At 41.1% G+C, this 270,021-nt stretch overlaps 4 protein-coding genes and 1 pseudogene across 8 annotated transcripts; 4 read left to right on the top strand and 1 right to left on the bottom strand.

Annotated features, from left to right (window-relative positions):
• Positions 42,456 to 71,820, top strand: PTGR1 (prostaglandin reductase 1). The gene is made up of 10 exons (XM_005684303.3): positions 42,456 to 42,643; positions 43,843 to 43,958; positions 52,069 to 52,114; positions 53,044 to 53,100; positions 55,367 to 55,534; positions 59,559 to 59,676; positions 62,271 to 62,426; positions 65,551 to 65,659; positions 67,997 to 68,115; positions 71,471 to 71,820. Exons 2-10 carry the CDS (start codon positions 43,853 to 43,855, stop codon positions 71,579 to 71,581), a joined length of 990 nt encoding a protein of 329 aa, XP_005684360.1. The 5' UTR covers positions 42,456 to 42,643; positions 43,843 to 43,852; the 3' UTR covers positions 71,582 to 71,820.
• Positions 44,841 to 47,897, top strand: LOC108636586 (annotated as a pseudogene).
• On the bottom strand, positions 84,410 to 104,451 carry ZNF483 (zinc finger protein 483). Its single transcript, XM_013966218.2, has 7 exons — positions 104,416 to 104,451; positions 103,962 to 104,063; positions 101,774 to 102,299; positions 101,238 to 101,326; positions 98,063 to 98,189; positions 97,605 to 97,700; positions 84,410 to 89,655 (listed from the first exon to the last, which is right to left on the bottom strand). The coding sequence occupies exons 1-7, from the start codon at positions 104,449 to 104,451 to the stop codon at positions 88,091 to 88,093; spliced, it is 2,541 nt and encodes an 846-aa protein (XP_013821672.2). The 3' UTR covers positions 84,410 to 88,090.
• On the top strand, positions 125,068 to 236,878 carry KIAA0368 (KIAA0368 ortholog). 5 transcript variants are annotated; one of them, XM_018052592.1, is made up of 50 exons: positions 125,414 to 125,502; positions 134,105 to 134,208; positions 150,228 to 150,358; positions 159,489 to 159,605; positions 161,087 to 161,205; positions 162,503 to 162,652; positions 165,453 to 165,621; positions 168,237 to 168,376; positions 172,569 to 172,650; positions 175,000 to 175,119; positions 180,855 to 180,940; positions 181,170 to 181,248; positions 183,071 to 183,120; positions 184,150 to 184,216; positions 184,311 to 184,433; positions 186,886 to 186,989; positions 187,374 to 187,497; positions 188,704 to 188,784; positions 189,796 to 190,021; positions 190,458 to 190,549; positions 193,260 to 193,394; positions 194,187 to 194,349; positions 194,790 to 194,962; positions 196,219 to 196,320; positions 199,060 to 199,183; positions 200,939 to 201,084; positions 201,510 to 201,564; positions 202,504 to 202,618; positions 203,181 to 203,249; positions 203,963 to 204,080; positions 204,367 to 204,534; positions 208,340 to 208,419; positions 209,060 to 209,165; positions 209,946 to 209,993; positions 211,082 to 211,203; positions 212,780 to 212,930; positions 214,633 to 214,698; positions 215,986 to 216,075; positions 216,841 to 216,907; positions 217,602 to 217,693; positions 217,773 to 217,839; positions 218,073 to 218,264; positions 219,143 to 219,351; positions 220,198 to 220,241; positions 220,340 to 220,532; positions 222,054 to 222,192; positions 225,011 to 225,116; positions 225,323 to 225,411; positions 227,737 to 227,808; positions 233,672 to 233,957. In XM_018052592.1, the coding sequence occupies exons 2-50, from the start codon at positions 134,187 to 134,189 to the stop codon at positions 233,809 to 233,811; spliced, it is 5,523 nt and encodes a 1,840-aa protein (XP_017908081.1). In that variant the 5' UTR covers positions 125,414 to 125,502; positions 134,105 to 134,186; the 3' UTR covers positions 233,812 to 233,957. The 5 variants fall into 5 exon arrangements, with proteins under 5 accessions (XP_017908079.1, XP_017908081.1, XP_017908078.1 ...); XM_018052591.1 differs by lacking the exon at positions 125,414 to 125,502 and adding an exon at positions 126,114 to 126,170; XM_018052590.1 differs by lacking the exon at positions 134,105 to 134,208 and having other exon boundaries at positions 125,068 to 125,502.
• Positions 247,227 to 248,183, top strand: LOC102189676 (olfactory receptor 2K2). Its single transcript, XM_005684300.2, has one exon. The coding sequence runs from the start codon at positions 247,233 to 247,235 to the stop codon at positions 248,181 to 248,183; it is 951 nt and encodes a 316-aa protein (XP_005684357.2). The 5' UTR covers positions 247,227 to 247,232.

The following is a 270,021-nucleotide window of genomic DNA, read 5'->3' as shown; positions in this document are numbered from 1 at the left end:
ATGTAATCAATGAAAATGAAGTCATTGAATAAGAAGTGACCTTACAAGAGGAGAAAACACACGGAAGACAGCCACGTGAAGCATGTGAAGTCATGCAGAAGCAGAAATTGGAGTTATGGGGTCACAAGGCAGGGAACCCTGAGGATCAGGGTTCAACCAGCAAGAGCTGGGAGAAAGCCATGGAAGAGACCCTCCCGCGGAAGCCCCAGAAGGAGCCAAGTCGGTCACTCAGTCGCTCAGTCGTGTCCAACTCTTTGTGACCTATGGGCTGTCTTCCCTGCCCATGGAATTTTCCAGGCAAGAATATTGGGGTTAGTTGCCAGGGGATCTTCTCCACCCAGGGGCTGAAGGCGCGTCTCTTGCCTTCTACTGCATTGGCAGGCAGATACTTTACCACTGAGCCACCTGGGAAGCCTAGAAGGAACCAACCCTGCCGACAACTTAGTTTCAGCTCATAACCTCTAGAAGTGTGTGTACTCTTCAAAATGGATAAAGTGGTAGATTTTATATTACATTTATAAACAAGAAAAAAATTTAAAGAAATAGTAAATGCAAAAGGTAGCTACTACGCTTGCACCTGAAGGGCAAGTAAATAAATAAGGACCTCAGAAACTCAGAGGAGGCTCTTGCCCCAAGTCTGAGATTTTTTTTTTTTATTGTGGTGAAGAATCTGCCTGCAATGTGGGAGACCTGGGTTCAATCCCTGGATTGGAAAGATCCCCTGGAGAAGGGACTAGCTCCCTACTCCAGTATTCTTGCCTGGAGAATACCATACACAGAGAGCCTGGCAGGTTACAGTCCATAGGGTCACAAAGAGTCAGACATGACTGAGCGACTCACACACTACTTATATACATACACTGATTCAAACAGTAAATTTTATTATGTATATTTTGAAGTGAAGTGTTAGTTGCTCAGTTGTGTCTGACTCTTTGTGACCCCATGGACTGCAGCCCGCTAGGCTCCTCTGTCCATGGAATTCTCCAGGCGAGAATAATGGAGTGGGTAGCCAGTTCCTTCTCCAGAGGATCTGCCCAAACCAAGGGATTGAACTCTGGTCTCCTACATTTCAGGTGGATTCTTTACCACCTGAACTATCAGGGAAGCCCAATGTATGTATGTATGTACTTAATATTGATGAATAATTGACATGCAATATTATATTAGTTTCAGGAATGCCATTTTAAAGTGCACACTTCAGTGGCATGAAGTAGCTTCATAGTGTTGTACAATCATCACCATAATCTAGTTCTTAGACCTCTCATCACCCCAGAAGGAAATCCTGTCCTATTAGGCATGCATCTACTAGTTATTTTGCTGTGTACCCCTTTGAGTTCTTTTTTATTCCTTTTGGTTATTAACCATGGCCAGCGCCCTCAAGGAGGGTGCCTAAGCTGGGGTTAGAACTCTGAGGAAAGGTAAGACGAACTAGATGGCAGCCTGGGAGGACTACAAGAAAGGCCAGGTCAGGGTCAGATGATAAGATCAGTCATAAGGATGCTACATCCTGGACAGAATCACCCTACCCAGAGAGGTAGATGATGCTCTTGTCTCTCATTGTAGAAAGCTCCATAAAAAAGAATCTGGAATAATATATTGAAGGCCACCAAATAGATAGTACATTGAAAAGTTAGATGGGATGAAAAAGTTCCTAGAAATATATAAAATGCCAAAAGTGGTGCTTGTATAAATATTAAGGAAACTAAAAGTCATCACATTGTCTCTCCTGAAAAGAATAAATGATTATTAAAAAAAAAAAAAGACTTTCAAAATTTGCCTACTCATTCTATGAGGTTAGGGTAATATAGATTCCAAAACCAGATAAGGGCTGTACAAGCAAACAATAACAGCTAATTGAATCCACCAGTGATTGTGAAAAGCCCTGCACCTTGATCCAATAGGAATGGGCGTACCACTAACTGCAGCCACAGGGGCTATCCCATCGGTAACTTTTTCCCCACAACCCCTGTCCACAGAGCAGAACTTCTTCCTTCCTGACTTTCTTCCCCAAGACTGTAATAAAAGAAGCAGGGAAACTTATCACTCATTGGTTCACTTCATACTATAATAGAGCCCAGACAAGGAATGAGGTTTAAGACCTATTACCTCCTCTGGCTAAACTGCTTAGGTGAAAACACGTTCAATAAATCAGAACAATCTTCTGGGTGGATTGTGTCAACAAATATTAAATAACTTAAGCAATTACCTCTGAAGCCAAAACATCCTTTTTATCTAATCTCTGGCCTTGACTCTATTTATTTTAGTCCAAAGTTCAAAATTAGATAACTGAACATGGAGATTTGAGATGTAGCCTATCAATTCAGTTCAGTTCACTCACTCAGGCCTGTCTGACTTTGCAACCGCATGAACAGCAGCACACCAGGCCTCCCTGTCCATCACCAACTCCTGGAGCCTGCTCAAACCCATGTCCATCGAGTTGGTGATGCCATCCAACCATGTCCTCCTCTGTTGTCCCCTTTTCCTCCCACCTTCAGTCTTTCCCAGGATCAGGGTCTCTTCAAAAGAGTCAATTCTTTGCCAAAGTATTAGAGTTTCAGCTTCAGCATCAGTCCTTCCGATGAATATTCAGGATTGACTTCCTTTAGGATGGACTGGTTGGATCTCCTTGCGGTCCAATGGACTCTCAAGAGTCTTCTCCAACACCACAGTTCAAAAGCATCAATTCTTTGGTGCTCAGCTTTCTTTATAGTCCAAATCTCACATCCATACATGACTACTGGAAAAACCATAGCCTTGACTAGATGCACCTTTGTGGGAAAAGTAATGTCTCTGTTTTTCAATATGCTGTCTAGGTTGGTCGTAGCTTTTATTCCAAGGAGCAAACATCTCCAATGATTTTGGAGTAAAAAAAATATAAAGTCTGTCACTGTTTGCATTCTTTCCCTATCTATTTGCCATGAAATGATGGGACCAGATGCCGTGATTTTAGTTTTCAGAATATTGAGTTTTAAGCCAACAATTTCACTCTCCTCTTTCAATTTCATCAGGAGACTCTTTAGTTCTTCTTCACTTTCTGCCATAAGGGTGGTGTCATCTGCATATCTGAGGTTATTGATATTTCTCCCAGCAATCTTGATTCCAGCTTCTGCTTCATTCAGCCCAGCATTTTGCTTGATGTACTCTGCATATAAAATAAGCAGGGTGACAATATACAGCCTTGATGTACTCCTTTCCTGACTGGAACCAGTCTGTTGTTCTACATCCAGTTTTAACTGTTGCTTCTTGACCTGCATACAGATTTCTCAGGAGGCAGGTAAGGTGGTCTAGTATTCCCATCTCTTTCAGAATTGTCCACAGGTTGTAGTGATCCACACAGTCAAATGCTTTGGCATAGTCAATAAAGCAGAAATGGATGTTTTTCTGGAACTCTCTTGCTTTTTCTGTGATCCAGCAGATGTTGGCAATATCTCTGGTTCCTCTGCCTTTTCTAAAACCAGCTTGAACATCTGAAAGTTCACAGTTCACGAATTGCTGAAGCCTGGCTTGGAGGATTTGAGCATTACTTTACTAGCATGTGAGATGAGTGCAATTGTGCAGTAGTTTCAACTACCTTTGGCATTGCCTTTCTTTGGAGTTGAAATGAAGACTGACCTTTTCCGGTCCTGTGGCCACTGCTGAGTTTTCCAAATTTGCTGACATATTGAGTGCAGCATCATCTTTTAGGTTTTGAAATAGCTCTACTGGAATTCCATCACCTCCACTAGCTTTGTTCATAGTGATACTTCCTAAGGTCCGTTTGACTTTGTATTCCAGGATGTTTGGCTCTACGTGAGTGATCACACTATCATGGTTATCTGGGTCATGAAGATCTTCTTTATACAGTTCTGTGTATTCTTGTCACCTTTTCTTAATATCTTCTGCTTCTGTTAGGTCCAGACCATTTCTGTCCTTTATTGTGCCCATCTTTGCATGAAATGTTCCCTTGGTGTCTCTAATTTTCTTGAAGAGATCTCTAGTCTTTCCGATTCTATTGTTTTCCTCTTTCTTTGCATTCATCACTAAGGCAGGCTTTCTTATCTCTCCTTGCTATTCTTTGGAACCCTGCATTCAAATGGATATATCTTTCCTTTTCTCCTTTGCCTTTCACTTCTCTTCTTTTCTCAGCTATTTATAATGCCTCCTCAGACAACCATTTTGTCTTTTGCATTTCTTTTTCTTGGGGATGGTCTTGATCCCTGCCCCCTGTACAATGTGATGAACCTCCATCCGTAGTTCTTCAGGCACTCTATAAAATCTAATCCCTTGAATCTATTTGTCACTTCCACTGTATAATCATAAGGGATTTGTTTTAGGTCATACCTGAATGGTGTAGTGGTTTTCCCTACTTCCTTCAATTTAAGTCTGAATTTGGCAATAAGGAGTTCATGATCTCAGCCACAGTCAGCTCCTGGTCTTGTTTTTGCTGACTGTATAGAGCTTCTCCATCTTTGGTTGCAAAGAATATAATCAATCTGATTTTGGTATTGACCATCTGGTGATGTCCACGTGTAGAGTCATCTCTTGTGTTGTTGGAAGGGGTTGTTTGCTATGACCAGTGCGTTCTCTCGGCAAAACTCTATTAGCCTTTGCCCTGCTTCGTTTTGTACTCCAAGGTCAAATTTACCTGTTACTCCATGTCTCTCTTGACTTCCTGCTTTTGCATTCTAGTTCCCCATAATGTAAAGGACATTTTTTGGGGGTGTTAGTTCTAGAAGGTCTTGTAAGTCTTCATAGAACCATTCAACTTCAGCTTCTTCAGCGTTACTGCTCTGGGCATAGACTTGGATTATGGTGATAATGAGTGGTTTGCCTTGGAAACAAACAGCGATCAGTCTTTTTTGAGATTGCATCCAAGTACTGCATTTCCGACTCTTTCATTGACTATGATGGCTACTCCATTTCTTCTAAGGAGTTATTGCCCACAGTAGTAGACATAATAGTCATCTGAATTAAATTCACCCATTCCAGTCCATTACATTTTATTATTTATGTGTGCCCAGGGTTTTAAATCTTGTATCTCTTTATGAGTTCTATAAAAGAAGAAATAATAAACATAGTAAACAGTGATTTCTTCACAGAAAACCTTCAGTTAAATAACCTCCATGGGTTAATAGACATATAGCCTAAAATAGAGTTCCTGAGTAGCAACTCAATCACAGATGAACTTTGGATTCTAGCAACTTAGATTGATTCCTACAGCATTTCTAAGTTTCAACAAACAGTATTGGAAAGTCATATGGAATATAATTAGTTTTCTAGTATCAATATGGACTTGAAACTTCCATAAATTTAACTTTATTCCATTTGATGTTAACTTGCCACAGACCAAACACACATACTTATTCCAAAAGAGAAAGTGAATGTTGTTCAGTCATGCCTGACTCTTTGTGACCCCATGGACTATATAGTCCATGGAATTCTCCAGGTCAGAATACTGGAGTGAGTAGCTGTTCCCTTCTCCAGGGGACCTTCCCAACCCAGGGATCAAACTCAGGTCTCCTGCATTGCAGGAGGATTCTTTACCAGCTGAGCCACCAGGGAAGCCCTCCAAAAGAAAAGTCTTTATTAATAGTAACATTTGCAAATTTGTAAGTACATGCACAATTAATTCATACACATGCAAGAAGTCTCAAAATCTTTCTTTTCCAAATGAAGAAAAAAATGCTGCAATGCATGTATGTTTTAAAACAAAAATCACAGATCAAAAAAGCTAACTCAATTGAGTATGTGGGTGAATTTAACAACACAACACCAAAAGCACAATGCATGAAAGAAATAATTGAGAAGCTGGACTTCATTAAAATTTAAAAACTTCTGCTTTGTGAAAGACAGTGTCCAGAGGATAAGAATATAAGCCACAGAAGGGGAGAAAATACTTGCAAAAGATGCACTTGATAAAGAACTGTTGGAATATACCGAGAACTCTTAAAACTCAGCAATGAGGAAAGGAAAGTCCTCATTAAAAGATGGCCAAAAATCTTAACACAGTCATTCATTTCAGTTCAGTTCAGTCGCTCAGTCGTGTCCAACTCTTTGCGACCCCATGAACCACAGCACACCAGGCCTCCCTGGTATTACCAGCATTACCAAAGAACATATGCAGATGGCAAATAAGTATATGAAAAAATGTTCCACATCATATGTAATCAGGGAAATGCAAATTGAAATGACAATGAGGAGACCTCCCTGGTGGTCCAGTGACTAAGATTCCATGCTCCCAAAGCATGGGGCCCAGGTTCATCCTTGGTCAGGGAACTAGATCCCACATGCCGCAACTAAAACAACCAACCAAACAAAAAACAACAAAAATGAGATATCACTACGCATCCATTTAGTTCAGTTCAGTTCAGTCGCTCAGTTGTGTCCGACTCTTTGCAATCCCATGAATCGCATTGGGAAGGCTAAAATCTGGAATACTGACAACACTGAATGCTGAGGAGGATGTGGAAAAATGGTAGTTCTTTTTTTTTTTAGTGAGAATTTATTTATTTATTTTTTAAACTTGGGATATAGCCAATTAACAATGTTGTGATAGTTTCAGGTGAACGGTAAAGGGACTCAGCCATACATATGTATATGTATCCCTTCTTGCTCAAATTCAGCAATGGGAGTGCTCATTCATTGCTAGTGGAAATGCAAAAAAGGTACAGTCACTTAGGAAAATAGTTTGGCATTTCTTAAAAAACTAAATGTACTCTTACCATACAGTCCAGCAGTTGCACTCCCTGGTATTTACCCGAAGGATTCAAATGTGTCTACACAAAAAGCTGCATATAGTCATTTATAGCAGCTTTATTCATAATTACCCAAACTTCGAAGCGCCAAGTTTGTCCTGCAGTGAGGTACATCCAGGCAATGGAATATTATTCAGGGTTTAAAAGAAATGAGCTACCAAGACATTGAGGAAGCTTAAATGCATATTACTAAGTGAAAGAAACCAATTTGAAAAGGCTATATACTATATGATTCCAATTATATGACATTCTGGAAAAGGCAAAACTATGGAGACAGTAAAAATAATCAGCGATTGAGAGGGACTGGGAGAGAGACAGATGATTAGGCGAAGCACAGAGTTTTAGGGCAATGAAAATACTGTGTATGATATAATAATGATGGATACATGTCATTATATATTCGTCCAAACAAATAGAATGCTTTAGAGGAATGAATGAGCCCTAATGTAAACTGAGCACTTTGGGTATTGTGATGGGTCAATGTAGGTTCATCAGTTGTAACAAATGTCCCACTCTGGTAGGGGGATGTTGATAATGACGGAGACTATGCATATGTGGGGAAAAAGGCATATGGAAAATCTCCGTACCTTCCCCTCAATTTTGTTGTGAACTAAGCTGCTCTAAAAATGTCTGTAAATAAGTATTAAGGCCATGACTTGTAATTTTTTATATTTCTGTAATGCCTTGTACGTAATTAGCATTCAGTGGGTACTTCCTGAATGATGACTAAATTGATTAACCTACAAGGCAAATAATCTGGGTAGAATAATTTGGAGTGAAATGACTTTGGCTGCATATCCAATGGCAAAACAATAAAGATAAAAACTGCTCTAATCATAAATTTTAGCCTAATGGATCTTCACTGTCATAATTCATACACCTAGAGAACCCAACACTTGTACACCTGTGCTGGGTGACTACTGATTGGCTGACCAAAATTCATAGACCTGTGCGCATGTAGCTATAATCTCCGCTTACCTGAAATGAGAGAAGACCTCTTATTCTAATTTATAGGTATAAGACTTTTGAAAGGTCTTCCCATTCAAACTGAGTATACTTTTTTCATACTTCCATTGACCTGCTTGGCCTAAAAGTTGACTGTATTGAGTGAGCAAGAGTCACAACCTACACACTCACAAATCAATAGGTAAAAAACAACCATTCTACATATGACTTCGGGATATTGCAGTGTTTTAAAGTTCACTGTATTTATAAGGCACGGAATTAATACTAGAAGATTATTTTTTTAAATTTTAAACTAGGGTGAGGGTGGCTAACTAAAAGCAAGCATTGCCCGTCAACTTTCTTTTGGTTTTGTCTCCAGCACAGAGATCTGCTAGTGGGAGTGAGTCAGTTCATGTAGTTGGAACATCATGAGTTTCATTGCCAATCCAGTTTATAAATTTTGTCAGACTGGTATGACTATAACCTCTCTTCTGCTCCCTTGATACATGCTTCCTTTTAAAAAAGAGTTAATATCTATTTCTTTCTCTTCTATCAGTCATCCACTTGAAGAATGGAGTGGGGAGGAGATTCTGAAAATATTCGTTTCCTTTTTTTTTGCACTCACTTGCCCTTTGCTGTCCAGCCCACTCAGTCACTTCCACGGAGAAACTCATTTACAATTCTCCCACTCCTCCAGCATTGTTATTTTGAGTAAATGAAAAAAATCACACAACTCACACAGTCCACTCCTAGTGGGTTTATATCCTTGACCCACTAGGTCATCAAGGAGACAGAAGCCAGCTGCTTATTTGCTGACCACTAGAGAACCACTAGAGGCTTGTCTAGCCTGTCAAGACTAGAGGTCTTGACAGAGATCAAGACCATCTCCATGGAATTTAAATAATCTGTGAGTTAGGCAGACAGCCTTTTCATAAGGATTCTCTATAATAAGGTTTTACATGGGAAGCTTAAGGACATGTGATTAGTATAAACTCCACTCAGGTGTCTGGCTCCAGACCTCAAGCAGAGGAGCTTTTAGTCTACAAGTAGTTTCTGTCTCTCTATTTGCAGTGAAAAGCTTCAAGTTGATACAGAAGTGGTTGGCTATGCAGGAGAAAAGAAATAATCCAAATAAGCCTAAGAACATTAGAAGATTTAAGATCCAATTATTACATTAGCCTTTTCTAGGAGAAGAGACACTTCATCATTGTAGGAAGAAACGGAGAAGGCAATGGCACCCCACTCAAGTCCTCTTGCCTGGAAAATCCCATGGACGGAGAGGCCTGGTGGGCTACAGTCCATGAGGTCGCTAAGAGTCGGACACGCTGAGCGACTTCACTTTCACTTTTCACTTTCATGCATTGAAGAAGGAAATGGAAACCCACTCCAATGTTCTTGCTTGGGGAATCCCAGGGACGGGGGAGCCTGGTGGGCTGCCGTCTATGGGGTCGCACAGAGTCGGACACGACTGAATTGATTTAGCAGCAGCAGCAGCAGCAGCAGGAGGAAAAGAAAAAGTGGGTGTAGATGCAGAGAAGTTGGTAGCTTTGACCTTGAAAAGACAAGGTCTCCAGTCTAATGGCTTCTATTTTCCCAGTGAAGCATAAGGTAAGAGTATCTCTTGAGGGCTGAGAATAGAAATGAAAATATAAAGCTGTAGCCCCAGTGTGTGAGAAAGCAAGCTTAATAGAGAATCCTGGAGTTTCTGGGCAGGGTTGAGTGTGCGCACACATTGTCTGTGATAATGAAAGTAAAACCAGCTAGTCTGGTTTTGTAGTTTGTCACAATGTTCAGCTGTCCATGGGAAGAAATGCAAAAGTCAGTAGTTGCTTTTATGCAGGAATTTATGCCAAGGTAATTGATGAACAAAGAAGCAAAGAGGCTGAAGGAATTTTCCAGGGAATAATTATTATAGGGCATGTTGGAATCTTGATTATAGTAATAAAAGGCCCAAATGTCAAAACAAGGGAAAGATGAGCACATATAGGGATTCCTTCTCAGTCCAGTGGTTAGGAGCCTGCACTTTCATTGCTGGGGATCCGTTCAGCCCCTGGCTAGGGAACTAAGATCCGTCAAGCCATGCAGCATGACCAAAAAAAAAAAAAAAAAAAAAAAAAGAAAAGCACATAAATTAAAAACCCATGAAGAATCCTTAATAAGGATATTAAAATTGAGCTTTGTGCTCTGCCAACTGCTTATTGCTTGTTCCTTTCTTGGTAAGAGACTTTTCAACAATCCTGACAAGTGTGGTTGAGAGCATTAGTGAAAAATACCAGCATTGCATTTCAGCCTCGCCCAAAATAGGCACTCCCAAATGTGTCCAGGTAGAACATTCAACCTCTGCTATGAGGATCCAATGAAGAGATGTTTCTTCTCCCAAGTCTTTCAGAAACATCAAAGAATATAGACCACTTTCTTACTGAATCATTTTTTCCTGGCCAAAAGCTTCTAGCTGAGCAGAGAAACGGGTTGGTTCAGTTAAGTTCAGTTCAGTCGCTCAGTCATGTCCAACTTTTTGCAACCCCATGGACTGCAGCACGGCAGACTTCCCTGTCCATCACCAACTCCTGGAGCTTGCTCAAAGTTATGTCTGTCGAGTTGGTGATGCCATTCAACCACCTCATCCTCTGTCAGATGGCATCTGACAAGAGAAACAGGAACTTTCTATTAAACCCCACACCCATGTATGCAGAATTAGGGAGGGCCAGCCTGGAGCTTGTGGGACACAGGCAGAATGAGGTTGTCCCATGGCCATGTGGAGGTAAGGAGATACAAAGGTGGAATTGTGTGTAGTAATAAGCATCAGGTGCAAGATAAGGAGATGGCAAGCAGAGACCCCAGATTTCATGACTGCAGAATGCTGGGCAAGGGGCTTTCCTGGTGGTCCAGTAGTTAAGAATCTGCCTGCTAATGCAGGGGATACAGGTTTGATCCCTGATCCAGGAAGATTCCACATGCTTCAGAGCAACTAAGCCCTCAATTTCTGAGCCCACATGCCCTGGAGCCATGCTCCTCACAAGAGAAGCCATGCAGTGAGAAGCCTGCACACTGCAACTAGAGAGAAGCCCTCACTCACTGCAACTAAAGAAAATTCCACGTGCAGCAGTGAAGACCCAGTGCACCCAAAAATAAATAAATAAATGTTAAAAAAAAAAAAAAGCCAGGCAGGAGCTGGGAGACATTTCCTGGGGTGCTGGAGTCCAGTCCACAGTGATGTGGAATGAGGAGAGTATCAGAGGCCATTTAGATGACCTTGTGTCCACTCACATACAGCCTCCCACCCGGATCACCATTAACAAAGCAGAACTAGATTTCCCTGGTTTCCCCACGTTGAAAGCTTTAACACTGTACTTCTCAAACTGTACAATGTTCATTAGAATCACTGATGGATCTTGTTTAAAATCTTGTTTCTGAATCAATAGGTCTCAAGTGAGACTTGAGATTCTGAATCTTTAACAGGCTTGCAGCTGATACAGATGCTGCTGATCTGGGGACCACACTTGGAGCAGCAAGGCTCCAGGACTCTTCACAGTGTCCCACCCCAATGACCATTCCTCTGTGTCCTGGGATTTATGGTGAGTTCAGCTTCTCCTGAAAAACATTCTCTTCTTATATAAGATGACTTCATTGAATTTGGCATGCCAAAGAACAGTCAGAGACAGAGTAGATACCATGGGTTCAAAGGGCATCAGCCTGAGGATCTGCATCCTTTGAAGTAACCCAGGTGACTGTCCTCCAGCTTTGGATGTGGCCACTTTTGTAAACCGTGGTGGAGAACTAGCAGTGTACACCACTTGGATTTCCCTGTGGAGCTAGAGCGTGCATGCTAAGTCGCTTCAGTCATGTCCGACTCTTTGCAACCCTATGGACTGTAGCCGGCCACGTTCCTCTGCCCAAGGGATTCTCCAGGCAACAATACTGGAATAGGTTGCCATGCCCTTCTTCAGGGACTCTTCCCAACCCAGGGATCGAACCCACATCTTTATGTCTCCTGCATTGGCAAGCAGGTTCTTTACCACTAGTGCCACCAGGGAAGCCCTCTGTAGCTGGTACCAGTCATAATTCTTCAAATAGTGTTTGACTCTCTGGAGAATTTTCTAGATGTTCTCCTGGGTGGCCTATATTCTCTTAGGAATGAGTCAGCCATCAAGATGCCAGTGGTATTGAGTGGGTTGAGGAAATAACAGAACAAAACTTTACTTGCTGTGAAATGAGATGCTTTGGAGGAAGGTGTTGCAAACTCTGCATCGCATGCTAGAATAGTGAGCAAGGGGTCAACTGATATCCCAGAGGAAGTTCAGAAATGCAAATTCTCTTCAAACCTTCTGTGGCTGTACCATTTGGCCACTGATAAGTGGTTTTGAATAATGGCCAGGTGGATTTAGATTCCAAGAGTCATTAACAGTACCCTTCAAGCCAGAAGATAAGATGGGGACTGTGGTTGCATGTGGGAGAGGCTGGATGGTGCTGTGGTTGTTTAATAAGAAAATTATGAATTGAATCCTTTCAAATATTCATCTAGAAATGGGAGTGAAAAATAAAATAACTTCTTTTCAGCAGTGAAAGCATGGAGTCCTAGCCATTGGACCACCAGGGAATTCCATGAAATTATTTTTAAATTACTTTAATTAAATTACTTTTGCTTGCCATATTGCACTTCTTTAAACACAATTGCATGTTCTGTACTCTAGAATTATCCAGAACTGTGAGGGACCTGAGATTTCTACCTCCCTTTGCAAGCTGGTTAGCCTGCCACACAGATGGTGGTAGAAAACACCAAATTCTTGGGTCAGAGATGAAGAGCTTTATTACTCACGGCACAGCAAGCAGCATGCAGTTCATGTTCGTGCTGATTCCCTCTTGCAACCCCAAGTTCACAGACAAGACAGAGGGGCCCATGTGAATGCCATGCTTGCAGAGGATTTGCATTTCAGCCGAGAAGCTCTGGACTTAGGGAGCCCAAATCTTTTATAAAAGACATTTGCACCAAAAGGAGACATCATTCCACTAGACAGAAAACCAACCTGCCCCCTGCTCTGGAGGGAGACCCTACATCTTCCAAGGCCATTTGCTACAAAAACATCCTGGAGAAAATGGGCCAGAACAAAAGTGGTCAGTGACCCTGCTCACAAGACCGGCAGAAACATAGAGAATTGTCTCAGGACAAAAGTAAGAATAGCTATACTCCTATAGTACTTACTGTGCATTAAGAACAGCTCTAAGTGCTTTATATAGCTTATCCCAATTAATCCTCACAACAATTTTATGAGGTTATCCCCATTTCACAGATGAGAACATTAGATCCTATAATGACACAGAATGGTGGAGAGTCTGTAACGATTTAGATCACTGCAGACTCTGACCCTCCAGGTTTGGAAGGGGCTTGACGTTTATTTTTAACAAGCCTCACAGGTGATTCTGATAGACATCAAACCTTAAGAATGACTAATTTAAAAGATAAGTATCATCTCTTTAATTTCCTTAATTATTTAGCCAAACTTTAATTTTTCTCTATATTTATTCTTTTTTTTAATTTTTATTTTTACTTTATTTTTACTTTACAGTACTGTATTGGTTTTGCCATACATTGACATGAATCCACCACGGGTGTACATGAGTTCCCAAACATGAACCCCCTCCCACCTCCCACCCCGTATCATCTCTCTGGATCATCCCCATGCACCAGCCCCAAGCATCCTGAATCCTGCATCAAACATAGACTGGCGATTCTTTCTTTACATGATAGTATACATGTTTCAATGCCATCCTCCCAAATCATCCCACCCTCCCCCTCTCCCTCAGAGTCCAAAAGTCCGCTCTACATATCTGTGTCTCTTTTGCTGTCTTGCATACAGGGTCATCATTACCATCTTTCTAAATTCCATATATATGTATTAGTATACTGTATTGGTGTTTTTCTTTCTGGCTTACTTCACTCTGTATAATCGGCTCCGGCTTCATCCATCTCATTAGAACTGATTCAAATGTGTTCTTCTTAATGGCTGAGTAATACTCCATTGTGTATATGTACCACAGCTTTCTTATCCATTCATCTGCTGATGGACATTTATTCTTTCTTAATAAAGTCAAGAATTTTATCTCTTTTTATTTAAAACATGGTATTTTGAGTTCTTACTGTGTAAGGATGATTTGGAAACAAAAAGGAAAAAAGCATAGATTGTTTGCAATAAAACTGTTTTTAAAAAGTACAAACTTTGAAGGGACTGGCTCATTAAAAAACACACTGGGCATTTAAATGAAAAGAAAATTACAAGGTTGCCAACATTCCCAAGTTTACAACTCAGGATGTTCTTAATGGAAAAATATATTTTGTCACATGATTGTGATACTCATGAAGGTTGCAAATTTGCAAAAAATTCAGCGTTGAAAAATGCTAAGGATGGAGTTATGCCAAAGAGTAGGGAACTCACAGGAAAAATTCAGCATTCATTCATTTTAGCACTAAGAGTATTCAGGGTAAATGAAAGAAGTGTGTGGGGTGAGGACCTTGGGTTTCTGTTTGTTTCCTGTTCACAGTTCAGAGTGCAAAGTGGGTTGAGAAATGCAGTGTACATATTTCTCCACAATGGTGACATGGCAAGATGTTATTTGCATCCATATATCTTTGGAATTGTTCATTTTTCTGATTTTGTTCATTTAAACCGTTTGTCTAAAATACCTTAAAAAAGTGTTTTGTTTTGTTTTGTTTTTTTCTATCCATGTTGGGCTTCCCAGGTAGCTCAGTGGTAAAGAATCTGCCTGAAAATGTAGGAGATACAGAAGACACGAGTTCAATTCCTAGATCGGGAAGAGCTCCTGGAGAAGGAAATGGCAACCCATTCCAGTATTCTTGCCTGGGAAATCCCATGAACAGAGGAGCCTGACAGTTTACAGACCATGAGCTCACAAAGAGTCAGATACAACAGAGGGACTGAGCGCAGCTGAGTGACGATGCATGCTCACAGCCTCCTAAGCAGGAGTCAGACAACTTACCCACCCAAAGGGCAACATGCAGGGAAAAGGGGAATCAACTGGGGCCTGGCAAGACCTCTTGGGCCCAAAGGGGTCAGAGCAGCGGGGCAGGGTGGGAAGAGGGTGTTGCCCAGCGGCTGTCTGAAAGAGCTGTGGCTTTTTGTTAGGACACGGCCAGCCCTAAGTAATACAGGGAGAATCAGCACCAGGCCCACCCAAACCAAGCAGAAGCTTGAGAAAGGAGCTGAACTTGTGAGGAACTGGCTGGAGAGTGGATCTGCAGGGGAAATGGAGGAAACGTGAATAGGATCAGCCGTTCCTGCCTCTCCCAGAAAGCGGGCATGTTTTGACTGTTTTTATCACAGATCACTTTGGGCCTATGTTATGAACAATTACTTGTACACCCCTTTGAGGTTGGAGGGCTTCCCTGTGGCTCAGACAATAAAGAATCTGCCTGCAGCGCAGGAGACTAGGGTTCGGAAGATTCCCCTGGAGAAGGAAATGGCTATCCATTCCAGTATTCTTGCCTGGAGAATCCCATGGACAGAGGAGCCTGGTGAGCCACAGTTCATGGGGTTGCGAAGAGTCAGACATGACTGAGCAACTAACCCTTTCACACACACTTTCGCTTTGAGGTTGGAGGTTGTTTCTGTGTACATTGTGTCACAACTCTGTCAGGTACAGGAACAGATTTGTATGATCTGGAGAAAAGATGTGATTTACTCAAAGGTGCAAAGCAGGTAAAACCAGCCTTCAGATCCATAATCTTCAATGAGAAAAATAAACTTTTTTTTCATATATTTACAATTTAAAACAAACAAACGAAGAAGACAAGGGTGATTTAAAAAAAAAAGTCTTTGGTTAAGGTTAACCAAATAACAATGAATTCTTGATTGATTATTTAATTTCTTGCCATGTCAGAGGCTGATTCAGAGAGCTTCTGCCTGAACTTGACTAGAACTTTAGGAAGGCTCCCAATTTAAATTATGTTTTCTTTCATTCAGCAAATGCCTAAACACAAAAATACCATAGCAATTTATGTTAACAAAGCGTTACTGTATAATTTATGAACTCTGTATCACTGGTCACGTCAATCCCAACAGCATGAGCATTCTAAAAATAATTTGCCTTCAGGGTTCCCCTGGTGGTCCAGTGGTTAAGAGTCTGCCTTCCAGTTCAGGGGATGTGGGTCTGATCCATGGACCAAAGATCCCACATACCATGCTCTGTGGTCAAGAAATAAATAAATAAATATAATACTTTGCCTTCACCCAAAGTTTTTGCTTTAAAACAAACTAAAAGAGCTTTGGGACAGATTTCCTTCTATGACACAAGAAGTTAGGGCAGTTTTGAAATGCCTCTGAATCCTGCCTCCTTGCCTTCCAAAATTTGGGGTAATTTCTCTTTTCTTTCCTCTTTTTGACTCCTTTCCTCTGTTTCTCGTTCTTTCCATCCCTCCCTTCCCCCTTTCTCCCTTCATTCCTTTCTTCCTTCCTTATCCTTACTCTGGGACACAAGTGTTCCTATGAGTCAGGTGTATACATCAAAGGTTCTCACTGAAAGGTGATCTGTAGTAATCTATATAAGAGTAGCCGGCTGTCATCTGCATTTCCCAGTTATCTGCATGAAAATGAAACAAGTTTGCTCTTGTCCTGTTGCTGTCACATCTCCCTCTTGAATCTGTTTACTCATTTCTCTGTGTTTTCTTTTGGGGAGGCTTCTAAGCCTTGACAGTGAAAAATGCCCTGAAAGAACCCTCCTACAGTGTTGGTGGGAATGTAATTTGGTGCAACCACTATAGAGAAAAGTATGGAGGTTCCTTAACGAACTGAAAATAGTGCTACCGTATGATCCAGCAATCCCACTCCTGGGCATATATTCAGAGAATACCATAATTCGAAAAGATACAGGCATCCCAGTGTTCTTTGCAGCACTACGTGCAATAACCAAGAGGTTTAAAAAGCAACCTAAATGTCCATTGACAGATGACTGGATAAAGCTCCGGTACACATATACAATAGAATACTACTCAACCACAAGAAAGAATGAAATAATGCCATTTGCAGCAGCATGGATGGACCTAGAGATTACCATACAATGTGAATGTCAGACAGAGAAACACGAATATCATGGCATCACTTACACGTGGTATCTAATAAAATGATACAAATGAACTCATTTACAAAACAGAGACTTAGAAAACAAATTTATGTTACCGAAGGGGAAAACTGTTGTGGGGGATAAATTAGGAGGTTGGGATTAACATATACACACTTTGGGTGTGCTCAGTCACTCAGTCATGTCCAACTTTTTGCGACCCCATGGACTCACAGTCCAGCTACTCTGTCCATGGGACTTTTCAGGCAAGAACATTGGAATGGGTTGCCACTTCCTCCTCTAGTGGATCTTCCTGACTCAGGGGTCAAACCCAAGTTTCCAGCACCTCTTGCAGTGGCAGGTGGATTCTTCACCACTGAGCCACCTGGGAAGCTCCCATATATACATTACTATATATAAAATAGATAATCAACAAGGTCCTATGTATAGCACAGGGAACTCTACTCAGAACTCTCTAATAACCTATATGGGAAAAGAATCTGAAAAAGAATAGATATATAAGTATGTATAACTTGATCACTTCGCTGTACACCTGAAGCTAATGCAACACTGTAAATCAACTATACTCCAATGTAAATTTCTTAAAAAATAAAAAATAAAATTAATTATAATCCCAAGAAAAAGTGATAAATACATACAATGAACTATTATACAACCTAAAACAAGAAATCTTATTACATGGTACAACATGGATAAACCTTGAGAACATTAAGTGAAATAAGCTACTCAGAAAATGACAAATATTGTATGATGTCACTTATATAAGCCATCTAAAACTGTCAAACTCATAGAAATAAAAAACAGAATTGTGGTTGCCGGTGTCTGGGGGGAGAGGGGAATAGGGAGTTGTTCAGTGGGCACAGAGGTTTAGTTTTCCAAGATGAGAAAGTTCTAGAGATCTATTACATAATAATATGGGCCATATCTTATAATGGCTTCCCAGGTGGCACAGTAGTAAAGAATGCAGGAGGTGCAAGAGACACAGGTTTGATCACTGGAAATGGAGACTCACTCCAGTATTCTTGCCTGGAAAATTCCATGGACAGAGGAGCCTGAAGGGCTACAGTCCATGGGGTCTTAAACCGAGCAATTAAGAAAAAAAAAAAAAACTTAAACATGTTCAGAATGGTAAATTTTATGTTACATTCTCCACCACAAATTTTTCTTTTTATTGTGAAAACCATTCTTAGCTTGCAAGCCATACAGAACTAGTGGGCTGGATTTGACCAGAGGAGCATGTGTAGTTTGCCGATGCCTGATCTAATCTATGGGCGTTCTGATTTCACAGTTGTTTCAATCATGCCCTTTATAACTATCCTTTTGCCCCAAGTCCAGTCCAGGTTCCTGCACTGCTTTTAGTTTCCTGTCTCTTTAGTCTCCTCTAATCTAAAAATCAGTTCTTCAACTTGCCCCTGACTTCTATGAACTTAAACACTTTTGAAGATTACCAGTTAGTTATTTTGTAGAGGGTTCTACAATCGGTATTTATCTGGTATTTCCTCATAATGAAATCCATGTTATGCATTTCAATCAGGAGGCCACAGAATTGGAAGGACTGATACAGAAGCTGAAGTTCCAATACTTTGGCCAGCTGATGTGAAGAGCCTTCTCATTGGAAAAGACCTGAGGCTGGGAAAGATTGAAAGCAAAAGGAGAAGAGGGCGTCAGAGGATGAGATGGTTAGATAGCATCACCAGCTGAATGGAGATGCTGCTGCTGCTGCTAAGTCGCTTCAGTCGTGTCTGACTCTGTGTGACCCCATGGATGGCAGCCCACCAGGCTCCCCCATCCCTGGGATTCTCAAGGCAAGAACACTGGAGTGGGTTTCCATTTCCTTCTCCAACGCATGAAAGCGAAGAGTGAAAGAGAAGTCGCTCAGTCGTGTCCGACTCTTAGTGACCCTATGGACTGCAGCCTACCAGGCTCCTCCATTCGTGGGATTTTCCAGGCAAGAGTACTGGAGTGGGTTGCCATTGCCTTCTCCGTGAATGGACATAATTCTGAGCAAATTCCGTGAGACAGTGAAGGACAGACCAGCCTGGCGTGTTGCAGTCCAGGAGATCACAAAGAGTCAGACTCGAATTAGCAACTGAACAGCAACAATCACAGAACTGATGTTCTGTTCTCAAGGTACAGTATCAGAAAGCATAAGATAATATCTGTTTGTCTCAAAACCCATGTTGACATTAACCAGTTGTCTGAGTGGTTATTCCACTGTAAACCTACCTTTTCTCCTTTAACAAATAATTTGTGAAGTTATTTTCAGTTCAGTTCAGTTCTGTTCAGTCGCTCAGTCGTGTCCGACTCTTTGCGACCCCATGAATCGCAGCACGCCAGGCCTCCCTGTCCATCACCAACTCCCGGAGTTCACTCAAACTCATGTCCATTGAGTCGGTGATGCCATCCAGCCATCTCATCCTCTGTCGTCCCCTTCTCCTCCTGCCCCCAATCCCTCCCAGCATCAGAGTCTTTTCCAATGAGTCAACTCTTCGCATGAGGTGGCCAAAGTACTGGAGTTTCAGCTTTAGCATCATTCCTTCCAAAGAAATTCCAGGGCTGATCTCGTTCAGAATAGACTGGTTGGATCTTATTCCACCTCAAGTTTCACCTGCTTTTCTAGCGTTCATGACTTTTGCCTGAAAGAATTATTAATACAGTGATTACAAGGTGGTGACATTCTAATTTCATCATTTCACTCACATTTATTAGTTAGTACTCTACTCTAAGGAAGATCTTCTCTTTTAATATATATGTATTTATTATTTGGCTGTGTTGGGTCTTTATCGTGGCACATGGGATTCTCAATGTTTGTTGAAGCATGCTGAATCTTAGCCATACCTTGCAAACTCTTAGTTGCGGCATGTGGGATCTAGTTCCCTGAGCAGGGAGGGATTTGAACCTTGTGCCCTCTGCACTGGGAGGACAGAGTCTTAGCCAGTGGACCACTAGCGAAGTCTCTGTAGGGAAGATCTTTTCCTTAGCTCTTCATTTATGAACTCTTGGTAACTTATTCAATGGGTGATAGTATATTTGGAACCCAGCAGAAACCTGTGGGGACCCATCCCCCAGGTAAAAAGGATCTCCATGTTCCCTGCCTCTTGTTTGTAGAAAAACTGAAATCTCTCAGCCTTCCCTGAGTCCCAAATAAGCAGGCTCCAACAGCTAATGATTGGGACAATAGAATCACACAATTCTTCAGGGTTAGATGCACCCTGAGTCATTTCATAGACACTGTAACTGCCTGCCAGAGGGAAAAAGCTAACTGCATGATGACCAGACTACAGCCATGATATGAGCTGCTCCAACGTGAGCAGTTCTGAATCTATGGCTACTGCAGTTCCAAGAACTGACCTCGAGGGAACGGAACTAACACTATTGCTCACAATAGCCTATATCTCTGTGTCATCAAAATAACTGGACCTTGGAACTCCCTTGGTGGTTCAGTTGCTAAGACTCTGCACTCTCATTGCAGGGGCCTGGGTTCAGTTCCTGGTTGTAAAAGTAGATCCCGCATGTCACAACTGATAGTTTGCATGGCACAGCTAAATATTCCTTAAGCGCCATGAAGAGCAAAGATCCAGTGTGTTGCAGCTAAGACCTGGCATGACCTAATAAGTGAATAAATAAAAATAAATATTGAAAAAATAATTGTAGGGTTTCCCTGGTGGCTCAGTGGTAAAGAATCCGCCTGCTAACACAGGAGACACGGTGTCCGATCCCTGATCCAGGAAGCTCTCACACGCAGCAGAGCAACTAAGCCTATGTGCCGCAGCTGTTGAGCCTGTGCTCTAGGGCCCAGGACCTGCAGCTGCTGAAGCCCGTAAGCGTGGAGCCGTTGCTTCTCCACAAAAGAAGCCACCACAGTGAAAAGCCCATGCGTTGCATCTACACAGTAGCCCCCACTCGCCACAACTAGAGAAAAGTCTGCTCAGCAATGAATACCTAGCACAGCCAAAAAGCAATCAATAAATAGAATCTTTTAGAAACTGTTGCTGATTCTGTCCATAAATGTAAGAGGGCAACAAAAATTGTCAGCAGAGGTGCTATACACCCATACCAACATTTTCCACTCTAAGAATATGGTGCTGTTACGTCATTCTGAAAAAGTTACAGAAGACAGAACTTTGCCCATAAGTCCAAAGAAATGGAATGATGTTCTGACAAGTGGGGATTTGTAAGCAGCTTTTAGCAGGAAAGAACTCTCTGCAGGAAACCCCTCTTGTCTTGTCGCTTTGGCAAAGCTGTATTGTAGCTAACCATTAACCTGTCACTCCATGCTCCACTCCTCTCCAGCCCAAAGACACCTTTCAAATCTTTGGAGCCCATAATACCTTGTGTAACTTGTTAGTTCCTTCCATAGATGAAAGAAGTAGAAATGAATAATAAGTGATTAACAGATGGTCAGATCTCTTCCCTAGTTTTACCGTCAGTAATTTCGTGTTTAAACTGTGTGAACAATATCCATCTAAAGAAAGATCACAAGGAATCAACAAGCCTGGATGCAGAGGGAGATGGCTAAGTGCCTAATTCCCTATCTCAGTGATAACTGGGATTACTTCCCCTTTCCCTTTAAAAACTTTCACGAGTAGGCAGAACCTTCAGAGTTGCTTTTGAGACATGAGCCCACCTTTCCCCCAGATTGCCCACTCTTCTGATGAAAGCAACTTTCCTTTCTGCTAACACTTGCCTCTTGAGTATTGCTTACTAAAGTTAAAATTAGTCACACAGTCATGTCCAACTCTTTTTGATCCAGTGGACTGTGGCTTGCCCAGCTCCTCTGTCCATGGAATTCTCCAGGCAAGAGTACTGGAGTGGGTTGCCATTTCCTTCTCCAGAGGATCTTCCCGACCAGGGGACTGAGCCCAGGTCTCCTGGATTGCAGGCAGATTCTTTACCAACTGAGACACTAGGGAAGCCCATTGGTTTCTAAGTGGCACGCCAGCGAACCTGAGTTCAGTAACATCTTTTCCTGTCTAAAGTAACATCACTACTAGTAGTTTTCAGATATCTCATAAGTATAAACTTTCCTAAATTTGCTTTTACCTATAAAAGGAATCCGTCTCACCTGTTTTGGAAGGTAAAATAGAATACTGTATAGTATAGGGCCTGGGAGCTTGTTAACTCAGATTCAAATCTCAACCCTGAGACTGATTACTTACATGAGGAGTCTAAGTTATTTTACTGCTTGGAATTGCAGTTTCCTTAGGTTGTGAGGGAAGATAATAAGAACATGGGCTGCCATGGACTTTTTTGAGGACTAGAAATACTAGGTTTCAAGAGCTGGTCTAGGGTGAGGCTGGCTCATAGTCGGTCCTCCACCAGCATATCTTCTAGACTGTGGAGAGAGGCATAGATGTTCTCCTTCCAAATACTGTTTCCTTTGTGTTTTCAGGGGTTCTTTCAACTATGAGAATAATAATCCTACCCAGTTTTATAATTGTTTCCCAAGCATCATCTTACCAGGCCGATGCAACGGAAGTGGTAGAGAAGGACAAAGAAATGAGTGTCTGCTTTGAAAGTGCATGGCCAAAGAAAAACAATGGAAGGAATCTCCCCAAACAGATAACAAGGGCTTTTTCTTCTCACAATGTGCACATTCATATTGTCTGAATTTTTTGACACGAGGCAGTCTCTTAGTAGTTGTGTGATTTATTGTTTTAAATGAATTGTACCCTCAGCTAGCTAGATCAGAGCTCCCTGAAATCTAAGGCTGGGTTAAAGTTTTATCTTTGTAAAGAAAGGGAAAATCTTTTCCCTTGACCTTTTACCTCACTTTCTAACTCTCTGTGTGTGATAACAACATTGACCTAATCACCATGACTTGACAAATCTCATTGATTAAGTCTGACAGAATCATGATGCCTAGGGTCTTGTTTGACTCGGTGTGGCCAGAATTTATCCATACCTTCTATTTGATATCAAGTAAGTAAATGCTTACTCTTTTGTTGACTATGAGGGCTACTCCATTTCTTCTAAGGGATTCTTGCCCGCAGCAGTAGATATAATGGTCATCTGAGTTAAATTCACCCATTCCAATCCATTTTAGTTCACTGATTCCAAAATGCTGATGCTCACTCTTGCCATCTCCTATTTGACCACTTCCATTTTACTTTGATTCATGAACCTAACATTCCAGGTACATATGCAATATTGTTACACCATTGGACTTTACCTCCATCACCAGTCACATTCACAACTGGGTGTTGTTTTTACTTTGGCTCCATCTCTTCAGTCTTTCTGGAGTTATTTTTCCACTCTTCTCCAGTAGCATATTGGGCACCTACCAACCTGGGAAGTTCATCTTTCAGTGTTCTATCTTTTTGCCTTTTCATACTATTCAGAAAAATAAGATCATGGCATCCGGTCCCATGACTTCATGGCAAATAGATGTGGAAACAACGGAAATAATGAGATACTTTATTTTTGAGGCTCCAAAATCACTGCAGATGGTGACTGCAGCCATGAAATTAAAAGACGCTTATTCCTTGGAAGAAACACTACGACCATCCTAGATAGCATATTAAAAAGCAGAGACATTACTTTGCCAACAAAGATCCATCTAGTCAAAGCTATGGTTTTTCCAGTAGTCATGTATGGATGTGAGAGTTGGACTATATAGAAAGCTGAGCACCGAATTGATGCTTTTGAACTGTGGTGTTGGAGAAGACCCTTGGGAGTCCCTTGGACTGCAAGGAGATTCAATTTGTGCATCCTAAAGAGGATCAGTCCTGAATATTCATTGGAAGGACTGATGCCAAAGCTGAAACTCCAATATTTTGGCCACCTGATGCAAAGAACTGACTCATTAGAAAAGACCCTGATGCTGGGAAAGTTTGAAGGCTGGAAGAGAAGGGGACGACGGAGGATGAGATGGTTGGATGGCATCACTGACTCGATGGACATGAGTTTGAGCAAGCTCCAGGAGTTGGTGATGGACAGGGAGGCCTGGCATGCTGCAGTCCATGGGGTCACAAATTGTTGGACACAACCGAGTGATTGAACAGAACTGAACTGTTCATGGGATTTTCAAGACAAGAATGTTGTAGTGGTTTGCCATTCCCTTCTCTAGTGGACCACATTTTGTCAGAACTCTCTGCCATGACCCATCCATCTTGGGTGGCCCTACACAGCAAGGCACATAGTTTCATTGAGTTAGACAAGTCTGTAGTCCATGTGATCAGTTTGATTAGTTTTCTATGATGTTTTCATTCTGTCTGCCCTCTGGTGGATAAGGATAAGAAGCTTATGGAAGCTTCCTGATGGTAGAGACTGACTGGGGGAAACTGGGTCTTGTTCTGTTGGGCAGGGCCATGCTCAGTAAATCTTTAATCCAATTTTCTGTTGATGGGCAGGGCTGTGTTCCCTCCCTATTGTTTGACCTGAGACCAAACTATGGTGGAGGTAATGAAGATAATGGCAACCTCTAAGATATGTGGTATCAAAAAAAAAAAAATGATACCAATGAACTTATTTGCAAAAGAGAAACAGACTCATGGACTTAGAAAACAAACTTATGGTTACCAAAGGGGTAAGGTGAGGAGGAGGGATAAATCAGGGTGTTGGGGTTAGCATATTGGATATAGGACAGGCAACCAACATGGTCTGCTGTGGAATATACCCGGCATCAAATGTTTTTCAGAGTCTTTATTTCTGGCTCTTTACCATTAAGTATACATACCTGTTACACTTCACAAAGTTTCTGCTACTTTGCAATATTTCTGTTAGAGAACAGAGGAAACCAAAAATTCTCTGTGCCCCAGATGGAAAAAGGAATGTTACAATATTCTGCAATTGGATGTCACCATTTGGGCCAAACATCTCAGATGGTAAGAGAAAAGCAGGTTGTCTTATGTCCATGGATCTGGACTGAAACAAAATCTCTCTCTACACCATGCTAATAAGATGGAGGAGGGGTGTCCTGGTTTCCTCACTGTTGGTATTTCATTTTGGACCTGAGAGCCAGAGGGTAGTTTACAGTATAATGTCACCTCTAGTCTGCCAAATTCTCTCTTCTTCTCTCTCTCTCATTAATTTCTGTGCCTTAAAAAAAATCCCCATCCCCTACTCTTGTCCTCCTGATACCATAGGCAACTACTGTGCTGTATTTAATGATTAGTTTGTTTTTTTTTGTTTGTTTTTTGGTAAATGTTCTTGCATAATGTGCACTAAGGGTACCTGCTTTTAATTTATAGGAGTGATATTAGGTCACACTTGTCTTTCTGTTCCTCACGTTTCTCATACAGTGTTGTGCATTTGGGCTTTCCAGTTGGTGCTAGTGGTAAAGAACTCGCCTGCCAATGCAGAAGACGTAAGAGACATGGCTTAGATCCCTGGGTCGGGAAGATCCCCTGGAGGAGGGCATGGCCACCCACTCCAGTTTTCTTGCCTAGAGACTCCCATGGATAGATATGTGGTCTGGCAGGCTGCACTCCATGGGGTAGAAAAGAATTGGACATGACTAGAGCTGAAAGGGATTGGGGGCAGGAGGAGAAGGGGACGGCAGAGGATGAGATGGCTGGATGGCATCACCGACTCGATGGACGTGAGTTTGAGTCAACTCCGGGAGACGGTGATGGACAGGGAGGCCTGGCGTGCTGTGATTCATGGGGTCGCAAAGAGTCGGACACGACTGAGCAACTGAACTGGACTGAAAGCAACTTAGCATGCATGCATTGTTGCATTATGGTTGCATTGTTCCATTCAGGTTGCATTATTTCCATCTAACCCAGTGTTTCTGATGGCTGCTTAATACCTCCTTGTGTGTGTCCACCACACTTCATCCTTACACTTTGTTTTGAGCTGAATTGTGTTCTCCCAAAATTCATATGTTGAAGCCCCAACCCCAGGACCTGATGTGTAATCACTTCTGGAGACAGAGCTTTAACAAGGTAATTAAGAGTAAGCAAGATTCTATGGGTGGGCTCTAGTTCACATATTTGAAGACAGGGCCTTCAAGGAGATGATGAAATCCAACTGAGACTGTTAGGTGGGGTCCTAATCCATCATGATTGCTGTCCTTAAAGAAGAGAGATACTTGGGATGTAGGTGCACTGAGAAAAGGTCACGAGAAGACACAAAAAGGCCACCATCTGCAAGCCAAGAAGCAAGGGCTCAGGAGAAACCAAACCTGCCAGCACTTTGATCTTAGCCTTCCAGCCTCCATAACCACAAGAAAATAAATGTTTAAGCCACACAGTCTATGGTATTTCGTTATGGCAGTCCTAGCAAGCCAATATACACACTCTCAGAGACATTCAGATTTCTTTCAACTCTTTCATGGAAAAATTTTTAAATTTTATCTTATTTTACTTTAATATTGGGGCTGCAAAGAGAGGGATATGGGATTTTAGTTCCCCAACCAGGAATCAAACCTGTGCTCCCTGCTTTGAGTCTTAACCAGTTGACCTCCAGGGAAGTCCCTGTGGAAAACTTTTGAAGTCAACAGTCTTTACTGCAAAAATGGCAATACTCTGTAGCTAACATCTGATTATTACTTAATGCTATCTTATACAGAAAACTGAGAGTCTGTCTCTTGGAGTTCTGAATTGTTCACTCAGTGCCTTGTTAACTGAAAGTCAAGCAAGGAGAAAAACAAACTGTATCCCAGATGTATGGGATAACCTAGACAACCTAGGGTTAGATAAACCAGGCCTAAGATATTTCATCTGGAAATTACAAAAAACAAAAAACAAAAAAAAAAACATGCATGGTACCATCTTTACAATGATCCCATATTTGTAAAAATGGAGGGGAAATTTTCTAAATGTATACACTGCAAGACTGTGGAGAAGGGAGGGAAAGGGTAAACAGTGGACAAGTAACATTTGTTACCTTTCAGAGAAGGCAATGCGGGAAACCGGCAGAGTTCTTTAAACATCTCTGCATTATTTCACTGTTTGTGTGACTGATCAGGATTGGGTTCAGAGCTGGAGGAGTGCAATTGAATGAGACAGTGTGGGATGCCTAGGACTGAGTCCAGGCCAGCGGGAGGTGAAAAGATTTTTCAAGATCCAGCATTTATTGAGCTTACCATGCACCTGTACTTGCCTAAGTATTTGGTGTTAACTCATTTTATTCTTCAAAAAGACAATTTTCTTCTTTTAATTGAAGTATAGTTGATTTATAGTTTTGAGCTAATCTCTGCTGTACAGCAGACAGACTCAGTTATACACATATATACATTCTTTTTTGTATTCTTTTCCATTATAGTTTATCATAGGATATTGAATATAGTTATCTGTGATATACATTAGGACCTTGTTGTTAATCCATTCTAAATGTAATAATTTGCATATAACAACTCCAAACTCCCAGTCCCTCCTTCTCCCTCCTCTACTCCCCCTTGGCAATTATAAGATTGTTCTCTATGTCTAGGAGTCTGTTTCTTTTTTTAGGTTCATTTGCGCCATATTTTAGATTACACATATAAGTGATATCATACGGTATTTGTCCTTCTTTTTCTGACTTACTTCCCTTAGTGTGATAATCTCTAATTGCACCCATACTGCTGCAAATGGCATTATTTTCTTCTTTTCTGTGGCCGAGTAGTATTCCATTGCATATAAGTACCACATCTTCCTTATTCATTCATTCGTTGATGGACATTTAGGTTGCTTCCATGTTCTAGCTATTGTGAACAGTGCTGCTATGAACATAGGCATACATGCATCTTTTTGAACTATAGTCTTGTCTGGATATCTTCCCAGGAGTGTACTTGCTGGATCATATGGTAATTCTATTTTTAACTTTCTGAGAAACTTCCACACTGTTTTCCATAATAGCTGTACCAACTTACATTCTCACCAACGGTGCAGGAGTGTTCTTTTTTCTCCACACCCTCTCCCACATTTGTTATTTGTAGAATTTTTAATGATGACCATTCTGAGTGGTGTGAGATGGTACCTCATGTTAGTTTTGATTTGCATTTCTCTAATAATTAGTGATGCTGAGCATCCTTTCATGTATCCACTGGCCATGTGTATGTCTTCTTTGGAGAAATATCTGTTGAGGTCTTCTTTGGGTTATTTTTTATTATTGTTGCTGAGTTGTATGAAATGCTTCACTATTTTGGAAATCAAGCCCTTGTCAGTCACATCATTTGCAAAATATTTTCTCCCATTCCATAGGTTTTCTTTTCATTTTTTTGTTTGTTTTTATGTTTTCCTTTGCTGTGCAAAAGCTTGCAAGTCTGATTTGTTTTTATTTATATTGCTTTGGGAGAAAGGCAGTCTCAGGCCTGTGTCCCTCATCCTAAGAAAACATTGTTACTTATGTCAGAGAAGGTTTTGCCTATGCCATCTTTTAGGAGTTATATGGTGTTATATCTTATGTTTAGAGCTTCCCCAGTGGCTCAGCAGCAAAGAATTCACCTGCAATGCAGGACAAGGGGGCCAGGGGAAATCCACTAGAGGAGAAAATGGCAACCCATTCCAGTATTCTTGCCAGAAAAATCCCTTTGGGTTGCAAAGAGTCAGACATGACTGATCACGAGTATGTCTTATATTTCAGTCTTAAAAAGATTTAATTTTCATGAAGTACTATCCACATCTTGCAGATGAGTGAATTATCCAGGAAGAGGTTAAGTAGCTCATAAGAAGTGGTGGGTGTGGTGGGCATAGGCCTGAAACCAGAGCCCTGGAACACTTGCTGGAACAACCTTGCTGCACAATCTCTCCCTTGGACAACTCTGCTTCCTGAGGCCGGGGGAGAAAAGACCCTACCAAGGGCTGGATATTGTAGGGCTGCAGTGGGGTGGGGCACCTCAGTGACAGGGATTGCTCACTGGTGCCTGGGAGACTTTAAGACACGAGGAGGTGACCTTTTGGCTCTTGTAAGGAAAATAGGTGTTCATCAGGGACACTTGGGGCAGGAGGGCAAGGGGCCAGCACTGGAGTGCCAGGGTGGCGGTATAGAAGCTGGCCAAGCGTAATAGTCAATAAGAGTCTAAAATGCAGTACTTGGGTGCCATCTCAAAAATGACAGAATGATCTCTGTTTGTTTCCAAGGCAAACCATTCAATAGCACCATAATCCAAATCTATGCCCAACCAGTAATGTTGAAGAAGCTGAGGTTGAATGGTCCTATGAAGACCTACAAGACCTTCTAGAACTAACACCCCCAAAAAATGTCTTTTTCATTATAGGGGACTAGAATGCAAAAGTAGGAAGTCAAGAGATACCTGGAGTAACAGGCAATTTTGGCCTTGGATTACAAAATGAAGCAGGGCAAAGACTAACAGAGTTTTGCCAAGAGAACACACTACTCATAGCAAACACCCTCTTCCAGCAACACAAGAGAAGACTCTACACATGGACATCACCAGATGATCAATACCAAAATCAGACTGATTATACTCTTTGAAGCCAAAGATGAAGAAGCTCTATATAGTCAGCAAAAAAAAACCAGGAGCTGACTGTGGATCAGATCAAGAACTCCTCGTCAAATTCAGACTTACATTGAAGAAAGAAGCGAAAACCATAAGACCATTCAGGTATGATCTAAATCAAATCCTTTATGATTATACAATGGAAGTGACAAATACAAGGGATTAGATCTGATAGACAGAATGCCTGAAGAACTATGGATGGAGGTTTGTGACATTGTACAAGAGGCAGGAATAAAGACAATCTCCAACAAAAAGAAATGCAAAAAGGGAAATGGCTGTCTGAGGAGGCCTTACAAATAGCTGAGAAATGAAGAGAAGTGAAAGGCAAAGGAGAAAAAGAAAGATATACCCATTTGAATGCAGAGTTCCAAAGAATAGCAAGGAGAGATAAGAAAGACTTCCTCAGAGATCAATGCAAAGAAATAGAGGAAAATTAGAATGAGAAGGACTAGAGATCTCTTCAAGAAAATTAGATATACCAAGGGAACATTTCATGCAAAGATGGGCTCAATAAAGGACAGAAATGGTATGGACCTAACAGAAGCAGAAGATATTAAGAAGAGGTGGCAAGAATACATAGAAGAACTGTACAAAAAAGATATTATCACAACCCAGATAATCACGATGGTGTGATCACTCATCTAGAGCCAGACATCTTGGAATGTGAGGTCAAGAGGGCCTTAGAAAGCATCACTACGAACAAAGCTAGTGGAGGTGATGGAATTCCAGTTGAGCTATTTCAAATCCTGAAAGATGATGCTGTGAAAGTGCTACACTCAACATGACAGCAAATTTGGAAAACTCAGCAGTGGCCACAGGACTGGAAAAGGTCAGTTTTCATTCCAATCACAAAGAAAGGCAATGCCAAAGAATACTCAAACTACCGCACAGTTGCACTCATCACACATACTAGCAAAGTAATGCTCAAAATTCTCCAAGCCAGGCTTCAACAGTACATGACCCGAGAACTTCCAGATGTTCAAGCTGGTTTTAGAAAAGGCAGAGGAACCAGCGATCAAATTGCCAACATCCGTTGGATCATCAAAAATGCAAGAGAGTTCCAGAAAAACATCTATTTCTGCTTTATTGACTATGCCGAAGCCTTTGACTGTGTGGATCACAATAAACTGTGGAAAATTCTGAAAAAGATAGGAATACCAGACCACCTGACCTGCCTCCTGAGAAATTTGTATGAGGGTCAAGAAGAAACAGTTGGAACTGGACATGGAACAACAGACTGGTTCCAAATTAGGAAAGGAGTATGTCAAGGCTGTATATTCTCACCCTGCTTATTTAACTTCTCTGAAGAGTACATCATGTGAAATGTTGGGCTGGATGAAACACAAGCTGGAATCAAGATTGCCGGGAGAAATATCAATAACCTCAGATATGCAGATGACACCACCCTTATGGCAGACAATGAAGATGAACTAAAGAGCCTCTAGATGAAAGTGAAAGAGGAGAGTGAAAAAGTTGGCTTAAAACTCAACTTTCAGAAAACTAAGATCATGGCATCTGGTCCCATCACTTCATGGCAAATAGATGGGGAAGCAATGGAAACAGTGAAAGATTTTATTTTGGGGAGCTCCACAATCACTGCAGATGGTGATTGCAGCCATGAAATTAAAAGACGCTTGCTCCTTGGAAGAAAAGTTATGACCAACCTAGACAGCATATTAAAAAGCAGAGATATTACTTTGCCAGCAAAGGTCCGTCTAGTCAAAGCTGGGGTCTTTCCAGTAGTCATGTACGGATATGAGAGTTGGATTGTGAAGAAAGTTGAGCACTGAAGAATTGACGTTTTTGAACTGTGGTGTTGGAGAAGACTCTTGAGAGGCCTTGGACTGCAAGGAGATTCAACCAGTGCGTCCTAAAGGAAATCAGTCCTGAGTGTTCATTGGAAGAACTGATACTGAAGCTGAAACTCCAATACTTTGGCCACCTGATGCAAAGAAATGGCTTATTAGAAAAGACCCTGATGCTGGGAAAGTTTGAAGGCGGGAGGAGAAGGGAACGACAGAGGGTGAGATGGTTGGATGACATCACTGACTTAGTGGACATGAGTTTGAGCAAGCTCAGGGAGTTGGTGATAGAGAAGCCTGGCGTGCTACAGTCCATGGGGTTGCAAACAGTCGGGCATGACTGAGCAATTGAACTGAAGTGATAAATGATATCATATGATACTTGTCTTTCTCTGTCTGACTTCACTTAATATGATAATCTGTAGGTCCATCCATGTTGCTGCAAATGGCCTTATTTCACTCTTTTAAAAAGATGTCTGAGTGGTATTCCATTGTATATATGTACCACATCTTCTTTATGCACTCATTTGTCAGTGGACATTTAGGTTGCATTTATGTCTTGCTGACATGAACACTGGGGAGCTTATATCTTTGGAATTATGGTATTCTCTGGATAAATACCCAGGAGTGGGATTGCTAGGTCATATAGTAGCTCTATTTTTAGTTATTTTAAGGGATCTCCATACTGTTCTCTATAGTGGTTGCACCAATTTACATTCCCACCAACAGTATAGGAAGGTTCCTTTAAGGCAATTTTGACTGCCAAGGATTAGAAGACTCTTCAAAAGAAGACACAGGCAAATGGATAAAGCAATTCAAGAGGAAAGTGTGAGAGCAACAGGAAAACACTAAGCCCATTTCAAATTTTCACTCCGGTAACTAGAAAATGCAGACTATAGCCTGTCATTATTATATAGATTACTATAGATCGCCTTTCAGTGAGAACTTTTGACATATGAACTGACTCATATAGGAAAATGTGTGTCCTGGAGTAAGTATAAGGAAGAATGAAAAGAAGGAAGGGAGAAAGGGGGAAGGGAGGGAAGGAAAGAGGGAGAAAAGGAAGAAAGACGTCAAAAAAAAGAAGGAAAGAAGAAATTACCCCGATTTTGGACGGTGCAGAGGCAAGATTCAGAGGCATTTCAAGTCTGCCCTAGCCTCTCATTTCATGAGTCATTCTCCTTGACAGATCACCAAGTGCATATCACATTTCTCAGTTTAGTAAAGAATGCTTTGCACTCTGTACTGAAGGCAAACAAAACAAAAACCCAAGGCCATCACCCTGCAAACTTTTTTTTTTTAAACCCAAATACTCTTAGTGCCAAAATGAATGAACACTGAATTTTTCCTGTAATTACTTACTCCTTCACGTGATTCCATCCTTGCCTTCTGCAAATTTGCAACATTGATGGCTATCACAATCGTGTGACAAAATACATTTTTCCACTAAGAACATCCTGAGGCTAAACTCAGGACTCTTCCTTATCTTGTGACTTTCTTTTCATTTAAATACATGCTGCATTTTTAATTTAATGAGCCAGTCCTTTCAAAGCTTCTACTTTCTTTAAACATTTTTATTACAAACAATCTGTAGATATATATATATATATAACTTTCTGATTCTGAGTTTTCTTTACACAGTAAGAACTCAAAGTCCTATGTTTTAAATAAGAGGAAATAGAGTTCTTTACTAAGTAAGCATAAATATAGAGAAGAGTAAAAACTTTGGCTAAATAGTTAAGAGCATTTAAAAGATGCTTATCTGCCTGGAAAGTCCCATGGATGGAGGAGTCTGGTAGGCTACAGTCCATGGGGTCGCAAAGAGTCGGACACGACTGAACGACTTCACTTTCACTTTATCTTTTAAATTAGTGACATTCTTAAGGTTTGGTGTCTGTCAAAATCACCTGTGAGGCTGGTTAAAAAGAACCACCATGCCCCTTCTAAACCTGGGGAGTCAGAATCCCCAGTATCTGAATCATTATAGACTCTCTACTATTCTGTATCATTACAAAATGAATGTTCTGATATGTGAAATGGGGATAACCTCCAAGAAACGTTGTGAGGACTGAGTGATATGATGTGTATAAAGCACTAAAGCTCTTAGAGCTCTTCTTAGGGTGCAGAAAGTAATACAGGAGGGTAGCTAATATTCTTTTTGTCTGAAGACAGTTCTCCATGTTTCTGCATATCTTGCGAGCAGAGGCACTGACCACTTTTGTTTTGGCCCATTTTCTCCAGGATGCTTGTATGGCAAATGGCCTTGGAAGATATAGGGTCTCCCTCCAGAGCAGGGGGCCAGGTTGGTTTTCTATCTAGTGGAATGATGTCTCCTTTTGGTGCAAATGTCTTTTATAAAAGATTTGGGGGTCCCTAAGTCCAGAGCTTCTCGGCTGAAATGCAAATCCTTTGCAAGTATGGTATTCACATGGGCCCCTCTGTCTTGTCTCTGTGGAACTGGGGTTGCAAGAGGAAATCAACATGAACTTGAACTTCACGCTGCTTGCTGTGCCATGAGTAATAAAGTTCTTCATCTCTGACCCGAGAATTTTGTGTCTTCTACCACCATCCATGTGGCTGGGTAACCAGCTAGCAAAGGGAGGTAAAAATCTCAGCCCCTCCACAGTTCTTGACAATTCTGAGTACAGAACATGCAGTCATGTTTAAAGAAGCTCAATATGGCAACCAAAAGTGACTTAATTCAAGTAATTAAGAGCTACTTTCATCTTTCACTCCCATCTCTAAAAGAATAGTTGAAAGCATTCAATGCATAATTCTCTTATTGCACAACCACAGCACCATCCAGCGTCTCCCTCATGCAGCCATGGTCTCCATCCTATCTTCTGGTTTGAAGGGTACTCTTAATGACTTTGGGAATCTATAAACCACCTGGCTATTATACAAAACCGCTTGTTTTTGTTGTTATTGTTTAGTCGCTAAGCCGTGTCTGATTCTTTGTGACCCCACAGACTGTAGCTTGCTAGGCTGCTCTGTCCATGGATTTCCCAGGCAAGAATACTGGAGCGGGTTGCCATTTCCTTCTCCAGGGCATCTTCCCAACCCAGGGATCAAACCCCTGCATCTCCTGCATTGCTAGTGGATTCTTTACCCCTGAGCCACCAGAGAAGTGCTCAAAATCACATTCCAGTGGCCAAATGGCAGAGCCACAGAAGGTTTGAAGCATATTTGCATTTCTGAACTTCCTGCAGGATCTAGTTGACCCCCCTCTTCACCATTACAACATGCGATGCCTATCTTCCTCCAGAGTATCTCTATTGTCCCGTTACTTCCTCAACCCACTCACTACCACTAACTTCCTGATGACTGACTCATTCTTTTTTTTTTTCATAGACTGCATCATCTACATATAGATACATAAAAAAAAAAAAATAAAAAAAAAAAAAAAAAAAAAAAAACAGATATAACATACCAGAAAAAAATAAATCACTAACATTAACTATCATGTAAATGAACCATCATGACTCATTCTTAAGAGAATATAGATCACTAAGTAGGACATCTAGGAAATCCTCCAGAGGAATAAAGGTTGTTGGAAGAATGATGACCAGTACCAGCTCCAGAGAGAAAATCCAAGGGGTGAACATGGTTTTCCCACCATGACTTACACATGGTGGCCAAGTTTGAAGCTGGAGGACAGTCACTTGGGTTCTTTCAAAGGATGCAAATTGTCAGGCCAAGGCTAAAACTCTGGACCTGTTGTATCTAATCCATCTCTGGCTATTCTTTGGCATGCCAAATTCAATGAAGGCATGTTAAATAAGAAGAATGTTTCTCAGGAGAAGTTGAACTCACCATAAAACCTGGGACATAGAGGAATGGTTGTGAAGATGGGTCACTGTCGAGAGTACAGGAGTCTTGCTCCTCCAAGTGTGGTCCCTGGACCAGTAGCATTGGAATCCGCTACGAGCTTGTTAGATTCAGAATCTCAAGTCTCACGTGAGACCTACTCTTACAGAAACTAGATTTTAAACAAGATCTGTGGATGATTCAGATGAACATTGTACAGTTTGAGAAGTACAGAGTTAAATCTTTCAGTGTGGGGAACCCAGGGAAATCTAGTTCTGCTTTGTTAATGCTGATCTGGGTAGGAGGCTGTATGTGAGTGGGCACAAGGTCATCTACATGGCCTATGATACTCTCTTTCCATATCACTGTGGACTAGACTCCAGCATCCCAGGAAATGTCTCCCAGCTCCTGCCTGGCATTCTTTTGTTTCATATTTATTTATTTATGTATTTTTGGCTGCCATGGGTCTTCATTACTGCATTCAGACTCTCCTTGCCGTGAGTAGGGGCTACACTTGAGTTGTGGTTCACAGACTTCTCATTACAATGGCCTCTCCTGTTGTGGAGCATGGGTTCTAGGGTGTGGCGGCTCAGTAGTTATGAAGCACAGGCTTAGTTGCCCCACAGCATGTGGAATCTTCCTGGATCAGGGGTCGAACCCATGTCCCCTGCATTAGCAGACAGATTCATAACCACTGGACCACCAGGGAATCCCCCTACATGGCATTCTGAAGCCATGAAATCTGTTCTGCGGTCTCTGCTTGTGAGCTTAGTCATTCAGTTGTGTCCGACTCTTTGCAGTCTCATGGACTGTAGCCCACCAGGCTCCTCTGTTCTTGAGATTCTCCAGGCAAGAATACTGGAGTGAGTAGTCCTTCCCTTCTCCAGGGGATCTTCCCAGTCCAGGGACGGAACCTGGGTCTCCTGCACTGCAGGCAGATTCTTTAACATCTGAGCCACCAGGGAAGCCTGAGGTCTCTGTTTGCCATCTCCTTATCTTGTACCTGATGCTTAATTGTCTACTGCACACATTTCCACCTTTGCATCATCTCCTTACTCCACATGTCCATGAGACAACCTCATTCTGCCTGTGTCCCAGAAGCTCTGGGCTGGCCCTCCCAAATTCTGCATGGGTGGAGATGGAGTTCACAACAAGCCCCCATCTGTCTGCCTGATTACTGAATGAAGTGAAAGTTGCTCAGTCGTGTCCATCTCTTTGTGACCCCATGGAATAGTCCGTGGAATTCTCCAGGACAGAATCCTGGAATGGGTAGCTGTTCTCTTCTTCAGGGGATCTTATCAACCCAGGGATCGAACCCAGGTCTCCAATTATTGCATGCTCAGCTATTTATAGAAGCTTTTGGCCAGGAAAAACAAGTCAGTAAGAAGGAGGTTTGGGCTTCCCTGGTGGCTCAATGGTAAGGAATCCACATGCCAATGCAGGAGATGCAGTTTCAATTTCTGGATTGGGAAGATCCCCCGGAGAAGGAAAAGACAACGCATTCCAATATTCATGCCCAGGAATCCCCTGGACAGAGGAGCCTGGCAGGCTACGGTTTATGGGGTTGCAAAAGATCGGACACGATTTAGCAACTAAACAATAGCAACAAGAAAGTGGTTTATGTTTTTTGATCTCTCTGAAAGACTTGGGAGAGGAAACATCTCTTGGTTGGTCCTCATAGCAGAGGCTGAGGGTTCTCCCTGGACACTTTCAGGCATGCCTGTCCTGGGTGAGGCTGAAATGGAATGTGCGTGTTCTTTTACTAACACCCTCACTGCACTTGTCAGGCTTGTTGGAATGCCTTTTACCCAAAAAGGAACAAGTAATCAGGAGCTGTCAGAGTACAAAATTTTAATATCCTTATTCAGTATTGTATGTGGTTCTTTTATTTATATGCTCTTCCTTGTCAGTGGGGTGGGGGGGGGGTGTTCCACCTCCCAAAATGGCTTGAGGGATTTTAGTTTCCTGGCCAGGGGTTCAATCCAGCCCTCAGCAGTGAGAGCCTGGAGTCCTAACCCCTGAACCACCAAGGAATTCCTTAATGTGCTCTTCTTTCCCCGGTTGTGGCTTTGGGGACTTAATGCCCATAGTGATAGTAGACATTAATTTTTCGTCCAACATGCTCCAGGAAAACTATTCCCTGGCACATGCTTTCAGCTTCTTTGCTTTTTTCTTCAACCATCGGTCATCTTGGCATAAACCCCCAAATAAAACCAATTATTGACTTTTCAACTCCTCCCCATAAACAGCTAGACATTGTGAAAAACCACATAACCAGACTAGCCACACCTATACAGTTGCAAGTAACAACAGACATTATGTTAAGGCCTGGATACGGAACCTGAGGCAATATCTTGCTGCCAGCTCCGACCAGGATTTCACAGGGACAGACGGTGGAATGGACTTGGCCATGGAAGAAAAAGGCACCCCACGTGCGGCGGGTGGCTCTTCTGGCCCCACGGGTTCTGCAACATGAGTTCTGCGTGTGTCATGGCCGATATGATTGTAGACTGAGCACACACCTATGCGATGGTAGAGAATGTGTCGGCATGTTGGGTCTGCACCGAACTCCTTGTGGGGGCCGCCCTGGGGCTTCCCTGGCACATTCAGCCTCCAACTGGGACTAACTGCACCCGGAAACAAAGCACCTTCCAGTTACATCAGAAGATGGCTGACTGCAATGGGACTAAGCGCCTGATTGCACAAGATGTGAAGAAATGGCAGCACATGCCTTGCCTCCAGGGGGAGCATGGACTGTGGGAAAGGCTTTCCTGCTTGCATGGGCTGAATTACGGGAAATTGCATTCTTTTGTGTAGAGACAAGGGACGGTACTGAGCCAGCAGTGTGGAACCCCCCGTCCCTCTGTGCTAGTTAGTCTTGAGTACGGTTATCAAGAGGCCTATAGTATAATTCTTGTCCTCATAGCACCGTGGGTATGTGGGCTGTACAGGTGCCCACATCTGCCCGGGTATTGGATAGACAGTGCACTTGGGGCTGGCCGCATCTGCCTGCCTCAGTATATGTAACCCTCCCACACCAACCTGCCAACTGGGCTATGGTCCATGCTCGGTACCGAGTGAAATGGGTCTCTGGCGGTACTAACACTTGGTCTTGTTTTTGCCCCAAGAGGCAGCTATAGTGTACCATGATGAAGGGTAGCTCCTACTCACTGCAACCGGAGAATCCTGTGGGCAGTAATGTAGACCCAGCACAACCGTTAATAAAAATATCTTAAAAAAATAAATTAGATACAATAAAATGATAAAACAGAGTTATTATAATATACTGTAGTAAAAATCTTGTGAATGTGGTTTTTCTCACAAGATATCTTTTTATAACGTACTCATTCTTCTTAGCATGATGATGATGTGAAGTGATAAATACCTTGTAATGAAATGAGGGAAAAGATGTAGGCAGTGTGAACAAGCATTTAGGCTACTATTAACCCTCGCTTCGGCAGCACATATACTAAAATTGGAATGATACAGAGAAGATTAGCATGGCCCCTGTGCAAGGATGACACGCAAATTCGTGAAGCGTTCCATATATTTTTTTTGGAGTGGGGGGGCTTCCCTGGTGGCTCAGACAGTAAAGTGTCTGCCTGCAGTGCGGGAGACCCGGGTTCGATTCCTGGGTCAAGAAGATCCCCTGGAGAAGGAAATGGCAATCCACTCCAGCACTCTTGCCTGGAAAATCCCATGGACGGAGGAGCCTGATAGGCTACAGTCTATGGGGTTGCAAAGAGTCAGACACGACTGAGCGACTTCACTTCACTTCAACCTTTGGATACTGTGTCATAGGAAGGATCATCTGCTTTCAGTGATCCTGGATCACTGAACAATGATGATGCTGATGGGTGAATGCTGGCAGTAGAAGGTATGAATTAATGGTTGGGGATCCCCCGCAGGATACAACAGAAATCTCACACTAATCAGAATGGTGTGCAATTGGAAAACTTATGAAGGGCTTATTTCTGAAATTTTCCATTTAATATCTTTGGGCTGCAGTTGACAGCTATTAACAAACTGCACAAAGCAAAACCATGGATAAAAGGGGGACTAGTGTAGTGTGGCAGCTCTAGACATCAAGTCCTCCCTTTTCTCAGAATTTGTAAAATAATGCATCTCTGTGCCAGGGATCAGCCTGTGATGAAAGCCTAAGCTTTTCTCAGGTCGTTTCTCAGCCTGTCTTTCCCTGAGCAGTTTTCTAAATTCTTCCACTATTGCTCTTTTCTGGGGATAAACCATATTATCAGTAGTTTATTTCATCTCTCCAGAGGTTTCATATGCACACAGACACACACAATCACACACTTTTTCCTCTATCTTTTCCACTGTACTACAATGTAATCCCTCCTCTATTAAAAGGGGTGGTAGAAATTGATCTACAGAAATAACCTTTTACTGATAGTGGATCTTCCAGTGCAAGAGCATGGTAACCTTTCCAAATGTTCAGTCTTCTTTTATACTCCTCAGTGATGTCTTAAAGCTTTCTTCATAATAATCTATCACATTTTTGCAGGTTTATAAATATTCCCATGTGTTATCATTTTTGTGACTGTTGTGAATGATAGATTCCTTCCTTGGTCTGTCATGTTAGACCCATCAGCAGAGGACCAGTGGGGACTTCCTTGAGGCCTTTGTTCATCAGCAATGGTTATTTCTCCTTGTGTAACCATCAACCAAGGCTATGCCCCCACCAGTAACGTTGAAGAAGCTGAAGTTAAATGGTTCTATGAAGACCTACAAGACCTTCTAGAACTAACACCCAAAAAAGATGTTCTTTTCCTTATAGAGGACTGGAATGCAAAAGTAGGAAGTCAAGAAATACCTGTAGTAACAGGATAATTTGGAATACAGAATGAAGCAGGGCAAAGGCTAACAGAATTTTGCCAAGAGAATGCACTGTTCATAGCAAACACCCTCCTCCAACAACACAAGAGAAGACTTTACGCATGGACATCACCAGATGGTCAATACAAAAATTAGATTGATTATATTCTTTGCGGCCAAAGATGGAGAAGCTCTATATAGTCAGCAAAGACAAGACCGGGAGCTGACTGTGGCTCAGATCATGAACTGCTTAGTGCCAAATTCAGGCTTACAGTGAAGAAAGTACGGAAAACCACTACACCATTCAGGTATGACCTAACTCAAATCCCTTATGATTATACAGTAGAAGTGAAAAATAGATTCAAGGGATTAGATCTGATAGACTGCCTGAAGAACTATGGATGGAGGTTCATGACATTGTACAGGAGACAGGGATCAAGACCACCCCCAAGAAAAAGAAATGCAAAAAAGCAAAATGGCTGTCTGAGGAGGTCTTACAAATAGCTGAGAAAAGAAGAGAAGCTAAAGGCAAAGGAGAAAAGGAAAGGTATACCCATTTGAATGCAGAGTTCCAAAGAGTAACAAGGAGAGATAAGAAAGCCTTCTTCAATGATCAGTGCAAAGCAATAGAGGAAAACAATAAAATGGGAAAGATAAAGATCTGTTCAAAAAAATTAGAGATAGCAAGGAAACATTTCATGCAAAGATAGGCTCAAAGACAGATATGGTATGGACCTAACAGAAGCAGAAGATATTAAGAAGAGGTGGCAAGAATACACAGAAGAACTGTACAAAAAAGATCTTCATGACCCAGATAATCACTATGGTGTGACCACTCACCTAGAGCCAGACATCCTGAAATGCGAAGTCAAGTGGACCTTAGGAAGCATCACTACTAACAAAGCTAGTGGAGGTGATGGAATTCCAGTTGAGCTATTTTAAATCCTAAAAGATGATGCTGTGAAAGTGCTACACTCAATATGCCAGCAAATATGCAAAACTCAGCTGTGGCCACAGGACTGGAAAAGGTCAGTTTTCATTCCAATCCCAAAGAAAGGCAATGCCAAAGAATACTCAAACTACCGCACAATAGCACTCATCTCACACGCTAGCAAAGTAACGCTCAAAATTCTCCAGTCTAGGCTTCAACAGTATGTGAACCATGAACTTCCAGATGTTCAAGCTGGTTTTAGCAAAGGCAAATGAACCAGACATCAAATTGCCAACATCTGTTGGGTCATTGAAAAAGCAAGAGAGTTCCAAAAAAACATCTATTTCTGCTTTATTGACTATGTCAAAGCCTTTGATTGTGTGGATCACAAGAAACTTTTCAAAAATTCTGAAAGATATGGGAATACCAGACCACCTGTCTCTTGAGAAATCTATATTCAGGTCAGAAAACAACAGTTAGAACTGGACATTGAAAAACAGACCTGTTCCAAATGGGAAACGAGTGTGTCAAAGCTGTATATTGTCATCGTGCTTATTTAACTTCTATGCAGAGTACGTCATGCAAAATGCTGGGCTGGTTAAAGCACAAGCTGGAATCAAGACTGGTGGGAAAATTATCAATAACCTCAGATATGCAGATGACACCACCCTTATGGCAGAAATCGAAGAACTGAAGATCCTCTTGATGAAAGTCAAAGAGGGGAGTGAAAAAGTTGACTTAACACTTAACATTCAGAAAACTAAGATCATGGCATCTGGTCCCATCACTTCATGGCAAACAGATGGGGAAACAGTGGAAACAGTGGCAGACTTTATTTTGGGGGGCTCCAAAATCACTGCAGATGTTGATTGCAGCCATGACATTAAAAGACGCTTACCTCTTGGAAGGAAAGTTATGACCAACCTAGACAGCATATTAAAAAGCAGAGACGTTACTTTGCCAGCAAAGGTCCGTCTAGTTAAGGCTATGATTTTTCCAATAGTCATATATGGATGGGAGAGTTAGATTGTAAAGAAAGCTGAGCCCCGAAGAATTGATACTTTTAAACTGTTGTATTGGAGAAGACTCTTGAGAGTCCCTTGGACTGCATAGGGATCCAATCAGTCCATCCTAAAGGAAATCAGTTCTGAATATTCATTGGAAGGACTGGTGCTGAAGCTGAAATTCCAATATTTGGCCACCTAATGTGAAGAACTGACTTACTTGAAAAGACCCTGATGCTGGGAAAGATAGAAGGCAGGAGTAGAATGAGAAGACAGAGGATGAGATGGTTGGATGGCATCACCGACTCAATGGAGGTGAATCTGAGCAAACTCCGGGAGTTGGTGATGGACGGGAAGGCCTGGCGTGCTGCAGTCCATGGGGTCGCAAAGAGTCGGACACGACTGAGCAACTGAACGACTGGACTGAACTGAACTGAAAGCTGCAAGGCTGAGGAGGAACTCTCTGGCTCAGGCTGCTAGGGGACCCGCCTTTGTACTCCTCGTCCCTGCCTGGGAGGCTGGGGAACGGCTGGTTCCCAGGCAGCCTCTTGCGGTGGATTTAAGACACTGAAGCAAATACAGTGCTACCCGGGCAGGGCTCCAATGGAGGCTTTTAATGTTGCAAGAACCCCCTACACACACACAGACACGCATACGCGCACGCGCGCACACACACACACACACACACACACCATGTCTCTCCCCCCCCCCCCTACACACACACAGACACGCATACGCGCACGCGCGCGCGCGCGAACACACACACACACACACACACAGTCTCTCTCTCTCTGCTCCTCCTCGCCTCTCTCTCTCTCCTCTCTCGCTCGCTCACTCGCCGCCTCTCTCTCTCTCTTGCTCGCTCACTCGCGCTCTCTCTCTCTCTCTCTCTCTCTCTCTCTCTCGCTCGCTCTCTCGCGCTCTCTCTCTCTCTCTCTCTCTCTCTCTCTCTCTCTCTCCTGGAACCCTGGTTTTCACTCCTGTAAACTGTCCCAACAGTCCTGCCCTGGAGGAAGCCCCACCCACTGTTGAGACCAGCCCTAAATTTCTGCTCCGGCAACTCTGCTCCGCAGTCCCAACCTCCGGCTTCAGGAAGTGGCTCCTGCAGACTCGTAAGTAAACGTCTCCCCACCACCTCTAGGGTACCTACACCCGCCATGGCACAGCGTTTGCCCGGTGCTCGCCCTCTCCTAATGTTGGGTAACCTCTGAGTGCAAGACTCAGAGGAAACTTGAAAGCAGGATGTCGCGGCCATATTCCTGCTCCCTGCGGGTTCTTAGAGATCGCAGATGGCTGCCTAAGAGAAGGGCATGGCCTGGCAGCATTTGGGGTGCAGGCGTAGCCCCCTGCACTGGGGAGGGGGCTAGCAAGGAACTTGCGGGACAGCAAAAGTGGCACAAGTGTGGAAGAAGAACGGCAGGAGTTTAACGCCCGCGTATGGGCAAGGCGAGGAGGCGGGATCCGGGGGTGAGTGATCCTGGACCGAGCATCTCACCTGGACCCCATTCTCTGGCGGGTGGGACTTCTCATGATCCTCGCCTGCGTCTGGGGTCGTCCGCCTTCCAGGGGTGCTTTTGGACTTAACGGCGAGTCCAAAATTCTCAGCGGCTGCCTTTTTGGAGGGGAAAGGCAATTAGGAACAGTAAGGTTGTGGCTCGAACCACCTACATCGCTCCAATCAAAGTATTCTGACCCAAGAGCTCGGGGTCACTTGAATTTTCTCCTGGCCTTGGGTGCAGGCAAATAATTTCTTCTTTGCTGCCAAAGAAAACGCGCGTTTGAAAATGAGGCTGAGCAGCATCGCCACCCAGTGGCTATCAGGAGTTTTGGAGACTGCTTGTCTTACAAGGCAGCGCTGTGTCTGAAAGACGTGCATGGACTTCTAGTAGGTTCTTTGTGTTTGATGCTTTTTCTTAGAATTAGCTTCATATGAGGAGAGAAATGGAATATTTGCACGCCAGGTATCTGTTCACTTCCTAAGGAAGCCTTAGCAGTGGCCAGGAAAAGTCTGTGTGGGTTAATATTATTACTTGCCTTGGAGATTTCTAAGGTAGACTCATTTCCTCATCTGTACACCGTGCTCTGGCAATGATAATAATACCCCTCTTACAGGGAAGTTATGAGGGTAAAATGAGATAAGTATGCCGTGCTTAGCACAGCAGCAGGAACAATGAATACTAGATAAACATGATTGAGGTTAAATGAGAAAGCTGATGATGGGTAAACCCTCTGTTTGCCTTCAGGCAACACTCAGGGAGCTGTAAGAAATCAGTCACATCATGACATTGACTACATGTTCACTGTATTCTAGGAGCTTCAGGATGGTTCATGCAAAGAGCTGGACCCTGAAGAAACACTTTGTAGGTTACCCGACTAATAGTGACTTTGAACTGAAGACAGTTGAACTCCCACCCTTAAAAGATGGAGGTAAGTCATACTCAGGAGATTGAAGTGGGAAGAGACTGTGTCAGTTCACTTTTGCTGAATAACAAATCACCCCAACATTTAGAGACTTAAAACAATCATTTACTAGATCATGATTCTGTGGGTTGGCAGTTTAGGCAGGATTAAGTTGGCAAGCATTCTGTAGATCTTATTTGGGCTAAATGGTTCCTTCCGGCGTTACTCACATGTCATGTTGACTGGCTTTCTGCTGAGGGTGCACTCCTCAGTTCTCCTCTCTGTGGCCTTTCTAACATGCTGGTTTGAGCTCTTTGTTTATTACTGTGATTTCATAAATCTAGAGCAGCAGGAACTGGCAAGCTCCAATATGCAAGGACTATTTGCTGATATGCTGTTCATCAGAGCAAGTCACATAGCTAAGCCCAAATTCATAGTATGGCCATAGACTTCTTTTTCCTTTTTAAGATTTTCTTTTTTAATGTGGACCATTTTTTCAGCCTTTATTGAATTTGTTGGGCTTCCCTAGTGGCTCAGAGGTTAAAGCGTCTGCCTGCAATGCGGGAGACCCAGGTTCGATCCCTGGGTCGGGAAGATCCCCTGGAGAAGGAAATGGCAACCCACTCCAGTACTGTTGCCTGGAGAATCCCATAGAGGGAGGAGCCTGGTAGGCTACAGTCCATGGGGTCACAAAGAGTTGGACACGACTGAGTGACAAATTACTAACTACTAAACTATTGAATTTGTTACAATATTGCTTCTGTTTCATACTTTGGTTTTTTTGGCCAAGAGGCATATGGGATCTTAGCTACCTGACCAGGGACTGAACCTGCACCCCCTGCACTGGAACGTGAAGTCTTAACCTCTGGACCACCAGGGAGGTCCCATCATAGACTTTTTGGTGGGAAGATGGCTAAGACGCTCCACACAGGGATGGGTAGTATCTGTGGCCCTTTCACATCTACTGCAGAGACCTTTCCAAGGTTGTCTCTGTGAAGCCTCGATGTCATGTTGGAGGATCCCTCTTCTTTCCTTGGTGATTGCAGCACATGCCTGGGGGCATGGTTCTTCCTGACTTTGGCCAGCCATGGGGGAGGATTCCCTCTCTGTCCCAGTGAGTCCCATGGTAACAGTGGGGCTGCACTGCCTAGCAGCTGTGTGCAAAGCTCAGACTTATCCCTGGAGCAAACAAGGAGGGGAAAGCCTCTTCACTGAGGGGCCTCCCATCCCCTTGGGGGAACTGGAGGGATGAGGCAAGCCTGAGGAAGTCGAAGGGAGAAAAATGGCAAGGCATCCCATCACGTGTTTGGAGATGAGCTTTCAGAGCATCTGCTAAGGGCTGTTTTCAGGTAGGTAAGCTTTGGGTAACCAACAGGCATGCAATTAACTAACACGGTTACTGTTATCCATCCATCTAGGTTGCAAAAGCCAAAACCCAGAATCAAAATTCCAGCGGATGGGTGCATGAGAGTCTCTCCAGGAAAATGCATGCATTGTAAAATACTAATGGGCTGATAATAAAACCCTACGTGAGCCCTGTGGCATAGCAGTTACAAATGGGGCCCTGGGCAAGATGCTTAACCTAAGCTTTAATAAAATGGAAACAATAATTGTTCAGAACATCATAGAAAATAATCTATGTAAAGCATGAAATGAATGCTGAGTAAACAGATATAAGAGAAAGCACAGGGAGTGCCAGCTCCGAAATCTTGGCTGCGCCGGCACTGGTGCGCAGTGCGTGGGTGAGCCTTCGTGGGGGCCGTCTCTTTCCCCGCTCCCCAACCCGAAGCTCTGTACCTGTGGGACATGGGGCGGGTCTGCGCGGGTGCTCCAGACCAAGGGCTGACAGGAAGACTGGTGCAATAATCGATAATCGCGGCGGCGCCGGGTCAGAGAGAGGCGCGGCCGGTAGAGCTCGGAGCTCGCTGAAGCCCGCTGGGCGGCTCGAGGGATAGGCGGGGCGCTGTGTAATGTTCAAGCTGGAAAAGGCTTTACGTGGCTTGTCAGAACCGCATTTGTGGTTTCTTAGAGATGGCTGGATGGCATCACTGACTCGATGGACGTGAGTCTGAGTGACCTCCGGGAGTTGGTGATGGACAGCGAGGCCTGGCGTCCTGCGATTCATGGGGTCGCAAAGAGACGCTCAATCGCGGATACGACTCAATCGCGGATACGACTGAGCCACTGAACTGAACTGAGACAGTGAAGAAAATGAAAACAGTGGGAATTTTTTTCCGAGGTACTTCATACTGGATCCCAGAGAAGAGAGTGTTGTTTGGTACATGGATCATCCACAAAACCTGCTTTCTGGATCCGTCATCACTGTTGGAGTCATTAAACTTACCCACATTTCAAAGGTCAATGATGCAACTAAGGCCAAAGGCTGAGTTCTGTTTTGTTGTGAATGCAGGAAGGAGAAAATATTTCTTACAAGTCAGTGATCAGCAGGATCTAGTAGAATGAGTAAATGTGGTGAACAAAGCTATAAAAATTATAGTACCAAAACGATATATTAATCTTTTTCTTTGTTTTAAATTTATTTTTAATTGGAGGGTAAGTTCTTCACAATGTTGTGTTGGTTTCTGCTGTACAATAATGTGAATCAGCTATTTGTTGTTTAGTTGCTAAGTCCTGTCTGACTGTTTTCAACCCCATGGACTGTAGCCTGACAGGCTCCTCTGTCCGTGGGATTTCCCAGGCAGGAATACTGGAGTGGGTTGCTGTTTTCTTCTGGGGGGGCGGGGGAAGGGGGTTGGACAGCACATCTCCTGCACTGGCACACGGATTCGTTACCACTCAGCCACCAAGTATACATATATCCCCTCCTTCTTGAGCCTCTCTCCCATCCAGCTGCCCATCACAGCCTCATTCTGATAACCCAGGTCACCAAGGTGAGTGTGAAAGGAGCAAATGTCTTACAGAACTGACACTGTTGGTGGTGTGCCCACTGTTACCCCAACTCAGCAAAAAGAAGTAAATGGATGTGGTGAAACTATTGACAGAAATAAGGTGATGCGGTCATAAAGCCATCTTCCTTACTTTACTCCCAAACTGCCTTCAGACAGTGCAGTGATCAAAGCTGGTTCTTATGTTGAACAAGGAGCAGTGATGAAAAACTGAAAGAGAAGATATTTTCGGTTGGATGGAGACACAATAGCCTACTTCAGATCTGAACTGGAAAAGGAACCTCCCTGGGTACAGCCAGTTAAAGAGCTTCATCAAGTCCAGGAATGTAACAAAGTGACAGGATGGTGAGAGATACCCTCTTTGAGACTGTAACATCGTCTTGAACTTTCTATGTGCAGGCTGATGGCACAGTTGGATGCAAGCAGTTTTGGGTGCCATTGTAGTGCCGTAGGACCCGCAGATCTGCGTCTTCTATGCCGCAGGAAGAAGGCTGTGAAATTTGTATACACAGAAGAGCATCCAACAGTCCTTCCGAATCCAAACATGCATTCCGCTCTGCCAGTACTGCGGCAGCCACCCCACATTCCACAGCCTCTCGCAGCAACCCTTTGGAGGGAGGATTTTATGAATCTCTTGCCAAGGTCAAGCCAAGGAACTTCAAAGGCTTGACTGTCTTTTCCAAAAGAACCAGCTTCCACAGTGACTGAACAAGCTCTGCTAAAACTTCAAAGTAAAAATGGCCCTCAGGAACAAGTTTGTGACCCTGTGGACTTGGAGGACATGAGCCTTCCGGTCAGTGATGTGTATGTAAGGCGGAAACACGTGGAGCCTGACCTGCCTTATCTGCTCTCAGTGTTCTTTCACAAGGCTTCTCGCCAGTCAAAAAGGGGAAATGGGTTTTAATGCATATAGTATCCTGCATCATTGCTGTCCTCTCTTATAAGCTGGTAAGCCTAGAACAAAATGGGTTTAGAAAAGGCAGACAAACCAGAGATCAAATTGCCCACATTCGTTGAATCATAGAGAAAGCAAGGGAATTCCAGAAAACATCTACTTCTGCTTCATTGACTACAGGGAGGCCTGGTGTGCTGCGATTCATGGGGTCGCAAAGAGTCAGACATGACTGAGCAACTGAACTGAACTGAACTGAACTGAAAGCCTTTAACTGTGTGGATCACAACAATCTGTGGAAAATTCTTAAAGAGATGGGAATAGCAGGACCACCTTACCTGTCTCCTGAGAAACCTGTATGCGGGTCAAGAAGCAACAGTTAGAACTTTACATGGAACAACTAGGATTGGTTCAAAATTGGGAAATGAGTATGACAAGGCTATATTGTCAGCCTGTTCATTTAACTTCTATGGAGAGTACATCATGTGAAATGCCAGGCTGGATGAGTTACAAGCTGGAATCAAGATTGCTGGGGGGAAATATCAACAACCTCAGATATGCAGATGATACCACTCTAATGGCAGAAAACAAAGAGAAACTAAAGAGCCTCTTGATGAGGGGAAGAGTTGGCTTGAAACTCAGCATTCAAAGAACTAAGATCATGGCGTCTCTTCCCATCACTTCAAGGCAAATAGAAGGGGAAAAAGTAGAAGCAGTGACCGATTTTATTTTCTTGGGTTCCAAAATCACTACAGACAGTGATTGTAGCCATACAATTAAAAGATGCTTCCTCCTTGGAAGGAAAGTTATGACAAACCCCAGCAGCAGCAGCAGACAGCATATCAAAAAGCAAAGACATTACTTTGCTGACAAAGGTCCATCTAGTCAAAGCTATGGTTTTCTAGTAGTCACGTATGGATGTGAGAGTTGGACCATAAAGAAGGCTGAGCACTGAAGAATTGATGCTTTTGAACTGTGGTGCTAGAGAAATCTCTTGAGAGTCCCTTGAACTGCAAAGAAATCAAAGCAGTCAGTTCTAAAGGAAATTGATCCTGAGTATTCATTGGAAGGACTGATGGTAAAGCTGAAGCTCCAATACTTTGGCCACCTGATGTGAAGAACTGACTCATTGGAAAAAACCCTAATGCTAAGAAAGATTGAGGGCAAAAGGGGTTGGCAGAGGGTGAGATGGCTGGATGGCATCACCGAGTCTATGGACATGAGTTTGAACAAACTCAGAGAGATAGTGGAGGACAGGGAATCCTGGTGTGCTGCAGTCCATGGGGTCCCAAAGAGTCAGACAACAGCAAGCCAAGAAGCTAGGGAGTAACCTGACCAAATGTAGTTTTGTAATAGTGGCCTACGCAAAGTGTGATGGGCCCTTTCTTGCTCTCTCCCTGGAGCCAGCTGGCATGGGCCTCTAAGGCAGAGGCCACTCCGCCGCAACTCTAGCCCACCAGACCAGCCTGTGTCCACTGCCCACCCACTGTGCAAGCGGCCAGGTGGGAGCTCCGCTCTGGGGATGCCAGCTCCCTGGCCACTTCATTGGTCAAAACTGACCGGGGAAGCCAGCGGCAGGCGGAGCCCAGGGCACCTGCCACGTCAGACAGCGATCCCAGTAACAGGCATGTCAACTCCTCCTGCGGGGCCACCACGGTCTCTGCTGCCCACATGTCTCGCTCCTCGAGAGCTTGAGGATGACCTTGCCAGAGCAGCCCGTTACTTCCTGAGACCTGGCCGATTTCTTGTGTCTCATCTTTCTACTCGGGGTACAACAGCGGCTTTCTGCACCCTTGGTTAGTGCCAGAGTGAGCCCCTCCACACTCTGGCGAGCAGAACGAGCTTGGGCTCAGTAACAGTTTCTTTTAAAAAGAAAAGAAAAAAGCCCTAATGTGTCTCAGGAGCAACTGTCTAATGCTTTGTTCTTACAGGGCAATAAAATTGTGTGTGTGACATTTTTCTCCTAGTGAATTTGACAGTTTAAGTGTTTCACAATTTAAAACATGAAAATGCTTCTTAAGTATTTTGGTTGTTTTTTAAATGCTACTGTGACTTCCAATGAGATGTTCAAATTCTACGCATTCTTATTGGTTAATATTATTGAGTGAAATAGTGCCAGAGATATCTAAACTCTTGACATCATCTGTGGCGCTATAAAATGTACACTATAAATTGGACAATTTTGAAATTATAACCATTTTTGATGCTCTGAATCTCAAGGTGAGCAGTGAGTTTTGCATAGAGGATATTATTGGACTATCAGTAAGGGTTGTGGGTTATACTGGGGTGGAGAAAGGGGGAGAATTAGAATTCAAATAGCTATAACTTGGACATTTGTAAAACTGTAGTCAAGATGTACAGCATTTTGTGAAAATTCTTTGCTGTGAAATTTCTTGGAGATTTGATTTTCTTGTCAAAGGTTCGTAAATAGTCCTTACTTCCATGTTCGGGTAAGTGAAAGACCTCAAGTTTATATGTAAAGACTCCTGGAGTTTGCTTAAATTCATGTCCATTGGGTCAGTGATGCCATCCAACCATCTCATCCTCTGTCACCTGCTTCTTTTGCCCTCCGTCTTTCCCAGCATCAGGGTCTATTCCAGTGTGTCAGCTCTTCGGCTCTTACTTCTATATTTGGATCAGTGAAAGACCTCAAATTTATATGTAAGGACCTCAAGTGTTTTTTTTGTTTTTTTTTTTTAGGACCTCAAGTTTATATGTAAAGACCCTTAGTCATGTGATCGTAGTCTCTGCTTTTTGTCACTAATAATCTATATTCAAGTGTCTGTGTTTTTTATCTTGTTTAGGAATGTTTTGAGATTAATGTATTCAAAGTCCTACATGATGGGTTTTATACAATTGGGATAAAATTAATTGTCAGTAGCATAGGTTAACGTGCTAAATAACATACCATTTTGTGTTAGAGATACTGGAATACTGTTATTCTACTATCTGTGTAATATTTATATTTCAAATGTGTCTTTTTAAAAGTTTTTTTTTTTTTTAATGTGGACCAATTTTAAAGTCTTTTGTTGAATTTGTTACATTATTGCCTCTGTTTTATGCTTTGGTTTTTTGGCCCCAAAGCATATGGGATCTTAGCCCCCTGCTTTGGAAGGTTAAGTCTTAACTAGACCGCCACGGAAGCCCCTCAATATATGTTTTAAAACACAAAATTGAGTATACATTTAATCATGGGGGATATCATAAATATAAGCACCTCTCTAAAAAGTCATAATTTTCAGGAGTTGAATAATAGACCGGTATGACCAAGCAGTGTTCTTATGGTTCAGTCTTGAAAGTTTGCTTTAAGAAAATAGTCTTGAATTTCACACGCTGCTGTTTTTATGATTTTTTCCACGTTATAGTACTGTGTTGTTTTGAATTCACACATGTCACTGTCTCTTCTTTCCATTTTCTAAGGTGACTTCTTGTTTGAGAAAGAGAAAGAGGGAGTGGATTTCTTACTACAGTTTTGGGGTCTAGAAGTTGCTATCTATTTTACTACAATGATCATAGCATCAGTTTAAAAATCCAAATGCATGAAGAATGCACCACTCCCCATTTTTATTCATAAGCTAATACTTTAAAAACTTATATTAGATTTTTTTCTTTTTCGCAGTTACATTTGAAAATGATGGGATGAAAAGGCTTTATTCTCTTTCTCTGCAGATATATCCATTCCATCGGCTCTTTTAGAAAGCTCATTTTCCATGAACACACCTAAGACATATTGTGCAGACAGTTGTCAATATTCAGGACTTTCATGCTGTTTTCTTTGGTACAGCTTCCACATTGCATGTTCATTTTAATATTTTGGTACGGTAATTTAATATACTTCATAGTGGAAAAATATTAGCTTCATTTTGGGACTTTTTATAGAATTACCTTTGTATTCAATAGCATAGGAAAATGTTCTTGTGAGTTTCAGGGTCTCTTTATCTCAGTACTTTTATAATTCTATGAAAATTATTTAATTATTTTAAAACTTATACTTTTGTTGTAAGTATGCCACATCTGAATTGTCAAAAAATTACTTTGAACACCTTAATATTTGCTGCATTTTTTTCTGTAAATATAACATGACTTCTTTCAGAATGGAAATATATGTGTGCTTCCCAATGGTTACTTTTATGTCTGATGTCTTTATATATCAAACTGTAATGATGAGAATAAATGTTCAAAATTAATTCTAAAACAAAAAACAAACAAGAAAACATGCAGAAAGCACAGATGAGAGCATAAGCCTGAAGCAGAAAGACTGTCTTTGTTCTTTGAGCAGGCCAGAGATAAGGCACGAGGCCAAGGTTTCTAATTGCCTGTGGAATGCTTTATTTTGCAGAGGTCCTGCTGGAAGCTTTGTACTTCACTGTGGATCCTTACATGAGGTATTATTTTCCTCTGGAAAATTCTTATGTTGTGCATCAGATACTACCTTGCCATGGGCAATATTTTAGAATAATCCAGCTGATTCAAAACACTGTCACTTCCCCATTTCTCAGAGTATGATGTCAGTGATGGGATTCACAGATGCTCATCTTTTTCAGGCAAAAGTCTGCGCAGAATGGTGGTAGACAACACTGGCCCCTTTATTTTACAAGCATCCCCTATCTTGTGGTGTTCAATTTGCCCCTCATCGTTCATCAGAATTGCTTCCCAAAACACTGAAACAAGAAATAAGCCAAACTCCAGTTTCTCCATGTCACTGTTGGCAAATAATTTGGGTAGAGGAAGATGGCTGAGACTAAAATTAGATTTTCTTGCCTTTCCTTTACATATATTCTTGTAATTTAGGTAATCCGCAGCTGACTAAACTGTGTGTACTTAGTAAGCAATTCGGGGTGGGGAGGGGATAAAAGCTTTCATTGGCCACTGACTCAATAACTTTTTGCCTAGGTGAACAATGCAGTCATCATTCTTTTAAATATTTTTTTTTCACAGTTGATTGATAGAGATTCAAATCTAAAGTGAAAAATGTATTTCCAGATATTAATTAGCATTTCTTTTTGCATGTCTAGTGTTTTGGGTCACAAGTGCCCAGTGGTACCTGGGTTATGTTTTCAAAGTCATTGGTAGAAATTCAGCCACAATTGAGCATGATGGTAAGATTCTCATGTTCATTTCATAGAAAAATACTACCAGATCAGAACTGCCTGTAACAGCTTTCCTCCCCCATTCCACCCAGTCGTACTGCCCTCATGTGGCTGGGTTTCAGTTTTACATACACTTCCCTAGTGGTTTTCCATTTGGCTTGAAACTTCAGACCATTTTCTCCCAGATGCTCCTATATATTAAGTATGGTTTTGCTTTGTTTCAGAATTATGGCAAAAAACTTGAAGGAGGGTGACATGATGATGGGAGAGCAAGTGGCCAGGTAGTGATATCCTTTTGTCCTAGTGTTTGGAAAATATGTCTCCCCTTTACCTCCTGCTGGGCCCTGTTTCTGTCCATCACTCCTACAATTTCTTCAGGTTGCGCGGGTTACTCACTGTTCAACCTCGGAAATTACTTGGGAAATCTGTCCTTTTCCTGACTAGCTGATGGGGAGGGAAGAAGGTGAAATTCTTATCATTGCAACTTAGCTTTGCTATCCTTACTTTTGAGGGCTTCCCTGGTGGCTCGGATGGTAAAGCATCTGCCTGCAATGAAGGAGACGTGGGTTCGATCCCTGGGTTGGGAAGATCCCCTGGAGAAGGAAATGGCAACCCACTCCAGTATTCTTGCCTGGAAAATCCCATGGATGGAGGACACTGGGAGGCTACAGTCCACAGGGTCTCAGAGAGCTGGACATGACTGAGCGACTTCCCTTTCTTGGAGAAAGAAAGTAAGGGAGGGAAGAAGGTGAAATTCTTATCATTGCAACTTAGCTTTGCTATCCTTGCTTTTAAGTACTAAAAAAAAAGTGTATTCATGCAGTTCCTGATTATTATAAAAATTCAAATAAGGTAAAAATGTATATATTGGAAACTGAAAGGTCCCCCATCATCTGAACCTTAGAGATGACTGTCGTTAATATATTATTATTTCAAAAATTGTTCAGTACATGTACTTCAGCAAATTGCTTTTCCTCAATATGTGATGGCTATCTTTTGTTGACAGTGTATAAATATACCACTTACCTCTTAAAGGCTTGCAGATTACTCCATTGTTTTTATTGTTGTTCAGTCACTAAGTCCTACTCTTTGCAACCCCCATGGATTGTAGTCCTCCTGGTTCTTCTGTCCGTGGGTTCTCAGGTAAGAATACTGGAGTGGGTTGCCATTTCCTACTGCAGGGGATCTTCCCAGATCAGGTGTCAGAACTGCATCTCTTGCGCTGGCAGGCAGACTCTTTACTTCTGAGCCACCTGAGAAGCCCTTTCCATTGATACCTGACATTTAACTTATCTACTCCCTAGTTCTGCAAGGAATATGCATACATCGATCTGAGTATGTCTCTGTATTCTTTGCCTACCTGGAAGACTATTGCTTTACATTGAATCCCCAGAAGTGTAAATTCTAGGTCAAAGAAGATGTACCTTTTAATTTGAAGAGATAACGACAGATTTCACTTCAAAAAAATTATATACCTTCCTACCAAGAGTGTCTTAAAGAACCTATTTCCTTGGTAACTATATGATCATTGCTAACTATCACTTGGCAATCTGAGGTGAATAAATGATACTTAACTGATCTTGCTTATTCGATGTTTAATTTAATTTGCATTTCTTTCATTATTAATGATGTTGACATTCTCTTTGAAAATTAATGGTTTTCTTCTGTGAATTATCTATTCATCTCATTTGCCTTTTTCTTTTAAGTCTTTTCATCTTTTAAATTGATCTGTAAAACTTTTTATGTGTTACAAATATTAGTACTGAAAACATTTGGGCCTTTCTTTTGTGTCCAGTCATAGCTGATAAAATTTCATGATTAGAATGGCATTCTCCCCTCCAAAATTGCTAGAATATTTATTCACTTTTTCCTCTAGTATGTTATATTTTATCTTCTAGACATTTAATTTTTATTTTGGAGCAAGGACTAAAGTGTTTATACTTCAAATGACTGGCAAGTTATAATACCATTTATTGAAATCCTATTTGGATTTTTATTGGGGTTTCAATGGCTTAATAGATTCATTTAGGGGAAACTGATTTATTTACAATATTTCTCTCCAAGCACAAGGTATATATCTCTTTATTTATCCATTTTTGTCTCATGGCCTATTAATAGGTTTCTTCATATAGGATGAGATTGAACGATAGTGACGTAGATCATACTTCCATGCCGAGGGAGAGGGACAGTGAGAGAGGAAATGCTGAGGACTGAAGAGAGAGGAAGGGCTAAGAGATGAAGGGCAGCCTCTGAAGAAGAGAAGAGGCTGATGTCCAGGTCACCTTGAGCCGGAGGATGAACTTCTCTTGCTTAGAGAGGAGTGAGTGATGACAGGGACAGGTGCTGGACCAGTTGAGAATTCCTCTCTGATGGCCCATATTTTTTTCTCTAGGAAAGACCAGTGGCTATTCTGATGGAGAGATGTGGCCGGGTATTTGATCAAGGACTATCGAGCTCAGTGCCCCTTTGTGGACACTAACTGTGCAGCATCCAGACTCCCTTGAAAGGAAAGGGATCTCATGCATCTGAATGTGCTTTCTCTTTCAGAGTTGTGGAAAGTAAAAATGCAGCTTTCCCACCAGGAACTATTGTGGTGGCTCCTTCTGGCTGGACAACGCATTCCATTTCTAATGGGGAAAAACTGGAAAAGGTGCTTGCAGAGTGGCCAGACACATTACCACTGTCTCTGGCTCTGGGAACGGTTGGCATGCCCGGGTGAGTTTCATGGGTATATTTCAATCGTTTGAATCCCTGACGTTTTGGTTTCCCAAAATGGTTGGTCCAGAGCTTGATTAACAAGAAGAGACTTGAGGCATTCTAAGCTCAGGAGTGGATTAGAGAGGATGATGGGACTAAGAAGGGAAGAAGAGGGGCTGGAATTCGCTTTGGGGCTGAAGGGGAGAGAGGCGGGCTCAGGTACAAGGAAGAAGTGACAGTGAGGAACAGCAGGGGGCACGGTCCCTCTCAAGCCTCCGGCAAGTGGTGACACAAAGAAACCAGCTCCTTCAGTCCCTGGAAAGGTCTTCCTTCACCTCTCACTCATCTGCCTCTGTTTCAGAGCTTAAAAGGGAGAGAGAGTTCAGTGTACCTTGGCCTTTCTGTATCATCTCTGATTCCTCACCACCTTTCAACATCTGAGTTTCCAGAGGTGTCAGGGCATCTGAAATTTAATAACTGAGATGAATCACAATTGTTGTACAGTCACTCAGGGTGGATAGCTTTAAAATAGCCCAGTGTCTCTTGGCCTGGCCTTCAGGAAGACTCCTGAGCAGTTCATCCTGTGTCTGCTCTCCAAGCCCCAGCTGCTCTCTGCACCTCAAGGTTCTTCTCATGCCCTGGAGAAGTAAGGTTGACAGAATTCCTTTCAGAGTCCCCAAAACTTTTCTAGGCTGGAGAGTTTCTCTAAGTTATGTGATCCTTTTCTTCCTTCTTTCCTTCTTCCCACTCTTCTGCCCTCCTTTTTAACCTTTTGGAGGACTTCTAGAGAATGAAGTATTATTCATTTCATTGAATGAATCAGCCTCCTGCATAACTGATCCCTTACATCTCAAGTTCATGTAACACTCAGAATTTGAACTCCTCAGAAGTACCACAGTCAAGAGACAACATTGTGAGATTAGAGGATCCTTAGAGTCAGACACGACTGAGCGACTTCACTTTCACTTTTCACTTTCATGCATTGGAGAAGGAAATGGCAATCCACTCCAGTGTTCTTGCCTGGAGAATCCCAGGGACAAGGGAGCCTGGTGGGCTGCCATCTATGGGGTCGCACAGAGTCGGACGCGACTGACATGACTTAGCGGCAGCAGCAGCAGCAGCACCAATGCCTTCTTGGGCCTCCCAGGTGGTACTAGTGGTAAAGAACCCACCTGCCAATGCAGGAGATTTAAGAGACGCAGGTTTGATCCCTGGTTCAGGAAGATTCCCTGGAGGAGGGCATGGCAACCCACTCTAGTATTCTTGCCTGGAGAATCCCATGGACAGAGGAGTCTGGTGGGCTACAGTCCATGGGGCTGCAAAGAGTCAGACCCTACCGAAGTGACTTAGCAATGCCTTCTTACATGCAAATAGCGGGCACTAAACAGAATGACAGCCCTTCTCGATCTTTCCTGCCTGGCCTGTACCCTCTACAGTGACGGCACTTCCTCTCACCTTGTTATTCTACCCATCCTTCTCTCTAAATTGTGACCCAGGGGTAGGAGCACAGGGGTGAGGGCAGACACGAGGAAACCACAGGGTCAGTCTCCAATGACTTAGTTGGAGAGAAAGTAATTTGTAAAATATTAGGAGATTTGAATTCTAAAACAGAAGACAATTTATTCATTTGTGGGTATATTTCTCATTCACTTGTTTCAAGTCCTTAAGGAGTATGTTTTTACTCCAATCAACTTCATACAGTGGTTCTCAAAGACTGAGTGGGAGGGGTTATACAAGTCACATTTCTAGCCTCCCCTAGCAATACATCACCCATACTTTGAGAATTTTTGCCTAGATGAGCTGCTTACCAACAGGATGGGTCAACACTTCCAGAATCCAGGAACTTCCGCTAATTTATGAAAGAAGTTGAACTTTGAAACCTAGGGACTTTCAGCTGTCCAGGCTCCAAAGATTTCACATCCTCCCAAAGTATTGCATTATTTCTGTCAATGGGACCTCTGTCTTCCTCTTCAGCTGAGTTTAAGTGTTTTTCTCTCCAACATGTTGATTCTATCCAGTCACCCTTCATCCAAAGCATACCTTAAATTTTCCCTATAGGATTTCTTTATTGTTGGCTTCTCCATCTTATCTCCAGTTTTCTTTTCTTTTTTATTACTTTTAAATTAATTCTGGTGGGGGGGCGGTTGTGCTGGGTCTCTGTTGCTGCCCTCAGGCTTTCTCCAGTTGCAGCAAGTGGAGGCTGCTGTCCCTTGTGGTGCATGGGCTTCTCACTGCAGTGGCGTTTCCTGTTGTGAGGCACAGGCTCTAGGCACATGAGCCTCACTTGTTGAGGCTCATAGGCCCCAGAGTGCATGGGCTTCAATAACTGTGGCGCATGGGTTTCAGTAACTGTGGTGCGCGGGCTTACTTGCTCTGCAGCATGTGGAATCTTTCCAGACCAGGCATTGAACTCATGTCCCTTGCACTGGCAGGTGGATACTTATTCACTGCCACACTAGGGAAGTTCTCCAGTTTACTTTTAAAAGACGATGTTTGGGAAAGACCTTGTATGTCTTAAGACAGTATATCTAATTAAAGGCTGATTTTGCAAATATCTAGAAGGGATATTGGGGGAGGGGGGCCTAAGGATTGTTGTGGGTGGCATGACCCTATCTGAAATATACCTTCTGCTTCTTTCTGGGAGTTAGGCTAACTCATCCGTACACTCTGGAATCAGCGTCCATTAAGGTAGTGGTTCCCCGTTGTATGCATTCATAAGAATTACCTAGAGTCCTATTAAATTCAGATTTCCATATCCCGGAAATCAGTGGGACTGGGAATCTAAATTTTTAATAAAACTTCAGTTGATTCTGAGGCAGATGGTTGTTCCATCTATCTTTTGAAAAGCACTGGGTCAAGGGGACTTTAGATATTTGGGTCCTCAGAAAAAGTGCTGTCTGCCTTCTTTGCTTTCCCTTCAATGCCCAACTGTATCTGGCCCTCAAATGTAATCAGAGGCTGAGTAAGCTTAAGTTATGCCAGCGTGTAGCTTTGTTTTACACAGAAATAACTTTCTAAGAATCTGTCTGAAATTTTGCCAGTGGCTCCACAATCACCATGATGGAACAGGTTTCATGGGCTCAGACTCAGGGGTACAAAAATAGAACTTGAAAATTTTCTACTCCTGTGTTTCATTTCTATCTCCAGCAGATATAGTAAAATAAACCTTAGTCAAACCAGTGATTTCTCACATCATTTCAGGATCATACTACAATTTCCTTTGTCTTCTCCCTAGGGTAGATGCAAGGCTCCTGGGGCTAACACAAACCCAGTGCTAGTAGGGGTGGGGACAAATTCTTGCTCTTGATCTGTCTTAGCCTTATGCTGGTCATGAGTCTTATGCTTTGAGACTTCAAAGCGTAACTTTTCCGACTGAGTCCTCAGCCACGTCCCTTCTGAGCTGGGACTCTACTGAGGCGTGGTGGTTTCCTCACGTCGTCCCCATTGGTGCTGTCTGAGCTGCGTCTTTGCAGGCCCACTAGTTCTTTCCCTGCCAGCTGACCTTGGCATTTCACTTCAAACAAGATGGGGGAACTGTAGGAGTTCTTCCTCACACTTCAGAGCATGGGAAACTCAATGTGTTTCTCCCTGACCCCCTCAGGCCTAGATACCATCCACACACAGTCATCTCTGCTCTGGGACTAGGGCACCATGACGACATGGAGGCTTTCCCCATAAAGCTCATCATCTCCCTAGAACTTACATGGGAATGAGGCATAAGCTGTCTGTTCTAGGATCCCTAAGGTTTAAGGGGAACCAATTTTCCTTCACCCTTGAAACCTGGCCTGGGGATGGACAAGACACTGCTCTTTTTGAGCCACCTCACTGTTGCATCCATAGTTCCCATCATCTTTGTTCCTCTCCTAGAGGTAAAGAAGGAGGAAGTGGACCATTGGTAGCTGGTACTATCCATTTCCTGTATTTTCTGTCTTTTACCTGGACCCATGGCACTGGGCTGCTGAGAAGGTCTTCAGGGATAAATAAATGAGATACAGAGGAAAGAAACAAATTTATCCACATAGTCTTGCTTTTCTTCCCTCAGCCTAACAGCCTACTTTGGCCTGCTTGACATCTGCGGAGTGAAGGGTGGAGAAACAGTGCTGGTTAGTGCGGCAGCAGGGGCAGTGGGCTCTGTTGTGGGGCAGATCGCTAAGCTCAAGGTAAGTGGCTTCCTCCATAACAACCACTCGCTTGACACCCACAGTGTGCACTGGGAATGTAGCAGTGGACACAGCAGACCTTGCCTCACCTCCGGGAGTTTGGTCTAGTTGACCTCTTGTAGAAGTTGGATATTGGGAATGACTGAGAAATGGGGGGAACAGGGAAAATGGTGCAGCAATGATGACCTGAACGTTGTTATTTGATAACATTGCAGGTATTGCGTCAGGAATGGACTTTGCTACAGTAGTGAGTTTGTGAACTATTCTCGTAGTTTTTACTGAATGTTTCTTCTTACAGCTTAATCTCCTTTCTTTGTGATTGCCCCAAACAACTGAAGAAGGGACTTGATCAGCCAACCAAGAGTCATTGCCCCTATGGTCCCATTTCAAAGCTTACTGCAGTCAGCCCAGAGCAGTGGGGCCCTAGCTTGGGAACTAACTCATGGGAGGCACCCAGGCCTTGGAAACACTGGCTCTGTTACAGACAGGTGTTTGTGCTCAAGAGATCTGATCTGATGGTGGGAGTATAAGACATCAGGCAGCTCAGATGTGGTCAGGATGTACCACGTTATAGAAATGTCCCAAGGTGATCTGGTTTGGCTGATCCTTTGCCAGAGGGTGGATGTAGGACCGAGTTTCAGGGCCTAGTTTCTAGTGAAAGAGTTAGGGAGAATACAGATGAGTACAGGGCTATGACCAACAGCCAAGTGTTCAGGCTGGTATCCAGTGCTGATGGGCACTTGGAATACAAATAGATGAGGCTATCATAGTGGTTGCAGGAATTTATTTAAATAAGTAAATAAATAAGAATAAATGTTGAATTTTATTATACTTTGCAGTTAAAGAATTATGTTAGTTTCCTAATCTGAAGCCATAATAGCATTCTGGAATAATCTTTATTTACCTATGGTATATATTAAATTTATACTTTTGGAATTGATCTAATGACATTATACATAGAATTTTTGCATCTATACTCATAGGTGAGTTTGGTTTAAAGTTTGGAACATATCAGTGTTTAGCTTTGGGTTACACTAGACTTATAAAATGAATTAGTAATATTTCCAAAATTCAAATTGTAAATGTTTTATTAAAGTTTTAAGGGATTTTTTGAGGGGAGGAATTCCCTGATGGCCTTATGGTTAGGACCCTGTGCTTTCTCTGCTGAGGATGCAGCTTCAGTCCCTGGTCAGGGAAGTATGAGCCCTCACGCCACATGGTATGGCTAAAAAAATAATTTTTTAAAAGGAATTTTTATTTCAAAAGTTTGATAGGACTTATCCTTAAACCTGTTCTTTTAGAAGCTTCACTAGTGACTGCTATGCTAAGAAGTCAGTGCTTAATCTTTAGAGGAGTGACATGCTTAACCCTTCATTTTAGAGAAATCACCTTGGCCTTTGGAGGAGAACAGTTCATAGGGACATGATGCTAGGAACAAGAAGTCAAATTAGGAGGCTCTTACAGTAATCCAGATGAAAATTATGATAGACTGAGAGTGAAGACAGAAAGTCAGAAGTAGCTTTTAAGGATATTTGGTGAAAAAGAATAAAACCTGGTGATTGGATGTGGATAGAAGAGGGCGGAAAGCAAGCATCTCCTACGACTCATGTGTGTCAGGTCTGGTTAACTGGGTAACTGAGTATCACTCACTGCAATAGAGAACAGAGGAGGAACACCAAGTAAGAAGCAAGGGAAAAAATACATTCCAGTTCAGACACACTGATTACGAGACTCCACGGGCTATCCAAGTGTAGATTAGTAGAGGTCTTCAGAAATACTGATTTGGAACTAGGGTAGAGGCCTGGCTGCAGTTAAGAGACAAGAGAATCATCTGCAGGAAGGTGGCAGTGAGGTGGTAAGAATAAATGAGATCATCCCATGAGAGTGTATGTTTAGAAGGAACAAGGACCAAGGATAGAGACTGCGCAAAATCATTTCTTCTTGAATCAGGAATGAGTGGAAAAACTATATGGCAGCTGTTTGTGCAGATACATACATGTATGTACCCATTCCAGGTGAAAGTGAACAGAGGCTGATATTCTGGTCTTCACGATGCATTCAGAATAGAACTTTCTACCAATATAATCTCTATTCTCAAGCTGAATGCACGCTACTTCCTCTATGATTAGGCAGCATCTAGTCCAACGCTTTGGGCTAAATCACAGAATATGGGGCAGTTACCAAGAGGTCTCTCTATGATGTGAGAGTTACAGGGCTGAGCCAAAATTACCGTCCAAAGTGCCACTGCACCAAGAGGTAGCATGGAAGTCACTGCAAGCAAGAAGCCCCAACATGAAGAAACAGGAGAGTCAGATGAGTAGGCTGTCAAGCCAGCAGGTTGAAAAGAGCTGCCAACCACCTAAACGTAGGACGGATCTGTTGGGTGGGCAGAGGCAAGCTGAAGTTACATTTGGGTTGTATCATAGGCTAGTTAAGGGACTAATCTCACCTCTAGGGTCAATAGACCTAGACATTATATATGTGACTCACTACCTAGGGGGGTGTTCTGGGGGAACCTGGCTTTTCCAGTCTAGGAGGATATAGTTGGCCCTGGTTGTGGTTTATAAATGGTTACCATTTTTCTCCCCATTTAGGGCTGCAAAGTTGTTGGAACAGCAGGGTCTGATGAAAAAGTTGCTTGGCTTAAAAAGCATGGATTTGATGTTGCCTTTAACTACAAAACAGTAAAGTCTTTGGAAGAAGCTCTGAAAGTAGCTGCTCCCGAGGGTTATGATTGTTATTTTGATAATGTAAGTATAAATTAGACTTACTATCTGACTTACTAACAAAGTAACAAAGTACTATACCAGGAAATCTACATCTAGAGTTTCCATCTAAAAATATATGCAGAAAGCCCATATGCCCTTTTTTTTAAAAAAAAAAAAAAAACAGCTTTATTGGGACTTTCCTGGTGGCTCAATGGCAAAGACTCCCTGCACCCAGTGCAGGGAGTTTGATTCCTGGTCAGGGAATTAGACTCCACAGATAAGAGTTCACATGCCACCACTACAGATCCCACATGCCATAACTAAGACCCAGTGCAGCCAAATGAATAAATAATTTTAAAAAATTTTTGAAGGCATGTAACAACAACAAAAAAAATAAAAAACAGCTTTACTGAGATATAATTTACCCATTTAAAGTATAAGACTTGATAATTTTTAGGGTATTCACAGAATTGTACAACTCTTTGCACAGTTTTAGAACATTTTCATCACTCTAAAAGAAATGCTGTGCTCAGTAGCAGTCAGTCCCCCTGAAGTGATCTTTGGTGACTGGCTTCTTACACTTAACATGTTTTCAAAATCCACCCATGTTGTAGCCTGTTTATCAGTATTTCATTCCTTTTTATACATTTTTTTATTGAAATGTAGTTGATTTTCAGTGTTGCTTCATTGCTTTTTATGGCCAAAATATTCCATTGTATGGATACATCACGTTTTATCAATCATCCATCAGTAGAACGGCAGATGAGTCATTCACACTTGGCTATTAAGTATAAGGTTATTTTGATCATTCATATGCAGTTTTTGTGTGGATATAAATGTTCATTTCTCTTGACTACAAGTAGAATTGTCAGGTCATATGGTATCATCACGTTTAACATTTTGAGGAACTGCCATCAGTTCAGTTCAGCCGCTCAGTCAGTCCAACCCTTTGCTACCTGATGGACTGCAGCACGCCAGGCCTCCCTGCCCATCACCAACTCCGGAGCTTACTCAAACTCCTGTCGTTTGAGTCGATGATGCCATCCAACCATCTCATCCTCTGTCATCCCCTTCTCCCGCCTTCAATCTTTCCCATTACCAGGGTCTTTTCCAACGAGTCAGTTCTTTGCATCAGGTGGCCAAAGTATTGGAGTTTCAGCTTCAGCATCAGTCCTTCCAATGAATATTCAGGACTGATTTCCTTTAGGATGGACTGGTTGGATCTCCTTGCAGTCCAAGGGACTCTCAAGAGTCTTCTCCAACACTACAGTTCAAAAGCATCAATTCTTCAGTCTCAGCTTTCTTTATAGTCCAACTCTCACATCCATACCTGACTACTAGAAAAACCATAGCTTTGACTAGATGGACCTTTGTTGGCAAAGTAATGTCTCTGCTTTTCAATATGCTATCTAGGTTGGTCATAACTTTTCTTCTAAGGAGTAAGCGTCTTTTAATTTCATGGCTGCAGTCGCCATCTGCAGTGACTGAGGAACTGCCATACTATTTTGCGACATGGCTGCACTATTTTACATTCTCACCAGCAATCACGAGGGTTTCAGTTTTCCCAAATCTTTACCATATTTATTATCTGTCATCTTGATTGTGGCTATTCTAGTGACTTTGGAGTGATAATTCGTTGAGGTTTTCATTTGCATTTCTTCAGTCACTAATGATATTGAATTTCTCTTCATGTGCTTAGTGGCCATTTGTATGTCTTCTTTGAAGAAATGTTTGCTTAAATCTTTCACCAACTTTCAGTTGGGTTATCTGTTGTCAGTTTTTTTAATATATTCTGGATACAAGTCCCTTATCAGATACAGTCAATTCTCAGTATTCCTGGTTGTTATATTCTACAAAGTTGCCACAAACACTGAACCATTGGTCCAACTGGAAGCATACACATACATGCACGTATCTTACATGGATTATGATCTTAAGTACTTCTCGTAGCTTCTATTTTCTTTCTTTCTTTTTTTTTTTAAGTGAGGTTAAAAAGTGTTAAGTAACTTGTCTGAGTCTCTGCCACAACTAATCCTCCCACAGCTGAGATTCATACCCCATCCAACCGGCCTCGGAACTGGAGCTTCTTAAACCACTCAGCACTGCCCCCTACTGTCATCATCTTCTGATAATCTCTGCATGAGAGATGAAAAAAGAAAGCAGACCCTTGGCCTTTTTTGACCTTAGCTGGGAACTATGTCTGTGAATGACCAGAGAAAGCTCTGAATATTGATTCTGGAGTTATAAATAAATTGTAGCAAGTAATCCAACTCTCAAATATGGAATATATTAGTACATTTTTAACTAAAATACCTCCTGTATATGGTTTGCAAATATTTTCTCTTATTCTGTAAGTTGCTTTTAAGTTGTTTTGTTTGTTTTTTTTTTTTACTTTCTTGATGGTGTCCTGAAAGCACAAAAGTATTTAAATTTTGATGACGTCCAAATTCTGTTGCTTGGGCTTTTGGTGTCACGTTTAAGAAGGCTTCGCCTTATCCAAGGTCACAAAGGGTTTACTCATGTTTTTTTTTACCTAAGAGCTTAATCATTTTAGCTGTTACATTTAGGCCTATAACACATTTTAAGTTACTTTTTGTGCATCCTGTAAGGAAGAAATCCGATTTCATTCTTTTCTTTGTAGATGCCTACAGTTGTTCTGCACCATTTGTTAAAAAGATGTTTTTTCTCCTGTTGAATTATTTTGGCGCTCTTCTCAGAAATCAATGGACAACAAATGTGAGGGCTCACCTTTGCACTTTCAGTTTAGTACTGTTGAGCTGTTTCTGTTCTCACCCTGTCTTGATTAATATAGCTTTGTAGTACATTTTGAGATCGGAAATTATGAGTCCTCCAACTTTGTTCTTTATATGGCTTCTGAGTTATTTTCCCATACTTCTGGATAAGGAAAATGAGATTATTGAACTGACCAGAAAACCCCAAAATATAATAAAGCAAAATGTATAAGTTGTGTTCCTACATTCAAATAAAAATGCCCAGTTTCTAAAAAGTCTTTTTCTAAATTCAGTTTTCAGCCCTGCCGTACTAACTTAATAAGTGTTATTGCTGCTAAAACAAGTATTGTGAAATGATGATTGTGACTTAATGATTCCCCTGAATCTGGTAGGGTTTATTTAAAGGTTTTGGGTTTTGTTTCCCTGTCTGCTAGGTGGGTGGAGAGTTTTCCAATGCTGTTATCACCCAGATGAAGAAATTTGGAAGAATTGCTATATGTGGGGCCATCTCTGTGTACAACAGAACCGGACCACTTCCCCCAGGTAATGAGTTCATGCACACGATCAGAGGTGTAGAAAGATGGGAGGGAGAGATGATTCACAGATATGGTACAGGCCAGTGACTATTGAAATATTTTAAAAGATTTCCTATTATTCTTGATTAAATGGTATTAACTAAAAATATGTAATTGTATATATTTGGGCTAAGTCAGCTTATATTGGATTTTGACATAGAGAAAGAACAGGATCTGAAAATATGGACAAAACAGAGTTATTAAAAGTTTTAGTTTTTTTACCTACTATTCTCTACAAAGTTGTAAAAAGTCATGATTTCATTTGGAAATAGAACACATTGGTCTGACGGGTAAAATATTAGAGGTCTTCAGGATACTGGGGATGTGCTGGAGGTTTGGGGATGGGTAGACTTGACGTGGGTACAGGGGAAACGGGCTGCCATTTCCTTTAGACGGTAGTGGGCAGAGCTTCCTGGAGCAGCAGAACAGCCAGGCCTCACCACACTGACACTTTCCACTAAAAGGGAAAGGAGTGTCCTTTCTCTGCGTTCCTAGAATGTCCTTGATTTGCTTCTCCTCTGCCCTGCCATGCCCTCTGCTCCTGCTTCTCCACTCTTATGCTGAGACCTCCCCCTCTCACCTCCAGGCCCAGGTCTCTTATTGAAGGTGGGGAGATGAATGGGCAAAAGGACCAGAGACTCTTTCCTATTAGTGACAGAAAGTGAAAGTCACTTAGTTGCGTCCAACTCGTTGTGACCCCATGGACTACAGAGTCCATGGAATTCTCCAGGCCAGAATACTGGAGTGGGTACCTGTTCCCTTCTCCAGGGGATCTTTCCAACCCAGGGATCAAACCCAGGGCTCCCGCATTGCAGGTGGATTCTTTACCAGCTGAGCCACGAGGGAAGCATTAGTGACAGCCTCAAAACAAAGGCTGATCTTCTGAATTCCTCATACAGAACCCCTTTCTGCTACAAGGATTCTGTGCTGTTGAAGAGATTACAGATTTACCTGTGGTTACCAAAAAAAAAAAAAGAGGAGGAGAAAAACCAAAAAGGAATCATCCAGATCACCATCAGGATCCTGACAATCATAAATAAATGGGTTATTCTTTCTATGATGGGCTTTACTCGTGAGGAAGAAACTAGCTGTGCTGGTTAGCACCTCAGCTGCACGGAGACAGGTGGGTGGAGTCGAAGGGGCTGAGGAAGGATCACTTGTAGATTCCCTGTTGGGTTGTGAAAGCTCAAAGAGGACACTCCAAGTGCCCTGGGCAAGCTTATTAGGGGCTTTTTTTCCTCCATATTTTTCTAATTGATGCTAAGCTAGAATCCTGGGGAATCCTTCTCCTGCCAATTGAGCAGAGCTCCAGGGTGCATTTTCCTGACCACAGCCAAATATTTTGGATACAGTAACTTGATCTAGCCTTTTTGAAATTCAGCTGCTCAGACAGGTTGTGAGATGTCAGCTGGCGTTGTCCATTCCACTTTAAGCAGGTGACATTCGCCTGCCGGTGATCTCTAGGAACTCTAACACGTTTCACTATTAGGGGAGCTCAGAGACAAGTAATTGTTTCCCCCGGCTTTCATGCCATATTTGTTTTCTGCTCACAATAAAGAAACGACATCCCCAGTAGCGTGGACAATCCCAGGGATAGTATTTCATCCTCTTCCAAGATGAGGAGATGAGGATTCCACTCCTTAACCCAAGAGAAATATAGCTGGGGCGAGTCTTCCAGCTGTGAGTTGTGCTCAGTCCTGTCTATTACCACAAACTTAATGACTTGAAACAACACAAATTTATTCTTACAGTTCTAGAGCTCAAAATGGGTTAGCAGGGCTACTTTCCTTCTGAAGGCTCAGATTCCTTGCCTTTTTAAGTTCTCGAGGCCACCTGCATCTCTCAGCTCATGGTCCCTTCTTCCATCTTCAAAGCCAGCAGCACTGATTCTTCAAATCTCCCTCTGTCTCTATGATCCCTGCTTCCATCATCACATATTTTTTTTCTTGATTCTAATTTTCCTGTATGCCTTTCTTCCTTACAAGGACTCTCATGTGAGCCCACCTATGTAATACAGAATAATTTCGCCATCTAAAGATTCTTAACTTGGTCCTGTCTGCAGAGTCCCTTTTGCCATGTAAGGTCACATAGTAAAGGCTCTGGGAACTAGGACATGGACGTCTTGGGGCAGTTACTCTGCCTGCACAGAGTGCATGTTGATTTGGGGGCAGCCCTGTGGGTTGGGAAGAGTGGAGGACACGGGCAGGAGAGCACTAGGGGAATGCTGACATGCCTTGTACCTGCGCATTTTCATCATGGCCACCTCCCTGCATCCTGCTGCTCAAATGTGCCCTCCTCTTCACAGGCCCGTCCCCGGAAAGCATCATCATTAAGGAACTCCACTTGCAAGGCTTCGTCGTCTACCGCTGGCAAGGAGAAGTCCGCCAGAAGGCTCTGAGAGACTTGCTGAAGTGGGTCTCAGAGGTGAGGGGGCCCGGAGCCACTGTGACACCAGATGCCCTTCCCTGTGGGGGTTTCAGGTTTCACTTCCACTGTGAATATGGGTTCATTGCACTCTCCCCCTTTTATAACGAAACACTTGGAAGTCTTGTTTGCACTCACTGTCTCTAGTTCCTCTCCATTTAAAAAAAAAATTTTTTTTTTGATGTGGGCTGTTTTTAAAGTCTTTATTGAATTTGTTACAATATTGCTTTTTCTTTTTTAATATACTGGTTTTTTGTTTTTTTTTTTGGCTGAGAGCCATGTGGAATCTTAACTCCCCAACCAGGGATCAAACCAGCATCGCTTGCACTGGCAGGCGACGTCTTAACCATTGGTCCTCCAGGGAAGTCCCTCTTCACTCTTTCTTAAACGTGCCTGTCGGGTTTTGCACTGTCGCCATCCCACCAACACTGCTTTTGTCAAGGTTGCCAATGCCCCTCACATGTAAACTCCCGTGGTCAGTTCTTAGCATCACTTGGCTGTAGGGAGTGGTGACAGAGGGCATCACTCTCTCTCCTTGCTTCCCTCGGCTCTTGGTTTTCCTCACTGTATTGGTCCTTCTCAGACTCCTCTATTAGCTTCTTTTCTTCTCTCTAAATTAACAACAGAGCTTTCCAATACATGGTCCCTGGGCCTTTTTTCACCTCTGTCCACACTCTCTTCAGCCCTTAGTTATCTCATCCAGGCTCTTGGCTTTGAATATCACCAAAATGCTGATCGCTCCCAACTATCTGTCTCCAGTCGAGATCTCTTCTCCGATCTCTGGACCATTCAATAGCTGCACTTGGATGTGTAGCACACGTCTTCATCTCTGTCTTAATGTATTAAAAACCAAATATGTCTTGATTTTTCCTACCAAACTTGCTTTCTATGTACAGACTTCACCATCTTAGTTATGGTGATCCTTTCCGTTGCTCAATTCGAAAACCTTGAAATCATCTTTGACTCCTTTCTTTCTCTCATACACATATCTAATCTGTCAGGAAATTCTGGTGTCCCGAGTTTGGAAATACATTCAGAATCTGCCCAGGTCCCCCTCCTCCACTCCCACCATCCTTCTAGGTCACTATCTTGTCTAGCCCAGATGTTGCGGCGGCCTCTATTCAGCTTTTTCACTTTTTCACCCTGCAGGCAATTCCCAACAGAGCAGCCAGAGTGAGCTTCACACCAAATCATTCTTATGTTCAAAACCCTACAAAGCTCTCCATTTCTCTTAGAATAAACCCTGCAAGGCTGGATACTGTCTGGTCTCCATTACCTCTCTAATTTCATTTCTTTTTGTTCATCCCACACTCCTCCACGTCTCTGTAATTGCTTACTCAATTCTCTCTCACACACACCTTCAAGTTTTTGCTGAAAACTGCCTTCTGAACGAGACAGCTTTGAAAATGACCCTATTTTTAAATTCCAATCCACCTTCACTCATTGGTCTTCCTTATCTTACTTTGATCCATAGCAATTATCATCTTTTGACATAATATATACTATAACTCATTTATTGTATCTATTGCCCATCTCCCTTCCATGAGATTGTAACCTCCATGAGGGCATCAGTGTTCACACATTCTGATTTCTGATGTATCCCCAGCACCTAGAATATTCTGAATCATTATAGGCACTAGATGAATACTATTGAGTGAATGAGCATTGCAGGGGCATGTATTTGGGCCATAGCTCTTCCAGGTCCTAGAATGCAGTCTTCTCATAGTCACACCTCATAGATCCAGAGGAGGAAGCCAGCCCTATTGTCCTATGCGGTGATCATTTCCCCACCTTACACCATGTGGAGCTTTAGTCAACAGAAATCTGAATACCAAGGTGCATTATTTTCATTTCCAAGGAGAAAAGTGGTCCCACACTTTCTAACTTCTGGCTTTATCACTGTCTCCAAATTAAAGAAATAGACTGCTCCTCTGGCAGCCCCTGGAGCTTGGCATCTCTCTCAGTCTAACACTCTTGGAGTGCTGGGCTGGGCTCTTTCCAGGGAGCTGGGAAGAGAACGATGCTTTTAGAGTTCCCAGTGTGTAGCCTCTTTGTCTCTGTTGGTGAAATCAAATATGATCACAGCTAACAACAGACACCACTGTGCCAGGGTCCCTAACGCTTTCTTCTAATGGAGTGAACCTACTTCTAATTTTGTTCTAAGTAACTAGTGAATTGTCATTCTCTCTCATCTACTTATTTTTCTTCTCCTTCCCCCCTTTTGTGTTACAGTAGTAATACAGAATAGTAAACTATTCTTTACCTTAGAATAGTTATAAAGAAAAATTCCAAAGAGAGTACAGAGACTTTCCATATACTCTGTATTCTATATCCTAATTTCCCATATCATTAACATTTTATATTAGTGTTCATCCTCTGCTTTTTTGTCTTATGGCTGCACCTCATGGCATGTGGGATCTTGTTCCTTGACCAGGGATTTTACCCATGCCCCCTGCATTGGAAATGTGGAGTCTTAATCACTGGACCACTAAGGAAGTCCCTCATCCTCTACTTTTAACCTCTAAACGTCTGATTATAGCTTTTGACCCTTTCCAGGCTCTTTGGTCCTCAAGTACAGGAATGAGCTAGGGCTTTCTAGTTAGGGGTTCAAATCCCACATACTACTTGAGAGACCTCAAGCAAATAAGTAAGTTATTCCATAAATCCATAAAGGATGCTAAACCATCACTGGGATACATTAGGGGAAAATGTTATCAGGTAACTTAGGTCCCCATATAAGACCCCCTTAAAATGTGAAAATGTGAGTTAGGTCCATTTAGGAGACTGTGCCTTATAGAAGGAGAAATGAAAATCCTTCTTCACTAAATGAACTCTTCACTCCCACACTGCTAAATGAATGTTGAACACGTACTGAACAAATCTTGGCTTGAAGGAAAGACAGCTTATTAGACTGTCATGGTATTCACATTTCCTGAACGGGTTCTGTGTCTTCAGGGGTCAGATAGAGGTTAAGATGCTACAGCATTGGGTACTGGAGTGACGAACACAGATGATACCCTGGAAGGGTGTCCCCTGCTCCTGCTTCCACCTCTTCTGAGATCATTATTAAACTTTTCTGTTCAATTTACCTAGAAATTGGTTAACTGCTTCCTTGTGACATTTTTCTATTTACTGTGACCTGATGCCTCTTATAAGCTATTATGCATAATCTGTTATATACACTACGTATGTGGATCATGCCCCCCAAATGACCGTAAATTCAAAGAGGACAGGCTCTCCTCTTCCTAGTTCCAAGTTTCCTGTGATGTACTCATTAATTTGGTGCTAGGATGAGAAGAGTGTATCATTTAGAATATGAAACTAATCTATTATATTTGTTATTATTTTGATACAGGGTAAAATCCAGTACCATGAACACATCACTGAAGGATTTGAAAACATGCCAGCTGCATTTATGGGATTGCTAAAAGGAGAGAATCTGGGGAAGGCAATAGTGAAAGCATGAACAAAAACGACACATGGAATCCAGAAATCACCTAGATGATTAGTTTCTTTTTAATCATTTAGTTAAATATATACTAACTTCATAATGCATGAACAAAAGTGACTAGTGGAATCTAGGAATTATTTGGATTAGCTTCTTTTTAATCATTTAGTAAAATCTGTGGTGTTTTTCATGATCTAAAAATCAGTAATTGTAATGTGATTGATCTACCTAATAAAATACATTGAAGTGGTATATAATTAGCAACAGAGAATGAAATTTGCATACTGAACAATGGCCAGTTGAACTTAACTACCTGCTGTAGTTCCTTCCGGAGTATGATAGAAAATAATGGCTTTGGAGTCCAGAAGTTTCCTGCTTTCGTAACCATAAACTTCTGATTTTTCATCTGTGAAGTGCAGACAAAAATGTCTGCGTCACATACATATCATACATTTATTTAGACCACCTGCATAATGCGTGGCATATTAGGTACTCAATAAGTACCTCCCTGCAGAAATTTATGAATTGGAAGTCAAGATTACTACTGCTATGGCTGATGGTTACACAAGGAGAAATAATCATTGCTGATGCACAAGGGTCTCAGGGCAGCTTCCACTGGTCTCCACAGGTGGGTCTAACATGACAGACCAAGAAAGGAATCTATCACTCACAGCAGCTACAAAAACAGTAACACATAGGAATCTTTATAAGCCTACGAAAATGTGAGATTATTCTGATCAAAGTTTTAAAACATCACTGAGGAACACAAAAGACTGAACATGGAAAGGTTACCTAGTTCTTGGACTTGACGGTTATCAGGAAAATGTCAGTTCTGTTAACCGATTCTGCCACCAAATAGAGGAGGGATTAAATTGTAGTACAACGAAAAAACGAGAGAAAAAAGTGTGTGTGTGTGTGTGTGTGTGTGTGTATAAAACCTCTGGTGAGAGGTAATAAATACGATTATATGGTTCATCCCCAGGAAGACAAGTGAGGTGTGCTTAAAGGATGGGAATAAGAGAAAAACTATAATATATGCCCTTTGGAACTTTCTGAATTCTGAATCTAATGAAATTATTCAATATTTACAAATACAATTTAAAAAGTTCTGCCTTTTTGTGTCTTCCCACATGGGATAAATAAAACATATATATGAGAGGTGTCACCCCTAAGACCGGGTGCCCCCTCATATTTTTACGTCTCCAACTTGTCTATACAGAGCCTCCAGCAAACATGCCCCCTCCAGGTGAAGGTCCCTGAGCCCACTCTGGGTCCCGTGGAGGGTTTTACTTTAGGGCTTTGATCCCAGTAGTTTGTGACTCGGTATCTGACTCTCCCAACTTGGGGTAGCAGTTTACCCCATGACCTGAGGTCTCTGTTGCATCTCAAAGGGTTTTTTGTTTTTTTTATGCTCAATGTTTTTATTGTTATGACAGACTATTGATACTAGATCAGAAACCTGATGTCAAGTATATGTGTGTATGTGTATACACACACATTTCCCTAAAATTTAAAATATCCTGGGCTTCCCTGGTGGCTCAGATGGTTAAGAATCTGCCGGCAGTACAGGAGACCTAGGTTCAATCCCTGGGTTGGGAAGATCCCCTGGAGAAGGGAATGGCAACCTACTCTAGTATTCTTATATGGGAAATCTCAGAGGAGCTTGGTGGGTGACAGTCCATGGGGTCACAAAGAATTGGACACAACTGAGTGACTAACACTTTTACTTTCAGGCAGCCCTTATGAATTCTCTACAGTGCTCTGGGGACACCTTGGCACCAAACTGGGACCCATGGTTCTAAGCTCTGTTCAGGCCAGTGTTTGAAAACTTTGTATAATGTTCCAGGTCTTGCTTTCCTTACCTCTGAGACCTTGGAGGCTGTATGTTCCAGATGGCATAACTAGCAAATGTTGGAAAGAAACTGTTGAGGCCTGACTGGGAAATAAACTTTTACGGAGTTACATCACTCTGATCTGTTGGGCTCTGCATGGTAAGCACTGCGTTCTTCAACTCTGTACTATTCAGTGTGGTAGCCATTGAAGGCCACTGTGTTCCTGAAATATGCACAGTGCCATATTTCAAGGCTTAAAAAACTGAGGCAGAGTGAATATTTTTCCATTAAACACAACTTTATTGTTTTGGTAGAACTACAATTCACTTCGACTGTTGCACAGCATAGGACATTGCTGTTGTACTGTAACGTTTGTATAGGAACGTGCATAATGTCTAGTATCACAGATAAACACTCCACCAATCTAATATCAACAGACTTGACTCAGTACAGATGATTTTTTTCTATGCACTGAAGTAACATCACAAAAGTGTTTACTTGGATATTTTATGCAGATAGTACAAGTGAGAGAACACTTATGCATACAGCACAAGTTACAGCGACACCTATATGTAAACCATAGTCATACATGAGATAGTTATTATTTTCATTGCAATATAATAAAATTATTTCCTAGATTAAAAAACATGGAAAAATATTTAATTTTAATGAAGGCATATTACTGAGGCAGAATTCAGTGCAATACAGAAGCTAGTACCACAACTAGTACAGCAAAGAAAACCAGAGTGCAAGAAGGTACAGAGCACATTCAATGATGAGTAGCAATTGCAACTCACTGCAGGCACAGCAAAATGAGAAGGCTGTTTGTTGTACACAAGTGTTCAGTACAGTAGATACTACATACGACAGCAGCTAATAGTTATGCCATTTTTTAGTAACGCTTAAGTATTTTCCTAATAGTAAAAGAAAAATCCATGAAGTCTTATGAAACAAAAATTACATTACCATCAAAACAATAAACAATTTTTAACAGGATTTGAGCTTATACTTGGCCAACTATAAAATGGTTTGAATAGTTGTGCACATGCGTGTGCACACACACACAAATCTCAGATGGAGAGAAGACAGAAGAAATTACCATTTTAGTTATGATAATCTAACTAGAAAATTATGAGGAAGACTTAAAAGGACACGTAAAAATTGACATTTTTAACTAACCCTTTAATTAATTTTGCTCCTAGAATACAAGAAGCTTCTCACAATATCAAAGATCAATTGGTTCAAAATTAGAAAACTTTCAAGTACTTAGCTTTAGGTGTGTAATATAAGACACTGCCAATTGAAAACTTTGAGTACATTCTGTCTCATCATCCAAATTTACAAAGAAATGTCAATTCGTTGCCTAAAAACTCAAACTCATGACATGTTTTTTGACATTTTAAACCTGACAAAGAAAAATTTGAGCAAGAGACAGAAAAATTAGTTTCTTTCATAAAGACAAGACTGAAATTATGTTAGGTCCAAAGATAAATATATTGGAATTCTAAAGCAAGAGAATAGTATTTCCGCTCACTGCTTTGTTTCACTATATGATAGCTACTGAAAATATCTGTTCAGTTTTCCAAAGCAGACTTCAGGAGTCATGAATAGATGTTAAAATTCTTCAGTACATATGTGAAATGATATAATCACTGCTAGTTTATGAAAATGTTGAAAATAATGTTTTAATGATTTTGTGTTCTTTACCAATGTTCCTTGGTTGAGTTATAAAAGAATTTTACAAAAATTCCTCTACTGGGAATTTCAATTTAAGATCTTCTTGAATGAAAAGGAATGCTTGCAAAATATTCAATAATCAATGACAAAAAGTGGCAGGATCACACTAAATATGAATGAGCTAAATTTCAAGCTCCTTAGAATGGGAAAAACTTGTGACCTACTTGGATGAGAAAAATTAGTTAAAATTGAAACATTTCATAATATAAACAAAAAATAATGACTTTACACACTTTTCTAGTATTAGTCAACCTGCAGATTTTCAAAGTAATCAACAGCACTGTATAATTCGGCTGCAAAACGTAAGAAAAATGTGAAGAATGGTTGATACTGATAAATTTAATTTTGTTTCCAGTTATGTAATACTTAATTGAATGTGATGTTAATAACAGAATTGACAGAAGAGTTGATTTAAACAGATACTGCTTTGAAATTGATACCCTTTTATTCAAAACCACATCAATTCTTCTAATAAAAGATGATGAATCTTGTCAATGTGGATGCAAATATCGAAGGAAAATAATTTTCTAACACTTAAAAACTTTAGGTATATCTAGACTAATAACAAAGAACATTTGGAAGAACTATGTGCATCTACTTTTCAACTCTAAGTTTTATTAATATGGATAGAGTATGAATTAAGATATGCTACAACTGTAACACATGGGTTTTGGACACAGCACAAAAAATAATATAGAACAGCTCACCAATAATTTTTTATACTGACTATATGTTAATGTAAGATTATGGATATACTGGGTGAAACAAAATATATTATTCACCTGTCTTCTCCTACCTTTTTAAAGTGGCTACTACAAAATCTGAAGTGTGCAGTTAGGGCAAATTTTGGACAAAAGATACAAAGAGATCAAAAGAGCCATCTGCCACTTCTGAAGAGCCCAGAGCAAAAGCAGCATGCTATGCATGCCCTCTGCACATAACACTACCTAAGGGGTTGGGAAACCACATAACCCACCCCTCTGGCCTGACCCCTGGACACCCCTACCCTCACCCCATATAAGAAGCTTACCTCCTCAGGGCAGCGAGCAAGCAAGGGAACCTGCTGTTTGTTCTCAAACCCCCCTGCAGCAACAGGAGCCCCAATAAAGCCTTGCCTGAAAAAAATCTGATATTATTATGTGGCTCACATTCTATAATTAGTGGACAGTGTGCTGCAGGAACTGAAACACCTTTCCTGTGGCTTTTTAGGGCCCTGTTCTTAAATATGAATAGTCAAAAGATAACCAGAGATTTGAGGAAAGCCTCCAAGGTGAAAGAGAAAAACAGATAAAAATTACTCAGAGGAAAGATAATGCAGGGAGCTGAGTAACACTAAGATACCATATTAGCATCCTCAGAGAAATGAGTATTTCACCTATGAAACAGAGTATGATTTAAAAAAAAATAAGCAGAGTCAAAAATGTACTTGCAAACATAAAAATGACAACAGAAACAAAACACTCAAAACATTTAGTAGTAGAGTTGGACGATAAAAGTTGACAACTTTCAGAGAGCAGGATAAAAATCAAAGACATGGAGGGAGTGATGTCAGGGAAGATGGAGCAGTAAGAAGTGCCAGGAATCCATCTCTATCTAGACAACTGCACTGACAGAAGTACATAAAGTGAGCTACTCTGTAATGCAAGGCTCTGTTTGAAGGATTTCAATGTCCAGAGGAAACCTTAACTGGTAAACCGAAACTAATAGCAGAGTATTTCAGCCTTTCAGTAGCAGCTACCACCCCACAATCAGCCAGCCCAAACATTCCTACTTGGACTTGCTGGAACCAAGATGGGCAATAAAGACCTTTTCCTCCAAATACGAGTCTGAGGTCCTGATGTGGATGATTACTTCTGATCATAAAGAACGATAAGATACATAGGTGAATGGCCATTCTTCCACCCTCACCCCACTGCCTTAAAGTGATTCCCAGGGGATTTAAATGGACAACAAAACACCCGGTTTTGGGACTGATGCTGAAGCTCCGATACTATGGCCACCTGATGCGAAGAGCTGACTCACTGGAAAAGACCCTGATGCTAGGCAAAAAGAGTACAAGGCAGCAGAGGATGACAGTTGGATGGCATCACTGACACAATGGACATGAATTTGAGCAAACTCAGGGAGGAGAGCAGAGCCTGGTGTGCTGCAGTTCAGCTCAGTTCAGTTGCTCAGTAGTGTCCAACTCTTTGAGACCCCATGAATCACAGCACACTAGGCCTCCCTGTCCATCACCAACTCCCGGAGTTCACTCAAACTCACGTCCATCAAGTCAGTGATGCCAGCCAGCCATCTCATCCTCGGTCGTCCCCTTCTCCTCCTGCCCCCAATCCCTCCCAGCATCAGAGTCTTTTCCAATGAGTCAACTCTTTGCATGAGGTGGCCAAAGTAATGGAGTTTCAGCTTTAGCATCATTCCTTCCAAAGAAATCCCAGGGCTGATCTCCTTCAGAATGGACTGGTTGGATCTCCTTGCAGTCCAAGGGACTCTCAAGAGTCCCAATACCACAGTTCAAAAGCATCAGTTCTTCGGTGCTCACCTTTCTTCACAGTCCAACTCTCACATCCATACATGACCACAGGAAAAACCATAGCCTTGACTAGAATGACCTTTGTTGGCAAAATAATGTCTCTGCTCTTCAATATGCTATCTAGGTTGGTCATAACTTTTCTTCCAAGGAGTAAGCGTCTTTTAATTTCATGGCTGCAATCACCATCTGCAGTGATTTTGGAGCCCCCAAAAATAAAGTCTGACATTGTTTCCACTGTTTCCTCATCTATTTCCCATGAAGTGATGGGACCGGATGCCATGTTCTTAGTTTTCTGAATGTTGAGCTTTAAGCCAACTTTTTCACTCTCCACTTTCACTTTCATCAAGAGGCTTTTTAGTTCCTCTTCACTTTCTGCCGCAGCTCATGGGGTCACAAAGAATCAGACATGACTTAGCGACTAACAACAAAAAGGAAACAAAAAGCCTGTATGTGAGAATTTGGAAAGCCACTGCCTCTGCCCAGGAAAAGATGGGCTCAGAAAAGACCTGAGAAAAGTTGAGGCTTTCACCACAGACTGATCCCTAGCACAGAAATACCCTAAAACAATTTTAAAAATTCTGAGGAAGGGGAGAAATTGATTTCCAGAGCTACCTACACTTTAGTACCCACGCCACTTACCCATGGTTTTGCTTTGTGCAGTTTAATAACTGTCAACTACAGCCCAAAAATTAAGTGTAAAATTCCAGAAATAAGCAATTCATAAGTTTTAAAATTGCATGCTATTCTCAATAGCATGATGAAATCTCACATCATCTTGCTGTGTCCTGCTGGAGATCCCCAACCATCAATAACTTCTGCTCCTGACATCCACCACACAACATTGTCATAGTTCAATGATCCAAGAACTTCCAAAGCAGATGACCCTTCTTCTGACAGTGTCCAAAGGTTAATAGCAGCCTAAATGCTTTGTCACATTGCCTATGTCCTTCATTACACTACATTACATAGGAGGCATTTTATCATTTTTGTTAGAGGAACCACTAATCAAAACTACCCACCCTGGGTAGTAATGTTACCCACAGTAACCATCTGGATGAATTGTTTTACAACAGGAGGTCCTGGTAAAGACCAAGATACTAACAAGCTACCACCAAGCAGAAAAATTCAGTAAAGGTCAAAAGGAGACAGGAGACGCCAGTCCAGATGTCCTCCCAACCTCCCAGAATCCTTCATGCTGGAATTCATTTTGGCTGAGTGATGCGCACACCCCCAGAAGAACCGAGTCAGAATGATTGGCCAGAGACAACCCGGAAACTAATTCATCACCACAAAACCCGAGCCTGTGAGCCACATGGTCAGAACATCATCATCATGATAAAAAGAATGAGTACAGTATTACAAGACATTTTGTGAGAGAAGCCACATTCACAAAATTTTTATTACAGTGTAATAACCCCTTTTATTATTTTGTCGTACCTAAACTTTATCATAGATGTGTATGTATAGGAAAAACAAATAGTCCAATGCCCAAGATCTTTTGGTCTTACCTGTAACCAATTTCTTTTGAATTCCAAATATCACCGCCAACTGTGTCTAAAAGCCTATGGATGATATCTATTGGGTTAGGCTATCACAGCCTATAATGAGTGTTCCTGGATCTGTTAATCTTTCTCAAGCCACAGCCATATTAGCTCAACCTTGCTCTTTTTGCAAAATACGTACCTTTTAGAAACTAACACAACAGTGTAAAGCAACTATACTCCAACAAAAACTAATCTTAAAAAAGGGACTTCCCTGGTGCTCCAGTGGTGAAGACTTCATGCTCCCAATACAGGGGGCCTAGATTTAATCCTTAGTCAGGGAACTAAGATTCCACATATCATAACAAAGAGCCCATGTGCTACAACTAAGACCAAACACAACCTAAATAAAGTTTAAAAAATTAATTAAAACTATATACCATTTTATTCTTTAAATGCAGCTTTCATGTGGGTGCAAGCTTGCTCTAAGTAAGACACAGCTATAGACTCTAATATGATTCAAGAAAAGGCAAAGTCATTATGTGACAACTTAAAGCAAAGCAAGATAAAGGTGGAGAGTTTAAAGCCAGCAAAGTATGGTTTGAGAATTTTAGAAAGTGATTTGGCCTAAAAAAAAAGTCAAGATAACAGGAGAAACAGCTTCTGCCAATCAAGAGGCAGCAGACCTTCCCAGATGCCACTAAGAAAAATCACTAAGAAAGTGTATCTGCCTAAACAGGCTTTTTAATGCAGGAGTAAGTGTCCTATTCTGGAAAAAAAAAAAATGCCACAAAGGACACTTTGGTAAGGAAAAGAAGCAAGCACCAGGATTTAAGGCAGGAATAGAAGGCTAACTCTCCTGTCTATGTACATGCAGTCACGCTTATGATCAGTCTGCCCTTAACTATGAAGCTGCTAACACCAAGTCTTGAAGGAAAAAGATAAACACCAGCTGTAATAAGAATGCTTTTTCTGGACTGGTTACATTGGTGCTTTATTCCTGAAGTCAGGAAAAACTCTTTCAATAAAGGACTGCGATTTAAAATTCTTTTTAATACTGCACAATGTCTCTGGCCACCCAGATCCCCATGAGTTCAACAACGGAAAAGTCAAAGTGGTCTACCTGCCCTGAAAACAACATCTCTAATTCAGCCTTTGGAGCAGGGTGTCATATGGATCTTTAAGGCTCATTCCACATGGTACTCTATGGAAAGGAACATTGGCAATATGGAAGAGAACCTAGACAGAGAGGGCATCAGGACAGTCTGGAAGGATTACACCACTGAAGATGCCATCATTGTTAAAGATAAAGCTATGAAAGCCATCAAGCTGAAAACAATAACTTCCTGCTGGAGCAAACTGCTGTCCAGATGTACATGACCTCATAGAACTTACGACAGAGCCAACCAAGGAAATGATGAAAGAGACTGGGGGTATGGCAAAAGGTGGGGGGTGAAAGGTTTCAAGATACAATCTTGGGAAAATTTAAGAGCTAATAGACACCACACCAGAGGAATTAACAGAAGATGACTTGATGGGAGATGGGTGTTTCTGATGGATCCAGGTACAGTCAACTGAAACCTTCTGGAAAGGATTCACTATTCTAGATGCCACTAAGAACATTTGTTATGCATGAAAATGAAAGCGTTAGTCACTCAGTTGTGTTCAACTTTTTGTGATCCCCGTGGACTGTAGCCCACCTTCCAGGATCCTCTGTCCATGGAATTTTCCAGGTAAGAATACTGGAGTGGGTTGCTGTTCCCTTCTCCCGGGGATCCTGACCCAGGGATCAAACCCAGGTCTCCCGCACTGGAGGCAGATTCTTTACCATCTGAGCCACCAGGGAACCCTCATGTGATGCATGGGACGAAGCCAAAATATCAACACGAACAACAGGTGGAAGAAGTTGAGTTCAACCCTCATGAGTGACCAAGAGGGGCTCAAAACTTCAGTGGAGGAACTGCAGATGTGGTGGAAACAGAAGAGAACTAGAAGCAGAGATGGATCCTCAAAATGCGGCAGAACTGCTGCAATTTAAAACTTTAATGGATGAGGAGTTGCTTCTTCTGGATGAGTAAAGAAAATGGTTTCTTGAGATGGAATCTATTCCTGGTGAAGACCGCTGAAAGGACAACAAAGAACTTAGAATATCATCTATATATAAAGTTACTTGATAAAGCAGCAGCAAGGTTTGAAAGGATTGACTCCAATTTTGAAAGCTCTAGTGTGGTGTAAAATGTTATCAAACAGCACTGAGACTGAGTGCTACCAAGAAACTGTTCATGAAAAGGAGAGTCAACTGATGCAGCAAACTTCAATGCTGTCTTATTTTAAGAAATTGCCCCAGCCATCCCAACTCAACAACCACTACCCTGGATTAGTCAGCACCTAAAAACAAGGCAAGACCCTCCAGCAGCAAAAAGATTATGATTTGCTAAAGGCTCAGATGTATTTTTTTTAGCAACAAAGTGTTTTTTAAACTGAGCACACACAATTGGATTTTTAGACATAATGTTATCACATAATTGTTAATAATAGGCTATAGTAGAGTGTAAACATAACTTTTATACGCACCAGGAAACTAAAAACTCCTGTGAACCAATTTAGGCAATATTTGCTTTATTACAGCAGTCTGGAAGTGAACCCACAATATCTCCAAGGTATGCTTGTAAACACAAAAATACAAAAATCTAGACAAATTACAATCAAACTGTCAAAACCCAAAGACAAAAAATCCTGAAAGAAGCAAGAAGAAAAACTTATTTTATAAAAAGGAACCTCAATGAAACTATCTGATTTCTTCTCAGAGACCTTGGAGACCAGAAGTGGGTGGGTTGATTTAGTTAAAGTGCATAAAGGAAAAAAAAAACAAAAAAACCCACAGTTCGTTGAGGATTTTGTATCTAGCAAATCTAGCAAGAAATAAGGGAAAATTTACTCAACTAGGGAATAGAAGGAAATTATCTCAATATAATAAAGTTCATTAATGAAAAGATCACAGCTAGCATCATACTCAATGGTAAAAAAGAGAAACCTGTTCCTCTAACATTAGTAGTAAGACAAGGATACCTACTTTAGCCACTTCTTCTCAACACAGTAACTGAGTCCTAGCCACAGCAATCAAGCAAAATAAAGAAATAAAAACCATACAACTTAGGAAGAGAGAAATAATACCTCTTTTCACAGATGACGTGATCCTATATGTGGAAAACTCTAAACATCACACAGACACACAAACAAACACACAAAAAAATTGTTAGAACTAATAAGCAAATACAGCAAAAGTGATAGAATATAAAACCAAAATTTAAAAATAAGTTGCATTTCTATACAGTGACTGAAAAATCCAGAAAGGAAATTAAGAAAACAATTCCATTTACAGTATCATTAAAAAGAATAAAATACTACGGAATGAACTCAAACAAGGAAGTAAAAGACTTGTATACTGGAAACTACAAAACACTGCTGAAAGAACAGTTGACACAAATAAATGGAAATACATCTCATATTTATGGGCCTGAAGACTTAGTATGTTAAAATATTTATACTATCCCAAGTGATTTTTTACTGAAACAAGGGAAACCACCCACAAATTCATATGGAATCTTTACCCCCAAATAGCCAAAATAATTTTAAGAAAGAAGAAAAATGCTAGGTTTTTTCACATGTCCTAACTGCAAAGTGTATGACAAAGCTCCAGTAACTAAAACAGTATGGTACCGGCATAAAGACATACAGACCAATGGAATAGAGAGCCCAGAAATGCACTAGTACTTACAGCCAAATGATTTTCAACAGGGGTACAAAGACTACACAATGTGGAAACAAATGGTGCTTGGAAAACAAAATACCTAAAGACAAAAGGATGAATATGGACCCTTATTTTATACCACACACAAAAATTAATCCAAAATGAATTAAAGATCTAAACATAAGATCTGAAGCTATAAAAGTCCTAAAAGAAAATACAGGGGGAAAATTTCACAACACTGAGTCTAGCAATGATTTCTCGGATATGACACCAAAAGCACAAGCAATTAAAGCAAGAACAGTCAAATGGACTGTATCAAACCTACAAAACTTCAGCATAGCAAAGAAAACAATGAAAACAATGAAAGAGTGGAACAGGAAATGAAAATTTTCATTTAAAAAATGGGCAAAGGACTTGAACAGACATGTCTCTAAAGAAGACATACAAATGTCTAACAGGCATATAAGAAGATGTTCAACATCACCAATTGTCAGAGAAATGCAAATCTAAACTCCAAGATACCATCTCACAACCATTAGTATGGCCACTATCCAAAATACAGAAAATAGTTAAGTGTTGCAAGGATGTGGATAAACAGGAACCCTTTAAGCACTGTTGGTAAGAGTGTGAAATGGGTGCAACTGCAATAGAAAACAGCAGAGAAGTTCCTTAAATAATTAAAAATAGAACTATCATGATTTAGCAATCTTGCTTTTGTATATAAAGAGAAGGCTGGAAATAGACATACCTGCACACCCATGTTCACTGCAGCATTATTCACAATAGTCAAAGAGGTAGAAGCAACTTAAATGTGTACTGAGGGATGAATGGATAAATAAAACGTAGCATACACATACAATGGAAAATTACTCATCCTTAAAAAAGGAAGGAAATCCTGTCATACACTAAGACATGGATGAACCATGCAGTAATTCCACTTCTAGATATATATCTCAAAGAACTAAATGCAGGGACTCAAACAATATTTGCAAACCACTGTTCATAGCAGTGTTAATTAACAGCCAAAAGATGGCAATAACCTAAATGACCACTGAAAGATGAATGCATAAGCAAACAATGTGGTCTATTTACAAAAGAATACTATTTAGCATTAAAATAATGAAAAAATGAAATTCTGGCACATGCTATAACATGAACCTTAAAAAGATGCTAAGTGAAACAAGTCAGACACAAAAGGACAGTATTGAATGATTTCTTTTATATGAAGTGTTTGCTGCTAAGTCACTTCAGTCGTGTCCGACTCTGTGCCACCCCACAGATGGCAGCCCACCAGGCACCCCCATCCCTGGGATTCCCCAAGCAACAACACTGGAGTGGGCTGCCATTTCCTTCTCCAATGTATGAAAGTGAAAAGTGAAAGTGAAGTCACTCAGTCGTGTCCGACTCTTGGCGACCTCATGGACTGCAGCCTACCAGGCTCCTCCATCCATGGGATTTTCCAGGCAAGAGTACTGGAGTGGGGTGCCATTGCCTTCTCCAATACGAAGTGTTTAGAATAGTCAAATTCATAGACAGAAAGTAGAATGGTAGTTACCAAGGGCTTGGGGGAGGGGAGAATGAGGAGTTACTGGTTAATGAGTGAATTTCAGTTAGGGATGATGGAAAAGTTCTAGAGATGTATGGTGGGGATGCGTGAGAAAGAACATGAACATAGTTAATGCCATTAAATTATACATCTCAGAAGAGTTAAAATGGTCAATTTTATATTATATATATTTTACCACATTACAAAAAAATTCTAAAATAAGTAAATAAAAGTGAATTCATTGACAAGAAAAGCCTTGTCTTTTCCTGAGACTACAAAGAAATTTCTTCAATAGAAACTCATAAAGAGGAAACATTTTAAAATTCAAGTTCTTCATTTTAAAGTAAAATGGGTAAGCATAACACAGGTTAATAAAAAAAATTCTATAAGGAATCAAAAGACATTTAAAACCTTTTGACTGTTTGATATAACTCCAAAACGAATTTAAGTATTTAGATAATAGGCCAGATTAAATATCCTTAGGCAATCTTATATAAGCAATTACTGAAACCAAGCTTTTTATAAAAGCTGTACAGGAGGATTTGAGGTTGCCCTGTGGCTAGTACATGGTATTTAGAAAGCTCATACTGGATAAAGGACTTATTGTAGAATAAAAAGATCTATAAGTTAATAATTACTTAATTTTTTAAGTGGGCAACATATTTCACCAAAGAAGGTACATGAACAGCTAAAGAACATATGAAAAGATCCTCAATACCATTAGCCCCAAAAAGATACCACTTCAATCACCATATTAGCTATAATAAAATGTTTTAAAAAGATGAACAATTAACAAGGGTTGGTGAGGATATAACCTCATCAGGAACCCTCACACACTGAAGTCCAGAATATAAAATAATACAGTCACTTTGGAAAACAACTTGGCAACTTCTTAAAATAGTTAAAACAAAAATTTACCATATAATCCAGCAAGTCAGGCATCTAAGAAAAGTGAAAACATTATGTCCACACAAAGACTTGCATGCTAATGTTCAGAGCAGCATTATTTTTCACAGCCCCAAATGGGAAACAACCCACATGTCCTTCAACTGGTGAAATGTACAAAATATGGCACATCCATCCAATCAGCTATTATTTGACAATAAAAAGGATTAAAATACTGATATGCTACAATACACATGAATTTAGAAAATAACATGAATGAACTTAGATACAAGTTAATGAACAACTAAAAAAGACCACATATGATTACATGTATATAAAATGTTCAGAAAAGGCAACTCTACAGAGACAGAGAGTAGACTGGTTAGTGGTTACCTGGGATCAGGGTGGGAATGGGATTACTGCAAATGGGTGTGAGGGATCTTATTAAGGTGCTAAAATGTTCTAAAAACAGACTGTGTTGCCAACTGTACAGTTCACTGAATTTGTTAAAACTCACTGAATTATACACTTGAATGACTTCCACAATATGCAATTTATATCTCAAAAAAACTATTAAAAAAAACAAAAAACAGGTTTATGTTCCGGACTCCCAACTCGTACAGATATAAAGCATCCTCTTATGGATGTTGGGGAAAGTAACAAGTAAACATCCTGGAACAAGCCTCTTCTCAAGATTTTTACATATTTAATTCTCTCTATAGATTGTATCGTTCCAGAAAAGAAATCAGGATTTTCATCTTTTCACAAAAAAATTTCACCCGGGGTGAATAACTCTGATAAGCCATATTCCTTCCATGTCTAGAATCTCTCTGGCTGGTCCATTTAGAAGTAACTATACAGACCAATTTATCACTCAGCAATAGTTGAGCTACCCTGGGGAAGGAGACAAGGAAGAAACCAAAACCATTATCCAGAGGTAGCACTGCAAACTAAACCCATTAAATCCCAGCAAATATTGCTGAATCTCAGATGACCATTAAGCATGTCTTCACTTCCATAACCTGAAAGTTTACCTGTTTCGTTCTTAAGAGCTGCCTCAAATTTCAACTTTAGGAACTCTGCACCATGTGGTCATTGGGGCTGCTTCAGGATCCTACAACTTGAGACCCAAATCTAACTGACCCAGGATTTTCAGTTCCTTTTTCACAGTTAAAGATTATTATTCAGATTCCACCACTAATATTTTTAAGGAATAACCCACTAACATCTATTCCTTTCAGGTCTGATTTCATAAAGGAAAACTTGATTGAAAATTTACTCTGTATCATTTTTACATTCTTTTCCTGAATTTTACTACAAAATCTCTTTAGGTTTTAGGATAGGTACTCTCCAGGTGGTAGCGGATCATAGTATCAGCTTCTTACAGGGGGCAAGTCAGGTTACATGAATGACAGAACTTTGCAAGGAGAACAGATTCCCCCTCTAAAGGTGGCAGCCGATACCCAAAACCAGTTGACTACCCCACAGAAATATGGGTCCATTGTTGTCAGCCCAGTAACTTTTCAAGGCAAATTTCTTTTTGGTATGAAATTTCCTAATTTTTAAATGGTGACAACTACTTACACATGTGCACACCCACACCATGCAGACCAACTAACACACATCAAAGGGCCCAATCTTAGCTTGTGACCTTTGCCACACAAAAATGTTTACACTCTGATTACAGGAAACTGTACTTACTATAGACAAACTTTTAAAAATAGAACTCTATCTTGCAAAAGACAATCCATCCAAAATAGCTGTTTTCAGTACCCGTTTCCCAACCCCCTCCCAGTCCCTTGTCTGTTTTCCTAGGACAGTTACACTCTCACGGCTGAGACAGCCTGGAATATGCCATTTAATTTCCCAGTCCTCAGGGCCAACATCCAGAGCAAACACAGGGGTTGGGGTGCTTTGTCCAATCAAGACATTCCCTGATGGCAAACTTGTTTGACCTCTACTGACTTGATCCATGCATAGCTTTTGAGCAGTTCCAGCATCAAATATTTTAAAAGCATACTGCATTCTCACTATGCCAGAAGTTCAGTAGTTTAAATGAGTTATTTTCTATTACACTAGAGAAACTGGAAATGCCAATGAACCAAAAATGTTTTAACTTATTACCACAGCTTCAGAGGTTACCAGAGGTAGAAAAAGAAGGAAGAGAGGGAGGGAGGGAATGAAAGAAACCTCAGAAATCATTAGTCCCACTCCTTCATTTTACCAGTAAAGAAACGAAAATTCAGAAAGGTCAAATGATTTGTCCAAGGTTATACAGTGAGTTAGTTGGCAAACTGGGACAGAACTCAAGTTACCTGACTGCAGTAAGCTCCTCTTTCTGTAACACTACATGGCAGTAGAAGGGGAAGCTAGGAGAGAAAGAAGTCTGAAGAAAAACAGGTTAGTAAGGTGGGTCCCCTGCACCCCTCCCCTGATTTTTATATTCACATTTGGCCTTTTAGGATTATTCCACATGCTAGTTTCCCCTCTTTCCACAGACTTTACCAACGCTTTGTCACTCTCTACCAAAAGTTGACATCCTTGCAAAGAAGGGTAAATGACAAAACGATACTTTTCCTAGCTGCCAGCCCACCAAAGCTGCAGCTACTAATCAATGCTGTGGCAGTATACACCCCAGGTTTTTAATAAGGGACCACTGTGACTAAATTTCCTACTAATCAATGTGGCGGTAGTTTACACCCTAGGTTTTTAATGAGGGAGAACTGTGTAAACCCACATCCCGCACCTTACTATATTTCCAAGAATTATTCTGCAGAGTGAAATCCCCGATGCCTGATGAGGCCAGAATTACTTTTGAATGTTTTCTCGCACTCATTGCATTCATACTCCCTCCTTCCAGTATGAATTTTCAGGTGTTCTACAAGGATTGAGCTCCGGCTAAAGGTTGCCCCACAGTAGTTACATTCATAGGGTTTCTCTCCAGTATGAATCCGATGATGTTCATTGAGAGACGAACTCTGACTGAAGGATTTTCCACAGTCCTTACATTTATAAGGCTTGACACCCGTGTGAATTCTCTGATGACGGCTGAGGAGTGAATGGGTAGGGAAGGCTTTCTCACACTGGGTACACTTGTAGGGTTTTTCTCCAGAATGAAGCCTCTGATGATAAATTACAGATGTAAAATGGCTAAAAGTCATCCCACAATCATTACACAAATACGGTTTTTCTCCAGTGTGAATCCTCTGATGTCGGGTAAGGCAAGAATTCTGTCTGAAGGCTTTCCCACACTCACCACATTTATAGGGTTTCTCTCCGGTATGAATTCTCTGATGTTTGGAAAGGGATGAGCTGTGACTGAAGGATTTTCCACAGTTGTTACATGTGTAGGGTTTTTCTCCAGTGTGAATTCGCTGATGCTGAATAAGAGATGAACTGTCACTGAAGGGCCTCCCACAGTCTTTACATTTATAGGGTTTTTCACCAGTGTGAACTCTCTGATGTTTAATGAGGTGGGCGCTTAGGGTAAAAGATTTCCCACAGTCATCACACTTGAAGGGCTTCTCTCCACTGTGAGTTCGGTGGTGTGGTGTGAGAGATGAGCTGTCACTGAAGGCTTTTCCACACTCATTGCACATGTAGGGTTTCTCCCCAGTGTGAATTCTCCTATGCTTGGTCAGTGAGGCACTATAGCCAAAGGCTTTTCCACATTTGCTGCATTTATGGGTTCCTTCTCCAGTCTCAGTTCCCTCGTCTTTATCTATGGATGTATCTTGACCTAAACCTTTCAAACATTTTTGACACGTAGAGGAGTTTTTCTTACTGAGGGATGAGCTTTGAGTAAAGGCTACTCCACAGTTACTACACTTCTGAGACTTCTCCCCCCCACGGCTTTTCTGATGTTTCTGATGTTCAGTCCGAGAAGAAGAGTGACTTAAAGCTTTTCTGCCTTCGTTACATTTCCTTGGCTTTTCACCACTGTGTTCTTTGCGGTTCGGAACAAGGTCTGAATGAAAACTAAAGGGTTTCTTGCCTTCATTGTACCTCCGAGATTTCTTCCTTAAGTAGACTCTCAGATGTTTAATTAGATCCGAAGGTGGTTTGAAGCTACTTCCAAAGGGACTTCTTTCTGGGTCAAATTCTTCACCCTTACTGCCTCTCCCATGAGTTTTCTTCTGTGTGATTTGTCCTTGTGAATGTTCCCTACTGCTACAACCATCCTCGAATCTGCCATGTTTCCAGGATTCTCCCATAGAGTCACAATCGCTACTCATTAGATACCTTTCTATTATTTTATCCAAAGTCGATTCTTCCATAAGAACATCTTGACTTCCACCAGATTCCTTCAATCCACCACCAAGTTCACACTCTGAAAGAAATAACAAACAGAGTATTTCTTGTTTGCAATAAAGAAAGCTACTACACTTGGGACTAGGAACAGAGACAACAGAAACTGTAAGAAACAGGGCCTGGAAAAATTTTCAGAGTCTCATAAAGCACGGAAGGGAAAAGTGACATGGGGAAACTGAGGGAACTGAGAGTTTAGGAAATATACTGAGGAAGATGATAGGTTTGTGCTTTATAGTTAGAGATCCAAGTTCTCACCCTTGTTTCAAATTTCTGTAATAGGTTCAAACTTACTCTCCTTACATCAATTTATTCTCTTTCCAAATAGTAATATGATAGTGCAAGTGTTTACTGAATAATTACCAAATGCCAGAAAGTGAAGAGGAACTAAAAAGCCTCTTGATGACAGTGAGAGGAGAGTGAAAAAGTTGGCTTAAAGCTCAACATTCAGAAAACTAAGATCATGGCATGCGGTCCCATCACTTCATGGCAAATAGATGGGGAAACAGTGGAAACAATGTCAGACTTTATTTTGGGGGGCTCCAAAATCACTGCAGATGGTGACTGCAGCCATGAAATTAAAAGACGCTTACTCCTTGGAAGAAAAGTTATGAGCAACCTAGATAGCATATTCAAAAGTAGAGACATTACTTTGCCAACAAAGGTCCGTCTAGTCAAGGCTATGGTTTTTCCAGTGGTCATGTATGGACGTGAGAGTTGGACTGTGAAGAAGGCTGAGAGCCGAAGAATTGATGATTTTGAACTATGGTGTTGGAGAAGACTCTTGAGAGTCCCTTGGACTGCAAGGAGATCCAACCAGTCCATTCTGAAGGAGATCAGCCCTGGGATTTCTTTGGAAGGAATGATGCTAAAGCTGAAGCTCCATTACTTTGGCCACCTCATGCAAAGAGTTGACTCACTGGAAAAAGACTCTGATGCTGGGAGGGATTGGGGGCAGGAGGAGAAGGGGATGACAGAGGATGAGATGGCTGGATGGCATCACTGACTCGATGGACGTGAGTCTGAGTGAACTCCGCGAGTTGGTGATGGACAGGGAGGCCTGGTGTGCTGCAATTCATGGGGTTGCAAAGAGTCGGACACGACTGAGCGACTGAACTGAACTGAACCAAATGCCAGGTCCCATACCAAGCAATTTACTTGAATGTCACTTAATTTTCACAATAACCCTATGAAGTAGGATCTGTCATAATCCCTGGTTTATAGATATGACAACTAATCACACAGAGTGAATATAATTCGCTTACCCAAGGTCACATGTAAGTACTAGAGCCACCCAGACTGACATCAAAGCCCACTCTTTTGATCCCATCCCTATACCACACTGCCTCTCCTCAAAGCAGCCTAATACCACTAAGTTTATAGACAATGTTAATCACATCACAAACATGCAACACCACCTATGTTAGATTTTCAAAGGCTACCACCCATCTGGCCCTACCAACCTTGTTGTTTAGTTCCTAAGTTGTGTCTAACTCTTTTGCATCCCATGGACTATGCTCCTCTGTCCATGGGATTTTCCAGGCAAGAATAATGAAGTGGGTTTCCATTTCCTTCTCCAGGGGATCTTCTCAATCCAGGAACCAAACTTGCATCTCCTGAATTCGCAGACGGATTCCTTACCACTGAGCCACCAGACCCCTACCAACCTTGCAGATACTCTAACCAAGCATCTATTTATCGTCCATGACAGGACTGCATTCTCAGTCCTGTTTTCTCAGTCTTAATGCTTCAGACTGCCTAGAATTCAACCCTGGTGCACCTTCACTATCACAAATATAAAAATCTGGTAAGGCCTACGGTTCAAGTCCCAGAGTCTCTAATGCCATACTCTCAAGGTGTGTGCCCCTCTCTGAATCTTCAGTTCAGTTCAGTTGCTCAGTTGTATCTGACTCTTTGTGACTCCTGAACTGCAGCACAAAAGGCTTCCCTATCCATCACCAACTCCCAAAGCTTGCTCCAACTCATATCCACAGAGTTGGTGATGCCATCTAACCACCTCATCCTGTGTTGTCCCCTTCTCCCCGTGTCTTCAATCTTTCCCAGCATCACTGTCTTTTTCAAATGAGTCAGTTCTTCACATCAGGTGGCCAAAGTATTGGAGTTTCAGCTTCAGCATCAGCCCTTTCAATGAGTATTCAGGACTGATTTCCTTTAGGATGGACTGGTTGGATCTCCTTGCAGTCCAAGGGACTCTCAAGAGTGTTCTCTAACACCACAATCCAAAAGCATCAATTCTTCAGTGGTCAGCTTTATGGCCCAACTCTCACATCCATATATGACTACTGGACAAACCAAAGCTTTGACTATACAGACCTTTGTCAGTAAAGTAATGTCTCTGCTTTTTAATATGCTGTCATAGCTTTTCTTTCAAGGAGCAAGCATCTTTTAATTTCATGGCTGCAGTCACCATCTGCAATGATTTTGGAGCCCAAGAAAATAAGGTCTGAATCTTGAATTCCTGTATTAATTCCTATATTTATCATTCATCTTGGCTCTTTTTTATGTTTTCTTTCATCTTGGCTCTTAATCATGAGCTTACAGTATCACTTTAGTAAGATTGATTTTTAACCAGACAACTATAAAATACAAAACGCTGGACAGCTCTGAAGACTTCATGGGGGCGTCCCTCTATGGTCTCAGTTGCCGACATGCCATCCAGACTAAGGAAGATCTGGAAACTTAAGGGCCACATGAACCACAGGCACAGCAAACACTGGAAACCTCCTGGAGGCCAGGGTAACATTGGTGGCATGTGTCACCACAGGATCAATTTTGATAAATATCACCCAGGTAAGGCTGCGCTTCCCTGGTGGCTCAGACAGTAAAGAATCTGCCTGCAACGTGGGAGACCCAGGTTTGATCCCTGAGCTGGGAAGACCACCTAGAGAAGGAAATGGCTACCCACTTCAGTATTCTTGCCAGGAGAATTCCATGGACAGAGGAGTCTGGTGGGCTACAGTCCACGGGGTAGCAAAGAGTCAGACACAACTAAAGGACAAATGTTACACTACACTAATTTTGGGAAAGTTGGGATGAGGCATTACCACTTAGCAAGGAACCAGAGCTTTTGCCCAAATGTCAACCTGGATAAACTATGGACCTGAGTGAGTGAGTTGATATGGTAAATGCTGCCCAAAAAATTGGAGTTGCTCCTCTCATGACGGGGTACACTGGGGCTACTATATTGAGTTCTGGGGAAGAGAAAGCTCCCAAAACAGCCCATCCCACTCAAGGCCAAATTCTAGCAGAAGAGCTGAGGAGATTAAGGGTGCTGTCCTGGTAGCTTGACCCTACATGGATGGGAGGTTCATTAAGTGCTAACGAGTGCTTTTCAAAAAAAATAAAGACAATAAAATACAAAATCCTATTACCTGGAAGTTAGCCATTATTAAAAATTCTGATTTTTTCTAGAAATTTTCTACATATTTTAGGATAGAAAATCTATGTATATAATATGTAGTTACTTTTTTCATAATTCTTTCCCATCTCATTGGTTAATTCTTCATATAGATAATTTTTACGAGTTATATAATAATCCATCATATCAATGTTACTATTTCTGTATGGAATGTTTATCAAATGATTAATATTTCCTCAGAAGTGAGTCATAAAAGTGACTGAATCAAAGGGTAGAAAAGTTCTATCACCAGATAATACATGATTAAAAGTACTTGATTACTCATCGCTGGTCAAATGCTTTTTCTCTAAACCTTTGCAAATTTGATTCATAATAAATAGTGTTTTTAAAATGTAACTTACATTGCTGACCAGTGACTTGGAACATTTTTTTCATGTTCATAGCTATTTAAAGTTTCTTTCTGTCAGTTACTCTGGTCAGCTATCTGTTGAAGTTCTTTGCTTATTTTTTCTAACAGACTCACGGTTCCTTACTGATCTGCATGAGCTTTTTATAAACCATGGTTATTGACTATGACTTTGTCTGTCACAAACTTTTTCACCAGTAAGTTATAAATGACTTTTCATCTGGTCCCATCACATCATGGCAAATAGATGGGGAAACAGTGGTTGACTTTTATTTTTGGGGGCTCCAAAATCACTGCAGATGGTGACTGCAGCGATGAAATTAAGACACTCCTTAGAAGGAAAGTTATGACCAACCTAGATAGCATATTAAAGAGCAGAGACATTACTTTGTCAACAAAGGTCTGTCTAGTCAAGGCTATGGTTTTTCCAGTAGTCATGTATGGATGCGAGAGTTGGGCTATAAAGAAAGGTGAGTGCCAAAGAATTGATGCTTTTGAACTGTGGTGTTAGAGAAGACTCTTTGAAAAGAGTCCCTTGGACTGCAAGGAGATCCAACCAGTCCATCCTAAGGGAGATCAGTCCTGGGTGTTTACTGGAAGGACTGATGTTGAAGCTGAAACTCCAATACTTTGGCCGCCTGATGCGAAGGGGTGACTCACTAGAAAAGATGAGAGCTGATGCTGGGAAAAGATTGAGAGCAGGAGGAGAAGGGGACAACAGAGGATGAGATGGTTGTATGGCATCACCGACTCAGTGGACATTAGTTTGAGTAAACTCTGGGAGTTGGTGATGGACAGGGAGGCCTGGCATGCAGTTCATGGGGTTGCAAAGAGACGTGACTGAGTGACTGAACTGAACTGAAATAAACTGTACATCTAAATGATACTTCTTTTACATAAGCAGTTTTTGAGGAGAGGCATGTATTTATACCAATGCTGCTAAATTTTACTCAGAACAGTTTTAGATTCCATTTTCAAAACTACTCTACCAGATGTTACTTAAACATAGGAAGACAACTGCTTTCCTTTATTCATGTAATTACACTGTAAATAGCCAAGAGGTTGACTTAAATGAAGGGCTAATTGTGGAGAGGGTACTGTCAGTCTATGAGCCCAACGACCCCAGCAGGTACACGGCTCTGGCCCAAGGTCTGGTCCTGGAGGCCCAGGGCACCCCCTGCACCTGGGACTGTGGTTGGCATCTCCCCAGCAAGATGGCTTCTAGGGATGACATCTAAGTCTCTATCATCTTCCTGTGAGGGCCAGGCAGTTACTCCTGAGGAGTTCAGCCCTAAACCTCCCTCCACTATCCCAGTTTCTTCATGCATACGTTTCTCCCAACCCAAATTCTAAAGCTGTTTTCCTGACCTTCTTTACTGGCAATTTAACTGAAGAAGGGGGGCTTCTCTGATAGCTGAGTTGGTAAAGAATCTGCCTGCAATGCAGGAGACCCCAGTTCTATTCCTGGGTCGGGCAGATCCGCTGGAGAAAGGATAGGCCACCCACTCCAGTATTCCTGGGCCTCCCTTGTGGTTCAGCTGATAAAAGTATCCACCTGCAATGTGGGAGACCTGGGTTCGATCCCTGGGCTGGAAAGATCCCCTGGAGAAGAGAAAGGCTACCCACTGCAGTATTCTGGCCTGGAGAATTCCATGGATGTACAGTCCATGGGCTCACAGAGTCGGACACGACTGAGCAACTTTCACTTTCATTGTAACTGAAGAAGGGTGCCAGTTAGATCCAAAATTACAGCTCATGGCAAATAAAAAAAAAGGAAGATGGACTAGAGAAAAGTGTTGAAGAAGGCTCTTGAGAGTCCCTTGGACTGCAAGGAGATAAAACCAATCAATCCAAAAGGAAATAAACCCTCAATATTCATTGGAAGGACTGATGCTCAAGCTCCAATATTTTGGCCACCTGATGCAAAGAGCCAACTCATTGGAAAAGACCCTGATGCTGGGGAAGATTAAAGGCACGAGGAAAAGAGGAGGACAGGGGATGAGATGGTTGGATAAAAAGATTTGAGTTTGAGCAAGCTCCAAGAGATGGTGAAGGACAGAGAAGTTTGGCATGCTGCAGTCCGCAGGGTAGGAGAATCGGACAGGAATGAGCAACTGAACAACAAAAAGCAAAGTAAATTACTGTTTTTTCTTAAACTAAAGTATTGATATATAGTGAAAGTGTAAGCATTAGTCACTCAGTTGTGTCCTACTCTGAGACCCCACGGACTGTAGCCCACCAAGCTTCTTTGTCCATGGAATTCTCCAGACAAAAATGCTGGAGTGGGTAGATTCCCTCCTCGAGGGGATCTTCCTGATGCTAGGATCATACCTGGGTGCCCTGCATTATAGGTGTAGATTCTTTACTGTCTGAGCCACTGATGTATAAATAATCATTTATTATAATTTTTAAAAATCTAGTGAAGATTCATTATTAAAGTTTAAGAAAGAGAAGAATAAAGAAAAAATGTAATTCCTCAAAGATAACCAGTATTAACATGCTGCTGCTGCTGCTAAGTCGCATCAGTCGTGTCCGACTCTATGTGACCCCATAGATGGCAGTCCACCAGACTCCCCTGTCCCTGGGATTCTCCAGGCAAGAACACTGGAGTGGGTTGCCATTTCCTTCTCCAATGCATGACAGTGAAAAGTAAAAGTAAAGTGGCTCAGTTGTGTCCAACTCTTAGCGACCCCATGGACTGCAGCCCACCAGGCTCCTCCGTCCATGGGATTCCCCAGGTAAGAGTACTGGAGTGGGGTGCCATTGCCTTCTCCAAGTATTAACATGAATGCTCTCCAAATATTAATAGTAAAAACCCGTATCTATACATTTAGACATACATATATATGTACGTTTTTTTCTTCTTTTAACAAAACTGGATTATAGTAAACATGCTGTCCACTGGATGAATTCCTACTTATTCTTCAAAATTCAATTGTTAATTATCCCCTTGCTCCTATATTTTCCCATTGCTTCTTATACATGCCATCATTATAGTGTCAGTTCAGTTCAGTTCAGTCGCTCAGTCGTGTCCGACTCTTTGCAACCCCATGAATCGCAGCACGCCAGGCCTCCCTGTCCATCACCATCTCCCGGAGTTCACTCAGACTCACATCCATCGAGTCCATGATGCCATCCAGCCATCTCATCCTGAGTCGTCCCCTTCTCCTCCCGCACCCAATCCCTCCCAGCATCAGAGTCTTTTCCAATGAGTCAACTCTTCTCATGAGGTGGCCAAAGTACTAGAGCTTCAGCTTTAGCATCATTCCTTCCAAAGAAATCCCAGGGCTGATCTCCTTCAGAATGGACTGGTTGGATCTCCTTGCAGTCCAAGGGACTCTCAAGAGTCTTCTCCAACACCACAGTTCAAAAGCATCAATTCTTTGGTACTCAGCCTTCTTCACAGTCCAACTCTCACATCCATACATGACCACAGGAAAAACCATAGCCTTGACTAGACGGACCTTAGTCGGCAAAGTAATGTCTCTGCTTTTGAATATACTATCTAGGTTGGTCATAACTTTTTTCCAAGGAGTAAGCGTCTTTTAATTTCATGGCTGCAGTCACCAGCATTATAGTGTACATCCCATTATAAACACATTTTGTCCTGATTTCTGTATCTATAGCATCCATGGAAATTTGCCCTTCAAATCTCCTCTGAGGCACTTGATAGCCCCTGTTGATGCTCATTGACTCCACCACAGCATCACACCAAGGCCACTTCACTAAAGGTGCTCCCAGTCAATGACAAGAATGGCAATTACACTTGGGCCCATTTCTGTGAGGCATACGACTCTGCTAGATGACTTTGTCAGGGAGGTTCATTTTTGGCTTTACTAAAATCTTTTCAACCTGCACTTCAATCTAAGACTCTTCCGACTCAGCCTTCCTTCCTTTCCCTCTCCTGTCACAGGTATCAGACCTACATCACCTTCATAGCAATCCCAGCCTCTTCCAGTCCCTGGAATTATTCCCCCCAGTAAGTCTCTGATGGGGCCAATCTTGGCATCCTTCTCAGAGGACCCAAACTGAGTGTCTCTCCTATTAAAATGAATATTCCAGGAAGGCAAGGCAGAAATTTTCATCATCTATATTAGCACCTAGTCCACCCAACATTTCACAACCTCTTTCAAATGACTTGGTAGGCAACTGTTTCCATGTCTTTCTCTACTTTTCACCAACTCACCTGGTCTACAGCCTTTGGAGACTTCTTTTTGCAGCAGCCGTGGTAGTCCAGCCCACTTCAGCTGGGAAACCAAATCTAACTTGGAAACTGGAAAGCCTGTTGAGAGAAAATAGAAAATGTCTTTTTTTTTTTTTTTTCTAAAACAAAGACATTACAACACTCATAGCCTTTAGTTCTTCAGGGAAGAGAAGAAGTTGTCAAAAGTAGACTTCAGCACTGGAATTTGAGGAGAAAACTGGGGAAGGTATGGTGCTCAACATTTTCAGTTCAGTGGAGCAAAGCGACTTTTCTTTTTAGAAAACACTATATAAAAGTACATTTTTAGGACCCATTTTAAGGTTTAGGCGTATGACTCCCGTAAACTCAGCTAAAACCTTTAATAGCACCTATCTTCCAATGTTAGCGGACAAAAAGATACTCAGTTTAGACACTGAATCATGAAGAGAAGATGTCTTTACCCAGAAATTCTAGGTTCCTATAGTTCTCCAGCAGCACTTCCTTATATATCTCCTTCTGAGAAGGTTCCAGTTTCCTCCACTCCCCTCTGGAAAAGGTGACAGCCACATCTTTGAGTGTCATGGATTCCTAGAACACCAAAGACAGCCTGTGTGCATTGTGTTACTCCCAAACAGATCCGAAGAATTCAGAAAAGTAACAGATGCGATGGTTTTCAAGTCTTTAAGAATTTGCAAGCAAACTACAAGGTAGCTGTTATACGACCGTAACAAGTGATATACAAGATTATGATACAATCCCCTCCTTTTCCATTGTCCTTGGTGTGAAATGCTATACAAGGATTCTCTGGAATGACTAACATTGATCAAATTTGCCCTAACATGCTGATTTCTAGAATTAACAGAAAATATTAAATGAAAGAACACAAATTACATTTCCCAGTCCCCAAATCTGCAGAATCAATATAAGTTCTATAAGCTTTAAATTAAACATGGAAAAGTAACATCACTGACTACATTCCAAATTATAATTTCCAGTTGATTCTGAAAAGTTGTTGCTGAATGAAACGACGCCAGGATTCTTGGCCTCTGGAAAGAATTCAATCCAGGGCCAGAGATGAGGCCTGATCGCTCAGAGCTTTTGTGTAATAAAGTTTTATTAAAATATAAAGGAGACAGAAAAAGCTTCTGACATAGGCATCAGAAGGGGGCAGAAAGAGTACCCCTCTGCTAGTCTTCAGCTGGATGTTATATAGTCACTGCTGCTGCTTCTGCTGCTAAGTTGCTTCAGTCGTGTCCAACTCTGTGCGACCCCATAGATGGCCTCCTACCAGGCTCCCCTGTCCCTGGGATTCTCCAGGCAAGAACATTGGAGTGGGTTGCCATTTCCTTCTCCAATGCTAGCAGTCTGTTAATGAAAGAAAGCAATGTCTTAAAACTCAGAATGGCACCAGGCCCCTTATCCATAAGATGCATTTTGGGATAATCTTGGCACCAGATGATTCATCCCGGCCCATAAAACGATTGACCTGAATCTTGCAGAAGGGTAGATTACCATACAAATAGTTTCGTTTACATAGATTAGGGGAACAATATCTGAGTATAACTTACTGGTCAAGTAGGTTCTGAGCCATTAGGTGGAACTGACTTGAAGACAGAGTCTGGGGTAAATGTATAGTATATTAACATAGCTTAAGACAAACATTTTCATAAGAAAAATGCATTGGTTAACTTAAGATTTGAAAATAGTTAACTTCAAGTGAAACCAGGTGTCATTATGGCAACACAGTATTTTAAGAGAAACCTCCTTTTAAATTTGTATAGAGAAGGAAAAAAAATATCACTAGTTTGTTTCCTCCTGCCTCTTAAGAGAGATAAAAATGTCTGACACTTGCACCCTATTTCCTCCATTTGGAGACCCCAGGCCTTCCTGCCTGTTACCCTCTCAATTCTAAGTAGCAATTACTTTCTCACAATCAAACAAGGATCTGTGTTCAATAACATACACTTACAATTACTTTAAATTATAAACAAGCACAATTAATCATTACAATACACTTTTCATAGCATCCTCTATAGCAAGACATTTTGAGAGGCAGTACAGCAGAGTGGCTATTAGCACTTGTAGTAGCTTTCCTGTGGCTGCTGTAACAAATTACCATAACTCTGGTGGTTTAAGAAAACAGAAATTTATTTTGCCGAAGTCTGGAGACCAGAAGTCTGAAATCCAGATGTTGGTGGAACTGGGCCCTCTGAGCGAGAATCCATTCCTTGCCTCTTCCAGGTTCCTTAGTTGCCAGCATTCCATGGTGTTCCTTGGTTTGCAGCCTTATCATTCCAATCTTCACATCGCTTTCTCCTGTTCCTGTGTTCAAACTCTAAGTACTCTTTAATGTCACTGAGGGCCATACAATCCAGAATAACGTCCTCATATGACCAATCCTTATTTTATCACATCTGCAAAGACCTCTCCTCCAGGTAAAGTAACATTCTCAGGTTCCAGAGACAAGGAAGTGGATGTACATCAGGGAGATATGTCCCTGATATACGTCTACTCAGAGCCATTACCTGGTAATCAGAGCTATTACCAGGCTACTGCTGCTACTGCTAAGTCACTTCAGTCATGTCCGACTCTGTGTGACCCCATAGACAGCAGCCTACCAGGCTCCCCCGTCCCTGGGATTCTCCAGGCAAGAACACTGGAGTGGGTTGCCATTTCCTTCTCCAATGCATGAAAGTGAAAAGTGAAAGTGAAGTCACTCAGTCGTGTCCGACTCTTGGCGACCCCATGGACTGCAGCCTACCAGGCTCCTCCGCCCATGGGATTTTCCAGGCGAGAGTACTGGAGTGGGGTGCCACTGCCTTCTCTGACCAGGCTACTAGGGCACTATTATTTACCACTGCGAATGAGAATTTTTTTTCCTGAAAATTACTGGTATATAGAAAACATTGATTTGTAATCAGCTACTTTTCTCAGCCACTAAATGGGTTTCAGTACATTTTCAGTTGATTCTCTGAGGTTTTCCAAAAAGACTACATTATCTGTAAATAATATACATCTTCTTCCATATCCATACTTACCTCACTTGTTTCTTGTCACACTGGATTGGCTAAAATATTCAGAAAATACTCATTAATACAGTAAGGTGAGACATCCTCATCTTTTTAATGGTATTGTGAGGACTGCTTTTTATTTTGCAACACTATCCAGATGTGTTTTTTGGTCATGTTCAGGAAATATAATTCTATTTCCACCTGACCAGTCTTATGAAGAATAATTGCTGGATTTTAGTAAATAATTTTGAGCTTATCAGAGTCAGACTTATGACCAATTCTGATAACTGAAGTAAAATAGCATTTGAAGAATGAGCCCTAAGAATGCGAAGACTGAGAGGAAAAGGAGATGGTCTGAATTAGTCTAGTGTCTTTATAACACCCAGGAGGAGCTCAGTGAGCATTTACTTAAAAATGAAAGGTCTGTAGCCATATATGTTAATATATATTAAGTAGACTTACTGTGGTGGTCATTTCACAATATACACAAATATCAAACCATTATATTATATACCTGAAACTAACACAATGCTGGGTGTCAACTAGACCTCAATTTAAAAATTAACTTAAGAATGAAAATTTATGGTTAAAAAAAAAGAATGAAAACCAGTGAAAGGAAGCTTACCTGGGACTCAGTATTTGGAAGAATAGAAACAGTTTTATCTTCTTCAGGGTTCTCCTCTTCGGAAATAACAGAATCTTGAGAGACTGGTTCTAGGAAGGGGAGAAAAACAATTCCGCCTTTCAAATGGGCTCCTCAGACTAAAATTATTATATTTGTCACTCTGGAGAAAAAGATCAGATTAAACAAAGAAAAAGTTTTTCCTACACTCTTAAAACACAGAGGACAGCCACACATACATTTTCATACTGAAACCCAAGCTTTCCCCTACTACCCTCTAAAATATTCTTTCAATTCTTAGGCTCACAAAATCTGATTTCCTTCATTCCATATACCCACTACTTCAATGTATTTACTTTTCATAATAATCTTTATGAGATGTATTAAGGTGGAACATCATATGTGTAGTATCATATAGTAATTTGCTTCTTTCATTTTGTACAAAAGTCACTTACTGAATGAAAACACTCTTTTGGGGAGTTTACTGTCATATCTTGAGATGATCTCCCCCACTTCCCCCCTTTACCTATTAATCTCACCTTCCTTTTCTTCAAGCACTTGGGTCAAATCCTCTACTAGGGTCACCACTTCCTCACTACTCTCAGGATGTTGTGATTTGACCCAAATCCTGATCTCCCCAGGCAAGATGGTCAGGAACTGCTCAAACACCAAAAGCTCTAGAATCTGTTCTTTCGTGTGGATGTCTGGTCTCAGCCACTGAACGCAAAGCTCCCATAGCTGATTCAGAGTTTTTCTGGGTCCAGCCTCTTCAGAGTAACAAAACCACCTGAACCTCTGTCTGAAAGACTCTGGGTCAGCAGTGTCTCTTTTCATGAGAGCTTCTGGATTCCTGGGAGTCTCCATCCTAAGGACTTTGTTCTGTTCACTTGAGACCAGAGTGTGAGGATCTGGGGAGACAGCTGTCATCTTGTTTGGGCTACTCCTGCTTGCAGTATGTATCACCAACAGAAATCCAGTCTCCTTTAGACTCTGAATGTCAGCACAGTCCACCAACAGGCACTCTCCAGCAAAATACCAAGTGTTCCAAGGATCCACTTTATGGTCCTGCAGAAACCATCAAGAAACATAAGAGATAAATTAAGTGAAACAAATTGTGAATCCTAAAAAACATTGTTCTTGATTTGGTTCTGTTATAGACACACACACACACACCCCTACTCAGAGGCATAGAACTGCCCTGCCCGACTACTATACTAAAAGAATGATTTTCTCTGTTAAGTGAAAAGCTGAGAAGTTACTTGAGGGTAAATAAAGGTATGTACCCTCCAAGAAAACAGTTTCTTCAGATACTCATCAGTTAAACATATCAGAAAAGGCTCACTGCTACAAGAGGCTCCAAACTGACTCCACTCCTGCCCTCTCTTAGTGAATGGCCACACAGTTCCCCACCAGTTGCTCAACTCAAAAACCTGATTTCATATTTGACTCTCAAATTTCTCACACAATCAATAACCAAGTTCTGGCGGCTTTATTTCCTAAGAACCTCTCCATTCTCTCCTACTGAAATTACCTAAGAACAGCCTCATTCAATTTCAGTCTTACACTGAAGCCTAAGGATTTCTTCTAATATGCAAAATACGGTCTTGTAATTCCCCAACTGTCTCAACACAAAATTCAAACGCAAAAGTCACACATGATGATCTTGAAACCCTGTCCTCATGACCTGACCTTCAGCTGCAGCTGCCCCTGATGGACACTGCAGCCATAAAGAGGTATCTCTCCATTTCCAGCAACTCTACCCCATTCCGCCTTTGCACTAGAGTCATTCATTCCCTCCCCTTGGAATGCTGCCGTTTTTTCCTCTACCAAACTTGCTCCTTCTTTAAAACCCGACTCCACTGCCACCTCTTGTATGAGGCTTTCTCTGATCCCCAAATACTCTTCTGCGCAGTCTGCCCTGTGTGGCATGCGTTCTCATTCCACAAATAACTGACCATCTACAACGATCTGAAACCAGGGACTATGGATTCAGACGTGAACGGGTCAGACGGGACCCCCACCCTCACAAAGCACTCAAGAAATGACAATAGTCTTAGATGTCTTAGATGGGCTACACTGCGACAAGTGAGGACACTCTCCTCAAGCTACAACGTCAATTAATTACCCACCTCCGAGGGGCACAGAGTGCCGCGCACACTATGCATGACGTCATTTAGTCCTCTGCCAAATATTAAGCGCCCACCACGTACCTAGAGCCGCTCTGGACACCTGGGACTCTGCAGTGGCTAAGACACTCGTTCCGATCTCCAAGAGTTTACAATAAAGGCTCCGTGAAAATGTGACGCAGGCAGAAGGAAGTTCCCAAAAGAGCAGGTGGGGGGAGATTTGCCCCACGGGGTGCGTTCGGCAACGTCTGAAGACGTTTTGGTTATCACGACTGGGGAGGAGGGATGCTGCTGGTACCTAATGAGTGGAGCCGGGGATGCTGCTAAACATTCCGCAATACTCGGTACAGCCCCCCTTACCCTCACGCACACACAATAACTTTTCCCGCCCAAAATACCAAAGTAGCGAAGTTGCAAGACCGTGGGCTCAGGGAAGGGATGGAGGAAAGCTCCATCCAGGAGCGCGCTTATCTCCGGCAGAAGCTGCAATGTTGGGAGTGCACAGCGAGACTGCCCTCGGCCCCCACCCCGCCCCAGGTACGCCCTCAGAACTGGCAACCTGGCCTCGGCCCCCAAACTAGAGGCCAGGGGCAACCGCTACCTGCGTCAAGACCCGCAGCCAGGACCAACGCCACCGCAATGAGCTTCTAGAAACTGGTCCTGCAGGAGCTGCGCGCGCAAGGCGGCGGGGAGCTGAATGCGCCTGCGCAGGGACGCAGAACTACGATTCCCGGGATGCGCTTGTCCAGCTTTGCGAAAGGTCTGTGGTTTCCATAGGCTCCCACCCCGGCCTGTTGCGCATGGTCTTTGGGACGTGCTGGTGGTCTCAGCTGCGGAATTATTGCTGCGCCAGAGGCCTAAAGGCCTAGAGTCATCTCAGGTTTTCAGATCTATGATGTTCTGTTTCCTTGGTAACCTCAAAGCATCCTTCCCCTCTTCCTTCCTCACCCTTCCCTGAAATCCAGGCTGCAAAACCCCCACCACAGAAGCATATTAGCAACGCATTCAATACAAGTCATAGTGCCGCAACTTGAATTAAATGTCAAACGTATTACTTTTACACCTGCCACCATGATTGTCCAATCCGCCATCATGCCTCGCCTGGATTATTGCAATGGCGTCTTGATTTCACGTTTCTTCTTTTGTCTCTTCACATTGCAACCAGAGAGATGCTTAAAATACGAACACAGCTTATGAACTTCCTCTGCTGAAAACCCTGAAAAGGTTTCCCATTTCACCCAGGGTAGAAATTCTAATTTTTACAGTGACCTACAAGGCTGATGGAATCTGGCCACTGATAAGCTCCCTGACCTCTTCCTCTACTTGCGTGTTGTCACAGTGACCGCCTGGCTATCCCTCTCCCTCCAACCTGCCTGTTACTTACGGCTGACTTGCCACCTGCCTAGATATCTTGTATGGCTCATGTTCTCACCCTTTCATATGTTCTCAATGAAGCCTTGAGTCAGGAAGATCCCCTGGAGGAGGAATTGGCAACCCACTCCAGTAATTTTGTGGAGAGAATTCTAGGAACAGGGAAGCCTGGCATGTTGCGGTCCAGGGGGGTAGTAAAGAGCAGGACATGACTGAGCAACTGAACAACAACAAGAACAACAGAGTAGAACAATTTCATGTGTTTCCATACCTGGAACCTAGAGCCTAGACAACAAGAATCATCACATGGACTCTGTATATAGCTCCTTTCATCTACATTATGTCTCTGAGGTTTATCATTATTGTTGCCTGTGGTTACAAATCAATGAAAATCATTTATTTTCATTGCTGCCTAGTATTCCCCTATGACCTTTTATGTACACTACAGTTTCCTGTTTTCACAGTCCCTTGCCCAGCTTCCAGGCTGTATCTTATATGGAAGTGAGGAGGAAGTTTGTGTGTGTGAAGGGGTGAGTCTGTCTGATTTTTCTGCTTCCTCTAAAATCACCCCACGTTAAAGAAACTAAAAAGCCATGGTCCTGCCTGCTCGTCTCCACCTCTAGGTTCCAAAGGCAGCCTTCAAGGTATCTCCTTAGGATTCTGGGGATCTCTGAGCTCCTGCAGCTGTGAGCTGCCTCAGGGATATCAAGACCTGTTTCCGGTGCCTACGGCCCTGGCTCAGCTGGGACTCCAAGGATTCAAGAGCCAGTAGAGGCCATGATTTCCTGTCTAGGAGTGCTGACTCTTGCCTGAAAAGAAAAAAAAGAAAGCTCTCCTGCCTAACCACACGTACTTAAAAAATTAAATGTAGACTTACTGTCAGTTCATTCATTTCAGTCACTCACTAGTGTCTGACTCTTTTGACCCAGCCTACCCCATTCCTAGGTATTTACTCACCAGAAATGAAAACATATGCCCACAAAAAGAGCTGTATGGGAATGCTTATGGCCACTTTATTAATGCATATGCCCCAAACTGGAAACTATTCAAATGTGTGGTAACTAGTGAACAAATTGTCTTACATTCACATAATGAAATACTACTCAGTAACAAAAAGGAGTGAACTGCTGAAATATACAGCAGTATAGCTGAATCTCAAAAGCTATAAGTGAGAGATGCCAGACCAAAAAAAAAAAAGCAGTACATACAACATATGAGTCCATTTACATGCCATTCTAGAGAGACAGAGCTATAGGGACAGAAATGAAATCAGTGGTTGCCAGTTACCAGGAGTGGAAGGAAGGGACTCAGGGAACTTGTTGGAGTGATAGAAATACTCTATAGCTTGATTATGGTGGTCATTACATAATTGTGTATGCCTGTCAACTTATATGGGCTTCTCTGGTGGCTCAGATGGCAAAAAATTTGCCTACAATGCAGGGGACCTGGGTTCAATCCCTGGATGAGGAAGATCTCCGGGAGAAGGGAATGACACCCACACCAATATTCTTTCCTGGGAAATCCCATGGACAGAAGAGCCTGGCCATTATATAAATAGACTTGTACCCCTTAAATATGTAAATTTTATTATGAGTGAATTATACCTCAATATAAGTGAAAGCATAATTTTATGTGACTGTTCACAGCAGCTTTTTTTTGGTAATGGTTAAAAACTGGAAACATCTTAATGACCAGCAAGTGATGAATGGCTACAAAATAAACAATAATGGGACAGCCATACAATGGAATACTTCAGAACAATGAAAAGGAGAGTTTATTGAAACATGCTACATCCAGATAAATTTGCTGGAATATTCAGTGCAGCACTTTCACAGCATCATCTTTTAGGATTTGAAATAGCTCAACTGGAATACCACCACCTCCACTAGCTTTGTTCCTAGTGATGCTTCCTTTGGCCCACTTGAATTTGCATTCCAGACTGTCGGCTCTAGGTGAGTGATTACACCATTGTGATTACCTGGGTCATGAAGATCTTTTTTGTACAGTTCTTCTGTGTATTCTTGCCACCTCTTCTTAATATCTTCTGCTTCTGTTAGGTCCATACCATTTCTGTCCTTTATCGAGCCCATCTTTGCATGGAATGTTCCCTTGGTATCTCTAATTTCCTTGAAGAGAGCTCTAGTTTTTCCATTCTTTTATTTTCCTCTGTTTCTTTGCACCAGTCCCTGAGGAAGGCTTTCTTATCTCTCCTTGCTATTCTTTGGAACTCTGCATTCAAATGGGTATATCTTTCCTTTTCTCCTTTACCTTTTGCTTCTCTTCTTATTCACAGCTATTTGTAAGGCCTCCTCAGACAACCATTTTGCCTTTTTGCATTTCTTTTTCTTGGGGATGGTCTTGATCCCTGCCCCCTGTACAGTGTCATGAACCTCCATCCATAGTTCTTCAGGCACTCTATTGGATTTAATGCCTTGAATCTATTTGTCACTTCCACTGTATAATCATAAGGATTTGATTTAGGTCATACCTGAATGGTCTAGTGGTCAGTTTTCATCCCAATCCCAAAGAAAGACAATGTCAAAGAATGCTCAAACTACCACACAATTGCACTCATCTCACATGCTAGTAAAGTAATGCTCAAAATTCTCCAAGCCAGGCTTCAACATTATGTAAACTGTGAACTTGCATTTGTTCAAGCTGGATTTAGAAAAGGCAGAGGAACCAGAGATCAAATTGCCAACATCCGCTGGATCATGGAAAAAGCAAGAGAGTTCCAGGAAAATCTACTTGTTTTATTGACTATGCCAAAGCCTTTGACTGTGTGGACCACAACAAACTCTGGAAAATTCTTCAAGAGCTGAGAATACCAAAACACCTGACCTGCCTCTTGAGAAATCTGTATGCAGGTCAGGAAGCAACAGTTAGAACTGGACATGGAACAACAGACTGGTTCCAAATAGGGAAAGGAGTACATCAAGGCTGTATATTGTCACCCTGCTTATGTAACTTATATGCAGAGTACATCATGAGAAATGCTGGGCTGGATGGATGAAGCACAAGCTGGAATCAAGATTGCCGGGAGAAATCTCAATAACCTCAGATATGCAGATAACATCACCCTTATGGCAGAAAGCGAAAAAGAACTAAAGAGCCTCTTGATGAAGGTGAAAGAAGGGAGTGAAAAAGTTGGGTTAAAGCTCAACTTTCAGAAAACTAAGATCATGGCATCTCGTCCCATCACTTCATGGCAAATAGATGGGGAAACAGTAGAAACAGTGACAGGCTTTTATTTTCTTGGCCTCCAAAATCACTGCAAATGGTGACTGCAGCCATGAAATTAAAAGATGCTTGCTCTTTGGAAGAAAAGTTATGACCAACCTAGACAGCATATTAAAAAGCAGAGACATTACTTTCCCAACAAAGTTCCATCTAGTCAAGGCTATGGTTTTTCCAGTAGTCACATATGGAGACTACATGAGAGAGTCATATGAGAGTGGGACTATAAAGAAAGCTGAGCGCCGAAGAATTGATGCTTTTGAACTGTGGTGTTGGAGAAGACTCTTGAGAGTCCCTTGGACTGCAGGAGATCCAACCAGTCCATCCTAAAGGAAATCAGTCCTGCGTGTTCATTGGAAGGACTGATGCTGAAGCTGAAACTCCAATACTTTGGCCACCTGATGCGAAGAACTGACTCGTTGGAAAAGACCCTGATGCTGGGAAAGACTGAAGGTGGGAGGAGAAGGGGACGACAGAGGATGAGATGGTTGGATGGCATCACCAACTCAATGGACATGAGTTTGAGTAAACTCTGGGAGTTGGTGATGGACAGGAAGGCCTGGTGTGCTGCAGTCCATGGAGTCGCAAGGAGTCAGACACGACTGAACAACTGAACTGAACTGAACATCTAGATAAAATCTCAAAGTGAAAGAAGTCAAACAAAAAACATTAGTATATTCCATTTATATGAAATTGTAGAAAATACAAATTTATCTATAGTGCGTGTATGCTCAGTCGCTCAGTCATGTCCAGCTCTTTGTGATCCTCTGTCCATGGGACTCTCCAGTCAAGAATACCAGACTGGGTTTTCACTTCCTCCTCCAGCAGTTATCTGTAGTGACCAAAGCAAATCAGTGCTTGTCTGGAAGGAGAGAGGGCATACAGGAAGAGAGGTAGAAATTACCATGAGGGAACTTTTGGAGGTGACAGACATATTCATTATATTGATTGTGGTGATATTTTCATTGTGTACACATATGTCAAAAGTCATTGAATAGTACTCTTTAAATATGTGTAGCTTAGGGACTTCCCTGTTGGTCCATGCTTCCAATGCAGGGTGCCTGGGTCAGGGAACTAGATCCCACATGCTGCAACTAAAACCCGGTGCTGCCAAGATACATAAATAAATATTTTTAAAATGTTAGTGTATAGTTTATTCTTTATCAGTTAAACCTGGATAAAGCTTAAAATTTTATAGCTCAATAAATCTAACTTTCTGAAAATAATAAATATTGGAATAATTGAGTGAAAGGCAGAAAGACAGGCTAATGGGTGGGCTAAAAGATAGGAAGGCTTAAACAGTAGGAGAGTTGTAAGTGGTGACCAGGTCTACAGTGTGCCCATAGGAGTGGGTCACTGCAGTGGAATGAAGGGGAAGGTGAACAAGAAGACACATCCAAGGAAAGCAAAGGCCAAGTATGGATGACTCCATCAATGGATATTGACATCCAAGATGCTCCAGGACTTCGAATGGAGAGGAACACCTCACCTAGGTAGAACACTGGTCCACAGGCAGCAGTGAGGAACCAGGAGGATGCTGATTGTACCACCTGGCCAGTGGAATGTGAGGTGTAAGAGATTTAGCACTTTATATGGAAGAGGGTTGCATGACGAAAGCCATCAGACAAGATAGGAAGTAGAAATGGGTTCTATGACACTGAAGTTGGAGGGGTTTTCGAGGTTCGAGGGCTCAGTGGAGGGTTTGGGGATAAGAGAGGTTGGGTCAGACTCAGAGAATGCACAGAAGCACGGAGTTTGTAGTTCAAGAACAGAAAGATTCTCTGCATTTCCTCAGTTCAGTTCAGTTCAGTCGCTCAGTGGTGTCTGACTCTTTGCGACCCCATGATCGCAGCACGCCAGGCCTCCCTGTCCATCACCAACTCCCGGAGTTCACTCAGAGTCGCATCCATCGAGTCAGTGATGCCATCCAGCCATCTCATCCTCTGTCATCCCCTTCTCCTCCTGCCCCCAATCCCTCCCAGCATCAAAGACTTCTCCAATGAGTCAACTTTCTTTTTGGCATGAGGTGGCCAAAGTACTGGAGTTTCAGCTTTAGCATCATTCCTTCCAAAGAAATCGCAGGGCTGATCTCCTTCAGAATGGACTGGTTGGATCTCCTTGCAGTCCAAGGGACTCTCAGGAGTCTTCTCCAACACCACAGTTCAAAAGCATCAACTCTTCGGTGCTCAGCCTTCTTCACAGTCCAACTCTCACATCCATACGTGACTACTGGAAAAACCATAGTCTCGACAAGACGGAACTTAGTCGGCAAAGTAATGTCTCTGCTTTTGAATATGCTATCTAGGTTGGTCATAACTTTTCTTCCGAGGAGTAACCATCTTTTAATTTCATGGCTGCAGTCACCATCTGCAGTGATTTTGGAGACCCAAAAAATAAAGTCTGACACTGTTTCCACTGTTTCCCCATCTATTTGCCATGAAGTGATGGGACCGCATGCCATGATCTTTGTTTTCTGAATGTTGAGCTTTAAGCCAAAATTTTCACTCTTCTCTTCTATTTTCATCAAGAGGCTTTTTAGTTCCTCTTCACTTTCTGCCATAAGGGTGGTGTCATCTGCATATCTGAGGTTATTGAGATTTCTCCCGGCAATCTTGATTCCGGCTTGTGTTTCTTCCAGTCCAGCGTTTCTCATGATGTACTCTGCATGTAAGTTAAATAAGCAGGGTGACAATATACAGCCTTGACACACTCCTTTTCCTATTTGGAACCAGTCTGTTGTTCCATGTCCAGTTCTGACTATTGCTTCCTGGCCTGCATACAGATTTCTCAAGAGGCAGGTCAGGTGGTCTGGTATTCCCATCTCTTTCAGGATTTTCCACAGTTTATTGTGATCCACACAGTCAAAGGCTTTGGCGTAGTCAATAAAGCAGAAATAGATGTTTTTCTGGAACTCTCTTGCTTTTTCCATGATCCAGCGGATGTTGGCAATTTGATCTCTGGTTCCTCTGCCTTTTCTAAAACCAGCTTGAACATCAGGAAGTTCACGGTTCACGTATTGCTGAAGTCTGGCTTGGAGAATTTTGAGCATTACTTTACTAGCACGTGAGATGAGTGTAATTGTGAGGTAGTTTGAGTATTCTTTGGCATTGCCTTTCTTTGGGATTGGAATAAAAACTGACCTTTTCCAGTCCTGTGGCCATTGCTGAGTTTTCCAAATTTGCTGGCATATTGAGTTCAGCACTTCCATAGCATCTTCTTTCAGGATTTCAAATAGCTCTACTGGAATTCCATCACCTCCACTAGCTTTGTTCATAGTGATGCTTCCTAAGGCCCACTTGACTCCACATTCCAGGATGTCTGGCTCTAGGTGAGTGATCACACCATCGTGATTATCCGGGTCGTGAAGATCCTCTTTGTACAGTTCTTCTGTGTATTCTTGCCATCTCTTCTTAATATCTTCTGCTTCTGTTAGGTCCATACCATTTCTGTCCTTTATTGAGCCCATCTTTGCATGAAATGTTCCCTTGATAACTCTAATTTTCTTGAAGAGATTTCTAGTCTTTCCCATTCTGTTCTTTTCCCCTATTTCTTTGCATTGATCACTGAAGGCTTTCTTATCTCTTCTTGCTATTCTTTGAAACTCTGAATTCAGATGCTTATATCTTTCCTTTTCTCCTTGGCTTTTCGCTTCTCTTCTTTTCACAGCTATTTGTAAGGCTTCTCCAGACAGCCATTTTGCTTTTTTGCATTTCTTTTCCATGGGGATGGTCTTGATCCCTGTCTCCTGTACAATGTCACGAACCTCATTCCATAGTTCACCAGGCACTCTATCTATCAGATCTAGGCCCTTAAATCTATTTCTCACTTCCACTGTATAATTGTAAGGGATTTGATTGAGGTCATACCTGAATGGTCTACTGGTTTTCCCTGTTTTCTTCAATTTCAGTCTGAATTTGGTAATAAGGAGTTCATGATCTCAGCCACAGTCAGCTCCTGGTTGTTTTTGTTGACTGTATAGAGCTTCTCTATCTTTGGCTGCAGAGAATATAATCAATCTGATTTTGGTGTTGACCATCTGGCGATGTCCATGTGTAGAGTCTTCTCTTGTGTTGTTGGAAGAGGGTGTTTGCTATGACCAGTGCATTTTCTTGACAAAACTCTATTAGTCTTTGCCCTGCTTCATTCCGTATTCCAAGTCCAAATTTGCCTGTTACTCCAGGTGTTTCTTGACTTTCTACTTTTGCATTCTAGTCCCCTATAATGAAAAGGACATCTTTTTTGGGTGTTAGTTCTAAAAGGTCTTGTAGGTCTTCATAGAACCGTTCAACTTCAGCTTCTTAAGCATTACTGGTTGGGGCATAGACTTGGATCACTGTGATATTGAATGGTTTGCTTTGGAAATGAACAGAGATCATTCTTTTGTTTTTGAGATTGCATCCAAGTACTGCATTTCGGACTCTTTTGTTGACCATGATGGCTACTCCATTTCTTCTGAGGGATTCTTGCCCACAGTAGTAGATATAATCCTAGCCTGGGGTAAATTCAATGGTGTCAACAGCTATTCTTCTTCTGTCTGATAGTGTGTATAGCATTGTTTGCCTATGAATCTTCCTTGCCTCATAGATCCAGTTCCAAAGGTGAATCTGGGCAGAGTCACAGTATATTTCTCTGGGTGGGGCTTAGAATTAAACATTCTTTGAGCCCCTGAATACAAAACTGGACTCCTATGAAACATGCTAGGCACTCATGACCCAGGAATCAGTGCTCATCCTTGGAGCTGGCTGCTTGCTAGATACTGGATGCCAGTTTTGCTCCAAAGGCCCCACTGGCTGGCCTCTGATGCTCTTGGGGACAAGAAACAAGGACAGGCTGCAATGTGGCCAGATGATTTTCTGAATGTGTTGACCTTACCTAGTTACAGTGGATGTAACTAGGTAAGGTTACTGGTTTAGGAATGTTCACCTTTGCATTGACCTCAGCTGCCTGTGTTCCTGTTTGCTTTACAACTTGGATTTCTCGTTAATGACAATCTCTGTTCTTCCATATAACCTCTCCTATATTTAAGGCACTTATAGTACTTTTTGAAAGTAAGTAGATAGGAAGGGCGGAGAAGGCAATGGCAACCCACTCCAGTACTCTTGCCTGGAAAATCCCATGGACGGAGGAGCCTGGTAGGCTGCAGCCCATGGGGTCGCAAAGAGTCGGACATGACTGAGAGACTTCACTTTCACTTTTCACTTTCATGCATTGGAGAAGGAAATGGCAACCCACTCCAGTGTTCTTGCCTGGAGAATCCCAGGAACGGGGGAGCCTGGTGGGCTGCCGTCTATGGGGTCACACAGAGTCGGACAAGACTGAAGCGACTTAGCAGCAGCAGCAGCAGATAGGAAGGGAGTGATAATCAATAATGTTTACTTAAGACAGCTCACATATTCAAAACCTAGCCTCTTAGCTTTTTTCTCATCTCCATACCAATTCCTCTACCTTGATTTGTCGTTGTTCAGTCGCTCAGTTGTGTTCAACTCTTTGTGATCCCATGGACTGCAGCATACTAGGCTTCCCTGGCCTTCAGCATCTCTGGGAGCTTGCTCAAACTCGCGTCCATTGAGTTGGTGATGCCATCCAACCATCTCGTCCTCTCTTATCCTCCTCTCTCCTGCCTTCCATCTTTCCCAGCATCAGGGTCTTTTCCAATGAGTCAGCTCTTCACATCAGGTGGCCCAAGAATTAGGCAAGAATACTGGAGTGGGTAGTGGTTCCCTTCTTCAGGGGATCTTCCCAACCTAGGGATCAAACCCAGATTTCCCACATTGCAGGCAGATTTTTTACCGTCTGAGCCACCAGGAAAGCCCCTACTTTGGTTAGTGATATTAGCTACTCTGTCACTTCCTGGAAACTTTCCTAAACTGGAAAATTCAGGATTCGTCTTCCTGTTCTTGAATCTATCACGAATTGTCTCTTGAATTTGAAGCTCAGCTTTCCATCTCTACTACTTTTCGTCTGGAATACTTCAATACCTGCCAAAATAGTTGCTTCCCTTTCTCCTTTCCTTCAATTTATTTCCATTTATTAAACATCTGAGTATACAAATGAATTGATATGTTATGAGTTTAATGTAACAGGACATTAACAATCAAGTAAATCACAATGGGTTATTTAATTCTGATTGTCTCATAAAGACAGAATAGAAGTTTCTCTGAGATTCAAACTTTTTCTTGGTACCAAATTATAGGAAAAGCTATTCCTTGGGTGAAGGACACTGGAAAACATAACAGTCAATTTCTTCAAACGGATTTTCTTTTTAGAAAAGAAAAAAAAAAGTTAATAATGAAGCAAAGTAGCTCTGGAAGTCTAAATAAAAGCCTAAAGCAAAGTCCTACCTTTGAAGGCTAGTGGATTTAGCTCAGCTGAAGGAAATGAGGCATTTTGGAAGGTAGAAAAACATTGAGCAGTACCTCCAAAATTATGAGAAGATATTTCCAACTTAGAATTCTCTTGCAGTCATTCTGGTTGTTAAAGTGTAGATACAGATGTTTCAGACATGCAGGTCCACACTGTTCACTTGCCAGACTCTTTTTTCTCAGGACTCTCCTAGATGAGAGGCAAACTATGAGCCAGGCTGCTGTCTTTGTAAATAAAGCTTTATTGGAACACAGCCAGATTCCATTGTTTACAGCTACTCTCAATGTTATAATGGCAGAGTAACTCAGAAGCTGTATGACCCACAAAACCTATTTACTAGCTAGTTCTTTGCAGAAAAAGTTTGCCAATAAAGTGCGCTGTATCTCAAATATAAATAATCTCTGATAATGAGAGTAACAGTTGTGATCTTTTTCAAAATAAAACGAAGTTAGAATGCAAAAGATGAAAGAGAGGACTTCTTTTTACCCAAAGATGTCTTTAAAATAAGTAGACTAAAGCAAGGTATGGAGAGGAAGTGACAGATTAAAGCTTTTTTTTGTGTGTGTGGGGGCACACCATACAGCTTGCAGGATCTTAGTTTAACCCCATCACCCCATCCCCTCCCTGAAATGGAAGTCCTAGGCCTAACGACTGGGTTGCCAGGAAATTCCCAAATAGAGCTATTTTAGGGAGAATGAATATTTGCTCTTCAGACTAGTGGGATGTGGTTATTACTGTTTGTTTTATTGCTCAATTTTCCCATTCCCTATCACAGGGTGGGTCAGTGATCTAAACTAAATCAATCAACTCTCTCATCCGAAGCTTTTAAACTTGACACTGTCAAAGAAATGAAACTTTGTTTTGGGTTTGAACCAACTGAGGTGATTTTAATTTCTACAGCTATGAGAAAAGGGAATTCAGAATACCCTTGGGCTGATAAAAAGAAGCCACAGAGTATATTCAGTGCTCAAAGGTTTGTGAATTCATTTGTGATGTGAATAAGAAAATTCAACTGCTTAAGACAGGAGTCTCTTACTAGGTATTAAAGAAACTATATCATAATAACAAGAAACAGAACTGACATATGTTGGAAATTTAAACATGATCTTGGTCCATTTAAGAGTTAATCTCTTATTCATTGTGCTCCTCTAGTCATCAGAATGTAAATTTTTCTAATCATCTCTTCTGTTATTGAGAAATATTAGACCAACAGAGTACCTTGGGTTTTCTGTTGTTATTGTTGTTTTTGTTGTTTCGACTGCACCTTGTGATGGGCGAGATGTTAGTACCCTGGCTAGGGACTGAACCTGTGCCCCCTGCAGTGGGTGCACGGAGACTTAACCACTGGACTACCAGGGAATTCCTCAACGGGGTACTTTGGAGTCCAAGAGAATTTATGTCAACAATACATAAGTCTCACCTATCATCATTTCAACCTATGGTCTGTTTTAATTTCAATGAAGGTTGAATCAAATTTTGGGATTTATGATTCTTATTCTGCAACATCTGGAAGTGAAAGGCTGTTTTGTTGCTGAATCATTTGGGGGCAGTTCCTCGAGGGATGATCTTCAAGTTTCTGTTATGGAGATCCTGAGAACCGCCCAGTTTCTATCCTTCATGATGTGTAGTTTTTCTTTGTTTCTGTAAACTATGTCAGTGCTGTGTGTGCTGTGTTTAGTCACTGAGTTGTGTCCGACTCTTTGCTGCCCCATGGACTGTACCCCGCCAGTCTCCTCTGTCCATGGGATTTTCCAGGCAAGAATACTGGAGCAGGTTGACATGTACTCCTCCAGCGGACCTTCCCGGCCCAGGGATCAAACCATGTCTTTTCATCTGCATTGGCAGGTGAGTTCTTTACCACTAGCGCCATCTAGGAAGCCCAGACTACTCCGGTACTCTTCTTCACATATTGTTGTACATACATGAGCTTTTTTCTGTACCAGGAACCAGAGAAACCGCAACTGATACTGCTGCTGCTGCTAAGTAGCTCCAGTCGTGTCCGACTCTGTGCGACCCCATAGACGGCCTCCTACCAGGCTCCTCTGTCCCTGGGATTCTCCAGGCAAGAACACTGGAGTGGTTGCCATTTCCTTCTCCAATGCATGAAAGTGAAAAGTGAAAGTGAAGTCGCTCAGTTGTGTTTGACTCTTAGCGACCCCACGGACTGCAGCCTACCAGGCTCCTCCGTCCATGGGATTTTCCAGGCAAGAGTACTGGAGTGGGTTGCCATTGCCTTCTCCGATACTATTTAGTGACAATTTGTAGATAGTGAATAAAAGTGAGAGAGAAGATAGGATTATAGGCTACTCCCAGGTCTCTGGTTTGATCAACTGGATGCTGGATCCACACAGTCTCAGGGACACCAGAAGAAGGTTTGAGAAAGGAGATGAAAATTCACCATTTAATACTGACAAACATGTGGGACATCTAGGTAGAGATGACTCAACTGGAGAAGGAAATCAAGGCTATTTAGTAATTGAAGATGAGGGAGTAGGGATTGCAAAGAAAAACAGGTGGAGTGAGAAGAGGTCTGTGTTTAAAATCCAAAGAAATGATGATTTTGAGAGGGTGGCAGAGAAAGAAGACAACGAAGGTAACTGATAAGTAGAAAAGAATCAGGAGAAAGTGGTGAAGGAAAATCAACAGAGGAGAGTTTTGAAAGGGATGATGGAGTAAATGGTACTTACTGAGGTTGGAATGAAAAGTAACCACTGGAGTTTGCAGTTGGCCGGTCTTCAAGAGATCAGTTTCAGGAAAGTCCAAGTGGTTGAGGAAAGAATAAGGTGCAGCCTGGATATGAGAATGGAAAGAAAAGTATTGGGGTAGGTTATTTTTTTAAGGAGAGACTTGGAGACAGACTAGGATAAGAAGGAAGAACACTGAAGGTGCATTGTTCTGGAACAGGGTCCTCTGGGAGAACATGATTTTCTTAGGATATAGAAACATGGATAGTTTTAAGAGACTCAATCTCTAGATGATATATACTCTTCCTTCAAATTGCTTTGCCTAAGCATGCCTCTAAAATCAAGGTTTCTATTTCACAACGGCCCTTCTCTCACATTACAAAAGCAAGCCATGCCTCTTAGCCATCTCCCAGCTAACTAGGGTTGTTTGCATTTAGAGGGGAACAGTTCCACTACTGTCATCAAAGGGATAATTGGATATATCAAATCAGGTAATAAGGAAGTGAATGAAGGCAACTGGGTACCTTTTTAATTTCCTGTCAAAAGCTGTTTCTTTCATTGAGATACATTGTCAATAATATTTTACTTTTTATGTTTAATAACTCAAAAGTTGTAACATTAAAAAATATGTTAATCAGTAATAGTTGAAGCCTTAAAAATGCTTGTAATGTATTCATGTTGTTTTCATAAATTGTGTACTATTAATTATGATTACTTGCAATGGCACCCCACTCCAGGACTCTTGCCTGGAAAATCCCATGGACGGAGGAGCCTGGTGGGCTGCAGTCCATGGGGTCACTAAGAGTCGGACATGACTGAGCGACTTCACTTCACTTTTCACTTTCATGCATTGGAGAAGGAAATGGCAACCCACTCCAGTGTTCTTGCCTGGAGAATCCCAGGGATAGGGGAGCCTGGTGGGCTGCCGTCTATGGGGTCGCACAGAGTCGGACACGACTGAGGCGACTTAGCAGCAGCAGCAGCAGCAGCAAGTCATAATACTTTTTTTTAAAAAAACATAGAAAAATCTTTAAATGTTCAAATTTATATACATATTTTTGTTGCAGAAAAGGATGACAAAGTAAAACAATAAGATTTTTAAGATTGCATATTGCATTATATTGCATTAGTATAAATTATAAATTGCTTCCAGTGTAGGAGATGTGGGTTCAATCTTGGTCAGGGATCTAAGATCCCATATGCCATGAGGCCAAAAAAATTGCTAAGAATAACAAAGTTATTCATGAGTACAGTGAGCTTTTAAAGTAAATAAAGTACAAGTTCCAAAAGGAAATGCAATTATGTAAAATTTTCTTATTACTAGGAATATATTCGTATATTTTTTTAAACAGATGATGGTGAACATCAAATCAATATCTTATTTAGAAAAAGATCTTGTTTAGAATCTATATTTTTTTAAGTGATAGAAGAGTACTCTTGCCTGGAGAATCCCATGGACGGAGGAGCTTGGTGGGCTACAGTGGATTGAGTGCTTCGCTTTCACTTTTCACTTTCATGCATTGGAGAAGGAAATGGCAACCCACTCCAGTGCTGTTGCCTGGAGAATCCCAGGGATGGGGGAACCTGGTGGGCTGCCGTCTATGGGGTCGCACAGAGTCGGACATGACTGAAGCAACTCGGCAGCAGCAGAGCTTTTATTTTAGAAGGCAATTATTTACAATAGAATCCATTGTTAAAATTCTTTCTTTTCAGTTCTTTAAGTTATGAGAGGAAGTTTTAGATGCCAATCGAAAAATATGTAAATGGGTTACACTGTTTTCCAAAATTTTAGGGGGAGTGGGGGAATGTGAACAAAACACTATGAAGTCAGTCTTTTAAGGAAATAAGAGGAGATAGAATCACCTGGTATAGGGATAAATCCTATCCCTAGAAAATAGGTTGCCTCATTCTCTAGAATGCAAGGTATGGTATTCTCTTGGACCAGGTAAAGTTTTTGCCCTTTCCCAGTGATATCTGGGAGGGAAAAATAAAGTGAATGGTTAGGGCTTGCCCAAGGTTGGGATTGATTGTCATCTTTTGTAAGATAGAAATCAAGGAAAGAAAGACTTGAAGGTTCTAATAAGAACTCATTGCCATAAGCAGAAAGTGGTGAAAACGTCTGAGGTGAGAATGAGGATCTAAAACATACACTATGTCCCTAAAAATGAAGGCTTAAACTAATTAGGATTTTCTCTTTCTCATTCAATAACAAAATTGGAATCAGGCTGACTGTTGGTTGTATGGCAACTCGCACAGTATTCAGGGACCTGGCCTCCTATGGTTCGGCTTCAGTGGCCTTCAATGGTAGGTACCTCATGTTCACAACGTGGTGGCTGGAGCTCCATCCGTGTCTAAATTAACTGAAAAGACAGGAATTAACAGAAAGGACAGGAAGCAAAAATGACATATCTGTTGATTCAGACCTTTCTAAACAAATTATGGCTACTGCATTAGTTTCTAGACGAATTTGCTGCCGTTGCTAAGTCGCTTCAGTTGTGTCCAACTCTGTGGGACCCCATAGACGGCAGCCCACCAGGCTCCCCCGTCCCTGGGATTCTCAAGGCAAGAACACTGGAGTGGGTTGCCATTTCCTTCTCCAGTGCATGACAGTGAAAAGTGAAAGTGAAGTTGCTCAGTTGTGTCCGACCCTCAGTGACCCCATGGACCGCAGCTTTCCAGGCTCCTCCGTCCATGGGATTTTCCAGGCAAGAGTACAGGAGTGACGTGCCACTGTCTTCTCCGTTTAGATGCATTTAGCCATTCCACAACTGGAATTGCTTCAAAAATTTCTTTCCCACAATTTCCTATGTTCTTTCCACCTAGTCTTCTACTAAAGAAGTTTGAGGCTTCTGTATTTTCAAATTCATCTTTTTTGTGTTTTTTCCTCCTCTTAATCCTTCTGAAAGACATATTTTTAGCATTCCTCTATCTCTTAATTTGCTACTTCTCTAGTTTGCTGTGTCAAGCCTACTGTTCTCTTGGTTATTAAATTAAAAATAAAATTTTCAATTGACTAAAAAAATGTACTCCAAATCTATAGGAATTAGTAAAACAGAGGAAAGATTCTATATGCTGGTTAGAGATCGATATTTCTGAGCTTGAGTTTTAGAAAGTAGAATGTTTTGAATCATGACGTGGTTTTTTGTGCAGTGAAATATGTCTTCAATCAATAACTGGCTGAAAAGAGCAAAGATGAAGATCATTAATGTTGGGCCTCTGTTGGCAGATTGGATCCAGTCCCTGACTTTTTCAGCAACTGAAACGAATACCAGATGAGTCTTATTTATTTACACAGAATTTTGGTTTGTCTGGGACTTTGGGAATGGATAACTGAACCTTTTAGGGTAGTTGGATTTTCTAGATAGTTTAGAATTAAATCTTTAAGGCACTAAAATTGCTTACTTATTATAATCACTTTAGATGAAATTGCTTTGTAAACTATTCTAATTCCTTTATTTTTGATGCATGAAATTAGACATCATTTCATCTTTTTTTTTTTTTTTGGCCATGCCATGAGGCTTGTGAGATCTTAGTTTCCTGACCAGAGATAGAATCTAAGCCCTCAGCAGTGAAAGCACGGAGTCCTAACCACTGGCGTGTGCAGGCAAGGTCATTTCAATTGTGTCGGCTCTTTGCGACTCTATGGACCATAGCCCGCTGGGTTCCTCTGTCCATGGGATTCTCCAAGCACGAATACTTAAGTGGGTTGCCATGTGGTCTGTCCTCTAGGGGATCTTCCCAACCCAGGGAATGAACCTGTGTCTTTTATGTCTCCTGCATTGGTGGGAAGATTCTTTACCACTAGCACCATCTGGGAAGCTCCCCTAACCACTGGATCACCAGGGAATTCCTTATTTCACTATTTCTTGATGTCAGGATTAGCACCACGAGCATCACTTATTCAAGTGAAATGATTTCAGGCTTATGGGCTGGGTAGTGCTTTTGGTACTTTATAAATAACCCTAGTATGCTTTGCTTTTCAAGTTCTTACAGCTTCTTTTCATAGTTTTCCTGTATCTTCCCTTGTTTTTAGGGTGTACGTTAGAACTTTTGTCATATCCATGTACCTGCCCAGAAGAGCGCCCCCTAATATTCTGCTTCTAATCTACTTTGACTATGGAAGCAAGATTGTTTATGCTTACTGTATCATAACTGTGCATACATTTAGTGTGAGTAGGACCTAGCAGAGGGGAGAATGACTTCTAAGGTATAAAAGACATATATTTTTAGTTCTTGGATTTAGTGATGTATTATTATTTTTTTAGTGGCCTTTTCCTGGCCCCCTTCTTAATCTCCCTGAATTATTTATCTGGTTTTTAAAGTATAGTTGATGTGTAATATTATGTTAGTTTCAAGTGCTAGCTAGTTAATTAAGTTGCTTAGTTGTGTCCGACTCTTTGCGACCCCGTGGACTGTAGCCCACCAGGCTCCTCCGTCCATGGGATTCTCCAGGCAAGAATACTGCAGTGGGTTGCCATTTCCTTCTCTAGGGGATCTTCCCGACCCAGGGATCAAACCCAGGTCTCCAGCATTGCAGGCAGACGCTTTAACCTCTGAGCCACCAAGTGTACTACATAGTGATTTGACATGTGCATACATTACGAAGTAAATGATCAACAAAATAGGTCTAGTAACTATCTGTCCTAATGCAAAATTATTATTATTGACCATATTCCCTGTGCTGTATATTATATCCCTGTGCTGATTTATTTTATAACTGAAGGTTTGTACCTCTTAATCCCCATCACCCATTTTACTGTCTGTTCTCTTCCCCTCTGGCATTACCTGTTTGTTCTATCTATGAGTCAGCTTTTATTTTTTGTTTTGCCTTTTAGATGACACATGTAAGTGAAGTCATACAGTATTTGTCTTTCTCTGTCTTATTTCACTTAGCCTAATAGTTCAGTTCAGTCACTCAGTTGTGTCTGACTCTTTGTGACCCCTGGACTGCAGTGCACCAGGCTTCCCTGTCCATCACCAACTGCTGGAGCTTGCTCAACTCATGTCCATCCAGCTGGTGATGCCATTTAACCATCTCTTCCTCTCTTGTCCTCTTCTCCTCTGGCCTTCAATCTTTCCCAGCGTCATGGTCTTTGCCAATGAGTCAGTTCTTTGCATCAGGTGGCTAAAGTATTGGAGTTTCAGCTTAAGCATCAGTCCTTCCAATGAATATTCAGGACTGATCTCCTTTAGGATGGACTGGTTGGATCTCCTTCAGTCCAAGGGATTCTTAAGAGTCTTCTCCAACATCACAGTTCAAAAGCATCAATTCTTCAGCACTCAGCTTTCTTTATAGTCTCTCACATCCATATATGACTACTGGAAAAACCATAGCATTGACTAGATGGACCCTTAGCATAAAGCCACCTATATTCATCCATGTTGTTGCCAATGGCAAAAAAATTTTAATGGCTGAATACTATTCCTATATATCTATATCCATTTCTTTACACATTCATCTATTGATGGACACTTAGGTTGCTTCCATATCTTGGCTATTGTAAATAATGCTTCTATGAGCATTGGGGTGCATGTATCTTTTTGAATTAGTATTTTTGTTTTTTTTCAGGTAAATACCCAGAAGTGAAGTTGCTGGATTGTATGGTAGTTCTATTTTCAAAAAAAATTTTTTTTTGGCTGCACTGTGCCACTTGTAGGATTTTAATTCTGTGACCAGGGATTGAACCTTAGCAGTGACAACATGGAGTGCTAACCACTGGACATTTTTTGAGGACCCTCCACACTATTTTCCATAGTGGCTGCACCAATTTCTATTCCCACCAACAGTCCTCTTGTTTGTTTTTTAAAATTGAAGTAAATTCTAGACAGGAAGTATCCCAAGGCTACTATTCAAAACCAAAGTCCCTAGTAAGATGATGATACTATTTAGTGGGGAAAATGTACTATTAATAGTTTGAAGGGAGAAGCAACTATTAAAAAAAAAAGCTTAGAAGCAGCATTATAAACTGCTATAAAGTACTGTGTATAATGAAATGGTAAAGCCATCCCCCCCCAACAATTCCAAGTCTACATACAGAAATATGTGACTTCATAAATATATAGGAATGTTTTACAGTAGCAGTTTTGCAGAAACCTAAATGCTCAATAGGCTTCCCTGGTGGCTCAGAGGTTAAAGTGTCTGCCTGCAATGCAGGATACCTGGGTTCAATCCCTGGGTTGGGAAGATCCCCTGGAGAAGGAAATGGCAACCCACTCCAGTATTCTTGCCTGGAGAATCCCATGGACAGAGGAGCCTGGTGGGCTACAGTCCACGGGGTCGCAAAGAGTCAGACACAACTGAGCGACTTCACTTTCAAATGCTCAATAGGGGAATCGTTAAATTTTGTCATGTACTTTTCATGAAGGTTTTCTTTTTTTTGCAAGTCTTTGTAAAGAAGACTATCATGCGGTCATTTAAAAGAATAAGGTAGTTCTCCACATACAGGTCAGAGTGGTTAAGAATGCAAATTCTAGAGCCATGCTATTTGCGTTCAAATTCCTCCTTAACCACTTACTAGTTTCTGGCACTTTAGAGTTGTTCCTCAATCACCCTATCTCATAAAAATTCCTACTTCATAAGATCTGTAAGGATTAAACGAATTCATCCAAGTAAAGCACTTTAAGTAGTGTCTGGCACAATTAGTATTAGCTATTATTACTGATAAAGAAGGATACCTGTGATATATTGTTTGAAAGGTAAAGTTACAGAACACACATCGTAGGATTCCATTTTTGTGAGAATGAACATACCTATATGTGATTTGCACACATGTGGGAATCTGGAATTTCTACATAGGAGGAATTTATAAGTTGCTAACTGGCTTTGTTTGAAAGTCAAAATTACAAACGACTCTTTTTTGAACTTAGATTCTATACTTTGGAGGTCACAGAGTTAGATACACTGAAGTGACTGAGCACACACAACACACACATGTACTTTGGAGGAGGGGTAGCTTTACAAGGATCAATTGGAGGTTTTGGGAAATGAAAATTTCCCTATACTAGTCCTTGGTAGTCATGCTATCTATACATTCATAGAAATGATCAGGAAAGGTTGTATACACCAAGCTGTTAACAGGAATCATCTCCAGTAGGTAAGACGAGGGGATGGCGAGCAGGGAGGTGGGGAACAAACTACTTTATATTTTCGGTATTGTGTTATTTGCAAATAGTTCGTCGACTTTTGTGTCACCATCAAACAAAAGAAGCAAAACGTCCTCAAAAAAAGGGACTGATTAACTTAACATACTATGAAGTCATCAACAAAAACTGGTGGTGGTGTAGAGCTTTTTGAGTTAACGCGGCACAATATTTACGGGGGACAAACAGTGATACAGAATTTTTATCATGAATCTGAACCCCCTCCTCACTGATTTACTTTGGGGGCTTTATACATGTGTACACAGAGACAAGGCCTTGGAGGATGTACATTCAAGTGCACCCGTTAAACTGCAGTTTTCTCTGGGGAGTGAGATGGTGGGAGGGCGCAAGGGCTTTCTTTCACTTTCAATTTTAAATTCTGAATATTTAAAAATTTTGCAAAGATCGTGTATAATTTCTATAGTAAAAGCAATAAAGGACACAAACGTCTTTACTGTTGTGTAAGTATCTTGTACTTGCACAAGTTACATCTGGAATGGTACGTATTCATTTTTCAAGAGATTAACTAGGTTTTTATAGATTTCTTTTAGAGATAAACACAATTTCAACTCACTTAGGATCTTAATTTCTTCTTATACACACACAAAATGTACCTGATCTTGTACCTAATTTGTTATGCCAGTACTATCACTTGAAGTAAAGCAATTATGCAAACGCCTTAACTAAGTGACGTCACGGGCAAACAAGGCGTAAAGTTTAAATCACTATATTCAAACTCAATCACTCGGGTTACCAAAAAGAACGTAGGGATTGCAACAAAAATGTAAGAAAACAGCTCCTGTAAGCATACAAACTTGCATTTGAACTTTAAAAATCCTAGTTTATTGAACTTTTAGTTGGAGTAGTGATCTTCCCTCACTGGGTAGTCCTAGTTCTAAGAGCATCAGAAACCTACACTCTATGACTGCCTTTAAGTATAAAAGAAGCCCAGCGAGCAGGGTCGAGGGCCGATCGCTGCGCCGGGGCTCGCCCGGGACTGAGTCAGCGGCAGGGCTGAGAAGTTCGGCGGGAGGCGCAGGGCGGGGCTTCCTCCCGCCGACTCTGAACCCAGCTTTACTTTTCCGAGTCCACGTCTCTTCCTTTGGACGGGCGTGTTTCTCCAGGTCGGGACCAGCCAACGTGACAACCACAGACCTTTACAGAAAGAGCTCCGGCCCGGCCTCGAGGATTTCCCCGGTCGGCAGCCCGGGCCAGCTCGGCCAAGCCCCTCACGGACGGCAGCGCGCGGCTCCCCGGGGGCCGAGCTCGCCGCTCGCCTCACTTCTGGGCGCCCACGTCGCGGCGCCGAGCGCAGCATCCCCGGCATGGAGACCGGCTCGGACTCAGGTCAGAGGCCCGCGCGTTTGTTTCGCTCCGGGGCCGCCGCAGGCTGCGCGGGCGCGGAAGCGGCTAGGCCGGGCCGCCGGCGCAGGCCGCCGCGTGCGGGGTCCGCGCGGGGAGCGCACGCGGGGCCAGCTCCCGCGCGCGGGGCGGGCGGCGGCAGGTGGGCAGGACGAGCCGCGAGCGAGCGAGCGAGCGAGCGAGCGAGGGCGGGCAGGCGGGCGCGCAAGGGGCCCGGCGGGGGGGCCGCTGGGAGGATGGCTCAGCTCTTTCTAAATATAAAACCGGCGTGAGTCGGGCGAGCGCGGCGCGGAGCCGCAGAGCCGCCGCGCGGGCCGGGCGCACGGGGGACTCGGCCGACCGACGGCGGCTGCTCCGCAGAGGCGCCGGGCTGCGGGAGCGCCCCAGCCGCGAGCTCGCGGGGGACTGGGAGAGCGACGCGTGCAGCGAGGAGGACGCAGGCGGCGGCGGCGGCGGCGGCGGCGGCGGGCGGGCGGGCCTCGCGGGCGCAGCGCGGCCCGCGCCGAGCGACCGGAGGCGGCTCCCGGCCCCCGCCGCACCGCGAGCGGCGAGCCCACCGCGCCGCCCGTCCGCACCCTCCCCCTCCGGCCCCTCCCTCCCTCCCCGGCGCAACATGGCTGCGGCCGCCGCCTCCGCCTCCCAGGACGAGCTGAGTAAGTGCCACGGCAAGCCTGCGGCCGCGAGCCGGAGTCAGCGCCGCGCCGGGCCGGGGGTGCGGCGGCCGGGGCCGGACGGGAGGGTCGGGTCGCCGGGCGGGACGGGCTGGACGGACGGACTGGCGGGCCGCGGCTGCGGCGTGTGGGGGGCTGGGGCGCTCGGGCCTGGTGGGCGGGCGGGCCGCCGCCGCCACCGCTGGCGTTTGTAGGCCTCAGCTTTGCACCGTCACGTTGCGAAATTGAAACCGGAGCCCCGGGAGGAGCCCTCTGTGTGCGATCCGCCTCGGCTCGGTGTGTTTGGGGGGGAAGCCTAGCTCCCCTGCCCGCTGAGGCTGGGCTGGCGGAGCGGCCGGAGCCCCAGGGTGGCGGGCTGTGCCCACCGTCCCGTCTGACCTCTCCGTGGATTTCTCCGGTCCTAAGTGTGGGGCGAGTTCTGGAAATAGCGCTTTCGGGGAGGGGGAGAAGGTGCCGTGTTGTGACACTCTGGAAATCAGCGGAAGGTCAAGAATAGGCGGTGACCCTCAGGTGGAGCAGGAAGGACTGGGGGGCAGAGAGGGTCGCGGCGCTAGCTGCAGGGGAAGCCTCGGGGTGACAGCGCTCTGGGAAAGGAGAGCCAGTGCACACTTGACCTTAAACGTTGCAGTTTTCCGGGGGACGGCGATCTACGTTCGGGGAAAGCGGTGGTCACCCTGAATCACAGGCCGCTCCGCCCGCCGCCCGGGTTCGCCTCGGTGCTTTGTGGGAAGTGTAGTTCCCGGGCGCCGCAGGCCCACGCTGGGGGTCAAAAAAAAATCGAATTTTCCTAGGACTTGTAAGATAATGTCTGATTGCGTTTGGGGGTGTTTGGATATAAAGCTTTAAGTTGAAGTGTTGGGTTTCTCCGTGCTGCCCTTCAGTTTATGATCAAAAACAAGAAAGGTATTATTTAGGGATGCTGTGAGTTTTAAATGGAATGAAACCTGGGACAGGTGTAACAAGCCTTGGGAAGTTTCTGTTGTTACAGCCCCCTCTCTCAATTTCCATATGAAAGTAGTTGTACACATAATAATAATTTCTGTTTCTTTGGTCTTTGGCTGTTTAAAGCTACTTTAATATGCATGATCTCACTTTTCCCCTCGTAACAGCCTACTAAAGCAGGTAGGTAGAAATTATCTTTGTTTTAAAGAGGAGGCGTGTTTAGAGAGTTAAATTTCCCTGCTGCTTTGACACAAAACTGGTGTAGCAGTAGTGGTGTTTGGTCATTTTGAAGCTGAAATAAAGAATTGATGTGACCCTGGTTAGGATACAGAGCCTGAGTAGATTGGGTCTCTTGCGGTGGTTAGAGATAGACAGGGGCTGATAGTCACAGAGTTGTCGCTTGCCTGTTATTGTCAAGCTGGAGCACCACCACCAGGCTTTCTGAGGAGGTCAGCTCCCTGATCTTTTTTCTTCCATTTTTTGTTATTGTGGTAAAATAAACGTACCATGAAATTTACCGTCATAACCATTTTTAACTGTACAGGCCAGTGGTCTTAAGGACATTCATATTGTTATGCAACCATCACCACCATTTACCTTGAGAATACTTTTCATCTTGCAAAACTGAAGTTCACTGCTCACTAAATCCCTCCTCCTCCTCCTCCTCCTCCTCCTCCTCCACCTCCCAGCCCCTGACAGCGTCTATTTTACTTTCTGTCTCTATGATTTTGACATCTCTAGATATTTCATGTAAGTGGACTCATACAAGATTTGTCTGTGACTGGCTTATTTCATCTGGCGTAATATCCTTAGGGTTCATCCATGCTGTAGCATGTGACGGGATTTTCTTCCTTTTTAAGGCTAATATTCCATTGTAGGTATATTTCATATTTTCTCATCCACTCATCTGTCTGTTGATAGATACGCTGGTATGTTTTATCTGTTGTGACTATTGCTGATATGAATATGAATGTGCGTGTATCTCTTTGAGATTGTGCTTCCAGTTCTTTTGTATGTATACCCCAAAGTGGAATTGTTGTTGTATGATATGATAATTCTATTTTTAATTTTTTTGGGAACTGCCATCCTGTTTTCCACAGTGGCTATATGATTTTATGTTCCCACCAGCAGTAAACAAAGGGCTCCAGTTTTCTTCTAGAACCTTGCCAACGCTTGTTATTTTCTGTACTTTTGATAGCAGCCATCCCAAGGAGTGTGAGGTGGTTTGACTTTCTAAGTGGTTCCAGTGCTAGATACCTGAATTCATGTTATACCACTAAACACATTAAACTATAAATTACTAGTTGGAATGGGGAACAAAACTTGAGGAAGAATTGGATCTCATTCTTAAGTGGCTGATGTATTTGTATACATGTGTACTCCTCTACATCAGTACCTGTTAAGATGTTTGTAGTTCTTCTGGTTAAGGAATTTATTGGCTTTAGCAGCTACTGGAAAAGTTAGGAGGAAGTTATTCTAGTCCTTGCCTTTTCGTTCTGTTTGGCCAAATCCCCAGTCATTGACTGCAGATGTCTGTTGACTTGGTTTCTGTATTTAAGGAGAGATTAAGTACTTGGTAGTTGATACCTTAGAATAATTTAACTTGAAATTACAGTCATAATATACTGCACATATATATAAGGAACTTAAAATCACTTTCAGTTTCAGAAAGGCTGTAATAAAAGGAGAGATGGCTGTAAAAAAAAAAAGGAGCTAAGTATCTGAATATTTGCTGGTTGTTGTTTATGACTAGTAGATGCTGTGTGTGCTCTATGCTTAGTTGCTCAGTCGTGTCTGACTCTGTATGACTCTATGGACAGTAGTCCACCAGGGTCTTCTGTCCATGGGATTTCCCAGGCAGAAATACTGGAGTGGGTTGCTGTTTTCTTCTTCAGGGGGTCTTTCGGACCCAGGGACTGAACGGCACATCTCCTGCCCTGGCACACGGATTCTATACCATCTGAGCCACCAGGGAAGCCCCAGTAGATGATAATAAAAGCAAACTACTTGATGCCAGCATTGTTCCCTCCCCCCGATATTTTATTATAAAAATCTTCACGGACATACAGAAAAGTTGATTCTACATATGATGTTTCACTACTGGCTTTATCACATATCTGTCCATTTTCAAGCCACACTTTACAGTGTTATTTTAATTATTTTGTTATTTTTGTTTAAAAAAGGATTGTGGTAAGATACACATACGTAACAAAATCTACCATCTTAGCCATTTTTAAGTGTACCGTTCAGTGGTGTTAAGTACTCAATCCATCTTATTTTGATGCATTTCAAAGTGAATTGGAGACAACAGTACACTTCAGTATTTCAGCACTAGCATTCTTTTAAGTGCTTTGTATATATTGTTTTATTCGTCAGTATAATCCTGAGAGGTAGGTAAAGTTATTACTGCTGTTTTATGGCATGGAAAACAGGTGTTTTAGATTCCCAAGATCCCACAGCTAGTAGGTGGTAGAGTTAGAGTTGGATCGCAGATGGCTCACGGGCATCGGTAGCCAGCCTGTAGGCTGTGTACCCCGGTGTACCATAGAGCAGCAAGCCTCCACCTTTTGGGCACCAGGGACCGGATTTGTGGAAGACAGTTTTTCCATGGACTGGAGGTAGGGGGTGGTTTGGGGATGATTCTCATAAGGAAGGAGCAAACTAGATCCCTTGCATGTACAGTTCACAGTAGGATTTGCGCTTCTTTGAGAATCAAATGCTGATCTGACAGAAGGCGGAGCTCAGGTGGTAATATGAGCGATGGGGAGTGGCTGTCAATACAGAGGAAGCCTCGCCTGCCTGCAGCTCACCTCCTGCTGCCTGGCTGGCTTCCTAATAGGAACCTGGAGGTGGGGGACCCCTGTCGTAGAGTGTTCATGCTGATGAAGAGATGAAGTCAGATGCATTCCTAACTTCTCAGCGACATGTTACTTTAGTCCAGTTATCTGACTGCTTTTTTTACACTGCTGTGGGTGACAAAAGAAGTCTGCTGATGGAATTAAAATACTGTTGAGAAGAAAGAGGAAGAATACATGTAAAGAGATATGTCAGGCCCAAACTGTATGAGTTGTTATAGATTATACTAGAGTAATACTAACAGTTTTGGTCCTCAGGTCTGTTATTTTGAGATGTGTAGTTGGTAACACTGCCTTTCTGTCGATTTTAAATCATTGCGTTTTACCATTGCACTTGAAGTGATATGCATGTTAAAAATTTAAATGGAATCTATAGCTGCTCTCAGTGTATCTGCTACCACACTCTAGGAGCTCCTGAGGAGGAAAACTGATGGGTAGGCTTGTCTTTTACTCTTCTCTTCTCTTCTCTTTTCTCCCTCTCCCTCTCTCTCTCTCTTTTTTTCCGAGTAGTGTCATGGAGTGGTATCATGTATGAAGGTTGCCAAAAGGTAAGCAGGATAATCTTGGGTTGGAATTTGTTAAAATTTTTTATCCTTTCACAAACATCCTGTCATTGTCACTTTGAATCAGGTGATTGTAATAGAACAATGGTAAAGCTAATGTTTATTGAGAACTTACTGTTGTGTTCTGATCACTTTGTACATGTTAATTGGTTGAATCCTTACAACCCTGTGACTTTGGTACTGTTACTGTCTGGTAGAGCTGTCTCATATTACAGAGCTGGGGCTTGAACTCAGAGTCTTTGATTCCAGAGTTTATGTTAATCCCGTGCTACTGCTGTACTACTGTCTCTGAAGGGGAAAATACAGTTTATAAGAAGATCAGCATGGCTTTTTTCCCAATGTCTTGCTAGCCTCCAGAAGAAACCTCTTATCATGTATAAAGTGTTGTAAGATTCTGATGTTCATTGAGTAGGACATAATAGATTTTTGGGGAAGATGCTGAAATAGAGAACAATTATTTCTGACTGCTAAAGGCAGTTCTGAAATCTAGTTTGTAAATTAAGATCACAGTCTGTAGTTTTCTTTCTTTATATTTAGGGTAATGTAACTGTTTGAAATGGGATGAAATTCAGTGCAAGGCATGTCTAGTTTTTCTTCCAATATTATCCTCTGCCAATGCATGGAAATGTTGACATTGTAGTTATATTTTAGCAGTGGGTAGGGAGATCTGACAGGAGAGGAAGCATTTGAGACTTTTCACCTGGTCAGCTGTTCATTGGTTTCGTATTTTGGGCTGTATAATTCTAAGGCATCCTTAGAACCTGATCTTCTTTGGGGTAAAGGCAACTCAGGAAGGAGCAACAGCCTGGACTCTCAAACACATGGATGCTACTCAGCTTGACCGCTCGACACAGCCACTTTAGTTTTCAGATGTTGGCTAGATAGTCGTCATGTCATATGTCTTCTGAGAGAGTCTCTGCCAGTGCCAGGCATCTTAGTGGCTCTTTTAGGGAATGAGACAGGGAGGCTGTGTGTGTAGCTGTGTAGGTGAACATGAGTCTGTGAGCACACTGAAACAGCCCCCAAGAGACGGCTGTTTTAATGGCAGCCATGCATGCAGCTGAGCTGAGCTGTGTAAACAGGCTAAATCAAGCCAGTATCATCTCCGTTTTGATTACTTAGCTAAAAAGGAAGGTTAGAATGGAAAATAGTGATGGTATTTCTGCTTTTTATAATTTGTCGTTTTTCACTTTTACCTCCTCTTGTTTTGAATTCTGCTTGCACTAACTTGTAATGTTTCATAAGGGCCAATGTAGGCGAGAATAATTGGCACTGGGGCATTTGACTTTGTTCAGAAGATAGATGTTAAAATTGTAGGCACTGCCAGTGTGCCCAGATGGTTTGATCCAAGTTGTTGGTCTCTGGTTTCAGTCCTGACCAGTCTCTGCCATGATGCTTGCTGTCTTAAATGCCTTGTTTTCCCTACACATTTTCTGGTTCAATAAGCAGACTTTAAAAATGGAGTAACTAGCTTATGGTCCTGGCCTCACAGAGCTTATCATTCAGTGTAGTATTTTTTGTTAGTTGTTCATTCATGTCTGACTCTTTGAGACACCATGGATTGTAGCCTGTCAGGTTCCTCTGTCCATGGAACTCCAAAGATTGGAGTTAAGAGATTGGCCCTTTCTGCCTTTTACAGTTTGAGATCTTGAGCAAATTATATTTCCTTACTAAGTCTCCGTTTCTTTCCCATAAGAAATGCATGTTAATGCAATGTACAGACAGTTAAATTCTATATAAATTATTATTCTTGGTGAGGGATGGTGGTAGGAAGTAAAGCTGGGAAGATAGGTTGGGACTGGCTTGCATACGAATGCCCACACAACTAGTCTGAACTTTATTCTGTAGACAGTAGAGGACCATCAAAGGCTTTTAAGCAGGGAATGTAACCTGAGTAGATCCTTTTATAAGTTTAACAGGTGGCCGTGATGTTAACACTGATTGCAAGGGTCCAGAGACCAAGAGCAGCAAGACTAAAAGGAAGGTAAATATTACAGTAGCCAAGTTAGCAGAAGCTTAAGGTCTGAACTGGGATAGTGGAAGTGGATTCAACAGGTAATATAATCTAAAATCCTGAAAACAGGCAGAAACTGTTGGCTGAATAGTAGGGAGCTATTCATTGGAGGAGTTAGAAATGATTCCAAGAATCTACCTGAGAGATTACAAGGAGAGAGAATGTAGCCTCTAGACAGATTTTGGGAGTTAAGAGTAGAGATAAGAGAGAACAGGATTGTGTTCAAGAAATAGTGAATCATTTGTTGAATGAATGGGTTAAATTATTGAGGCACCCATGTTGAGTTGTCTAGGGAGACTGTTTTGAATAGTGACTAAAACCTCTGGCCTTGAAGTCAGAACTAGTTTTGAATCCTGACCTTGCCACATTTTATTTTTTTTAGGTATTTATTTGGTTGTTTCAGGTCTTAGTTGTGACTTGCAAGCTTCTCTCTAGTAGCGTTGCACAGGCTTAGTTGGCCTGCAGCAGGTGGGATCTCAGTTCCCAGACCAGAGATCCAACCCACATACCCTTCATTGAAAGATAGATTCTTAACCACTGGACCACTGGGGAGATCCCTGCCATTTTTAAGTTTTAATGTCAAAGGACCTAACTTTTGGGCCTGGATTTCTCATTTGTAAAGTGGGATAACAGAGCTATTTTACAGGGTTGTTCTAAGAGTGGAAAGAGATGATACACGCTAAGGACTGATACAGTGCTGGGCACATGGGTTGCAGATGTGTGGGAACTTTGATTCTGAGGCTTGGGAGAATGTGGGGTGATGTGGACAGATTGTCCAGAAGACAGCTGTCTGGGGGCTATGCATAGATAAGGATGAGAGGAAGTCAGAAAGAACCAGGGAAGGGGATCAAAAGTGTCAAAAGAGGGCAAAGGTTTCCCAGGGTAATGACTATCGACCATTTACATTCTCAATTGTTGTAATGTGTTAATAGCATGTGTGCCCATCCACTAATGCTCCTATAAAAATATGGTATAAATCAGACACTTTGTTCTAATTTTAATGTAAAGTTTTGTATGTTTATGATATATATGTACACGCACAATATGTATGTTTATTGGAGTTTTTAGCCTTAATAACTACCAGTATGTGTGTGTGTGTGTATATATATATGTGTATATATATATAATATATAAAGTATTAGCGTATTACTTCTACACACTCAATTTTTCTTTAACTTAGCATACTTGATTTACAGTGTTGTGTCTGGTGTACAGCAAAGTGCTTGTTATACATATTTATTCCTTTTCATGTTATTTTACAGTATGGTTTATTACAGGATATTGAATATAGTTCCCTGTCCCACACAGTAGGACCTTATTTCTACACACCAAATTTTATTTATGGACATGTTCCTTACTACTTCTCCAATTTGGTAATGACTATAATTTCCCCCCTTATTCTGAATTTGCAAAAGCACGGCATGCATCAAAGTAGGAGATCTTAGCATAAAAATGAAAATTGCTTATTTTGTTCTTTTAAATGGTAGCTATAAATATAAATCTTTTAATTGTTTTTTTTTTCCCTGGTGTTCTAAATAATAGATTCTTTATACAATTGCATATGTACGAGTGGATGAACATACCATTGGTGATCCAGAGGATTTTTGCCAAGACTGGATAAACCATGTATCACATTGATTGTAGAGGTTAGTAGATTTAGTTCCTTAGGATGTGTGCATTTTTTGTAGTAGCATTTAAAAATGCATAAATTTATCAAGTAGCTTTCCCCCACCAGATCTTCATGGGTTTTTCTCCTCTGACTGTCCTGAGATAACCAGTGAAAGTTCATATTAGTTTTTATTTATGTGAAGCTTCTATTCTCTTGTCATCACATAAATATTAACATTTAAAAAAATTATCAAGGAAAAGATAAACCTTAAAGGTGCTACTCAGCAGTGTGTGCAAGGAAGAGGGTGTGGGTGTCAGTTCACAAGTAGCATTGTATACCACAACCAGAAAAGCATGACCTTATGTGCTCCAGGAGGGTCATCATGGGTTTAATTGTTTTATTTATGAAAAGAGCTGTTGAGAAAGGCATCATCAGGATAATTGGGTATTCGTAATTCTGCCAGTTTGACATGTACTGTGATGGAAAAGCCATTAATTCTACTTCATTCCGAGGCTGAACAAGAATATGGTGTCGGGTTCACTCTTGGGTGACGCTGGATAGTCCTGTGATTGAAACTCTAAATTCAGATTGTAATTCTCTGATATTATGAGTTCAATATCCATGAGTACCTGAGATTTGGTAGCTTCAGTCCGAAGGTACATTTTGTTGCTGTCTTTCAATTTAACTACTGGATTCCTCTTCGCCCAGTTCATTCTAGTGTTTCTTGGTGTGTACTTTGCTGCTAATGGTGTATGATGCCTTAATTCATTTACGTGGAATTTCAAGTGACGGAATGAATGGAATATTTTATAAACCAAAGTTCAACTTTAGAATAAACTCGAGTTTATTTTTGCTATTTCACATATTTTTGTTCCATAACAGAGAGGTGGAAAATTGAAAGGTTGGGGAAAGGATTTAGGAGAGAAATGAGGACATTATTTGCGCCTAGATTCTTTTCTTGGAGCTTTTTCATGGGCCTACATGGATAGATGTGTTAATTACGATAGACTGAAGGCAAGCAGGTCAAACCACAAATGCTGGGATTTAAATAATGACTTAAATAAAAAGCTTTCCAGAGTTTACACATCCAAGTGAGCATTGTCGTAAGTAATTAACTGCTTTGGGTGGATCTTAACCAGCACACATTTGACTTTTATGCAGTCTGACCTCTTGCATAGTATGTATCATCTCCTTTAAGCTGACTTTCATAAGCTGAACTAATCTTTCTGCTCATCAGTTTACTAACACTGATTTCTGACTGGGCCTCTGCCAGCGGCTGCCTCTGGGGGAAAGGGCCTCTTTGGGGGTTGGGAGTGTTTGTGGCCTCAGTGCCTCTGGAGTTCGGCCCACATTCATTAAATCTAGGGGACAGGTGAGCACTGCTGTTTCTTCACTTGACCCAGCCCTGCCAAGCCGACTGTGATTTCTTCCACCCCACCCTCTTTGTGTGTGCTGTTGCAGGGGTTGGTTAGCGGGGGAGTGAGGGGCTGTGTGTGTGTGAGCAGGGAGGGAAGAGCATTGCTCTGGGCTATCATGGGTTGGTAGTGGGCTTAAAGTAGCCTGACATTTGCAGATGGCTAGGACTTCTGAAGTAGCTGAAGAAGAAAGGCCACTTTCCTCTTCCCTGGAAAGAGTCTAGTCACTAGTGCATCCTGATGCAGGGGTTTCCACACGGGAGTGTCTGCTGGGGCCCTGGGGTTATTTGAGACTGGTGGATTGGGGAACAGGAAGATGGCTTGTCTGATTGCCTTGGTTCTGGGGCGAAGGAGTCTGAGCAGGGACTTTGTCAGCTGGAACCTCCTGCTCAGGACATCATTGCCTGAGAAGGCTCTTATCTATTGCCCGCTGGGTTCTTGGGCTGCCCTGGCTGGAGGGAGGCAACTGCTGCAGGCAGCATGGAGGATTATCTCCTACTGGGAATGGATTCCGCACCTCCCCCTCCCTCCCTGCCCCCCTCCCCCAGCCACCCATCTTACTATATTTGTATTTACTGCTGGACTGCTCGACATTTTCTTTTTAATACGTTTGTGTTTAATGAGTTCCTTAAAAAAAACAAACTGGGAAATAGGGGCAAGGCTGTCTTTAGAAACAGAATGACATCACAGTTGTAAGCATTAATTCCCAAAGAAGTATCCTACTGACCTCATTTAGATTTTGCCAAGTATTAGAGTGACATTTGGTGACCCAAAATGGGTAACAGGAATCTATAGATGTGAAGTTGTTAAGTCGTGTCCGACTCTGCAGTCCCATGGGCTGCAGCCCACTGCAGGCTCCTCCGTCCATGGACTTTTTCAGGCAAGAGTGCTGGAGTGGGTTGCCATTTCTTTCTCCAGAGGATCTTCCTGACCCAGGGATCAAACCCAGGTCTCCTACATTGCAGGCAGATGTCTGAGCCACCAGGAAATTTCAATAGATGATGTAGACTGACACTTCCAGTTAGTATGTGGTTAGATTTTTAAATTCTGGTAGATTGATCTACCGGAAGAGATTGAGTATTACATATAAAATCTAGATTCCAGCTAGGGCGTCCATGTTCTTCGTAGTTTTAGCCTTTATCTCCTAATTGCAGAGATTGTCAAAGTCCAGAGGGACTCACTGCACTATGCCTGTACTCTATCACATCCAATTGTTGTGAATTTTTTAGTTTAATTTAACTTAATGCTTTTCTTAGCTTCTGGGCCCCATTTCTGAAAAAAAGTGTTTTGGTTCCACCCTTGTCAGTTTGGACATGAAACCCATGTGTTTCGCTGGTGATACAGACAGACACAGACACATACACACCCTTGTTAATTTGGACATGAAACCTAACGTGTTTCACTGGTGACACACACACACACAGATACACACAGACACATAGACACACCCCTCTTTCCCTAAGCATTTCAGGAATTCACTTAGCTCTAAAGCAGCTCTTAACTCATAGATGTAGTGAGTCATGGGGAAAGGCCTTGACTTTCTGCCCTTTCCTGGTCTGTCCTCCCCTTCCATCTTTCTTTTTTTCTCCTATCCTTCTCTTTGCGATAACTTCTGTACTCCTCCTTATTTGGAGCAGAACAGATCTGTCATCTTCAAACCTTCTGGATTTCTTTCTACCTCTTCTTTCTTTTTTAAAAGCCTTAAGCACTTGTCATGATATTAAAAACATACAGTCCCTTTCCCAAGAGATTCTGATGTCATGTGTTATGAATTGCTACCAATCCCCTCCTTTCCTTTGCTGCAGAGTTATCAACCTAAATAGCTTTTCCAATGCATGAGGAATTAATATTGCATATACCCAACAGGAATTTGAGCAGCTTCTTTCTGTGAGGCACTGAGTTAAATGCTGGGATACTAAGAGACTAAGTCACAGTGTCTCAGCCTGCAGAGTTCTGGAGATGGATGAACAAATGGGTACCGTCATGTGGAAGCACATCTCACAGAGCTGTACGGTCTTGGGAAGATTGGCCAGTGGCAAAATGCACAGTGAAAGATAACAAGTGCCAGGGAGATGTAGAAAAGGGCTTTGAGAGTTTGTGGAGCCAGAATGGGGTGTGTAGGTGTGAAGCATGTAGTATTTGAGCTGGACCTCAAGTGGGGAAGAGTTGGGTATGTGGAGATGGAGAGATGGTCAGGAGAGGTTGGGAGGGCATTCCTGGATGAGGGACTAGGTCGATAGAAAGAGCTGGGAAGAAAGAACACATGGTGCACTTAAGCAGCTCTTGCAGTGTGGACTTCTGGTGGGGAGCAACGTGATGCATGGTTGAGAAGGTCCTTTGTGGCTGGACTGGTCCACTCTTAGGAAGGACTTCCTGTCTCCTTTGATATTCACCCCAGGCATATGCTACATGTTCTAGCTGCTACTTACATTTTTAATGTCCTTTTTCCTTGGAGAAGAAAACGGTAACCCACTCCAGTATTCATGCCTGGAAAATCTCATGGACCGAGGAGCCTGGTGGGCTACAATCCATGAGGTCGCAAAGAGTTGGACACGACTGAGTGACTTCTGTGTGTGTGTTTCCCCTAAGATTTTTTTTTTTTTTGATGCGGACCAATTTTAAAGTCTTTTAATCTGTTACCATATTGCTTCTATTTTATGTTTTGGTTTTCTGGCTGCAAGGCATGTGGGATCTTGGTTCCTTGACTGGGAATTAAACCTGCATCCCCTGCGGTGGAAGGCAAAGTCTTAACCACTGGACCACTAGGGAAGTCCCTTTTAATGTACTTTAATGGAAGTGGATCTGTTGTTTTGTTTTTTTTTTTTTTTGCCTCTTGGCAAAGGCCGTCCATTTGCGTTTGGACCCAGTGGTAAGGTGAATTTCCCTGAGGCTTCCCTGGTGACTCAGTTGGTAAAGAATCTGCCTACAATGCGGGAGGCCTGGATTTGATTCCTGGTTTGGGAAGATCCCCTGGAGAAGGGAACGGCTTACCCACTCCAGTATCCCGGCCTGGAGAATTCCATGGACTGTATAGTCCATGGGGTCGCAAAGAGTCAGACATAACTGAGCAACTTTCACTTAACTTATCCGGTGGTAAGGTGGTATAAGCAAAAATGGGATACTTACTATAAGGAGTCAGGGAGTCTTACGAATATAAGAGGGGCTCTCAGGAGGGGTTCGGAACTAAGAATTAGTGGTCCTCTAGTTCTTCCAGCTTCTCTGTGCACCTGAGGAAGAGATGGATGAGTCAGGGGCCATTCCTGTCATATGGGCTGTGGTCAGGGTACAAAGTCACCTTGTACATCGTTGCCTAGCAAGGCTTAGCGTCATCCCCGCCCACTTTCTTGTAATGTAGCATATCAGAAGGAGTATTGGGTTTGCAGTTGGACCAGGAGGTTGAGTCCTAGCCCTGCCACTTCCTACGTTTGTAAGCTCTGTTTCCTCATCTGTACGTTGAAGCGAATATTCCTACTTCAGTAAACAGCAGTAATACTTTAGAGGGAGGTAACTGTGTTCTGTTGTGCACTTGGAGGTTAAAGACCTCTTGGTTCAACTTGTGACTCTATGTCATTAGCTTTGACCTTTGGCAAGTCAGTCAGGATCCTGAGCCCGTTTTTTCATCTACAAATGCAGACAATAGCTGCTCACCTCGCAGGGTTTTTCTGAGGCTCAAATGGCCGTGTAAAACTGCTTTTTGACTGTAGTATATTTACATACATGTGAAGCAGAAGAAACTGAGTACTTTTAGGGAGTCTGTTTCCTTGTGAAATTATTCTATTATAGTCTAGTGTATTTCAGTGGTGACTTGACAGATCTTTCTCAAAATATCCTGTAGTGTTGGACTGTTAATTGATTAATGATGCTGTGAGCAGTGGTCCAAGTATTTTCAGCTTTCCTTTTCAATCTCATCTTCCACTTCAGGCTTCTCAACCTCATTTATAATTTAAAATTTGCTTTCACATTCAGAAAAAAAAAAGTAATGTTGTTTGCAGAGAATTTAAACAAATGTAAAGAAATCTGAAACCTGTCCCCCTGGAATAACCATTTTTCTCTTTTTAATTTACACAAGTAATTCATGCTCATGAAATACTGATAAATTAGTAATGACATAGAATTAAACCAGCAAGCCAGAAAAGAATCCTCTGAAATTCGACCACCTAGGGGTAATTACTACCTTAAATGTAGTCCTGGTCCTTTTGACAGAAATGCTTTTCTTGCATACTTTGTAAGGAATGTTTTGATGTGTAAGTTGTCATGAAGAGGTGATTCATCTAAGGAAAATGAGTTATTGCTTTTTCTTTTCTTCTTTCTTTTTCATTTTCTAAAATATTTTTTCCTTAAGTGATGATACGAGTGAAAGCCACCTTTTATAATTCTGTGAGAAAATAGCGTTTCTTCCCTGACTCAGAGGCCAAAGTTATGTTTTTTGGAGAGCTACGAAGAATGAGTGATTTATCTGGACAGTTTTGTTTCTCAAGGATAATGATATGTTTTCAGAATTATTCATGACTAATGGTAGATAACACAGAAATGAAGCCCTTAAACGTTTCCTGGGTTATTTCTTCCGTGAGGGTTAGGAGGAAGGAAGGTCCTTTCTATCCCTTTAGCTGGAGAAATTGCAGACAGGTGAATAATAAGAATCAGAATTATTTAATGAAAAGTGAATGAATATATTTATTCTTAGTAGATTTTTTTTCCTACATGAATATAATAGCTGATGTAAGCTAAACTGAAAATTGTTTATTTGGGGATTTAAGAATCTCAGTTTCTGATGTGTTTCCTTCGATACTAAGTGTTTTTTACAGGCTTTTTTAGGACAGTTTTAGGTTTGCAGCAAGACTGACAGGAAGGCAGAAAGGTTTCCCATATGCCTCGCCCTGCCCACCAGATGGCACGTATCTTACCAGGGATGGAGCTACACTGACGCATCATAACCACCCCTCTTCTGAAGTTCACACCATGGTTGACTCTGGGTGTTGTGTATTCAGTGGGTTTGGACAGATGTATAATGATACATCATCATTGTAATATCGCAGAGTATTTTCACTGCTTTACCATTCTCTGTGCTTGTCGTATTCATCCCTCCTCCCCTCTTCTTCCCTGGCAACTGCTGGTCTTTTTACTGTCTCCTTGAAGAACATCAAATAGAATCATAGTATGTAGTGTTTTCAGATCGTCTTGTTTCACTTAGTAATATGCTTTTAAGGTTCATTCTTCCATGCCTTTTCATGGTTTGACAGCTCATTTTTGTTTAGTGTTGAATAATATTTCATTGTCTATGTGTACCAGTTTATTCATTCACTTGCTGAAGGACCTCTTGGTTGCTTCCAAGTGTTGGCAGTAAGGCTGAATGAATAAAGCTGCTGTAAACATCCGTGTGCAAGTTTCTCTGTGGACATATGTTTTCAACTCCTTTGGGTAAACACCAAGGAAGGCATTTGGCGGATTGTATGGTAAGAGTGTGTTTAGTTTCCCAAAGTGGCTGTGTTGGTTTGCATTTCTAACAGTAAATGTTCTTATTTTTGTTCTCCCGTATTCTTTTAAGGCTCCTTTCAAGTTTTAAATTTCTTTATCCTTGAAACATAAATTATTTAAAAAAAAATTTGCTCTGTATGATATTTTTCCTGAAAGAAATATATTTTTACTGAAGAATATTTGAAAAGTACATGAAAATATAAAGAGAAATTACTGATATATTTTCTTTTTATATAGTATCATAAAACAATTATTATGGTATGTATGCATATTCCTTTTTAACATAGTGAAATATTTCTAGTATGAAGAAAAATATATCGAATAATCTTAGAAACAGTTATGTCCCCACTCATCTTTGTCAGATCTGTACATTTTTTGCTGTTAGCTTCAGGTCTTTTATTTTTTAATAAGACTAAACATTACTGATAAGATTCAAACTCCCTGTGTTACCCCATACAAATTTTCCTTTTTTCTCCTCTCCTCTCCCCTTCCCTTCCCTTCCCCCTAGGGCTTGTCATTCCTGTGCAGTGTATATCATAAGCAATACACACACACACACACACACTGAAGAGCTTGACATGAGTGGAATTATAATGTACAAATCCTGCAACTTGCTTTCTTTGTTTGATCTTAGTTTTTAAGATATTGTTATGTTGGTCCATGTGACCATGTGACTCTTGCGTATTTTCATTGTTACATGCTGCTGCTGCTGCTAAGTCGCTTCAGTCGTGTCCAACTCTGTGCGACCCCATAGATGGCAGCCCACCAGGCTCCCCCCGTCCCTGAGATTCTCCAGGCAAGGATACTGGAGTGGGTTGCCATTCTCTTGTCCAATGCATGAAAGTGAAAAGTGAAAGTGAAGTTGCTCAGTGGTGTCCGACTTCACTGTTACATGAGCCTGCCACATTTGCTTTATCCATTTTCCCAGTAACTGACATTTAGATTGTTTCTGTTCTTTCTTTGATTTACTGACCCCGTGGCAGTGAACGGTTTCTATTTTTAAAGTTTTTATTTATTCACTTATTATCGGCCGTGCTGGGTCTTTGTTGCTTTGCGCAGTCTTTCTCTAGTGGTGGCAGGCGGGGGGTTGTCTTCTCTTGCGGTGTGCTAGCTCCTCGTTGCAGAGCGTGGGCTCTAAGCACGCAGGCTTCAGTCGTTGAGGCGCATGGGCTTAATTGCCCTGCAGCATGTGAAGTCTTCCTGCACCAGGGATCCAGCCCATGTCATGTGGCGTGCATTGTCAGGTGGATTCTTATCCACTGTGACACTAGTGAAGTCCCGGAGCAGTTTCTTACAGGTGTCCTTATTCTTGTCTCTCCCTGGGAGTTTTTCTCCAGGACTGTGATACACAGGTTGTTTTCTGAGGACTGGGGAATTATGTCTTGCAGATGGGGCATTCATGGCAGAATGTAAATCAACCCTCACTGTTATTTTATTTAACATTTCTTAGGCTGGTAAGACTTTCCTAGTGAAGGAAGAAGTGTTCCTTCTCTCTTAGGGGGCTGGTGGACTAGTTTGACCAGCACTGCTCTAGAGTATATTCCACTGGAGGAGGGCTGCCAGGTTGAACGGATGTGCCTGTTGAGCTGCAGTGGAGACTGCTTACCTAGAGACTTGTTGCTTGGAGACTGTATCACTGTAGCCTATCAGGCTCCTCCATCCATGGGATTCTCCAGGCAAGAGTGCTGGAGTGGGTTGCCATTTCCTTCTCCAGGGGATCTTCCCGACCCAGGAATCAAACCCGGGTCTCCCGCATTGCAGGCAGACGCTTTACCGTCTGAGCCACCAGGGAAGCCCTCTGTCAGTGTACACCGCATGAACAGTGAGCCTCAGTTCCTCCTGGTTGGTTTCCAGTCCTTACTAACAGTTGAAGATTTTTTTCTAATGTGAAGTGAAAGTCGCTCAGTCGTGTCCAACTCTTTGCAACTATACAGTCCATGGAATTCTCCAGGCCAGAACCCTGGGGTGGGTAGCCTTTCCCTTCTCCAGGGGATCTTCTCTACCCAGGGATTGAACCCAGGTCTCCCGCAAGATTCTTTACCAGCTAAGCCACAAGGGAAGCCCATTTTTCTAATGTAAAAGGTGCGAAATTGTATCTCATTATTGTGTAAGTTTGCGTATTCCTGATCGGTGTGATCGAGCATCTTTTTATGTGTTGTTAAATATATGACTCTCATCTCTGAATTGCCTGCTTATGTTCTTTGTCCATTTAAAAAGTTTGAATTAATTTGCTTTTCCTTGATTTGTAGGAGTTTTTAAAGTATGTTCTTTGCTCAAGTTCTTTTCATATAATAACATTGTAGCTATTTATAATTTATTCTTTTACTTTATGGTGTGTTTTATGATATTTTAATATCTTAACCTATTAGCCTTTTGTGCTTTGTACTTGAACTTTAGTGTTCCCTTTTCACTTTTCTCTTAAAAGCTTTAAAATCTTGCTTCTTACACTTGTGTCATTTATTTATCTGATGGAATTTTAAAATTTTTTGTTTTTAATACAGGCGAGCAAATTTTTTCCAGTTCTTCCTGACTAGTCCATTTTTTCTTCCCTTAGTTCTTATGACCTCATACTCCGTTTTCTTCCTGTTTTTGTGGGGTGCCTGTCCCTCCCTTTCTCAGACTCTCCTTCTTCCATCCTTAAATGCTCTTGTCTTGAGCAGTCCGTCTCAGGCCTTTTGTTGTTGTTTTCTCCTGCAGATGCCATTCATGTGTGCTAAGCGTGAACACCAGCCTCGCTTCTTTCTTCTCTACCCTGTACCCATGCCCACCAAGCTCTGGCACACAGTAGGGTTTCGATTCATGCTGGAATGAGTGTGTGAGTGAATGAGTGACCTAGATAGCGAGTCTGCTTCACAGGGTGAAAGTAGCAGGTTGCTGGGCCTGGGAGGAGGGGCAAATCTGGAGGAGCAGGCAGAAGGAGGTCAATTATAGGTTGTCACGTTTGGTCTTAGCTTCTTATTCATAGTAATGAGCTTTCTCTGGTGGTGTTTTCTGACCTTTGAATTTGTACATTTTCCCATTGTCACAGATACCACCTGAATCTGGCAAGTTCTTATGACCTTCTGGTGATTCTCTCAAATAGGGCTCCTTGTAGAAGGTGCAGTGTACGGGGACCCTGCCCTATAAAATACAGGTCATCACGGTGGACGGTTTCATGGGTGGCTATGTTCAGCGGCTCAGTCGTGTCTGACTCTGTGACCCCCATGGACTGCAGCATGCCAGGCTTCCCTATCCTTCACTATCTCCTGGAGTTGAATCATACTCATGTCCATCGAGTTGGTGATGGCATCCAACCAGCTCATCCTCTGTTGCCCCCTTCTCCTCATAGGTAGGCAAAGGTTTTTAAACTGAACATCAAAAGACCCCGTTCTAGTTCATACATGGCTGTAATTACCTCTGTGATCTTAGATGATGTTGAAATTCACAGTGCTTTTGAGTGTTCAACAGTCTTTTAGTCCTCTCTAAGTCGAATAGAAACCTTTCTTTGTGCGAGTTTCGAAACAAATTTTTCTTCTTGACTTGGGCAGTAGCTACATAGGTGTTTATAATAACTCATTAAATTATACTTACATCTTGCACACATTTCTAAATGTTTTATTTCACAATAAAGGAGATTTAGAAAATCCACAAAAGACAAGGTTTCTTTACATCCCTCATGAGCCAAAAAAAATTCAAGTTGGATTAAAGAAAGGAAAATTGTAAGAGCTAGAAGAAAACACAGATAAGTGTGTGTGTGTGCGTGTGTGTGTGCGTGTGCTGTGCGTGTGTGTGTGTGTGTGTCGGGGTTGCCAGGACCACCCCCAGGCTCCGTGACTTGCTGGGATTCACAGGACTATGCACTTACTTGTACTCATGGCTAATATTTATTACCATGAAAGGATAAAAAGCAGCAGTCTGGAGGAAACCAGGTGCATGCTTCTGAGAGTCCTCTCCCAGTTGAAGCACGTGGGACATGAGTAATTCTTCAGCAGTGAGTTAGGACAACTCACACAAGTTATGACAACACGTGTGAAGTGTTGTTTGCAGGGGAGGTTCATTAGAGACTCATTACTGAAGGCTTTTATTTGGTGCTCTTCACGTTGGCACCTTCTGCCTAACACATTCCAAAATTCCAGATTCTCAGGAGGAAAGCATGTGTTGAGCATACAGCATATTGTTTGCACAAACAGTTCAGACACAGCAAGTCAGTCTTCATCAGCCCTGGCAATGGTGGGAACCCTCCTGAAATCCAAGCTTTCCTGTGGCAGCCAAGGACTGGCCTTGACTGACAAAACCTCATAAGGACAGCAGTCTCAGGCCCGCTGTGTTAACTCTTTGCTGTAGAATATCGTGTTCTCATAATCTTTGAATTAAAAAGGTATTTCTAAGCATGGCTAGAAACTCAGAAGCCATGAAATGAAAGAATGGTACATTGATATTTGAAAAACTTACATACAATAAGAAAAAAGTCACTAGGCATACTGGGAACAAAGCATTTTAATTTAAGGGGGAACAGGTGAAAATTTTTTCAATATTATATAGAAGCTTTTAGAACTTAGCAGGTCAAAAGAATAAGGTAATTCACTGAAGAAGAGATTTCAAATGACCAATAAATATTTAAAAAGATACTTTACCTCAGTAATAAAATATATATGAAACAATAGTGTGGTTCTTTCTCATCTATCATATTCAGCTAAGATGGATTACTTACGATCTTGGTAAGATTGATTAGATTACTCAGTGTAGGCGGAAATACAGGGAAATTGGTATTTACAAGTACTGCTAGTGGTACAAAGGATCATAACCTTTTGAAGGGCATTTGTCAAAAATCTCTTAAACTTGACACTCCTACACTTTACCTCAGTAGTTCCATTTCTAGGGTTTTAGCTTACAGAAACCCACCCAAGTGCACGGATACACAGGGATAAAGATGTTCTTTGGAGCATTGTTTGTGGTACTGTAAATCTGGTAATGGGCTTCCCTGGTGGCTCAAAGGTTAAAGCATCTGCCTGGAATACAGGAGACCTGGGTTCGATCTCTGGGTCGGGAAGATCCCCTGGAGAAGGAAATGGCAACCCACTCCAGTACTCTTGCCTGGAGAATCCCATGGAGGGAGGAGCCTGGTAGGCTACAGTCCATGGGGTCGCAAAGAGTCGGACACGACTGAGCGACTTCACTCAAATCTGGTAATAGCACATAGTTGAATAAATCATTCTTCTAAAGTTGCTATTATCAATTTGATCTTTATTTAGTGTTGAGTGACTGAACTGGACTGATGGAAGGATACTTAAAATTTTATACATATCTCAAGTTTTTTGTCTTTTTTTTTAGTGTAACTCTTTTGATATTAAAACCTGACCTGAATGGATGTGAGTGAGGTTCTTTATCCACATAGTAAGACAGATCCATATGTCTTACTGCAGAAATCTGAATGTATCTAATTATAGGAACTGCCCTAGAACACACAGTGTGGTTAGGGTTATATGAAATACAAAGCATATACACTTTATTTTAATTAAAAAAATCTGAAAAGTCCTGAGACATGCATTACTCCATGTATTTGTGTTAATTAAAAGGGAAAAAAAAAGGCAAATTGTAAAATGGTATATGTTATATTCCAGTTTTTACGTTAAAATAATGTTAGTGTATGAACAGGAAAAAGTAATAGTTCAGAATATATTCCCCACATTGAACGGTGATGATCTGAGGGTATGGTGATGTCTTTAATTTACCCATAAGTGAAATTAAGTCAGTATGGGTTTGACTAAGAGGAATAACATCACCGTTGATGGAACTTGCTCTTGACTCTAGAATAATGTCTGTCATACCTCAGATGCTTTGGTGATGACCTGGAGGATCTCAGTTCCTACAACTGAACACTAAGTCTTTGCGAAGGGTGAACTTGAACGTTAGATTCCTCTTGAATTTTCAGAGCCTGTGGTTATGCTTCTTGTTTCTGAATAGGCACGTCCGGGGTTAGAGGCCTGATGCCGACTGCCACTTTCACGGGGCTCAGTGTCCAGGGTTGAGGGGAAAGGCACAGGTTTTCCTCCTCTTGTGCCTCTGACAACAGGATTCAGCCACCATCCTATTGCCAAATGTTTCCCCCTATTTTCTTGACTTTGTAGGCTGAAAAGGTCAGTGGTTGATTATACCTGCATGTTTATTTACATTTCTTTTCATAAAGTTGAACAGGACTGATGATGGCTTGTTGGGAAAGTGCTGCTGTTACTCAGATGAGGCATCAGTGTGACGCTGACCTCCCCAAAGGGTGCAGAGGCATCGCCTGTTCCCTAAGGGCGCTCGGCTTCTCCGACAAGGACCCCCATGTGATGTCTGAGGCCCTTTCTTTCCGTTCCCACATTCCCATCGTCCGCAATTTTACCATGTTGGGATGTTATCTTTTCCTTTCTAGTGAGGGAGAAAGTGTTTGGTGCTCTGCTGGGCATACAGAAGCAGCACCCAGATGATTGTATGAAAAATGAAAGGGACCAGATGTCACTTGATTTTTTTTTTTTTTTAAGCCTTTGGCACAGGTTCTGCAGATGAGTTTCTTATGAAGAATCTAGCCCTGCCTTCTTCCACCGGACAATTCTAAGTTTCTGTAGCTAAAATCTGTAGTTTCCCCTACCTGAGATCTGTGAGACGCTGAGGCAGGGCAGAGACACCTTATCTCTAGCTTCCACAGATACACTGGATGAATCCATTGTTCTTAAAAGCTGCTTTTACAGCAGTGTTTCAACTACTAGCAAATCGAAGGGTTTGGTCTGCTAATCTCAGAGGCAGCATGCGCACCTCCCCTCCATTCCTTCCTTTACTATTTTAGAAGCTGAACTTGAGACTTTATTTGGATTTCACCAGTTTTTCCACTGATGTCCTCCTGCTGTTCTGGGATCCAGCACAGGTTGCCACACTGCGTTTAGCTGTCACGTCTCCCCAGACTCCTCTGGTCTGTGATAGTTTCTTAGTCTTTCTCTTCCACGATCTTGAAAATCTTGGTCAGTACTGGCCATGTATCCTGTAGGCTGTATTTTGACTTGGTGGTATTGGTTTGTTTGTGTTACCCCATGTCTAGATGGAGGTCATGAGTTTTCAGAAGGAATACCCCAGAGGTGAAATGCCCGTCTTGTCACATTTGGGAGCCTGATACCCAACCATGGCATCACCTGGTTAAAGTAGTGTTTATCCAGGTTGTAGTTGTACCACTGTGAAGTTAACGTCTTCCTCATTCTCTCTTCTATTCTTTGGAAGCAAGTTGCTAAATCTAGTCTACCCTACAGGGGTGATGGGTAGAGGCAGGAATTAAGGTCTATCTCCTGTAGGGGGAAGTATCTACACATAAATTCATTGAAATTCTGTAAGAAAGACTTGTCTCTTTTCCTCCATGCATTTAATCATTCAGTCATTTATTTATATCACTGGGTCATGTAGATTTCTTTTATACTTTGGGTTAGAATCCAATACTGTGTTATTAGTTCCCCAATTTGGTCCAGCCTTGACTGTGATGGAGCTCTTTCAGGGTGGTTCCTGCATCCTTTTGACTCATTCCAGGCCCCCTTTCCTGTCTGGCCCCCTTTCTTTTCTGCAGGACGCTTCATGTCCACCTGGTTTTTTCCTCACCCTGACCCTAGAGTCGGGCTGCTTTGCCTGGAGAATGTTTTTAAAAACTAAGATCTGGGCACTGGGTGTGCTTGTTGCTACTCGATTGTGCCAGGTTGTTGTTGCCTCTAGGCTCCCCATAGAGATACATATCTACATACCTATATTTATGTATCTATATCTTTATGTGTGTGTGCGTGCATATATATATAAATCTTTCTCTGAAAATTATTATGGAAATTTCAAGTATACACTAAAGCACAAATTCTCAGTATCTATCCCATAGCTTATACAGTTATCAACTAATGACTAATCTTGGTGTCATTTATATGGCTTCTCCCTATAGCTCACCCCAGCACCCCCAATTATTTATTTATTTTAAAATGAGAACCTACCTGAATGAAGCCATGGCTATTTTTATTTATTTTTACTTTTTGAAGTATATATATTTAAGGTGTTCAACATGATAATCTGATATACATGTACATAATGAAATGAATAGTTCAGTCAAGCTAATTAAAATATCTTTCTCACAGTTGCCTTTTTTTTTTGGTGAGGTGAACATCTGAAATTTACTCTTGCAGCAGATTTCCAGTACATCTTCGATTATTTGATGTAAATCTAAGTTGCTATGTTATTTCACTTGTAGATATTTCAGTCTTTATCTCTGGAAGGAAAGAATTCTTTTAAATTTTTAAATAACTTGTAAAGTTGAAGTATAGTAGATACAGTAGAAAGTATGAAAATATAGAGATTATGACTTTTTATAATATATATTTTCGTAATCACCACTCAGAATGTGAGATGTAGGACATTTTCAGCCCCTTAGAAGGCTCCCTAATCACTACTGATCATTTTTATAAGAACCTCTAAAAAAATGAACATAACTACAATACAATGATAACATCTAAAAAATGAACACTAATTAACAAAAGTCAAATATCCAGTCATTTGCCATTGGTAAATTCCGCTTTCACCTCTCCCCTCCCCTGCAGTGTATTGATTGAACAGATGTAAACTTTGAGTGTGTTAGTTATTTATCCTATAGTTTATCACAGACTGGGTTTTGCTGAAAGCATCCCTATGGTGTTAAGATGTTCCTCAGTGGCTTTCTTGGTGGAAATTTATCTTTCACAGTCTGGTTGGCTAATTCTAGTAGTAGTGGGCAGTGATTCTGTCTTTGCAGAAATTTCATCAGTAAGATGGTTTCACCAAAGATCTATTATCCCTGGTATCTGATTAAAGCTCTCCTCCCTGACTCTCTTATCTAGAAAATTTCTTAAAAACTTTTGTATCTTTTCTGATATCCACATCCTTTAGAAACACTGAATAGTCTTGTAAGTAGGAGAGAAATTTTGCCTTGTTTCCTTCCCTTCTAGAGGTTAAATGACCAGGACAGTTCTAAGACAGTATAATTAGCTAGTAAAGCTTTTCATGTTGTTTCACAGCGTGGCCAAAATCAGGGCCAGCTATGGTTAAAGTTCTGACTGCAGGATCTGCATATAGGAAAAAGGATTAAGTAAGAAAAGTGGTTAGCCTAGGTCCTGTTTGATTTGCTAAATTCTCCTTTTTTCTTTTTATGTTATAGATCAGCTTGAACGAGTCTTTTTACGACTTGGACATGCTGAAACAGATGAGCAGTTACAGAATATCATATCTAAATTCCTTCCTCCTGTTTTGCTCAAGCTGTCCAGCACCCAAGAAGGCGTGCGCAAAAAGGTAAGCATGCTGGGATTATTGCAGGTGAATTAAATGGGGAATACATGGATGTATTTTATGAAGTGAGTTTTCTGTTCCCATTATTGAAATCCAGCTTCATGAACCCAGTTAAGGCCTTTCACAAATGGACAGTGAGTCCATAACCTCCTTCCATGATTTCAGAGTACCTTTTGAATGCTTAGCACAGCTACTTTTAGTTCCAGCTGTAAACTTGGCATCAGTACTAGATGATAATAGTTGAGATAATTGTTCTGGAATGTATGGAGGCCTGATCTAAAATCCATGCTCCTGAGTCCAGTATGAAAAGTGGTGGTTGGTTGTTCAGTTGCTAAGTTGTGTCCCACTCTGTGACCACATGAACTGCAACACGCTAGCCTCCTCTGTCCTTCACTATCTGCTGGAGTTTGTTCAAATTCATGTCCATTGAGTTGGTGATGCTCTCTAACCATCTTATCCTCTGCTTTCCCCACTTCTCCTTTTGCCTTCAATCTTTCCCAGCATCAGGGTCTTTTCCAGTGAGTCAGCTCTTTGCATCAGGGGTGCAAAAATCTTCTTTAATCATTGGTTATGAATATGAGCTTAATTTAAAGGGATTACCAAGGCACCAGGGATTCCCTGGAGAAGGGCATGGCCACCCACTCCAGTATTCTTGCCTGGAGAATCCCATGGACAGAGGATTCTGGTGGGCTACAGTCCATGGGGTCACAAAGAGTCAGACATAACTGAGCAGCTAAGCATGACAATGAATATGAATTTAATTTCAGGTAAGCAAAAGAGATGTTTTTAAAAGCGAGGCAGTCTTGCATAGCTCCTGTTTTAGGATTTTTATAAAGAACTATACTAGAAGTTGCATAACCGTGACATCAAGATGTTCTTTTTTAACCTAATGTTCTACAGGGAACATTTGGACTCTTCAGTTTAAAATAGTTCATTAGTCTTCCAGTGTATTTATACTAGACTTTCGGGTTTTTGAGCTATCATCAGATTTCATCCCTTGGGCCACTCTAATTGATTGGCGATGATCTTCCTGGAGGTCTGCCCTGAGAGGGATTTTGAGTTCAGTGAAGAAAGAGTATCTTTCAGAATGTCTGTTATGTTTACAGGAAGGAATAGGACCTTCTTGTCACATATTAATATCTGACATGCCTGTTGCTAATAACTGCTTTGCTGAGATAGATATGTGTTTATGTCATTTTCCTATTTAAAACTCTCCTATGGCCTTTTTTTACCCTCAGAATAGCAAGGTATAAAAGGCCTTCATGCGTTGGTTTCTGTTTCTTTATTTAGTCTCATCATTCATTTGGCAAATATTTGCTGAGTACCTTTTGTACGCCAGGTGTTAGGAATACCTTGGTGAAGGAAAGAATCGTCTAGTTAGGGAGACCATTATTAAACCATCAGGCAGACAGTATAGAGTTAAAATTGCAGTCAGTGCTAAGATGGAAAAGGATCCTATGAAAGAATATATTTGGGGACTTGATTTAAGTTAAATGTAGGGTGTAAGGAAGGCCTCTGTGATGTGTAGGAAATAGCCAGGCGGAGAAATGGGAGACCAGTAAGGGCAGAGAAGGCCCCATGCAGAGATTTTGAGCTGGCACTGAATATAAGGCCGGCGGGGAGCTGAAGAGGGCCACGGAGCTGCACCCAGCGCATCAGAAGGGGTGGGAGGTCGGGCGTGGGGAGTCCAGTGGCAGCTCGCCAAGGGTGTTGGTGATAGTGACTCCAGCACTCTGGCTGTGGCGTGGAGAGAGACTTGCAGTGGCGACCAGGAGAGGAAATAGGAGGAAGTTTCTGCATTAGTTGAGGTTTCTCAGCTGAGTATTTTCAGTAAGGTTTTTTTTTATTTTAAACTTATTTACTTAGGATTTTTACGTTTCCTTGTGTTTTTATCTTTTATAGAAAATCATTTATCTCTAACCATCTATATGTTCCATTGTTTATTATTCACCTCTATCAAACTATTTCTCTTAATATTCTGTTAACCATTCAAGTGGAGAAATTCCCATTCTTGTTTCTACTTTTCTTGTTATTACCAAACCTTTGCTTTTTTTTTTTTTTTTTTTTTTTTTTTTTATTTGTTTATTTGTTGTTCGAGTCTTAGTTGCAGCACAGATCTTCTTTTGTGCACACTCTAGTTTGACATGATTTAGTTGTTCCACATGTGATCTTAGTTCCCCAGGATCGAACTGTGAGCTCTGCATTGAAGCAGATTCTTACCTGGACACGAGAATCCCTTTTTTTTTTTTTTTTTTTAAGGCGAGAGAACACCTTTTAAAAAAAATTTTGCAGTCTTTAAAAAATGCACTTGTTTATTTATTTGACTGCATCAGATCCTCGTTGGCACCGTGCAGGATCTGTCTTTGTGGCGCGCAGGCTCAGTAGCGCTTGCGGCAGGCTGTCTCTAGTTGTGGTATCCGAGCTTAGTTGCTCTGTGGGATGCAGGATCTTCGTTCCCCAACCAGGAATTGAACCCTTGTCCTCTGCATTGTAAGGCAGATTTTTAACCAAGGACTACCAGGAAAGTCTCAAAAAACAGCTTTTAGATTTTTTTAAAAGAGTATTTTTCTTCTGTTTGTATTCAAATACTCCTTTTTTTGTTTTCCTTTAGTATATTTTTCTCACATAAGATTTCAGTTTATATAGTAATGATAAAGGTTATTATGTGCCAGGAAAAGTGCTAATAACTTAAATCCTCACAAGATTACGTGAGGTATAAATATGATTTTCATTTTATAGACTAAATTGAGACTTGGAATGATTGTCATTTGTTTAAGGTCAGATTAAAGAAAAAAAGAAACAGAACCAAAAACGGGTTCAGCTGAGGATTTCTTTTTGATTACAATTTTGGTTATACTCCTTGGGCTTCCCTGGTAGCTAAGCTGGTAAAGAATTTGCCTGCAATGCAGGAGACCCTGGTTCGATTCCTGGGTTGAGAAGATCCCCTTGGAGATGGGAATAGGCTACCCACTCCAGTTTTCTTGGGCTTCCCTGGTGGCTCAGGTGGTAAAGAATCCATCTGCCTGCTTTGCGAGAGACCTGGGTTCAGTCCCTGGGTTGGGAGGATCCCCTGGAGAAGGGGAAGACTGCCTGCTCCAGTATTCTGGCCTGGAGAATGTCATGGCCAGAGTAGCCTGGCAGGCTGTAGCATGGGTCGCAAAGGGTCAGATACAACTGAGCAACTTTCACTTTCACTTATACTCCATTGTTATACTGATGAGCAGTATTAGGTTATTTTAATTTTGACTTAATAATTAGTTTATAAGAATATTGTTTTCAGTTTCAAAATTGTGTAAAATTTGCATGGTTTTATTGCATTCTGATTGGAAACCACAGTGAGCAAACAAACGCTCTAATCTTTTAAAGTATATAATTTCTGATGTTCATGAAAGCTATTCATAAGATTAAAAAAAACAGTTCCTTTGTGTGGAATATGGGAGCTCAGTGTGTGGAGAGGCCACTCAGCACTGCGCCCTCATTTCTCGAGAAGCCTGTCCTCTAGTCCTGTTGTGAACTGATGGTGAATTACGGTCTCCTGCTACTGTTGTGAGCATAGTCATTTCACCTGGATGCCTTTTGGTGCACAAATTGAAGATCTTGTCTTTCTTAGTAATTTACAATATGTTACATACTTTTCTCATCTTTTAAATCCCATTTAAGATTTTTTTTTTAACCCCAATACCTCTCCTTTGAGATGAGTATTGTAACCAGTGTTTTCCTTCCAGGTAGGTTTGATCGGTGAATCTTTGGCTCAGCTAACCAGTTTAACTTTATTGACTTTGGCTGCGTCTCTTCATCTATATAATTGACATGTCACTTTCTTTCTTTTTTTTTTGAGGTTTGGATGGAGGGCATTTTACATCGGTTGCTCTGGTTGTTAACCTCGCTCATCGCTTGATCCGTTCTCAGTCTCCATCTCTCCCTCTTCTCCTTCCTTACCTTCTCATCCTGCCACACATTTTCTGTGTAGGCCTTTGGTCACCTGTATTCTGTTTTAATATAATGATTAATCAAGCCAGTCTATCCGCATTCTTAACCTTTCAGTCATTAATTTGTATCCGAGTAAACAAAATGTTTTACTCAGTTACCAGCAAACACATCATTTTATCTTGATGAGATTTCTCCCCACTCCTTCTCCCCTTCTGTTTCTTCCTTCTTTAGAAAGCACTGAGGATCTGGTGAGCTGTTTGTGGTTGGATCCTGTGTGAAACTTTGAATCACTTAACTGTTGTTAGAATTCTAAGCAATATCCGCCTTTTTTCTTCATTTTACTTGTTACGTTTGTTCTCTTACTGCCTCCCCACTCCTCACTGTGTGTTCTCCAAGATATTTGTTAATAAAAATGTGTATGTTAAAGATCTTTTCCAAAGAAGGCATAGCTGCTTCTTTGTTTTTCAAGCTGTAGAATTCAGAAAAAAATATTTCATTTTTATATTTCATTGTGTAGCATGTCAGGTTTTTAAAAACTTGCTAATTTGAAAAAGGACCTTTGGAGCCTTTTCCCTAGAAGTTTGCCTTTGATTTTCTTCTCATATTCCAAATAATGCTGACTTTGATCTGTTGGTGAATTTTTCTAACCTTTTTACAAAAAGCTTGAAGGAAATATGTGAACATGTATTTACTTTGAGTGATGAATAGTACAGGTGAGTTTTTGAAAACAACTTTGAATCCTGTGGAATATTATGCAGCTATTAACAAAGAATGAGTTGGGTCTAAATTAAGAAGCTTATATATTTTTAACTGGAAACAAAGTGGACTCTATGCTGATGTTAATGATATATAGCTCATTTTTGTAAAAAGTAAAGATATAAAATCTAAAGATGTAAATATGTTTGTAGAAGTTTATGTGACTGCAGAGAAGATGTGAGGAAGAACACTAGATGGTTAACACTGGTGTCTTTGAGTGGCTGTGAATGGGCTAGGGAAAAGGGATGATTACTTTTTTTTCGATTTATTGTAATAAATGGGTTTTTCTATTATAATTTTGAAAAGCAGCAAAATAGAATAAAGTATTAAAGATATAATTATTATGAACTTTGTTTTATATTAGAAAACATCGATTTTATTTGCTTTTTTTGCATATCGTTTCTGTTGATAAAGAGGTTTTGCTGGCAAGTAAGTGTGAAAACTTCCGGCCTAAGGGAAAAAAGATTTAAGAGCTGAGATACCTGTTTACATTCTAAGCAGTGTGCTAGACTCTGACATATCTTTTCATTTAATCCTCACAATGGCCTGTGAAGTGTTGTCATTTGATTTCTGCAAATGAGGACAAGTGGTTCTGAAAATGATATAATGCAAAGCATTAAATGCCTATGTGATCATTGTCTCTCAATTCATTACAGCTTGCTTAACAGCTCTGCCGGGTATAGATGCTCATGTTTTTCCCATTTTATTGAGGAAAAAGCGGAGGCTCAGGGAAGCTAAATAATTAGCTTTGTGGCACATGGGATTTTATACCTGAGAGATAATCCTAAACTAAGTAATTTCTGCCAGGCTTTGCCTCCACTTGATGGCAGACATGTTCATTGTTTCTCTTGCGTATGAAAGTGAATTCGGTACATGAAGGGTCAGTGAATGAAAGTTGGGGATGAGAGAATGACTGAGAGCAGTAACGTAATTTGCCTGCATGTTGTTTTGACTCCGGGCTTCCCTAGTGGCTCAGCTGGTAAAGAATCCGCCTTCAGTGCGAGAGACCTGGGTTTGATGCCTGGGTTGGGAAGATCCCCTGGAGACGGAAAAGGCTCCCCACTCCAGTATTCTGACCTGCAGAATTCCATGCACTATGTAGTCCATGGGCTTGCAAACAGTCAGAGACAATGAGCGGCTTTCACTTTATTTTGACTCCAGGTGGTGGAGACTTGATGTATGTTTCCCTTTTATTTGTTTTGAAGTATTAGATACTTGGTCAGATTTTTAATTATTTTGAAATATGGCTATTTGGTCAGACTTTCATGATTTGTACAGTCCTGTGCTTATACTAATACCTTTTGCAAATAGAATCAATATAATAATTGGACTTTTGATTATTATGTAATTGTTAATAAAGGATATAGATATTTGTCACAAATCTGGAATTTAGTTATAAACATTAGACCTTTTTTTTAATCATAAAAATAAGACTCCTATAAAAGCAGGGTAGTTTTTAGTAAAAGCTTATGTATAAATAGTTTCAGCATGTAAAGTTTTATCATCAGTGAAACTAGGAGTTAGTTCCTGACCAGGGATTGGATTTGGGCCATCTCAGTGAAAGCTCCTAGTCTCTTAATCACTGGACCAGCAGGGAATTCACAGGAGAAATAAGTTTTAGATTTCTACTACCACATCATTAGAGTACATTTCCTGTTTTAAGGAAAGTGAGATATGTTATATAGAATTCTAGTTTATGTAAAATTAAAATTAGAACTGACCACTGCTGGTGGGAGTGTCAATTAGTATAACCACTTTAGAAAACTGCTTGGAAATAGTCTTAAGGTTTATCATACATATACTTCATGACCAAGCATTTCCAGTCCTGGGTTTATATACAATAAAAATGTATATACGTGTGCACCCAAAAGACATAACTAAGAATGTTCATAGTAATTATTCCTAATGGTCCAGACCTGGAAATAATCTAATATATATCATGATGGAGGAGAATGGATACATTCTGGTTTTCTTCCTAGTAGAGCAGTGAAAGTGAACCATTACTGTGCGCAACAACATGGATGAATAGATATAATACAGAATGAAAAACACATGAGTTCATCCTATTTTGTTTATATAAATTTAAATCTGGTATTAGAAGTCAGGAGGAAGCATTAGTGAGTTGAGTGCAGGAACTTTGTACTTCTGGTGTTACAAAAATGTGTTTCCTTTGTGAAAATTTATTAAGCCATACACATTCTTAACTTTGCTCTTCAGCTATGTGTTATACTTCCATTAAAAAGTCGGCTAATGAACAAATGAATTTAAATGAATGAGTAATAAGAAGAACTGATAGAGACAAAATATTATACACCCATGGCTAATAATTTTGGAGGTTTACTGACAGAGGTTAACTGTTGTTGATTTTAGCTGGGGGAAGGACTGGTTCAGTGGATTTCCTGATTTTTACGAGTTTATAAAGGGTTCCAGGCAGTAGATAATCTACTACTATAATCTAGTAGTAGAATTTGGAAAGTAAATCAATATTTAAGGTGATAATATTGCTAGAAGAAAATTAATTGACTTAGAATTTTAAAACTGTGATAAACAAGAGTATGTAATTCTGGGCACTGTTGTTTATCTCGGGTCCTTATAGGAATCAGCCCAGCTTAGATCGTCGGAAGAGGGCTGTTTCCTTTGGCCTGTCTCCTCCTAATTTTTTTCCCTGTCATCCAGCTGAATCATAAATCTGGATGGGCAGGAGGTTGGGTGAGGTAAGCCTGGTAATGTAGAATTCTCAGTCTTTGCAAAGTACCAGGGTTCTGAGAGTGTCTCACAGTGACAGACCCTTTAGATACATTGAGCTCAACTGTCAGTGTGTCTGATAAGGTTAAAAATATGGATCCTGGAATCAGATCTTGACTATGCCACTTGCTGTCTCAGTCAGCTTGAGCAAGTTACTTCCTTTCCTGAGCCTCTGCTTCTTCCTGGGTCAAATGGGAGTGAAAACAGTGCCTCTCCCGGTTGTTTTGAGAATCAGATGAGACAGGAATGCAAAGTGCTGTTCTGCATGGAAACTGCTTGATAAATGTCAGCTATTTTATGATTATTATTACCACTTGTTTAATGAATATTATTAGATTTGTTATTCTTAAAATGCACTTATTTCATGATTGCTGTAAATAACTGAACTTTTGCTGTGAACATCCCTATAAGCTCTCCTTAATACTTGCTTTGAAGCTAGAGCTCAAATTTCAGAAATGATGGAGAATAGTGTAAGCCGTGCCCTCTGGAATAGTCTCACTTTAAATTCTTGAGTCTTTAGTTAAGGCTTTCTAAAAATCTTATATCTCAGTGCTCCTTTATTAGTTAGATAAAGTGGTGTTATCCCACTTTATGGTTAAGACTGGGGTCGTTTGACATGAGCCTGTGTGGCTTCCTTTCTTCCTGTGAGAATCGTTGCTTGTTGACCTCGGTTTCTGCCGTCTCTTCCCACTTAACGGAGAGGAAGCTTGGTGTTACTTACTTTAAACTGTTGAATAGAATCAGAGGATCTTCAGAATAAAGCAAAAACTTCTCAGCATTTTACCCAAATCCTTTTTATAATCTAAGCCGCACTTTTATCTCTTACGAGCCAGACACGACTGAGCGACTGAACTGAACTGAACTGATTCTGTGTTTCAGTCAGATACAGTGCACCGTGTTTGTTTAGACCTCTTACACCTACTTATAACTGATCTTCTGCTTGGAGTTTCATCTGCTCTTTAGGACTTCGTTTCCTGTCACTTTCTCCTTGATCTTGGCAGACAAGTTTTCTTCTTGAAACTCACGGTACCTTGAATGCTTCTCTTTCTGTAGTACTCTTAGTTAGTAGGGGCTGCTAGAACAGTGTACCGCAGACTATCTGGCGTAAACAGCATTTGTTTCTGACAGTTTTGGAGGCTGGAAGTCCATGAAGAGAGTGCCGGCATGGTCAGGTTCTTCATCAGGAACTTTTCATGGTTTACACAGGGCTGTCTTCTTGCTTTATCCTCAGAGGACAGAGAAAGGAAGAACTGATATCTCCATCCCCTTATAAGGGCGTGCATCCCTCGCATGTGAACTCTACCCTAGTGGCCTCATCCAAACCTCATTACCTCCAGATCACAGCGGGGATTGGGGCTTTGCGATGCGCATTTTGGGAGACGCAGGTATTCAGTCTGTAGCATGGTGTGTTGCAGTCATTTGCTCACCACCTTCTGGGGGACTGTGCCTCAGTACAGGCCTCTGTGGAATCTCACCTTTAATTAACATAGAGGGCATTGTGAATTACATTGCCTAGTAAAATTCTGGTGTATGGATTCTTGGGGATAGCATTTGGAACAAGATTCCAATACTCTATACTCCCTTTCTGGGATGCCAAATTTACATCCTGTACCAGAAAAAGGTAAAATAGGTAATACTTGAGAAATGAATTTGTTTTTAGAATGTGATCAAGAATTTCAGTTTACGCCTTCCTCTGTTTCAGGTGATGGAACTGTTGGTCCACCTGAACAAGCGCATAAAAAGCCGCCCCAAGATACAGCTCCCAGTAGAGACGCTACTGGTCCAGTACCAGGACCCTGCTGCGGTCTCCTTTGTCACAGTGAGTGTTGTCTTGGACTATTTTCTGACTCACAGTACGTTTTCTTCCATAACGTTTAGTAGATGTTATCAGTATATTGGCCAGCCTAGAATTTCATCTTAGACTATTTCTTAATAAAACATGAGATGTTTTTCTTCAAACGGACACACTGTTTTTCCATTGAGTACTGACCTGGAGGAAACGGTAGGAACGGGTTAATGTGTGGCCGTTTTACACAGGGCGAATGTTGGTGTAGTGATGTGTCAGGTATGTTGATATATAAAAGAATGATTGATTCTTAGTAAAAGATTATGAAACATTGGTATAAATAGAAAGAGAAGGGTTATGTAGCATAGAATAAGTAAAGGATGATAGAAGAAGGAAAAAAGGTAGAAAGACAGGAAGAGATAGGAAGGCTGAACTAAAAATAATATATTTGATATATATATTATATATTTAGAAAGATATTCTTTTTAAAAGTGGAGTAAACTGGGGCTGGTAAGAAATATTCCTATTAAATGTTCTCTTCATGAAAATGAAGTGTAAAAAAAATTGATGCTATGTAATGGCAGATGATATTCTTTTCCTGGTCCTTGCGGTTGTAGCTTTGGGGCAGAATTCTACTGGGTCTCATCTAACATCTGGATTCCAAACCTTTAGAGCCACCTACTGGCCCAGATCATCTTGTCTGTTCCTGCTGTGGGCATACAGCTCCATTATACATGTGTCTTCCTCTAAGCAAATAGGAACAGTGTGTGCCAGTACAACTGCCAAATAGGATGTCTTTAAAGGAATAATTTTACGAAGGCTGTTCTAAAGTCCTTCAGAAAAGCAAATTTCTATCTTATGTGTAAATCTGGATATGCATTTATGGGTTTGCTTAAAATGAGGCATTCACATGGTGACAGCATGCAGCTTCCCCTTGCTTCATCATCCATCGGTCAGATGTTGGAGTGAGGAACCACAGTGCCACAGTGTACTGAGGTTATTTTAGTAATTGACCAGCTTGGAAATGACAGCCTGGAACTTAACATGGGCCTCTCAGCTTGAAAGGATTAATGTAACAAACTGGGAGATCTGATTCTGGTGTGTAGTATGTCAGTTTAGGTAGGTCAAAGGATTACTTTTTTCTTTTCAGTGAAAAGTAACTGCACATGTGAGTACCTAATTCCCCGCCCAGGTTTATTGAAACATAGAATTGACAAATAGAATTGTATATGTTTAGGGCGTATAGCAGGATGATGTGATGCATGTTTCAATGCTCTAGACTAGGTCATGCTCCCTCCTGTGAAGCCCATCTTAAAGCAAGCACTTTGAGTGAGTGGGGCTGGAGTTCTTCCTGAGACAGATTGGTTGGCCAGGCTGTAATAGGTGATAAGCATGAGGAAGGAGGATTCAGTTTCTTCATTATAAGATAGCTACCTAGGCTATCAACCATGCATTTTTGTTGAAATCCTTGAATATTTCTTTTATACTAACTTGCCTTTCTCTCATTGCATCAGAATTTTACTATAATTTATGTTAAGATGGGCTATCCTCGGCTACCGGTGGAGAAACAGTGTGAGCTGGCTCCTACGCTTCTTACTGCCATGGAAGGCAAGCCTCAGCCCCAGCAGGACAGGTATGCTGTCCCTGGCTACCTGCTTCCCCACCTCTGAGAGTCAGTGCTGCCGTTCAAAAACAGATCCACACGTCTGGTTTCACCCGGTCAAACGCAAAGGCTTAAGCTCTTTCAGCCGACATTGCTGTGTTACCTCAACGTGGCTGTTTGGTTAATTTTGTAAATTATAAAATATCTTGTGAGCATATGGGAAACTGTGCAGAACCGTTAACATATTTTTCAATCTAAATGCATTTTCAGTTTGGTCAGTTAATTTGAAGCAACTAATTTTCTTGATTGCAAAAATTAGAGCTTGTGATTGCAAAAATTAGAGTTCTAATATGCTTTTCATCAAACCTTTCTGTCTTGGAGGATATAAGGTTTCAGAGCAGTTTTCTTAAGAAACCGATTACTTGTTTGTATTCATGTGGGCATTGAAGAGATGAAGAGGTTTGGACTATCATCCTTAGTTTCTCGGTGTAGCCCCAAAGTCCTGTATCCTAGCCTTGTTGTAGTGAGAAACATGAAGAGAAGCTATGGAGGGAAGAGTTAAGTCATGTTTTCAGTTCGTTTTTTAGAGCATAAACATTTTTAAAACATCTTAATGCTCACATTTACAAGTAAAAAAAAATTTCTTTGGGGAGCGTGTGGTAGGATCCCTTTAATGTCTGTGTGCGTGCGTGTAACAGGATAACAAGGGGCAGAGAGCTGTGTTCTTGTGGTAGCTAGTGCTAAAAGCCTTCCTACAAGTGAAATTAATAGACATTGTAAACATTGTTTGAAATTGTTTTCATAGCAACAGGTATAGTGAAAGAAGGAATTACTGAAGCTGTGTTACTTAAATTCACACAGTGGAAATTTAATATTATATTCCAAATATTGATATGATTCATGTTTAATTTCTTTAGCTTTCGAATGACTTTATTTTTAATTAAACATGAAAAGGGGAAAAAAAAAGATTGACAGGACATGTTGTCAGTTGAACTTTACCTAAGATTTCGTATTAAATCTCTTGTGGTAATAGCTACTAACATTGAGCTCATATTATATACATTTTTCTCAGGTGTTTTTGTGATGACTCAGGTTGGCTAAAATGTCACTTATCACTCAATATACTGAGGTTTCAGTAAGAAAGAAGAATGAAGTCTAGGCCAGTCCCTAGACTTTGTAAATGAGTAATTTTGAAGATGAGTGGTCCTTGCTATTATTGCCATTTTTTGTCATGTGATTTTTTTGTTGTTATTGTTTTATCTGTTATTTGCATGTATAAAAAACCCTTATTTTTAAATAGTTGCAATAAATGTAATTGTTTTTTCAGCTTAATGCATCTTTTAATACCAACCCTTTTTCACATGAAATACCCTGTTGAATCATCAAAATCAGCTTCTCCGTTTAATCTTGCTGAGAAACCAAAGACTGTGCAGCTGCTTTTGGACTTCATGCTGGATGTCCTTTTGATGCCTTATGGGTAAGTAAACCAAAGCAAAACAAAACAAGTGCCCTTGTTCTTGACTGCTTTTACTGTGTGGAGTCCAGTACTCTTCAGTGATTCAACTTTCACGTGAAAATGAGTGTGTCTCAGGTTTGCTTTGGTGCAGCCCTGACCTCTCCTAAACTCCAGCCCCACTGCTTACTGACCTTAACGGCCTGGAGCTGCTTTTGTGCTTTCAGACTTGACCCATCCAAGCTGAAATCAATCTTTCCCAGTAAACGTAGTTTCTCTCCTTTAATTACATCAGTGCTGTGATGATTCTCTTAGCCATGTAGGCGTACAGTTATAAGTTGCTCCAGCTTTCGCTTCCTGGTTGTTTCAATGTCAATTCCATAAAATCCCCTACCACTGCCTCCATGTACCCTGGAGTCATTCCCATTGCTACCTTCCAGTTCTGGCTCCTTTCACCTCTCTTCACGTTTCTCACCAGCTTCTCTTCTTTAGTACTGTCTACACTGCCGCAGAGTTTCCTGATTTTTCAAACGCAGATCTTACCAGGTTACACTTTAAAATCCTTGGGCTGATATTTTCCAGTCGTTACATGCACTTGTGCGTTTCATGCACTCCATGCACTCTGTATCTCCTGGCCTGTCTTTGTTTTAAGAGCATACAGTTCCCTCTGCTTAGAATGCTTCCCCATCACAAAAGAAAGGAAGAAGGAGAGAAAACAGCAAGAAACGACAGCTAAGAAAATCACTTTGAAAAAGCCTTGCAAAGGAGCTTAGACGTCAGCACTGTTGTCTCTGACGCAAACTCCTCGCCCTAGGCAGAGGATGCTCTCCATGTCCGCATAACACCAAGCACTCATCTGTGGGGCCGATTGGTATTTTGGTGCGGTGTTGACATGTCCCTCTCTCCTACTAGGCTGGGAGCTCTTTGAAGTCAGGAGCTGTTTGCTCCGGCTCAGGCTCCTGGTGCCCACATAGTGCTTCCAGCCTGCTCATTGTTTAGGTTATCCTGCTGCCAGAGATATTTTTCTAAAGTACTGCTTCCATTGTGCTTCTTCGGTAATCTACACCACGAGCGTGGCGTGGGGGGCTCCCCATCGTCTGTCCCTCCCTCAGCCACAAGAGAGCTGACGCTGTTCACTTTCTCTCCCCTCCCATTTGTCCTCTTGCTCTTCTGATTTGGCGGCTTTATTTTCTGGACCTTCCACTACCTCTGTGATGTGTGTGCTCAGTTGCGTGTGACTCTTTGTGACCCCATGGACCGTAGCCCGCCAGGCTCTTCAGTCCGTGGAATTTTACAAGCAAGAATACTGGAGCAGGTTGCCATTTCCTCTCCAGGGAATCTTCCTGGCCCAGGGATCAAACCCACATCTCTTGTGTCTCCTGCATTGGCAGGCGTGTTCTGTACCAGCTGAGCCCCCAGGGAAGCTGCCGTGGAACTTGTGTCACATGATTCCTTATTTCTCTGCAGTTTCTTTGTTGTCTGATAACATCCTATGCTGTGGCGCGTGCTGTGTTGTTATTTTCTCACCTTGCTCCAGTCGGCAGACACTCAAGTCTTACACCTCCTGTTGTTCCTCTGTCTGGTGTTTGGGGTGGTAGTCTGTACAATATTAGTTGTTCAATAATTGATCGGTTTACTTCCCGTGTACTGCCAGTCTTGCTGAAACTTAGGAATAAATGAAAATCTCCTTTTATGGTTGTTAAATCAGGAGACAGCCAGAATTGGCAAGTGATGATGGCTTTGGTAATTTAACTTGGAAGTCCAAATTTTAACTTAGGCATACAATGTACCCAAGCCAGTGGTCCCTCACATTTTTCTTCCCAGTGAGAATTTGCATTGTTTATATACAAATATTAAAGTGGTTCTTCAACAAGTTTTAAAAAAATTAGATGAATTTAGGAATGAAATGAATATAATATATAGTAATGTGGAATAGTTTACTGTGCTGTTAGGCTCCTAGTGTTTAATTTTTACTGTAATGGATATTTTATTTTATTTTATTTTATTTTTTGTAATGGATATTTTAATATCAAGCCTGGGAATTTGTCAGCTTAGAATTTTAGATTTCAAATGGACTTGAATCATTTATATCAAAATTTTCATTTTGTAGATGAGAAATGCTTAATTGGTTTAAATGCTTAACCAGTTTAATTGGTTCAAAATGAATTTACCAGAAATCTTATTTTTAATCTATAGAAGCTAAAAATGAAATAGGATGATAAATCAATAAATAAGTATTTGTGAAGCTGTATGCTTTGAACATATAATGGAAAAAGCTGATCCTTATGATTTTTTTTCTTTGGATCCTTTTGAATTTTTTCATTTTGGGGGCGTTATATGCTTGTGTGGTAAGTGGTTTGGAGGTTTTAGTGGGTGTTCTAATGGAGAGATACAAGAAGTTTAAGGAGAATTGAACAGAAATGGGAATGAATATAAAATTATTCTCTGCTTTGGGTATAAAACAATAGCATTTTTTTTTTAACTTCCATTACAGTCAACAAAATGTAGTGGGTTCTTAGTGACTTTTAGAACAATAATTTATGGATTGAGCATGAACAGAATACTTATATTCATTATTGGTAACTGTTATGGTTCACTTGTGGTCAAATTGAGCAGATATACTCTAACGGTTAATTTGCTGAGGATGTGGATACCTTTTAAAGATACCTATTTTTAAAATTCTCCTTTATGATGAAGTTTTAATTTCAAATGTTTATTCTTCAACAAAAATTCTGTGGGAGGAAAATATGTAACTGAATGTATTACATATGCATGTGTTTGCTTGTGTTTTTATAGAGGGGTTAAATTCCCATTTCCTTTCCAGATATGTGTTAAATGAATCCCAGAGTCGCCAAAATTCATCTTCAGCACAGGGTTCTTCTTCAAATAGTGGGGGAGGTTCTGGAATCCCACAGCCTCCCCCAGGAATGAGCTTTTATGCAGCTAAACGAGTTATTGGAGATAACCCATGGACACCTGAACAGTTGGAACAGGTATCACACACTGTGTGTTCATATGGAGCTTAACCCTGCACACTTGCCCCTGTGAAGTCAGTCCGTGGAAGCATGTGTCAGAGAATTCCAGTTATTCAGGCTGTCTAATGAAATACATTTGAGAGAAGCGATTGATGTAATGTGCTCACATCATCATGTCATTTATTGATTAAAGCCCCAGGGAGAGGGAGGAGTGGGAAAAACTCTTCAGGTTTTCAAATGTTGCTTCCATATTTCACGTATAAAATACAGCCCACTTACAGATTGAATGTCTTTAACTTCTTTCATTTTAGTTTTTAATTATAGGTTTAATGTTTAGCTGCTTTGCTGCAGTTAAAATACAATTTATCTTATGTTATTCAGCTTTTTAGGGCTGTACGTTTTGTGTAAAGTGAGGAACAAGTGACCATATGGGGGAAAAAGCATGATGCCCTTTTATATTTCTTCCTGGGAATTGAAAAATTGGCATTAAGAATTTTATTCTGGATTTAAACAGGACACAGATGTTCTCTGAGCAGCTTTTAAAAAAGACTGGTGCTCTACAGAGAAGGTGCCTCACTGTGTCTGTGTCATCAGGCACCTCAGGGAAGAACAGATGAGATCAGTATGTAATTATTTTGGAATTCAAGCAACATGGGTTAGTCTTCCAATCCTTCCTTTATCTCTCCATGGCAGTCTAAATGATTTGGTCCTTTTCTTTCTGGCAATGTAAGTGATCACTGATCAAAACAGTGTTCCCAGGAAAGGGAAGAATTCAAGTGGGCATTCTTGCCACTCATAAATTTATAGAATGATTTGTTCAGCAAGGGTTCTATGTGATTAGATTAAATCTTCATATTTTATAGATCTTTTTTCTTCTTAAACTGTGATGTAAGAAAGAAAGGTAAATACTAGCAGAAGCTACTCTTTTAAGTGTGATCTATGTGACAGGCACTATACTGAATACTTTGAATACATTATCTCATTTAATCCTCACAGCAGAACTGACAAGGCATAGAAATTATTGGTTCCCTTTTGTAAAAAGAACTGAGTTTGGAGATTCACCACAGTCTCACTGCTAGTAGGAGGCTTTGCACCTAGGTCTCTCTGAGCGCTAAAGCTCTCAGTGCTGGAGAATCACTGTTAACATTAAATGGTAATCTTACATTGGTCATGATTTGCTGATTCCTGAGGGCTTCTGTATGCCTTTTGTCCATTTCATGGTCGAGCCTTGAAGAGTTTGGTTTCAAGGATGAAAGCTGTTTTCCTCTAACTTTTAAATATCCCTTTTGTTTTTTACATTTTTTTCTTTCAGATGAAACAGCTTTTCTCTTTTTCAAATGATGGTGTTAGTGATAGTGTAAATATTCAGATAATACAGAACATTATAACAAGAAATTAAAAATCACTCGGAATCCCACCACCCTAGTTTGTCGTTCACCTTTCACCTACGTTATATACGTGTGTGTGCACACAAATGTAATTTCACACATTACACTTTTATATATGTAATATACTATTTGAACTTCATTTTTTTAAACAAAATGTCAGGTTTTAAAATAATGTCTTTTTAAATGTCTGTATTAAATAATGCATAAGTCACACATGTTTTAAACTAGTCTCCTATTCCTGGACATGAGTATTGTTCTCAGTTTCCTTTGAACGCTTTTTCTAGAAACCTTTATGACTCTCATAGCTGCAGTAAATGCTTGCATCTTCTCTGCTTGTTGCAAGTCAGCTGTATTGAACACACAGAGGGAAGGCAGGCATTTTTATGATTGGTTTGTCTGCTTTTTAAAATTGCATCCTTTGTCATTTAGTATTAATAATTGTAAACTTCATCGGTCCTGTTTCATATACCTGAGAACTATTATGTAACTGATTTTAAAGGTAAAATTTCATTTTTCAGGCATATTTATCCTAAATTCAGTTATTTGTGGTGAAATCCATAGCTTCTTCATGTTGCATGAAGTTCTTAGCAGAATCTAAGAATCTCTTCTGCAGTCATTTTAGCCAGTTAGATTGAATGCTGTTTGATTAGAATTTTCCTTACATTTGAAATTCTTGCATATGTTTGAAATCATGTCGTTTCCAGTATGTAAGAATGTAGAGGGCACAGTTAGTATGTTAGCAGTAGAACAGAACTCCGTGGACTGTGAGTCTTATTTCTTTTTGAACTGTGACAAGAATCCATGGAGTACTTCACTGCTCATGTACCACACTGTACCTAGAGGCTCCAGATTTGGACTTCAGTTCAAGGCTTTACCTTTCTAGAGAGGGTTTTCACCCAAATAGGAAGGCTTTGTATCATAGTGGCCTTGGAGTCTGAGAGACTTGGGTTTGGATTGTGCCTTCATCATTTATTAAATGTCTTAATCTCTTCAGCCTTGCCTCAGTTTTCTTATCATAAAAATGGGTATAATGATACTCATTTCGTAGATTGTGAGGGTTAAATGAAATCATGAATAGGTATGGTCTAGTATGGTCCCTGGCACACTGTAAGGCTAAATAGGAGTGGCTACTGTTGTTCTATTAATCTTTGGTTTATGACCATAGTAATATGTTAAACAGATACTTCAGGTTGGTGGTCTTTGTTTCTCTGATCGATGTTTTTCCTTCCCTTCATTTATCTACAGTGCAAATTGAGTATAGTGAAATTCATAGAAGCTGAGCAGGTGCCTGAGCTTGAAGCTGTTCTCCACCTGGTGATTGCTTCTAGTGACACACGCCACAGTGTAGCCACCGCAGCAGACCTAGAGTTGAAAAGCAAGCAAAGGTGAGCTCCTTCCCCCTTTAAACTTTAAAAATTGAAAAGATGCTAGATTTCTAAAAGCTTGCTCAGCACATATTCTTTTCAGCTTTTGCATAATGAGGCATTCAATTTATGAGATTGTGAAATATACCTAATTCGTATGAAAGACAGTGTGCTGAGGAGCAGAATTCTATATAAGGCAAAGAGGAAAAGCTGTTTGGAGAAGCAGTCTAAAATTGGAATGGATAAGGATAATTACCATAAGAACTGAGACCTTTGTTTAGGTAAATGATCTTAAAGAACTAATGTTAAGAAAAATGTCGAAACCCAAAAGTTACTCATTTTTGATTCTTCCTCTAAAATTCTTTGAGATGGCTTTTAATAAAGGATATGTAGGTGTTATGGTTAATATGAAAATCAGGTCCCGTGAAAAGAGATACTGAATAGGTCTTAATATACACAGGAGAAAATACATATAATAAATAGACTCATGGAAAAAATTGTATATAAGAAATCAAATTATGCACAATGAAACAATAGTATGCCAACTGGTAAATAAAATTGTGTAACAGTTGATTACTCCATTTAAGTTTCTGTTGAAACTGCTATGCTTATACCCTGTTGATTGACAGCGTAAGTTGAAATAATTTTTGGAAAGCAGTTTGTAGTAGGTAATGAATCATAAAAATACTTACAGTATTTTTTTTATCTGAATCTTCTGGGGCTTTATCCTAAGAGAATCACTCAGAAGAAGAGAAATATTATATTTAGAAAAATGTTACAGATTCATTAATTGTATTATTTCCTATAATTGTTAAAAAAGGAAAATCAGATTTCTACAGTGGGTAAAGAGTGAAATCAGGTACGTGACCTATATAGAGTATTATATCTATATAGGTATTATTATCTTCCCAAATAATTATAAAAATAATACAGCAACATGTAAATTGCTCCAACATAATGACAAGTGAATAACACATAATACAAAATGATATATGTCCTGATTTTTAATAAATGACGTGCAAAGACTGGAAAATACATGAAAAATTGAAGATACCTTGTTTTAAAAAATCAGACTATGGAATACTTCATTCTTGGATTTATTTTAATTCTTAATGTAATAAAAAGACCGTGGAATGTGGGTAAGATGATAAAACTTTATAAAGGTATATATCACAGTTTTTCCTCTCCAAAGAAATATAAGTAGGTGTCACAGGATAATGAGATTAGCTTCATTGTGTCTTAGTTTGCTTGTTAAAATACAAGTGATCTGTGTCTGTGTGGCCGTGGTTGGGAATGCACATCTGCCATGGAATTAGTTCTGGTCCTGCCTCTTGCTGACTGTCTGAATTTGGAAGACTCACTTAACCTCACTAGACTTTGGACGCTGTAAAATGAGAAATTGGGACCAGATTGTACTTAACATTCCCTACCAAGTCCAAAATTCTTTCATGCTTCTGTGACTGTGTCTTCCTGGTATCTCCTTCAAGAAACTTATTTGGTTTTGAAGTGTTAAAAAACCTTTAAAAAAATTTTTATTCAAGTATAGTTGATATACAGTGTTGTGTTAATTTCTGCTACATAGCAAAGTGATTCAATTATGTGTATATTTTTTATAGTTTTATAAAAATATAAAATATATTATATATATATACTTTTCTATATTCTTTTCCATTATGGTTGACCACAGGATATTTAAGGTAGTTCACTGTACCATACAGTAGGACCTTGTTATTTATCCTTTATATAATAGTTTTATGTATTTATATTTTAAAAATTTAAGTATAGTTGATTATAGCGTTGTGTTTATTTTCTGCTGTACAGCTAAGTGACTCAGTTATACATATATTCTTTGTCATATTCCTTACCATTATGGTTTTTCACAGGATGATGAATATAATTCCCCGTGCTATACAGTAGGACCTCGTTGTTTATCCATCCTGTGTATAATAGTCTGCATCTGCTTATCCCAAACTCCCAGTTCTTCCTCCCTGCTCCCCCTTGGCAACTGCAAGTCTGCTCTCTGTATCCGTGACTGTTTCGTAGATAAGTTCATTTGTGCTGTACTTTAGATTCCACATACACGTGGTAGATCATGTGGCATTTGTCTTTCTCTTTCTGTCTTACTTCCCTCAGTATGATAACCTCTGGGCCCATCCATGTTGCTGCGAATGGCATTTTTCATTCTTGTTTTGTGGCCGAGTTGTATTCCACTGAATTTATGGGCCACATCTTCTTTATCCACTCATCTGTTGATGGGCATTTAGATTGCTTCCACGTCTTCATGTCTTGGCTGTTATGAATAATGCTGCTGTGAACATACGCTTGCGTGTATCTTTTTGTATTATTGTTTCGTCAGGGTGTATACCCAGGAGTGGGATTGCCAGGTCCCACTGGCAAGTCTTTTTTTTTTTGAGGACCCTCCAAACTGTTTTCCAGAAAAACTTCCTTTAAAACTTCGTTTTGTTTGGACTGGCTCCATTCTTTACACCATGCAATAGATTGGATTGTTAGACATATAAGTGTGGTGCTAAAGTATTCTGATTAGTTTTGGTTTTGTTCATTAAAATAAGTGTATTTTCCAAAAAAAAAAAAAAATAGTGTAACATTGTTAAAGTGAGTTGAGAACAATGTGTAGTTAGCCCATTTTGTTAAATAGAAATCCCAAAGTATCTCTTCAAGCGATCCTTGTCTGTATTGATCTATCTACCTGCCATACCCATCTAGCTATTTTATGTGCATAGGAAAGAAGTCTAGAAAAAGATACACCAAAGTTAGTGGTTACTGAAAAGAAATAGAGAGGGTTAGGGTGCAGAGTATAAGGAATTGTATTCTCTATATTAATAATTTTTGAATTTTCATAAGCGTGTAATCAGAAAACTAAAGCTAGAAAGGTGACAAGAGAAAAGTAGAAGAAACAGTGAAAGTTATCCTTATTAGTTAACCACTGTTAGGTTTTTTGTTTGTTTTACTAAAGTGTGTGTGTTTTGTCAAATCTGTAAACTTGAAGTATTTATAGGAGAGAAACAAAGGTGGAACTCAAGGATTAGTTAGTAGAAATCAGCCGAGGAAAGATACAGGTAAATATAAGTAGGATTGTAGACTGTCTTTGAGGATAGTAGGATTGTGGCTATCCAAATGAGGTATTTCGATAAGAGGTGAAAGAAGAGCTGGATTAGGAAAACAGTCTAAGCACCGTGGTAACTTATATTTGCACAGATACCACATGGTTTGAAAGCAGAATCAAGGTCAAAAGAGAGAAGATAGTCTGGTTAAATCTTACTATTGAAGTGAAACACAGAACTGCATTATCACTTGGTTTATAGAATGTCTGGCTGGCAGCTGCTGCAGAGGGTGGGTGAACATCACCAGTCACATTATATTTCTAAGTCAGGGGTCCCCAGCCTCCACACCATGGACCAGTCCTGCTCTCAGATCAGCAATGGCATTAGATTAGAAATAAACTGCACAATAAATGTATTGCACTTGAATCAGTCCCAAACCATCCTTCCCTCCACCAACCCGTGGTCTGTGGAAAAACTGTCTTCCACAAAATCAGTCCCTGGTGCCCAGAATGTTGGGGATGATGTTCTAAGTCACCTTATTGTGGGGCCTAATTAGGAATAAGTCTTAATGACTAAATGGCAGCAAGACTGCTCTGTAGAATTAGGTGTTAAGACTGCAAGTGTGTGCTGGTAGATAAGAGGGGGATGCTGGAGGTCACAGTGACACAGAATTTGAGAAATGCCATGGGCTGCAAAGTTCTAGGGTTGTGGCTTTAATGGGTAAAATGGTTTTTTTGGTCACTTTCCATATCACTTTTGAATTTCCAAGTGGCTAAACAGAAGAACCGTGCCTCGGGGCTCTTTGAACAAGTGTAGTATGGCTCTGCTTTGTTGGACCTGCTCCGTGTCATTGACCCTGAGAATGGAATATAGTCCAGATTTCCTGAGTGGTACCAAATCGGGCCGCTGGCTGCAATGATCTATGTTACATTGAATCATGGTGGGATAAGGGACTTTATTTTTCCTGTTTGAAAACTAACTTTGATAGAAATTAATCCCCTTCCTTCTCTTTTGCAGTCAATTGCCTTCTCTTCATTTGTGTATTTATAACATTTTTCTTTAGTACTGTATTGAGGTTACGATATTTTGAAATTATTGAAGTGGGAGAGAAAAATAATAATTTTAACAAGCTTTGTTGAAACTTTCTGTAGCTTGATTGACTGGAATAATCCTGCCATCATTAATAAGATGTACAAGGTATACCTTGGAGATATACCACTGAAAACAAAAGAGGTAGGTTGTTTTGGTTTATTCTTACATCGTCATAAAAGCATTTTATTGACATGGTGATACTTGAACATTTTCTCCAGGTTATTTTGATTTAGGCTGAACATACGCTATAGAAAGTACTAGTTTGAGACCATACTAGTGTCGGTAGAGTAAAATCTCCTGAAGTAGCTTAGTTTACCTGATGTGGTGTTTTTTATTCAGCTGACTAGACTAGGCCTCAGTAAACATTTTCTGTAGATATTTTCAACTTTAATGGCTTTATAGTTCTGAGGCTGCAGCTCCTCAATTCAGCCATAACATGGCAGCAGCCAGAGAACATAGCTGAAGGAGCATGGCCGTGTTCCAGTAAGGCTTTATCAGTAGTGAAATTTGAATTTCTTATTATTTTGTGAAATACAATTTTACAGAATATCGCTTTGATTTTTAAAAAGTTGTTTGAAAATGTAAAAACTTCTTTTAACTCACAGACCTTACCAAGACATAGTAGGCTGGATTTGGCTCATGGGCTGTAGTTTGTTGACTCCTGGTCTAGAATCTAGGACAGTAGGTGGGTTCTTCTGAATTTTCAAAGTAAGGTGTTGCTTAATTCTTTTTAGTTCACTGTGTTTAGAAGTATTCCAAGTCTAAACCTAGACATACAAAATTATTTGTTTGCTTTATAAACCATAAATAGTTGTTTTAAAAATTGTATTAACTCCTGTTAGATTAAATTGAGTGTAATAGAGACTTCCCTGGCTGCCCAGTGGTTAAGGCTTCCTGCTTCCACTGCCAGGGGCAGGGGTGTGATCCCTGATTAGTGAACTGAGATCCCTCATGCTGTGACACAGGCCTCCCCCCACCTCCCTGAAGAAGAAAAAGTTGTGTGCGATGTAGCAGAAAGAACAGTGAGTTGGGAATTCTCACCCCGCCCTGATTCTCCTGAATGGATGTGTATAAATGTCTTGCAGAGGAGAGATCTGGCTTATTGCACAACTTTTCTGGGCATCCTGTTCTTCATGTAGAAGAACCACTAGGTCAGTGGTTCTCAGAGTCTGGTCCATAGGTCACACAGGGTCAGAGGTTCACAAAGCCAAGACAGTTTTTGCCTTTTTTTTTTCCTGTGTTGAATTTTGCACTGATGGTGCAAAAGCAGTGATGTGTGTCACTACTGGGACCTTAGCATGAATCAGAGCTGTGTCATTAAATAATTATTAGGAATCATTCTGTTCCTCACTGTCAGCACTCTTGGTTAAAAAGGAGAGAGGAAATAAAACTCAGCTTACGAATATCCTTGATGAATTCATGCAGGAAAAATTATTTTATATTAAGAGTAGAGAGACAAACTCTGGTTATTAAGATGGGTATTTGGCATGAATTTTCTCTTTTAAAATGAAAAAAATAAGGTTTCAAGAAAAACAGTTAACATGCTCTGTTGGCAGTGGTGAAAGTTGAGCTTTTTAAGCAAAAATTAGAATTTTGGGAAATTTGTATTCATTGTGATGAGCATGACAGCTTGTCAGTATTTACAGAGTTTTCTGATAAGATTGGTCATGATATTAACGTGTGATTTGTGTGTGTGTAGATGTTTTATAATGAAATATTTGCGTAACTCAGTGAGCCAATATTTTCCAAATGACTTTTCCAAATGCTTGTTACAGAAGCATACAAGGGTAAGGGAGCCATTTAATATAATTTAATAGAGTGGTGGAATTTAGTATACTGTAACAGAGTATGCAGAGGTTCCATTGATAAATTTTCAAATCCACATGACAACCTTTAAGAAACTATTGTATATCAAGTTTGTGGAAGTTTGTGGGTGGTATCCGTATTTAGAATATCTGTAATTAAGAATATCTGTAATGACCTGAAAAACCTAGTAAAATCATCACCAGTTTGCCACTCACATATCTGTGTGAAGCTAGCTTTATTTTTTTTTAATATACTTAAACCAAAATAACATATCACAACAGATTAAATGCTGAAAAAGATACGGGAATCCAGCTTTCTTCTATGAAAATGGATAGTGAAGAGATTTATAGAAAAAACAATACAACTCTCTCAGTGCAGTTTTTTGTTTTGAAAAATGTAGTTTTTAATTTGTCTAAAAATATGTATTTATGAAAATATATCATGGCTTTAATACTATTTTTAAGTGAATAAGTACTTAAATTTTTTTCAGTTTTAATTTCTAATATAGTAAGTATTCATAGATTTTCCAGTATAAAAGAAATATCTTTGGAAGCTTCAGTAGTTTTTAAGAGTATAAAGGAATCTTGAAACAGAAGTTTTAGAGACCATTGATTTAGATGATCTCTCATGATTTCTTTCAATTGATAATAATTTTGAAGTGCTGAATTATAATGTTTTCAACAGGGAGCAGTTCTGAAGCCAGAGCTGAAAAGGGACCCAGTCAGCACAAGGGTCAAGTTAAAGATTGTCCCCCACCTTCTTCGTTCTAGACAAGCTGCCGAAACGTTCCCAGCTAACATTCAGGTAACTGATTTTTTTTTTCAAAAGAAATACAACCTGTTTACAACTTTTATGTCTATGTAACTAGAGAAAGAACTGCATTAATGAATATTCAGGAGGTAGGTTGATATGTATAACAAGATTAATGAGATTCTTTTTTCTCTCTCAAGTTTAGCTGTAGAAAATACTTAAAATTTTTTATTGTTGAAACTTCCCTGGTGGTCCAGTGGTTAAGACTTTGTTTTCCAGTACAGGGGGTGCAGCTTCCATCCCTGGTTGGGGAGCTGAGATCCCACATGTCTTGGAGCCAAAAGACCAAAACATAAAACAGAAACACTGTTGTAACAAAATCTGTAAACATTTTAAAAAAATGGTCCACATGAAATATTAAAATTTTTTGATTATAGAATATATACTCTATATGGTTACCATTCCCTCTAAATGTATCGTGATAATCCCTTTCAAACTAGTGCTTTTCTGAGTGGTGTTTTTCCAAAAATGGTAGTAGCAGAAACTTGTAGAATAAGTGGAATAGTGAGTGGAAATAACGAGTCATCCTTGCTTGGAGCCCCACATGCAGGCAGCGGCCACAGCCTCTGAGCTCTGCCGCCTCAGTATCTTCGTCTCCCTAGGGCGGGTGCTGACATCAATGGAGCTCGTCACTTCTTGTTTTGCTTGTCTTCCTTCCAGTTCTCTTCCTTGTTGCCCCATCTTGCCCACAGTCAGTCTGTTTTCTGTGTTGCCACCAGAGTTATTTTTGCACTTGGAAATCTTTGTACTCCTTTGGTATGGGATATGAGCCCCTCCGCAAAAGCCCTTGCCTTTCATCCGAGTGATGACCAGTCCAGCTCTAGAGACAATTTATTTGAGCATGGTTTTGTCATTAGTTACTTGCTTTTGATCTTAAATAGGGCTTCCCTGGTGGCTCAGCGGTAAAGAACCCACTTACCAGTTGTAGGAGAGGCAGGTTTGATGCCTGGGTTGGGAAGATCCCTTGGAGAAGGAAACAGCAACCCACTCCAGTGTTCTTGCCTGGGAAATCCCATGGACAGAGGAGCCTGGCTGGCTACAGTCCATGGGGTTGCAAAGGGTCAGACATGACTTAGTGACTATAAGCAACAACAAGTACAACTTTTCGTCTTAAATAAACCTTAAGGTTTTTTCCCTGTTTTTCTTATAAACATTTTTTAAAAATCTATAGAATGGGTGTAATGATAGTAGATAGCTCATAGAAGTGTTGTGAAGACTTGAGTGGGATAGCCGATAGAAGATTTAGAGCATGCTGCTGGTACTCATTCAGTGAGAAAGTTCTCAGTAAATGGTGGAAAGGCAGCGGTTATTTCCCATCTGGTCCCGTATCTCAGCACCCTCGCCCTATAGCTTACGCACCAGCAAAGGTTGTTGCTCTTAAGTGTGCCGTTTCCATGGCTCTGTTTCATGCCTCCTGGTGTAGGGCCCCTCCCCCTGTAGCCTGGTAAACATCTCCTCCGGTTTCAGGATCTTCTCTAGTGTGGCCCCTCCTCTCTAGAATGTCCTTATTTCCTGCCTCTCCTCCCTTTCAGTCCCAAAGTAAGAACACGCTCGTCTTGCTCACTGTATGTGTATGGTGGCCATTGACTTCTGTCTTCACGTCTCTCTCCCTTAAGACTTATTTAAGTGGCTGCTTCCTCTTCCTACCTTCTGTCTTCATCTCTCTCCTTCTTCAGGCTTATTTGTTCTACTTCCTCCTCCCAGGTGATACAGCTTTTATTCCCAATATCTGCTCTCCAATATTTAGTAGTAGTAGTAGTGTTAGTCACTCAGTTGTGTCTGACTCTTTGCAACCCCATGAACTGGAGCTCACCAGGCTCCTCTGTTCATGGGATTCTGCAGGCAGGAATATGGAGTGGGTTGCCGTTTCCTTCTCCAGGGGATCTTCCTGACCTAGGGATTGAACCTGGGTCTCCTGCATTGCAGGCAGATTCTTTGCCATCTGAGTTACAGGGAAGTCCTTGACTGATTTCAAATACTGTGTTCTGTATTTCCATAAACATAAAATAATCACAGAGCTTCTTCCATTTTGCATACTAGACACTGTTCTCCCTCGTAGTGCCTTAATAATTTTGGTTCAGAAATGGTGGTGGTAGTAATGCTACATTATATAATAAGCAGCTAGAATTATGTGGCAGAATACTCATAGACCTCTTGTAGGTCTACACTTTGTCAGTCAGTTCAGTTCAGTTGCTCAGTTGTGTCTGACTCTTTGTGAGCCCATGGACTGCAGCACACCAGGCTTCCCTGTTCATCACCAGCTCCCGGGGCTTGCTCAAACTCGAGTCGGTGATGCCATCCAACCATCTCATCCTCTGGTGTCCCCTTCTCCTCCCACCTTCAATCTTTCCCAGCATCAGGGTCTCTTTAAGAGTCAGTTCTTCCCATCAGGTGGCCAAAGGATTAGAGTTTCAGCTTCAGCATCAGTTCTTCCAATGAATGTTCAGGACTGATTTCCTTTAGAATGGACTGGTTGGATCTCCTTGCGGTCCAAGGGACTCTCAGGAGTCTTCTCCAACATCACAGTTCAAAAGCATCAGTTCTTTGGTGCTCAGCCTTCTTTCTAGTCCAACTCTCACATCCATACATGACTACTGGAAAAATTGTAGCTTTGACTAGATGGACCTTTGTTGGCAAAGTAATGTTGCTGCTTTTTAATATGCTGTCTAGGTTCGTCATAACTTTTCTTCCAAGGAGCAAGTGTCCTTTAATTTCATGGCTGCAGTCACCATCTGCAGTGATTTTGGAGCCCAAGAAAATAAAAGCCTATCACTGTTTCCACTGTTTCCCCATCTATTTGCCATGAAGTGATGGGACCGGATGCCATAATTTTAGTTTTCTGAATATTGAGTTTTAAGCCAAAATTTTCACTCTCCTCTTTCACTTTCATTAAGAGGCTCTTTAGTTCTTTGCTTTCTACTGTAAGGGTGGTGTCCTCTACATATCTGAGGTTATTGATATTTCTTCCAAAAACCTTGAACCATCTTGTGCTTCATCCAGCCCAGCATTTTGCATGATGTACTATGCATAGAAGGTAAATAAGCAGGGTGAGAATATACAGCCTTGACGTACTCCTTTCCCAATTTGGAACCAGCCTATTCTTCCATGTCCATTCTAACTGTTCCTTCTTGACCTGCATACAGATTTCTCAGGAGGCAGGTCTGGTGTTCTGGTATTCCCATCTCTTGAAGAATTTTCCAGTTTGTTGTGATCTACACAGTCAAAGGCTATAGTGTAGTCAATAAAGCAGAAGTAGATGTTTTTCTGGAACTCTCTTGCTTTTTTGATGATCCAGCGGATGTTAGCAGTTGGATCTCTGGTTCCTCTGCCTTTTCTAAGTCCAGCTTGAACATCTGGAAGTTCACAGTTCATTTACTGTTGGAAGCCTGGCTTGGAAAATTTTGAGCATTACTTTGCTAGCATGTGAAATGAGTACAATTGTGCGGTAGTTTGAACATTCTTTGGCATTTCCTTTCTTTGAGATTGGAATGAAAACTGACCTTTTCCAGTCCTGTGGCCACTGCTGAGTTTTCCAAATTTGCTAGAATTTTGAGTGCAGCACTTTCACAGCATCTTTTAGGATTTGAAATCGCTCAAGTGGAATTCCATCACCTCCACTAGCTTTGTTCATAGTGATGCTTCCTAAGGCCCACTTGACTTTGGATTCCAGGATGTCTGGCTCTAGGTGAGTGATCACACCATCGTGATTATCTGGGTCATTATCTGGGTCATGAAGATCTTTTTTGTATAGTTCTTCTGTGTATTCTTGCCACCTCTTCTTAAAATCTTCTGTTTCTGTTAGGTCCATACCACTTCTGTCCTTTATTGTGCCTATCTTTGCATGGAATATTCCCTTGGTGTCTTTAATTTTCTTGAAGAGATCTCTAGTGTTTCCCATTCTATTGTTTTCCTGTTTCTTTGCATTGATCGCTGAGGTAGGCGTTCTTATCTCTCCTTGCTGTTCTTTGGATCTCTGCATTCAAATGGGTATATCTTTCTTTTTCTCCTTTGCCTTTTGTGTCTTTTCTTTTCTCAGCTATTTGTAAGGCCTCCTCAGACAGCCATTTAGCCTTTTTGCATTTCTTTCTTGGGGGTGGTCTTGATCCCTGCATCCTGTACAGTGTCACAAGCCTCCATCCATAGTTCTTTAGGCATTCTGTCTATCAGATCTAATCCCTTGAATCTGTTTCTCACTTCCACTGTATAATCATAAGGGATTTGATTTAGGTCATACCTGAATGGTCTACTGGTTTTCCCTACTCTTCAATTTAAGTCTGAATTTGGCCTTAAGGAGTTTATGATCTGAGTCACAGTCAGCTCCCAGTCTTGTTTTTGCTGACAGTTTAGAGCTTCTCCATCTTTGGCTGCAAAGAATATAATCAATCTGATTTAGGTGTTGACCATCTGGTGATGTCCACATGTAGAGTCTTTTCTTATGTTGTTGGAAGAGGGTGTTTGCTATGATCAGTGCATTCTCTTGGCAAAACTCTATTAGCCTTTGCCCTGCTTTGTTTTGTACTCCAAGGCCAAATTTGCCTGTTACTTGAGGTACCTCTTGACTTCCTACTTAAGCATTCCAGTCCCCTATAATGAAAAGTACTTCTTTTTTGGGTGTTAGTTCTAGAAGGTCTTGTAAGTCTTCATAGAACCGTGCAACTTCAGCTTCTTCAGCATTATTGGTTGGGGCATAGACTTGAATTACTGTGATATTGAATGATTTGCCTTGGAAATGAATGGAGATCATTCTCTCATTTTTAAGATTGCATCCAAGTACTGCATTTTGGACTCTCTTGTTGACTATGATGGCTACTCCATTTCTTCTAAAGGATTGTTGCCCACAGTAGTAGATGTAATGGTCATCTGAGTTAAATTCGTCTGTTCCAGTCCATCTTAGCTCACTGATTCCTAGAATGTTGATGCTCACTCTTGCCATCTCCTGTTGACCACTTCCAATTTGCCTTGATTCATGGACCTAACATTCCAGGTTCCTATGCAATATTGTTCTTTATAGCATCGAGCTTTACTTCCATCACCAGTCACATCCAGAACTGGGTGTTGTTTTTGCTTTGGCTCTATCTTCATTCTTTCTGGAGTTATTTCTCTACTGATCTCCAGTAGCATATTGGGCACCTACCAACCTGGGGAGTTCATCTTCCAGTGTCTTGTCTTTTTGCTTTTTCATACTGTTTGGGGTTCTCAAGGCAAGAATACTGTAGTGGTTTGTCATTCACTTCTCCAGTGGACCACATTTTGTCAGAACTCTCCACCATAACCCATCTGTCTTGGGTGGCCCTACACAGCCTGGCTCATAGTTTCATTGAGTTAGACAAGGTTGTGGTCCATGCGATCAGTTTGTGATCTTTTGTACTACACTTTGTTCTTCAAAAGTAGCTTCAATAAACCGTCTGGATAACAAACACAGTGGAAGCTACCACTAGGAAGCAACAGAGAGTTCATGTTGCAGTGGGCCACCACTCTTATGCAGAAGACATCAGGAGATTAAATTATTTGGGAGGTATTAGGTTTCTTAATTACATGTGAATTTATTTTGAAAGACCTTCTCTGCGGGGGAGTGGTGACCCGCTGCAGCATGAACTCTGTATTGCTTCCTAGTGGAAGCCCCACAAATAGTGTAATACAAAAGACCTGCTGTTGAATCCTCAGTCGTATTTGAAAATAATAAATTGCTGTTCTTCTTAATTGGTATTCTTGATATTCTGTTTTCATAGGTGGTGTATGATGGACTCTTTGGTACAAATACAAATTCAAAATTAAGAACATTATCCCTGCAATTTGTGCATCACATTTGTGTAACGTAAGTTTTTTGCACTGTTTATAAAGTTTTCAAGCCATTCGGAGCGATGAAGGGATGTAAGAGCATCTCACCTAGAAAGAAAATGTGTTTGCTTACCTTAAAATATGTCACATTTTGATAGATTATTTAAACTTATGTCATTCATATCTGTTTTAAGTAATAATCTGAAACAATATGTAATTACGAGATTCTTACATCTTGCTTTGTGTATGTGTTGTTTTTTAACAAGCTGTCCAGAAATCAAGATTAAGCCATTAGGTCCAATGCTTTTGAATGGTCTCACCAAGCTAATCAATGAATATAAAGAAGTAAGTGACTTCGTTTTATTTTTTTAATTTTTGTTAATATTTTAGTTTTTAAATTCTGTTTTAAACTTTCCTGGTTTGTATGTTGATACAGTTAAAGTTATTCCATCACTTCTTAACATTTTGAGGTGGTGCAAATTTCAGAAATTACCACCATCTTTTGCCCCTTTTTTGGGAAATAAGCATTAAAAATTGATATGGACCTTGAGGTGGTCTTATCATTTCTTTATGTAACATTTTAAAAAGCTGGTACATTTTATTTTAGAAACTGCACAAAATGGAAATGAAAAGAATTAGATTTTATTTTATGGTTTATTTCCATATAGGTCTATTTGGATTTGCTTGTATTGAGAAACTGTTAATTCTTAGAGACTGAGATTTTATTGATTCAAAACTGTCAAAACATGCATTCAGTAAATTTTTGATTCCTTAAGCTAAGTGGGATGAGGATTCCTTGGATTGTAGTTTTTCAAATCCTGTTTTTTCTTGCTGTATCACTCTTACCCATTTCTAGTGTTTCAAGGGAATTGGCTAAAAAGAAAAAAAGGTAAAGTTTTAAGAACTCTAGTTAATGTTCTTTTCCTAAGTCTTAGCTGAATATGAATGCATGTTTGCAGTAGTATAGTGACCAGTATTTTGCCATTTGGAGTTAGAATTGAGTTTGAATCCTAGCTTTGTTCCTTTGTGAGTAACTTAAATTCTTCGGACCTCTGTTCTTTATTAGAAGAATGAGGCTAATAGTATCATTTCATTGAATTATGGTGAAGATTAAATGATTATAGATGATTGTGAAGATTAAATAAGCTAATTTAGCATAGTGAAGCCATGTTAGTAGATATTATTGAAAACTGTTCACTTGCTGTGCAGCTGTGCTTTGGGGCAGTCCTAGGCCTGACTCTCCTGTCTTCTTCTGTTGAGTGAACAGAGCTTGCATGGTGCTTAAGGCCTTGGGAACCTTTCAGATTATTTTTATGGCATAGATACATGCTTTGGATGGCTGGTAGAAATAAAAATGCTTTGGGGCTTTTGGGGGAGAAACTATATATTTGAGACTAGATTAGAGTGGGCAGATAATCTACGGGGCTGTAATGATCTTAACCTCCACATGACACCCGCATGTCTTCCCAACAGATGACCCATAAGAGTGGCCATGTGGGTGTGTGAATCCTTTGTGAAGTGTATAAACCTCACCTCATAGAAGTGCTATGTTCCAAGTAGTGTCAGACTCCTGATTTTCATAAAGCAATGTAAAATTGTATCTCTATCTTTAGTGGACCCCTCTCTAACTCACCCGAATACTATGATCCCTTTAACTTTTTAAGGTGAAAGATATGAGAAGAAGCAATTTACTATAGTGCAGATTTATAGACAATTGCTCTCCTGTGTCCTGAAATTTGGGGTGAGAGAGGGTGGATCCTAGTCTGTTGGGCAGTGATTAATTCTCTGATAAGTTAAGCTGTCTTCCTAGTATGTTGGTGGTGAATTTTGGTATTTGCAGGTTACGTAGTATTGAAAGGATCCTGAAGTTAGCATCAGTGGAGAGAAACTTTTCTATCATATGACCTCTGCATTTTCCTTTTGGAGTGAGTGGGGGATGGAAAGTTTTGTTTTTGTTTTTTCTTTTAGGAATCTGATGCATCCTGGGTTTGGACATTTTAATTTGTTTTGTTCAGATTCTGGTATCATGCAGTTAGGCACAGTGAGACTTAGGTTTAACAAGGAGTAAAATAATGCATTTCATTGCAGCAAAAAGGTTTTGCCGTTTACTGTGTTTTTGTTCTGTCTGCTTTTTTGTTCTTTTTTTTTTTTTTTTCTTAATTTCAAGGACCCTAAGCTACTGTCTATGGCATATTCAGCTGTTGGAAAACTCTCCAGGTGAGTAAACTCCTTTTCAGTGAGAGATACCTTGTTGGTAAACTAAGAAAAATTGTGGCATTTAATAGTGGATGGATAATAAATTTGTTATGATTCTGAAAGGAAATTATTTAATGGCTGCAGGTTGTTTAGAAATGTCTTCCTTGTAGAAGGATAATGATGTGAGACGTCTTAATTTATATTTGAAGATATGTTACTGTATTAAATGGCAGTATTGAAATGAGATTTTGAGCTGGGTTGTGTCCTAATGTGTTAGTTTTCTTGCACCCTGCATAGAGACACTTGATTGATCTTAAGTGTTCTTGTTATGACTTACTACTAGTGATTATCATATCATTAATCAAGGGTTTTTCTAGTGATTCTCTTTTCTGATAGTGTTAACGATTCTTGAGTTTCCAAAGGTGGATTTTTTTTTTTCTCCTTTGTTTAGTATGGTTTCTTGCACCCACTTCTTCCTGGTTTCCTCTTTCTTCACGTATTTCAGAGCAGGGGGTGAGAGGAGCAGCATCTTCAGTGGCCCTAACCGCTGCCTGCACCCCTGCACAGGTTCTTTATTGGCCTGTGGAGACTAGGTCGGACTCTTCTGCACTGTGTAGGGAAGGAGTTTGGGGGCTCAGAAGACAGTCATTTCAGATCAACTGATAGAGCACAGCGTTGTCAACAGACCTTGTCCCTTGTGTGCTGGCATGCAGTTGACAGAACTTCTTGTCACCGTAGTCTTTTGTTTAAATAGCATTTAGTCTCATCTCTTTTCTTTATTTCAAAATCAGAAATGTTAACTGAATGCATGGAATATTCTAGTGAGACTATCTGGATAACACGTATATTAATCTAGAGTTACTTGGATTAGACAGTAGAATTAAATATGGACTTTAAAACAATGTTTGGTTCTTTGGGGAGGTAACCCAGTGATGCTCACATGGTGCCCAGGGGTTAAAGTGCAAGTTCAGGAACATGTGTGTTTAGTTTCGTTCTTTTCTGCCTTATGGAAGTTTTTGATAGTAATGATGGTCTCACGTTCTCTTGCAGTCGAATGCCACATTTATTCACTAAGGATATAGCTCTCGTGCAGCAGCTCTTTGAAGCCCTGTGTAAGGTAGGGAAACACCTGGCAAGTATGTGCTTTCTGTTTGGATGCTCAGCTGGAAACTCGACCGTGAAGGAAACACTGTTTTTATCATCTTTCACAGGAAGAGCCCGAGACGCGACTCGCTATTCAAGAGGCATTATCCATGATGGTTGGAGCTTACAGTACGTTGGAAGGCGCACAGCGCACTCTCATGGAGGCACTTGTGGCCTCGTATTTAATAAAGGTAGGTCCAACTGTGCGAACCACAGTGGCTGGTAGTGTACACATTTCATATTTTTATGATCAAAATCTGAATTGCTTTTCTTCTTAATAATGAAGAGGAGTATTTGCTTTCCCTTGGATTGTGATTTATGATTTGTTTTCTTTGCCCCTGTGAAGTCTTTTATTGTCAGTCTTGCCTTTCAAACCAAGGTTTCTAGGCACAAACTAGGCATAGAAAATAGCTGTTTGAAGGGAAAATTCTAAAGTGCTGTGTTTTTAATTCTTCATTATGGAAATATGATTTTAGAGAAGGAGTAGTGATATGCACAGAGGCCTTATGTTTAAAGCCTTCCTTGTTGGAGAACTGTTTTTAATGTCACGTTCTCCCGTTTTGTTTTAACTGGTAGTTGAGCCCTACAGTCCCTTGTAGTGGAGTTCTGTAGGTAACATTGGGGGAGAAGAGCAGAAGGAAATACACATTTTATGTATCAAAATGAGTCTGCAGGAAATAAGCCAGCACCGTCATACATACTCTTCTTTCTTTTAGCCCTCTTCATCTGCCTGTTGTGGAAGTTTGTAAGAGAATTTTTAATATCTATGGTTATATACACATAGCGTTAGTCGCTTAGTCATGTCCAACTCTTTGTGACCCCATGGACTGTAGCCCACCAGGCTCCTTAGTCCATGGGATTCTCCAAGTAAGAATACTGGAGTGGGTTGCCATGTCCTTCTTCAGAGGATCTTCCCGATCCAGGGATCAAACCCAGGTCTCCCACATCACAGGCAGACTTTTTACCGTCTGAGCCAACAGGGAAGCCCAATATACATATACACGCGTGTATATATGATATATACAGTATAAAATAATATGTATTGCTTTAGTCAGTTTTTTGACCTCTTTTTAAGAATAGAAAGAGAGGGAGATTAAAGAGGGAAGAATGTCAAATGTTGGTGAGATTAATATGATTTATGTGCCACTGAATTTGGCTTCCGTATTTATATTGAGGGAATTACTAAAGGTTCAGAAACGTGTCTGGCTTCTGTTGAAACAGAACAGGATAATTATGAACATTCAGAAATCTTATTATATATAGAGTCCCATTGTCAAATGCTCTTGGTGTCCAGTGTACCTGGCTCATGGTCGTATAACATGAGCAAAGTAGTATAGGCTTATTTGGAAGCTCATTAGAATCAAATACTTAAAACTCTTCATCAGTAACCTCACAAGAAAATGGAATGCTTGTAGAGTGCACATGGGTGCTGGTTATACTTATGCAGACCAAGTCATATAACAATATTACCAAGTCATAGGTGATTTGGTTTGTTTTCCCAGACTACATGGAAGGCAGCCAGACTGACAGCTAAGTCATACAGACTAGTCCTTAGTATATTGCCCTATAAAGGGAATGCTGAAGAGTAAGAACACCTGAATGAATGAGGTAGCACATGTTTCTAAGCACCTCTCATCTCACTTATGTTGTGACTGGAGGATTGACTCGGGGAAGGTAGATGAGAACAAAGCTTCAGCATCATTAGACTCTACAGCTGCTTTTTCTGGTCGAACTTTGTATTTATAGATTGCAGTCTCAATCTATTTAAGTTAATTGGATATAGGTGAAATTGTAAGTTGCTCCGTCATGTCTGACTACTTGCAACGCCATGGACTGTACAGTTCATGAAATTCTTCAGGCCAGAATACCGGAGTGGGTAGCCTTTCCCTTCTCCAGGGGATCTTCCCAACCCAGGGATCGAACCCAGGTCTCCCGCACTGCAGGCAGATTCTTTACCAGCTGAGCCACAAGGGAAGCCCAAGAATACTGGCGTGGGTAGCCTATTCCTTCTCCAGCGGATCTTCCCGAACCAGGAATCGAACTGGATTCTCCTGCATTGCAGGCGGATTCTTTACCAGCGGAGCTATCAGGGAAGCCCCAATTGGATATGTAAGCTGAGATTTTGCTTTGGAGTCATTTTTAATTTTAGAGCTAACCCGAAAGTGCTGGCGATATTTTACTTTAAATTTGTAGGGACTCCAGGTAGGCTCTGTTTGTGTTCCCTGCAAACTATATGAATTTCACTCATGTGACTGAGAGCTTGAGAGTTGAGGAAACAGAGGTGGTGGCCGGAAACCGCCCCTGTGACCTTGGTCCCATGGTCGGGCTGAGTATGGGCATCTATAGAGAGATTCTCTGATAGCGGTCTTGGTGGGGTTTCCTGCTTTACTTGGAAGATCCCCTTAGGTCATAAAAGCACTTTTTAAGTAATACCTTTGTCCAGAGACTTTTAAACAACATGGTTAAGGATCCCGACTAAAAAGATTTTTATTTATTTAGATATATTTATTAAAATATCAACTTAAATTTTGATTATTTACAGTTAAAATGACTTACTTTGACTGGAATGAGTTGTTACTTGAGTTTTTCTTTTTTTAATCTCTGTGTTATGTGTGTGTGTGTGTGTGTTTATGTGTCAAATAGCCTGAAGTTCAAGTTCGACAAGTGGCTGTGAAATTTGCCAGCACGGTGTTTCCCTCAGACCATATTCCTTCCAGATACTTGCTCTTGTTAGCCGCAGGAGACCCGTAAGTTTCAAAGGTGTTGATACGAACTTGGGTTTATTTCACATTGCTTTGAAAATCGAATAAAATTTATGTTGCTTGTAGCATTAGTCTGTGGAATTTAGAAGCAATGTATTAGAGTTAAAAATATGGCCCCCTTGACACCGCATGCCGACCTGTAGTCATACCCTGTCTTGTTATTTCCTGTGGGTAAAATTCGAAGATGCAAGCCACGTGGCTAATGAAATTTCGAAAAAGAAGTGATTGCTTCTCATGTATTTTATGATTTTTTTGCATGTAGCCAAGAATATCCTTAAGACAGATGCCAGATAAAAGTGCTGATCTTCATCTTCATGTGATCACTCTCCGGTTGGTGAAATTCATTTATCTTTCTTCTCTTTCCGGAAGGCGGGAAGAAGTTCATGGAGAGGCGCAGCGAGTTTTAAGGTGTCTTCCTGGTAGGAACAGGAAAGACGGTGCTTCTAAGCAGATGCCGTCTTTCCCAGAAATGGTGTACTATATCCAAGAAAAGGTATGGTATTTACTCTCTAATATATTATTAGTTTGAGTCATACAGTGAATGATGAAAATAAACATACTGGATTTTTTTTTTTTGGTGACACTTTGTAAAATGCTAATCACTAAATGCTGAATAGTAGTAAAGTTTCTAACAATGTTAATATTTACCATAAGAGGGAGGTACAAGATGAGAAAAATACAAATCTCAAATGTAATTAATTTGCCCAAATCTAAATTATTTAATTTCTTTTATGCTCTTCAACATTTTGGCTTTGTTTAAAATTTTTCCCCTTGGCAAGACATGCTTAAAAATATTAACACTTATTATTTTTGTGTTTATTTTTTGAGTCGTGCCATGCAGCCTGTCGGATGTGGGATCTTAGTTCCCCTACCAGGGATTGAACCTGCGCCCTCAGCAGTGAGCGCATGGAATCCTAACCACTGGATTGCCAGGGAATTCCCCCACATATATCGTCTTATTTTTAAGGGCATTATTTAAGGCAGTGTAACTGTAAGAACACTTTAGGGAGCAGTTCAGATTTCTCCCCCCTGTGTTCATGAGAGAACATCATATCTGCTCTTTGCAAGTCTCCTATTTTACTGGTAGATCAGAGGATTGGCAGTCACAACCCAGACCTGTCCGACTTTTTACATGAATGTTTCTGAAAGTGTGCTGGGGGACAGCTTACTGCCTTCATCTCTACCGGTGGTCTTAGCTTTTTGCGTAGACAGACATCTTACAGGTGTTGGAGGGCAGTTTGTGGCAACCATGGTTCTCTTCCCTGTAGCGCTGCCATAATTGGGGGCAAAAGGTGCTTTCATGCTAATGTTTTTCTTCTACTTTCATTATTAATGAAAATAGCCGGCATTCAGTGCCCTGGTTCGGCTGTGTCAGTTAGATGCCCGGAGTAGGTTTATTCTTCTAATTTTTACTCTAACTGTGTCATCTTTGGAACTTTTTCTTGTTTTCCTTTCTTTTAATGAAAGTGTAGGTAATTTGTAGGTTTCTTCTTTTTTAAGAAGCCAGTCAAAAGGCAACACATCTGTCACTTAGGGTTTGAGGTCTGTGCACAATCCGCATGAATAATGTAAAAATGTTTGACTAGAAAAAGCAGTAGCAGACAATAACGTAGCTAGAAATACAGCTATCTTTGAGTCAAGGAAAGGTACATGTGCTTTGTTTTTCAGTAATTGGTTTTGGGGGGTTTCTTCTTCTTAGGCTTCCCATCGAATGAAAACGCCAGCCAAGTACATGACTGGGACCACTGTCCTTCCATTTAACCCAGCAGCGTTTGGAGAGGTAGGACCGGAGTATGTTTCTGTTTTGCTTTTGCAGAACGTTCTTAAAGATAATAATGTCACAGTCAAAGAGATGTCTGTGAATTTTTTGTCTTCTAGGTAAAAACCCATACAGTGACGTCATTGTTTTATATCAGATTGTTTATTAGGAAAAACAGTGCTTGCTAGTTGGTATTGTTTCAGTTCACAGCAGAGTCAAGAAATATATTTATCTCAGTGAGATTCTCTTCACGAGAGACCTAGGTACTTTCCATTGATTGCTGTTGGGAATTCACAGCAAATTAGATTTGAATTTTAAAGCCAACGATATATTGAGGTTATTTGGATTATCTAGCTTTGGAGGTTGGAGGGTTAGATTAATTTACCTCATTTACTAAGGACAATTCTATTGTTTCAGTCATTGGCTTGAAATAAATGGCAAGAGATAATCTTGTTCACAGTGAGTGAGAATACTCACGATGGAATTGCTGCCAGTCCTGTTCCAGCTGCCAAGGAAAAGCGCTTCCAGAGGACTCCTGAGCAGCTAATTTGTGTCAGAGGTTTTTAATGATGTCGTAGCTACTCTTCTGTAGATGATTTGAACCCATTTTCTCAAATTTCTATGCTGGTGGAGACTAAATTCAGCTGGAGTTCCATAGGAGTAGATCACTGGCCCTGGGTTTCTGCCTAGTGTCTGTCTGTCTGTCTGTCTCTCTCTCATGAACACACACACATCTCTAAAAAAAATGATTTTCGTTATACCTGTTTTAGACTTTAAAAGTTGAGTGTGCATTTTAACTCCATTAAACTCTATTAAAAAGCACTCTCTGGATTATAAAAGCTGGTTATGTAAAATTATAGTTTTTTCAGTTCACATATTGAGTCATGTTTTCCAGCTACTGTGAGGATTATTGAATAGCTTTGTGAAGGATAGTGGGGGCATCAAAGCTGGGAACTGTCACTTTAAAGAACATCTCCCACCTTGATTTTTTTGAGAAGCTTATCTGGGTGTCCTTCTTTCTTCCATCCATAGATTGTCCTGTACTTGCGCATGTGCCTGGCTCACAGCGCGGGGGTGGTGCCTACCTCTCAGAGTTTAGCTGATATGCAAGACCACGCCCCAGCCATTGGACACTACATACGGACTTTAATGTCAGGCAGCCAGGCGGCACCTTCCTCCTCATCTTCCAAGAGTGGGGAAACCAACCCTGTGCAGATCTACATCGGCCTGCTTCAGCAGCTGTTAGCAGGTGTCGGAGGTAGGAGGTCATGATGCCGAGGACGGATACTAAAGCATTAAAGTAAAAATCTTAATAATTTTAAACTCAGCTGACAATTTTCACCAAAATTATTTTCTCTCCTCTCTCCTATAACCGAACGTGAATCTTTCTTTTCTAAACTTGTCTATTTTCAGCTTTGATACACTATTTCTCTTTGCAGAAAGAAATGCTAACAATAGATAATATATTTTTACTTTGGAAGTGGGAGTGAAGAACAGGGCATCTTTTTATAGACAATAAGGCTGTAAATTTGCTGTATTGAGTCACATACTATGTATTCAGGTTAACATTTGTTTTGTAAAACTTGGAAATGCCTCCTAAAGATGTAACCTTATGCTTTGAAGGAATTTAGTGATCCCTGTATGTGTATCACTTTTCTTGACATTAAAATGCTTCTGAATTCCTTCTTCTTTAGGTTTGCCAGTCATGTACTGTCTATTGGAGGCTGTCTCAGTGTATCCAGAAAAGTTGGCCACCAAATTTGTAGACAAAACTGAATGGATAAAGGTATATCCTTTGCCTGTGTGTTTCTTTTTGATTCTCTGTGTTTTAAACTTCAGTGTCATGATTCCGCCTTCCTACCAGGGTTCTTGTGACCTTTTTTGCCTTTAGGTCACTTTGAAAACTCTGATCATCAGACATTTCCTAGGAAGCTCGTAGGTCAATGTGCAGCAGTGATCCATTTAGATGAGGGGGGAGATGAATTGAGAGTCATATAAGTAAAAAAGAACTATTTTTCTGCTTTAAAAGTAAAGAAGTAATCATTTTGTATAGTTTAAATAAAACAATATGTAAAACATCTTTCTCTGTCTCTCACCTGCCCAGATTCCTTCAACTTCCTGCCTCTTCCTCTCTCACCTGACAGACATATAGGTCATCACTTATTTGTATACGGTGTCCCTTCTAGAGTTTAGGTACATGTATACACGCAGATGAAATCAGCATTTTTAATTTTTCTTCCTTTTTTCACATACAGGTGTTACACAATACTTTTTCACACTGTTTTGTACCTTCTTTCACTTAGCTTTAGAACATGGAGTTATTCCTGCATGACTGCAGAGAGAACATTCTCTTTGTTTTAACAGCTTGTTTATTTTCCACTCTGTGGCCGTGGAATTATTCTTGTTGATCAGTCGTTCAGTCGTGTCCAACTATTTGCAACCCCATGGACTGCAGCACGCCAGGCTTCCCTGTCCATCATTTCCCGGAGCTTGCTCAAACTCATGTCCATTGAGTTGGAATTATTCTAGATCCTTACTGATGGTCATTTAGGGTACTTCCAGACTGCTGCAATGAACAGTCTGTCATTTTGAATACGAGTGGGTGTATTTTTAGTTGGATTCTGCAGAAATGGAATTGAGGACACATGGATGCACTTTTATAGACAGTGCACATCCTCCATATGAGAAAGTGGAGTCTTGCTCAGTCATGTCCGACTCTTTGCAACACCGTGGACTGTAGCTTGCTGTCTGTGGGCTACACACTCCTCTGTCCATGGGATTTTCCAGGCAAGGGCACTGGAGTGGGTTGCCATTTCCTTCTCCAGGAGATCTTCCCGACCCAGGGACTGAACCCGGGTCTCCCGCACTGCAGGCAGACGCTTTACCCTCTGAGCCACGAGTAATTCCGGCTCACACTCCCACCAGCCATGTGTTCCCATGGTCACACCAAAAGAGTTGCCAGGGTTAGCAAATAAAGATGCAGGATGCTCAGTGAGATTTGAATTTCGGATGAGCAGAATGAATCGTCTTTCTTAGTACAGGTCTGGCTTCTGCAGCTTTGTGTACCTCTTGTGCTTCATGACGCAGTTCTTTTTGGAAGGTACAGTTTGAATTATGGTAAAATGTACAGATTCTTTTAAGTGTGAATGCGTGAATGTAATTTACCAAGAGGAGTGAGTTTTACCCTTCTCTAAAAAAAAATCTAGTCTCATGAAATTGCATCTAGTTCAAAAAGATTTTTTACTCTGTGGAGATTTGCTGATTTTAAAATGATTTTAGACCTTTGGTCTTGTAGATCAGGGGTCATTAGCCTGCGGTCTGTGTGCCAAATCTGTCCTGCCTCCTGTTAGTGTGGCCTGCCAGCTAAGACTAGTGTTTACATTTCTTAAGGGCTGGAGGAAGAATCAAAAGATGAGTAAAATTTCCTGACATGTGGAAATTATAGCGTCGATGAAATTGTATTGGAATCCAGCCACACCCATGTGTTGTCTGTGACTGCTTTTATTAATACAGTGGCAGAGTAGACCTCTTGCATCATTTGAGCATGTAAACCTCTGTTTTAGATCAGCTGTATGTTAATTCCACCTGCTTTATATTTTGTACCTTTGATGAAAATGCACATGAGATTCTGGTCTACCCTGTGTGTGGTCAGTCGTGTCCGACTCTTTGTGACCCTTGGACTGTAGCCCACCAGGCTTCTCTGTCCATGGGGTTCTCCAGGCAAGAACTCTGGAGTGGGTTGTCACACCCTCCTCCAGGAGATCTTCAGGACTTGGGGATCGAACCCACATCCCTTATGTCTCCTGCCTTAGGGGGGTTCTTTAGCACTAGCACCTTCCAATCAAAAAAGAAAAAAAGCATTTAATCCTTGGAAGGAAATCCTGGCACTTCCTGCCCCCTCCTGGCCCATGCACAGGCTCTCCAAAGATGAAGGTGCATTTTGAGGCGAAGCACTCCTCTCAGAACAGGACGTGCCTGCCTCGGGCCTGCAGTGACTCACTGTTATTCAGAAATGGTAACATTGGAAGTCTGCTGGCCCCTTATCCTGCAGTGGCATTCAGGCACATGCAGGTCCCTTTCTTTCTTGAAGAGGAAGAAGTTCCCAAAGAACAAATTAGGGTGGGGAGGGGAGTGTGGTCCTCTGTGCTAAGGACCCAGGGAATTGCAGGAACTTGCCAGGAGGGAGAATGAATACCCTTGTGGTCCAGAGGGCAGAGCAAGGGCGCCCCCATGTGACCAGAGGTGCCACCTGCAACCACGTGTTCTTTCCCATGGGCCGCATCCATCCGATCCTCAAAGCTAAAATGCTCATTTTCAGAAAGGGAGGGTAGCTGGGCTTCATTTTGTTTTGAAATAATAGGTTGTTTTCTTTTCTCAAAAATACCAATAACTTGAACATTGTAATGTATCATGTGTTCTTTTAACTTTAAATGTTAGAAGTTGTCAGCAGGGAGATGATCCTATATCATGTACATATTTCTTTCTACATTGCTCAGAGTCTCATGAATAGCAGTAAAGAAGAGATGCGTGAACTGGCAGCCTTGTTTTATTCCGTGGTGGTATCTACAGTGTCGGGAAATGAGCTGAAGTCAATGATAGAACAGCTGATAAAGACTACGAAAGACAATCACGTATGCCATCAGTTTTGCCTTTCTCTTTGTGTGTGTGTGTGTGTGAAATAGAAGTTTTACAAAAGCATCTAGTATATTTTTTTCTATGTTCTCATTTGTAAAATGAACACATAAGTTGCTTGCTTTTATGATGGTAAAGATGAAATGAGACAGATAGCGCTTGGATGCAGTCAGTTCAGTCAACAAGTCTGAGTGCCTTGTGTCTCACAGACACTGTTTCAGGGGCTAGGACGACAACGGGGAGTAGACACATGAGAAGCTCTGGCAGTGCTTGGTGCTCCTTCCCCAGCTCCTGCCACCTCTCTCTGTACCTGTGCCATCCGGAAACACTGTTGAAGTCATGTGCTTTTCAAGTCATGCCTGCCCGTGTTTGGAGGTTTTTGCAATTAGAAATAGGCTTTAGTTCATTGTATTTTGTTGGCAGTAGGGGAAAAATCATGCTTGGAAATTATGATGGTATAGTTATATAAGTGTTATAAGGGAGAAGAAAACCTATGTGCTTATCAGAGCATTGAGGGAGTCACCTCACCAGAATTGAAGTATGGGATTAGGGAATCCAAATATAAGTCATGACTCAACTCAACTTCTCAGAATTCTCTGTGTTTGAAACTCTAGGTTTCTCTTGTTCGCCAGCTGATTTTTTAACATCCCGTGGAGCCTCCCATGATCACTTTATTCTTTGGCCTTATGTTTTGTGGGGGAGATGACTGTGATAAGCACAGTTATTGCAGTGCGTTCGCACACATGTGAGAGAGAGAGATAAGACATACGCTGTTGTGTTGTTAAATCCAGAGCCCGGAGATACAGCACGGATCCTTGCTTGCACTGGGATTCACAGTAGGAAGATACTTGGCTAAGAAGAAAATGAAAATGGCAGAGCAGCCAAACTTGGAGACACATGCTGATTTCCTGCCTGAACAAGAGGAGCTCATTCAGAGTGCCACAGAAACAATCGGTAATTAATGCGTTTATGCTGATGTGGATGTCAGCATAAATAGGTTACAAGATTTTGAATGAGGTTAAAATTTATTGTAACATTTTAATTTCTTTTTATAGCATTGTACTCTAAACACACAAGCTTTTTCACAAAATCTTGATGCTAAATAAATTCTGTTTTTAATAACTGAAGGTATTCTCATTTTTCTATATATATTTTCTATTTGTTTCTGTTTAACAGAGATGATTCCATTATGGGAAAAAGTTTAAATGTCAAGAAAGGACCCCACTCCGTGGTGTTTTATTGCTAAAGAAATGATAACAAATTATCAATTAGAAAATATATTGTAGACTTTGATTTTTATTTGCTGTCTTTAAGAAAATCTCAATTACGTCTCTGGTTGTTTTGGATTCCAAGGGTGATAAGTATAATTCTGTTTTGTGTAAATGTGTTCACAGGCTCATTTTTGGATAGCACCTCCCCTCTCTTGGCGATTGCTGCTTGTACAGCCCTGGGGGAAATTGGCAGAAATGGTCCCCTCCCAATCCCCAGTGAGGGATCAGGCTTTACCAAGCTGCATCTTGTGGAGAGCCTGCTAAACAGAATACCCTCCAGTAAAGAAACAAATAAGGCACGTCTCTTCCTTTTACCCTTCTCTTCTAAAAACTGTTTAATTTTGAGTTGTGGGTGATTTGTATATAGCCTTTGTGTGTGTGCCCTTTTGACCCAGTTACTCCAGTTAAGGCCCATAACTTGTTAAGATTAAATGCATCAAGTTTATTCTTCTGTCATGCAAAAGGTAGATAATAAAGTATTAAATAGTTATATGATTTTTATAATTTCAGACCAGCTCTAAATCTTAACCTCCTATAACCAGGTGGGTTTTAATGAGTTTGGGCATTGGTAAGCAGTGTGAGTCATCTCTGAGGAAAAGGACCTTTGAATGTGAAAGTGAAGTCGCTCCGTCGTGTCTGACTCTGCGCCCCCGTGGACTGCAGCCCGCCAGGCTCCTCTGTCCATGGGATTCTCCAGGCCAGAATACAGGAGTGGGTTGCCATTTCCTTCTCCAGGGGATCTTCCCAACTAAGGGATCAAACCCAGGTCTCCTGCATTTTGGGCAGTTTCTTCACTGTCTGAGCTACCAGGGAAGCCCAGAGGATCTTTATAGTATTTTAATTTTAGATAAAAACCTTCATAGACTTTAAATTTTTTCTTTGGGATAAGAGTACCTCAGTGTTGAAATGTAAGATGATTTAATGAACAGAAAAACTCAGTTTACTGCAAGTTTAATAAATATGTAATCTTATTCTCAATCTAGCTAGTTTTTAAAACTTAGCAAGAAGATTGCAGTGTAATTTTTATCGGCTGTTATTAGCTAGTCATTACCATCCAAGCATATGCTGAGTGCATCACCTGCTTTTATTAACTGAACCCTCAGAAGGTCTAGTGAAGTAGGTATGCTTGTCATCTCTGTTTTCCCAGAGGAGGAACATTCAGAAAAGTGAAGTAACTTGCCTGAGGTCACACAGCCTCAAAGGCCACTAAAAATGGTCTAGCTGTGACCGATCTTAGGTTCCTTCTGGGCCCAGAATCTCCATTTATAACTGTTACGGTTTGCAGGGTACTGAGCTGGTTAAGGACTTTGTGCTTCCTTCTTTTGTAGTGGTGGACCCTTAATAAACTTAGTTCGTGTCTTTCAACCTCCAGTGTCTTGTAGACGTAATTCTGTAAAATTGGATGCTTGAAAAACAAGAAAACTTGCACAGATGCATTTAGTTAGACAGACTCCTCCTCCCTACCTTCTCATTTTTCTCCCAGAAGACATTTTTCTGGGACCAAGCTGTTATATACTTCCTTAAAAAAAAAAAACATTGTCTGTTCTTCCAGATGAAAGAAAGAGCTATCCAAACACTGGGGTATTTTCCAGTTGGGGATGGAGATTTTCCTCACCAGAAGCTCCTCTTGCAAGGTCTGATGGATTCTGTGGAGGTATTTATATTGCTATCTGATTGTTAAGTCATTCAGACGAAAGGCATTTTTTTGTTGTTGGAATTTTGCATGTTGTGAGGTTTTAAAATGAGACTTTGATTCATTCGTTCCCCAAGTGCTTAGAGTACCAGCCATGGGCGGTGCTAGTCATAGCACTGATTGAGCCACCTGTGCGGGGAAGTCCTTATCCCGCGATGTGTTCTGTAAAGTGTGGTGCAGGGTGAGTGGAGGGGAAATGCACGCAGTCACCTGGCTGAGGGGAGTGGGTGCCGGTGTTCCGGTTGCTCTTGAGTCTGAGGTCTTCTAGATAAACGTCCAGTGTGGTGGAGAAGACCTCCAAGCAGCTGCTAGCCAGTGTGATCAGTGACTCGACACAATTGGCCCCAATTGGGCTTCGGTTGTTTTTACTGACTCACGTTTTTCTTCCCCAGCCTCTTTGTCCGTCTTTGTTCTGAGCTTTTGAAGGACCCTCGTGTACTTCTTTCTCAGGGTGTTGCTGCGCCTCTTTGGAGACCTCCCCTGACCCCTCACCCGCGGGTGGATTTGCTCATTCTTTGTGCTTTCCTGCTTCTCCATGGTTTCTTCATATTCACCACAGTTCCTAATTGCCCACTAGGCTGAAGGCAGAGTTTGCTTTGTGCCCTGCAGCCCATAAAACTGGGGCCAGGCTGTGTGATTGGCAGAGTCTCGATGAAGTATTTCTGAGGTGAAATTTTTTGACAAGAAATTGAACTCATGTCAAATTCTCCCTGGATGTCACTGACGTTGTAACCTCTTGGGGAAAAGTTTGTGATGTCTGGTTTCTCATCCTTTTTCTTTTTTTAAATCTGTGATATAGATGGGTTTCTTCCAGTTTTATATAAATAAATGAAGGTTTGTCTCGATTCTTAACTTGCTACTGAAGACATTATGAGAGTTTAGAAATTTAGAAATATGAAGAGCTTGAAACATGCTGGAGAGATGAAAGGATTAAAAAAAAAAAGAGCAAGAATCAGAAGCAAAATATCTTCACGGTCGGCTAGGACAGAGTTCTAAAGGGTGTGTGTGTGTTAGGGTGTGTGTGTGTGTGTGTTAGGGTGTGTGTGTGTGTGTGTCTCCACGGCCCCGTGTGTGTGTGTGTGTGTGTGTGTGTGTGTCTTCACGGCCCCATGTGCGTGCGTGTGTGTGTGTGTGTTAGTCTCTTAGTTGTTTCCGACTCTTCATGGCCTCGAGGTGTGTGTGTGTGTCTAATGACACACACGGCCCCATGTGTGTGTGTCTCTTCGTGGCCCCGTGTGTGTGTGTGTCTGTGTGTGTTCGTCTCTTAGTCGTTTCTGCCTCTTTGCAGCCTTGAGGTGTGTGTGTGTGTCTGTCTGTGTGTTAGTCTCCCAGTCGTTTCTGACTCTCTGTGGCCCCGAGAACTGTAGCCCACCAGGCTCCTCTGTCCATGGCAGGCAAAAATACTGAAGTGGGTTGCCATTCCCTTCTCCAGGGGATCTTCCTGACCCAGGGACTGAACCCAGGTCTCCTGCATTGCAGGCAGATTCTTTACCAGCTGAGCTACCAGAGACTGAGCTTGGATTAGCTAAATTGTCGTCTGTCCCCGCAGTGTCCCCATAGCCCTCATGCTCTCTGCTCTTCATCCTCTTCCTATTCTCTATGCTTAAGTCTCTTCCGGTTCCTAGCAGACACGAGAGAGAAATGCCAGAGACTGGCCCAATTCCAGATCAGTTGTGATTCACAATTGTGAGATGTGTCAGTTTCCAAATCTGATTTTAAAAATTTGGGTATATGTATACAATATGCATAGTTTTGACTTTTGAAATAATTTCAGATTTAAAGTGAAGTTGTATGAATAATTTAAAGGACTCCTCTATATCCTTCATCCAGATTTACCAAATTACATTTTACCACATTTGCTTTTTGGTTCTTTGGGTTTTTTCCCTGAACCATTTAAGGTGGTGATTTAATCACTAAGTTGTTGTGTCTGATTATTGCAGTCCCATGGACTGTAGCCCACTAGGCTACTCTGTCCATGGGATTTTCCAGGCAAGAATACTGGAGTGGTTTGCCATTTCCTTCCCCAGTGAATCTTCCCGATCCAGGGATCTAACCCGGGTCCCGTGCACTGCAGGCAGATTCTTTACCGACTGAGCTACCAGGGAATCCGTAACAACCATTTGAGAGGATCTTGCAGATACCATGTAATTTAAGTGTACAGAGAGGAGATGTCTGTCAGTGATAAAGGCCAGTGTTATTGTGCGGTTACTAACAATCAGGTGTCTACTAGTCGCCGTTCGTATGTTAACCGTGTTTAATCCCTATGGCCTGAACAAGGTGGGTGATGGTATTATTTATGCTCATGTTACAAATGACGTTGAGGCTCAGAGTTTAATGCTGTTAAACTTAACTGGTGAGAGACAGAATTTCCCTCAAGATGTGTATGGCTTCACAGTCTGTGTCCTTCTCCCCAAGTGAATGATTCCAATCTTCCAAAGATTAAAAATCGCTGCTTATTGGTTCTCTGCTTAGGTGAAAAGTGCAACGCGGACTTGGGAAAAGATCTTCAAGTCATTCTTGGGTGCTCTGTTCCCTCACCCTGCCCCACTTTCCAACCATCCTGTTAGAGCGCTCCAGGCAAAAGAGTGGAAACAAACAAAGCACACTGAGAAATAAGACCAGTAAGCAGCCTTTTTATGGAAATGGATGATTTGGGGAAATGTTCTCTCTGACCCCTGGCTTTTGTCCCCTTCATTGCAGGCCAAGCAAATAGAACTTCAGTTCACCATCGGTGAGGCCATCACCAGTGCTGCGATAGGAACTGGTTCTGTGGCCGCCCGGGACGCCTGGCTGGTAACCGAGGAGGAGTACACGCCCCCCGCCGGTACCTTACAGTCAGCGAATCGGTTTATTCCCGCTGTATAACTCTCTTCTGTTCTTGTTCCCACCTCTGAAGCCAGAGGGAAAGTATATACATTCCATTTTGACTCTTTTTCCAGTAATTGTATATGTCTCCTGAGTTCGGCTCAGTCAAGAAAGATAGCTGGTTAAAGGAGACGGAGCACAAAGTGAGCAAGAGCCGTTCCTTTAGTCCTCTGGCAAGGAGGCCAAGGAGTTGGCTGTCGATTCCCTTCAGACCTGTGCTCTGTCCGTGAGGATTCCTTGGGGTGTTTAGCCATTGTCAGAGGTCAAGGCCTAGCAATCTCCCAAGTTTTGTGTGCCCCGATTCTTCTTTTTTTTAATTTATTTTTTAATTGGATGAAAACTGCTTTATAATGTTGTGTTGGTTTCTGCCATACAGCAACGCAAATCAGCCATAATTAGACATACATCCCTCCCTCTGGAGCCTTACTGCCCTCCTGCATCCTGCCCCCTGCATCAGTAATTTTATTTATTTATTCTTGGCTGTGCCAGGTCTTCATAGCTGCGTGTGGGCTTTTCTCTAGTTGGTGGCAAGCAGGGGCTCTTCTCTAGTTGCAGTGTTGGGCTTCTCTTGTTGTGGAGCATGGGCTCTAGGGTACTTGGGCTTCAGGAGTCGGGGCATGTGGGCTCTAGAGCACAGGCCAGTAAGGCGCCTGGGCTTAGTTGCTCCTTGACAAGTGGAATCGTCTCAGACCAGGCGGTCGAACCTGTGTGTCCTGCATTGGCAGGCAGATAGTTTACCACCAGGGGAGCCCACCCCTGATTCTTTATCACGCAGTGCCAATCATGCTGCAGGTGCGTCTCTCCACTAAGTTGCTCTGGCTTTCAGTGACCATGTAGGTGAAGGAGTGTGTACTTTCTGACTGCACGTTACAGGTAGAGTGACTTCACATCTCTTGTGTGCTGTGAACATCCTCCAGGGCGCAGGATGGCTCTCTACAGCAAGGTGTCCTGCTGAGGCTAATCCTGCCGGCCTCAGTAGTGCCGAGGTTGGGGAACTCTGAAGGGACAAAAGGAGAACAGTGGTGTAGTAGCGGGAGGAGGAAGGCGAGGTTAATAGAGGTTGGTTTATGTGTTAGTTTTTAGATGGGAGATGGGAAAGATACAACAGAGAAAGAAAAATTGCTGACACCAGAGAAAATGGGGATAATGAAAATTAAGACAAAATTAACACAGCATTGTAAATTAACTATACCCCAATAAAAATTTAAAAACAAAGAAAACCATTTATTTTAAAAAACTTCATATACAGTTAAGGTTCAAAAGGGAATATGAAGGAGGGGAAATAACTTTTTCCCCCTACAGTCACAATTTAAATGAGTAAAATTACATTAATCATATGGATATTAAAAAAATTAAGATAGTGTCCTAGAAAGAGAAGTTTTAGGTTCAGAGCAAAATGAAGAGGAAGGTGCAGAGGTTTTCCACCCCCTCCACCACTGCACATGCCTAACCTCCCCCACGTTGGTGATAATTTTTCATTCTAGGAAACTAAAGGTGTCTGAGTACATTTGAATGGTTATTTAGTTTATGCTAGGTTCTGAAATGAATGATGATCAGTTCCTTCAGCAATTTATTTAAACACCTTATTTGTTTAGATATTAATATGTTGTAGGATTGTTCTGTTGAGTAAATGTTGACTAGAATTTAACATTTTTTTCGGAAGCTCTAGTCAGTTATTTTAATTTGCTTCTTATCATTCTTTGCTTTTCCCTAGGAGCCAAAGTTAATGATGTGGTCCCCTGGGTGCTGGATGTGATTTTAAATAAACACATCATCAGTCCCAACCCACATGTGAGACAAGCAGCGTGCATCTGGCTCCTTTCCCTTGTGAGGAAGCTAAGTACCCATAATGAAGTGAAGGTAGGCCATCTATAAATGTGATCCAGCTCTATTGCAGTCTATTTATGAAATATTTATAATAGGTGGTCAGAAGGGAAATGTATGGGGGCAAGGGCCATTAACCTGTAACAGATACTTTGGAATAAGCTACACATGAAGGAATGAAGGCTGATACCTGGTATATATGAACTGGAGGATGCTTCTTAACTTGAAGGTGTAAAGTCAGAGGAAGTTATGAGAACGGGGAGGTTTGGACTGTGAATAGACTGCTGTCAGTGGTACAGCCTTTAGGTAATTTGGCCACCTTCACAGATGAGAATACTGCAGGGTTTGTGACTGCCTCAGGTTGTGAGACTTCACAGGTGGTGTGTACCCTGAGAGCAAGATTCTCAGTCTCCCAAGGGGGTAGAGTTTCAGTGTTCTGAATGTCTCTTTTCTTATTTCAGTCTCATCTTAAAGAAATTCAGAGTGCATTTGTTTCTGTTCTGTCAGAAAATGATGGTAAGTTATTGGCAAATATTTGATTTCCAAACTTCTTTAAACTTGTATCGTAAATTTTGAAAAATCTGGATTATGACCATAAGAGAAGGCTACAGGAAACTTGATTCTCATGCACTTATTCATTGTGTGTGTTAATTGCTCCGTTGTGTCCAACTCTTTGCAACCCCATGTACTATATAGCCTGCCAAGCTCCCCAGCTCATGGTATTCTCCAGGCAAGAATACTGGAGTGGGTTGCCATGCCCTCCTCCAAGGTATTTTCCTGACCCAGGGATCAAACCCACATCCCTTGCGTCTCTTATGTCTCTTGCATTGGCAGGCAGGTTCTTTACTATAGCGCCACCTGAGAACCCCATTAATTTTATTCATTAATGAATCATTTATTCATCAGATCAGTTTTGCATTTGAAAGTGGAGCCGAGGCTATCTTTAACATGCGTAGCTTCTACTAAATAATAGCTTTCTTCTACTTAGGATTCATTTTTTTCCCTTTGTGATTTAAGCTGGGAGAGGGTGCAAATATATGTGTTAGATATTTAAATAGTAGCTTTGTTTTATAAATTGTTTTAAACATGTGATATAATATTGACCTTTCATTTAAAAATTACCCATGGGTTCTCCTGAAATTGATTACCTCTCACGTGTGCACCTTGCATCCACTGACCGTTTGTCACTGTGCACTGTACACTGAGGCCCAGCCGGGGTGGCTCGATTTGTGAGTTGGATATTGTGTGAATGCAGTTCTCATTTACAGGGACTTGGCTGGTGTCCTGTCCACTCAGATGATTTAATACATTTTTTAACAAAATAGGTTGATGGTGTTTTCATATCTTTGCTTTGATATCATTTTTAGTTAATGTTGCAGGTTTATTAAAGTCTTTTTCACTTGATGGCTAGAGAACAAATTTTTATTAATATTGGTTTGTCTGACTTTTGTGTAGAACTGAGCCAGGATGTTGCCTCAAAAGGCCTTGGGTTGGTGTATGAATTGGGCAATGAACAAGATCAGCAGGAATTGGTTTCTACTCTTGTAGAAACACTGATGACTGGCAAAAGGTACGGTGAACTTGAAAACTTCAGATTTGAACACGCAGGGCAAGTTTTGTACACACCAAGAATATGCAGTGAAAGAAGGAGAGTTCAGCTTTTGAGTTTCCTGTTTATTAAGCCTTTTCTAAATTGCAAGTCATCAACTGCTATGCTGTGGACAGCAGTTCAATTATCCAGTGGATACTGTTTAGAAAGTAAACTAAATTACTTTTCACAAACATGCCAATAACTCAGGCTTTGAAAACTGAATGCTCTCGGGACAGGTAAAGCATTGGATTATGGAAGTACCATAATTATGATTGGCTAAACGGAAATGAAGACAGGAGAGAGGGCTTGCATGTCCTTCACAGTCTGATCTGTGAAGAGAATTGATTTGTTCTTCCTGGACTTTATTTTACAGAATTCTCAGGCTAATGGGAAGGGCGAGTTGGCTTTTACATCTTGCTCACTGTAGATACTTAATAGGGAATTTGATTTTAACAGTTTACAGCTGAAATGTTTACATTAGTTGAATGGCAGTATGAAAATTTTGAGGCTCATGTAAATTCTTGCTGTTGTTTTTGTTTAGAGCTAAACATGAAGTTTCCGGAGAGACAGTGGTGTTTCAGGGAGGAAGCCTTGGCAAAACCCCCGACGGGTAAGTGTGCCAAATCCACCTATCATTGGAGATGCCTTCCGTCCAGTGGAGAGGATACTCGCCAAGTTGATTTCCAGCCTCGTGGGAAGTGGTGTGTGTTAGCAGAAGAAGACCCTTCAGAGAAAAAGCATAGGGTTTTAGATTCAGTTTCCTGGAAACCAGACTGAGATGGAACTCTATGTGCTGGAATTTGATTGAAGGGGACCTCGGGGTTCTCACCTGGGGAGTGAGGGGGCAGGACGCGGCCAGGAGCCAAGAAGGAGCTGAACTGCTGCCCACAATTACGAGGTCCTGAACCATCAAGGAGCCCGGGACTGGACTGGGAGGGCGATTCAAAAAAGTTCTTATCACTCGAGCTTAGAAAAGACCTAGGGAAGACAGAAGTTGTCTTCAGACGGCCCTGTCAGGATCCGCAGACTTTGGTGCACAGTGTACAGAAGGATTATCGCCGCCTCGGAGGTGGCGAGGGCTGTACCCACACGGGCGTCGTTCGTGCCTTAGGTCACTCACCAGCTGTTGCCGAGAACTGAATTTGGCAACTTCTTATTTTCTCTTCACCCTGGTTCTCTGCCTCTGTGGTAAAGAGATAACTCAATATTGGAAATTTAGTGGAAATAATTTTAAAATGTCCTAGTGATATTGGTAGTGTAATTTTTGTTAGACTGGAGGTAGAGAAATACATGACTGCGTACTTTTTGGTTCTTGTTTTCAAGCCAGGGCCTCTCTACTTACAAGGAGCTCTGTTCTCTGGCAAGTGATCTTAGTCAGCCGGATCTGGTGTATAAATTTATGAACCTAGCCAACCATCATGCAATGTGGAACTCTAGGAAGGTAAGTGGCTGTTGCTAGACAGTTTCGTGTTTTTGTCTTCCCTTCAGATCAAACCTGCCTCACTGGCAGACGGTGAAAATTGATAACGCAGTGTGTTTTGTACAAGTCTGTGGTGAGAGAGCTCTGTCCCACCCCAGAGCTGATATAGTATTGATACTGGACACTCAGTAAATCAGGCTGTCTTCAGAGACAAGTCTAGGAGGGAAAATTTGGTGGTATTTAATGCGTTAATATTTTATTGCAGTAGGTGTGTCTGAGTTACTTCATCTTGCTACTGTGTTTCTAGGGTGCTGCTTTTGGTTTTAATGTAATTGCTACCAGAGCTGGAGAACAGCTGGCTCCTTTCCTGCCTCAGCTAGTTCCGCGTCTTTATCGTTACCAGTTTGACCCCAACCTTGGCATTCGACAGGCCATGACAAGCATTTGGAATGCACTGGTCACTGACAAGTCAATGGCAAGTATCTGTGAACCCTGGTCCCAGGTTACAGGCGGGATGCGAACCCAGACTTACCTTCCTTTCTCCTCTGTATACCTGTTTGTTTAAACAAATAGACTTTCTTTCATCTTTCTGCTTTCTTCCTCCTTTCAAGGTACCAAAGATGCTCATGGCAACATTTACTGAAACCTCACAAATGGAAGTAGTGAAATGTCTAGTGGGTGGATGGCTAAGGAGATGGCAGTATATCCCCACCAGTGGGAAACTGTGTCTGTAGCACTGATGCAGCGGAGAACAGGAGGTAGACGAAGAGGCAGGCAGTTACCGTGTTTGGCTGCTTCTCTTATTCTCTCGCATTGTTAGATACTAGGGTTTCTCAGGACTTGCCTCTGAGTACCTTTTTCTCTCTCCACTTTCTCCTTTGAGATGAGCTCTCAGTTCCAGGGCTTGTAAATGTCACCCTGACTGTGACGGTTCCCAGTCTTATTCTTCTGACCCAGGTATGACTTGTGTTCCTGACTTGTATTGATACATCTCACTGCCTGCTTGACATTGTCACTTAGATGTCATTTCAAGATATGTTAGACATACCACGTTCAGAACAGGTCTTAAGAGAAACGGCCTTCCCTTGGGACTTCCCCAGAGGTCCAGTGGTTAAGACACTGTGCTTCCACTGCAGGGGATGCGGGTTTGATCCCTGTTCTGGGAACCAAGATCCCACATGCCACGTGGCCGAAAACAAAAACCATTGCAGCCTTCCTGCTCTCTCCTTCTACGTTCATCTAGTTCCCCAAGCTGCAGAACTGGGCGGCATCTTGGTTGCTGTCTGTCTCATCCCACCCTCAATTGAATCTAGTAGCAAATTCTGTTGATTCTTCTCCCAAGGTATTTCTTTCTTTCCTTTCTTTTTTTTTTTTTGACCGCACAGTGTGGTTTGCAGGCTCTTAGCTCCCTGACTGGGAATCGAGCCTGAGCCCATGGCAGTGGAAGCACTGACTACTGGACTGCCATGGAATTCCGTACAAAATATTTCTTGAATCTACCCTCTTTTTTCCCTAATTCTTCCCTAATGAATACGTTGTCATCTTTCTTTTCTATTTGCCCTCCTTCATTGACTTACCAGCAGTAAAAGAGATTTTTAAAAATGCAAGTTGGATTGTGTTTGGGGTTGAAATCCTTTGGTGGCTTCCTAGATCACTTTATTTTTTATTGATTTACCTTTTCAAGCAGATAATATTTTTATCCAAGGATGGGAGTAGGTCAGGGAGCGTTCCATGGTGAAAAACATGAAAATATCCTGGGCTGAATAATATAGTTTCCTTCTGTTGTTGATTATTGATACAGTATTATTTATTATTATTCCATTATGATCAAACACGTTTTGTATGATTTCAGTCCTTTTAAATGTTTTGAAACACTTCATGACCTTGCAGATAGTGACCCTGGAGAATGTTCCATGTGTACTTTAGAAGAATTTGCATTCTGCTATTATTGAAAAGAAAATGTTCTATAAATGTCTGTTGGATCTAGGTAGTTTATCTTGGTGTTTATCTCCTATCTAGTTATTCTTTTTTTCTGTTTTGTATTTCTTTAAAAATTTTTTAAAATTTATTTTCAGTTGGAGGGTAATTAGTTTACAAGATTGTATTGATTTCTCCTGTCAGCAACATAGATCAGCCATAGATCTATGTATGTCCCCTTCCGCTTGAAACTTCCTCCTACCTCCCATCCCATCCCACCTCTCTAGGTTGTCATGGAGCACCGAGTTCAGCTCCCTGTGTTATGCAGCAAATCCTAGTTCAGTTAAATAAACCCCATGACCCTTACTGTGTCTTTCCATCCCTAAGCACGATGCGGCCCCTTCCTCTCTCTCCAGTCTGGTGCTGGAAGGCGCTGGAGGGTTTCCCTCTGAGGGTTCGACGAGTTCTGTTTGCTCTAGGAGAGTACTTGGTACAGATGAGCAGCCGAGATCTCGGAGGCTGAGTTCAGGGCCCAGGCTGAGGCTCTTGAGATGTGAGTGTCATCTCTGTGCATGGAAGGTAGAGCCACAGGTGTGGATGGTATCACTGTGAAGGCTGTCTAGAGACATGGCTTAGAAAGGCATCAGTTTCTTTCATCTTAGATGAGTTATTCCCTTCCTCTCTTGGTTTTCTTGCATACCAGTGAGGATAACAAAACCTCTCACCTATGAGAGTAAAAGTGGAAAAACCATACGTTTTGAAGTTCTGTTATTGTTGTTTAGTTGCTAAGTCCTGTCTGACTCTGCGACCCCACGGACTGCAGCATGCCAGGCTCCTGTCTCCTCTACTATCTTCCAGAGTTTGCTCCGATTTGTGTCTGTTGAGTCGGTGATACTGTCTAACCGTCTCATCCTCTGCTGCCTCCTTCTCTTTCTTCCTTCCCAGCATCAGGGTCTTTTTCAATGAATTGGCTCTTCATATCAGGTGGCCAAAGTGTTGGAGCTTCAGCTTCAGCACCAGTCGTTCCAATGAATATTCAGGGTTGATATCCTTTAGGATTGACTGGTTTGGTCTCCTTGCTGTCCAAGGGACTCTCAAGAATCTTCTCCAGCAGCACAATTTGAAAGCATCTATTCTTAGGTGGTTTGCCTTCTATATGGTCCAACGCTCACACTGTATATGACTACTGGAAAAACCATAGCTTTGACTATACTGACTGATGTTTGCAAAGTGGTATCTCTGCTTTTTAGTATGCTGTCTAGATTTGTCATAGCTTTCCTTCCAAGGAGCAAGTGTCTTTTAATTTCATGGCTGTGGTCACCATCCGCAGTGACTTTGGAGCTCAAGGAAGTAAAATCTGTCATTGCTTCTGCTTTTTCCCTCTTTTTTTTTTTTGAAGTGAGGGGACTGGTTGCCATGATCTTAGTTTTTTGAATGTTGCATTTCAAGCCAGCTTTTTCACTCACCTCTTTTACCTTCATCAAGAGGCTCTTTAGTTCCTATTCACTTTCTGCCGTTAGGGTGGTGTCATCTGCATATCTGAGGTTATTGATATTACTCCCAGCAGTCTTGATTCCAGCTTGTGATTCATCCAGCCTAGCATTTCACATGATATACTCTGCATATAAGTTAAATAAGCAGGGTGACGATATACAGCCTTGTCGTATTCTATTCCAGTTTTGAATCAGTCAGTCACAGTGAATCTGCTATCAGTGTGTTGTTGTTATCAAATGAAGAAGTGTATAGCAAAACTAAAAGGTTAAATTCATCTTCATTCTGAACAGTCAGATCCTTCTTCATGTGCCAGATACTGTGCAAGGTACCAGGTGGGCAAACACAAGTGAGATGCTGTCCCTGCCCTTGAGGTCTCAGTGTGAAGGGGCAGGACCGTTACTGTGCCGTCTGATATGATGCACTTAAGCAGGTGCCATGGGCGTATATGGGGCAGGATCGATGATTCTTGTCTGTCAAGGTGATGCCTGATTTGAATCTCGGAGAAATAGAAGTTAGCCAGGCAAGTAGGTGATAGAAGAGCTCGAGGTAATATGTGCCAGGAAGTGGAGGTGAATGAAGGTGAGATAGGACATGAGACCGTGGGAGCCAGAGAGCCGCAGGAGGTCTTCATATCCATACTTGGGTGATTGGACTTCATTATCACACACTGAGGAAAAGAAGAGATCGTGCTTGCATTTTAAGATGATCGGTTGGGCAGCTTTTAGCAACCAAAGTGGGGAGAGAGTTGTGGACTGAAAGGCCTAGAGAGACACTTAGGCTGTTACATATAGGACACAGTGTGGTAGAGATGCACCATTTGACTGTTGATGGATTTTGCATTTTAAATTTTACCCTTTTACTCTCATTAGGTGGATAAATATTTGAAGGAAATTCTTCAAGATTTGGTTAAGAATCTAACCAGCAATATGTGGCGAGTTCGAGAATCCAGGTATCATTTTTGGAAATATAGCTAGTCAAAACTGCATTTTTTTCCCCTTCAAATTTCCAAGTTTTATACTTTGTGCAAAAAGAATGAGTTAAAACCACTAAAAAGCATATCTGTGGTTGGGTTAGATCATTAATAACATTTAAGCTATAGCCAGTGGTTTTCCTAAGTTGTCTTAGTTTTTCCAAGTATGATTTGTTGGGTTGGCCAAAGTTTGTTCAGACTTTTCCATGCCACTGTACTGAAAAACCTGAATGAACTTTTTGGCCAGCCTGATGAAAATAGAAGATCACTTGTTAAATTAGACATCAGGGTGCATTTATATAGTCTCATAACTGTAGGGTAGCATTCATTTATGCATAAATAATTTAGGTCTACTCAGTGTCTGCTGTGTGCTTGGTAGTGTGTGCTGGGCTCTGGAAGTATATTGCCAACTGAAAAATGATGATGACATTTGATGGTTGTCAATGCCGTATGCCTGTGGTGTATCTCAGGCATCAAGGAGACTCATACCTATCTTGGAGTAAAGGGGTTAAGACTACAGGTATAGGCAGAAACCATATTCTTATCTGATATGAATATTTTCTAGTGAAAGACTGAGCTTTTTTGATCATATATTTGAAACCAAATTGTTTGTTTTCAGCTGCTTAGCTCTGAATGATTTATTAAGAGGAAGACCCCTAGATGACATCATTGATAAACTTCCAGAAATTTGGGAAACCCTCTTTAGAGTGCAAGATGATATAAAGGTACTGTATAAATAAACCTGCATTTATTTGTAGACTAGCACAAATTGGAATTGTTAAGATATGTGTGTTACATATTTCACAATTCAGTATCCAGACAATTTTTTAGAAGACCAGAATTTTCCGAATTTTCCTCCAAAGTCTCAGTCTTGATCTCTCTGTGAAGTGGTAAGGTTAGATATCTTTAGGTCTAAATTTAATTACCTTTTTTTAAAAAATAAAGGGTAGCTACTGCTTGATTTTCTTTCAGTAGAGATCTTGCAATGCTATTGATGAATGACAAATAATAGTTTAGAAATAATCCAATATAACTCTACTTTGGTCAGTTTCATAACTTGCATCAGTCATTCCCAAATAATGTGTCCAGTTTTTCTCTAAATTTTGCCTTGACAATCTAAATTTTAGATTTTTCAATCTTACAATCAAAATTAGATGCTTCTTTTTTTTTTTCTTCATCAGAGATTTTTTTTAGGTCTTTGAGAATCTTCACATACGTCTTCACACAGTTGCTTTTATAATCAATTTAGTTTCTAAGCTGTTATACTTAATATCCATATTTTTGTATGGTCAAAATCGGTTGTATCTAATTTAAAAAATAATAGTCTATCATGGTAATATGCTCCTTGATGGGTACAGAGCCTAGTGAAAGACTGTTTTTACTTGTTAATCAAAGTAGGGTTTTTCATCAGTTTGTGTAGATTTGGGGGCAGTTTAATTGTACGTTTGGGGGTAGATGAGATGGAAACTCTGACTTGTATGATATCAGACTTCTCTTTTTTTTAGGAATCTGTACGAAAAGCAGCAGAACTAGCTCTGAAAACTCTAAGCAAGGTGAAAACTCTTAATCTTTTACTGGGGGTGAAGTGGGGCAGGATTCTATGTGACAATGAAAATAATAATTTTTTGTCATATAAAGTGACATTTAGTTGCATTGTAATTGACTTCATGTTACAACCTACTGTTCTTAATGATGAATGGAAAAGTGAAAGAAAGTGAAAGTCACTCAGTCGTGTCCCAAGTCTTTGCGAACCCATGGACTGTAGTCCATGGAATTCTCCAGGCCAGAATACTGGAGTGGGTAGCCTTTCCCTTCTCCAGGGGATCTTCCCAACCCAGGGATTGATCCCAGGTCTCCCGCCTTGCAGGCAGATTCTTTACCAGCTGAGCCACGAGGGAAGCCCAGTGAATGGGAAACTGGGTGCTATGACGTTAGAATACGAGCATTTCTAACAGAGTCTATCTCTGGGCTCTTTAAATGGTCGGCTCCTCTGGGCCTTTATATAAGATATGGCTTTCTCTCGACTCTGAAGCACGCATTACATTTAGATCAAGCATCTGTTCTCTTCATTATTGCTCTGTTTATGTGTTAACCTGCCTTTCATAGTTACGAGGTTGGCAGCCTTTTTAAAACTAGTTTCCCATTTGTATTTTGTTTTGTGGTGTATCAGGGCCTTCTAATGTGTTCTAGCTGTATACGCCTTGCTGTAAGTCACATGACTAGTACGTGGTAAAACTGGGTTTTAAACCCAGGTGTTTCTTCTTCCACATTTGTGTTCTTGACCTCTGTGCTATGCTGCCACCCAAAGGTATTGAGGATCATCATGGTGACCATACCTTAAGCCTCTTCGGAGTGCTTTCTTAAATGGTTTCTCATTTCATCTTCAGCTGTTGCCTGTTTGACAGATGAGAAGACCAAAGCTTAGAAAGTAAAATGTGTTACCGGATTTTCTGTTTAGTTATTGGCAGCCCTGGGACTCAACCCCAGATCACGAGGTCTTCTTTTTCTCTCTTCAGTGGTAGAAAGTGTGGCATCACTTGCTCTCTTCTGTGGCTGTGGGAAGTGGCAAGTGTTTTGTCAGATGAGCGCTTTATCAGATGAGGGGTCAGGCTCACTAATTTCTGTGCTCTTTGTCTGTGAGGTCTGTGTGAAAATGTGTGACCCTGCCAAAGGAGCAGCTGGCCAGAGAACCATTGCTGTCCTCCTGCCCTGCCTGCTGGACAAAGGAATGATGAGTCCTGTGACCGAAGTTCGAGCCCTCAGGTTTGAATCAGCTGACGAGATGAATATACTGGATTTACTTAGTTCTTAGCCATCCAGTAGAAATTGGATTTCTTCAAAGGTTAAGATTCTGGGACATATGGAGAAGGGAGTTGAGGAGAATCCATTGGGGTGACCCAAGAGCGTGTGTGAGAAGTGGCGAGTCGGAACATTTTTGCAGAGGACATTCTCTTGGGAACCTTGCTTCCGCCCAGCGTTCTGCCTCAGCCGGGAGTGCAGGGCGGTCTTTTCTCGTCACTGGCCTCTGCCCCCATTAGGCACATCTTGTTATGCCTCTGTTAAGCAAGGTCTTGGGAAGCTTGCTTGTTGATTATATTACTTAGTAACATTTCACCGATTATTAGATTTAAAAATAAGCTATTTACTACCTGTGAAATAGTCAAGAAACATGTATTTAGATTTATATGGCTCTTCTAAGTTAAAGTCAGTAGTGAAAGATTCTAGTTTCGTTTTTTTTTTTCCTTAAACTAGAATACTATCTAGAATGAATTCCACTTTTATTTCACTGTTCATATTAGATCAAATTAATAGTGTCAACACTGTTTTGTGGCAATCAAGTAGTTGGTGTGGGAAAGTTCTTTTTAGAAGGACTCAGCTAACGAATGCAGAGGAATGATAAAATTAGGGCACCACCATTTTGCTGTTGTCAGTAGGATGACCCGGGTAATGATCGTAAGTGGCTCTAAGTCCACTGGCGAAAGGCTGATGCGGAGAGTTACAGCGGATGGTTGGTTTGTGCTGACCAAACTTGAACCCTCTGATCACTCTTTGAGAGCACAGAAAAAGATAAGCATGCTAATGTGATGGGATAGGATGTGACAGACCATCTATGAAAGATTCTTATTTTAAAAAAAAAATTTGAACTAAACTTGATTTAGCCTGCAGATCTGCACAAGCTACAGAGGGACATGTTAAGTGATACCGTCAGAATACGGTCAGTGAGGACAAACAAGTTATAAGAAAAAAAGAGGAAGGAGGGCCCTGTGAAAAAAGATTCAGGAAATGCAGTAGATTGCAATGTGTGGATGGACTCTGGATTCAATTCTGTCAAACCAGCTCTTAAGGACATTTGTGAAACCATCAGGGAAATTTGGATATTAGATGATATGAGAAGAATTCTTAATATTTTGGGGGTGTGAAATGGTATTTTGATGATGATAAAGAGTCCTCCTCTCTTGGTGACACATACTGAAGTTACCTTAGGGATTATGCGTCAAAATACGACGACGGCAGGGGTAAAAATTATATGTATGATCTATATGCATGGTGGATGTATAAGTGAGACAGAATTGGCCAGAGGTTATTAATTGTTGAACTGAGTGGAGAGCATAATAGAATTTCACTTATGATCCTCTCTGCTTTCATACATATGTGAAATTTTCTTTAATCAAAAGTAGAAACAAAATCCAGAGAAACAACACAGAGCTAAGACCAGGCTCTGAACCCAAGAGAGTATGTTCCTTAATGCAGGAAACTGCAGAATATCCTCATGATTAGACTTGTGGGGCTTCTTCCTTTTGTTAAAAGAACTCAAGAGTTGTGTTTTGTGTGTCTGTAGTATCAACACCCTGGTGAAGATCAGCAAAAGCGCAGGAGCCATGCTGAAGCCACATGCGCCAAAACTCATCCCAGCCCTGCTGGAGTCCCTGAGTGTACTGGAGCCCCAGGTTCTCAATTATTTGAGCCTCCGGGCTACAGACCAAGAAAAGGTGAGTTGACAGCACAAGCGTGTTGACAATTATTGTGAAAGGAGAGGCCTGTTAAGATACTGAATAGGTCCTCCAGGGGCCTTGGTCAAACTACAGGACTCAAATGATACTTTCAACACTCTCAAAACAACATGCAGTGTTTTATTTTTAGTAGTGGGGTGGGCAGGGAGAGGACTCATGCAGTATTATGTGAAAAATGACACTTCTAGCCAAAATAATACATCAGTGCATTGATTTAACAGAGTTTTGGGTACATGTTTGTTTATTTTTGGGGGGTTAAGGCTACACCCTCAGAATCTTTTTCTATGAACCATTCTTGCCCTACAAGTCAAGAGGATTTCTAGCCAGACTTTGGCATGGTTCAAAAGTATTTTGCTTTTTACGTATACTATAGTTCCCTAATCTCTTAATCAGAGTGTTAGTTTTTTTTTTTTTCCCTTTAAATTACAGATGAAATGTATTTATTGTGAAAAATTAAAACAACACAGAAGTGTAGAAAGTGTCCCGCTGGGAGTCCCCTCTTCTTGGGCAGCACAGTGTCATTCCTGAGGTGTACACGCTGTCAGCAGTTCCCTGTGTCTCCTTTCAAGTTCTTTTGTAGTCACAGGCTACAAAATCAACAAACACATTAATTTAGAAATAGAATCAAGCTGCAAAAGTTGTTCTGCAGCTTGATTTGTGTTTTTACAAAATACCGTGTGCGTATGTTGGTCTGTTTCATTCTTTTTAGTGTGTGTGTAGTGTTCAATAGTGAGGTTATTTTGAGCTTTTGTGCGGGAGCTTTTATAATATCAAAAGTTAGGAATGTTTTGTTTCCCTCCACGTCTGTGCCAGCACTGAATAATCTCCGTCCGATAAGAATCTCATTCTAATTTGCAGTTTCCTGTTACTAGTGTTGTCCATTGTCTTTTCATATTGTGTTAGCCATCTGTATTTACTTTGTGAGTTGTATTGTTTCTTTTCCGTGTTTGTTTTTCACTTGTTTATATTTTTGCATTTGTCCTTATTAGAACTGTCAGGCTCCTATCATGTGATTGTGAAAGCTTTCTCTAAGCTCTGTCTGGTTTTTGGCTCACCTAAACTGTTCTCTTCTCATTCCCTCTGCCTCTTTCTTCTTCAGTCATTCTTCCTCTTTCAGCAGTAATCTTGCCCTTTCCTGTGTTCCCACCTAATAGGTGTTGGGAATGAAGAAACGTAAACTGTAGTTCAGACTTTGCAGCCGTAGGCAAGTCGCTTCTGTATGCCTAATTTTTCTTGTTATTATGTCTGGATAGTGTCAGCCCCTCCTGCTCCTTAGTTCTTGGACTAAGATACCATATGAGGGCCCTTTCCATAGTTAAAGGAAAACATGTATAAAAATTAACAATCATGTCTTAGATGGAAAATTATGTGATCTGTCTATTTATTGGATGGAGAACCTGAGGCTCCGGAAGGCTGGATAACTTGCCCAGAGCCATACTGGGGTGTGTTCTAGCGGTGGTTAATACTGAACTGTCGTCTGCATGTCTAACCTGTGATGAGATGCTGCCTTTACATATCTGTGATTGAATGCAGGCCCAAAGAAGTTATTTCGACTTGTATTTTAATTTGTTGTATCTATATATTCTTTTTGAAAATATTCCTTAATTTGGCAGTCTCACCCAGCGGGAGTCTGCGGAGGTTCTTCTTGAGTGATCGAATGTCCTTGTATTTGTGTTCTCAGGCTGCAATGGATAGCGCCCGACTCAGTGCTGCCAAATCCTCTCCCATGATGGAAACAATCAACATGGTCAGTGCCTCCTATAATGAGAATGTTTGTTGGCTTACTTTAGAGTGTAATGTCCAAAGTCTTCAGGTTACAGTGCCTTGAATGAACTAGAGATTTAAGGGACGAGTCAAGCAGCTGTTGTGACTCTAGTTTTTTTTCTTAAGAATTCTTTTTTCTTCTCCTGTATTGCTAAAGGAACACATACTTTACCCAATACTAGACTCCATTAGTCTAGATTTGTCTCATGCAGGGAAACAATATATTAAAAGATTTCCCTGTAAATCTGTATCTGTATGTCTTTTGGCCTGCCTGTCTAAAGAAAGGTGCAGCTATTTGTCTCTGTCTGAGCACTGTCTTGGGGACCTAGGAAGGTGTAAGCTGGAGGTGTTCAGAGAAGTAGACAGCAGAAAAGGTAGGGAGAGAGAACTGAGCACCTTTGATAGGTTGTTCAGTTAAAGGAAGGGGATTTGCAGAAAAGAGCTGCTTAGCACCAAGTTTCAAAGTTCCAGTGTTTGTGGAGCCGTAGATTAAGAGTCCCTAAGGTCACAAAAGCCGACTCTCCTGTGCCTGCCCTGGAGTGGTTAACTGGGAACTCATGAGCTACTGGAAATTGTGGTGCTAGGCAGATCACAAGATTAGACAAAAGAAGAAATTTTTCTAGTGCTTACTGGGGAATTATTACCAAAATTTGGCCTAAAGATGTTACATTTTAGTTGGATGATGGAGGAAGAAAGATAAAAGAAATAGAAATAGTTAGCAAACTTCTTATAGATATGTTCATCAGTGATAGAACATAGTGGTTACACTGTCAAAAAATCACAAATTCAGCCTACGAAGTCAACTTTAATAAGATGGCCTGGTAGGTCAGTTTTAATCTGGACTGATAAAGAGGAAGTAGACCCAGAGAGATCCTTTCTTCTTGGGTGCTCATTGTTTATTTTCTCCTTTATAAATCAGTGCTTTTTATTATTTTTGTTTCCAATTTTGAACCACTGATAAATGGCTTTCTTGTGTGTAGTATAATGGTGGTTTTAACACTGAAATTAGAGCAAAATCAAACCAGTAGTTTTTCAACTTCATGTCAAAACCAGTGGGGTGCACAGTTGACGTGGGCACTTTTTTAAGGGGTAGGGGCGTGGCTAGTTCCCCGACCAGGTATCAAACCTGCTCCCTCTGCAGTAGAAGCTCAGAGTCTTCACCACTCGACCACCAGGGAAGACCCGGGCAGTTTTTAATTGAAGATGTGGTACTGACTGACTGACTGACTTATTTCCTTAAGTTAACTTTATATTTATTCTCTTCCCAAAGTGCCTGCAATATCTTGATGTATCAGTGCTGGGTGAGCTAGTTCCTAGATTATGTGAACTTATCAGAAGTGGTGTAGGTCTTGGAACCAAGGTAAGTAAGTGTATTTTTTACCAGAGAAATTTGCATCTTCATTAGTTTGGGCCACAAACATAGCATAGATGTCATGTGTGAAATACATTTTTTTTCTTAAAACCTAACAGTATTTTACATTAACTAGTTTGTTTCTGTGACTGCATTAGTAACTTAAAACATGTAACTCATTCAGAATATAAAACGCGTGATTTACTCAGTAAATATCATCTCCTCTGTCCACGGGAATTCTCCAGGCAAGGATACTGGAGTGGGTTGCCTCCTGGTGTCTCTGTGTGCGTGGGTCTTACACAGTGCCTTCTTTAATGGCCACATGATACTTATTCTCTTGTGTGGCTGGAACATCATTTATTTTAACCCATCAGGGAACATCTGATTGGTTTTCGGCTCTTTTGAGTCTCCACAAAGCACTGTGGTGAATGTCCTTGGACGCATCTGAAGCTACTTCCTTTGGTTAAATTCCTAGAGCTGGAAATGTTAAAACAGGAATTGGACAGGATGGCAGGTTGCCCTCCCAAAAGATCATATGAGTCCCCTCCTCACTTGCAGTGTATGAGAGCAGTGTACATTTGTGCTACAAAGGTTCCTGCTGGAACACTTGAAGAAAATCTTCATGTTAGTAGTTAAAAATAAGAGTTTTTCCTAGATGGTCTCTTGGAGGGGCTGTTAGGCTTTGCGTATTTCTTTAAATCTTTGACTCCTAAAACAAAGTTTGATAGAACACGTGACCATCAAATTTAGACCTTTGCCTTTGTGACCCTGCAGGGAGGCTGCGCCAGTGTCATCGTATCATTAACTACTCAGTGTCCCCAGGACCTAACACCTTACTCAGGTGAGTTTGTCTGAACCGCGTGGGGCGATGTTTTGGTATGGCCATGTCTTGTGTGACAAGGTTTTAAATGGAAAAATAACGGTCATTGAGCCACGCTTGAGATACTATGTACTTCTTCTTCCGTCAAGCTCCCCCGCCTCTGCCTTTATCTCTCTTTGCAAGAGGTACAAGGTGATCAAGTTTAGCACGTTTTCACTGGTTTACAGATTTTATTTCTTGCTGGTATAAGGAAGTGAAAGTATCTCCTCTTCTGTAGGATTTGTAATGTTACATCAACATTTTCATCTTGGATTGATTTCCAGGTGGGGGTGATGGACTTTTGTACAAGTACCTCACTCATTTTTGCAGCTTTCCCCCCAGTATTCTAGGCACAGATTATTATTTGTTTACTTTTATTTCTTGACACACTGTGCCATCTGCAGGATCTTACTTAGTTCCCCCTGGTACCTCCTGCGTTGGAAGCACAGATTCTTAACCGCTGGACTGCCAGGGAAGTCCTGATGCAGTTTAATTTTTAATTTTGCACCAAGCAAAGAGAAGTGAATGGATAGTACAAATGTAACATGCAAGAGCTCTAGGCTACCATGGAATAAATCAGATACTAACTACAGGTTTAAGTTTGTTTGGGTCCTGGGAACAGAGCAGAGTGGTCGTTCAACCAGGTGTCAAGATTTTCCTCCTTTGTTTGCACCAGGTAAACTCATGAGTGCTTTGCTTAGTGGCCTGACTGATCGGAATAGTGTAATTCAGAAATCCTGTGCATTTGCCATGGGCCATTTAGTTCGGGTGAGTTGAATTTCTTGCTTAGTTAAATAAGTGTAGTGGCATAGTTATAGAGAAATGACTGGGATCGTTTCTCTTCTAGACCTCACGGGATAGCAGCACTGAGAAACTCCTGCAGAAGCTCAATGGCTGGTATATGGAGAAAGAAGGTGCCTTTCTTTTCCTATTTCAGTTACTGTTAATTTAGATGTAAACAGCCTAATGTAACAGGACAGATCAGGTCTTACCCTTTCTGATTTTATATGCTCTGCGAGGAACATTGCTGGTTGATTTTACTGGTTTGTTTTGTTGTGGTACAAGTTCTCTGGTGGTCTGTTTCAGCCAGTTACTCTTAAAGACGGTACGAGTCATGAAGATTGTGGGCTTTTCTGCTTCTCTTTAGAACCCGTCTACAAGACCTCTTGTGCTCTGACTATTCATGCTATTGGACGATACAGCCCCGATGTACTGAAGAACCATGCCAAAGAAGTTCTGCCTTTGGCATTCCTAGGCATGCATGAAATTGCTGATGAGGAGAAAGCAGAAAAAGAAGAATGTAACTTATGGACTGAAGTGTGGCAGGAGAATGTCCCTGGTTAGTAAACAGTGTCTGTGAATTAAACCTGTTCCTTAAGAACCACAGTTGAAATTTATTTTTCTCTTTTTTTAAAAAAAAACTTTTACTGGAATATAGTTGAAATGAAATATTGTGTTAATTTCTGCTATACAGTGAAGTGAATCAGTTATACATACACCCCTTGTATTTTATATTCTTTTCCCATATAGGTCATTACAGAGTGTTGAGTAGAGTTCTATGAGCTATACAGTAGGTTCTCATTAGTTATCTGTTTATATATAGTGGTATATATATGTCGGTCCCAATCTCCCAATTACCCCCCCAGTAACCATAGTTTGTTTTCTGCATCCCACTGTTGGAATTTCTAGCTTACTTTTTATTTGCAAACTTCTGTAGTTACTTTTCCCGGCACGTTAACAGTGTGTATCCCGTTGGGTTCTCAGCCTGTCCAAATTGCTGAGTTCTCAGGTTGGCACTCAGAGCTCTTTTCTTTCCTCTCTCATTGCTGCCCATGTGAAGAACAGAAACTGCCCTAACACAGCAGAATTTGGCTTATTTCAGTTGAGAGTGAACAGTGATTTTTCTGTTGCTCTGAGTAATATTTTAGCGTAGTGCTTCTCCACTCTGCTTTTCACCTGGACACGCATTCATGGGTGAGAGCCCAACTCTGGGCACGTCCAAGTTCGTAAAGTCCTGCTGCTGTGAAGACTCCTCACACCCCTCCTCCCTTTCTCTTCCTTTCAGAGAGTGATGTGGTGCAGTGTCGCTGCTGAGTCACTGCTTTAAACTGACGTTCACCGACTTTTATTCCAGACTTAGGGGAAAAAAAATCCATTAGTTTTGGGGGTTGTTTTGGTCATTTAAAAGTTGCTTTAATTTTGCTTTTCATAATCTAGGTTCCTTTGGCGGCATTCGGTTATACCTGCAGGAGTTGATTACCATTACCCAGAAGGCTTTACAGTCTCAGTCCTGGAAAATGAAAGCGCAGGGTGCAATTGCCATGGCGTCAATTGCAAAGCAAACCAGCTCCCTGGTGCCTCCGTATCTGGGAATGATACTGACCGCGTTACTACAAGGCCTAGCTGGAAGAACATGGGCAGGAAAGGTAAAGGAACCATTCATGCCCAGTTAAACTTAAGGTATCCTTAAAGGATTATGACTTCATCCTTCACGTTTCATTTTCTATAAAAATTAAAATATTGTTTTGTGGGACAAAAGATGGATGGTTTTTGTGAAACTGATTTCTTAGGCAGTGGGAAGCCTTGCGTAAACTTTGATTAAATGTGATATTTCATCAGAGTATAACCCATGTGTCCTTGAATAGTGCACAGTAATGCTGGGGGTTGATTTTTATTTATCCTGTTCAACTTTCCAAGATAAGTCTTAAACCAAGTGGTCATCCTTTTGTCCCAGTTGACCTCACAAGCAGACTGTCAGGACTGGGCATATGTGAAATTGAGTGTCCAGGCCAGTGTGTCTGAACCCCTGAGTTCAGGATGCACGTCTCTGGGGCCTGTGAATTGGTCGTTTTTAATAGACGGTTGATGGTAGGCTGCACACAGTGACCGTTTATGGGGAGCAGGAGACTGTGATCGTATATAGTCTGTGTGACGTGGTGGAAGCCCTGGTGGTCCGTGCAGAGCTGTAAATGAAGTGGGGGCCTCGGAGTCAGAGCCATTTCTGATCCCATTGTTAATGCTTCTGCCTCTCTGCCCTTGGGCAAGTCGGTTCTCTAGGCTTCACGCAGTGGAGATGAGGACAGTTATCCTGCTTCCGTGGTCTGGAGCAAAACTCTGTGGATGTGGTCATTAAACAAAAAGTGTGTTATAGATGTGGTGACTGGTTCATTTTTGTTGCCATAATTTTTAGATACTTCTGAGGTAGTTGTAGTCATGCGCAGAAAATGTAAATGACACATGGGTGCTGATCTTTTCCTCTTTCAACCCTTTAGGAAGAACTTTTGAAAGCCATTGCCTGTGTGGTGACAGCTTGCAGGTAAATGTTCCTTCAGTGAATCAGACTCCATTTCTTAAACTGAGCTGGAAAGCCGCAGCCTTTATTAATTGTTTGATGCTTTCGTGTGGGTCTTACAGTGCAGAGCTGGAGAAGCCTGTGCCCGGTCAGCCCAGCACAAATGAAATCCTGCAGGCTGTTCTGAAGGAGTGTGGCAGAGAGAACCCCAAGTACAAGATTGTAGCAATCAGTTGTGCAGGGGATGTCTTAAAGGCCACCAAAGAAGACAGATTCCAGGAGTTTGCCGACATTGTCATACCTCTCATCAAGAAGGTAATGACTGCCATCTTCTTTCAGGTTTCGTTTATACTTTAAAAAATTTTTAAAAAGGAGGAGAAGATTTTCCTGTGTCCTCTTTGCACATTTTGTTAGGATTCATGTAGCTGCAAATTGCAGAAGATCCCAAAACATCATGGCTTTAAGCAAGACAGACGTTTGTCTCTCACATACTAGTTTTGGGAGTCTGGCTCTTTACAGCTCCCAGCTCTGCTGTCCCTGGGGGGTGGCCACTATCTTCACAGTCCACCGTGTGTCTGCGTTCCAAGCGGGTGATGGCAGGGGAGATGGAGAAAGGATGAAAGGTCAGAGTAGGCACATCAGATCTCTTTTAAGGGGAGCTCCTGGAAACTGGAGCAGGGCCTTTTCACTTCTCCCATTGGTCAGTGCTTAGCCAGATGGCCATACCTGGCTGCAAATGAGGTTGCAAACAGGAGTCTTCATTTTAGGTATCCATTTCCCCTCCATGGGATAATGGTAGATTTTTTTTTTTTCTTTTTTTTTTCAACAAAGCAGAGGGCTTCCCTGGGAAGTCCAGTGGTTAAGACTCTGGACTTCAGTGCAGGGGGTGTGAATTTGATCCCTGGTCAGGGAACTAAAATCCCACATGCCATGTGGCATGCCAAAAAAAGAGAAAACAAAGCAGAAAGATGAGTTTATTGCAGAGATTTCATCCTGAGAGCCAGGAAACTGAGGGCTGCAGGACCAGCGAGTTCCTGAGTCTGGTATTGGAATAGACGAATAGTCTCTCTCATGGTGGTAATGAGCTTTGCATTGCAAGTCTGTGCAGCAGCCAGCCCAGGCATCCCAGAGTGAAGACAGGGAGCTCAGTGTGCCACTGCTGACTGCCTTTGCTACAGATTGGGGGACTTTGATCAAAAATGGACCTTGATTTATTTTGGATAATGAAGTTCTCGTTTTTAAAGGTTGGACACTGATTCAGAGAAAGACGGGTATGGTTTACCAATTTTTTTTTTTGGTGAAACATAAAATATTTAAAATAACATTTTTATTTGGTTTCTTGTGTTGCTGCTATTTTGCAGTTGTAAAAAAAGTTGTTTAAATAATTTCTGTTATACACATAATGGTAGTGTATGGATTTGGGAGACCTGTATTTTAAATGGATTATTTCACCAGCCAGCTGGACAAGTGACTTCCTAGCTTGTTTCCTTATCTTATAAAGACAGTTTGGATTTAGATCATTACTGAGTTCTTTCTCCTTTAATTCCATGATTGTAATGCCACCCTTTCTGTGTTGTGCTCAAAATACTATATATACGATAGGTTTTTTCACCTTTGCCCACAGAGTCCTTTACAGGATCACCCAAATTTATTGGAGAGATGTAGTCTTCCTGTTCAAAATTCTTTTAATGAATAGGGCGACCCATAGTAGAGAATTTAGCATTTAATTCCTGGTTAATATCTCATACTCTGGTACCCTGAATGTTTTAATAGTATACTTGTAACTTCAAAGAAAAAATTTTTTTAATTTGCTTTCTTTTTTTTTTTGCCTTTCAGAACTCACCTGAAAGCATTGGAGTACGGACAACCAAAAATGAAGATGAGAATGAGAAGGAAAAGGAGCTCCAGCTGGAATCTCTGCTGGGAGCCTTTGAGAGCCTGGGCAAAGCCTGGCCCCGAAGTGCGGAGACCCAGCGTAAGCAACAGAAGCTGCATTTCAAGAAGGGCTGCTGTAGTCAGGAGTTACGTCACAAGAGCAGAGGCATTCTGTGTGATGATTTATAGCTGCAGTTTCCTGTAGAGCCTGACTGATGGATAGAGAGGATTATCCAATATAAATCTTACTTCTGTGTTGACAAATAATCTCATTGACTATTAATTTGGTATGGCTGCTGTAACATAGTCCTGCAGACTAGGTGGCTTCTTTTCTCGAAGTCTGGAGACTAGAAGTCTGAGACCAAGGTATTACCAGTGTTGAGGTTTCTTCTGGGCTCTTTCTCCTTGGCTTGTAAAGGGCCATCCATGTTTCTGTGTCCTAATGTTCTTATATCTTATATACCAGTCATCTTGGATTAGGGCCCTAATGGTCTCTTTGAAAACCATCTCCCGGCACAGTCACATTCTGAGATACTTGGGGTTATTAGGACTTCAACATGTGAATTTGTGGGAAATGGCAACCCACTCCAATATTCTTGCCTGGAGAATCCCATGGACAGAGGAGCCTGTCAGACATGACTTAGCAACTAAACCACCATAGCAACTGTGATACATTTTGTGTAGATAATTTAACTATAAAAAGAATTCTGTTAGTCTTGTTTATGGCACTGTATTCTGAGATATCCATGGAACTTATTAGTAGGGGGTCTCTGTCTCAAAATAAATAGCCTTGTTGCTCAACCTTCAGTAAGCAAATGAAATCTGTCTGCCTGAGAAACTTGTAATTTTCTGAGAGATTTGCAGATTTGAGCATAATCTTTCCAAGTGAAAAGTGAAAGTGAAAGTTGCTCAGTTGTGTCTGACTCTTTGTGACCCCATGGACTAGTCCATGGAATTCTGCAGGCCAGAATACTGGAGTGGGTAGCCTTTCCCTTCTCCAGGGGATCTTCCCAACCCAGGGATCAAACCCAGGTCTCTGGCATTGCAAGTGGATTCTTTACTAGCTGAGCCACAAGGGAAACCCAAGAATACTGGAGTAGGTAGACCCCTTCTCCAGCGGGTCTTCCCAACCAAGAAATTGAACCGGGGTCTCCTGTATTGCCGGTGGATTCTTTACCAACTGAGCTATCAGCGAAGCCCAAGGTTTAAATAAATGGTAAACCTTTACTCGCGGGTTAGGTTGTAGTTAGTAGGAGTTTGCCTTGTATTGGTTCTTGCAGTGCATCCTACATCTGAATATTCCTGAATCTTATGAAAAGCATCATTGACTCTCTGATTCAGTTCAGTTCAGTCGCTCAGTTGTGACTCTTTGCGACCCCATGGACTAGAGCACACCAGGCTTCCCCGTCTATCCCCAACTCCAAGGGACTCTCAAGGGTCTTCTCCAACACCACAGTTCAAAAGCATCAATTCTTTGGTACTCAGCCTTCTTTATGGTCAGGTCTCACATACATACATGACTACTGGAAAATCCATAGCTTTGATTAGACGGACCTTTGTCGGCAAAGTAATGTCTCTCTGTTTTTTAATGTTTTGGATGTATCTAAAATCACACTTAAGAGCGTCATTGAGCCTTGCCATCCTTTGTGTGAACTTCAACAAGTATATTTGCTATGTATAGGATGGGTTTCCCCAGAGATACAGATTTGTAAGAGGTTTTATTTCTTGGTGTTAAGTTTGGACTGCAGTGGAAGCCCACTTATTTGATTTCATTAGGACTATTAACTTTTGCTTGATAGGTGGAAAAAATTCAAATAGGGAGTTATATAAAAAGATGATACATATACAAGGCAGTCATCAGTTCAGTTCAGTTCACTTCAGTCACTCAGTTGTGTCCGACTCTTTGTGACCCCATGAATTGCAGCACGCCAGGCTTCCCTGTCTGTCACCAACTCCCTGAGTTCACCCAAACTCATGTCCATTGAGTCGGTGATGCCCTCCAACCATCTCATCCTCTGTTGTCCCCTTCTCCTCCTGCCCCAGTCCCTCAAGGAATAGAGATGTACATTCACATATCAGTTAAAGGGGAAGGGCAAAGGCCTTTGAGAATTTGTTCCACACTGGCTTCTCATATACATCTTACTCTTAATATGTCATCTTCAATTTCTGGTTTTATTTCCTTTTTTTTTTTTTGGTTTTATTTCTTTATAGTGGAGAAAGAAAGCACAATTTCTTAGGAAGCAGTTCAAATGCAGAATCTAGATTCTTAACCCCTATCCATCTTTACATTTGTGAACCTTACTAAATTCTGCAGCATTTAAAAAATAACTACTTCATTGAGTTTTATGCTCCTGTTTCATCACTTAGCAAAATATTAATTACATAATTATAATAAGAGTGCAGTTGGCATACCAGATTTGGAATAAAGCACCATTGACTCGAGTTAAGTCTGCAATATGCATAAGCTTGTGAGTGTCCAGCAAGGACCCCCCAGCCTCCAGAGTCCTGCTTTCTTTGGCCGTCATTTATGGTATTTTACAGGGAACATGCATGTGGTTGACTGTCAGTTTTGTAGAGAAAGATATTGCCTTGATGGTGAATAGTTATAACTTTTGAACAGTTATATACAGTTTGAGGGTGGGGGGTGCATATTTCTGATCAAGGAAGTTTGTGGGAATTTAACAGAGTCATGCTGAAGTGTTTTTGAAATTTCATGGCTTTAATTAAAGGCATTTGTTTTGTTTTGTTTTGTTTTTTCACTTTTTCCTCTCTCCCTCTCTCTTCCACTTACCTCCCAACCCCACCCTCTCTCTCTTTGTCCCTCTCTCCCTCTCTGTTCTTTGTTTCTCTCACTTGCTCTGTCTCTTGCTTCTTCATACTCTCTGTCCTGCTCTGTCCCAATCTGTCTTTTTTCCCAGGTTGTTATCGTCAGGAGTTGTGCAAACTGATGTGTGAACGGCTGAAGCTCAGCACATGGAAAGTGCAGCTGGGAGTCCTACAGGCAATGAATGCCTTTTTTCAGGGGTAATTCGTTTCATAGTTCGGTCATTTATTTTACTTTCCCCTTCCCCTTAGCATTTTATGTGTTATCAGTGGAATTCTTTTACATTTCAAAAAGCTAAAATGACATCTAAAATAATACATACAGATAGGAATCGTTTGTGCCAGGAAAGGCTTTAGGATGTTTCTGAAATAACTGGTATTTGGATCTTGCTTTCTAATTTGTACAGATTAATGCTTTTAGAAGAAGAACATGCAGATCCTGAGGCTCTGGCTGAAATTCTCCTTGAAACTTGTAAATCAATCACATATTCTTTAGGTGAGTGGTAAACTGATATGGTAAAGAGTCTGTCTGCAGTGCAGGTGACCCTGGTTGGATTCCTGGGTCAGGAAAATCCCGCTGGAGAAGGGATAGGCTACCCACTCCAGTATTCTTGGGCTTCCCTTGTGGCTCAGCTAGTAAAGAATCCACCTGCAATGCAGGAGACTTGGGTTCAATCCCTGGGTTGGGAAGATCCCCTAGAGAAGGGAAAGAACACACCAGTATTCTTGGCCTGGAGAATTCCATGGACTATATAGTCCATGGGGTCCCAAAGAGTCAGACATGACTGAGCGGCTTTCGCTTTCTCTTTCAAACTGACATGGATAAGGGGGTTTTCATTTTAAAGCTCAAGGAGTTAAAGTTCAAATATGTCCTACCTTGTGCTGGGAACTAAATTCATGGAACCAACTACTGAACTCTTCTATTTAATAGACTCAATCTGTGCCCCCAAACTGGAATGTATTAATCTGAAACTAATTAGGATTTCAACACCTAGATTAGAAAAACCTTTGTGATCAGTATTTTTTAAAACCTTGTATTTGGAAATAATTTCAAACTTAGAGAAAAGTACAGTAATAGTGCATATGATACTTGTATATGCTTTACCCAAAGTTACCTGTTAGCATTTTGTGCCAGTTACTTTGATTTGCCTTCTGTAGACATATAGTACTTTTCCCTGAACATTTGAAAGTATATTTACATCCTGCCCCTCTTCTCCTAAGTTCTTCAGTGTGCCTGCTTTTACGTAATCATAGTGTAGTTGCCGACTTTAGACAGTGTAATGAGGCAGTGTTTTTAACCATTCATAGTCTAGGTTTTCAGTTGACTCAGTAATGTTTTTATATAATTTTTTCCTCCTCTTCTTAAGGAATCTGGTTCAGTCATTAAGCGCGTTTATTGATAGTTGTCGTGTCTTTTTAGTCTCCTTTGATCTGGAATGGTTCCTCGGCCTTTTTCCATCTTATATGACATTGGCAATTTTGAAGAAAAGCCTCGGCTTGCCCTGCTTGAAAACGAGCGTGTTTCTCACTTGCCACTTGTCTGGTGTTTCCTTGTGGTCAGATCCAGATTATGAGTTCCCAGCTGTGCTTCTCTGTAAGGGGTGGTGTGTCCTTTCCCATCAAGAGGTACACTGTCCATCTGCCCTCACTGGTGAGGTTAATTGGGATGATCCAGGCAAGGTATTACTCCGTTTTCTCTGCTATGTGGTTACTGTTTTTTCCCATTCTGTCTGGTAAGCAGCCTGCAGGAGAACGTATTTTAAGACCATTTGAATAACTGCTCCTCTTCAGAACTGTGTCTTCTAAAGCAGTCTGGGAGAAGACACTTTAAGACCACGTACATGTACTGCTGGTTTTCAAAGTATCTCCTCTAGCTTCAGCAGGCATTGATAGGTTTTCCTGAGCCAGCTTTTACTAAGAGGATTTTCCAGCTCTAGCACTGCCTCTGCATTTACCCTTTGACAGCTGATTTCCTCTCATAAGCCAGGTCCCTCTCCTGAACTCTATTAATCTGTTATCCACATTGTTTCATGCATCCCTTTATTTCCCTATTGGTTTATAATTACTTTCCTGAATTAATTTGTTGCTCAAATTACCCCAAATTTGGCCAGCGGAAGCCCCTTTAAGCTGACTCCTGTGTCCGGTTGTCAGCTCACCACCGTTTTTTAAGCATTGTGTACTTCGTAGCATAACAACCTGTTATAACCGCATTTTGTTCTTTCTTTGACTCAGGTCTGGTTATGTGTTAGTTTTTTCTCTAGACAGTTTCACTGTGAGCTAGATGCTCCGTGTAGAGTAGAGACTAAGAAAGCATATTTCAGTGGTGATTCTTGCAGGTAGCCACATGGTTATGGATAAAGAACTGGCAGCTAAGAAACTAGTCCTTGTGGGGTCGGGTCCCGGCCAGGTTTCCCTGAGTTGGCTCTTTACCCCTGGATTGTGTCATGTTCTTTGCTAAAATGAAGAGGTGATGAAAACCTTAAGACTTTTCTTAGGTATCCTATGAGGTCAATATGTGTTTGAGATACTGTCTTTTGATTTCTGACTTCTAAAATGGGTCCTTGAAATATTGCCATTTATTGTGGAGATTGGTATATTTCACTGATGGCTTTTTTTTTGTGGTAAGGAATGTGGACTTGTAACATATTTCTAGTATTTGATGATAATTGGCAAAGGGATGCTTACTTAAGAATAAGTATATCTTTTTCTGAATTTATAATTTCTGAATGTCTTTTTTTTCAGTAACATTAACTTAATCTTAAAAGTACTGTTTGTAAGGCATATAAAACGAATAATGTGAACTGTATGATTTCCTTCTTAGAAAATAAGACCTACTCATCTGTGAGAACAGAAGCTTTATCTGTGATAGAATTGCTGCTTAAAAAACTTGAAGGTGAGTTCTTGATACTTCTGATTGGAGGACCAGAAATCCAAGGAGACTTCATGGCAGATGTTTTAGGAAATTTTTTTATTTTCTGTTTTTATTTTTAATGAAGCATATATTCCAAAATGTAAATTAATATATTTATACATGAAAGATGAAGATACATAGCTAAAACCTTCAATGATCTCTGTTCGTTTCCAAGGCAAACCATTCATATCTCTGTAATCCAAGTCTATGCCCCAACTAGTAACGCTGAAGAAACTGAAGTTGAACAGTTTTATGAAGACCTACAAGACCTTTTAGAACTAACACCCAAAAAAGATGTCCTTTTCATTATTGGGGACTAGAATACAAAAGTAGGAAGTCAAGAAACACCTGGAGTAACAGGCAAATTTGGCCTTGGAATGCAGAATGAAGCAGGGCAAAGACTAATAGAGTTTTGCCAAGAAAATGCACTGGTCATAGCAAACACCCTCTTCCAACAACACAAAAGAAGACTCTACACATGGACATCACCAGATGGTCAACACCGTAATCAGACTGATTATATTCTTTGCAGCCAAAGATGGAGAATCTCTATACGGTCAACAAAAACAAGACCAGGAGCTGACTGTGGCTCAGATCATGAACTCCTTATTACCAAATTCAGACTTAAATTGAAGAAAGTAGGGAAAACCGCTAGACCATTCAGGTATGACCTAAATCAAATCCCTTATGATTATCTAGTGGAAGTGAGAAATAGATTTAAGGGTCTAGATCTGATAGAGTGCCTGATGAACTATGGAATGAAGTTCGTGACATTGCAAAGGAGACAGGGATCAAGACCATCCCCGTGGAAAAGAAATGCGAAAAAGCAAAATGGCTGTCTGGGGAGGCCTTACAAATAGCTGTGAAAAGAAGAGAGGCGAAAAGCAAAGGAGAAAAGGAAAGATATAAGCATCTGAATGCAGAGTTCCAGAGAATAGCAAGAAGAGATAAGAAAGCCTTCTTCAGCGATCAATGCAAAGAAATAGAGGAAAACAACAGAATGGGAAAGACTAGAGATCTCTTCAAGAAAATTAGAGATACCAAGGAAACATTTCATGCAAAGATGGGCTCGATAAAGGACAGAAATGGTCTGGACCTAACAGAAGCAGAAGATATTAAGAAGAGGTGGCAAGAATACACGGAAGAACTGTACAAAAAAGATCTTCACGACCCAGATAATCATGATGATGTGATCACTAATCTAGAGCCAGACATCCTGGAATGTGAAGTCAAGTGGGCCTTAGAAAGCATCGCTAAGAACAAAGCTAGTGGAGGTGATGGAATTCCAGTTGAGCTCTTTCAAATCCTGAAAGATGATGCTGTGAAAGTGCTTCACTCAATATGCCAGCAAATTTGGACAACTCAGCAGTGGCCACAGGACTGGAAAAGGTCAGTTTTCATTCCAATTCCAAAGAAAGGCAATGCAAAAGAATGCTCAAACTACTGCACAATTGCTCTCATCTCACATGCTAGTAAAGTAGTGCTCAAATTCTCCAAGCCAGGCTTCAGCAATACATGAATGGTGAACTCCCTGATGTTCAAGCTGGTTTTAGAAAAGGCAGATGAACCAGATATCAAATTGCCAACATCCACTGGATCATGGAAAAATCAGAGAGTTCCAGAAAAATACCTATTTCTGCTTTATTGACTATGCCAAAGCCTTTGACTTTGTGGATCACAATCAACTGTGGAAAATTCTGAAAGAGATGGGAATACCAGACCACTTGACCTGCCTCTTGAGAAACCTATATGCAGGTCAGGAAGCAACAGTTAGAACTGGACATGGAACAACAGACTGGTTCCAAATAGGAAAAGGAGTATGTCAAGGCTGTATATTGTCACCCTGCTTATTTAACTTATATGCAGAGTACATCATGAGAAACACTGGCCTGGAAGAAGCACAAGCTGGAATCAAGATTGCTGGGAGAAATATCAATAACCTCAGATATGCAGATGATACCACCATTATGGCAGGAAGTGAAGAGGAGCTAAAAAGCCTCTTGATGAAAGTGAAAGAGGAGAGTGAAAAAGTTGGCTTAAAGCTCAACATTCAGAAAACGAAGATCATGGCATCCGGTCGCATCACTTCATTGGAAAAAATGGGGAAACAGTAGAAACAGTGTCAGACTTTATTTTGGGGGGCTCCAAAATCACTGCAGATGGTGACTGCAGCCATAAAAGTAAAAGACGCTTACTCCTTGGAAGAAAAGTTATGACCAACCTAGATAGTGTATTCAAAAGCAGAGATATTACTTTGCCGACTAAGGTCCATCTGGTCAGGGCTATGGTTTTTCCTGTGGTCATGTATGTATGTGAGAGTTGGACTGTGAAGAAGGCTGAGCGCCGAAGAATTGATGCTTTTGAACTGTGGTGTTGGAGAAGACTCTTGAGAGTCCCTTGGACTCTAAGGAGATCCAACCAGTCCATTCTGAACGAGATCAACCCTGGGATTTCTTTGGAAGGAATGATGCTAAAGCTGAAGCTCCAGTACTTTGGCCACCTCATACGAAGAGTTGACTCACTGGAAAAGACTCTGATGCTGGGAGGGATTGGGGGCAGGAGAAGAAGGGGACCACCAAGGATGAGATGGCTGGATGGCATCACGGACTCGATGGACATGAGTCTGAGTGAACTCCGGGAGATGGTGATGGACAGGGAGGCCTGGCATGCTGCGATTCATGGGGTTGCAAAGAGTCGGACACGACTGAGTGACTGAACTGAAAACCTTCAAACTTTATGAAGTGTTAAATTTGGTACACTTCTATTTTATATACTTTTAATGCACTATTAACTATGATTATCTCAGTAAAGTTTTAGTTTCCAACACAAAAAACCTCAAATAGCCAAAGCAATCTTGAGAAAGAAGAATGGAACTGGAGGAATCAACCTGCCTGACTTCAGAATATACTACAAAGATACAATCATCAAGACAGTATGGTATTGGCACAAAGACAGAGATATAGATCAATGGAACCAAATAGAAAACCCAGAGATAAATCCATGTACCTATGGACACCTTATCTTTGACAACAGAGGCAAAATTATACAATGGAGAAAAGACAGTCTCTTTTAAAAGTGGTGCTGGGAAAACTGGTCAACCACCCATAAACGAATGAAACTGAACACTTTCTAACACCATACACAAAAATAAAACGGATTAAAGATCTAAATGTAAGACCAGAAACTATAAAACTCCTAGAGGAAAACATAGGCAAACACTCTTTGACATAAATCACAGCAAGATCCTCTATGACCCACCTCCCAGAGTAATGGAAATAAAAGAAAAAATAGACAAATGGGACTTAAGTAAACCTAAGCTTATGCACAACAAAGGAAATTATAAGCAAGGTGAAAAGGCAGCCTTCAGAATGGGAGAAAATAATAGCAAATGAAATAACTGACAATTAATCTCCAAAATATGCAAGCAGCTCATGCAGCTTAATACCAGAAAAATAAATGACCCAATCAAAAAATGGGCCAAAGAACTAAACAGACATCTCTCCTAAGAAGACATAGAGATGGCTAACAAACGCACGAAAAGATGCTCAACACCACTTTTTATCAGAGAAATGCAAGTCAAAACCACAATGGGGAACCACCTCACACCAGTGAGAATGACTGCTATCAAAAAGTCTACAAACAATAAATGCTGGAGAGGGTGTGGAGAAAAGGGAACCCTCTTACGCTGTTGGTGGGAATGCAAACTAGTACAGCCACTACGGAGAACTGGAACTAGAACTGCCATACGACGCAGCAAGCCCACTACCGGGCATCCACACCGAGGAAACCAGAATTGAAAGAGACACGTGTACCCCAATGTTCATTGCAGCACTGTTTACAATAGCCAGGACATGGAAGCAGCCTAGATGTCCATCGGCAGATGAATGGATAAGAAAGCTGTGTTACATATACACAATGGAGTATTACTCAGCTATTTAAAAAAAAAAGCACATTTGAGTCAGTTCTAATGAGGTGGATGAAACTGAAGTGAAGTACATCAGAAAGAAAAAGACCAATACAGTATATTAATACATATATATGGAATTTAGAAAGATGGTAATGATGACTCTATATGCAAGACAGCAAAAGAGACACAGATATAAAGAACAGACTTTTGGACTCTGTGGGAGAAGGCGAGGGTGGGATGATTTGAGAGAATAGCATTGAAACATGTATATTACCACATGTGAAGTAGATGACCAATCCACGTTCAATGCATGAAGCAGGGCACTCAAAGCTAGTGCCCTGGGACAACCCAGAGAGATGGGGTGGGGAGAGGTTTCAGGATGGGAAACATGTACACTATACCCATGGCTGATTCATGTCAATGTGTGGCAAAAACCACCACAATATTGTAATTAGCCTCCTCCTGAACATTCATTGGAAGGACTGACGCTAAAGCTGAAACTCCAATACTTTGGCTACCTGATGTGAAGAACTGACTCATTTAAAAAGACCCTGATGCTGGGACAGATGAAGGCGGGAGGAGAGGGGACGACAGAGGATGAGATGGTTAGATGGCATCACTGACTCGACGGACATGAGTTTGAGTGAACTCCAGGAGTTGGTGATGGACAGGGAGGCCTGGCGTGCTGCAGTCCATGGGGTCACAAAGAGTCAGACACGACCGAGCTGCTGAATTGAACTGAACTAAAATTAATTAGTTAAAAAAAAGGTTTTATTTCTATAGTGAATCTTGAGTTAATCTTGGTGAATTACACCTCGCAGCTGACGGTGGCGGGCAGAACTCACTGCACACATGTCAGTAAACAGAATGACGCACTGAAAAGTGAAAGTTAGGAAAACATTTAACAGTTAACTTCCGGAATCGTCAAATTTGATCGCAGTTTTCTCAGTTGATTTTTTTTTTTCTTCTGTTTTCCTTTTTAAAAGCTGTCTTATACAGAAGCGAGTTTATCTCATGGTCTGTTCTATCACTGGTAACAGGAGACTGGGAGCATTTCTCCAGTAGTGTATCTGCTACTGACTTCAAAAGGAGGCCTCTTTACTTTTTTTTTTCTGTTTCCTGGTCTTTGTTATTTTAGCCATATGAATAAAGAATGAGGAAGATGGAACAGCTTTCTGTAGAGCCTTATGTATTTGCTGTTTCTCATTCTGTCTCTGACCTCGCCTAGCAATTAAAGCACCTCTCAAGGCTCCATAAAATAGGCTGTTTAGATTCAGTAGCATTGCACACCTCATGATCCCATTTTCCTTGTTGAAATGAAAGCTAGGAACTTAGATAGATCCCTGGATTCTCAGGTTTGCCACATATGTATGCATACATTCTAGATGAGGAAAACGAAGCTAAACAGTGAAATATCTAGCTTGAAACTCCATCACCAGAACGTATCAGAACCTCATAAACAAGATTTAGTATCTGACATACTTTCTGAATTTCTAAAATTTTGAGCATGCATGTAGTTCTTCTATGCTTCTCTTAAAGGTGTAATAAAGTATCATCTGTTCAAACTGTCTCTGCAGTTTTCAGATGTATAGATTTTTTTTTTTTTACTGAGCTTATCTTAGAGATATATTCAGCTCAGTTGCTGTGATGGCTTTTTGTCACTGTGTGCGCTGTCTCCTGAGTGGCTTCAGTGTCCCTTCATTCTCTTTGTCCCAGCAGCTCTGGAGGCAGAGGATGAAACCCCCTGATAGTCCCTCAGATTATTGTCAGTAATTAGATTCTGAGACAACTATTAAACCTGTGATCATTATATATGCAGGACAGTTATTGCATTTACTTCAGGGATAGGATGTGTGGCATAAAAGCAGAAAGAATAGTTTTGGGTTTTCTGCTTGCTTCTTCTATAAGGATTCTTTTGTGTTTTTTCTTTCCATTCAGAATCGAAACAGTGGGAAAGTTTGACTCCTGAGTGCAGAGTGGTCCTGATTGAGTCTTTAGGAACTATGGAGACAGACAGCAGACCTGAGCTGCAGGAGAAAGCATCGTTACTGAAGAAAACACTTGAAAATCTGGAATAAATTAGAAGGGGGAGAAACAAAACAAGTGCCATGTTCATTGGGGTTTGAAACGGTGGTGTTCTTTGAAAAACCAAGTGGGGAAAAGTAAAGATTAATCTGTAGCATGCATCATTCCTTGGCTGAAATAAAAAAAAAAATGCCTTAAATTTTGTTCCTTATTAGCTTTATTTTACTCGATGTTTTAAAAGTATCTGGACTGGATAAGCTAAATGGAACCTTGGATGATATTTGAGAGGTGGTTGTAGGTGAAAATGACAGAAATAGCTGTTGAAAGAATTAGAGCTGTTATTAAAAGAATAGACAAAGTTACAGCGGGAACCTGCATAAAAATCTTAGAACTGCATCCAAATTTTACAAAGTCCTTTCAGGAAGAGGGGCTGTGTAAATCGCTTAGTTTAACCCCCTTCTGTAACCTGAAGAAATAGGCTATGAGATGATGTAGTTTCCGTTCGGAGGCCTGTGCCGAGGCTGGAACCTGCATGTTTGTTGACCTACCCAGGACACTTTTCTTTTACACCCTGCTGCCAATCAGTGCTAACCTTGATCTACCTGAGAAATTCCCAAGATGAGAAGGTACAGTCGTCCTGGCACCAGAACTGAACTGACCCATTATGTAAGCACTCTCGGATTCTTGAAGTTCAGAAGCTGAACGTTTTGTCTTATCATTTGTTTAGATGGTTGGCTTTTAGAATGGTTATTTACCAACCTTATAGATGGAGAGGGAGGGGAAATTCAGTTTTTATGTGATAATCGTCCTCCTTTTACAAGCAGATGAAGGTAGATTAGGACAAAAATGTTCATTCTGTCGTGTGTATTTTGCAAAAACTCCAACCAATCGTAACGGTAGATCATTTAATCCAAACTGTAAAGGCAAATTAAAATTTTCTACCCACTTTTATGCTAACAATATGACTGTGGGACAGAAAGAGAACCATTTTAATTAGCCATCTGGGAATAACATGGTATCATTCAAAGTAATTGCAGCTAGGGAGTCTTTCCTTACACTGCTCATACTCCTGCCCAGGGATGTCAGGTAAGGGGGAAAGAAGTTTAAATAAGTGTTTATCAAGGTGAATGGAGAACCCTCTAGCTCACCTTGGATTCCAAGCACAAAATTGACTTTCACTCAATTCTGACCCCTTACTGATGTTAACAGCAGGGTGGAAATTCCATGTTGTTAATTTTGGGGGCCTCTGTTAACCGAAGTGGGGCTTCCCACGTGGCGCTTATGGTAAAGAATCCATCTGCCAATGCAGGAGATGCTAGAGACATGGGTTCGATCCCTGGGCTGGGAAGATCCCCTGGAGTAGGAAATGAATTTTCTTGACTGTGACCCATAGTCAAAGTAACTTTTTACATCATGACTCAGAACTCTGTGTGTTTGTATGTGTGTGTGAGAGACAGAGATAGAGGATGAATAGAAAATCTTTAACTTAAATAAAATGTTTTGTGAAATGATATACTCTTTAAGTGTGATCTGCTTTGATCCCTTCCCACCAGCTCCCCACCACCATTCTGAATGCCCTTCAGACCCACTAAATTCATTTTCTGACTCATAAGTGGGTTATTTATAGTTTGAAAAACACTGCCCTAGATAGTACCTAAGCCTAGCTGTATATGCTATGTTTTGGGGTTGCTTCTGATTGGAAAAGGAGTTTACAAATGAAAATTTAAGTGTTTATTACCAAAATATCCTCCTAGCTGATACTAAATATAATTGTGAGTTTTGGCAGCGTCATGAATTTTAAGTAAACTATCGTGGATTTCCACTTGAGAGTGGTGTGTGTTTGGGGAAGGAAAAATAAACCCCATTTTTTAGAAAGCTTATGTCCTCATGGGACTTGGTGTTTTTCAGATCAGTATTACCCCTTCCACTAAGTGCCCTCTGACTTTAATTTTCAGTACCTGGGATCCTCTTCCTAGGCAAGAATGCAGTGTAGGTCAGGTAGTATCAGAAAGTAAGAGTGTAAGGGCAAGAATTGTGCTCTTGGCTCGTATCAAGTTTAAAACCTCATCAGATTTTATGCTTTTTAAACTTTTTGTTACTCAATAATGGGAATTTCCCATGGTGCTGAGAGAGGTGCTAAGATACTTGAACCTTAGTGCTTAGTGCTATTGAATTAATTTGTTTTCGTTTTCTAAGCACATTTCTAAGTTTTACACTTTGCCTTCATCTTGACCAGCCGAGTCATTTGCACAGCTAGTCACGTTATTCATGGTCTCCCGATGCAGCTTGTGTGCATATGCACACACAAATTTATTTAAAAGAGTTAAAAACAGAGTTTGTAATTGTGGAATAGTGATACTGGTGAACAAATGGCAAAAGGACCTGTGAACATCTGTATCTTTGGCCTTCACTTTCCAAATCTATCTGAAACAGATCTTTATTATTTTTTCCCTAGGAACATTCAGTGCTACTCATCACATAAGCAACTGATTTAGAGGGTCTACTGAATTCCTTATTCCTGGAATACATATCGTCACAAATTTAATTGGTAATGTGAAAAGGAGGTACCTGAGATTTGGCAATTGGAAATCAAAACAAAGTATAAAACTGTCTTTTTGGTGATAAAGAGCAGCCATTTCTTTAATGTTTGTGTCCAATTTACAATTGCCAGTGTGTCTGCCTGTAATACAGCATACCTGCACAATAAAAACCGAGTGCCACCGAATCCCCGTTGCTTTACCCTCCCATCCTTTACTTGTGTATTCACTGATGAGAAAAGCAAAGAAAAAAAGATGTGACTGTCGGTCTGTGCTCTAGTAGCAATTGCACTGTGTAGAACACTGTCTGCCCATTGGGGGAGGTTCCTATCTGCTGCTGCCACAATATATTCATGCTGCTTGTGAAGTACAGGGAGTTGTTTTGACACTGGCACCCACTGTAATGTACAAACTGTTGTTAATGGATGTATATGTAACAGATTTTTGTATTTTATATGCAAAGTCTTCATAGAATCCTCTGCAATATGTACTGAGCTAGCGAAGCATGTGATAGTCTTGAAAGGAAAATCCTTCTGATGCCCAAGGAGATATTAAGTGGTAAATAAAAGCTGCATGATCAGTTCTTTGAAGTGGTCCATTAATTTTTACTGGTTCTCTTGGAAAAGAGTTCAACTTCCAAGACATTGCTTAGTTACTCTTTAAAGACCAAAAAAGGTCCTACTGCCTGCCATATTCTGAGCTACTTCTAACCAAGCAGAAATTGTTGGCTTAGGTGTCTGGGAATTTCAAGGCAAAATAGAAACAGGCAAGACACCTGAATAATTGCTGTCAAATATGTGGAGAAATGCAATCATTGAAAGATTGGATTTTTTGATAAAAGTAATCCCAGATTCGGTTCTGCTTTTGATACATAAAATAGAGATTTGGTTTCATCCTATATTGTAAATGGACACCAAAGTTTTAGGCTGTGGAAGATAGGCTTGAAGGTGAGAGATAACTTGCTCTTTCTCTCATAGCAGATAACAAGCCTTAGATGCTCCCTGTTCTGTTACGCTTTTCTTTCTTTTTCCCGTCAAGCTAGTTCCAGATGAACTGATTAGAATAACAGTTGGGTTTTTTTTTTTTTTAAGTGGAACGTTCACAACTAGAGAGATGAAAATCACTAAAGGAAAAATCTCATTGTTAAAGGCAAATATACAGCGAAGGTAGTAAAGCAACCCTTTGTAAAGCTAGTAGGAAGGTTAAAAAAGTAGTAAAATCATCTAAATCCACAGTAAGTTAAGGGATACACAAAGCAGAAATGTAAAATACATAAATAGTAAATGTGGAACGGGTAAAAATGCAGAGTTGTTAAAATGCATTCAAACTTAAGGGATCTACAGTTTAATCATGTATTTGTATAGAGTGCTACATATAAACATAATAGCCACAAACCAAAAAGTATATAATAGACACCCATACAGAAAAAAGAAATCCAACCAGTACTAAAGGTAGTCATCAAATCACAAGGAAACAGAGCTAAAGACAAACAAGAAAGAAACAAGAAAGCTACAAACCAACAAAATATCAGTAAGTACATACCCATCAATAATTACTTTAAATGTAAATGCACTAAATGCTCCAGTCAGAAGACAATAAAAGTGACTGGATACAAAAACATGACTTGTAAGTGAATAGCTGAAATATTCATAAGAGCTCAAAACTGAAAACAATCTAAATGTCTATCAACTAGTGAATAAACCATTGTGATTTACACAGTGGAATACTCAGTACTGATGAATATAAACATAAAGCAGTATGCTAAATGATGAGGCTGTTTATTATATAATTCTATCTATATGAAATTTCAGAAAAGGCAAAACTAGTGACAAATCAGTAGTTTGGAGGCATAGGATCAGAGGAGATTGCAAATGGGCACAAATTAAGGTCTTAGGTGTTGGGAGTGTTCTATATCTTGATTATGTTCATCAACCAAATTGTATTTCTACTGTATTTAAAATCCCATGGACAGAGGAGCCTGGTAGGCTACAGTCCATGGGGTCGCAGAGTCGGACACGACTGAGCACACTTTCACTTTCACAATGTATTTAAAACAGCTCTCCTTGTCCACAAAATTAGATTTAACCCATTTCAGTTCAGTTCAGTTGCTCAGTCATGTCCGACTCTTTGTGACCCCATGAATTGCAGCACGCCAGGCCTCTCCATCACCAACTCCCGGAGTTCACGCAGACTCACGTCCATCGAGTTGGGTGATGCCATCCAGCCATCTCATCCTCTGTCGTCCCCTTCTCCTGCCCCCAATCCCTCCCAGCATCAGGGTCTTTTCCAATGAGTCAACTCTTCTCATCAGGTGGCCAAAGTATTGGAGTTTCAGCTTCAATATCAGTCCTTCCAATGAACACCCAGGACTGATCTTTAGAATGGACTGGTTGGATCGCCTTGCAGTCCAAGGGACTCTCAAGAGTCTTCTCCAACACCACAGTTCAAAAGCATCAATTTTCTTCACAGTCCAACTCTCACATCCATACATGACCCATTTAATTTGGTGTAAAAACCATTTATGATGTCATTACCGCTTAATTTTAACAACTTAAAAATTTATGCTTCTACCTGACTCTTGTCAATGGAAACAACTTTCAGAGGAAAGAGTGCCAAATTAGAAGTTCTATGTTTAGAAAATAAGGCTTCTTGAGACCCCTGTTCACCATTAATTCCATTGTGTGCTTGGAATCTGGGGAGAAGCTTCCATGGGCCCTTTGTACATTTGTGCTCACAGAATTCCATCTTGAAAAGTATGCAATCTGGGTGCTTTTAGGTGTTCTTTTTAATATGTAACTCCTACTATAATACTCTAAATCATTTGACAAAATAACAATCTGTTTAAATTCCTGGAGAATATTGATTCACAAAATGTATCCTGTCTTAATTAGTTTTACCAAAGGTTTTAATTTTGAGATCAGCCCACCAGTTCTGCCCCCAGCTTGCATAAACTCCTGTGCAAAGGAAAAAAGTCTCTAATCCAGAATCCTTATCAAGTTTGTACTACACGTCTCACAAATACCCTTAAATATTCTGAATTCCTGACCTAGGCTCCATAGAAGTTAAGAAAATGACTATTGTTTTAAGGCAGTAAGTTTTGGTTGCTTTGTTATGAAACAATAGGAAACTGATACTTCTGATAGTAAATTTTCCTACTATGTTGGAAAGTCAAAATCTACTAAAGGTGATGTAAACATGTTATTTCACATATCAGTTTTCACTCCTAATTATATACTCAGACTTATACCAAAAGACACACATGCAGATTTGTAACAGCATTGAAGAAGCCAAAAAGTGAAGCCAATTAAAATGTCTAGTGTCTAAAAACAGAATAGTGGATAAAGTATGTTATGATCATAAAATAGACTATGATATAGCAGTAAAAAATGAACAAAGCAGCTACACTCATCAACATGGATCTTGCAAGCCTACTATGGAGGGAAGGAAGAAAAATGTGTACTGCTTAATGGCATAAAATCAGCAGATGATGTTCCATGTGTACTTGAGAAGAATGTGTATGTGGATTTGTCTGTTTTGTTGGATGGCGTGTTCTATAGGTTGTGTTAAATCTAGTTGATTTATAGTGTTGTCAGTCTCCTATATCTATTGATATGCTACCTTCTTTTTTTTATTTTTAATTTTATATTGGAGTATAGCAGATTAACAGTGACAGTCTCAAGATGGACAGCAAAGGAACTCAGCAATACATGTACATGTATCCACTATTATTTAGTTTGTTTTTTGAGATTTCAGTATTAAATTCTTCAACTATTACTGTCAATTGTCTAGTTCTCCCCTCTGTCAGTTTCTAAGTGTTTCGGGGCTCTGCTTTTCATATGTGTATATATAATTGGTATGTTACGGCAACAAAGGATGAGATAGATAAAGTGCATCACCATTACAGTGGACATGAATTTTAACAAACTCTGGAAGATAGTGAAGGACAGGGAAGTCTGGTGTGCTGCAGTCCATGGGGTCCAAAGAGTCGAACATGACTTAGCGACTGAAGAACAACAAACTGTTACGTCTTCTTGATGGATTGACCTCTCTATCATTATTAAAAATGGGCCATATTTTCCTGTTCCTTTAAATGTCTCTTTTGTTGAAAACTGGACATTAAAATATTATATGGCAAATCTGGAAATTGGAATCTCCTCCCATTGCACAGTTTGTTGTCAGTTGCTCTGTTCTTTTTTAGTTACTTCCTGAACCAATTCTGTAAAGTCTCAGTTCTTTATTGGACTTGATCACCTAAGTCTCTGTTCAGTTAGCCTGGTGGTCAGCTAATGATTGGACAGGGATTTCCTTAAATGCCTTGTAAACCACAAGTTCCCCATTCTGGCAACTACTCCTGTTCCTCCATTAGCCACAGCTCCATTACCAAAGACTGTTGTGTTTATATGACTTTAACTGAATTTTTGGGAATAACAGAGGGAGTAGAGAATAGCTAAGACCTGCCAACAGCCTAAAATTCAACATAAGGTATCTCTGTTTTTATAGATCCTTAGCCTTCCCTCTCAGACTCAGGGCTCGGTCCATCTTCCCTGCTTTGTTGAGCAGCTTCACCACCTCGTCGTGGATGATGAACACGAGGGCCACGTCCAGACAGGCTGGGGCGAGGGGTGGTGCCATTGTAGATTGCCTTGAGCCCCTCACCCCTCACTACCAGCGAGCAGCCGTCCACGTGTTTGTCCACGTGTTTATTCACGTGTTCGTCCACGTGTTCAGTGTTGTTGCTCCTCCAGGCCCTGAACCGGGGTCTTGATCTCTTGCAAAGATGTGTTCCCGAAGCCCCTGGCTGCGCTCGCGATAGCTCGAAAAGCCTGTGGTCGGCGGTTTCAGGGGCTCGCTGGAGTTCGGCCCTGGGCACTTGTCTGTCGTGCAGCGGGCTACTGACCAAGAGGCGGATGATCTGGTGAAATGTGGCGGCTAGAAGCCGCGGTGAGTCCGCTTTCGTGCTTGTTTCGAAGCAATCTCCCTGACCGTGTGGAAGAATCCTCTGTACCATGGGTTTAGGGGCGGTCTGGTCGCAGATAAACCACCTGGATGGTCTCCATGGGCGCACAACCATCAAGGCGCCAGCCTTGTGGGCTTCCCGGCCTCCTGGCGGCCTGCCCTGCTGTCCCGGGGTCCCTGGGCATCTCATGCGTGGGTGCTGAGGGACGCAACCATCTTGGATCTGATGGCTGGAGCTGTAGAGCGGGGAGGAGGCCTCGGTGCAGCGCGGGGCACCAGGGCTGCGGACCTTCTGCCACGCTCAGGACCAGGCCATGCAAGCGGGCATAGGTCTGCTCCTGCATCATCATGTGCCCTGTGGGCATGGCGATGCAGACTGCCATCTGAGCACTAGGCCACCTGCCGGGACCTGGCCTTGATATTTTTGAAAAGTATCAGCTGGTTATTTTGTGGAGTATCCCTCAGTTTAACTGACTAGTTTTCCCTTATGATTAGATTCAGTTTACATACTTTTGAGAGGAATACCCCAGAAGTGCTATTGTGTCCTCAGTGGAGGCACGTGGATATCAGTTTCAGTTCAGTCCCTCAGTCCTGTCCAACTCTTTGCGACCCCATGGACCGCAGCAAGCCTGGCCTCCCTGTCTGTCACCAACTCCTGGAGTTTACTCAAACTCATGTCTGTTGAGTCCGTGATGCCATCCAACCATCTCATCCTCTGTCCTCCGTCCCCTTCTCCACCTGCCCTTAATCTTTCCCAGCATCAAGGACTTTTCAAAGGTGTCAGTTCTTCGCATCAGGTGGCCAAAGTATTGGAGTTTCAGCGTCAACATCCGTTCTTCCAATGAATATTCAGGACTGATTTCCTTTAGGATGGACTGGTTGGATCTCCTTGCAGTCCAAGGGACTCTCAAGAGTGTTCCAACACCACAGTTCAAAAGCATCAATTCTTCGGTGCTCAGTTTTCTTTATAGTGCAACTCTCACATCCATACCTGACTACTGGAAAAACCATAGCTTTGACTACACGGACCTTTGTTGGCAAAGTAATGTCTCTATTTTTTAATATGCTGTCTGGGTTGGTCATAACTTTTCTTCCAAGGAGCAAGCGTCTTATAATTTCATGGCTGTAGTCACCATCTGCAGTGCTTTTGGAGCCCAAGAAGATAAAGTCTGTCACTGTTTCCACCGTTTCCTCATCTATTTGCCATGAAGTGATGGGACCAGATGTCAGGATCTTCGTCTTCTGAATGTTGAGCTTTAAGCCAACTTTTTCACTCTCCTCTTTCATTTTCAAGAGGCTCTTTAGTTCTTCACTTTCTGCCATAAGGGTGGTGTCATATACATATCTGAAGTTATTGATATTTCTCCCGGCAATCTTGATTCCAGCTTGTGCTTCTTCCAGCCCATCGTTTCTCCTGATGTACTCTGCATATAAGTTAAATAAGCAGGGTGACAATATACAGCTTTGACGTATTCCTTTTCCTATTTGGAACCAGTCTGTTCCATATCCAGTTCTAACTGTTGCTTCCTGACCTGCATACAGATTTCTCAAGGTCATGTGGATATATGTCCCATTATTGGTGATGTTAAGGTATCTGCTATAAAGCTATTAGTATGTTGTTTTTGAAATTAATAAGTAGTTTTTTGTGAGATACTTTGACATCATGTAAATATCCTGTCTCTTATCCAACTTTTGCTTGTGCAACTATGATATTTACATTTACCTGCAGTAACACTTTACCTATGATAATCTATTACTGTAAGAGCCCAATCCTTGATTGATGATTTTCTAACTACATCGTTCTTCCATGTTTATAGTTTAGCATTCTGCTGTAAGGAAGACCCTGCCTTCTTCCCTTCCTTCCAAAAGAATTCATGCACTTATCCCCTTCTATGGATTATAATCCACTTTTACCATTATTTACTTTGATGCTCAAAATAATCTGTCCCAGATCTGGCCAATGGAAGCCTCATCAAGTGGGCTGCTAAAGCCCTTTCAAATATCCCAGTTGTTCTTTGCATACTTTCTTACTGTTCTAGTGCAATAAACTACTGCAAGCTACTCTTGTCCTTTACCTGCTCTAGCCTTGACATCAGCCATTTCTCTAAGGAGCTATGTTTCCTTTTTTTTTTTTTGTACAATTATTTATTTATTTATTATTATTATTTTTTTAATTTTAAAATCTTTAATTCTTACATGCGTTCCCAAACATGAACCCCCCTCCCACCTCCCTCCCCACAACATCTCTCTGGGTCATCCCCATGCACCTGCCCCAAGCAAGCTGCACCCTACGTCAGACATGGACTGGCGATTCAATTCTTACATGACAGTATACATGTTAGAATTCCCATTCTCCCAAATCATCCCACCCTCTCCCTCTCCCTCTGAGTCCAAAAGTCCGTTATACACATCTGTGTCTTTTTTCCTGTCTTGCATACAGGGTCGTCATTGCCATCTTCCTAAATTCCATATATATGTGTTAGTATACTGTATTGGTGTTTTTCTTTCTGGCTTACTTCACTCTGTATAATTGGCTCCAGTTTCATCCATCTCATCAGAACTGATTCAAATGAATTCTTTTTAACGGCTGAGTAATACTCCATTGTGTATATGTACCACAGCTTTCTTATCCATTCATCTGCTGATGGACATCTAGGTTGTTTCCATGTCCTGGCTATTATAAACAGTGCTGCGATGAACATTGGGGTACATGTGTCTCTTTCAATTCTGGTTTCCTCCGTGTGTATGCCCAGAAGTGGGATTGCTGGGTCATAAGGTAGTTCTATTTGCAATTTTTTAAGGAATCTCCACACTGTTCTCCATAGTGGCTGTACTAGTTTGCATTCCCACCAACAGTGTAAGAGCGTTCCCTTTTCTCCACACCCTCTCCAGCATTTATTGCTTGCAGATTTTTGGATCGCAGCCATTCTGACTGGTGTGAAGTGGTACCTCATTGTGGTTTTGATTTGCATTTCTCTAATAATGAGTGATGTTGAGCATCTTTTCATGTGTTTGTTAGCCATCCGTATGTCTTCTTTGGAGAAATGTCTATTCAGTTAACTGAGAATTGCCTTTAGAAACAAAGGTGTGGGTGGCGGTGGGGGAGGGGGGGGATGGGGAGGGGTGGTGTCTTTTGTTTTAAGGCCTTCTCAATATATGTAATTGAATAATTTTTTTTTTAAGTTGCTGAGATGAGTCATGTTCGACTCTTTGTGATCCCATGGACTATACAGTCTATGGAATTCTGTAGGTCAGAATACTGGGGTGGATAGCCTTTCCCTTCTCCAGAGGATCTTCCCAATCCAGGGATCAAACCCAGGTCAGATCTCTGGCATTGCAGATGGATTCTTAACCAATTGAGCTATCAGGGAAGCCCAATTGAATAAAAGTTCTGATCATTTGTTGGGACAAGTGGCTTAATGAGTACACTTTCTTCCTTTAATCTCTGAAAACTAGGGAGCAGTTTCACAAATGAAAAAAGATACATGTAGTTTCACAAGTAAAAAAAATACAGGTTTTAGAATTTTAGGGCTCTCTTTTCTCTATACACTGTGAAGTACTCTAACTGTAATCTTTCAAGAAGAAACTCTTCATTGGCTGGATTGGACAGAGAGGAGAAAGAAAATTCTGTTTTTATGAGTTCTTTGAAATTATTTTGGGAGAACTGTGGTTCACGCTTTGTCTCAATGTTTAAAAGTTTGATATAATTGGGTCTTTGGGACTTTATCCCTGAAGGATATAAAGTTTCAAACCTCTGCATGAACTTTATAGCTACTGAACTTTAAATTGTTCAGGGACAACAGGTATTCCCCCAAAACAACAGAGCATTTAAATTTGCATAGTATTTCAGTTGTTATATCTTGGCATTTTTAGTTACTGAGGTAACAGACAATTCTTCTGAAAGAAATGATTTGTATTGTTGACTTTTAAGGAATATGTTTAACATTGTAAACATGGGTGCAGTTCATTCTTTCTTGCACACAGCTAAGTTTATGATGTATATCATAAACAATATTTTAAATGGCATTGGTGATAGGGAATTCAAATTTTCTTGGCTACTATTTTTAAACTATAGAAGATATCAAGTCCCAGGCAACTGAGCTGATGTTAAATTCTTGAAAAAACTGTTTTCATTGCTAGTCTAAAGAACAGCAGTCTTAGAACCTGTTTCATTGAAATCATCTCCTGCAGTAATATAATAAAATTTTTGTAGGAAATTTGTAAAATATAAAATCTGGTAGAGAAGTTTCTAAGAAGTCATCTCTTAACTAACAAATAAATAAGAACTAACTCCTAGGATGTAGGAAAAATGAAGTTCTTAGGAAGAAAAGCAGAAACTCTGCCTGCTCAGTTACCACAGAGGGCAGTAGTACTGACAAGTATTCCCTAAAATACTCAGAGTATTCAGGATTACTGATAATGTTCGGATCTCAATGTAACCTGTTGGAGGTCTGATAACTTAAACAGGAAAAAATATTGACAGGTTTGATAACAGACTGGATATGCGATACAGTGAGGAAGAGGTCAGAGATAATAATGTAATATAATGAAAGGTATTTGACAAATATGTCCCTGTTATATAGCCATGATATAAGGTATTGCCCATGACATTATTATTTTCACCATCACCATTGAGGCCAGGTGTTTACATAAGAAGAACTGGAAGACAAATGATAATATTGACTGAAATTAACAAATGAGTGATGAGAAAGTGAAGAGTGAATTGCTGCAAGATAAACCATATAACTGAGGAATTTACCTGTGAAAGGAAGAGCAAAAATAGGATGCAGTTTGCGTAGGTAGCATGACAATGAAGGGAATTTTTAAGAACAGTATATTGGAAAACAGAAAGGAAAGAACTAGTGGGGAAAGGAAAAAGATTGATGGTGACAAAATAGCAATATCAGAGCATAAGCAAGGTAAGTTTAAAAAAAAATTTTTGGTTAATTATGTGAAATGTAAAAACGAAATAAAACCTTAAGTGTCTTGTAGATAATTAGATGATCTGTAATCTTTTTTTGTTATATTCACTCATCTGTTTTAGATTCCACTGTTAGTGATATCATACAGTATTTGTCTTTGACCGATTTTGCCAAGCACAATATCCTCCCAAGTTTATCCGTCTTGCTGCAAAGAGATTTTAAGATAAGTTTTAAAGGGAGTTTCATTTCTACATTTCCTGAATCTTCATGAGTTTTAGTGTATAACAGGAGTATTGCCTGGGTATAATTTTTAGAACTATTTACATACTCACAAAGATATGGGTCCCTATAATGAATAAAACTTTATAGTGGATGTAACAATTTTTAAATGAGGTGAGTTATTTTGCATGACTTGTAAACTGGCTCTTACGTAGAACCAGAATGGGTAACTGCAACACTACAATGTCACCATTTTTGAAACAGGTGTATGGACCTCCAAGCTGTTAGCTGGAAGATCATTTCGACCCAGAACTTCATAGGTGTTAGTTTAAAATTCATTTGCTTGTTCCTTCCAAGAATTCTCCTTTTCTTCCAGTGAAGATCATTACTGGTTTTTATTTTTACAAATGTGCTTTCTTTTCCTCATTTATTTGACTGACTTTTCAAATTAGTGCTCAATAATATATACATTGTTCTTTCATATTTTTCATTACTGAGTACTTTCAGCTGTTTACTGAAAGCCTGCTGTGTGCCAAGCAAAGGATTACAAGCTGAGACTCACATATTAAATTTGTTTATTCTTGTTTTCAGATTCACTCTTCTCTAAATTTTGTTTTGAAAGAATCAACTTTTTATGTAGATCTAACCTGTTTACCCTCCTCTTTGATCAGTAGATACATTGTCCTGTGACTTCTTGTGGTAAAATTGTGTTTTTAATAGTGGAAATAAGTGCAAAAGTGTTTTTGTAAGTCAATGAACATTATACTTGATCCATCCATTTTTGTCCTCAGATAAAGTGAATAGAATCATATTAGAATAACTACAGGTAAAAGGAAGCAAATGCAAGGCGAAAATCTCACCAGCTGGAATTTCTTTTTCCTGGAAGGTTTTTCTAAATACCCAAAGTTAGAGATTGTTCTCTTCATTTTCAGCCTTTTAATGTATCTGATAACCCTCTTGGGCAACAGCACTCTTATTTTAATCACTGTCGTAGACGCACGCCTTCAGACTCCCATGTACTTGTTCCTTGGAAATCTCTCTTTCATGGATATTTGTTACACATCTGCTTCGATTCCTACTTTGCTGGTGAACTTGCTGTCATCCCAGAAAACCATCATCTTTTCTGGGTGTGCTGCACAGATGTATCTGTCCCTTGCCATGGGCTCCACGGAGTGTGTGCTCCTGGCTGTGATGGCGTATGACCGTTATGTGGCCATTTGCAGGCCGCTGAGATACCCCATCATCATGAACAGACAGGTCTGTGTGCAGATGGCCACCATCTCCTGGGTGACGGGCTCTCTGACAGCGCTGCTGGAAACCAGCTTCGCTCTACAGATACCCCGCTGTGGGAATCTCATTGACCACTTCACTTGTGAAATTCTGGCAGTGCTGAAGCTAGCTTGCACACGATCTCTGCTCATGGACACAATCATGCTGGTGATCAGTGTGCTCCTCCTGCCTGTTCCAGTGCTCTTAATTTGCATCTCTTACGTCTTCATCCTTTCCACTATTCTGAGAATCAGCTCAGCAGAGGGCAGAAACAAAGCTTTTTCTACTTGTGGTGCCCACTTGACTGTGGTGATCTTGTATTACGGGGCTGCCCTCTCCATGTACCTAAAGCCTTCTTCATCAGGCTCACAAGAAATAGATAAAATCATCTCGTTGCTTTATGGAGTGCTTACCCCTATGCTGAATCCCATAATTTACAGTTTAAGAAACAAAGAAGTCAAAGATGCGGTGAAAAAAGTGCTGGGCAAAATGTACTTGCAACAAATACAGGAACATCTCTGACTGTGTGTCCATGATTTTTTCCAGGGGTGTGTCCTTGGCGGAACTCACCAGAAAAATTCAAGACAATACACTCATGCTCAGTAAACTAACTTGTGCTTGACCTTTGTCATTTTACAGTTGTGAAATAGGTGTATATAGAGTGATTGCCTACGGACGATAGTAGGTTCCAATTTGCACTTAGTTGTAATTTCTGTCTTTTCTGTCTTATGGTGGTGAGAAGTTTGGGGCTATAGAGTCATCACACGTTTGTTCCAAAAGGAAACTTGGATGAATTTAGTCTGTAAACTCTGGTGCCAGAAGAAACTTGTCTATCATCTCTGCCCTAAATCCTTTCCAGAGTGAAGTGGGAGCATAAAGAAACAAAGACACAATGGCCTTGGTTACTTAAGCAATAAAACAGAATCTTTGAAAAATTAAAATACTTGGCTCATCATCACACAGTTGTAAAATTGGAACTGTAACCCTCATCCTTTGGGTTTCTTTGCCAGAGCTTGTTCTACATGCTGAGTGGCTAACTACCCTTCCTCACTGAAAACTCCTCATTAAAACTCTTGACTTCTTGAGTAAGGTTGTAATGCCTGCTTGATTTGCTCACTTGCTAACTTTGCTTTTTCAAGCACCTAGATACTTGCATAACTTGTATGTGTTTCTGTGTCAATATACCGCCAGTACTACTAATTAGACCTTTTTTTATGTGTGTATGTCTGTCTTTCTTCATTGGATGATTGACTTCACAAAGTCATGGATTCCTATTATTTTGTATCTTTTATGTTTACATAAGTCAGTAAACTAATAAATTGATCATCTTTGAATTAGTCACTGTATTTGAGAAGTAAATACCACTCGTGAAAATTATGAAGAAGAAACAGCATGGGCAATGAGGTCTGTTGCTTTATAAACCATCTTAAAGTGATATTTGATAGTAGAATTTTATTAAAGTAGCAGGGCTGGATTTTAGAATGAATTTTCTGTCTCCTGGAGTTAGCTGTAATATGTGTGATACCAAATATAAACAGGAAGAACTGGAGTTATAGAACCTTGAAATCTTAACTTCAGAGAGTGAACTATGAGAATTTGAAGACATAGACACTGAATACCCTTAGTAATTAGTATATCAGCTTTGATAAAGGGAACTGAGCTACTTGACATGAGTCACTGAAGCGGGTTATAAATGACCGTTATGTCAGAAGAGGACTCAGGATGGAACCTAGGCAGATACCTCCCTAGTAGCTCTTGGCTAAGAGATTAGGAGTTACAGTGTTACAGCCATGTTACCTAAAGTTGCTGTGAAAAACGAAGTCAATATAAATATAAATGTGTTTCATATATTACAGGCGGTACTAAAGGAAATTATTGGCAATTGGTACATTCTGTCATTTGGATTAGACTCCATATCAGTCAGTTTGGGTTAAACTCTATCTCAATTACAATCCTTAATTTTATAGAGTCTCGGGTGAGGGATTCTTGTCAGGTATTAAAAAGAGGAATATATTTGACAAGAAGGTAAAACCTCCTCTGAGAGTCAGTTCCTGAAAGATTGGTAAGATGACCAGATTTATGCTTAAAAAAAAAAAAAAGAATCATGTCACTTCCCATTTAAACCCCTTATTGGCTTTTTATTACCCTAAAGCTTGAAGTCCTTAAAATGACATGCATGAGCTTTCAAAATCTGATTACCTACCATTCATATTCTTTGCTTTGGGAAACTCAGATTCCTTTTCATTCTACAGAATTGTTGTGCTGTGTCTTTTTATTGAAAGCATTCATCAAAATTTGTAATCTGATAATAATTTGTGGGTTTGCTTGTTTAATATTTCTCTCACTAGTCTGTAGGTTCTTTGAGGCAGGGACCGTATCAATTTCATTTACCACTGGAGACCCAGAGCTTAGTGCAAAGTCTGGCACAAGAAAGGCATTCATTCGGTGCATAATTTTGTGAAGCATCAAGTGCTCAGTGAACATCTGTTGAATACAAATATGCATATAATAAACTTTTGATGGCTATTCAATTAAGTACTTGACCATTCCTGTAGTGAGAGAGATGAGGATGTCAAAGGTGGCTTCTGGGTGTCAGAGAAGCCTGATATGTCATTAACTGACATGGGGAATACTTGACCAAGTTTAGGGGTTGAAGGAAAACCATGAGTTATAATTTAGACATGTGGAATCTGTCATGATTTTGAAATGTGTAAGAGATGTCAGTTGGATATGCTGGTTTAGAATTAATGAGAAAGATCAGCCTGGAGATATAAACTTGTGACATATTTGCATATATATATAATAATTTAAGTATTGAAAATGGTTAACATTAACTAGGGAGAGAGTATACAGTGTGCAAAACACTGAATATTCATTGGGAGAACTGATGCTGAAGCTCTGGTACTTTAGCCACCTGATGTGAGGTGCCAACTGATTGGAAGAGACCCTGATGCTGGGAAAGATTGAGGGCAAGAGGGGAAGGGGGCAACAGAGGATGAGATGATTGACACATCATTGACGCAATGGTTTGAGCAAACTCTGGGAGATAATGCAGGACAGGGAAGCCTGGTGTGCTGCAGTCCATGGGGTCACAAAGAGTCAGACACAACTTAGCAACTGAACAACAACAAACAGTGTGAAAACTGCCTAAGTGAAACTAGAACACTAATATTTAAAGCCCATCAAATAGGAAAAGCCAACAAAGCAGCATTGAAAAAGAGCAACTTCTAAAGCAGAGAGAGAGCAAAAGCCAGAAGACAGATTCCAGTTTTCATCAAGATAAGTAAGCCCTCTCCACTCTGCTTTCCCGCCAAATGTAATTAAAAACTTTCGATAGAAATGCATGGGGCAGTCATCTGAGGGCTCTGAAAAATAAATGGTATCATGCATACCTGAGAAGGAAACTGGAATGCAAGGTACCAACAAACTCACGGTGAATTTTTTTTTTTTTTTTTCTTCTCCACCGTCCAGCATCTCTTGGTCTAGACGCAAGGGCAGCCTGAAGCCCAAACCTACACACTGGGTTCAGAGAGAAAGATAGCATGAGCTCCAAGGGACGCTCCCTTTTGGTGGTCTGAAATGAGAAATGGGGAGCAAAGGAAATTTACTAATTAAAAAAAAACTTATCTCTTGCCCAAACTCCCAGGCAATCCTGTGGTGACAGCAGCAGCACCAGCAGTGGTGGCTGGGCAAGCTCCTAAAACCCTTAGGGAAGAAACTCTTCTTGGTTTAGAGGAACCGTGGTCCTATGAGCTTGGGAAGAGTCCCCATTCCCTTTTTCTCTTTCTATCGTGTCCTGTTTGGTACTTGAGGCAGAGACTTCCGGCCTACAGCACTGTGGGAAAATATGTTTCTGTTATTTCAGCCATCCAGTTCAGTTCAGTTCAGTTCAGTCACTCAGTCGTGTCCGACTCTTTGCGACCCCATGAATCGCAGCACGCCAGGCCTCCCTGTCCATCACCAACTCCTGGAGTTCACTCAGACTCATGTCCATCGAGTCCGTGATGCCATCCAGCCATCTCATCCTCGGTCGTCCCCTTCTCCTCCTGCCCCCAATCCCTCCCAGCATCAGGGTCTTTTCCAATGAGTCAACTCTTTGCATGAGGTGGCCAGAGTACTGGAGTTTCAGCTTTAGCATCAGTCCTTCCAAAGAAATCACAGGGTTGATCTCCTTCAGAATGGACTGGTTGGATCTCCTTGCAGGCCAAGGGACCCTCAAGAGTCTTCTCCAACACCACAATTCAAAAGCATCAATTCTTCAGTCATCCGGTCTGTGGTATTCTGTTATGGCAGCCCGAGCACTCTAATGCATGGGCCCTGTTTCCATCTCCAAAGCCAGCAAGATGAGTCGAGTCTCTCTAATACTGCATCATTCTGACCCTGCTTGTGTCACCTCATCTCTCCATTTCCTTCTTCCACTTTTAAGGACCTGTGTGATTTCAGTTGGGCCTAGACAGATAATCTCTTTAGGGTAAGCTGATTACAACCTAATTCCGTCTGCAACCTTAATCTCCTTTGCCATCTAATCTAACATATGCTCTGTTTCTGCATCCTAACCGGATATAGACCTCTTTGGGACCATTATTTTTCCTACTACATAGTGATTTCAAAATGGCTGTGCCGAGAAATGGAAACACTTTCAGATTCTTGGACATTCATGCAGAACTTCCTCCAATTGCTAAAGACCCAGAACAACACTGCAATATAGATGTCAGTGAGCCTGCCTGTGAGTCTCAGGTGATTGAGATTCACTTCAAAGTTCACATTTGGAGACTCTGAAAGCACCCCATGGTTTTTTCCTCAGTTTGCATGTAGTATTTGGAATAGATACTATCAACAAGTGGCACATCCCCACACTGGCCCTGTGAATTATGGAATAAGGAGCATTGTAGCAGGAAAATATAAACTGAGCCTCCGGAACTTCTCTTTTTCCCACCAAATAAATACAGTAAAGACCATATTGCATTCTTGGTGAAATCATAGAAACTAAAAGCATAGCATAAAAGAGAAGAAAATAGTACTATTTTCATGGGTGCATCTAGAGATATCATGCTAATTGAAGTCAGAAAGAGAAAGACAAATACCATATGATCTCACTTACATGTGGAATTGAAAATATGACACAAATGAACATATCTATGAAACCCAAACAGAATCTTGGACACAGAGAATAGACTTCTGTTTGCCATGGGTGAGGGGTGGGGAAAGGATGGATTGGGAGCGTGGGGTTAGCAGATGCAAGATAGTATAGATAGAATGGATAAGCAACAAGGTCCTACTGTATAGCATAAGGAACTATGTTCAATATCCTGTGTTAGACATAATGGAAAAGAATATAATTATAATTGAGCCACCTTGCTGTACAGCAGTAACATTGTAAATCAACTATACTTCAATTTAAGGATAAAGAAATCAAAAGAAATCTTGGAAGATTCAAGGAACAGTGATTTGATTGTTAAAATATGCATACATAGAATTTATCATCTTAACCATTTTTGAGCATACAGTACCATAGTGTTAAGTATATTCATGCTGTTGTATAGCACATCTCCAGAGTTTTTCATTTGCAAAACTGAAACTCCGCACACATTGAAAAACAACTCTCTGTTTCTCCTCCTCCTACATGGCAACCATGATTCTACTTTCTGCTTCTATGAATTTGACTAGATGCTTCATAAAAGGGGAATCAGACAGCATTTGTAATGTTGTGACTGGCTTATTTCACATAGTACAATGTCCTGAAGTTTCATTCACGTTGTAGCATGTGACAGTTTCTTTTTTTAGTGAGGTTGAATATTCCAGGGTATGCATATACCACATATATATGGTGGTATATGCATATATCCATCCTTCCACTGGTGGTCATTGTGTTGCTTCCACCTCTCGGCTATTGTGAACAATGGGGCAGTGAACATGGGTGTGCAGATATCTCTCTGAGATCCTGCTTTCAATTATTCTGCATACATATGCACAAGTGAGATTGCTGGGTCATACAGTAGTTCTGTGCTGTGCTTATTTGCTCAGTCATGTCTGACTCTTCGTGACCCCATGGACTGTAGCCTGCCAGGTTCCTCCATCCATGGGGATTCTCCAGGCAAGAATGCTGGACTGGGTGGTCATGCCCTCCTCCAGGGGACCTTCCCAACCCAGGGACTGAACCCAGGTCTCCTGCATTGCAGGCAGATTCTTTACCATCTGAGCCAGCAGGAAAGCCTAAGAATACTGGAGTGGTAGCCTATCCCTTGTCCAGGGGACCTTCCTGACCCAGGAATTGAACCTAGGTGTCCTGCATTGCAGGCACTTTTTTACCAGCAGAGCCACCAGGGAAGCTGCTTACAGTAGTTCTACTTTTTGTTTTTTTGAGGAGCTTCCATAATAGTTATTATGTTTCCTATAATAGCTGTTTGATATTCCCACCAGCAGAGCACAGGGATCAATTTCCCACATCCTCGCCAACACTATGTATTTTTTGTTTTGGTTTTTCTTGTATTGGCCATCCTGATAGGGGTGAAGTGATATCTCACTGTGGCTTTGACTTGCACTGATCTAATGATTAGTAACGTTGATCATTTTCCACAAACTTGTTGGACATTTGTGTATGTTTTTTACAGAAATGTCTGTTCAAGTCTTTGCCCATTTTAATTATTTTATTGTCTCTATTATGTCCTCAATTAACTGATAAATTCTTCAGTATGGGTTACTTTGCTCTTTTTTTTTTTTAATTAAGTGTTTTTGTAGAGTAGTTTTAGGTTCGTAGCAAAATTTAGAAGATACAGAGATTTCCCATATAATCCCTGCTCTTGCCCCCTTAGCCTGCACCATTATCAACATTCCCATCAGAGTGGTGCATTTATTGATGAACCTACACTGACACATCATAGTCACCTCAAATCCATAGTTTAAATTAAGGTTCACTCTTGGTGGTGGGTGTTCTGCGGGTTTGTACAAATGTATAGTGATCTGTATCCATCATTATGGCATCAAACTGTGAAACTTTATGGGATTTGTAATTTATAAAATGGAGTAAATTTCTTAAACTTGAGTAATACTTTCCTTGGACATTTTATGAGTGCTTTGAATCACCCCCTCCTCTCTACTCATAAATAGGATCATTTCACTTTGAAGACACTTCAGATCCCCCTTAGGAAACTTTCTGAGAAAAGTAAAGTTCTCTTCCTAATAAGTCTCAGTTGAATTTTCCCAAGTTCACTGCAAACCTATTGCCTACTCGTGGGACTAAGTCCCACACTGTCTTATTTAACCTGTGTGCACCTCCAGGGAAGCAGGGCCACAAGGGTTCTAAACTGTAATGAAGCCTAGTGAAACACAGGGCAGTCAGAACTGGTCTGTGACTTGTACTTGTCTAGTGGGAATAGTGTCATAATGAAGAAGTGTTGCAGAAAATGAGAAGCACTATAACTTGATTGGTAAATGCTCTAGAGCTATTTGGAGAGCTAAGTAGTTGTTCCTCCCAAGGGGCCATGGGAAGAGCTTCTCAGAGGGGTAGTGGAGCATCTGGAAATGAGAGAAGGACTAGGCAGAGTGGTGTGCATGCATTTTCCTGTTTCCTGAGCAAAGAAGTACCTCCCCAGGATGATTCTTCCCTCCTCATGTTTCCTTTCTGCAAATGGGCCTTCAGATTAACCTATGCAGCATTTCCCCCCACAGACATATTTTGCTTTACTGTGCTTCACTTTATTGCATGTTGCAGGTAGTGGGTTTTGTTTTAAAACTGAAGGTTTGTGGAAAGCCTGTGTTGAGCAAGTCTATGGATGTCATTTTTTCCCAGCAGGGTTTGCTCACTTCATGTCTCTGTGTCACAATTTGGTAATTCATGTAACGAACTTTTGCATTACCATTAGATGACTATGGCGATGTCTGGTCTTTGATATTACTATTATACATTGTTTGGGGCACCATGAACTAGTGCCCATATGAGATGATGGGCTGAATCCATAAATGTTGTGTGTGGTTTGACTGCTCCACCAACCACTGTTACCCCATCTTTCCCCTTCTTCTTGGATCTCCCTAGTCCCTGAGACGTAACAATGTTGAAATTAGGCCAATTAAAACTCTACAGTGACTTCTAAGTGTTCAAGTGAAAGGAATATTCAAGCATTTCTCACTGTAAGTCAAAAGCTAGAAATGATCAAACTTACTGAGAAAGGCATGCCAAAAGCTGAGGCAGGCTGAAAGCTACGTCTCGTGCTAGTTAGCCAAGTTGTGAATGCAAAGGATAAGTCCTTGGAGGATGTGAAAAGTGCTACCATAGCGAGCACATGAATCATAAGAAAGGGAAACAGTCTTGTTGCTGAAATGGAGAAAGTTTTAGCAGTCTAGATAGAAGATCAAACCAGCGACAATACTGCCTTACCTAAGCGAGAGAAAGGCCCTAACTTTCTTCAATTCTGTGAAGGCTGAGAGAGATGAGGAAGCTGCGGAAGAAAAGTTAGGAAAGCTAGCAGAAAAGAAGCTAGCAGAGGTTGATTCCTGAGGTTTAGGGAAAGAACATGTCTTCATAGCATGAAAGTACACGGTGAAGCAGCAAGTGCTGATGTAGAATTTGCAGTAAGTTATCCAGAAGATCTAGCTAAGATAATTAATGAAGATGGATAAACAACAGCTTTTCAGTGTAGGTGAAATAGCCTCCTATTGGAAGAAGATACCATCTAGGATTTACATAGCTAGAGAGGAGAAGTCAATGCCTGTTTTCAAAGCTTCAGTACACAGACTGGCTGTCTTGTTAGGGTCTAATGTAGTTGGTGGCTTAAGGCTGAAGCCAATGCTCATTGACCTTTCTAAAAATCCTAAGGACCTGAAGAATTGTACTGCTTCTAGTCTGCCTGTGCTCTAGAAGTGGAACAACATAGCCTGGATGATAGTACATCTGTTTACTACGTGGTACTGAATATTTGAAGCCCACTGTTGAGACCTACTGCTTAGGAAAAAAGATGACTTTCAAAATACTAATGCTCATTTGACAGTGCACCCAGTCACCTAAGAGTTCTGATGGAGATGTACAATACAATTCATGTTGTTTTCATGCCTGCTAACACAACATCCATTCTGCAGCCCATGGATCAAGGAGTAATTTTGACTTTCAAGTCTTATTATGTGAGAAATACAACGCATAAGGCTATAACTGCTGTACACAGTGATTCCTCTGATGGATCTGGGCAAAGTCAATTGAAAACCTTCTGCAAAGGATTCACTATTTTAGATGCCATTAAGAAAACTTGCGATTCACAGAGAGAGGTCAAAATGTCAACATGAACAGGACTTTAGAAAAAGTTGACCCAGCCCTCAAGGATGACTTTGAGGGGTTCAAGACTTTAGTAGAAGTAACTACAGATGGGTGTAAATAGTAAAGAAAGAACTAGAAGGAGAGGTGGACCCTGAAGATGTGGCTGAATTGCTGTAGCAGCATGATGAAACTTTAATGGATGAGGACTTTCTTCTTCTGGATGAGCAAAGAAAGAGATTTCTTGAGATGGAATCTATTTCTGGTGAAGATGCTGTGAAGGTTATTGGAATTATCACAAAGGATTTAGACTGTTAAATAAACAGTTGATAAAGCAGGGTTGAAAGGGAATTGACTCCAATTTTGAAAAATGTTCTACTTTGTGTAAAATGTTATCTAACAGCATTGCATGCTACAGAGAAATCGTTTGTCAAAAAGTTAGTTGATGCAGCAAACTTTATTGTTTTATTTTAAGAAATTGCCAAAGCCCCCCCAACATTCAGGAACCACCACCCTGATTAGTCAGCAACCATTAACATTTGAGGCAAGATCCTTCACCAGAAAAGAGATTATAACTTGCTGAGTCTCAGATGATGGTTAGTTTTTTTGTTTGTTTGGTTTTTTTTTTAGCAATTATGTATTTTTAAATTAAGGTATGTCAACTAAAGAAAAATGAGCATCCTTAAAGTTGTGAGTTAAGATTTACTAGGAAGCCTTACTTAGGATTTACTGAGCCTTACTGAGGACTGGGCTTCCCTGATAGTTCAGTTGGTAAAGAATCCACCTGCAATGCAGGAAACCCCAGTTCAATTTCTGGGTTGGGAAGATCCAGTGGAGAAGGAATAGGCTACCCACTCCAGTGTTCTTGGGCTGCCCTTATGGCTCAGCTGGTAAAGCATCCACCTGCAGTGTGGGAGACCTGGGTTCAATCCCTGGGTTGGGAAGATCCCCTGGAGAAGGGAAAGGCTACTCACTCCAGTATTCTGGTCTGGAGAATTCCATGGACTGTATAATCCGTGGGGTCGCAAAGAGTCAGACATGACTGAATGACTTTCCCTTCACTTCACTTCACTGAGGACTAATAACCCCGGAGAAAGCCTGTCAGCTCTGAGGAGCTACTCGGTAAGGAAGGAGCCAGGACATACAGGAGAAAATGCTGAAAAACCAACAAAACCCGAACAAACCCATGTAGCTGAACATCAAAAGATTACTGCTAATAGAAAACAGACCTCTCAAGTTAATGATGTTAATGCTTTTCTGTGTGTGGAAGATGGAAGAGTCTGGATTACGGAGATGGTCCCTTAGATAGGCATCTTCTCTATCTTGGGCCAGGATCCAGAGCACAGAAAATGTTTCCTGTTTTTCTCCATCTTGAATTCCCCTCAGAGTGCACTGTGGTGGGGGTGTGTATGTGGAGGGATGTCTTCAGTGGCTGGTGGCTTGATGGTGGGCTGCGTTTGTTGTTTACTGGAATGTCAGGTCCGTTTGGTTTCCCCTGGTATGTACATTTTTTTTAGCCATTACATTGCGCGCTTAATAGACTATATAGTAGAGCGTAAACATAACTTTTATATTCACCTTGAAACAAAAAAATCACGTGACTACCTTCATGTCAAGGTTGGCTTTATTGTGTTGGCCTGGAACCTAAGCCACAATATCTTGGAAGTTTGCCTGCATCTTTATCATCTTAACCCATTGTAGGAAGAAGGTCCTTTAATATCGTATTAATAGTGGCATACAGCCCAGAACAGATCAAGGGCTAGTCCTCTCCTACTGCATATGGGTCAGAGCTGTGTCCACAATGCCTGTTAATTTTAGATGGAATGTACCACCTACTTTAGCAATTATTCTGAGCAACCATGGTCCAGGGATGGCTACTTCCAGTATCAGGTTGCCTACCAGCTGTGCTTCAACAAGAAGTTTAGTAGCTCATCAAAATTCTTCAAAAATTTCCTTCTAGCATTTGTTGTTTTTCAGCCACAGGCAAAAGTTAGCACCGGATGGACGGAATTTACATCTGGAAAATGGCATTCCAACTCTAAAGAGACATTGATAAACAAGGGCTGGCTCATATTTATGCAAATATTTCTTAAGCATATCCTCAAAAAATTATTTTACTTTCTGTTGTATTGCACAGTGAATAAATATATTCTTTTAAAAACCATTACAAGTGAAATGCTTTAGCAGAATTCCCCTTTAAGTACTTTCACACTGGTCCTAGTCACCCACCTGACTTAATTCCTCTAATCAGACCTTTATGCAATACTTAGTTCTTGAACTTTCTGCTGCTTGAGAATCACCTGGAGGGCAAGTAGCTTGAGTCTACAGCCCCTACCCAGAAATTCTGGTTCAGTAAGTTTGGGGTGGAAAGTGAGGATGTGCTTTTCTAATGAAATCTCAGATAATCAGTTCAGTTCAGTTCAGGTACGCAGTCGTGTCTGACTCTTTGCTCTTTGTGCCTGACCTGTGGACTGCAGTATGCCATGCTCCCCTGTCCATCACCAGCTCCTGGAACTTGCTCAAATTTATGTCCATCAAGTCGGTGATGCCATCCAACCATCTCATCTTATCCTCCCCTTCTCCTCCTGCTTTCAACATTTCCCAGCATCAGGGTCTTTTCCAATGAGTCAATATCTCAGATAATGCTGATTCACAAACCAAATTTTGGATAATGTTACTATTGGCATATGGTATATGGCTCAGATGGTAAAGAATCTGCCTGCAGTGCAGAAGACCTGGGTTCTATCCCTGGGTTGGGAAGATCCCCTGGAGGAGGGCATGGCAACCCACTCCAGTATTCTTGCCTGGAAAATCCCCATGGATAGATGAGCCTGGGGGGCTAAATTCCATGGGGTCGCAAAGAGTTGGGCATGACTGAGCAACTAAGCACATATAGAAATATGTAGTACAACTTTGTATATACAGTTTTGTGCAAATGTTTTACTGTTTGCATTATTGTATAATTTACTTTTAAAATTAATAATGTGTATTGGAAATAGCATCATGGAAATGCATAAAGATTTGCTGTATTTTTTCAAGTTTTTGCAGAATATTGCATATTTTCCTCTAATTTAATGGCTACTTATAGTTTATTTGAATTACTTTTCTTGCACAATAATTTGTGTTCCTTGAAGCTAATACTTGCCTTTTTTATGCTTATTTTTAATGTTATTTTTAATTAACTCAAACCCAAACACCAGAGACTGTATATTTTCTCTCAATATGTTCACATACATAGTTGTATTAATTTTGAAGAAATCTTTCCTCAGATATACTTCTAACTTGCTAAGTCTTTACTGACTACTCTTTAGACTTGGTGTAGAACTGTGGTTTGAGGGGTCTCTTCTGTTAGCCCAAGGGTTGCTTTTGCCTCTGACTTGGGTGGCATTCCCTGGTTCCTGACTTGACATCTTCCTCCTTCCCTGGTGGTTCAGAGGTTAAAGCGTCTGCCTACAATGCGGGAGACCTGGGTTCAATCTCTGGGTCAGGAAGATCCCCTGGAGAAGGAAATGGCAACCCACTCCAGTATTCTTGCCTGGAGAATCCCATGGACGGAGGAGCCTGGTGGGCTATACAGTCCACGGGGTCGCAAAGAGTCGGACACGACTGAGCGACTTCACTTTCTTTCTTTTTCTTTCCTTCTTGGCTTACTGCCTTTCTTGTTTAAAAATTTACTTATTTATTTTAAATGGAGGACAATCACTCCACAATGCTGTGGTGGCCCCTGCCACACATCAACATGGATCAGCCACAGGCGCACACGCAGCCCACCCCCAATCCTGAACTGCCCTTCCGCGTCCCTCCCCACCCCATCCCTCTGGGTTGTCCCTGACCACTGGCTTTGAGTGCCCTGCTTCATGCATTGAACTTGCACTGGTCATCTGTCTTACGTATGGTAACGGGCATGTTTCAGTGCTATTCTCTCATATCATCCCAGCCTTGCCTTCTCCCACAGAGCCCAGGAGTCTGTTCTTTACATCTGTGTCTCTTCTGCTGCCTTGCATATAGGATTGTTTTTACCATCTTTATAAATTCCATATATATATATATATATATATATGCATTAATATACTGTATTGGTGTTTCTCTTTCTGACTTACTTTACTCTGTATAATAGGCTCCACCATGCTTCAGTAGCTTTCCAGGAAAAGGTGCATGAGTGCTATTCTTTTTTTTTTTTTTTGAGACTTTGAATGTCTGGACATATCTCTTCCTTTGAAGATTTGTCTTGTTATAGAATTCTAGATGTTTTGAAATTTCTCGATGATATGCCTCGGGATGGACTTTCTTCACCCATTGTGCTAGGTACTATTTGGAAAATTTTAATATTAGAACTCACATTCTGGGACATTAAACAAAATACTTTGATGATTTTCTTCCCTTTACTTTCTCTGTCTTTTTTGGGGGAACTTTTATCATTATATTGGAACTTCTGGATTGATGCTCTTAATTTTCTAATCTTTTATCTCCTTTTGTGTTTTTGGTTTATCCTCTGGGAGATCTTTTAAATTCTATCTTCCAACTTTTCTGTGTAATTTTTCCTGGCTTTGGTCATATTTTAAATTTTCAAGAACTGTTTTTATTCTTTGCATGTTCTTTATATGCCACAACTTCTTTCTCTATTCATCGGTCAGTGGACACTCAGGTTGCTTCCATCTCTTGGTTATTATAAACACTGCCATGAGCAAGGGGCTGCAGATGTCTCTTTGACATAATGTTTTTGTTTCTTTTGGAATATTCCCAGAATTGGAATTTCTGGACCATATGGTAGTTAAATTTTTATTAAGAAACCTCTAAACTGTTTTCCATAATGACCGCACCAATTTACATCCTACCAACAGTACACAAAGGTTCCCTTTTCTATACAACCTCACCAGCACTTATCTCTTGTCATTTTGATGATAGCTGCTGTTAACAGATGTGAGATGATATCTCAGTGTGGCTTTGATTTGCATTTCTCTGATGATTAGTGATGAGTACTTTTCATCTACCATTAGGCCATTAGTATGCCTTCTTTGGAAGAATGTCTATTCAGACACTCTGGCCCACTTTAAAAACTGATTTTATTTCTTTTTTTCTTTTGCTATTAAGTTGTGTGAATACCTTATATATTTTGGAAATAAACGTCTTATCAGATGTATGATTTTCAGACATTTTTCTCCCATTCTATATGTTGCCTTTTCATTTTGTTAGTGATTTCCTTTGTTGTGTGAAAGTTCTTTATATTACATTTTAACTTATATGTTTCAGACCTATTCAGTTAAATCCACAAAAAATCATGACTATTGTGTCTTCCTGATGTATAGCAATGTGCTTACATAGTTACTAACATATAATAATCCTCTTGGTTCTCTTGGTAAGTTTCATCCTGTATTCAATTTGATATTAATATTGTGGTGTTGGAGAAGACTCTTGAGAGTCCCTTGGACTGCAAGGAGATACAACCAGTCTATCCTACAGGAGGTCAGTCCTGGGTGTTCATTGGAAGGACTGATGCTAAAGCTGAAATTCCAATACTTTGGCCACTTCATGCGAAGAGTTGACTCATTGGAAAAGACCCTGATGCTGGGAGGGATTGGGGGCAGGAGGAGAAGGGGATGACAGAGGATGAGATGGCTGGATGGCATCACCAACTGAATGGACATAAGTTTGAGTGAACACCAGGAGTTGGTGATGGAGAGGGAGGCCTGGCGTGCTGCAGTTCATGGGGTCGCAAAGAGTCGGACATGACTGAGCGACTGAACTGAACTGAACTGAATATTGTTACAGCTTATTTTCCTTTAGCTATTTTTGATATATTTTTTAAAAATTTGAAGTGTAGTTGATTTATAATACTGTTAGTTTCAGTTCTACACCCAAGTGAGATGTATCTTTTCTCATACCTTTATTTCAACATTGTCTTGTTATTTTAAGCCTGTCTTTTAAAAATAGCAAGAGTTTATTTTTACACCCCCTCAGTCAGTGAGTCTGTCTTCTAATATAAATTTTACCTATTCATGTTGATGTTTTTAGGCTTGTTTCTGTGCCTGGTGGGCTGCCGTCTATGGGTCGCACAGAGTCAGACACGACTGAAGTGACTTAGCAGCTTAGCAGTTACTCTTATTTATTTGCTCAGTCTTTCTTCTCCCCTTTTTTCATTTATCCCCCCACACCCCTCTATTCATTTTTAAGTTTTCTCTTTTTCCTGCTAATATATTAATATTAGAAGAAATAATACTATACACATAATTAAACTTACATTTTCCTGCTATCTATCAATTAATATGTATATCATTTGGCCATTGCTATAATAATGATGTTTTGTAATGAACTATCTCACAAATAAACCCAAATAATAGCAATTATTTTTAACCATATATGCAGCTGTGCAACTGAACTGAGGCTCAGTTGATGTAGACTGGGTTTGGTGATACAGCTCTGCTACACATTGTAGCTCTGTGATATTGTTATACAACTGTGTAACTATGAGAGATTCCCTTATTCTATCAGGCCTAGATTTCTCAAATAATTTAGGTTCCATTAGTGTTTTTCCAGATAGTGGACATGATGAAGCTTTATTTGCATAACATTTTTGAGGACATTGAGATAGAGTACCAACCTTGGAAGATTTATTCAGAATTGTAAAGGGAGTGTTGATGGCCATAGAATTTGAACCAAGAGGAGATAAGAACTCTATAGAAGTTCTTGGTGAGACAAAGAGAGAATGAAGTTCTGAGAGTAGAAATGCCTGATGTATGCTCCATCTTGGGATGCCATTTGGGTCCGGCAAGAAGAATTCTTTTGAACATGACTTTCAGCTGTGCCTTTGGCTCAGCTGAATATCTTTTTTCTCAGTTATCATAGCATTCCTTCTCTTCATGACTCCAAAATGTTGTAAGGCCCCAGATATCAGAAACTTTTGGAAAGAGCTATATGATCATTTAAGCAGAGAAAACTAATTCCCAACTTCAGGGACATTGGTGGAAAGTACCAATAATTTCATAGATGTATGAAGAGCACCGGCGGTCAGAGATTACCGATGATAGTAGGTGGGCAAGAACATTGATAAGATGAACTCTTGTGAGAAACTAACAAAGCTGAGTAAAATAAATAAGTTGAAAAAGTAAAAACTGACAAAGCTAGGGAAAAAATGTATGCCCAAGACAAATTCCTTTATTGTTTAAAAGAATACATTTATTAGTGTCTTTTGGGGATGCCCAGATGTCTCATTGGTAAAGAATCTGCTTTCAATGCAGGAGACGAGGTTTTGATCCCTGGGTTGGGAAGATCTCCTGGAGAAGGAAATGGCAACCCACTCCTGTATTCTTGCCTGGGAAATCCGATGGACAGAGGAGCCTGGCGGGCTATAGTCCATGGGGTCACTAAAGAGCTGGACACAACTTAGCGTCTTTTAATTGACCTTTTCCCAACCAGATTCATTTTGAATCTTGGACTCATGAAATTCTTTAGAGGCACACTAGAGGACACTGTTGAGTTATAAATATCCCAGTGCTGTTTGCCTGGTTCCTATTAATGCTGAACTTGCAACTACTTTCATTGATGTCAGTATTTCACCTTCTGAGCTAGCAGTAGGATTTGAAAAAGACATGGAGATTTGCTTCCAGTGCAGAAAAAAAAAATGACTTAAAACAGTGCTTGTTGAAAAATAGGAAAGAAAAATGCATATTTGTGAAGGAGTACTGATTTTTTTTTCTTTTGGCATTTTTTGGTTATAAATTCATATTACTGTTACAGCCAATATACAAAACACAGTTGTAGCAACCAGAGAAAGAAACAGGATATGACCCCCTTTATGAGATGCTCATAATATTCCCAAGGAGGCAGGGGAAAAGTCCATTCATCTGCATTTTATTCAGAAGGCTCTTTTCTTTTGCTTGTCATTTTGGAATGGGCTTAACTGTTGCTAAAAAGTTACAGGAACAACAGAGCTAGAAATCATCTGTTTCTTCACAAAACAAATTCACTCCAGATCAGCCATGTGATCTGCCCCTGCAGTGCCCAGCCCTCTGACCTGAGTCTTGCTGGAACAGCATCTCTTTGGGGACTGACAAAGAATTCCTGTTCTAAGTTCTTCATGTTATTTCTTTCAAGTTTGGTGCCTGCTGTAATACTGAGTCCTCTTAAACCAGATACTGAAAAGTAAAACTAAAAGCCCAAATCCCTTCAACAGAGAACTCACTGTGCAGATCTGAGATAAAATAAGCCACAAATATTTGAGCAGTATCAGGATATACATTGCACAATTTAAAAAAAGTTGGTCGGGATGATTTGAGTTTTCTCACTGGCAGAACTGGGGTAATTATGTGACCATTTAAATTGCTTCCAACATTTTATTCACACCAATCTCAGAAGATTCTTAATTTCAAAAAATATTTTGTATTAATAGAATCAGCTCTAAGTCTGTTTTTTTTTTCCTATCAACACTTAATACAGTTATATCAGTTTAGAAATATTTTAGGAGTGATGTGCTCTTATTAATTTCCACTAAAAAGCATTTATTAAAAACATGCATTTGTTGATGCAGTTACTATACACAGCTAGTTTTGTGTGACTCCTAGTCACCTGATGTCTGCCCTCCTCTGAGGCACCAGATAGACCTGGAATTGCATCCCAGCCCAGCGAGTTGTTCATCCCAGGGCTCTCTTGGGCAACTTGGTTGATTCTATGAGTCTCTAATTGATGAAGATAATAATTTTTTTATCATAATGGCTTTGTAAGGGTGAAATGATACATTGCTATGAAGTGGACAAGTTGGCAAAGTATTCAGTGGAATCTAGCGGGTTCCCTTTTGCAGCCTCTTGAAGCCAGCAATGACGCAGTAGGAACAGAGTCCAAACTGCCGCGTCATTGTGTGTCCCCACATCAGCCTGCAAAGATCTCACAAAGGAAGAAAAAATACTACAGATGGGGAGACACATCTCATGCACTATCATGTCAAAGGAAAAGCATAGTTCCTGTCCAAAACCTGGAATACATTTGAGCTATTAATAATACATGCTGCACTCCAGAGTATTTTAATCAAGTCTTGTGAACGACTTTGGATCAAAGAAGCGAATCAATCAACAGACGTAGAGCTTCTAGGGGACTTACCTGGCAGTTCAGTGTCTAAGACTGCCTTCTGAGCTTCCCTGGTGACTCAGTGGTAAAGAATCTACCTGCCAACACAGGAGACTTGAGTTCGATCCCTGGTCCGGGAAGCTCCCACGTAACGTGGGGCAACTAAGCCAGTACACCACAACTAGTGCAGATCACGGTGCCCAGGCCCCGTGCTCTGCCCCAACAGAAGCCACCTCGATGAGAAGGCTGCACAACTCAGCTAGAGAGGGACCACTACTCGCTGCGACTAGAGAAGAGCCCCCACAACAACAAAGACCTAGCACAGCCAAAAATAAGTAAATAATTAAATTTAAAAAAGACTTTGCCTTCCATTGCAGGGGATGTGGGTTCAATCCCTGGTCAGGGAGCTGGGATCCCATATGCCTTGTTGCCAAAACCCCAAAACATAAACAGAAGCAGTATTGTAACAAATTCAGCGTGTGTGTTAGTTGCTCAGTCGTGTCTGACTCTTTGCGACCCCATTCGATAAAAGACTTTAAAAACGGTCCATATTTTAAAAAGAAAACAACTTTAAAAAAGAAGTAAGGCTTCTGTTTCCTTAGTGGCTTATATTCATGCTGAGAATATGGTGCTTTAAAAAATTTTTATTTGAAACAAATTTTGCAAAGATGATAGGGCTCAAAGTCCAAGAAGTGCAAATGATGAAGATGCATGGTATAAAGGAAACAGTTTCCCTTGTACTCTACTGATCATTGCCCTTCCTGAAGGCAGCCTCTGCCGCATTCTTGAGTATCTTTCTATTAAAAGCTATATAGTAGATAGCTTTTATATCTACTATATATATTACAAGCTATATAGTAGCTAGATGGATGGATGGATATGAATATGGGCATAGTTATAGATAGAATATTTTCAAACATGTGAATGTATCGTTAGGCTAAAGTGCTGGAAAAAAATATATTATCAGCAGTGTCTGTATGCTTCAGTAACACCATTTGTTACTTTTTTGGTCATAATTTGATGGTGAAAATATTTCAGTGCAAGGTCAAAGAATACTTTTATTATGAATGATATTAGTCACCTTTTAGGAGACATTTTCTTTTTTCCTGTGAACTGTCTTTTTGTACCCTTTACCCATTTTAGATTGAATTCAGTCTTATTGAGGTATTTAAAAATGTATTAGGGAAATAGGAACTTTGTAATCTGGGCTACGAATGTTTTCCTCAGTTTTCTATTTATCTTTTGGCTTTTCTTGTGTGAGTCTTAATATGCAGACATTTTACATTTTTCTGTGAACAAGTCACTCTAAGATTATAAAAACATAGAATTTGCCACATGCTGCATTTCTAAGTGTATTTTGCTGTTTTTAGTGTTCAGAACATTGCATTTTAAGACAATTTTTTTCTTCTTTTTTCCCTGGAATTATCATCTCTCACTCTAAAGAAAGATAACAAACATATTTCTAAAAGAACTGGCGGAGACCAATCTGGATTATAGAAATGGATTGCGTTAAAGACCGCACAGTCTCTAAGACTAGATTAAGGCATCATAACTCACTTGATACCCTTAGAGGCCTTGCTTGGCAAACATAGGCAAGTGATTTTAATTAGCACATTGTGTGCCTGTAAATGGATGCTTCTAAAGGGCCTGCAATGAGTCCTTTTCTTAGCCGATTCTTTTAAGATGCCTTTAGTTTAGAGAGAAGCTCTGTGAGGTACTCTGACACCAGGAATATCTTGTTGGTGTGGCCAACTACTCTTACCATTTCTGGGCATGTCTGTCATAGATGGCAGGCATATCTCGCCCTGTTCAACAGCAAAAAAGTTGCACTCAATATAAATTGAGAAAAATGTTTTATTAATGGCCTTGTTTATATTATTGATATATGTAGATATGTGTTTGTGTATATATAGTTCTCTAAAAGACGATGATGAACCTCAGCAGACAGTTTCCAAGATATTTCTCACAAGCCAGTGGAGCCCAATCTGATGAAGTTTCTCTGTATTACTTGCAGAGAATCAGATCATTGTGTATTATATTGGTAAATATTTAAACAGTGTCATTGGGAGAAATTTTGTTTCATAAAATTGTTTTAGAATTGAAGTTATCTTAGACTTAGAATTTAGGTAGAAGAAACCTACATGAAAGCCATTTGTATAGTCATTAAAAAGGTCCTCAGTGATTAAAAGTCATTAAAGAGAGGTGAGGGGTGGGTTCTCTTCACTCTCAACCCCCAGAGGTCTCTGGCTTGCGTTACTGCATGCCTACCTATGGCTTTATTCAACTGCTGTAACTTAAGACTCACAGGGCTGATTTCTTTGAGTGAAGGCTGCTGGATTTCTCTTTTCCCAATAAATACAGAGTCTGATTTTTTTTTCATGGTAAGCAGACAAAGATTCCCTTTGAAACATGTAGTCTGAGCGCCAAACACTGGATCCATTGTCTCTGACACAATGAGTGCCACATTCAGTCTTTAGAAATGGTGAGCAGTTTGCTTGTATTCGAGAACCAAAGACGTTTTCCACATCCAGAAAAGTGATGCACAGCTGAGTTTTCAATAATGCTAGCACTGTGTGTGAGTGTGATTTCACACGGCGATGTGTACAGTGTTGACTGGTATATGCCTCTCATGGATCAGCTTTGGGCTGCTCACGATGAGTTATTCACTGTGTTATACCGATAGAACTCAACCACTTCAAATGAAAATAGAAAGGATTTCTGCTCATGTTTCATACTGCGTGTAAGTGTATAGCTTTAGATTACATTTGTCCTACATATTTTGGGTGTAATGTGGATTCAAAATTAAGGATTGCCTTGTGTCAGGTTCTCCAGAAGCTGACTCTGAGTTGAGGATTTATGTGCAAATGATTTATTAGCAAATTGCTCCCAGGAGAAACAGGTAAGGGAGTAGGAGAAACAGATCAGTGAAAGGAAGGAATCCAAGCAGGGCACAATTTCTGACAAAGTTCTAGCCTCAGCTGGATCATACAGGAGAGCTTTACAGATCAAGTTATAGCTCTGATTTTGTCCCAGATTGAGGCAAGGGACCTGGGCTTTCATAAGTCACTCACAGGAAGAGCCACCCAACTCTAAGGGGGGACCCAAACTCTCAGATACACTCATGTACTTCCAGTTCTTGGCGCAGGCAGGCAGTGGCATCTGTGGTTGAGGGCAGTCTCCTGAAGACAGTCAGAAATGTGGGTCCACAGAAGCAAGAGCACAAAGAAGCTAGGGGTGGGGAGGGTGCAAAGAAATGGCCAGAGTGCTTCAAGGGGGTATAATACCAAAAGTTGTTTGCTAGAGAGATTACTTCTAAATTCTGATTAAAAGATTCTCAGTCACTGAAAAGAGATCCTTTAGTGATTCTGATACATTTTAAAAGAATGGTTACTAAATTGATAAATAATTCTGGTCGGATATTGGCTTAGTCAAAGACTACTCCAGGCAAGAGTACTGGAGTGGGTTGCCATTTCCTTCTCCAGGGGATCTTCCCGACCCAGTGATCAAACCCAGGTCTCCCGCATTCCAGGCAGATGCTTTAACCTCTGAGCCACCAGGGAAGCCCATAGGATATCTTACTCTTTAGTATTTCTCAGGTACACCAGGCACACTTCTGCCTCAGGGGCTTTGTACTTATTTTTTCTGCCAAGGTCTTACTCCACAGATTTATATTTTGATAAAAAGTGGGAGAAAGTATGATAGAAGGATTTGGCTGTTTCACCCTCTTCTAACCTTGCCATCATTGACTAGATGTTCTATGCTGCTTAATGTGATGCAATTTGAAATACACAACATCTTCATGAATATTCTTGCCCCAAACTATTTAAGCAGAATCTGATCAGGCCTCCTTTTAACTTCCCTGGTGGCTCAGACGGTAAAGCATCTGCTTACAATTCGGGAGACTCGGGTTCAATCCCTAGCTTGGGAAGATCTCCTGGAGAAGGAAATGGCAACCCACTCCAGTATTCTTGCCTGGAAAATCCCATGGGAGGAACTTGGTAGGCTATAGTCCATGGGGTCACAAAGAGTCAGACACAACTGAGCAACTTCACTTTAACTTCC

Source organism: Capra hircus, chromosome 8 (assembly GCF_001704415.2).
Source record: "Capra hircus breed San Clemente chromosome 8, ASM170441v1, whole genome shotgun sequence".
Taxonomy (NCBI): domain Eukaryota; kingdom Metazoa; phylum Chordata; class Mammalia; order Artiodactyla; family Bovidae; genus Capra; species Capra hircus.
This window is presented reverse-complemented; position numbering and strand designations above follow the sequence as displayed.

Bases quoted from the DNA above. Each gene is read 5' to 3' on its own strand.
- PTGR1 (XM_005684303.3), top strand. From the start codon at position 43,853: ATGGTTCATGCAAAGAGCTGGACCCTGAAGAAACACTTTGTAGGTTAC. The intron at 53,101-55,366 runs GTAGTGATATCC...TTTCTCTTTCAG, and splicing joins ATGGGAGAGCAAGTGGCCAG to AGTTGTGGAAAGTAAAAATG. The intron at 55,535-59,558 runs GTGAGTTTCATG...TTCTTCCCTCAG, and splicing joins GGAACGGTTGGCATGCCCGG to CCTAACAGCCTACTTTGGCC.
- ZNF483 (XM_013966218.2), bottom strand. From the start codon at position 104,451: ATGGCGGATTGGACAATCATGGTGGCAGGTGTAAAA. The intron at 102,300-103,961 runs GTAGCGGTTGCC...TGGTTTCTGCAG, and splicing joins GGCTGCGGGTCTTGACGCAG to GACCATAAAGTGGATCCTTG. The intron at 98,190-101,237 runs GTAAGCTTCCTT...TTGGTGTTCTAG, and splicing joins TTCCAAATACTGAGTCCCAG to GAATCCATGACACTCAAAGA.
- KIAA0368 (XM_018052589.1), top strand. From the start codon at position 126,131: ATGGCTGCGGCCGCCGCCTCCGCCTCCCAGGACGAGCTGA. The intron at 190,550-193,259 runs GTATATCCTTTG...TACATTGCTCAG, and splicing joins ACAAAACTGAATGGATAAAG to AGTCTCATGAATAGCAGTAA. The intron at 201,085-201,509 runs GTAGGCCATCTA...TTCTTATTTCAG, and splicing joins GTACCCATAATGAAGTGAAG to TCTCATCTTAAAGAAATTCA.
- LOC102189676 (XM_005684300.2), top strand. From the start codon at position 247,233: ATGCAAGGCGAAAATCTCACCAGCTGGAATTTCTTTTTCCTGGAAGGT.